Genomic DNA, 231313 nt, shown 5'->3' on the forward strand with positions numbered 1-231313 from the left:
ATACAATTCAGGACAGATACTGCCCATAACCGATTACAAAGTTCCTCCATTGTATGAAGCCATCCCAGTTGCTCTACTTGTGCTGGTTTTAAGCCTATGTAATTTTCTTTTGAATGCATGGCAAAGGCTTTTGGCTTCTTGGGAAGATGTACTACTGTTCCAACAGCACTTGGAAAATGCATGGTTTATTATCTCACACACACACAGAGTTCCACATAGCACACAGGCAGTACCTGGTCACAGAGGCTACCCAATGTTCCCACAGACCAGGATGCGTGCACAATACACTCATATAATGAATACAGTTTGCATCGAAGATAACATGGTTTATTTCTTCATGATATTCAGATTAAAATGTATCAATGTATTTAGCAGAATACTACATTTTAGGACAAAATCATCAGTGCTTTGCAAGTCTTCATAATGTTTATTCATTATAAATAGTAAATATTTACTGAACTTTTTACATGAAACACATCTGGTTTTTTGTTTTCTTTTTTTTGTTTTTGTTTTTTGTTTGTTGTTTTTTTGGGGGGGGGGTTTCTTTTTTTTACAACATATGTTGTTGTAGAGGCTGCAACACAAAGATAATATTTCCTTTTTCCATCACCCTTAAGACCATTGTGTGAACTAACCTCTGTACTGAACCTAGTCTAACTCACTACTTCATAGTCCTTAATGCTAAAAGGAATGTATTTGTGTTCTGCCTCCCTCTTTGTTCCAAGAATAGAGAGAAATAAATAATCCCACCTTCCATCATCCTCTTCCTCTCAACATCACAAAACACAAATTTATTGACATTCTAAAATGTCACAATGCAAACTTCTTGTAAACCTTGGTTCCTATAATTATACTTTCTATATCGGATATCGCTGTATAATTTAAACAAATCTGTCAAATACAGGTCCATCTCTGTCTATGTCCTGTACATCACTAAAAAAAAATGTAAACGTAATCATTTCTTCGTATTGTTTCCTGAAGATGACCTTTAAATCATGATTAGCAAGCTGGACTTCAGTAACCCAGCAGACTGCAACAATTCTGTATTTTATCATCAGGAATTATGCACTGCAAAAATAAAAGTACCTGCAAAAATATAGTTTTGATTCTATATCTATGACTTTGGATGATCCCAAAGTTTGTGTGAGGTACACAGTATTGCACATTGCTAGGCAGTTGTGAAAAATCAGTCGCGTTGTTGGTGGGGTTTTTGTCTCCCATGTTTGTTTAAAAAGGTAAAACACACTGGGAAAACACATACAAAAAGGTAAAATCTGGGTTTCATGTTACACAAGATTTCCTCTCTTGGTAAAGCAAAACCTGTGAGTGACATTTATTGACAAGGTGATTACAAAAGCATGGCAAGGTAACCAATGAGTTGCTCAGGAAGTCTTTCGCACTTATCCAGCTTCCTATGGACTGTGACGTTTCCTCTTGATGGCAACTTCCAGTGTGTACAGTGAGAGGCTCTCCCAAACTTGCTTCAGAAACTGAGCTGTTTTAAAGTTAGACTAAAGTCAGCACTGGATGTCAGATGAGTCAGAGTACGCAGAGCTCAACTGCTCTAAGTTTAGTTTCAAAATGTTCCATTTGTCCCAATCAATGCACATTAATTTCAACAACAACAAAAAAATGGAATGTTTGCCAGACTGATGTTAAATAGTGCTCTGTTTTGTATACCCACTCATAATGAAGCATGTCACATTTATTCATTATTGCTTTTGGCCTTTGTCTTCTGTACAGCTTTGTCCAGCCTTCAAAAGTCTACTAAAAGCTATGACTGGAGAGAACATAACAAGTTTGTTTCTCTCAGTAGGACTGCCCCAGTTTAGGCTGCAGTGTGTTGAGAAGATCCCTCTTATCCAAGCCTTGGAGTGAGACCGGAAAACAAGACCAGCTTTAACTTGAAGTGGACAGTTCATTTATGCAATATCTGGCTTCAGATAATGAAAGGCACCTGCAAAAAAGCAAAAGAAGCTTTTTAAGTCATGCTGTGACAACCTCACAGCATGGGGCCATGCCAACTACAGGTTGACATTGTCATATTTAATACTGATATATCAAAGGAAAGGGACTAATATTTTTATTCCTAGGACAAGTTTGACAAAACTCTATGTATCTGGGATTATATACTGTAATGATTCTTGAGCTGACCTCATTAAGAACATGTGTTTCTAATAGTGGAATGCCAGCGGTTATTTCATTTTGGACAACCCTTATGTTTTACCTAATGGCAATCAGGTTTCATGTCTCAACAATTAATAACATCAAGATGTTGTTGACATCACTTAAGAAAATAATTATGCAGCAGAAATCCTGCTTGAACAATCAGCTATCTCACCAGTGCACAGCTTTGGGGAGAAGCAGCAGTGAGCCATTAGGATCTGTGCTCAGAACTCCCTTCCCTACAGACAGAAAGCACAGGCTGTTGGTACCTGGGTGCAGTGTTGCCCTTCCCACTGCAAATGTGCCAGTACTCACTTTGTCCGTACTGGCCGTACTGGTAGCCCGTGACGGGGTCCATGCTGTATCCCGTGGTGCTGTAAGTCGGCGGGCAGTAGGACTGGGATGTAGGCAGGCTGTCTAAGCTCTTCATGTGATCTAACCTCTGGCTGCAGCTGGCTGACACTGTGGTGGTGGGCTCCAGGCCCCCAGTAAGAGGGGACAGGGCATAATCAGTTTGAGGCTGGTGAGGCACACCACCGTGGTTAGTCAAGAGCCCCATTACCTAAGAGGTAGAATAATAGAAAGAGTTAAAATATACAAAGAACTGCATTGCTTACAGAACCACAGAAGTTCTCAAATCTATAATTTGATTTCCTAAACCAGGTAGACTTGATATTTGACCTGTGCTTTGAGTAGCTAATCCCAAGAGGAAGTAGAATTTGGTTGCATCATTCACCAAAATAAAATCTGATGTCTAACAAGCAATAAGAACTGATACTGGGGCAAATAAGGAAAAATATTTTTAAAAACTTTTAGAGTGCCTGATCCCAGCCCCAGCTGGGAGTTCTCCAGATGTTTATTCCTTGAGGACTAAGTTATAAGACAACAAAAAGCAAGTAATGGCTGTTTAACCATGCTGTCCTGCATGACCTCCAAACATTAAAAAGCTGTGAAAAAGCTCACACAATTTTCTTCTCCAAGATCAGCAATCATTACACTGAAGTCGGTTTGGAGCAGATCCCAGTAGCACTACTGATGGAACAAAGAACCCCACATAATCGTGATGTTCTGGGTGCTGGGAAAGGGGCAGAGCAGCTGTACCCCCTCCTGCTGCATGCCCTGTGTGCTGTAAAGAAATGAATGTGCATGAGTAAAGTGCTGGTCATAACACCAGTTATCGATTCCACCATCTGACTTAAAGGACACAACAGAAAGGGTCAGGCATTCCAGAGCGACTTCAAGTCAGCTGTGACTCCCTTGTTAAGCTGCTTCTACAGGGACAGTTACAAAATCAGTAGCTGAAAAGAGTTTACTGGAAAATACATGCTTGTCCCTATAAAAGCCCAGCCCTCTAGGCCATAATTTCCAGTAGAAGAGCAAGAAAAAATTTCAAAAGCATCTGCATTTTCAAGCACAAAACTACAGTGAAAATTCCTTGTTCAAAAATCCCTCCCACTACAGGTTGGTGAACATTTCCTTTCCTGGCACACTGCTATAGCACACTTTGGAAATAAATGTATGACTGAGATTTGCTTACTTTTCCTGGAATAAATTGCACTTCAATTTTGCATTTCAGAGCCTGACAAACATTCTGCAGCTTCTAACGGATGGGTGACATACAGCTTTTGCCAAAGCTGCATATTGTGATAATTTACAGGCTGTTCTTGCTCCAAAAAGGCATTACAATTATCTGTCATGTGCTATTTGATAATTATTTTGTTTTGCAGAAATTCTTGCCATAAACTAAAGAGAATTTTTCAAAATTTGAGTCCATTTTCTAAAGACTAAATTAAACCTCATCAGAACATATCTGTTTCCTAAAGTTCTGATGTTCCTCCTGGAATTGTACTTATTTTCCATGACAAACAAAAAGGTATTGCAGGGAGCTTGTGTTCCCAGCTCTGAGTTGTTTGGTTTTTTGTTGGTTTGGGGTTTTTTAATAAATACATGAAACAAGATCCAGGGATCATGATTTAAGTGGGAAAGAAGACCTATCCAAATTTTACGTGTCTGATTAGGAAAAGAGCAAGAGGTAGAAACCGAGTAGCTCAAAAAGCGAAACCCAGATACCTGTATTGAGAACACAAAATATGTTTACATCAAATGCACCCAAGACACCTCACTGAAAAAAAAAATTCTGAGAAAGAAGTTCAGTTACTACATACAGCACTGGAATGTTCACTTCTGATTCACTAAGCTGAAAAACGTGAGTTTAACCAGTGGGCGGTATTTGCTGAATGTTTCACAAACTGAAGCATTCATGCAAAAAGAAATTCCAAAATATATGCAAAGACCTCATTCAGATACTGAAATCTTACAACTTTTAAGTTATAAAAACAAGATGAATTTGGGTTCAGGATGTACGATACTTGCTGTTTAATTCAACAAATATATTCAATGCCCAAAACCTGTTAAAAGAACTTGGGGTTAGTAATAAACAACTCTGAAATCACCACAGATCAAAAAATCATGTTATCTGCATAGCATTTTGTGCCAAAACTCCCCCAAAAGTTGAAATCACTGAGCTGTCAAGTTTTTGTTCTAAAAATTGGTTTCTGAAAGCTATTAAAATTTCTATTATTTTCTGTTTCAGAAATTCCAAATACTTTTCTTATAACTTTGGAATTCAATATGGTCCAAAAATGTAGCGTGCTGAATGACCAGACAGTGCATCAGCAGAACACAGTATAAGAACCCGTGTTCATTCACGTTATATTAATTCTTATCCTTTGAAATTAACACTAATAGAGTTAAAAGAAGAGAAAGAGCCACCAAAAAAACCCCCCAAAAAAACAAAAAAAAAAACCACAAAAAACCATGGGATAACTTAAACATTTATATTGAAAATTACTACTTTGGGAAATATTTACGTTGGCAGGAGTATCATGGTTTTGACTACAGTTTAAAACGTGCAGGGGTTTATCAGAAATCTCAAGTGCACAACTCTTTCTATTCCTGTGTAGGGCCAGTGTGATACCAATATTTACAGGACTTCCCCATGTTCTGTTCCAAGTTCAAGAGCAGGGAGAAGGGCTGGGCTTGTCACAGAGTAACTCTTCTCTGCCTCAGGGCTCTCACACCCTGTCTCTGCCGGCTCTTTTAGGACCAATTGCTAATTTGGGTAAAGAACTATTTTACCAGCTGTGTATTTCAACTAGAGGTTTTTTTCATTTAACATTTTCAGTAGAATAGAACCCAAGACAAAATTATTTGGACTTTGCCAGCAAAAACAGTGAACTCAAAAACTTTTGGATTGGAAGATATTTTAAAATTACACGTTTGTTTTGAAATTTAAACCTGGATCCAGACAGACTCTCAAACACCACTCAAGCATCAGCAGCAACTCTATTTGGATGGAGATTTCTTTTCTTTGACAAACTAGAATTAGCATATGGTGAGATTTACTTTAAATTTTTTAAATTAAAAAATAATACAAGTCTTTAGGCACCATTTTATTAAGTGGTTGTGCACTTAGATATTCTGGAGCAGAACTGACACAGCAGTCTGTCTCTGAGCTGCAGAAAACTGAAGTCTGAACAGTAACCAACTTCTCAGAAATGTCTTCCTCAGAGACCTTCAGAATCATCCTGTAGTTGATTAGTATCTAAATAATTAGATTTTTGGTCATGTCTGTTTTGAAAGCTCTAAGGGATGTAGCCTCAGGGCAGGAGTCTTTGCTACGGTATGTGCCATGACCTTCTCACCCATACAAGGAGTTACAGGAAGGGCATGGCTAACTTTCACCTAATCAATTAGAAATCCATTAATGGGCCATGGCTGCAAGATGCTCAGCACCTCCAGCTTAGTGGTGCACAGGAGACACGCAAGGATCTGCATTTTGCAGCTCAGATCTTCTGTGGGCATGAGGCAGTGCAGTTCTAAGGAAGCAAACAGATATGATTGCTTTATAGTAATTAAGGTAGAAAATAAATTTATTCAATCTCTATACCATTCAAATTTCCAAATCCATGGAAAATATGTACTTCCTTCTAAATCACTTTGGGAAAGCTAAATTAGTAATTGTCAGCCTCACTGACCTAGAATCCAAGGGCTGAGCTAATACCTAGAATTAAAATGATGCAGTAACTACACAATTTATTTTAGAGTACAATTCCTATAAATACAAAAAAAAAATCAGATTTAAGTGTTTGGCTACATTTATTTTGTTCTCAGCTTTTACAAAACACACAGGAATAGTGATGCACAGCCCTTATATATATAATAAAATACAATATATGTAACTAATAAAATTATTCTATTGCAAAACAAAGGTGAAATTAGGAATGAGTAAACAGAACAGAGTGGACTGCAACAACCAAATTCTACAGAAAAGTTTTCAGAGAACACATCTGAAGCAATCCAAAATATTCATTAGGACAAGTCCCTTGCTGGTGGAACCAGCACAGAATCACCAGCTGAGGATATGATCGAGAAAGAGAATTTGAGTGATGAAAGCCTTAAAGACACATACACAATGTCTGATCCATTATCAGCTGTTAGACAATGCTTCTATTATCACCAAAATAAAGGCCATTAAACGACAAAAAAAAGCTTATTTTATGGAAATGAAACATTCTGCCTGTTAACGTGGTTGTTATTTTAGGATGTAGGACCCTCCATAGGCACAATAAAATTCTCATATGTTTTAATTCATTTACGCATGCCTGTGTTTAGTATGCTTTGCAACCATGCCTGCAATTAATATGATTTATGAGAAAAGAACATGTGCAATATTTTTTGGGTACAGTGATACTATTTTTCCCCTCCTGTGAATGAAAGATTCAATGAAACAGCTCAAGGAAAATAGTTGGCAGTTAACATATTAAGTTGAACTGACAGAATCACGAGTAAACTTTAGCACAGTAAATGATATCCTCTTATCTGACCCTGACACATTTGCAGCATGTAATTTACAGAAGTTCTGTCCAGGGAATCTTGACAAATGCTCCTAACGATGTCAGGGCAATGTTCCATTCTAATGTAAAACAGATGTGGGTCAGATACCCTCATTCATCACTAACACTGAAAATTTCAGACTCCTTCCGAGATGGATGGCATTACCTGCTGTTACCTCTCTTCACTGTAGAGAAATCTCTCAAAAAACAAAGTATTGCACAAGAAAGAACACAAAAGGGATTGTTATCATGCACTATAATGAGAGATTTTAGAGGATTAATTTAGTTAGTTAGCTACATGGATCTATACCTATAGGTTCCTAGAATGCTGTTGCTGATTCATGTTATATACATGAATATTTCTATAGAATATAAGAAACCTAACAGAAAGCATTTTTTGGCAAATGGCAAGAGCTGACAACCACATACTTGGTTGATGAAAATAAGAGCAAATGTACTAACTCTGGACATGGATGATCTGACCCTCTGCATGCTCATATCAAATGAGACCTCATAATGATTTCATACCACCAGGTGCCTACGCTGGAATTAGAGAAGGTGCATGGTGCACATTTAGGATAATTAAGAAATACCTTGATTCTTTTGTGAAATATACTTTTACCTACAGAGGATTACCAATTTTCAAAACATTATTACAATCTGCCACAAAATTCATGTCTTTTTTAAAATGCTACATCACAGAGTCCCAGAACTTAGTAACATCACCAAAATAATTCTAAGATCAGCGAATTCTTGAGCCCCTGGTTGTATGAAAACTAACCAAAGATGACTGAAAAGGTAAAACAAAGCTCAAAGATGAATGCATAATTTATATGAATTTTTATCTATAAAATTAAACATCTCACAACTTATTCAGGCAGCCTCAGAGATTGGAGTCTCATGACTTTGCATGCTCAGCTATGGCAATATTACTTAAAATAATCCATAAAAAGCCTAAATTTGGGAGTAGGTTACTCTTTGCCTGTGAACTCTCCTCCCACTTTCTATTCAGCCCTAAACACAAAAGAAGGATTCTAGCCATTATGAACACCAGCCCAGCTGTCACTAGCTCAGCTCTCACACACCTTCCCTCAACAACTAGGATATATGGATTTGTTATGCCTGAAAGCAAAACAAACCAAAAGAGAAAAGTTAAAGTTGACATTCAAAAATGGACAGTCACCTGTTTATTGTTTCTGCTATATTAATGTATTTATTACATATGTTATATTATCTATAAATGTATATTTATATAAAATATAGAATATTTTAAATAAAAGTTTTGCCCATTTAACCAAAAAAAAACCCATGTTATTTTTACACAGTAACAATTACAAAACTATTGAATCTCGTCTATTTTACTCACAGAAGCAAAAAATAATGAACCCCATTGGCAGAACTTCTGTTTTTAAATAATAAAAAAAAAAGAACAAAAACTTGTATTCATGAAAATTATATCATGTGAATTAACTTTCTTACTCACAAAGAAATCCATACCCTGTCTCATGTTCTTGGGTCATTAAGTGAAGAGTTCTCAAACGATCACGAGCAGAACATTGTTGTGGGACTTGAACCCAAATGAAACGTTTCTGTGGGTGACCAGTTGAAAGTAATACAACAGAAGATATAGGGAAAAGTATAATGAATTAATAGTTGCTTTTTTTCATTGCTCTTGTGCCTCTTAATGAGGGAATATAAGTTTTTAGCCCTCGGTTCCTGTGCCTCCCTTAAAAACAGAGTTAACAAGACAATATGAACATATCTGATTCGACAGCTGCCATCAGTTCCATACTTCAGGTTAATGAAAACCAAGTCCTTTCAAAGACTTAAGAGAAGCCCATTGCTTAAGATCTATCTCACCAAAAGGAGTTAGAGGGTAACTCTTAAACTCAGGCAGTGAAATGTTTTGACAGTAGAAGAAAGAAACCTGGAAACAGCTTGCATCTTTACTACTGTTCATGGAAAAGTTTGGAATTTTCTTATCAAGATTATTCCTGAGCTCCAGGTAATAGCATGAAACTGCAAACTTTGTTAAAGACTGTTATGATCTCCTACACAGTCCATTCAATATTCAATCCACTTCCCATTTTAAAAGTGCAGCCTTTAAAGCTATGGCTATGATTCAATTAGAGGGGGAGAAAGTAAGGAAGAGGAAAGGGTAGATCTGAGAAGTTTTCTAGAGGGCATGGAGAAAAAAATATTATGCCTAGCAGGAGACAGGTTACACACATTTGTTCTTTTCCCATTAAAACCTTAACACTGCAGTACTGTTTAAGCCTGGATTATCCTACAGGTTAAATATCCTACAGGTTAAATATCCTACAGGTTAAATACAGGAAGCACATGGCCTCATGGGCAGCAATCCAAGCAGAGTACTGCTGCTCCACCTGAATCCACAGCAGCCAGAACAGCACTCTCCAAACCAGCAAACTGCCTGACCTGGTGTAGGGCAAACTCTTCTGCTCTGACAGTAATAAGAAGCACATGACGAGGTCAGGGGATGCCGATGTACACCGGAAAAGCCTTTTCCCTTATCTTAAATGAAGCAGTTCAAAATATTGATATCCTGTCTTTAAAACAATCTTCTCTTTACTAAGACCATGCACCTGCAGTTGTGAGACAAGTGTTTCTGCAGTCACTGTTCTGCTTCACATCAAAAAGCCAGTGATGACCACTAATCATAAAGTGCCATGCCAATCCAAAAGAATGCCTAAATCCTGTATATGTATATACATACACATACATATACATACATATATACATACATATATATACATATACATACAGATATGCTACCCCCTCATAATTCTGAATTAATAAACATTTGTTAAAAGAAAGTGCACTGAGCAACTAAAACCTAATTTGAAAAGGAAATACAATATTCCCATAAATGTATGCATGAAAGGCAAGAAGCTGCATAATAGGCATAGAAAACAGAAAAATATGCAATTTACATATATTACACACTAATAATCTCTTTTCTGACATATTTAAAGAGCTCTGGCTGAGATAGCATGCTTGCAGTTGAGTTGCTTTTTCATGAAATACAAACAAGGACACTCCAGGCTGCAAGCTCCCCAAGACATTAATCCTTGACTCTTTCCAACAAAAGTCAACCCATTGCATGCCTGCAAGACAGAGGTTCTCTCACCACATCCAGCTACTAATGAATAAAGCAGATGAGCGAGGAGAACATCTGAAGGATATCTGCAGATTTTGTCTTGATATTAAAAAGTGCAAAGTATTAAACAAGGTGGAACTCTTTCTGTTCTCTTCAATTTTTAAACAAGGTCAACAACATTTTAATACCCAGCTTGCAAGACAGATATGTAATGGAGCATTCTGCTTCCTAGAACTGAGAAATACCATCCCCTCTCACCCCCAAATTCAAGGCTAATGCAATAAAAATAAAATTACATCACCCTAGGTGTCTCTGATTGACCTCTGCCTCCACCAGTGCTTGCCTTAAATACCATATTTGTTCATCATATTCAAGAAAAAAGTTACACTGGAACCATTCTACGTAGAAAATAATGCTTCCCTGGGTTCTGTGTCAGACCCTAATTTGCAATAAATTGATGTCAAAGGGGAGAAAGAGATTTAAGTCTGGTAAGAACATGATCCTGTGAATCTTAGTATTAGATTTTGTTCTGCATGTTCTAGGGGTGTTTTTTTTAAATCACAAAATATTATCTGGGCTTCAGACAAAGCCCCCCTTGCCCCTCCCCACTACAGTCACTGCAAATTCAGCTTTAGACTCACAGTTTGTCAGGAGCACTTGCCTGCAAGAGACACATGGATGGGTGGAAACATTATGTTAATTGCTCACACACCCAGATTTATTGTGGTTAAAAATGCACTGGCTAGTAAATAGACCCTCTTTCTTTCTCATCTATATTCCATGCACACAGGCAGGGCAATGCAACATGCCCACTCAGCAGGAAAACTCTTGTTTCCCTTTTTCATGAAACCCCAAATGCAGAGCTGGCTTTTGACTTTCCCTTACCTCAGCCTCTCTTTCAGCACCTCAGGAACAGCCCTGAGGAAGCATGGAGAGGGGATGCACAGTGACACACCCCACAACTAAGGGACATTTCACACACTAACATGCCCAGCAGCTGAGGCTCCTTTGGGCAACAGGAGTTTCACTGGTTTACTACAGTCCCACAATTTGTTGCACATAATTTACACGTCTGAGGCTGTATCACACTCCCTTATATAAACACAAAGTCTGAGTGTGTCACTTTATACATCTCTACATTTTATACAGGTCTCTAACTCATTGTTCAGGCACCAGAACTGATACAGAGGAGCTGTTGGTAACACCACATGAATTTAGGTCTGAGTTTTTCATTTGTTCTTTTGATGGGAAGATTTTTAACAGCTGTTTAAGGTAATCATTCAGTTGCCAAGAAGTTGTTCCAAATCGAAATGGATGTAAGTAATCTCTATGCACTGAGCAATGAAAGCACAATGTCAGCTTTAGAGGGATCAGCATCCCCCTAAACTTGTTGGTAAGAGCTGCTGTACATGGCCAGAAGTGCTAAACACTGGGTCAGAGAAAGGTTTCAAAAGTCTAAGGGAAAAAAAAAACATAAAAACAACAGAAGTCTCATAGTGTAAAGACAGGGCTGGGTGTAAAAAAGTGCAGAATCTCCTTTTGATTACATCAAACCTCAAATCAGCAAGACTTTGGCTGGAGGAAACCTAGCCTCACATTTTTGTCCCATTTTGCCCAGCCATCACAAGATTTCTTTGCTGTTGTGCTCCACTTCTCTGTCACAGACAATAAAAGCTTTGTGAAAAGGGGAAAAAAAAGATCACATTTTCCATAGCCAGAACCAACACGCATTTAAATTGACACTAACAACTACTCTTTATGGATTAACGTTGGAAACCAGATAGATAATTATTTCAAAAATGTGGAAGCCTTGCACACTATGAAAATAGCCATTAAAAAAAAGAAGCAACTAATATAATGTCATGGTTTTTGTTGCAATTTGCATCTAGAAATCAGAATTCTTTCAAACAAAATCTATTCAAGTCTTGCTGGAAGTACATCCATTTGTTTTTCTGTTGGTATTTTTTTCCTGAGGTTTCAAGCCATAAAGTTTTGTACCCCACTTTATGCTATAGGAATCTGTGAATCTTAATTACATTTACCATTACAAAAAAGGGTTTATGAACTTTTGCCTTTGGGCAAAAATGTTTATTTCATTGCCTTTGTTATTCATTCTTTTCAACTCCAGTGCCTTTGAACTTTTCAGCTGCACAGAGTTATCACCGTTGCACAGGAACCAGGAACTGCACTCCCGAGATGCAAACCACAAGTTGAAGAAAACGAAGGAGGCAAAGATATACGAGTCGTTATTTTGGCCACCCTTTGTGCCATTAAAATCTCATTTTCTGCCTATTAGAATGCCCTCTCCCTGCTTAGGCAGTGGTGATAGTCAGTGATTAGTGTGTAATTGAGTATAATTGTCTTTTCACTTTTCATTTGTGTCATTCTGAGCTTCTCTCTGTTTTTCTAACCACTGAGAGGAAAAAAGGGTAGAAAGCAGATAAAGCCATTAAAACTCTCACTTTCAGCCCTGAAGAGATTCCTGATTGTAATTATAGATTGCATCCTCTTTGTGACTCCTCAGAATTTAGTGGACATCTCTTTCCAAGCACCTGAGCAAAGCCCTTGCTAATAAAATAAACTACCATCTATTCAAGCTTTAACTAATAATGTCAGCTTCAGACAGATGCCGTGTGTAGGAAAATTTAACCAATCTTTTGACACTCAATTATCAAGGCAATTTATTAACATGATTTCCTCAAAAGAGCTCACGCAAATTAGAAAAACAATTATAGTATTCATGCATTTATATATTGCCAAAGACCAGTAATACTCCTAATTTATGTATTTATAACTAGATTATAGCTCATCTCAATACACATTTCTCAGTCCTTGGAACTCTCCTCATACAACTTGCTCATAATTTTCCTGGACCACTTGGTAAAACCTTGATGAGGTTATTTTAAAGAGATATTTTATTCACAGAAAAAGTACAAGATCTATTTCCTGTGCCTAGCCACAGATCTTCAGAAGTACAGCAGTACATTACAAATGCTTGAAAACTGAATGCAAACATGAAGTCTGCATGATTCCGTTATAAATCAGCTGAAATTAAATATAAGCTATGACTCTTGATTCAGCCAGTAAGAGGAGAAAAAAAATTAAAAAAAAAAAAAAAAAGGAAACTAGCAAACTGAAATCATGTGGCTTATATAAAGAATACATTATGGTTTAAATTTGGCAATTCATTATACTGTGGCCTGAGGGAATAGACTCTCTGGTTCTGGTATACAGCAAATCCTCTGTCTGAAAACACAGGACTGACCTGAGGTGAGAGGCCATTGCCAATGGCAGGGTTCATGGGATTGGAGGGCCCGGACGGAGGCACAAAGCTGTCTGTATAGCTGGAAAATCCATGCCTCGTGCTGGGGAGGCAATAGGCAGAGCTGCTCTCTGGGTTCGAAGGGAGGCTGCTTTGGTGTACAGTGCTTGGAGGGAGAGGCTGAGGTCTATGGACGGTACTGCTTGGATCAGACACGGCTGGAAGCAGAAGAAACATGTTGATATGTTTTCCTCCTTTATTTCTGGCATAATAAGTTCATTATGTGAAGTTCAGCTTAAGAGAACTGCATCAGAACCTGCATCTAAATACTGGTTAAGTAGAAAAGTACCTCTATAATATTGCTGGATATTTAACTGACCTGTGAGTTTACACAAAAAATCTTAAACAGACTGTAAATATCGTAACAACAGACATGCGGTTTTCGGACAACCCTTAGTGAGCACATACTGTCAGCAATATTTTTTATATATTTCTATATATAAAAACAAAGGAAAATATTTATTTACTTATAAGACTGGTAACGAGCTTTCCCCTCCTGGCCATGGCTCATAAATCCCACCACAGTTTGTATCAAGCCTAGGAATGGATGGGAGAAGCCCTGGGCTTTGAAAAATTCCCTCAATTAGTACATACACCAAGAGTTAGCATCCAAATCTCAAGAAGGAAGCAATAAGAGTACATAACTTATTTTATAAAATCTCACCCATAAGGTTTTTATTTAATAGTAAAATCTAACAAAGCCTAGATTTGAGGGTCTGTTCCTTCCTATTCAAATCCATCAAAGTTCACAGAATTTCTGATAACATTAAGAAAAATTTTTACCCTACTGAGACTGGCTACTGTCTGATGTGAAACAAGGTGGTCTGAATAGCTGCTTTTTCCCACCACCAGATAAATATTCAGAGTATTTACAGAAGTTCCAATGCTTCATCACTGGTAGTCACAATGAGGACAGAGTGCACCTGCCTCCTTCTACACCACACCAGACACTTCCAGCAAAGCAGGCCATTGCAGGGGCAGGACAGGGATGAGTGCACATCACTTTACCAGAGCTGCATGACTGCTGGGCAGGAGGTGATTATTTCTCTGGAGAGCACCCTTCACATGGAACCACCCCTTTCTTGCAGCAAAACAAATCTGAGTTCTTATGTGCTTAAAATAAGCAGGCTTGCAGGGTCATCCCTGAGTCAGACCCTAAATTAGCCAACACATTAGAAAAGAAAATATTTCTACAACAGATAAGCACAGGAAACCCCCCAATAACACTGTTTTAACCAAGTACCTGTGGGCTACTGTACCTTGCGGTATGGAGGTGGGTTGGTAGGAGGGCTCAGAGAGCTGATATGTTGGCAAAGTTGGCATAGCACTGGGTGGGAATCCTCCAGGGATCAGATGGTTGAAAGCCATCAGTTGGTTGGCTCCTGCCTGTTTCCTCCATCGGGCACGACGATTACTAAACCAGACCTGCAAATGTTTTAATATGAACATTTGAGTTTTGCACATTTAATACAGATGTATCAGAAATAATGGCATTGTATTTCAAACACACTCAGTGTCTGAGATGAGAGATGCAGAAGATGCACACTGAACTCAAGTACTCCTAGACAAGAAAGGTGCCCTTGGCACACATTTCCGTGGTCCAACAGATACAACAAAGGAATTCTGATCCATAGTTTCCTCCCAAATACAGCCTCTCCTGAAAAAAAAACCTGGCTATTCTTTCAAGCTTTAGTGTTCTTAATCACTATAATTATGGTGCTGGATTTAATAAGAAAGGGGAAACCTCTCCACTTAATCTAAGTGCCAGCCATTTAGTCTATACTGTACTGTCTTTATATTTAATTTGCTGACGAGTTAGTGGCATCACTTAATGCACTGTTAGAAGGGGTGTGTACTTACATATTAGGACACTATATTGTCCTAATGACCAACAGAACTCTAAGCTTTTAATTTGAAAAATACAAGCCCCATGTACAAAATACACAAGCAAGTTTTCCCTCCCAGCAAGATTTCATGTATTCACATATGTACAAAACATCTCTTAATAAACTTACAACAGTAGGTCAGAATTTCAGTGCTAGATTAGCATTTCAGAACCACTTTGAAATCCTTTCGCAGGACAGCGCACCAACCAGATGGGGTTTGGATTTGTGGGACATTTTAGCTATAAATCTGCTTTTCTTCACATCATTCTCAGTTCATGTTTTAAGTTTTCCAAGTCTTGGATGGTTCTTATTACCTCCAAGACAGGAAGAGGTAAGACTTCACAAATGCAGACATAATAGGAGTTGCAAAACACATTTGTTAATTTTGATATTATAGTGATTCCACACTTCACAAATTGGAAGGGCAAGGAGTCAGTGCAGGGGTGCCTAGAGCAGGGTGCAGGCACAGTGCCTTGTTGCAGGGTCAGAGCAGGCTCTTGATTACAGCTCTCAGCTCCATGGTGGAGCACTGAGGGAAAGAATGGTTGTTTAAGGCAACACAGACCGCACACATTTGTAAACAAGCAGCCAGTTGCTCATACTCCTACACCCTGAAGCAGCTGCAGTGCTCATCTATAGATACAATCAATTAGATAAGACCTGAACTGAGTGTTAACATCTGATAAAGTAGATCTACACAGCTTTTAAGGCAGGCTGGCCTGAAAGCCACTGAGGCATGTTAGCTGATGAGCCACATACAGATGTATTTGTATAAGACAGGGCTCAGATCTGTAACTCTTCCTGCAAGCAGCCTTTGCTGGCTTATGAATCAAGCATCACAGACTGGGATTCTAAGTTTAACACCATTTACAAACCATGAGTGGCCCTCATATAAGAGGGGAACAACATTTTGGGCTACACTGCGGGCTTCTCCTCTGCTTGCTGTTTCATGACAGGGGTGGTGGGACTCACTGAGCCATCTGGTTTCTGACATAGGCCATCTGTCACCATGTAGTTTGTTCTGACTTCATCCTCCTTTCAGAATGACATGCTCAGTTCATACAGCTGCCTCCTCCTTTGGCTGCAACATCTACTCCTCAATTATACACTCCCACTCCGGTTTAGGATACAGGACAGAGGGATAGGTGGAGCCTCTGTTCTATGTCACAAATCCCTCTCTTGTATTTTGCTGTACATACTAACCCCCCCCCTCTGTCTGCACATGAACCATGTCTGAAAGCAGCTGGCAGGGACAAGGAGTGGGGTGGAGATGCAAAACCTGCAATGAGCAGTAGTTGGGGATGGGTCTAGATTCAGCCTGTAGAGCAAGAAAGAGACCTTGCTAAAGATCGAAAGAACACTTAGGAAGGATAATGGAGGTCAAAGAGTGACCAGGGAACAGAAAGCACTTCTTGTAATTAGCTGACCCAGGTCATTAACGATGGCTTTTTTCCTTGACACTCTCTCTTCTTCAGGTCAAGAGGGTTATCTGATGATCTCTAAATGCTTCGGGAACAAGAACTGACTACACTGTGTAAATGGATTTCACTCAGGAAAGTGAGGTAACAAGATTTTGTTTCCTCTACAGATAAGCATTTGCCTTCAAACTCCAGATCTTTACTAAAATGAGTCAGATCCCAAACTTTAATTCAGTAGTAAGCGAATTACACAAATGCCAAGTTTTATACTTTTATTTACAGACAGATTTTTGGCTCATTTTATAGACTTGCATTTTTTCCAGAACTGCAGCTACCTATTAGACATCCCTGAAAGGGACACACTCAATGGTATCATAAAGTCTGCAGCAGCCACAAAATGAACACCCTTGTGCAGAGCTTTGTTGCCACCTGGAGCTCCATTATATAAAGTGGGACTCTGCAGGGGAGCAGAAACCTGCCCAGGCTGTGCAGAAACAAGGTTGTGTATTGCCGCCTCAGTCCTGTGTGATTGGGATGTGCTAAATGAGTGTTACTTGACAGGCACCCATGGCACTGGCACAGTCCTCTGGCACTGGCCCCTTGCTTTCCCCGGGTGGCAGGAAGGCAGATGGCACCTGACTAGCACCAGAGTTAGTCGAAAATTAACTCACCAAAACCCCTTGAACAATTTCAAAACTGCAGAGGACGTTTTACTGCCATTAGTACCACACAAGCTCACCACTACAGAATGGTAGAGGCACATAAGAAAACAAAAGTAAAAAAGCCACCAAATCAAGAAAAAGTTACTAAAAACTCAGTAACTGAAACCTAAATAACTCAAACTTAAATATTTTATTTACATTTTATGTGATGCTTATTAAAATTAGTCAAATGTATCATGAAAAAATCTGTGTACACTACTACCACTAAAGGAATCTTGAAAAACTTTGCTAATCTCAAGCCAAGACTTAAAAATAAATCTAGTCACCACAAGCCAGTGTGTCTGCTTAGAAACATATTGTAAACACCTGGGGAAATATTGTCTTTTGTTTGTACATTTCCAATATGATTTAAATACAATGTCGCCTTATGTGCAACAGATTTCAACTTCCACCAACATAACAAAATCCTCATCTTATGAGGGGCCTTTTCAAATCTAGCAGGCCCCCATAGGATGTTCCTGTTCTTCCATAACCTCCTTTTGAGAGGCACACAATCATCACCTGGATGCAGGGATGCTTCCAGTACAAAGCAGGCCCTGGAGGAGATCTCAAGTGTCATTCTGTGAGAAAGTTCCACCCTGCAGAGGGCACAACAGAAATCAAACTCTAAACTATCTAAACATGGACAGAGGAAACACGGCCTGGCTGAGGGACCCAAGCATTCAAAAACTATGTCTGCACAGAAACCAAGTCATACTCATTTTAGTGAGGCTTGGACTCCTTGGTTCCCATGTCACTTTCAAAGATGGAATGTAAATTATCCAGATGATTTGGAAACAAACCTGAATCGCAGTGTCTGGCCAAAATTTATTATCTTGAAAATAGAACTGAAGAGAATGAAATATAGGACAAAAGAGGGGAAAAGTAGCCCTTTAAGTACTGGAGGCTCCAGTTTTTCAAGCACCTGGGACTGGACTGACCAAAAAAGAAATCACTCTGCACCAGAACAAAAAAACTGTATTTTGCACCAATGTAGAGTGGATAAGGTGAACTAATAGGTTTCTTTCGTCTCTATTTCCTAATATTTAGATCCTGCCTCTTATTATAATTTTTTCTTAAAGTAGTTTAAAGTAGTTTGCAAGTGATCATGCCAATATCTTATTTTGTTGATCTCAACAGGATATTCTTCAGAAGATGCATTTATTCACTTGGGAACACACTAGTGTAATTAGCCTTGACATTTTGACAGTCTGATCGTAAACACAGAGTTCTCTATGTGCTTTTAAGGCAAAAAGATCTCTGATTCAACAGGGCAAAACATTCAAGATGTGAATGTTGCAAAAAACCCGTGGATATTTTTTTATACAAAGTCCTGACCATTGCAAGCATGAGTGCCAGAAACACACAAAGTCAAAAGACTGATGTATTGTTAACGGCACTTCTAATTTTAGATGGATTTTAGATGGGGGAAGGGAGGGGTCGGTTTAGTTTTTCCTCATGATATTTTTCATGGTAACTGCCTCCCCCACCCTACTACTCCCCACCTCTGTCTTCCCACAAAATTCACATGTTCAAAACAAAGTCTGACTATCCTGGAAGCCGGAGTCCTTGGCAGATGTTCCACCAGGGAAAGAACGTGGGCTGTGCCAGAAGCAGCAGGGGTGCCTTGGGAAGAGGGGGTGCTGAAGAAGGAAACTGCAAACAAAGTTGAGCTGCACCAGCCTGGGCAGAGCCAACTCTGTTACCTTTGCAAAACACGGCAGTGTGACTTCTACAGACAGCCTCAGGGTCCTGCAGTCCCTACAGATGTCAGACCTCGCTTACTTCAGCAGCCCTTCGAGGGTGTGCACAGGAAAGAAGTTTTTATCTTCCCTTTTCTGTTTTTTTTTTGCAGTAGGGTGAATTTCCATCCTGGATCACCATCAGTACGATGAGCTGCAGGGAAAGCACTGCCAGGGACCAGCCATAGGATGAAGAAAGAGTAGAAATAGCTTTTTAGCACAACTAGTTGGAAAATCAGCTTGGCTGTGACATCTGCACACCCCCAGCCTCATAGGAATAAGGTCCACTGTGTACAGATGCACACCATGTTCCCTCACAGCACCCCAAAGCTGTGCCCAAAGCCTGCTGAGAGCAACATGCCATGGCCACCAGTGGGAATGACACAAGGCTGAAGGTTCCCTGCCTGCCAAAGCCTTCTCTTTATGAGGATGGGAAGTGATGCTGTCTAGGATACTATGGGTTATCAATGTGCTGGAAATCAGAGTTCTTTGAAAACACACTGGGGTGGGAGGGGGGAAATAAAAGCAAAAAACATACCAAACAAAATCCCAAAACGAAAAAAAAAAACAAAAGCAAAGAAAGTCAAAACGAAACCCAACACACCACACACAAAATAAAACAAAAAAATCAACACAGACCAAAAAGCCAGTAGACTGTGCCAAAGTGATTAGGGACTTCCAGCCACCTCCCAGTGTGATCCAGCATACTCAGATCTCCTAGGTTTCTTTGAGAAGACTTTGACTCAGTCTTACAATGATACTTCTAAAAAACTGCAGTGGAATAGTTCTGGAAATTATTGAGTAATAAGCAAATTGAACTGTGTATTTATAAGTTAAAGTGACACTAATTAGAGCCCTTAGGCAGCAGGGACCAGAAAGAGACAATCAAAATCACATCCCTCTTTTCCTTTATATTTAAAAATGTCCTCTTGGGTCTGCATACGAATGCAGTTGGTTAATTTCCCCATAAGAATTTCCCCTTTACAGGGGAGGGGGGACCTGCAATTACAGGGTTATCTACTGCAAGGATGCACACAGCATTTTCTTTCTTTTGCCTTTTTATGATGCAAGAGGTTCGGTCTCAAGAAAATGCATCAGAAATTCTCCATAAACCACATCAGGAATAACTGTAAAGATCTGCTGAAAGGTCTTAAGTATTCTTGAATCCATCCTACATTCTTTTGCCCCATCTTCCCATAGGACTGGGCAGTTCAGTGTACAGGCTCAAACCACTTCAGAGGGGCTGAGAGCAAGTTAAGACTTTTTTTGGCACAGATTCCCCCTCCCCAGTGATTTTTCAGGGAGTACTTTTCACTGTTTTCTACTGAGAAAAGACTATTAAAGCTGAGAAATTGGACTTCAGAACCTTTAAACCTTACTACTAGCTCAAGAGTCATAACTTCTCTCACCTTTCCTCTCACTCCTCTCTGAACTCTTTCCCTCCCTGTACCACAGTGAAATGAAGAAAATAGTATGCAAGCACAACACTTAAAATATATTTTTAAAATAATTTTTCTTCTAGCTACTGAAGACTTCTGAGCTCTTGGGACTTATTTGTTGAGGTCATAATAAGGTTTTTACAATAGCTTACAATCTGATTACAAGTTTGACATGGGAACATTCAATTCCATGCTAGTAGCCTGGAGAGATCTGCCTAAATTTTCAGACATGCTCTGTTGGTAATTTTTTTTTTTTTTTTCAAGGAAATCAATTGAAAACTTGGATTTGGCTGAGAAGAAACTCTTCAGGGTGGGAAACAGTCACGATTCAGAATTGTTCCTGACTTGCCCTACTTTTTCACCATTATTCATGGACAAAAAAGAATCCAACCAAATTTTTCCCACTGCATTTTGGAGTTAAACAGGGAGGCCATGTGCCAGCTGCTTCTCACAGCAGGGCCTCCTGCCCCAAGGATCCATACAGCCAGGGCACTCCTTAACATGATCCAATACACAAGTCTCATGCACCACATTTCTGGCAATTTGGGATGCCTGCCATCAACACACAGGCTCAAAAGATTTGCCTGCATGGCCAGCCCCCATTGGCCAAGGCAGGCTCCTGGCTGGCCACAGGACAAACCTGAAACTTATTTAAAAATCCTTTGCCAAAAGATTGACGTAAACATTCCCCACCACCAATCTGAAACAGGCCCCAAGCTGCTGCCAAAGCTTGCCCAGTTCATCTAGGTCTAAAAACAAGCCTGATGTGGGAATCAAAGGTGGCCAGAAAAGATACTACCCGCTTCATTCCTTATGCACCATTTGTTAGAGAAACCAAAACTCCACAGCCCTGAAGCTCAGAAAGAGCTTTTGATCTACACTGGAGATAAATTCACTTTTTAAATTTGCCTTCAGATTGTCAGTAAAAACAGGCCACAGACCTCACGAGCCTGCAATGCAACATAATGATGGTTTTAATGAGGTTTTAAACTGGACGGGTAAAGCACTGCAAGGTTGTAATTTTACTCAAAATATGCAAATCTTTAACTTCACATTCCCAGAGTATTACTATTTTTTTATTTTTAAATGAAGGGTCCTCCTTTGGAACAGTGCTTATCTTTCTGAATTTTATCTGATAAATGCACAAGACCAAATAACTCTCCCCTTCCTTCTGCATCTAATGTGCAGAGAAGAGCAAGTGCCTTTGGAAGAGGCAGCAGAAGAGATTGTCCTGGCTCCACATCACATCTAGGTTCAAACAGTGGAGGGAAGGACTCAATAGTCCTTGAGTGGCAAGGCACTGCAGGAGGAATTTCAGGGAGCATTTTAACTCTTCATTACACCCAGTGCTGAAATATTTGCAACAATTATAGTTACACATCTCATGACTCTTACAACGTGGAATTTGTTGGAATGCTTCTTTCCCCAAAAGCCTTTCCTGTCCCCATGATTAGGTGCACAAAAAACATTCACAGTGTAAAGACTGTTTTCAGTTGCTTGTAGCTCTCAAAAATTCCCCTTAGGGGCTGACATGATTTAAGCTTGATCCTAGACCAGAGGGAAGTTTTTTTCTCCACCTCCAAGCAACTAGGTTAGAAACATGCATTTGGTTACCCCTCAGCAGTGGCAAAGTGAGAAAAAACATGGTTCAGTGGTTTAAGACTCTTCCTTTCACAAGAGTAATAGACAGCCTCAGGGAACAGAAGGGAAAGGGGAAGCACGGGGGTGGCAGGGTAGAGAAAACAAAACATGAGATGCAAGTGCTACACAGAGGGACTGAGGGAATAGCAAGGTTCATCCACTTGTAATCAACTAAATAACTACCTAGACAATATAAAACAACTCTACAAAATTGGATCTTACAGCTCCAAAGGAAAAAAATAAGTAAATTTCTGGGCTTAGCTGGATTCAGGCTGCAAGAGCCAGCTCTTTTAGATGATGCTTTATTGGGAAGCAGTCAAAGAGATCTTTGTGTATATATCCATATAAAATTTGCTATCTCTGATCTCTGTCATACTGTTACCAAAAAAAAGAAGTGTGACTAAGAAAGCTTGAATACTACTTCAGTATGGCTATCCAGCCCTCTCAGCCTCAAGTCTTTTAGGGTTATTTTCTTTTTACAGGTCGTCTTTTATTTCATGCCCATCATATGTGGCTATTTTAAGGGGCTATAGAGAGGTGCTGAATGCTGATAAGGCAAATCCTATATCCCTTAATCCACTGCTAAATCACTCTGCCAGCCTTCAAGGGTACCAGACAGATGGAGTGCACTAGGAAACTGCCCACAGGCTGGTTACTTCAACCCCAGCTCATCTTTAATCCAGAAAGGTTTTGTTCTGGTATTTTAATCATTGATTGACTGGGAACTCTCTTCCATGCTGGGTTAGGTAAAATATCCATGTCAGAGGTACTGGGGAATTCTTGAGGCTGTAGATCATATGAGCAGTGTGAGACAGGATGTGTCTCGAGGGAACCAAGGAAGCCATGAGGAATGTAAAAAGTCATAGGGTTAAAGCCACATTAAGACAGCTGTTATGTTAATGAGAGTTCTGCTTTTCTTCTAGCTGTAGGTCATTGATTTAGAAAAACATGAACAAGGTCTTTTTCATTTTATCATATTTTTCCACTGAAGGTAACATAGACCAAAACATCATATCCTAGATCCCATTCGTCTTGCTAACAACACTTATGAGGCAAGTTATCTTTATTATGTTTGTGTGCAAATGATTCCCAGAGCTTGATTTGGTCTTACCTGGCCCAAGTCTATATATGAAGCTGTTTTGCAAGCATTTCACTCAGTAAACATGTTAAGAAAAGAGTCATGCACCACTGAGTTTGCCTTCCAGACAAATTCATCCACACATCTGATTTTCTCCCGCAGTCATAACAAACACTTACAAGAAGTGTGGTGTGAAGTCTTCTGCAAAAACATTTAGCAGGTAAAACTCAAAAAGTCTGGACCTTTCAAGACAGATGCTCAATAATACAGCCATGCTGCAATAGCCATGATTGTCTTAAAAAATCAGAGGGGTATTTGTATTGTTTATATCAGTTTGCACAGTCTGAATGCCTCAGGCTGAGTTTCAAAGGTGAAAACATAATAGCGTTTCACCAAAGAAACCAAATTCACCTGTGTCCTTGGTTAGACCACAACAATATTTCATTTTCATTTGTTTCATTTCTCTTCCTTTGTTAGATCACAAGCTTCAACATTTTGCTTGTCACCCAACCACACATTTGCTTAGTAACACTTGCAACTCCGACTGATTTAAACAGGGTGTACTTTTCCCAACAATTTGTAAATGTCAAATGGTGAAAGAGCAGCAGAAGATTCTGCTTGCAGTATTAAACTTTTCACAGGATGTGTTTCCTTGATATGAAACAGAACAAGTCCTAAATGAAAATTGAACTCTGGGGTGCAGCTTACTCCAGAATAATTTGGCTGCTGTTTTCCTGGGTTTAGACAGCTAAAAATCCAGGTTCATGTTTTTTTCAAAAAATTTAAATCAACTCCATGTTACAGCTCCACCAGTACATTAGCTTATTTTAGACAATCCATATCTACATGAGGCTGTGGAGGCTTAGAAGTTATTTGAGCACTTTTTTTCTTTTGAATTAAACTGAGAGTGGGGATAAAAGAGATATTACAGGGTTTATACCAAGTCAACTTCAAAATCTAACCTAAAAGTAAACTGTAGATACTGCATCAGCCACCTTGCTCACCTGCATGGTTCTGTAGACACACAGTCCTTTAAAAATGTTTTTCTCTCCTTTGTTAATGCCTGGAAGACCCAGACAAAAACAGATGAAATCAGTTTAATAACCATAAACTGGCACAACAGCTGACCTGATTACATGCAGAGTGCTGTCAAATGCATAAAACAAACAAATGGGGATACCAGACCTTCTTCTTCTCCAAAGATTCAGTATTATACTCATGGTAGGTATGGAAAAATTAATGGGGAAGACACAAAAGTTTTTTTAAAGAGCGTCTCTTAAACAGTTAAAAACCAATGTCCAGGTACAGACATAAAAATCCTACAGCTGTAAACAATGTTGTTTCACATTTTCCTTCTACTCTGGAGCAGGATCATGTAAGAATATAACGCTAACAGAAAAGGAAACTCCTTTCATTAGGCAGCTTGTAAATACATACCTGGACACGAGCCTCTGTGAGTTTGGCTCTTTGTGCAAGCTCTTCCCTAGTGTAAATGTCAGGGTAGTGTGTCCTCTCAAAGGCTCTTTCCAGCTCTTCCAGTTGTTCTGCTGTGAAGGTTGTCCTGCTGCGACGCTGCTTTCTTTTTAAAGGCAAATCTGGTTCAGAATCAATGTCAGAGCCTTCATCAGACTGAGGTGCTGATGCTCAAAAAAGAAAAAAAAGGCAAAAATTAGCTTTAGTTAAGGAGAAAGAACAGCAAAATACTAAATCAGTCAATGACATCCTTTCATATGGAGGCTGTCTTGGACCAAAGGCCCCTCAGACACCCTGATTCAGAGCTTGAGGAAACTCAGCAAGAAACAAATCACATACAGCATGAACATGACCCAGGAAGGGGCTACCAACTCTTGCAATCAGCAGTTTATAGAGAAATCAATTGGAAACTCTTTCTGGACTTCACAGACAGCACCAGCCAGATCCCAGCAGCACTGCTTGTTTCCCCTGGCAATCAAGTGAACTCCGGCTACAGCTGAACCCAGAGCTCTAACTGCGAAGGCAGCAAAGCCTCTTCCACTATCTAACCACGTTCACTTTCTCCAGCAAACAATAATGAACCAAAAAGTAGACTTTCAAAGCCAGTCTTCACTTGCATCAGCTGCTGTCCAGGCAACCAGCATTCCTTCTTGCCTGAGTCTTCAGAGGAAACCACCTAAAGAGGGCAGACACTCCCCAGCAATGCTGAAACTGCTTGTTCAATGGAAATACAAGCATCGCTGCTACTACTTCAACAATGCCAAAGAAATTATTGATATAGACATTGATTTAATAGAATCCTTTTAATGTAATATGTTTGGAAGCAAACTGTTTCTCAAGCTCCAGCTAAAACCCCCCACCATGTTCATTTCTACCTATCTTACACTTCCAATTTCACTCAAGCTGTTTGAGCTAATAAATATGCGTGTAAATAATCTGTTTACTTAGAGCACGAGAAACACAAAGTGCTTTTTTGGACAATTCAGCTGAAAAGTTTATTAATTTTTGCACACCAAAAAAAAAAGAACAATTACTGCTAGACCAGTGGCTCTTTTGTGAAAGGTGTCTTCATTTTCCAGACAGCATCAATATCTTGGACCGAGCACACACAGACATAAGGAGAATCTCCTATGGATCTCAGCATCAATATACTGAACAAACATCAACTCCCAGAATCTCTTAATTGCCGTAAAGGTTTGTCGCAAGTAAGACTGGACTAAGAGGTTCTCATTTTTGAGAATATTGTTCTCTAGAACTAAGGAGAATCAGCACAAACATCCTATCCTAAACAGTTCAAGTTCAGTCCTTATTAAACAGGCAATCTAGAGTATCCCAAAATCAACAAAATTAACATTGTCAGAATTAGTGACAAATCCCAAATCTTCTCAGCTGGGGACCCAAGTGACACCTGCCTTCCTCAGCAACTGCCAAGTTACAACCCTCCAGGACGGCTCCATGCTGTCATTCAAGAACAAAAAAAACCAGGGCATTTTAAATATAGTTCCCCGATGTCACTCTCAGATATAAATCACACACCTTAAGCAGTACAGCACTTACTGCCCAGCTAGACTGGTGGAGGAGAGCACACCGGCCACACTACCAGGGTCACTTCGGCTACCACTGCACTCTGCCCTTACCTGGTGTAGTGAGATCTGAAACAGAGCTCAGAAACGTCCGTTTTGGAGACAACTCCTCTGACAAAAGCTGCCTTTTATTGTGTACAATGAGTTTAAAAGAAAAGGAAGTCAAATCCCAAGATGTCAGGAATTCCTTCACTACTCTTTCAGACTCCATATGTACGTGTAGAACTTCAAACATCTACATATCTGCCTATAAAAAGCCAGCTAAAACTGTGCAATTTAAAGGGGATATTTATTGCTAAATTTATGAAGTCCCTCACCAATTGAGTGGGAAGTATCAGGAGACATATAATTAACTTTTTAAAAATATTTTATAAAGACTTAGCAAAATCTTGGGATGTTTCCCTATGCTCTTATTCCTTTCTGCAAGAGAAAGCAGAACTGAAACCCTGACTTCATTTCATTTTCACTTTTTATTTTATTAAGGAGTATATGAAAGGCACAAAGGTAAACCAGTTTAAAAAAAAACCCTATAGTATCTAAGAGTCCAGAACAATATGCATAATCAAGTGCAAGAATTTAAAGAGAACATAATAAAATTAAAGTAGGGAAAAAATGTATATCAAATGAAATTACTTTCATACCTATCTGCTTTCACTGGCATTACCTTTTGCCAGGCCTGGCTGCTATGTGCAGCTTTATTGAAAATGTTGGCTTCTTTAGCCTTATTTTCCCTATGATGTTAAAGTCAGACAAATGTAATCTCAAAGGATAGTTACATGTCTGTACTACAAACTGTACTGGTTTTATTTCTTACAAAGTATTCTTACAAAGTATTACTATCCTCAAGGAAGCTTTTATTCGTATTTTTTGCTATTAAAATACCATTATTAGACTTTTGTATAGCTGAGAAGCCAATCAGTACTGGCTAAGCACAAAAATTGGATGCACCTCAGCCTGTAGACAAGCAGTATTTATTTTATATACGTTAAATAGTCACAGCACATTGCCCTCTCTCTAAGCAGTGTCTCACTAAGAGGACTATTGACTTCAATAATATACAAAGATATTATTCAGCACAGGTAAAGCTGGTGAGATTTTAGCTGGGTTATTTCTACATCCATCGCCTCCACAGACAAAAAACATGTGTATCACTAACCTTTACATGTGTTCTAAGGATCCTAATTTTCCAACACCTCAAGTTATAAATAGAAGAAGGAGACTCAGTGCCCTGGGAGATTCCCTGACTGGACTCCTTGAGATCACCGGAACCCCTCTTACTATACAGCTCAAAATGGGAGAGGCAGCCAACACCACTAGTAGTTGCTGAGTCACAAAGAATAATTTAAAAAGGAATTACAGAATTAAAGAGAAATTATTTGTCCCTTAACTGCTCATGACCTATCTGGTGGCCTAAGGAAGTGCTGCATGCTGATTATCACAACAAATGCAAAACCCCACTGCCCAATGTCACAGGCATTTGGTCACCTGGAGTTCTGCAATCATCCCTTTCCCAAACACTGTAAATAGACACATCGAGGCAAAAACCGAACAACAAAATGACACACAAGAGGTCATTCTGTGGGCTGTTCTTGCTCTCAGCAAGACATTTCATTTGAATAATTAAATAACAATAACATGACAACCATTTAAAGCCCATGCATTAGGGCTGCAACACAGTGCACCTGACAGAGGCAGGCAGAGAGGTTATCTTGGAGAGGTTATCATCCTCTGACCCTGGGAAGCACAATTTCTCTGGCTGCTCTTCACGCACCGTTACATTTTTTAATAACATATTACACAGCCTCTTCCACCTAGTGTAACAGCCAGAATGAATTGTCTAGCCATGGATCTCACTAAAATAAGGACAATGAAAAAAATTAAAACCAGCAAAGGTCAGGGAGGCTTCTGGTAGCTCTTTATTAGCTAGCTACCCTCCACACATCCATCTTCTCTGTTCTTTATTTAATCAAGATTAATTTCACAGGGTCTTCCCCCTTGCACCACCCCAGCTCCAGGGCTCACTGGGGTGTCCATTCTGGTGGCCCTGGGGCTCATTGGGGTGTTCATTCTGCGGGCTGTGGAGCTCTCAGGGCAGCCCCAGGCCTGGGGCTCATTGGGGTGTACATTCAGTTGGCTGTGGGGCTCACCAGGGTGTTCATTCTGCCAGCCCTGGGGTGCACAGGGTAGCCCCAGCTCTAGGGCTCACCGGGGTGTTTATTCTACTGGCTGTGGGGCTCACTGGGGTGTTCATTCTGCGGGCCCTGGGGCTCACTGGGGCAGCAGTGGCTGCCAGCGCCCGTCTGATTCTCGCAGCCATCCAGGCCAAGGCGAGGCGAGGCGAGTGACCTCCTCGTGTTTGCTCGGGTGCAGGCGAGGGGAGTGCAGCGGGGCCGCCACCCCCACACAAACCCACAGCAAATGACAAATGACACTTTCTCTTTGTGATCTTTGGGATTTTTGTTGACTTATTTGGAGGCTTTTGTTGGGTCCTAAGAAATGGCCTGTGGCTGAGGCCTATTGGGCCGATTTCCACGCTCCATCTGTGGTATCCATCAGCGGGGCCTTTGCCCGCATTCAGGGCTCTGACACCTGCCTGGCAGGATGCAGGAGGCACAAAGGCGGCTGCCGTGGAGGCGGGGGTGGCGGGCTGGGGGGCTGGGGAGGGCAGCCCGGGTGAAGGGGATACTCAGCAGGGGTTAATCCAGCTCCCCCTCCCCAAACCTCTGCACCTGGAGGCGTCCCTCCAACACTGCCTCTTCCCACCAGAGGTAGGGGGCTCAAACACAGCCCTCCGTCACACTGCAGGGGAATTAAGGAGGAAAGGGAAGGAGAGCAGCAGAACTGCCCCAGGATGGGGGTGTCAGAGGCACCCAAGGTGCTCCCCAAACACACCTCTGGTGCTGACTCCCTGCAATGGCCAGGAGCAGGGCATTCCTGCCTGGATCCTTGTTTGTGTTGGGGTAGGCTTTCAGCAGCTGGCTTTTAACAGTCAACAGGATAGAAACACACCAAGCATCCTTTTCTTCCTCAAAATAAAGTCCACAGGAAGATAGAACAACATCCTTATTTTGTGGTAACAGCCCTCTCTCTCCCTCCCTCTCAGCAGTTCTGTTTAGGGGCAGGCTCTTATATCCATACAAAATATAATGAAGACTCTAGAGCACCTCTCTCCCTCACAGCACATCAGCCCTTCATTTTTCTGTGTTTGCCTGGAGAAACATGACGCCAAGCGCCCCCTCTCCTCCTCCTCCTCCTCCCAAAACCTCACTGTCACAGCAAGGAGCCATTAAAAAGAAAATACTCCCTGCCAGGTCTGTGCTAATCAAACCAGGACAAATAAACTCTGACACTCAACAACTCCCCGAGTGCCTGCAGCCCGGGGAGGAGACTACAGATTAGTTATGAATATGGCAGGCAGCAGGGGATGAGCTCAGGGGTCCCGAGTCACCCCACAGCCACCTGTGAGCTCTTTAGACACCACAACTGAATGCCGTGTTTATCTAAGATAAAGCATGCTTCAAGCAACAGAAGAGCACCCCTAAATTTTAGGTTCTGGTGCTCCCACCAAAGCACTTTTGGGCAAGGTTACTGAGACTCAGGGCTGCAATTTTACCCAATTCAGTGTTCGTTTTCTGTGCTTCACCATCCATGGGGTAAGAAGACAGAAGGGAGATTTTGACACCCCAAGTTTTACCCTATTAAGTCACAGCCCAAAACTTGTTATCAACTGGACTCCTTTTCTTTGAGAGGAAAAACAAAAGCAAATTTCAAGAAACAAAGAATGAAACAAGCATCCACAAAAGATTTCTCAGACGAGTTATGATAAAACATGCTAATGCTGTTCCATGCTTCTCTTTTCCTATTATAAGTGAAAATTTAGGATGGGCAAATATATAAAGAAATTCTCAACCTTGCTAAAAACAGCACAGTACTTAGTACCATGTGAAGTACCCACAAGTAGTAGAATTGCTTTTAACCAGTTCTACTGGCATTTTGACTATGATATATCAAAGAAGGAAAAATGAAACCAAAGAGAAAGCCTCTGTTCCAGACAGGAATATCGCTCATCTAACAAGGATTAAGTCACACTTCAATTACTCCTTTGAAAACCACTGCTATTTGTAAAGGGCATACTTACAAAAAAAAATTGTAAATGGCTTTTTTTAAACTCCACAGGCACTTTAAAAAAATCTGCAGTGAGAGAATGAGAGAAATGTTGAGAAAATATGGTGCTATTTAAGTAAACTCATTAATAAGTACAATCAATCCATTGCTGGAATTAGAAAAGAACAAGCCCATATCCTGTGAGCTCTAAGCTGGAAAGTCAGCACAGAAAGGAAACAACCACCACTGCAGTGATAAAAGTGATCTTCTTGAGAGAAATGGATGGTATTTTTATTTGGTTTGGGCTGATTCATATAGAGAAGTGTGCTTTGTATGGCAAAGTGAAAAGGAAAACAGTAGCTGCAGTAAAAGGAAATGGCCAACGGTGACTTTTATTTACAATTACCAAGAGACAGGCTATTATTGACCATATGTGCCACAATCGCCCTCCTTATCATGGGTTGGCCATCATGTCCACTGGGAGCTGTTAATGAACTGGGTAATTGAGCTGCTGACATGTGTTACCAAAACAAAACAATAGGAAGAAGAGACAAATGAACATTTTATTTGCCAATCAGAGTAGGTTCCGCTTTTCAGAGGACTGTGCCTAAGTAAGTGGCTGAATACATAAAACAGTGCATTGAAGGCAAGCAGATGCATGCACAATAATGGTTAACTGACAGCCTATGGCCCATCTGTGCTTAACATTTTGTTAAAGAAATTACTTGACTTGCTAAAGAGACAAATCATACAGCTGCCCCAAGTGCTGCATTATAAGAGATAAATCATTAGCTAAACTGTTTCATGCTTAAAATGACAATGCATATTAACAGTTATGCAGGGACATTTTGTCAGCACAGCTTGATGCAGTTATAAGTGACAAAAAATGTGACAGCTCATAGCTATTCAGTGATTTCAACTTAGAAGAGAATGACAACACTGTGAAAACAATTTCACTGCACAAACAATAGACAATTCACAGGCTCTTCTTTTTTAAAAATGTATTTAATTTTTTTTTGAATGATGAAATAATATGGAAAGAGAAAAAAATGCCCAGTGTCTAACTGTTCTGCACCATTAATCTGCTAGCATGTACTTCATTCAAAACCACAGAGCATCAAAAAGGAACACATTCCATTTTAAATATCAAAGACTGCATCGCCAGCACTAAGAATAAATGGCTAATTCTCAACTGTGCATGAAAGGATAAAGAATTTCTAGAGTGAAAGGAAGGGAAAAGGAAACTGCAAATACAACTACAAAAATCTCTTCTTATTCCCCCACCTTCTTTGCCAAAAAGAGATTTGCTTTGTTGATACAAGTAATGCTAAAGTACTTAACAGCTTTTCATATGGGTCTGATCCCAACTTTCACCGCTGTAAATTTGCACTGGGGGATCATTATTATTATTATCATTGTCATTATTATAATTATTAGCATTATTAACATTACATTTTACATTGAAAACTAAATATAAAGGAACCGCAGTTAGCACTTGCATCCTGTGGTCCAGGGAGTACACACACATGCATGTGTACAGTCCAGGGACCACACCCAAGGGAAGGCAAAGAGGAAGACCAATCTCCTGGACCAGATTTACCTGAACAGCTGGATTATCAAAAAAAAAAAAAAAAAAAAAAAAAAAAAAAAAAAAAAAAGTGATTTGGTAAAAGTCATGTAACCTGTGGGAAATTTCCCTGCGGTTTCAAAAGCTGATATTCACATAAGGGTTAGCTCAGGTTTGATGACTAAATAAAAATTAAATTGCTACAGTTTTCCCCACAAAGCCAAAACTGCCTCGCTGACTGTGTAGAGTTTCCACTCACTGGCCTCAGAAGATTAGTCTGCTATTTCTACTGGTATACGAGCAAAGCTGGATCCAGGCAAGCTTTGACCCTTGCTCAGTCTCTCCCACCCTTCCCAGCAGATCCAGGGAGAGCCCAGCGAGAGGGAGCCGGCACTGCGCTAACCCGGGCACGGCAGAGCGCTGCGGCACAGAGCGCACACTCGGGGGCTGTCCCCAGGCTGGGAGTCACCCCGGGCCGGTCCCCCGAGCGCAGCCCGGCCACTCCGAGCAGCTCTACAAAAAGCGGCGTCAAAAGCACAGCTCCTTGTTTTTCACCGGGAGCTCACGAGTGCCCACGTCTGGGGATTTTTCCAGCCCTTCCCACAGGGAGCATCCCTGTTAGCGCTGAGAACACGAGTACTGTATTCAAGTATTGCAACATCTTGTCTGTTCACTTACAAATACTAGGACATTTCAAGGAAAAACTTCCGGAGAATTAAAAAACTTTGTATCCTAAACTTAAAAAAAGGTGAAGGAAACTAAATACACAAATCCAAATGAGGTTTTCTCCCAAGAAACTTTAGGAATTTGATATTTTAGGTGATATTTTAATATGACAGGGAGACTTAGGAGGAAAGCTAGATCTCTCTTGCAGAAATCCCTGAACATACTAAGAAAGGATTGGCATCATGTCTTCAAGCTGATATCAGCTGATGGAAGAGCTCATTGGTAACAAATTAAGACTGAAAACATTGGGTATCCTGGGAGATGGAATTTGTCAGCTGAGAAATTAAATAAAGCAAATGAAGGAGTCTCTGGACAAATAACGAGACTGTATTAGTGAGTTGAAGCACTGCAAATAATTGAGTTGTCAGCAATTTTCAATTGTGTAAGGCAGTGTGGATTTTTCAGAAGAAAAAAATAATCTATAAATTATATTTTCCACAATCCTTTGCAACAACACCATGCAAACAGAACTCCTAAATTTATATGAGCTGAGCAAACTACTGGGCATACCAAGATGGGAAGAGCATTTTTCAACAACAGCTTTGCATTTCTTCACTGATTCCACTTATAGTACTGCCAAAATATTTTTGAAGAAAACAGAAACTGTACAGATGGCTAAAGTAAAAAAAATTGAAAATGTTTTAATAAACTTCCTATTTGTCTCAATTAGTTCTAGCATCTGAATTAATAACATTCTTGATTCCAAACACTGGCAGAGCAAGCTGTTGTAGATAGCTTCATCTCCATGTCATGATTACACTCCTCAAAGTCTCAGTGGGAAATCAAGTTTATCATCTCTTCTTAAACCCACAGCTGCAGCTGGACCACCCCTCAAGTCCCTTTAACCCACTGCAGAGGTACACTGAGTTATATGACCAACTCTATTTATCACTTTCAGGACTTGGAATGGCCAAAATATTTCCAGACTTTTTTTTTCTTAAACAGAATATTTGATTTTGTCATTGAATACACACACTTTCCTCTAGAAATCACTTAACCTTGCATGAGACTTTTGTAAGAGAAAACTAAAAGTACTCTTTTTTTTCCTCTGCTTTTCAGATTTCAGTCAATTAGAATAGCTTATATTTTTCAGCAAATATTTTTTCTCTGATTGGTTTTCCAAGACACTATTTACTCCTGCCAAATACTTCTTTTCCAGCCAAAGCTGTAAGTAACTCTAGGTCACTTCCATCACAACTACATAAGAATTGGGGTGCTGACCTCAAAATCCATCATCTTCTGTCATGAAACCTAGTCCTAACAGAGTATTGAGCCCTCCAGTCCCACTGGTCAAAGACAGCCCCTGCCTTTATGGTTGTTCCAGTGTTTGGGATAAAAGGACCCTACAACGGGATAGCAACAGGGTGCTCAGTACCTCTTTGTGTTACTTCCTGTGGGGTTTCTCATTCCAGTCCCTGCCTTGGGTGCCGGCATGGGGGGGGTGCAGGACTCTGTGCTCAGAATTTCCTGAAGCACACAATGCTGTTTCATTCATTAAAGCGCCTGTGATGCTGTTACAGTAATTACCTTGAGTCCATCCAAGAGCTGGTCACCTGCAGATGCTCCCTTGTTCCTCACCCTGTGAGGTTTGCACACCCATGAGTTCCTGGCATCATCCTTTAATTACACTTCCTGGGGACTGTCTCCTACCAACATCACAAAAGCTATTGGAGCTCACAGACATCACCTGACCATAGCACTGCCAAAATACAGACACTAAACAAACATGAGAAAATAAAGCACACACAGAGTGCTCTGAGGACATGGACCCTGGCTTGCTAATAACGAAGCAAGGTATACAGCTTGCTATCTGCTCCAAACACGGGAAGCTTAATTTCCAAAGAAAACTCACAATTTTTCAGTTCAATAAGAAAAACAGAATAAAGCCCTGCACCAGCTGACCTCAGAGCAGTCAATGAAAGGGAATTATGGGCTGTGCTGGTCTGCAGCCAGCCCCCCAGCACCTTTATAGCATGGAAAATGTGCCAGCTGGGAGTCACTCTGGATCCAGTCTCTACACCACAGACATATGTAATTCCCATACATTTGCTCTCATTTACTACTTGTTGACAGATGCTGATAAATGTTCTTGAAAACCTCCGAGAACAATGGTTACTGGTGAATGCCTAATGGTAGAGATGTCAAAAATTATTTGACTAAATATACACATACTTAATATCACCAGCTCTGAAACCTTTACACATATTAACCTATTTATAACTGTCTCTCTAAATTACTAGCAGCCCCAAAAACTGAAAAAGTAACTCTGCACCAAATTTAGTGAGAAACACACTGGCTTCTCTTAACTATTCACCATATGCATACAGCAGAAGTGGCAGAATGCCTGTTGATGAGTCCTGTAGGCTTTCCTTGGACACTAACATTACAAAACACATTTTCACTCATTTCCTTTTTTCCCCTTCCCACAGTGTCCCTACAACATAAGCATCCAGAATTGCAATGACTTAAAGTGAAGTGATTGTGTAAACAGAGAATATTTAAGTGATATGTAAGGTACAAAGCCACACATACTATAACTCATTTGCTCCTTGCCATTTCCAAAGAAAAAGACTCTGAAGAATCTAGTTCTACATTCCCGGTATTAAATGCAAATCACATTGTGTCAGTGGTCTTTGGATCCAGCCTCTAGACTCAGATGCAGCCCTCAACCACCCTCAGGCATCAGGAATGTCCACACTCAGAAGACACTAGGTTTTAAATTTAGTTCCTTTTACCCAAGCAGGGAACCCACTGAAACTGCCTGTGGGTTTTTTTGGAGCATGAAGAGCAGCTCATTTTTAGATGATCTCCCACACACTGAAAATCAATGGTTTCATTAAAACTGATGGTTTCACCCTCCAGAAATAGGGCAAATTCTCAAAGATAACAGTGAAAGTGTCCCAAATCAGATTTGCAATATTTAAAATTAGGGGGGAAAATTGCCAAAATGCAAACAGATGAATCCAGAAAAGTTAACATGCAGTTTCTTAGCTACAATCTTTCATCTCTGTAAGATCAGCTATCTTAAATTGTTAGGCTGTAGGGTTAATTGATAGCATCTATTTAAAGGTTCTCTCTGTTTCCCCAGAGGTCCTCAACATTTCAGGGGGAAGCAGGAGAAGATCTGGGAGAAGCTTTATGTCAGCTATAAAAATCCTGGCTCCTGTTTCATCTTTCCTTCCAGTGCTCTGGCACCACACAACAGAGTTCTTTTATTCTTCAACTTGTACACAACTTAGAGCACCACAGCCTGAAAAGATTCATACATGCAGTGCTGGGTACCCAGGAACATCACAAGTGAGAGTCCTAATAGCTCCATCACAAAACATGCAACAAGAGAGCTTTCTTGGGTGGGAATAAAAGTAGTTCTCCTTGTTTCTAATTTCTCCCGAAAACTTCATAATATTCTAGAATATTCAAAAACAAGAGGGCTTCTCCAAAGCAGACTCTCCAGAGTGCTTGGCATTTTCCTGCCACTGTATGAAAACATAACAGGTCCTAAAATGGGAGCTTGAGCATCTCATCTTGTAAATCCAGTCTGAAAGAGAAATACCTCCATGATCAGTACTGGAAGAACAGCAACCACTAACACAGAGCTCGCCCTCCCTGCCTATGCAAACAGGCAGAACATATTTTGCTGGGCTTTTCTAGGAAGCTTAGAAAAGACAAGCATTCAAACCCAACTGAATTTCAGCAAAAACCATGCTCTTTCTTTTTATTTGACAGCAAATTTTTAAAATGCTAATTTTTTTCTTCAATTCATACCCTATGGATTGTGAGATGCAATTCTCTGTCTGCTTTAGGTCAAACCCTGCTGAGAGCCACATCAAAGTGGTTAATACAGATTAGGAAGTCAAAACTTGGCCTGCAACCCAGCCGGACAGAGCCCGACAGAGGGGCCTGACAGATGCCCCAGATGCGTCCAGGGGGAGCCTGCCAGAGTGAACTCTGCACAATAGCAGAGAGACAGAAAAGAATAAAAGCTGCACACTGCCAGCCAGCCTCCTGTGTCCGCAAAGGAAAACCGAGATCAACAGAGAAACCAGCTCTTGGCAGCTTTTCTAAGTGGCTTCCTTTTTATTGTTAGACAAGCAGGACAGGGAGATCCAGGGTCCCAGGTTCAATAATGCCCAAGGGGATCACAAACCACAGAAACAAATGCAAGAGGGCTACTTTGTGAGGGTAGTGGACTTTTTGCCTTCATCTACTGTTGGCCAAGTAATCAGTAACTCCAATACCTCTGTCCCTGGTAGCCCACAAATGTTGTGCCGTTGGGCTCACAGCAGAAGCCTAGAACATTCGTTGTCTCAACAGACACCAAATGAGACAGGAATTCTAGAGGAGCTTCACTGCTGTGACAGCTTGGCAACATCTGCTGCAGTTTGGGTACCAGTGACCGGAGACCACTGCTCATCACAGAGCTCAAGAGCCTCCATCTCTGCTTAAAAGTCTGTGCACCTTCATGTGCTTACATCATTAGGTCCTTTTCACAGAGAAGTCCCAAGATTTGTGTTGATGCAGCTCCCAGCACGGCGGCAGTCCGTGAGCAGGGCTCCTGTTTACCATAGCAATACAAATAACAACAAGTGGCTGAGTGACAGATGGCCTGGAAACATTTCTGATGTTTTCAGTGACAATTACCTATTCAGACACCCCAGTCAGACTTTCCAAATCACAGACTAAGGGCAGCTGCCAAACAACATTTTACAAACAACTTTGACCCAGGCTGTGTTCTGATGAACACTCACTTAATTCTAACATATATGATCACATATAAATGGATTAACCAATATGTGCAGTGGATAACTTCACAGTGAATGGTCAGATTGGGATCTTCAAAGAAGAGCCTGCATCTGTCATTAAAATTAAATAACAGTCATGCTGTTCTGCTCAGGTACCAGAATCTGTATTACCAAAATCCTTGCACTTTTTTGAAAGTCTCCTTCAACTCAAAAATTGTTTTGCAAAATTCAAACATCCAAAGGGGCTTTTTTTCCAATTTGACTGCTCAGGAAAAGAGTTTGCATAAAGTGTCTCAATCCAAACAACATCTCATCCAAGCTCCCATGCTTTGTTTCGCATTTTTAATCCCATACTACTTGGAATTATTCCTATACTCTTCTGTATAAGACATAAAACCACTAGAAGTGCCACTAAGATTTTTTTTGATCCGGATCTAACCCAAGAAACTTAATTACACCCAGGGTCTGTGTAAGGAAGGGTCTAGACCATCTTCTGTCCAACTTGCAGCAAGTGGGACATCATTGCCTGCCTCAGAACACATTTAACTAGAAAGACAAAAATCAAGCATCTTTGCCTCCAGGAATGTTGTTGCATTGGAGACTTCAATTTTCATTATAATCTGGGACCATCAAGGTTCAGTAGGAGGTTTGTGATCTTTCTAAGCAAACCTGGACTTCGTTTTGAATTAAAAATGGGCGTATTTATGGTTTTGCATCAAAGTCATGTGAAATGTCTGGTTTTGCATGGATTCAATTAGAGACAAGCCTAAGGCACAAAAAGTTCAGATCCGGATCAGGATCCAGACCCACCCAAAGCTGAGGGACATTTAGACTGAGGGACTTGGTTCTTGTCCATCTCCAATTCCAGCATGAAAATCAGGTGGGACTCACTTTCAGCAAACCCCAGGTCCTCCCCAGATTTTTGCAGCTTTTCCAGCTTGGCATGTCAGCAACAGCAGGAGGGTTCCTATGACTTCTGATGGGATCTGAAACCCATAAGACACTGTTTGAGTCCCTGCAAACCAAAACCATGGCATCTTCCCAGCTCTCACAATTAAGCTTTAAGCCATAAGAAAAAAAGAAAAGCCAAATTAACAGCCCTATTGACAGTTTTATAGACCCCTGAGGGCTCTGCCTACATCCAAAGACAGTGGGGCTTTTCTAAATTAAAGTGAATTAGCAATCAAGTTCCTAAGAAGGATTCATTTAATAAATTAAAGGGCAGAATTCAAAACAATTTCAAAAGTAATCCCTTGGCCACAAATCATTCTCTGTACAGTGGAAAAATGGAACATTGTCATTCTGATGCTTGTCTTAATTGGCATTCAGTTGTTTTCCTCTTTTAAAGTAATTGTTTATTATTTTAGTGGGCACCATCTTGTAGTAAACTAATGTTGCCATAAGCTTCTTTAGGAACATGATAAACTCCTAATTCTGTCTGATAAATTCAAGTTCTTATTTGGTTAATTTTTGCAATCAGAATCAGGGAGAAAGAATTAGAAGTAAATTTGACCCTGCTGAGCCACTGAAGGAACCAAGATTCCCACAGTCCTCCTTAGCCTTCGAGTCCACCAACACACTGAACAAACTTTTTGGCTTTCTGAATTGTGCACCACACATACAACATGGTTTCAGGAGTCTGTTCCCATGAGGCAGCTCACATTTTTTAACAAAACTATGTCAGTACCAGGCTCTAGCACAAAGTATTTTACAGAGTTTGAACTCTCAGTTTAGAAGTACAGATATTCTCACAAAGTTAAATTCAACCCCACAAATTTCCTGAGTGCTTATATCAAACTCAATGCAGCTACCATTAAAAGTGATGACTTACAGACTCCCAAAATGCCATTCCCTTTAATGTGATTTCCTATGGTAACACGCAATTCACGGGAAGACCTTTACACCTATTTAGGAACAGGCAGACTTTCAAATTAACTTTGGCGGAGCCATGACAGATTATACCAGCAAAGGTTCAGCTGCTCTGCCATTTGGGTATGTTTCCAGTTGATGTCATTTCATGCTTTCAGACCATTGTTGCAACTTGGTGAGAAAGGGAATATTTGCCCTTCTCCTCATATCACATTTCTCCTTCCAAGCTTTCTCCCCCGCCTTCCCGATTCTGTGCTAGCAGGAAAAAAAACCAAAATCTAGTTAAAGGCTTTTGTGGAAAATGGAAAGAGAGAAGGAATCATTTGTTGTCTAGAGGAAGAGGCATGTGGTCATGGCACTCACTCAGGATGCTCTGGAGTAGAGACCAACTGGAGTCTGTCAGACCAGTAACTCCTTCTCCATTTCCACTCTTCAAAAGGTCCAGTGAGTGCTTGAAAGAAGACAGATCAAAACCCAAACAAATAAAAATCCAACACACACCCCCAAATAAGCCCCAAGCATTTGAGTTTGACTCTCCCACACTCCAAATACCCAGTAGAGGGTAGTTACACAGATGAAGTGGAGGAACTTGGAGGACCTAGAGAGTTTTGCTTACAGCTTTTACCTCAGTGCCACGGAAACACATTCCTTCCCCAACGCAGGGATATGCTCTGCTCACAGCAGACAGGACAGGCACTTTCTCCCCTACTCCCAACCAGGAATTCTATCTGGAGTCAGGAAACTTCTCCTAGAAATATGAGGTGCTCCCAAAAAAAGTCAGTTTTCTCCAGCTGCCAAGGTCCAACAGGAAAAGCATTCTGTCTAAAAAACATCAAAGTTTGACTGTTACAGCTCAAGGGTTTTTCTTAAGACTTTCCCTATATATTTTACCAACACAAAATTCAGAAATATTTACTGAAAGACAGAATTAAGAGACTGGAACTCTTCTGTTATAACTGCAGTGAAGAGCAGCGAACACATGACTGTTTTCCCAAGCATGCCAAGGCTTTCCATTATGCTGATGTCTCTGGAGCCCAACGTATGCACTAAACGCACAATTCAGGTCTACAATATTCACACTATACAAGTAAAAGTCCAACAGATAATCTCTTTTCCATCACCTCTTGTCACACTGGTTCCCAGAAATACTCAGTTATCATTGCACATTATATTTTAATCGCCATTCAATGCAAACATAATGGGCTTTAGTGAACAGTCATATTTATTATTCCTACAACTATGCCCTTCTCTTCCCCTCCAAAGCATAACCAAAGTTGCACCGTTCAAACACATCTCTTTAGAAAGTCAGGCAAAGTGCCTCCTAAAGGCATCAGAAAAACAGTTTTTAAGAGCACCGTATTCCATTTTTTCTTTTTTTTTGGCTTGTTTCAATGGGGAGCATCTTAGCGTGGAACTAAAATAAGTCAACATCACGAAGCACAAAAGATTGCAAGGATTTTCTGCAGCATGGGCTTGTCAAAGCAAGTAGGCAGCCTTTGTGTGCTCCGGCACAGCAGGAGCATTCCTCCAGGTCTGAGTGGCGGAGCGCCCCCGGCCACGGCTGCCCTGGGCGCCAGGGTTCCCACACCCAAGGCGGTGGGAAGAGGAGAAAGCAGAGCTGCAGAAGTAGCGTTGTAAATGGGATGAACTGGTCAACACGCTTCTTAGGAAATCCATGGCTTCCAGGAAGAATCATGTGGAAAGATTTACAATACCTTCACATCAAAGGGTTTGACATTGGCTATACTGGTCCTTTCAAAAGAAAGACATGTCTGTCCCCTATAGCATCAACTCTGACTCAGGCAAGAGTGCAAAGACATTGCTGAGAGTCCTGCATGTCCATACAAAACTAAGTTTTAGCTTTGGATTTCAAAAAGAACCAAACAAAAAACACTACCAAGAGTAACTGAAATAAAATTCCTATTTTCCTTTGCTCCATTAAGGACGCTCAGTTTAAGTCTTAATCTTGCAAACTGCTCTGATAAATTGCCACTTTTTCACAGTTAAAACTTCACATTTCTATTTCCCCTTTACACCTTGCGCCAAGGCAGCTTTAAGGATAACGCCTGTGTTAGGAGCATGAATGGATGACCCTTCCGTACACACTGACCCAAAGATAAACTTTGACCTGATGTTTGCTAATAACACTTCTTCTTAAGATGCCTTGTTTCTTTTATGAACTACTGCTTGACTCTAGGATCTAGAAGCTGACATGCATTAATATACATCTCTGGGTGCCCTTTGACTTGGCCATCAAGACCCTTTGACCCCAGACTTGATTCCTAAACCCTGTCAATTGTTTGCAAGTGGAAAAAACTTATTTTCTAGTCATAATTAATTTTAGACATGTTTTATTAAGGATTTCTTGCCTCTTTTTAAGTTGTTGTTATTTGAATTTGGGTATACTGGATGTTTACTTCATTTAGTGGGCTTCCAGATTTAAAAAAAAAAACCTAAAGATACTCCTTTAGAATTTAATCTTTTGTTTCCAAGCTTTGTAAAACTCCCAGTAACACTCAAGTGCTTTAACATTACAAAAAACCTCCCCATGAATGATAATATAGTCTAAAAAGCCTCCTTTCGTGCTTTTCAGATTCATCTGTGTATTTCTGCAACTTCACAACTTTTTTCAGATCACTTTATGGCATTTTTCAGATTCAGTCCCGGAGCCATAAAAGCCAAAGGCAAAACTTTAATTGATTCCCATGTCAGCAGGATCCAGCCTTTGGACTGAGGCACTCAGAACCACTTTCTAGCTAACACTTGGCGTTTTTAGACCAAATTCTTGGAAGAAGTTTTAGAGTCTACAGCAAAAAAACAGGTACATTTATATTTGCGTCTATTCCTACCCTTTGTACCCTCTGTTCTTGCAGCCATACACACACACTATGCACTAAAAGGAGAGGATGAGGAGCCCACTGCCAGCCCACCCCCGCCAGCACAGGCGTGCTGCTGCTTCCTGGTACATTCTGAGTTGGAAATTTCTAATTCCTGGAATCATGTTACATTATGGCAGGAATTGCTGCACTTCTGCCTGTTTTACATCAGGCCTGAGAGATTGCACAAAGGGAATGAATGCTTTCCAGTGCTTAGATGATGTATCGAGTGTACATCACACACACAGCACTGCAGCAATCAGCGTCTGGGAAGGAACACCAGCAACTAAAAGGCCTCCAGTCTCAAGGAGAAGCACTGGGAAACAGCAAATGAGGGGTTTTAGCAAAGCAAAGCAACTACCCCTTATTTTTGTTCAGAAAATGCAGTACAGCCTCAGCAATTACGATGTTATATTCTAAGAGCTGGCCCTGTTTTCTTGCTAGGAAAAAATATTTCCCAAAAGCTCTGAGAAAAAAGCAGCCTAAAATTAAGTTTTGCATTTAAAAAGCTAAATCCACATAGCACAAACCAACACTCACTGAAGATATCAAAGACCAGGAACACATCAGCACTTGCACCAACAAGGATAAACAGGCACCAGTTTCAAGGAAAAGATGCTCAGGTTCTACCTCTTGCTGCACAGGTAAATCAGACTTCAGCTTAGTTGGGTGGTAGAATAGCCAGGTAAGAAATTTTGTGCTTTCCAGCATCCCACTACCCCCTGAGAGGTGCATCCCAAGCACCCACCCCACATCTCAGGTCCACAGGCTGACAACCTGGGAATGGGCCAGGGCAATGTCCAGCCTCAAAGCACACTCACCTCATGGACAGAGGGGACTCAGTCACACACAGCATCTAGGAAACTCTACCAGGCAAGCAGCACTAATCAAGGGTTGGGGTTTTTATTAAATCCTTATGCATGTCTGAGAAGACCTAAAATGCTCTTTCCTGTTTCCAGAAGAGAATATACCCCAAACAGTGTGGGGTTTGGAGTAGTCTTCTCAGGGTTTGGGGCTTGATAGCTCCCTTGGATCAGGCAATTGGACTGATTTCTGTAGGACAAAACCATGAGTAGAGACAACTGCAGCAAAGAAAGAAAACCTGTTCCAAGCAAGGCATCCGTCCCACCAACGCATGCTGCAGCCAGGGCTCACTTGGTTTGAAACCAAAATCTTAGGAGGAAACAAAGCTCCCTGAAACTCATGCAAATGAGATTTGGTCAGATATCCCAACTTTCCAAGTTTCCACAGAACAGGGTGTTCAAACCCCAAGTGGTTTGCTGTATGTTCAGATAGTAGATAACACACATCATGGGACTTCAGTGCTTTCTGTTTCCTTTTCTCAGCTCAGGTGACTCCATCCAGCCATCCTTCTTTTGCTCTGGTCACAACCTGAAGACTATTGCCTCCTTTTGCAGCCCTACACTCCCAATTTTACCTTGGCAGAGGCTATTAAACTGGAATTCTATCCAGCAGGAGAGGGAACCACCCCTCTGGGACATGCACTGACCTTCCTTGCTTTGGGCAAATACAGCTACCCCAGGGAGTGAGAACAGTGTACTTTCCGTCTGCAGCGGAAGAAAGAAGTTTAGATAATATTTGAAACAGCTTAAAATCAGAGAGAGATATGATGAAAACAGTCCAGCTAGCCAACTACACCAAACAGGATTGCCACTACCATGGATCCTGATCCAAGTCCAGCTGGAGATACAGGCAAGGCAGCTTGCACCAGCTAAGGCTCTATGCTCCTTGTAGAAATCCTCTCTATTTTCAGCTGATGAAATGATACTTTGTCAGTCTTGATATATTCAGATGGATCCTTACAGAGCCTTAGCCCTCCTGTAAGAGGAGAACCTTTAAAAACCAAACAAATTTAATTTATGGCTTTGACTCCAACAGACTACAGATAAAACCCTATGGACATCAGGAGGGACCCATACAAAACAAAGGTCATTGGTTCTGTACAGTTATTCCAGCTAGAATTCTTAGACAGTGAAGTGTTCACACAGTGCCATTTCTTCTATTACTTTGTAACTTCGAAACATGCTATGCCTAACATACACAAGAATTCCTCTTCTCTTCTGCTCCTAAAAAAAAAAATACAGTGGCCACTATAAAAGAAAAGATGATATTTCTTCTTGTATGGTGGCAGAACCCCTCATACAAGCACAACCACACTGAATAGCCTTTTAGGTTATTTGTTAGACTGAAGTTCAAAGGAGGGTGCAGCGTAGCCAGGAAAAAAAAATAGTCCCTCTGGTTAAAATTTAGCATGCAAGATCTCAACAAAAGTGATTTTTTTGACTGTGCCAATGCTTTTGTTTTCTCAACAACAGCAACAAAAAAATTATTTTTTCCTTCTCCTCCACAGTAAACCATTACCAGCTGTTGATGGAGTATTTTTTTAACATGCGTTAAGTCATATTGTATATTGTCCATTTCATGTGTGTAGAGCATTTTTTGCTATAAATTCTTTACCATGTTAAACCAAGTGTACCACCCAATCTTGCTACACATCTTAGGGCTTGTTGACACGAGTAGGACCCCACCAAACAGGATCATGCTGGAGACTGAAGTTACATTTACACAAAGGTGGGCGCAGCAGCCCCCGCAAACTGTTGCAAACCTGTGCAGCAGATTTTACCAGTACAAAGCAACAGCCACTCTAATTAAAATCCATTCACATTAAAAACTGACCAAAAAATAAAAAGAGGAAAGGAAAAAAATATCAAGACCAAAAAAGCATCTCCAAGATGCAAGTAGTTCAGTAACGTTGCAAAACTTCACATATTTCAAGATGGTTCTTGTCACACACTTCTGCTCACATCTTATTATACAATCTTCTGCATCATCTGGATCAAGGCCAGAGCACTTTTATCACATTGCAAATTCATTATTATTTCCTTGTTTCAATAATTTGACAATTTAATGCAACTATGAAGATAAGTTCAGGAATCTTTTCTTATGCCAGGACTTTAAAATATGACTGTTTATGGGCACATCCATTTGGGCAAATAAAATCATGTATTTGTTTTTCATGCACAAATTTGGGCCAGTGGAAAATCAAGCCCCATGGGGATAATTTAACCAACAATACAAAAAAAACCTGTGAGGCAAATGTGAAACTTTGTCCTTAATTTACCCTGTTAGGGCAAAACAAGGCAGGAATCTCATACCATGTGTGCTACAACGCTTAGGTACAACAGCATATGCTAAGTAAAGAGAGTTGCAGTCTTGGCTCTTAATCTCATTGTTTATTGTGGTTTAAAGTCTGACCCTTACCATTACATGTGGTTTAAAACTATATTTGGAGGAAAGATCGAAAACGGCGCTCCAAGGTTTGTAAATGTGTTTGTCTTTAAGGTTTGTTCCAGAGGAAACCATGCGTGTCTTAGCTCGCTCCATATGCAAACCCTTACACGATTTTTAAACATGCTAATGCTCACATTCTGCATCTCAGGTTAATCGAGAAGGGTTTTTTGTTGGTTTTCTACTAGCAGCTTGCCTACAATCCACCAACTCACCACTCTTTATGTATATATGTTGAATAATTATGAAGCTCTGAGTATTTATCACCTTTTCTGAGCAGTAAGCAGAAAGAAATACAATACTATTACTTCCAGCTACTGGCTTTCCCAAGATAATTAGATAACACAGTGGACTGAAGCCTTGGTTAGCCCAATGCTGTTCAAGTTAAGTGATTGACATGCCTCTGTCTGGCTGCTCTATTAACTGTTTCATTTTGTTGCTATTTGCAGTTTGCTTGGCTAATACTTCGAACAAATACAGACTGTTTCTTTAGCCCCTTTTTTCTCTTTGACCTTCTCCTGCCCATTTTCTTTGAGTCACTTCAAACTGCCTTGAAAAGGCCTGTTGAATGTGCACAGTCCATCAGAGTCCCAGGTTCATCCCATTCCTTGCCCTGAATGCTTTACTTCAAAGATGGGCCGCATTCTTTAATTGCCCTTTGAATTAATATCAAAGGGTCACAATGCGAGTGCCAGAAGAGAAAGAGGCTTTAATGAAGCAAAGAGCTGCCATTCATTTGCAGATAAGCACGTTTTTATGCCTGACTGGTCACCATGGCTAAATGCTGGGTGAAGAGAAGGCAGGGCAGGCAGAGAGGCTTTCACTTAAGTGGTGATTAGTTCAAACAAACAAGAGTAAACAAATAAAAAAAACCCGCAAACATCCCCACAACAGAAAATAAGTTAATATGGCTGAAAGTGTTAAAAAAGTATCAACAACCCATTGTGTTCATAATGCCCTTAACCTTTGGCAAAGTACTGGGGTCTAGCTCAGCCTCTGTTCCAGCCCCCTCTCTCCCCTTACCTTCCACAAAAAACACTTTGGGCTTTAAACTTTCACCCTTAGACTCAGACCAAAGAAAGAAATAGTTTTAACACAGTTCTTTCCAGGGTTAGAAATAAAAGGAATCAGCAAGTTAACTTTGCTTATTTTTTTCTGAGACAAAGCACATTTGGTAATTTGCATTTTAGTGCCTAGGGAATAAAAACTCTATACTTAATTATTATTGATTTGCATTTTCCTAATGAATTGAGTGAGTACTGTGTAAAAATGTTAGGGTGTTCAACTTTCTTAATTGCCTTAAAGGTCTCTGATATTTTGTTCTAAATTACAATTTTTGGGGATTTTGTTAGGTAGAAAACTGGGTAGTTTTGATTATTTGAGACATATGAAGGGCACTAGGAAAGCTTACTCAACTTCTTGATCCTGCCTATGAAACCTTCTATTTTCTCTTTAAAATAGCAAGAATATAAAACTGAAATGAGAAGCTTCAACATAAAATATAATGTAATATAATTACAGCCACAATGCAAGTATACAGAAACAAGGAGTTCACAGGTGTCCTCTTTATAAATTCTGACTTATTATTTATAGACTCAGACTTCTCTTTACACAGAAATAATTTACTTAACAAATACTAGGTTGTTTTCTTGCAGAAGAATTATCCCCCCATGAAAGAGGATTAGCTATACTCATAACGGTGTAAAAGTGACTTATAAGTGCATTCTCACCAGGAATTGTGCTGGTATCTCCCATAACTAAGAAGGTTGTAGGAGTACAAACAACCTGGAAGGACACAGACCACATTTTTAGCCCCACTTCTTCAAAAAGGTTCAATCATTAATATTGCATCCACTCAAGCCTAATTCTATGTGCAACCTGTCACAAGACTTTCCCTCACCAAAGCTTCCTTGGATTTATTTTTTAACTCCTCCACTGTTACCTTACCCCTGCCTTGCTTATCAAGAATGTTCATCACCCCAATCCTGGACTGGAATCTTTATTACTCACCAGAACGTGAAGAACTTTGACCTTAAACATCCAGCTGGAAACTCAGTACTGACAAAGTCTGGAAAAGCATCTTGCATTTGTGAGGTGGAGAAAAGAAGCACAGTAATAAAAAACAAGCAACAGAAGAAAAGGTCTCAGCTGCAGAAGAGGGACAGAAGAGACTTGGAAGTTTCAATGCCAGGACCAGCATGGTTAAATTGCTTTTTTTTTCAGAACATAAAATCATATGTTGAGCAGCCTGCTAGAAAACTGCTCAACTGTACTGCATTAAATTAACAGTACTACTGAAATTTGGGTGGGGTTTTTGAGCTACTCTGGTTTGCAATCTTGATTTAACACTAGCCAAGACTCTCAAAATTCTGGATTAACTCTGAGAATTATTTCATTAAATGTCAAACACTACCCCTGCAGTGCTCCTCTAACACCTGATGCTCTTCTCTTTCAGAAGTGTTATATTTTCAAACAATATTAGCTAATTTATTTTCCCTATATTTTCCATACTTCACATTATTAATTTCACTCTTCTTCATATATTCACAGGCAGCTCTGTACATTAGGCTAGATTACACTATTAGCTGTCAACATAAATCATTCTGCCCCACTTGAATTCCTCTTCTAGAAATCACAGCCTCGGAAGAGCACTGGATGTAAAACTGCGTCCCAGTACATTTAGAAATAGTCATTTATATGCCACCTCCACTCATATAGCAGGAATGTTTCCCAGATGCAATGCACTTCAGAGCAAGGCTGTGGGAACAGTGGGGACAGTGAGTTGAGCAGCAGCCTGACACATGACACGAGCTCGGGGCTGAAGATGGAAAAGTCATCCCCAAGGGCTTACTCCAGGTTGAGGGACTGACTGATTGGCCAGCTCCTAGCACTGAACCACACACTCTCCATGCTGCAACCTCACAGGAGGCCAGAGAAGCAGGCCCAGCCAGGTGCCACCAGGTTGGTTTGCTTCACAAGGCAAAGGTGAGGCTCAGATACAGACAGCAGCGGCTCCCAAGGCTGGCCCCAGCCTCACCACTGGCGGGGATCTCACCCATGACAGACATTACAGTGCCATTACAGGAGCCGAGACCTACATTTTGACCCCCATCAAGTCACAACTAATAAGTCAAATCTACTCACACACCAATTGCCACAAGTACTACATTATTGAAACAAGCACTAAGCACCCAGACTGTTCTCTCTTGACTAGCAGTACAGTGGGGTTTGCAGCCTGTACAGATCTTCTTTGATACACACTGCTCTTACTCATCATATACAGTCTAGAAATACAGCAAAGTGTCACAATAATTCCTGACTATTATGTATAATAAATTACACATGCAAAGCTAGATGTAGAGTTATAGCACAAGTCTCCAACAAGGATACCTAAATTTCCCATTTGGAACATGTTGAGAATCAACCCAATAAAACAAAACAAATACCTTAGATGCTTTCCATCTTTCAAAATTTGGTAAATTTCTTTACCCTTATACATTAACCCCCCCTCCCCCCAACACTAAAATGGGAAGAAAATGGATTTCCCTATAAAATTTATTCTCTATTTTGTCCAATCTGTCACTCCAGCTTCTATCAGTACATAAAACATATATAGTGTTATGATAATAACTGTTCTAGAATAGCCTAATTCTGGGCAAATCAAGCTATCTTACATATTCACTACCATAAAAACAGCTAAATCGCTATGTTTTGTGGACCAAAGGGACCTTTTATTATTGTCATTATCATTATTGAATTATCAAGAACCACCATAAAATTTGAAACATAAGCAAATGGATTTCTTGGTGTTTTGTATTACATCAGTTCTTTGCTGATACAAAGCAGAACAGAGCCATTCATAGATACAAACCACTTCACACTGGACAGGGGCATGCACACAACCACCCCTACTCCCCTACAATTAGCTGTCCATCCAGTATTGCCTGGGGCATATGTGTTCCTGGACAATATTTTCCTGGAAGTTTTGTGACAAACACCACAAGACTGTTTTGTGATAACTGGATTCAGTTATTCTCTGCTTTTTGTCATTTTTAATATTACTTCTGGTTTTGGTTTTCATTTAAATAGCTTCACCACCACACTTGAAAGTCTGATTATACAGCTTTTTTTATTATCTGCAACTTCAGTAGTAAATCCTATACAAAGTAGTTCAATACTGGCAGTGCGTTTACTACTGTTACTAAATTGAAAAAAAAAAACCCACAACAAAGTACTTTAGAGCTTAATAATCACCATCTAATCTTATCGTCAGGGAATTGACTGAAAGTAGGCAATTTAAACTTGGAAGAACAGCATTCCCCTACCATCTATGTCCTGTGGGTGGAAATACAGTCCCAAAACTGAGACAATCTACTCTTTGCTACCAAGAGTGCCACCATTCCTGGGGTTTATGCAGAGCCTGATGCAGATGAGCCCATCCTCATTCATCTCCTGCCCAACCCCTACCTGCTGCCAGACATTTTATCAAAACCTTTGGGTCTTCTTTAAGAGCCCAGGATGTTTCTGGACAGAAGATCAATGAAAACGAGTCTGACTCTTTCTTAAAAGAAAAAAAAAAAAAAAGAAAAAAGAAAAATCTTAAAAGATCACTGAAGCTGAAAATCAAATCAAATTGTAGAAAACATCTAAACTCAAAGACAAGTTTGAATTTTCAGCAAAACTCAGTTTATGGGAAAGCACCTAGATAAACTGAACTGTGCTCTCAGCATTCCAGCGTCTCTGCTGGACAGCTGCTATCCCAAAGCCCGTAGTTCTAACTGCACAGAGTCCTAGGAAGCACCAAAACACTTTGGACACATTAAGTTTTCTGTAATGAATTTTTATTTCATAAATTTCAGCCTTCCTACTTAATTTCAAAACATTCTAAAGTTCTGAAGAAAAGGATTTATGTGTGTTTAATTTTTTTTCCCCTACAATTTTCATAGTACATCTACTTAACCTTAAGACTAAATTAAGAAAAGGGGTTGGGGTTTTTTGGTCTGGAAATGTTCAGTGACAAAATTATCAAAAAACAAACACTTTGGACAGTTACAGAACAGGGGTGTCTAGTTTTCCCACATACAACACAACCTAATTTTCTTCAAGGAAAATTAAAAGCTGTACAAGAGAGTGAAAATGTGACCCTATGTTAATTCTTTAATCTTAAAAGATATGGCCCCAAAGCACATGCTCTGATACAAGCTACCCTACGTGCTCAGCCCAGAGGGACCAATCCTACTCCTACTAAGGCAGGAAGAAGCTCACATTGACTTCAATAAGAGGAGGATTCTCCAGGGGCAGCTCCCAGACAAGAATGGCAGTGCTGAGATGGTCTTAATCAAACTACCATGTGTGAATCCAGAGACTTCATTTATACCTGTGCCCAAACAAAACATCACCATCATTTAAGGAGTTAAAGGAGAGACAGGAAAAACCCACCTGAAAAGCTCTTCTCCACTTACTACCCAAAGCACAGGCATTTTACATAAGTCCTACTTTTTTTCCCATATTAGACCCCAGAAGATCCCAAAACCTTGAGGTCACTTTTTCTGATCCACCGTAAAGAGCCAGCAGCAAGTACTATGCAAGCTAACAGGATTTAAATAGCAAAATAAACAGGATCCAAAGAAGATTTCCAAACAGCTATCTGCTGAAGGTCTCCATAGAAAACTTTGTTATGAAGTAACAAGAATTTGCATAATTTTGGGGAATACTTTGTTTTCAAAGTAATTCTCTTTTTCACCTGCTTAGGACTTGACCATGTATGGCTTTAGTTAAGTTTTGTTGATGGCAGCTCATGTTTAACCAACTGTTTTTAATTTACAAATTAAACTTGTCAGAAGTAGAAATCCTTCCCTTGGAACCCTTCCAATATGTCAAGAATTAATTCTAATGAAAACGGCATTGCCTAAATGCAGGATGGCCAGTTACTTACTTTATTTACACAAAGTCCTTCTCAGTTTCTTTGATAAAAGCAGCTAAATCTTTTTCTTCTTTCATGTTTTGTCAGCACTTGATTCCTTTTGTCCCCTGGCTATTTGCCTAGCTGTGGACAATAAGGCAGGAAGAATAGAAGCAGATTGTTGGAATGGCCCTCAATAAACCTAATTATGACATGTTGACTGCACTCACCATGACATATTCAGGAGATCCAGGCTTATTCAATTACCCTTGCCAGGTTTCTCTTTCAGACCTAAAGTTATCCTTTGACTGTTTGTATTTCTGAACAGTATTCATGTTCATTGTGAAAGAAAATCCCCTGGACTTTGAGGGGTTTCTAAGTTGATGCTGTTATTGTAGCTAATTTTTATTAACTGAATGATAACATGATAAAGAAATAGACTTTTGTTATGTAATAAGAACAAATCAGTGTGTGCTCAAAGTTACACCTTTCTTTCCTTCCCCCCCCCCCCCCCCCGCAGAAGACTGACAGCACCCATAACTTGAGTTAATAAACAAAACTATTTTCTCAACCTGTATTTAAATTTCAAAGGCACTGAATATAACCTCACTGAAAATTTCTGGCAGCCCCAGAGATGTTCCAAAAGCAAAAAAACCTCAATATCCTTCTCCCTACAAACCTTTTTATCCCCAGCATCCAAAAGCCACAGCAGTGCTCAGTACTGTCAGCACCAATGACCATCTTTCCACCCACACCTTTACACCAACAGACATTTCTTCTGTTCGAAACAGCATAGAAAAATCTTTTCATTAAAAATCAGGTTATACGTTGGGGGAGCAATTTACTCAATGGAAAAAAATGTTCAGGGATCATGTCAACAGTTTCTGCAAAACCACTTTAGAGAGGCTGTGTGTCAAGTGGGCAAAAGAATGAAAAAATGAAGGAATGCTAAAGGAAGAGAGAGAAAGAAGCAGCCCCAATCAAACTCAGCTTATACGTCAGGCAGCTTCAAAAGAATTAATATTCATGTCTCTATTTCAAACCACTGCACAGTTACAATTAACTGCTTTGCTGTCGCCTGCTATTTCCCTCAACAGTTCCTATGATTTTAAATTAACACAAATCTGCAAAGCAAACAGAAAAAAAACCATTACAGTTATTGCATAAATTGCTTCTTTTTAAGCTAAGTGCAAACCAAATTTGCTCAATACTAACACTTCACGGGTGAGAAGAATATGTTGCTCTAGTGCAAATGAGTACTCCTGCTGTTTGCTGTGACAGCCTCTTTTCCTCTGAGGGACTGTCCCAGCTGGGGAAGTCAGAGCTCATGCTCCAGGTCTTTCCTTCCAGCTCTGGTGCTGCTCTCTCTGAGCACAGCAGCACCACAGGAAACCACCACCCCAAAAATCACTTCTTTACTTCACCCTGCAAGAGACTGCCAACTTCTGCACGTCCCACAGACTGACTGACCTGTGTAAACCAGAGTCTGGGTGGTGAGGCAAAGAAAACTGAAAATATTGCTTCTAACATTTCTTCTCAGTCAGCTCTCTAAAGGACACTTTGTAGAGTGAGAAACTGTCCCCAAAGAATTTGAGTATCTTGGCATTTGTCTTCCTTCTTAAGAGAAATCTGAATATGTCTCAACACTGGAAAACCACAGAGGGAAATTCTTTTTGAATACATTCATTTTGTCTCTAAACAAAAATAATCAGGTCTTTAATCCTCATTTTCTAAGAGTAAAAATTTTTAAATTACAAATAAAATTTAAAAATTAACAAGCAAAAATATTTAGTTCTGCCAAATGTTGAAATGAGTGAGGTTATGTAGCCTGAATTCCTCCTTTTGTTTTCATTAGAACAAAATTTTGCCATAATTGTCATGATTTGACAGAATTTCACATTCAGTGGACTCATATCTTCCCAGCAGAAAAAACAGTTCTGAGATCTCCAGAGCAGCACAACCTCCAAATAGTATTTAGAAAGACAATAGCACAAAGTAACTCAAAGGATATTAGCAGTGCTCACATGGAGGGGTGCCAGAGGAATGTCTTGAGGATATAACCTACTTTACTTAATTATCTGCCCCACAGAGCATATTCATACAGTTGGTTTTGTTTGAAACTCAAGGGTTGAAGGGGGTTATTTGTTGCTGTTTGTTTTATTTTTATTTTAATTTGGAGACTTTAATGGGTGCTGACAGCAAGCCCTCTGAGCAGTAAAAAAATGTTTCTTAATATGCAGAAAAGCCTCCATTTGCATTCTTTTACTAATAAAAAGAGGTACAGCTTTGCTTAAATAGTTACAAACTCATCTTTTGTACCAAGTACATGAATTTCTTCTGGCTGCACAATCAATGTGTCTAGTCAGACCTAGCTCTGCCCCAGCTTCACTGTTTGTGTGTATCTGCAGAATACGTGTGAAATGTGACACACACATAGAACAAGCAGAAGTTACTGAGCATCATTCCTTAAAATCTACTATATTCCCTAAAAATACATTCAGGAGACTGATATCTGTAGGCACATACATCACACTAAAGTGTGCTTTACCACCTTAGTACAGAATCTGTACTAAAAGTGACCAGAAATCTTTCAAATTTTCCCCAAAATATGGTATTGTTGATTCCATAATTTGTTTTATATTATTAAATAGAATGAGATTCTCTATAAACAGCAACTATTATCCCCCCCCAAAAAAATTAGAAAAATAACTTGACCTTATAACACAAATAATCCAATACCTGGCAGTACATCCTACATGCTCTTGCTCAGGAAAAAGTCCTCAGTTATTCAAACCACAAAATGCTCCAACAGCCAGGTTGAGACTCTCTTACATTCCTGGAAATCAAGGCACTTCCACAAAGGAACCACTCTGATTTGACAGCAGCAGGCAACAAATTTGATGCCCAGTCCAGGATCTGATCTAAAAACATATTCTATATTATAGCACTATTTCCTGACAGTTCATTGGAAAATCTATCTGAAAGTATAAATTTGTAATGCCTCAGTCCATTATTTCTTGTTCCACAAGAGTTTTTAAGTCAGTAGCTCAGATTATGTTGGTTCACTCTTTGTAACCTACAAAACAAGCTAAAGTAGATTAGAAATTGTTCTTTTAGTAGAATTTGAATCAGGGATACACAGCAACTATAGAAATATACAGGAAAAAGTAGATAATGGTGGCTGAATCTAAGTGTACTGAACCTGACACTGAGCTCTTTACCCATCTCTCTTCCCAATGCAATCAAGGGCAGAGATAGATAAATGCCCAAATGTCTCCTGAATATTTGTGTAACAGAAACTTGTCAGACAAATTTTCAGGTTTGTATTCTATTTTGATGCCCATGAAGACTCATTCTACAAGTGCCTGTGGCACTCCATGAGTGATGAGCATCTGATGGAAAGTGGCAGCAAAATAAGAATCTCTCCTAGTCCCCAACTTTCCCCTATCTCAATCTCTAGCAAACAGAGAGTGGTTTAAATTTGGAGATGAAATAGGGTAAAAATAATACTCTGATCTAGAACTTTTCCAGCAGGAATGTCAAAGGAGCCTAAAATTGTTCCAGAAAAGTGGGAACCAAATACTTTCATTTCCCAAATGTATTTTAAGGCCCGTACAGCTGATGCAAAACAAGGACTATTATCAGATTCCCAGTAAGGGTCTAATACTGTCAGCCCACAACAGAACCAAAATCCAAAATCTCCTCTTTCCTTTACTTTTGTAAAACTAAAATCTTGCTGGCAACACTCTACCAAATTCAAGCCTATTGTCCCATTTTCGGCTCTAAATCCTATTTATTCTTTCACCCTTTTCCCAAAATGAAAGACAAAATTCATTTTAAGTAATTGTTCATAGACTTGATTTTCAGGGAGTTAGATGGCAATGGGTTATGCTGAAAGTAAAAAAAAAAGATCATCGGTTGCAGTATTGCACATTTGAAATTTATTATAAAGTATCATTGTTTCAAATGACCATTTCCCACAACTGGACATCTTTGTTCTGTGAAACACCGCTTTGCTTTGCTAAATGAAATTTTCTCAGCAGTGAAGCTGAACTCACCTGAAATCGTTAATGCGGGGGGAATCTATCTTTTCTTCACTTACAGAATTTTTCCTCAATATGTGTGCAAACCCTTATACAGGAAATTTAAGCCAGCCAACACTAAGCTGCCTTTTCTGTTACCTTCCACTGATGGCTTCAAAGCAGCCCATAGAGTCTCTCTGGATAAGTCATGCAATGCACCCCTAGCAAATATCACAACTGCTGCCTCTGTGGGCAGATCATTTATTTTGAACCTGTCAGAGAAACCCCATTTCCTTCAAGGAGCCTAACTGAAGCCAAGGATGCCCGAGCATGTACAGCAGGCTCGAGCCAAGAGACAGAGCATGCAAACAGAGATCTTCCACATCATCCCAAAGACTTATTTTCCATTCTTGCAGCCATCAACTCAAACACACCATGAAACAGTTACTGGAACAGAGTATTGCCAGCTTGTTCCTAATTACTGGTTCTTCTTCCCTGCCTAATTCATAGCTAAATGAATGAGGGCTGTCATGGAAAGGGACTCAAATTTTAAGTTTGGCACAGTTGGATGATCAGGATAGGAACACAGAGAAAGCACACAAAAACCCCACAGCCTTGTCTTTGCAGCACTGAAGTCCAAACCCAGGCTTGCACCACACACACTTTGAGAACACCCTACCCGGCCCTTCCCCGAACCTCAGAAAAACTGCTACAAACTTCCTGAGAAAGCAGACCCAGCACTCGGCTCCCACAGCTTTGCCTGGCCCCTGGGTCTGTGGCAGCACAAGTGGTTCTCACTGATGCTCACACACTGCTCATGGCCACAGGCTGGCAGAGGGGCTACCCACTCACCTGTACAAGCATTTCTCAAATATTAGAGACAAGATGCTACAGGATTCCTTTTGTTCCACTGAAAGGTGTCTGGCCTTCCCTACCCCACTCCCCAAAAAGCAAATAGCCCTGTGTGCATTAGCAGGAGCATCAGCACTGTTTGGGGTTGCAGTACAGACTGCTCTGCTCTGTGCTCCTGGGAACTCAGAAGAGCTGCTTTCTCCATCAGACATCCTCTGGTTTCTCTGTTGTGTCTTCCTTTAACAAAGACTGATGTGACACACACACTCCTCTACAGTAGTGCCTCCAGAGCACAGCCTTACAAGTAACACTAAAACTGCTACTTTGTTGCGGCTAACCTATGACATACTTGAACCCATTTTAAAATGAGATACTTAACTCTAGACTGCAGCATTTAACAACCCGTAAATAAATTCCTAAGCATAAAAAAAAAAAAAAAAAAAAAAAAAAAATTAAATTTATAAAATGAAATGATGATGCAAGGTCGTGTTAAATAGATTTCTCTGGATGCTATTTGGAGCTTCTATTTCCGATCACAGAAGCATCTCCTTTACCAGCCCTGACACTCTGCATACATACTTGCAGACATGAAGTTCGGTTGCTGTTTTAATGCACAGCAATTATATCCTTGGACCACTTATATTAAAACACATTGGGGCTATTTCTCCACCTTAAAGGCAAATTACAGCATATGAATAATTAACATTTTTTTGGAGGCAGAGAAATAGATCATCTTCCCCCTCCATCTGGTGTGGTGCCTTTCCAGCAAGGTAAAAGTGGAATTTGAGACTCCTTTATGAATAAGCAATAAAAGACTCATGAGATGGGATGGTTTAGTAACTTCCAAAAAGGCAAATCAGCTGGAGACAGATATAGTTGAAGCTGGGTACCTCAGTTTGCACATGATTTATTACCTCCCCTGCTACAGGAGGACAGCTCCAGTTCCCAGCACAAACAGCTCTCCCCATCTTACCTCAAGAAGAACCTGTCAGGAAAGAAAGAGCCTAGCAAGTTTTCACTTTGGCCTTTGAAGTTCTTCCTTGGCTGACTGATGCTCGTCCATACATAACTGGAAGAAAAGACTTCCATTGTGCCGCTCCTTACACCAAGCGTATTATTCTCCAGACAAAAGCTTTCGAGTCTTAACTTTTAAACACACCTCTCTTTAGGGTGTACTGTTTCTAACCCATAAAATCTTTTTTTGTTCATAAAAACAAACAAACAAACAAAATAGACAGCTTTCTCCCCCTCAGGCAATCTACTCTGGTTGTTAGTTTTTTGCATTACTTTTTGCAAAGGGATACCACAGATGCAGAGCAGCCAGCACTCGTTCCCAGAAATACAGTACTTTTCCCCAACACTGTCTCAAATAGCTTACCCAGCCCAGCTTTAAACATGAAAAAAGCCATTGTAGGAACCCCCTGGTTTTAGACGAGACCTGGTGAATAATCACCCTACTGAAAACATCTCCAACATCTGGCAACTTGCTGCTATTTGCGGGGTCTGTCCGCTGGGTCAGGCAGGGATGCAGGAGCAGGGCAGGGGGTTAAGCAATGAACATGCTCAGCACCTGCTTGCTCTCTGCCTGATTCTAATCAGTATTCTCCTCTCATGCCCAGGAATGCTAGAATTCCTCAGTTTCCTCAGAAAAACTCAAAACTTTTTCTGCCTCAAGGAAAGGAGAAGAGGAAAAAAAAAAAAAAAAGAAAAAAAAAGAGAGAGACAGAAAAAAACCCTTTCTGTCTAGGTTCTGACTAAATTTCATTAAAGACAATGCAAGTCTTGCTATTAAATTCAATAGTCCATTTTTCAGATTTATGAGGAATCTCACATGCTTGACACTATTAATTAGAAGAATTAGTGGTGTTAAAAAAGAAGAAAAACACACAAAACCAAACCTATAAATTTACTGTTTAAGGAGTAGACTAAAAACATTTTCCATGAAACTTTAGAAATCGGTAAAAAATATGTTTCACCAACTCTAGAAATACAATCTTGCCTTATTGCAAGTTCTACTGCAGTTTTACCTCTAAAAACTTTTTTTTTTTTTAAGACCTGTTGACAAGCTTAAGCCAGTCTATGAATTGCAACTGGCTCCTCAGTTTTTTGGCTCATAACTTCATGTCCAAGTTGCTGGACTATTTCTCTTTGTCAGGAAGAATGCTTATAAAATAAATTACAGATTTCTTTTAATAAAAGTTTAAAATCAAAACAAAGTAGTTCATCTCTGTTGCAGTCAGCCTGTGCAACACAAGCTCCCACCACTAAGAAATGCATTCTCTTGCATAAGGAGGGAAAGCTACAGTTTTAAACTATATATACTGGCAATGTACAACGAAAGAATGGCTAAAGCATGATTTTTGTCTCCTTTTTCTGCTCAGTACATATTTCTCTTTTAACAAGTACAATAGTAAAAAATAAATATCATTTTTAAAGAGAAGAAAAAAAACCACAAAATTTTAGGCATCTATCCAGGAAATACATATTTTTAGTGAATGCAACAGCAGTGGTAGAAGAGAAACCAGTGCAGAACCTGTGTGCCCAGTCACAACCACATAAATTTCAAGCATCAAATACTCCCTTAGAACTAATGATTATTTGTATATATTATTGAATATATTTTTCACACCACATATTTGAGAGAATTGCAGGGTATTCATGGGAGACTCAGCAAAACTAGCAAAATATATGCATCAATTACTGCTGTACTCCAGTAAATACATTGTGGCTCAGAGCCTCAGTGTAAATTGAGGAGACACCTCTGGATTCATCCCAGACCACACTAGCTATTGATCTGCTTTAGCTTTAAAAAATAGTAATAAAACTATTAAAATAAAGTGCAGAGTCTTTATCCCTTCACCAAAGCACACCCCTGCTTCTCTGTGCCAGGGCTCGCAGCATCTGGTGAGTTAAGTGGTCCACTGGACCACTGGACAAAAGAGTACCCATTGACCCCTCTACAAACAACCCCTGGTGTTCCCCCAACTCTGCAAACCCAAAAGTTGAAAGCCCAAATACTCTTCCAAGAACAGGGTGCAATCCTATCTAGCCACAAAGCATTCATTCTAGAGGATCATTCCATCTGGATTTGCAGTTTCAGCAGATGAACTATGACAGCTGAACCTATGGAACACTTTTGATTCCTGAACAGCAGACATTTGGAAATACAACTGAGGAAGGAAAATGTCACTGGTCCCATTTATTTAAAAACTACAAAAAGAAAGAAGCACCACAGACACAATGAGAAAATTTGACCACACAGGAGCAGCAGACACCAGTAACAGGGAAGGAGGAGCAAACAGTCCTATTTCAGCTGGCTCCAGGCACAAGCAATGCAAAAATCACTACAAGACACACAGAGCAAATTGTACCAACTCCAACCAGTTCCCATTCAAACTAAAGCCAACTCTTCCAGCACCAATTTTGCCATAACCACTTTTTTCTTGTTTGTTTGTATTTAGGGGTATCACTTACTTACAAACACATTAGTCACCAAGGTCACTCCTTCCTACTCAAAAGGGGTATTAGAAAAGATCCCTTGGTCCAATTCAAAGATGGAGAACCACACTCACCACAGCCCAATCAGAAGAAAGACAAAGCCTATGGAAAGATGCCCTGGGCAGCCCCTTTTCCACAGCAGCAAACCAGCACCAGCTGTGCAAGGGTGGGAGAAAGCCCTTTAGCCCAAATCACAGGGACCTGAGGCATTCACTCCAAGAGCTGAATGTCAGCTAGTGCAAAACACCACCTACAGAGCACAACTGTGACCACACCATCTCCACCTTGAGAACACAACGGTCCTTTGGAAGCATTAAACCTTGCAATAAATACAAGGAAATCACTTGCAAGACTCACAGAAGAAAAGGGCAGAGCAAGGAGCTTCCTGGTTTGGAAACAGGGTAGCCCCAGCTCCCACCTGGGCTGGGAGCCAGCCATGCACCCAGCCCTGAATTGCAAGGACTCTGCTCACTGCTTCAAACTCGCACTCAGGCACAATGGGTCTTTCAACCAAAGGATCCGGCCCTGAAAAGGGGCCCAAGGCACCCTAAGGGCACGGCACTCCACAAATACCCTGAGGCTAAAACAGGAGAAGTAACACATAAGTGCATCCAAAGGGGTTCCCGCCTTGCCATCCTGGGAAACCCACCATTCCATAGCCCCTCCCTCTGCTAACCAGTTGCCAAAAAATAAGCACCACGTGGCCTATTTCTTTATAGTAGCACTTTTCTGCATGGTAGCACTCAAGATTAGGAACAGGTAAGTCCCTCCTACACTCTTTGATCACCTGGAGGATCTTCTTTTTCACCCCTCTTAACGCTTTTCTGGGGTGTTTTATTTTTTATCTATAGCTATCATTACCAGGATTCAGATACTAGCTATATTTAGGATTTTTTTAGTATTCATTTTAAATTTCTGTATCTGACTTACTCTTCTGAGGCTGACAAGTCTGTTCCAGATGTCAGATTAACAGAAATATTTATGTCATCAATCATCACTCCATCTTTTCGACCGCCAATACAGGAGAAGCACAGTAACTTTGAATTCTGATTTAAGTTCTTCCTTGGCCAAGTGACCTCTTACAGCCTGGGGACAAGCCCTCTTTACACCCATGCTAGGGTAGGGTTTGACAACCATTCGAATTACATGGTTTCCTTCCAAAAATTTCATTTGCTGTGTTGATTAGGACCAAAGGTTGAGGGCAGGAATGTTGTATAGGGGGACAGAGCGTGCCTCCCCTCCTGATACCCTTCAGCCAGGGAGGAGCCAGAAATCAGAGGGAGCGAGCAGCACTGCCTCCCACCCTGCCAGGACTCATGGAGCAGATTGGTTACAGAGTTCCTTACAGCAGAGAGCCACAGGGGGTTTGTTTGCCCTTTTTTGCTAAATCGTATGTTAGAAAAATTAAGTGCCACTCTCTAAAGCAGCTTTTTTAAATTTGCTCTGCTTGTAGCATTTTAACTATGCTTACTGGCTGTGTCAGTTCTCTTCTTTACCAGCAACTATAAGCACTATAAGGTCTTGCTAAGTCTGAGAAAGTGAAGGTGTTCCCTCAGATCTGGAATGTAATTGACCTTTCACACAGAGCCAAATTCAGTGCTAAGTAAGCTGCAAAGTCCTGCTGAGAGCACAGGACTGTTCCGATGTAAATGCCAATACAGTTTGGTCTCAAGAAACTTTTAAAACAGAGAGAGATGAAAATAATAAAAAGATTAAAAATATGTCTGCTGTATGCAGCCATTTTGCATTTTCACCAGGACATGTGAGCATCCTGAGACCCTGCAATGCTTCTGGCTGCTTCAGTCCCTGCCCAGTGCACACAACATGCAGCTCAAGCCAGTCTCATGTTGTTCAGAAGAGGTAGACAAGCAGTTAGTTTTAAGGGGTTTTCAAAAGGCAACACTGTATTTGTTGGAAAACAAGCTGTGGGTACTAAAGCAACAGGGGTTTGTGTGGTTTTCTGTGTAGCTGCCAAATATTTGAGCATTTTTGCTTGAGCCTGTTGATTTAAAAGAGAGCAGGTCAAATCAACTGAGCTAAACCAGGGATGAACCCACAGGGCTTTTTCCTAACTGCGACATCTATTGTACAATCTTCTAAATAGATTCCTAAATGTTTTCTTCTATTATTTTCCAGTTCCACAGACAAAGAACACAGTGAAGTCATATACCATACAGGGAATCACTGCCACATACAGCAAGGGAGGTACACATGATGCCTTTCTCTGCACCACGTGTTAGAAATCTACAGAAAAAGTTTGTAGATTTCCGTTCCTAACATCACACCATAAAAATCTGATGACTGCTTACTTAAACCATCACTCCTTAGCTAGTAGTTGTTTGAAAGTATCTCTTCTTCTATGTAAATACTTGTAAATACTGATGATGTAATTCAGTGTTCACTCACACACCAGCATCAGTTCACCATCTGCAGTGGAGTTAAACTTGATTCATCTCTTGGTAAATGGAATTCCAGAGATTTTTTTTCCAAAATCTGTACTTTTCAGGATTTCATTGTGAAACAGTGTATTTCACTTTCCGTTTTCTTAAACTAAATATTTTTCACTTCCTTTTTTTCTTTGTTAAAACACCTTCCTTCTGAAAACAACTTATTTTGCTGTTCATGAAACCAGCTGAGTCCTGACTTCCAGCTAGTTCTGTGCAAGTTTTTTCTCACCACTCAGCCTGACAGGAGGGGTTAGGTAGGTGTCAGAGTATTTACTGGGGCACAGATCCCCCCACCTCATGCTCTGACCCTTCAGCACTTCACACCAGATCAAACAGCCAGCCCTTAGGTCAAAACAAAAAGGAAGTCCTGCCACACCATCTTCAGTAGAAATGGATTTTCTGTGGAAGCATTCCCTGCTACTCCACTAGCCTGGTTTCTATAAAGCCTGTCTATACTCATCTCCATCTTCTCTGAGACAGTTAAAAACAGAGGTGGAAAGCAGTTTTAAGTACAATTTGGTTACACTGAGTACGGTTGGTGCTACTGCCTCACAGGGGGTTGATGGGTTATACATTGGTTACGTTTTTAACAAAGTGCAGGGTAATTTTGCCAAAAGAGCTGTGGTTGCTATTGCTTTTCTGGCCTAGTACGTGGAAGAGATTCCAATTATATTGGCATGAACAGTCCTACTCATTTAAGTAAGGTGAATAAGATTTGACAGGGGCTGAATAAGCTGTCTGCTTACAGAAATGTCAGCCACAGATAGTTTATTCCTCGTACTATTCAAACCACAGTGATCTATGTGACAATATATCTGATAAAGAAATTACTACATAGTCATTTTCAGATCAGACATCCAACAGGAGGCATATCATAAATATAAAAATCCTTAGGACTGGTCCTTATATGGGCTTGTGCATGATATAAACATTGATCATGTTTGGCAGAAAGTCTACAACCAGGCTAATATCCACTAAGAAAAAATCAAAACGTAGCATGGATATTCACTGTGCTCACCACAGCTCTCCATGGAAATAAAAAGTTGAGTTCATGGACTTTAAGGAAATCTGTATCGAAAATGCTTTCAAAGAGTGTTAGCTCTTTCTCTGGGACCAAACGTCTCCTAAAGTAGCTGAGTACTTGCAAAGCATGCACAGACTGATATTTTAATCAGCAATAACCAGGCAGAATGGAAACAGTGTATTTAAGTGAGAAAATGAGGATTAACAATTTTTGGTCTTATCCTTTACTCTGCTGTTTTTCACAGCAGCAGAGGAGACCCACCCAGTCACCTAAAACTCAGTGCAACACAAGAAGAGCCTTTCTGGATTTACCAGGCTTCTTACAACTGTTTGTGAAGCTAAATTTCTGTGTCTAATGTATGCAGTGGGACCTGGCTCTCACACTCCCATACCACACAATTTAGATGAGAATTCATATCATAATGACGAGAAAACACTTCCAGATTGCACAACCTCTTCTACTGAGGATGTGGTGGGATATATTTTACTATCTCTGAAATAAGTATAACTTTCTGCCATGCAACAAGGAAGTGATTGTTCTCAAGGGCCCTTGCTTGTTTTTCTGCACAGCCTTGGCAATCCAACTTCTCCCATTTTTGGAGAAGGGACAGCACAACTATCCTAGCTGGTGCAAGTAGGATCCATAAAATCCAAACTGAAGAGAATGACCAAACAAATGTTGCAAGCTTGTTTGTGTCCCTTTTATTCTGAGAGCCAGTCTGGAGAATGGGCTGGCTTCTCCAGCTCCCTTGCTTTTATCAGACTATTTATCTCCTCTGTGATTTGGTATACAAAGACAACTTTTTTTTTCCCTTTAGGCTGTACTCATCAAAAAGATTACATGCAACAAAATTAGTTTTAGTAAAATTCAGTTAAATACTTTGTATTTTACCTGCTACAATAGTAACGTTTCAATGCACTGTATACTAAAAGTAAAGCAATTAAACAAAATCAAATCCAGTAATGCTAAAGAAAAAAAACCACAAAACTGTAATAGCATACAGTGTATACATTCAACAGACCATGAAAAATAAGGATTCCATTCAAATTTCACATCTCATTAAAGACAATTTGGCCATTAATCCATACAGGTTTAGGAGTAAAGAATGATTTTCCAAGACAGATAAACTGAAATGATCCTCCTTTGATCTCCGAGGTTAAGAATCAGCAACAATGGAAGATGAACAAGGGGCAGAACCAGTGGCCTTTTTATGTGCTACAATGGCATCAGCAAACAACTACTTAATCAATATTTGGCCAGGGACACTGAAAACTTTCTTTTCAAATTTTAATTCCTAGTTGTAAAACAACTGTAGGGCAACCAGCAAGATAAGACATTAAACTGACTGCTTAATTGCCTTTTACTGTCTTACTAGTTATATATGCACATTCTTAATAGTTCGTGAATCTTTATTTACTAGGATGAATAAACGACCTGTCAACAATTACATCAAACTCCCCTAACTAAATAATCTCAGCACATGACACACTTTAACTCTAATGTGTCCTCAGCGAGTTTTAATTTCATTATGCTTCACTATTTTTCTAGGCAGAGTGATTTAAACTGAATTAGTTTAACAGCATGGGGCAGGAGTACTCCAGGGCAAGTAAAGTAAAATGCTGCACTCACACTACACTAAACAAGGTCTTGTGGTGAATTACATTACTGTACATCATTTTTATTAGCCAGAGAGCTCAGTGTTCAGGGACCATTTGGAAGTACCCTGCATTTTTATTTCTATATTTTGTTCTTTCTGTGGCCATATGTGTTTGCTACCTAGGATTTAAAGTGACATTTACATGGAGAAATTTGCATTGACTGGCTTGCTCTGATTTATTGCTTTGTGTTTCACTCAATTTCTTCTTAAATTAACCAGAGAGCACTTTGTAGTTCTGCTTCATTTCCCAATGCAGTTTTATTACACAGCTCTGGGGACTCATGATAATTTATCACTATCAGCTTTATTGGCTTCCCTCTCCTAAATCCTGTTCCAACCCTTATCAATAGGTAAACCAAAACAAACTAAACGTTCCCCAAATAAGTGTTAGATAAAAGTGTTGTCTTTGACTGATACAATGGAGAATCACTATTCAAAATCAGACATGGGAATTTTTTTCTTTTTAAGGATTTTATCGGTATTGGCTTTTACTTACAGCATTAATTGCTAATTAGCTTTTTATCTAATTAAAACCTCTGTCTCCTGATTCCACTGCTACCTCTGTGTAAACACAGACACAAAGATCCTTGCCCTCAGTGAGAGTTTTGCCAGAGTTTCACTTGGGATTAGAGTCACCCTCTTGTGCAGTGGGTACTTTCTTCTAACAGAATAGAACAAATTTGGGCCCCATTCCTGCCTGCCCCGGCCCACGTGAGCAACGTTACACACATGAATAGGCCCTTTGAGTGGGACTCCTCACGACTCGTCGTAAACCGCATCTGCAGGACTGGAGGTCTGGTGCCCAATCGAGTAAACCCCTTTTACATCCTAAACCTGGGGATTTCTCCCAGAACCGCAGTTGCTCAGCACATTACAGAGCTGGTCTCAAGAAAAGCCTGATGTCTATTATGGTAAATTCCTACTGGCATCACAGATTCTGTAATCACAGGAGAATCTGGAAAGCCAAATATATAAATCACACTCTCAGAGGAAGTCCTAGCCACACCGAAGTCAACCAACTGTTTCTTGCCTCAGCCTTTCCAGAATGATACCCTGTAAATCTAATGAAGATTTTCAAAGCAACCAAATAAGGTGCTAACTTGAATACAAATTCAAGTGAATCAACTGCTGTGTGTGAAGCAATCCTGGCATTTGCTAAAATAACATTCGGCTTTGTTCTAGATACACACAATTAGAAAATCTGGAAAGGATGCCCACAGCAATTCTGCTTGAACAGGCTCTGACTCTTTTAAGTTGAAGAAAGTGTCTCTAAGACGGCAAAACATTCAAAGCCATTAATAAAATCATGATTTCAAGCAAAGGATATGATGTATATATGTATTACTTCAGAGAGTTGCTGCTAGATTAACACCCTTTCTTCCCACAGCTGGAAATATTACTGGTGCTTTTGTCAGACGATTAGCCTGCAGTTAGTCTGACAATTAGCACTCTCCTCAAAATCCCCCACTTCAAGACATGAGGGCAGTGCCCTGGCAGCTCTGGAAGAGCAAACTCCACTTTGAAGTCACCCTAAATTCAAACGTTTAGCACCTTTTTAAAAATGCTCAGCATGCTGGGCCATCACACTCTCACCTGATGGTGAGATCATTATTCATTACTCAGGTCATCAGTTATTATTATTATTAGCTCAGAAAAATGATATGGAAGCAGAAGCCTGGCCCAGAGCCCCACAGTGATTATGGGTGAGGCAGAAGAAACAAAGCTGTGCTGGGTTTGCGTGGGATCACCTGCACAAATTTGCACTTGTGCAACACCTGGCTTTTCTACCCAGGCCTAGACTCCCACTATTAAGATATGAGGAAAGAGAAGGGGGAAAAGACAGAAAATATAGTTGGCACTATCTGCCTTGAGCTAAATTCTGGACTCACTAGGGAGTTTTTCTTAATTAAGCACTATTTTCTTGTCAGCTCTGAGAGCCTCAGAAATTACACTTCAAGTGACATGAGTTGATTTCTTAGACCTGCTAGTGACCAAATTATATAGAGTACTGCATGAGATTTCAGGCTCAAGAAGATAATTGCCTGCAGCCACAGCCATCACATTTCATTCAATAAGTGAGTCTTTACCATGAACATTGAGCAGGGGAACAAACTGTGCTTCTCGGCCCACAACAGCATTTCACACAGCACGTAAGTCCTCCTACCACTGCGCCCTGGGACAGGACACTGGAGCAAAACCAGGACAACCCCTGCAACCAAAGTCTAACTCGGCATCTGCTTCCTCCCATGCTCCAGCCACTAACCCAACAGTCTATGGTGTAGAAATGAATGACTCAAACTGATATCTGGTGCCTCCATGTTAATCTTCTCCCTTAATAAAGTGTCTTTATTAGTTTAGCAATCTAAAAATAACTGGCTGCATGATACTGACCAACCCTTATCAAAACATCTGCCAGCCCATCTAGCTGAAGCTACCCTTTAGATCACGTGCCACAACTTCAAAGCCTCGTGCATCAAGTCAGTAATTGTAACATTACATCTAAATATTTAAGCTAGGGGCTGGTAGTCGCGTGTCCCATTTACAGTCAGCATCTGTCCTCTAATTCCATTACAGTACAAAGCAAAAATGTTTCCCAAAACTCACAAACAGGAAAAGCATCACACAGCTAGAGAGGCAGCAGCAGCTTGAACTTTCGAGCTGCTGAGCAGGGCTTTTGTGCTAAGGTCCTTTTTTTTTTTCCTACCCCTTCAAACTCCCCACATACACACACTAAAATAGGGGTGGTGCCGAAATTGTATTAATGTGAGCCTCAGGCACACAGAAAAAAAGAAAAGAGGAAGGGGAGGGAAGGGGGGGAAGGGTTTGGTCCAAGATGAAAGTAAGAAGAAAATAAAGGAGGCAATTTAGTCTGCTGTAGCCTGAATTGCTCTCAGTACAGCCAAGGGTAGAGGCTTGGGATGAGTAGGGCCCTTTTTGGACGGGTGCGCATGACTGGGGGAGGATCCGCCAGGACAGGGCCCGGGGGCCAATTCCGCTGGCTGGGAACAGAGGCCCCCTTTGAGGCCGAGTGGGGGGGGGGTCCCGGCCCCGGCCCCTGCCCCTGCCCCAGCCCGCTCGCAGTGGGCCCGAGGACCAGCTCTGCATCACTGCAGTGCTGAAAGCCACTGGTTCCTGCCAGAAAACAACTATTTTATGAAGGGGGGAGCTATCAGATTAGTCAGCAAACCATGCCGCACATAACTCCCACCAAAGGTACAAGCAACTCCCTCTTCTGTAGTGGTTATGCTAAAAATAAGCCCTGATGTGCATAAAAGGCACAAAACTTTCTCATATTCTTTATTTATGGTTTGTGCCTTTAAGAAAAAATTATCACACATGCAGAAACATAGATATGCTATTATAGAGCTATCAGCCTCCTGATACACACTCTTACAATCAAGATTTCTTTAAATATATACCCAGAATCAGGGTTGAGGGTGACACCAGCAGAAACACTGAAATACAGCACGTACAGAGTTGCACATGCGTCATCTGTAAACAGTGTGAGAATCACATGTAAGTATCCAAGAAGAGAGGCGGAAACAGAATCACACCCAGCATACAAAACTTTACCTACACATATATATGTGGTCGGAGAAATCCCAATGATACACTGTTTCTATCACACATTTTTTAAAAATACCATGTTTCCATTCTCTCAAATTCCACTCTGCTGTAAATACTCCCTAAATCCTGAATTAGCTACCATTAAAATGACAACTTTCTCCTTATCTTTGGAAAAAATGCTACTCCTTGAGCCACCTGAAGGCCCAGGCGAGGAGGGGATTTCAGGCAGCACCAGCAAATGTCCAGCACTAATGTGTGCTCCTGAGCAGAAGAGCCATACTTTGCTTCATGCTCAGCCTTGGGAGTCACTTTCTGACCGATCCCATAATCTTCCCTGGCACCCATGCTCTGGGACACCTCAGGCCTCCAAGGGCAGAGCTACAAAAGGCTTCCCTCTGTAACATGGAGCACTCAGCATTGAACTACCACCTGAGGGTTTTGCTGTGCAGCACACAGATACCCTTTGGACATTCTGCAAGCATCCCGGGTGTCAGAAAGGGCATCTGAGATGTGCTGCCAGCAGGCACTCTCTGCTACACCAGGCCTCATAGCCAAGCTGGTGGTGCTGGCAAATATGATCCTGCAGCATCAAAATCCTTCGGAGCTCTACCAGTTATTTCAGTAAGAGAGCAGGATGATTTTCATAAATGGAGTGAAATCAAAGATCCTCAGCTGGCAAGGGGAGTTGAAGTAGAACTTTTTTTTTGTTGGTCAGACACAAAGTAGTGGTGGGTTTCCTTTATGATTATTTTTTTCTTGTAATGGTCTCAGTGCTGTGCTGTCCCTATAGTATCACACTCCATGCAGGGCACAAGTATGGCAACAAATGTTTTCTGGAGCAGCAGCGTGCTCGCACTGCAGCATCCCAGCCACTCCAGTAATGAGATTAAGCAACAGCTTGCTAGTCAGGGAGGGGGAGCAGGCGTTGCTGTGGGGAAGAGCACACTCTTCTTCACACTGCCAAACCTTCCCAGCCACTGTCACAGAACAGATGGGATTACCAAAGCTGCCGTTACCACGGAACTGTCCGGTCACGTTCACGCAGCAAAAACCTCCATGCCCAGGGCAGGAGAGGGCTATACTACCCTATGTAATCAAGGGGAAAATTGCTACTGATTGAACTCAAAACAAACAAAAAAAGACACATCCACAGAAAGTGAAGGAGAGGGTACATCAGGAGGTGGAATGCAGCCTCCTCATACAACTGGGCTGGGAGGCACTAGTGAGCCCCTGTTGCAGCAAGGCATCACCGGCCCCAGCAGTTTTCCTGCAAGAGTTTTGGGGCTCCCCTGGGCTGCTGGGAGGCAGCCATGCACCCAGACACTGACTCGTGATAAATCGGGAGCCCCACTTTAAAGGGCAGACAGTCAAAGAACAGGAAGACTGTTTCAAAGTGAAACAGAAGGATGGGTTATATTGATAACAATATTTTTTCTCTTGCTGTCTCTATTAACTGCTCTTTGTTCCATAAAGCAGTGATATTATCAAGGCTTACTATCTTCTGTTTCTAATCTCTGTCGAGAAATTCAAGAAGGCAGCAAAGCTAGATATTTAACAACTAGGGCACTGATTTTAGCTATTTTTGCCTTGGTGTACATCCCTCTTGGAAAAATCCTCTGTTGAGGGAGATGCTGGAATAAACTCTGGACTGATCATATGTGGGCAACTACACCAGGCAATCAAACTGTTCCTTCTGGCCTTAAAATCTCTAATTTTGTTAGCATCTTCTGCATGTTTGTATTATACACATCTTTGCAAACACAGACACATAGAAGATGAGACTTCCCTGAAAGTTTTAGTAACAGTTGAAAACTAAGTTTTAGGAGAGTTTAGGGGTTTGTTCCAACAAAACAAGGACATATTGTACTGTCAAAGAATGGATTTCAGTTGTCCTTAAACGACACTGGCATCCCGATGCCTAGAAATGCTATAAACATTTTCTCTCTAAAAACAGCTATTTTTTTTTTCCACGATGGAGAGTCCATAAAACTGCGTGGAGCATCAGCTATTAGGGGCTCATTGAATAATTCATCCCTCATTGCAAGCCCATAATGTCTTTTCTCAGCCTTTTGTGGGGCTGTTTTCTCTTCTTTTCTCCTTGAATTATAAAAAGGTTGCCTTCTTTTGTTCACATCAAGCTGCTGCTAGCTGAAGCTTTGTCTGTGCAAAGCCAAAGTGTGAGTTTCAATGGACTCCCCCCTCTTTGTTTTCCAAGTTCATCTCCAAGTGTAGATTGTGTATAGAAGGCCTTCTTTGTAAAAGCTGGAAAAGTTGTACAAATGTTTGACCAGCTCATTTGGTACTTTTGTCTCGCCTTCTCCAGTGCCTGTGCATGTGCTGGGCAGCAACTTCCACACACAGGCGGCCCGGGCGGGCCCTTGCCTGCCCCTGCACCCTGGCCCAGCCGGGAGCCAGGCATGGCTTCAGCGGGAGCAGCAGCTGTCCCCCCGCAGCAGCCCTTCACCTCCGCCTTGTTCAGGTTGCAACCTCCTCGCAGTCCCTGGCCAAACACCAACACATGCTCTTCCCAGCAGTTTTAAGAGCAGAAAAAACAAAACCTGTGGCTCCCTGCCCTGTTCAGACTGCAGAGACTCGGGGTTCCACAGCTTTTTCCTACAACTGTCCCTTCTATGCAGCTGCAGCCTTTTGCTTGGCTTGGGAAAGGAGCCCCTGCATGGCTATGACGAGGGGCTCTGTGATCGCTCCAACCCTCCCTGCTCCCTGGTTACTGAAAGCCAAACTAGCAGTGACTCCCATCTTTGTTCCAATCTCTGTGCCATTCCTGCACACTGCAGGATCGTTCCGGTGGGGGAATGGGACATGATGGGATGTGGCAGCCAGGCTGTCAGGGCTCACTCCTTGCCCTACACCTCCCACTGCGCTGGCCCTAGGACAACCTCTGGGAGAAGGGGAGTGATAGCCACCAGCAGCTGGGACTGGGACTGGCACTGGCCCGTTGCAGGGCGCCACAGAGAGTATGGGCAAACAGGACTTTACCTCTTTCGCTGAGGATGCCATCAATGCTGTGCTTGGCCTTCTTGTCGCCTTCCTCCACCTCCTTTCTTTCCAGCTCAGCCTCCTCTTCCTCGCCTTTCCCAAACTTGCTCCGCAGGATGCGGCTGATGGAGCTCACTTCAGGGGGGAAGTGCAGAGCTGTGACCGGCTTGTCCCCAGCAGCTCCCCGCAGCTCTCGGGCAGACTCGGGGAGCTGAGTCCCCCATCAGTGCCGCTGGCTCGTATCCCTCAGCCACTGCCAGTCAGGACTTAGGGAAGGCAACCACCCACTCCGGTCCCCGCAGGGGTTTCACAGGGCACCGTCCTGCGCCGCTCTCCAGCGTGGGCACAGCAGCTCCCGAGAAACTTTCCTTTCCCCGAGCCCGCACGGTGGGTGATAAAAACCCGCAGACACCACACAAATACTGCTCCAGTTCCGTGTGCCCCCATCCCATCCCGCAAACAACCGGCAGGCACAGGGAGCTGCTCCCCATCTCCGGCTTCCCAGCTCCGTGCCTCCGGGAAGCCCCGAGCCCTCCTGCTGCAGCAGCCCGGAGGGGACAGCGGGGAAGGATCAGGAGGAGGAGGGGAGGGGGATGCAGTTGCAATTTAATTGAAAGCACCCTGCCGAGCGCAGGAATCCTCCCGGGACGCGCCAGAGGCACCGCATGCTAACGCCGGCCGCTCTGTGGGCACCGGTCCGGCCCGGGGCTCCGATCCCGAGGGGACGGGGCTCACCCTGGTACCGCGCTACCCTCCCCGGGCCGCTCCCAACCCTCCGGGACCCTCCGAAACCCCCGCTCCGTACCTGACGGCACCGTGTTGCGATCGCACACCCCGTCCTTCAGCAGCTTGTCCCGGATCTCCCAGCTGAACATGCCCGCGTTTTCCCGCTTGTATTCCTCAATTTTCTTCTCAACATCCGGCGTCGTCACCTGCTTCAGTAAAGACAAGGAGAGCGGGCACAGTCTGTAGGGCCAGAGCCCCAGGGTGGTCGGAGCCACCCGCGCCGTCGTCAGCGAGAGCCGACACTGGCCCCACTTAGAAATGCCGATATTAAACACCCGAATGCGGGCAGGGTGAAATAAGAGGGGACACAGAAGTTAATAACGGGCCCGCATAAGACGAACACCCTCTGTGTTAAACGAAGCGTCCCAGAAAATCCGGGGAGGCTACCGGGAAGGTGGGACAGAGCCCTCGGCAGGGAAAACCCTGAATCAGGCAGGACCGGCTGCCGTGCGGCCGAGAAAATCCCAGGTCGTGACCAGCGGAGGACTCCGGGCAACGAAGCTCCAGGTCAGTAAAGTTTTGGCTGAACAAAGTTTGCAGCTCCGAACAAAAACCAGCGTAATAAAAACACGGAAAGATTCGAGTACCGGTATTTTTCTTTGGTAGCCTCGTGATTTTAAAATAAAGCTAAAAAACAAACAAAAAGAACGATCTCCCTGACAATAACATTACGTTTGAGTAACATGCTTATAAAAAATTACCTCTACTCCTAATACTGAAAGGAAAAGTTCAGGCATCGGTTCACTACTTTAGAAGAATCTAGCAACAACTTCCAATAAAAATTCAAGCCTTTACTTCGCTTTAGTGGGAAAGAAAAACTAGAGGAGGAGGAAGAGAAGCCTATTCTTGGGAAAAAATTTAGTCTCCATTATTTTTAGCGCAAACTTTTCGTTAGCGTAGCTATAAATACACGCAGCTCTAGAGCAGGGAGAAAAAGTAAACAGAGCAGGAGAAGTAAAGAGACAGACAGAAATACGGGTCTTTTTTTGCGCTTTCAAAGAAACCGGGGAGGGCCCGATCCAGCCGCACTGGGTCAGCTCCACCACCGGATCAGTCGCGTCCCGGTCTGTCCCGCAGCCCTGAGCCCGCCTGTGCTCCTGCGGGAATGAGTGTGGGGCACGGCAGGGCTCTGGGAAGCCAAGCGCTAAAAAACCCACGCTTTTCGCCCTATTTTCGTTTGAGATTTTTTAAAATAGCATTTCCTTAATTAAAAGTATATTATTGCCAAGAACTCAAACAATATTTTCTAAAGCCTCGGGAAGCTTGAGAGCAACAGGCGAGGACACAGCTAGGGTGCTGTGCCCCATGAGTGTCTGCGCCCACCCCCGGCCTCGCAAGTCCCCCTGGCCCTCCCGGCTGTCGCCGTCCCCACTGTAAACCCCGGTGCCGGCCAGCCTGGGCTATGTCCCGGTCGGACCTCGCTCCCCGCCACTGTGGCCGGGGTTTGCCCTGTTCTGGGCGGGCGGGAGGGGCTCACCTTGGGCTTGCTGCCGCCGATGGCCCCCGGCCGGATGGAGCCCGTCTCCTGGTACCTGCAGAGAATTTTGGAGACGCAGCCGTGGGACACTCGCAGCTGGCGGGAGATGACACAGGGCCTTATGCCATGGTGGGCCATCTCCACTATCTTGTGCCGGATATGGTTGGGTAAAGGCCTGCCATTGATAAACACTCCTCCGAGCTGATTGACTCTGCCCTGGCCTAGAGGGGTAGAGACTAGAAAAGGAGGGAAGGGAGGCAGGGGGGGTAAATGGAGTTAACGTCTCTTTCAGATCCTGTTGCGTCTTTTTTGTTGTTGTTGTTTTTATTGGTTTTTTGTCGTTGATTTTCTATAAGGCAACTCACCCCCGCCTGCCCCGCCACCCCGCAGTGCGCCCAGGGCCCGCAGCTCCCGTGGAGACCCCGCCGCCGGCCCGGCGGGCAGGGGAGGGAGGAGGCCGTGGGCTTCACCTGTTGCACTCAGCCAGAGCCGGCTTTCAGAGCCCGCCCGACTCCGGTGGAGAAGGGGGAAGCGATGCGGGAAGGCCGCAGTGTCCCCGGCGGCGCGGGAGCCGGCCCCGGCTCGGCCGCCCCGGGAGCGGCGGGGGGAGCCGCCGCAGCCGCCCGTCCTCCCTCGGGCAGGGGCCTGATAGTCCCCGGCACTGCAGGGCCGTCGCACCGCCGCTACCTTCGTTAAGGGCGGCCACTTGCAGCGGCCCGGTGCCACGGCTCTAAACTTCCTTTCGATTCGCATTGTCTCTATTTGAGTTTAATTTTTTTTTTTTCCTAACTTTTACCCGAACTTTGAGCTCCCCAAACCACCACCCTCCACTCCACTAAGAGAGCCTGGGCCGGCTGCGCTGCCGACCTCCCAGTCGGTTCCTCCCGCTCCCGGGACGGGCCGCTCGCAGGGTGCGAGGCCGGAGCCGCCGGCTGCAGTGGCCCGAGCCGTGTCCGTCCTGGGACAAATCCCTGCTCTGACAGCCCAGGCACGAGCCAGGCGGCTGTCCTGGAGTCCTCCGTGCGCCAGATCTGGCAGGCCGGGGGGGCCGCTTTGTTCCGGCGTCCCGGCACGGAGCGATTATCCTTTTCCCGACGGGGAGCAGCACAGGCGCGGCCTTACCTTCCAGCGGGAACCCGCTGCGGGGATAGTTCTGCCCGGCCCCGGGGCGCATCATCCTGGGGACAGCTCCGGCCAGAGTTGTCATCGCGGCGGCAGCGGCCAGCAGGGTTATATCCAGGTGAGGGCTGATCTAGGGGAGACCTGCGCTGTCAGCGGGCCCCGCCGAATCAGGAGAGGTCCCGGAGGGGGTGGGGGATGCCGCCGAGGGGCGGGGAGGAGGCAGCTCCGCCGCTACCCCTTTGTCAGTGACCCGCGCTGCCCCGCACCGGGAGGGCAGGGGCCGGGCGGGAGCCCCGCCGGGCGGCGCGGCTGGGCGCGGGGAGGGCTGGCGGGCGGCGGGGCGGGGGGCGGCGGCGGTGTCCCCGGTGCGGCGGGGAGCGCCGGCCGCGGGGCTGGGAGCATTTATCGGCTCCGTGCCCGGCGCGGCTCGGCGGCGGCGCCGCCGCGATTGGCCACCGCCGTCCGGCCCGGCCGCGCCGCCCCCGCTGATTGGGCGAGCGGCGGCTCTCGGGCATCGCCCCGGCCGGCGCGACGGCGGCGTGACCGGACCGGCACCGCGCGGCTCGGCTCGGCTTGGCACCGCACCGCACCGCACCGCACCGCACCGCACTGCAGGACAGGGCACGGCCCCGCGCTGACCCCACGGGCAGAGCCGTGCTGGGCCCTTTCGCCGCAAGCAGAGGGCGGCGGGCCGTGGGGATCTACCCGATGCCCCGACGGCCGCCCCAGCCCCGGGAGAGAAGCACCAGCCGGGGAGGCCTGGACATCGCATCGCTCAGGATCCCGTATCACTGCGGGACTCCGCAGGGCAGCCCCCGTCTGGCTGCCATGAAGCTTTTTTTCTCCTGGCTCTGGTCCCCGAGAAGCAACGGAGGGGTGGGGGGAACAACCTTTTTCATTTTAAGGAAAAATGCTTCTTCCTTTATTCTTTCCTTTTACTTATTTACTTTGAAATCGAAAGTACTACCGAATACTCTCTCCGTCCAGAAGAAATATCTCTGGAGCAAATGGTGCTTACACTTTGGAAAGCAAGAGCTGCCAGTGAGATCTCCGTGGGGATGTCTGCCTTTAAAAACCGGTGGGACAAGGGTGTCGCTGCGTTTCGTGCGTGTGCGTGAGCGTTTATATGCGAGTGTGTATGGGTGCGAGGCGGTGCGTGTTAAAGCCTTACTAACAAGCGTTTGTTCCCAGGAATTTATTGTAGTATTCAAACTAAACTGCTGGAAAAATAAAAGAGGTAAAGTCTGCCTCGGAGCTGGAGTGCCCACAGCAGGATATGACGCCAGGAGTGTTGTAAAGACTGTCTGTCCTTAGAGAAGGTACCATTGTGCACGGCCTTTTATTTATAACTTGGTAAGTGCCAGCAAACTCGCCTCCTTTACACTCCGAAGTGCCAGCCCGGCTTTCCACAGGGCTCTTTATTTGCAATCGTCTATTCAGGAACTGTCAGTCCCGAGCTTCAAGTTATTCAAGACCTTAATCAATCAAAAGGATGAGAATCGCTCAGGTTTCCTCCTTTGAAATGAGGGGGAAAAGTGTTTTCTGGGTTCCCAGTCCGCGTCCCCTTTACGAGGCGGACGATCGTTGTGGGGCCGGGGCCGGCCCCAGGGAGGGCGGGGGTTTCGCGTTATTTAGGCAGAACTCCGGAGCCTCAATAATAAGCGAACCGGCCGCCGAGGGACCGGCAGTAGCACGGCGCGCCTCCGGGGAAACTCGGAGTTCGCGTCGGGCCCCACTCCTCAATGGGGGGCGAGGGGTCCGCAGCAGAACCGGCACCCGCTGCACGCCGGGGAGGTTCTAGCCCGTGGTCCCTCTCTCTCTCAAGCCCCGCGCGCCGGCCACCAAACCGAGCGGTTTCCCTCTCTTTCAAATGCACACAAATAGATCCAAATACCGGGTGCTGCCCGGGAACGCTCCCGCAGCCCAAGGAAAAGGCTGGCAGGAAAAGTTCGCATGCTGTGAAAGTCAGCGTGTATTTCACAAAGCGTTTGTGTTCTGCAAACACCCCGGTGGCCGGAGCTCTGGGAAACCCGTTAGGGAGCCCTATAGAAACGCAGCCCCGCGAGAGACGGGCCGAGCCGGGCGGTAGAGCGCCCGCGGCAGCGCGGGAGTTCCCGGGCCGGCGGCCCCGCCGAGCCGGGATGGCAGAAGTCGTGCGGCCCTAGCCGTCGCACCACAAACGACGCCACGCCACTCGCCACTCGCTTTTACTGGAGGAAGGAAGTCGGTAGAAATGTTATTGAAAAAAAGGGACGAAACTCCTTAGGGTTTAATTCGCGGCGGGGAGCAGGGCCGCACGAAGTGCACCCGGCGCTAACAGCATCCCCGTGGCCACCTCACTCCCCACCTCCGAGCATGGGAGCAGAAACCCTTCCTACCCATCGCGATGGGTGCCGTTGTGATGCTCGAGCCGTAATCCTCGTCCACGCAAAGGAGAGGCACGAATGCGGACTGCCTCGACCCCTCATCCGCCGAGGAGGAGGAGCGGAGCCCCTCATCCCGGCAGGAGAGCTAGCCTGGGCAGTGGTTTTGAGCTGCTTCCCCCCCCCCTCCTCCTTTAACGACGCGCCTTCGTGTGCGTGCCGCGTGTTTTTGCGTGGAGCCAGTGTCGCTCCCGGGGCAGCCCCGGCAGGCCCATCCCGTGCCAGCCCTGCCAGAAACCGTCTCGGGAGCTCCGGAGCCGCCGCTGCTCCCGGCCATCGTTGCCGGCCGGGGGTCGGGGCCGGGGCAGGGGCGGCCTGGACGCCTCCCCCGACAGGGCCGGTGGCTCCCGCAGCAGCTCCAGTTCCCCACTCCACGCTCGGCCCCGTGGGGCTGCCGTGGCCCTTGCCACCCCAGCGCGTCCCCATAGCCCCAAAACCGAGCCCCGCTTCCCCAGGACAGGCTCCCGGGCCGGGCTCGCGTGGACGGCAGGGGAAAGCGGTGTTAAACCCACCTAGTCTCGCCCTCGCGGTCCTGCGCTACCAGACACCGAGTGCCCCGCGATGGAACAGCCTCATCTTCCCGCACGGGAACTGTGAAAAATTCAAGGCAAAAAGATTAGGCACGAATGCCTGTCCCCGCTCCTCCCTCCCCTCCTCTCCCCCACCCCCATATTACAGTCCTTTAGGCCAGCAGAGAGGATTTCACGGTTTTCCAGTGGAAATAGCTAAAAACGCTCCTGCTAATTACAGAGCTCTTCCAGGCCAGGTGCACTTTTAATTGGATTAGTAAGTGCTCTATATTAAACCTTCAGCACATCAAATGGACAGTGAAAATTAGAGCTATTAAGAACACAGGCAATCATTTCTGAACGATAAACAGTGTTGGTCTCCCCTCTATTAGAAATAAATCAATTACACTCTTTCCGGCTTTGCGTGCACAAATTCATTTCTCATACGGGTTTCGAAGCGAATTCCCCGGCTCTTTCCAAGGGAGGTGGAGAGGAGACTACAGTTTCGTACATAAAAACATGTGCTTGGAAAACGGAAAGGAAAGGAAAGGAAAGGAAAGGAAAGGAAAGGAAAGGAAAGGAAAGGAAAGGAAAGGAAAGGAAAGGAAAGGAAAGGAAAGGAAAGGAAAGGAAAGGAAAGGAAAGGAAAGGAAAGGAAAGGAAAGGAAAGGAAAGGAAAGGAAAGGAAAGGAAAGGAAAGGAAAGGAAAGGAAAGGAAAGGAAAGGAAAGGAAAGGAAAGGAAAGGAAAGGAAAGGAAAGGAAAGGCAGAGGGTAGACATGGAGAGAAAGAGAGAAAAAGAGAGAGAGGAGGAGAGAAAGAAAATCGAAAAACACCAACACTAACAACCCTAAGAATGAACGAAGAAAGTCAAGACTGGCGTAACTATTGAGTATGGCTGCCTGTAACAGCTGTTTCCTACTCCATTCTGCCCTCGCCATAAACACCTCAAAAAGCAACCTCTCGGGGCTGCCCGGTTCAGCTTTACCCGCTGCCTAACTGCTTTCCATTCACACGGGTTTCCCTCTTCCTTCCCCTCCCGTAGAGCGAGCGGCGTTGTCTGTTTGGGGGACTCTCTACCACCCGATCACGGCCTCCCGGACAGGGCAGAGGAACGTGTGCCCGGCGGGATGCGGAGCTGGGCTTGCAGAGCTGGGCTTGCGGAGCTGGGGCTGCGGGTTTCCAGTGACCGCTGTTCCACCCCGAGCGTCTGCTCCGCGTTAGGAGGGTCCTTCCCCACCGCAAGCCAGGCGTGGGGGCATGCGAGCGCTGCCACGGACCAGAGGCGCGTTAAGCCAAACCGGTGTCGACGTGTTTGGACGAGAGTGACCCGCGTAGGACGGCAAGTTGTAAAATGCCGCAGAAGAGAAACTTCAGTACTGTTCAAGTAATTTGGGGTCCGTGTAATATGAACGGTTATCGAATCCCCTGCTTCGGGACGGGATGCGCTGGGGAGTGTCGGGGGGTGGTGGGACGGAGAAGCGGGGCACGTAGGCAGGCGGCAGGTGATGGCATCTCGCGACACCCCGGCGGCCACACTGGAGAACTGACCGCTCACACGGAGAGGCAGCCCCGTACAGCCCAGTCTCACTCTCAGAAACAAGCTCCGCCGTAGAGCCCTCCCAGGAAAGCCGCTCCGCACCCTATTTTCGTACATCACCCCCTCCCCGTTGATGGTCCCAGAGATGTCCGGGGACATTACTCGTCCAGCCAGGGGCTGTGAGGGAGCCCCGGGGCAGCCATCCGGGAAGGGCAGCGGGACGCGGCGGTGGGATCAGCAGGACGCGGTGGTGGGATCAGCGGGACGCTTTCCCGGTCGCCGAGCTGTAAGGCTGGGAGTGAACCAGACCCCACCGCCGGGTTTAGAAGGGAAAAGTACCCCCTCGGACACCTCCCCCGGCCCACAGAGCACCGCGCTGCGGGGGCAGCGGGCCACCCGAGCCCGCAGACGCCTCCGCCCCGGAGGAACCCGGACCGGGGGCCGGTGCCCTGGGGAAGGCCCGAGCTGGCGGTGGAGCGGGCAGGAGGGGCTCGCTCCTGGGCTGGCACCTGGGCCCAAGCCTTAGCAATAATTCGAAACAAGTAGCCTACAGATTAATTATCCTTCGTAGTTTTTTTATTTTTAACTTCTTTTTTTTTTTTTTTTTTTTTTTTTTTTTTTTTTGGTGGCAGAAACATAATACTGTTTGGCAAAAAAAGAAATTACCAGCAAAGGGCTGGGGAGATTAACATTTGGAAACTTATGAAATGTAATCTGCATATCCAATTGATTCCCAGCATATCAGTTGAAAGGATAAAGATGCGTATCTCCATGATGGATATTGCATTAATAGGCACATAAATAAAGGTTGAAAAGTCATCACTGGAAGCTTTGAACCTTTTTCCATCTCTTTTATGTCCCATCCGCACGTTTCAGCACCATCTTTTTTTTCTTTGTTTTTTTCCTTTTTGAGTTGTTACATTCTCATTAATTTACAGCCACAGCGCGCCTGGCAGTCGGAGAAGGGGCAGGTCAGTACGAGAAGAGGCTCTGTAGAAGGCCAGGAACAGGGGACAGAACACCCGAGATCCCCCGAGCCTAGTCCGAGACCACTTTCGAGCTCCGCTGACCGGGCCGAGGGGAAAGGAGGGCACCCTGCCTCTGCCACTCCTAAGGAAGAATTTCCTCCGAGGGTTTAATCCTCGGGAATCGCCTGTGCCAGCACCACGGAGGGAAGAAGAATCTGGAGGGTAGCGGCAAAGCGCTTCCATGGCGGGAAGATCCCAAATAGAGCTCATCACCGGGGCCCCGAAGGGAGCGTGAGAGGGAGCAAACAAACACCCAGGGGGTGGGAGGTGGTCCCGGGAAGGGCCGAAATCCATCGCCCCGTAACCGGCGAGGCTGCCCATGGACGAAGACTGAAACACTTAACCAACCCTACAACTGGTTCACTTTGCAGCACCGGCCGCCCTCTGTCTCCCTGTAAACTGGCAATAAATACATGTATTTCACTAACTCCTCACCTTTCTGATTACTACCAGATCCTGCAGTAAGTGATACTACAGCTGCCACTCCGCACTGACACGTGCCCTCGGAGCCAGGACAGGGGTGCATCTGCAGTCCTGGGGCTGGCAGCGGCTGCGGGCTACGGGCCCCGGACCGCAGAGCCCGCGGGCTCCTTCCAACGGGCCACGGCGGCTGGGAAGGGACGGTCCTTCCCTGCGAAGAGACGGGAGGAAAAGGCGGTGTTATTTATTTATGACTTTAAACATTACCATGGAGTTTCGGCTGCATGTCAGAGAGGGGCGGCACTGTCCCGCCGTGTCGCCACCGGGAGGGCAGGGCCGGCTCCCCGGGCTCACCGGCGAGTCACCCACGGGAAACGCGCGCCTGCCTTCCCCAACTCCGCCGTAGTTGACGGCCCCATTTCAAAACGAAGCGTCTAATCCTCGTTAATTACTAGCAAAAACACCAGAGATTATTAATTGCAGCAGCGTCACAACAGATTTCCACCGGGAGTTTTACTGCAGCAGAGACCACGAGGCTTTAGGAACCCGGGGCTCGGACCTCTAGACACATCTGCCTGCGGAACACGGCATTTGCACAGCGGCTGGGAGAAACTCGTGGCCCTGCACGACCCACTCCGGGTCTGCCAATAGACAGGCACCGGCAGGCATCCAGCACTCCATCCCAACGGTCCCAACTGTCTTCTGGGACATTCTTTCCTCCCTCCCTCCTTCCCTCCCTGCTTTTTCGCCCTCTATCCAATACAATGGAGCCAGGAATTAACGGTATTAAGGGAGAAGCGGCCCTACTAGCACAGACATCGAATTCATTAATCGGTATTTCGCCCACAGCTATATGATTTCATCGCTTATTCTTATAAAGATGAACTGAAATAAAATTTGGGAAAGGATAAGCAGAAAGAGAGTGAAAAAGAAAGAAAATGAGAAGGGGCGAAAGAAAGAAGGAAAGAAGGAAAGAAGGAGGAAGGAAAGAAAAAAATAGAAAGAAAGCACGAAGGAGGAAAGGACCGGAGAGGGGTCCCGCCGGTGCCGGGGCTGCGACCGTGCCCTCCGCCGCCGGAGAGGGCAAATCTCGGACCCAGGGCAGCCTAGCAGGGCCGGCAGCGGGTGGGAGGCGGCCGTATGCATCCCCCGCCTCCATCCCCCGCTCCCCGCAGCGGGCACTGCCCATCCCCGACCGCGGCCGGGAGCCGGCTGATGCCGCTGTTCTGCCGTGTCCTTCTCCGCCACCCGTCCCGCGCTGGATATACAGGGATCCCGCTTCCCAGCTCCCGTCAGTGCCGAGCGCTCACTTACAACATCAGAGCATCACTGGGTTAAGCAAAACACAGCGGGGCAGACACAGAGCGACATGTGGGGTTCGGGGCGCTCTCAGCACCGGCCCGCGGGCATCCTCGGGGGGTCGGCTCCGCGGTCCGGGCCCCTCCGCTCTTCCCCCCAGCTCCCGGAAAGAGGGAAGAGCTAGTGCTCGGCCTCGGGCCGAAACTAAACAACTGCTCACAGAAAATAAAGAAGTTAGGGTGTTTGTTTGTTTTTGTTTTTGTTTTTTTTTTTCAGGAGCAACAGATTCAATTAATATCTGGACTAATAGTATTAGTGATCATTACCAAAGTCTCCCCTCCCCTTCAGAAAGGAAACAGAAGGAACTTCCAGACAACTAGAATGTCACATATTTTCCAGCCAGTGTTGACACTTATATAAGGCAGGGAGATCTAAGTTTATTCTCACATAGAAAGGTTTGCCACCAGACTAGAAGAAAGTGTATTTTCTGTTTTGTGGTTTCATTTAATTTACTTTGGAGTTTTCAGTAGTTTCAGATTTTTTTTTTTTTTTTTTTTTTTTCACGAAGGAATACTTTCTTTCTCCTAATATTAACTGTCCAACTAACAAGTCCTGATTTTCCACATGGAAACTAAGCTGGCATTGTTGTTCATCATCACTTTTTCTAAGTCATAAAAAGTTTCATTGTTCCCGTTTTAAAGGAAAGCAAATTTCGATCTTTATCTCAAGCATATTCCTCAAATTTCACTCACAAAAACACCCATCTAAACAAACAAACAAAACCTCAACCAAAACCGAAATGTTGTTGTTGCTATTTATTACTAATAAAAATATCACAAAATAATAACTAAAATGGATTTGTTAGATTTTGCTAAACGATTAAACAACTTAGAGGTAGGATGGGGAAACGTAGCTTACATCTAGACTTGTAATGAGCTGAAGTCTAAAATTTAGTTTTCCTGACGAATCAGGAGTAGTTTTGGGGGAGAAATAAAAATAAAAATAATAACGGTTCAAGCTATTCCCCTCAAATTTCATAATCCAATGAGACTAATCAACCTCATGGTATTTGATTATTGTAAAAATCTTCTCAAAGCAGCTGAAATATTTCTCAGCTGAAGCTATTTGTAAGAGATTACGATCACCTTGATGCCAAATCTCTCAATCTGCATGACATGTGAATAGCACGCCTGAGACAGCTCAGATACTGAGCTGTGAAGCCGGTTTCAGAACCAGGTGTTTTCAGTAAGAGCAGATACAGGCAGAAGGCCAACACTGCTCCTTCCCTAAACACAAGCAAGAGTATTTTATGCTGCATTGATCAAAGATCGGCGTAGTTGAATGTGTCTAGTATGAACGTATGCCTCCCCCATGACACAAACCATATTTTGGTAATGCAGTTGTGGGATTTCTTCCAGCTATCTCCATTTCTACATGCACCTGGATAAAATGTGAAAGCAGGGTAAGTTGCAGGATTTTCTATCTTTAATAAAAGTGAGCCACCAAATTTAAATACCTTTCAGAAACGTTAGGAATCGTTGCCATGAAAAACACATTGCTTCCTTGACCCACTTGTAACATGAAGGGAACATTTGTGCTGCTTGTATGAAGATCTTGCACCAATGGACAACTGACAGGGAGCTGCCTCTGATGTGGTTTAAATGAGAAATGATGATTACAAGCAAATATAAATATTGATCTTTTTTCTAATATTTTTTCTTTATCTTTTGTCTTTTAGATTCCTTGGCAATATAACATGATAAAAAAAATCAACTAACCTCCAGTCAGAAAAGCTTCTTCTCTAGACTAGTAGAACAGACAAGGACAGCTACAAAATATCAATAGCTACAAAACATCAGTAACATAGGGGAAAGGGCCATTGAGCTCAGGAGGATTTTAGTGTACACAAGGAGCTCTGACAAAGTCAGACACTTAATTTCAATGAATTTTAGACTCTCAATTTTGTGTCCATAAACATCTCTTGCACCATATTAATAACAATTGCACTGTTTATGCTTGAGCCAGCAGGTCAGAGATGGTTAAAAACCATTCCTCTGGACATATTCATGTTTAAATATTGGCTTCTCCAGCTGTTGTTAAAATTTTTGGTGATGCAGAGAACCAAAAACCTGTTACAGGAAAGAGATGGAACTGTAGCAGTCATGAAAGCAAGGGTGCTTGCAGCACCTTCCCAAGGGATTCACAAAGGCCATTACCCTAAGCAAAGCTGTTCAGCCCCAGATCTGAATACACATAGCACACCTACAGAGAAACTGCACTCCACACACACTTCAAATTCCCACTCAGTGGGGTTTTGTCTGTTTGCACAACCAGGACAGCCAGCTGGAAGAATTCTCCCACTCCAGTGAAACTGTTCAGCAAAGTAAGATCTAAACAGGGAATCCACATTAAACCTATAACTACACCTGTACCTCTCAGCCTGTGGTGAGTGTGCAGAAACTCACTCTCCTATCATACATAAAAGGCATTTTATATGAAGCGTTACACACAATGGGCCACCTTGGGATATAAGCCTTGAAAACAAACCCGGTTCCCTGTGAACAACGATCTGAGCTACAAAGAGCATTAAGGTAAGAAGCAACAATATTTCCATTGCACTTGTCATTCATCATATTTTAAAAATATATTTTTACAGTGCAAGGAAAAAATAACAGAAATTTATTCTTCTCTGTTCTTAGAAGTATAAATGCAGACAGAAACTCACTTTTCAGAGTAAGATGGTTTTGTGAGGTTCTCAGCCCACAGAGCTACAATTAAGCCTGCTTTTCAAAATGTGCTTCCAAAACGCTGTCTCAAAACTAGAGACAAAACAGACAAAGCTAGATGGGAGGAAAACTACCTCTTTCCTGTACTTCAGGAAATACAGATCGTTGCTCTAACTGGAGGGATGTACAACCCAGTACCCACTGCTGTTAGCTACCTGTTTATTATTTGGCTTTGTGCTAAATTTCAAATTATCATAAACATGTGAGTAACTGCTGCGTTGCTTTTTGCATGATAAAATAGAAAAGTCTATCCATATGCAGGCTTTTTAACCAACTAGATGATATTCCTTCCATTCATTTATGAAACTTTTAAGTGTTTTTCTGTCAAACCTGCCTTTCCAAAGATGAATACCCACCATTACATAAATGAACATTGTGTGATTCTTTACTACTTGTGGGCTAGTGGTGAAAAAAGAAATATTATTTCTTCTCTGCAACCACAGGATTTATTAGAGATGTTTTCAAAGGAGAGAGCAGAAATAACTGTGTCACTGAAGGTACACGATAAATAGTAAAAACTTCATTTTTAAAAAAAAAATTAGTTCTTGAGCACAAGTTATACAGACGGGCAACATGAAAGAAGTTGTGGCAGTGATCACCCTAATGCATGCCCACACAGTGTCAATGGCAGAAGCTGCCCACAAATAGCACATATTGATCTTTCTCCTGCAGCTGCTGTTGGGTCCAGTAAGAACTGTCCTCCAGCAGCAGATCCCAGGTGAGATGGAAAAGCCCAATTTGCAGCACATGACCACTCACTCAGGTTGTGCGTTGATTACTGGGTTCTGCCCTCCAATCTGTTTTTCTTTCCTTCTCTTAATCTAACATGACTGATATCTGGCAGCCTATTCCAAATCTTGAACTTCACATTTGATCTTCCCATTTGGAGTCCAGTATGCTCCAGTTAGGCAGAGGAACTGGGGATTATTGCTACAAAAATGTTGAGATCTTTAGGCACAACAGGAAACTACGGATCTTTCAGAGTTTACACAGACTGTGATCATGGAGACGTCAAAAAATTTCTGAGAAAACTGCAGGCCTTTGTTTATTTTCTTGGTGTTTCCATTCCTTGTGCCCCAGACTGGGTAACACAGGAAAATATTGCACAGTAGAAAAAACAAATAGCAAAAAACTGAGCACAAGGGGAAAAAAAACCAGCCAGCAGCTTGTATTTCCTATTATTTCTCCCACAGTGTTGTGGATTACTCTGTCTTCCCTGCTTTCCCACAGAGTGCCCCAAAGAGACACTTCTTCTGCAAGATGTCTGGATTGTGATGCACACCCCTTCTGCTGCATATCTCTGTGTTATAAACAACCAGAACACACAAGTGTTGTGACTGAAATAGCTATAATGATAAAACACCACCAGCCACACAGATTTTATCTTTTTGTATATTTACTTAACTTTTTTTTTACTGAAACTTGAGCAAAGTTTGGCTTTAGACAGCAATCTGTACACTCAAAGGAACCCAAAACACAAATATAATACTGGGATTCTACAGTAGCCAGAGATGTATAAAATGCATGATTTTTTCTGACTGGTACTGTGATGTGGATCCAGACTAACGCTCCTGAAACCAGTGGAGTTTCCCAAAATTTGTGCAAGCAGAGAGAAGAATTTGGCATAAGATCAGACTGTCCATTTTAATTTGGCTCTGATATATTTTCAAACATATGGGTAGGAACCTGATATGTAATATCGTTTAGTGTGAATAAGCCTGAAAATCCTGTTTAGGCCTGTGATCTTCAACTTTTTGTATTGTGCCAATCACTAAATGCTTTAAAGTTGACCCTCATGCAACATATTTAAGCTTCTGATGATTGATTTGCTTTTCTTACTTACCTTTCGCAGCTCTTTTAGTAGTCCATGGATCCCAGCTGAAACCATTGGTTTAGTCAAAATGGCAAATACTGTTTACAGAGAAAAGGCAAGACTAAAACTATGATGTGGAAAGTAAAGAAAAGGATGGACTATACATTTCTTACTGTAATCAGTAATTCAGGGCACAGTTCCATAACAGATTCTGTGGGACAGCAGCTCCTGCACACAGTCCCACACGGGAGGGAGCTCACTGGTGTGCCCAGAGTGCTGGCAGCACCCCGGCACACCTGAGCAGCTCCCTGCAGCCAAAGCCTGCAGGACTAAGGCAAAATGAAGAAAATAAATATGCAGGGAGCTCCAGTTGAGCTCCAAGAGCACTCCAAGCTACCTCTGGATGTCTACAAGACGGAGCTGGAGCGGCAACCGCTGCCTGGCTCACCTGAACTGCAGCGTACTGGACCTTACCTGGTTGAAAAGAAATGCAGATACACACACTGCATTTGCAGGAGAAGCACAAACAGATAAATCATGTATTGGTGCATATGATGTACACATGTACATATTTTATATATTTATTTTTCTTAGAAAACATTGCTGCTGTTTATGTCCATTAATTTACATATATTTATTCCTACTACAGTATCATTTATAATAATACTTCCACTTCTATAGCACCTCCTCTTCAAGGATTTCCAATTGCTTAAAAACATTTTAATAAATAAAGCCTCACATCTTGCCTGTGAGGTAGGTCAATGCTATTATCAAACTTTACAGATGCATTAACTGAAGAACAGAGAGGTTAAGGCCCAAATTTTCAAATATTTGTACCTGAAGTCAAGCACCTAAATTCTCATTTAGATGCTTAAATAAAAGTCTCGTGATTCTCTTTGGTGCAGAACATCTACAACTACTGCTGAAGTCAACAGGGGCTAACGGTCAGGCCTGATTTTAGGAGGCATAACCTTTTAGACAGCTAACGAGCAACTCCAAGTTGGAAAACACTGGTCTAAATACACAAATCTCGGTCAGAGCCACAGTTGATCCCAGTAATTTATCTCCTCAGAGCCTTTATATTGTGATATACAACTTTAAAAGGCTGGTGCGGATCTTTTTCAATAGACATAAGCGACACAAAAATCATCTACTGTTTCCACAAACTGCGTCCATCATCAGAGTCTGTACAAACACTGGTTGGTTTGTGGGGTTTCTTGGGCATCAGGGGGTTGTTTTTCACAGATTTGTGATAATCAAGACATTGCACAGCACACACCACTTGTGCAGTCATAAAACACATCACACATCTTCACCTGCTGTCTTTACACTTCTACAGAGTAAATTCCTTTGCATTTGTGATAAACAGAAGTGGTCAAGTAAAGGTCTATTAAGAGGATACTTGTCAGAATATCATGCAGACAGCTTGCAAAATACACATACTAAAAGATCACTTTTAAAATTCTTGAATTGTTAAGCACGAAAATAATTACCTCATTCCATTACAGTACTGTGTAGAAACACGGAATAAGCAGCATTATCTTATTCCCGATAGAATAGATTATAACAACTAATTAAGTTTAAAAAATTCAGGCACCAAATGAATTATCCTGCAACATAGAACAGTATCTATATAGAGTGCTCTCCTTAATATACTACAAAACCAGCTGTATGGCAATGTTTTTCCATTTTATATCATGAGTGTCTTGTCACATTTCAAAGACACCTTTGATGTTCCAACCTCACAGAACAAAACCATTTTCTACTGTCCGTTACAGAAACTCCCAACACAGAAGATAAACTTAGCAAGAGGGAAAACCACTGTCTTACTACAGCTAGCTCGACCAAATGTTCAATCACAAATTACACTACTGCATTCCACTTTTACAGTGATGCTGAAAGTCCATACTTTAATGTGGGCTCCTCTCACTGCATAAAAATTGAAATCAGTGGCCAGTGAAATATTAATCCCTACGACAAGAGTCTCTTAGCTCTATTTTAGAGCTCCATTAATTAAATAATCTCCCATAAACTGTTTTAAGTGTTCAGTGTAGTGTTTCAGTCTCCCACATTAAATTAGAATTTCAAAGAATTAAATAATACAGATTATTTTAAGCAACCATCAGAGGGCTCAAAAGCCTTCTAATAAAATCATAATGAAACCATACTCAGTACACTATAGGAAACTTTGGCTCGGTCTCTTTTAAGATAACACACTTCTGTTACAGCTTCTTCTATATGTTAACTTGTTAACTTCATAAAAGGGAAAACACAAAGCGCATTTAACATCGTGTTCCTGTTCTGCTCCTAACCACAGTGAACCTCTCAAATTATCTTCCAGGTGGGGGCAACAGTAAGCCAGTTTTCTTTAATCGCAATTGTGTCCTTCTGCATCAGGAGCTCAGCACCTGGGATGCGCTCCCGCAGAGGCGGGGACCGCACACATCCCAAGCTCCAGCTCCCCAGGGAGGCCCTTCCAGCCATCTCTGCTGGCAAGGCGCGCCCTACCCTCCCTCCTGAGCGGCCGGACCCTCCGTGACCCCTCGCCGGGTCACCCTGCAGCCCAATACCACCGCCTCGAGCTGTGCCAGTGCCGCAGGGCCCACCGTGATATCGGGCCGGGCGTGGGGCCGGTGGCCGTGACAGGGCTGGCACCTGTCACCCCGCCCCGCCCGTGCGCTCCCCGCCGACGCCCACCCGCCCCGTGGCCGCTCGGGGCTCACCCCCAGCCGGGGCTCCCGGAGCAGCGGCCGCGCCATCCCCGCACCGCCGGGCCCGGCTGCGCTCAGCCCGTCCCGCGCCGTCCGCCCCGCGCAGCCCGGCCCGGCCCGGCCCCGCTCCGCTCCGCCGGGGCTACGTGTCGCTCCTGCGGGCGGCCCGGCCCCGCGCCGAGCCGTTGGCCGTGGCCCCGCCGGTCGCCGCCTCGGGCCGGTACTTGAGCCAGCAGATGAGCCATGTAACGACGACGGAGAAGAGGGCGAGGATGCTGGCAACCGACAGGCAGATGGGCCCCACCGGCGACGGCGATGCCGCGGCGCCTGGCGCGGCGTCCCCGCCGTACTGGTTGACGAAGATGAGGCCGGTGAAGAGCAGCACCACCATGGAGAGGAAGGAGACGACGACGCACACGCAGCCGGCACTCAGCGCCGCCCGCTTGCAGCTCTGGCAGCTCTCGTAGCCGCCGCCCGAGGAGCGCGGCCCGGCGGGGGCGGGGGGCGGCGGGGCGAGGGCGGCCGCCGCCTCCCGGGCGCGGGGCGGGCGGCGGGGCGGCAGCGGCGGCAGGCGGTCCTGCGGCACCGGGTCGCGGGCCCGCAGCTGCGGCGGGCAGGCGGCGGCCAGCTTGGTGTTGACCGGGAGGCCGTGGACGCGGTGGTCGGGCAGCGCCGTGCGGTGGCGGCAGAGCGGGCAGGCCAGGGAGCCGCCGGGCGAGCGCCCCGGGCCCGGCTCGGTGCCGGCGGCGGGGGGATGCTGCGCGGCGCGCAGGTGCAGCTGGCTCAGGCACTCCTGGCAGAAGGTGTGCAGGCACTCAAGCAGCTTGGGCGCCCGCCGCTCCAGGTCGAAGTAGTTGTAGCAGATCTTGCACTCGTAGTCCTCCGAGCTGGGGGCGGCGGCCGCCGCCGGCGCCGCCACCGCCGCCTCATCCTCCCGCCGCCCGCCCTGCCCTACGCCGCCCGTCTGCGCCGGCTCGGCCATAACATCTCGCCGGAGGGGGACTTAGAGCCGCGGAAAGGCGGGGAGTGCCGGGCCGCCCCGCGCCTGGCAGGCGGGCGGGGAGCCGGGGCAGCCGCGACCCCGCCGCCTGCCTGGCCGCGCCCGCGGGCTGCGGCGCGGCCCGGCGGGGAGGGCGGGGGATGGAGGGAGGGCCGCCGCCGCCTGCCTGCGCCGCCCGCCGCGCTGGCGGCTGCCGGGGGCTGCTGGCGGCTGCCGCGGGCGGGGGGCGGGATCGGCGCCGCCCGCCCCCGGGAGCGGCCGCCGGTGTGTGGCGGCGGCTGCGGGGCCTCTCTCCTGCCCGCCTGGCGTGCGGTGCGGAGCGGCGGGGCTCGGCACGGCACGGCCCTCCGGGGAGCCGTGCGGCGCGGGGCCGCTGCCGCCGGGATGCCGGTTCCCAGCGCCTCGCTGCTGGCTCGCCGGCGGGAGCCGCCCCCGCAGCACGGCCCGGCGGGGCTCGGTGCTCTCCCGCAGTCCCTCCGCCCTGCAGCGCTGCGGGGAACACGCCTGGCTGCCGGGCAGCCTTTTAATCCCGGAGTGAGTTTTTTGTAAAGCGTTCTGTTGATTTTAACAGTTAACGAGGATTCCCCGTTGTCATTAAGCTTTGGGACCAGCAGTTACAATGACATGACACTCGTTAGGCACGAACATGGCAGATGAAGGGTTAATATGGGAAGGCAGGGCGACATCTCTTTCATACACCGCAGCTCACAGGCTAACTGATACTTTACTGCTTTTCGGAAAGAACATTTTGTGCACTGTGATTCTCTTTCATTATGCACACTGAAAAATAAAAGATACTTTATTCCGGAAGCTGGAGGGGGAAGGAGATGCTGATGTTGTTACTTGCATCCTAACATCGCTATACAATTGAGAGCTTTTGCCCAGTTTAATGAAAAACCATCCAAACAGTGAGATGTCCATAGTTGGTAATGTCATGTGTTAAACAACCGGATAGATTTCATTTCATCACTGTGGAACTCAGAGAACTCTCTGGAGAAACTTTTTTATCTTCAGGTGTAGCAGAGGCCATAACAGTGATTATTTCTATCTGTAGTTCTGAGGATGGCTCTAGGCAAATAAGACCCATGTTTCAGGTACACTGCATTGCCTTGCTCTCTTGCTAAAGCTGCACCTTGGGCATGTCAACTCTGGACTGAGAGCTGTGTCGTCTTGGATGCCTTCTCCTCTCCTCTGCCGTGTGACATGCTGGATCAGGCATGCTTCACAGCAAATGCTAAGGAAAGCTCTCTCCTTCTCAGTTCTTCTGTGCTAGGGCTTTGTTCTTGAGCTCTGAGCATTGTTGAAGAGCCAGATAAAGAGGGGAAACCATTGTTTGGAAAGACTGACTCGTTGCAAGGATGAAAAGCAGCATATTTGTGAGCTATGATGACAGATCTGATTGTCCTAGCAGAAGAGGGAATGTAACTTAGCATAAACTGAAATAATGGGCTAAAGTCAAACAGAGAAAAGTAGGAATGTTCTCTGTACAGAGAGACATATTGTTTTTATAATGTATCCTCAGAGATAATTTAAAATCCTTTAAAAATCTTGATTATGTTTCTAAAAAAACAAAAGAAGGTGCCTTTGCTGTCACTGTCCATAGTGCACAGCTACTCAGCCTATGGAGTCAAAAATCATCCTTTTCAAAAAGCCCACACTGGTTTGCAATCTCAGAGCTAATCTGCCTGATGAATTTGGACTTTTCCATCTAACTCTGGTAACTTCCATTTTTTAAATGAGAGCTCATTGAATTTACTCAAGCATTCTTATATTATAAAACATATGTTTCTGGTAGTTTGTCTATTTTGGTTTGGGTTTTTTTTTGTTTTGGTTTGATTTGGTTTGGGTTTTTTTGCTTGCTACTGTTTCCCAGTTAGCATTGTCTTCCTATTTACTTAGTTCACTCTTAAAAGATGTATGTCAGATTATCTCAGGCACTGCCCTTGATGCCTGAGATGGCCACCTAAAAACAGAGACTAGATAAGAATAAGGGAATAAAGGTAGGTCTTTATTTGAAGGGCCTCCAAGGTACACCCTGTCAAAAGGCTACGCCCAAGATGGACCCCAGATCACGAGTTCTTCACACTTTTATAAGTTTGGTCCATTTGCATATCAGGATCAATTCTCCAATTACAACCTCAGTTAATGATGTAAATACCCCAAGTTTGCCTCCTCTTCAGAGGCCTTAGTTTACATATTTTGGAGCCTGGAACAATCTAGATGTCCTTGGAGAGCAAACCTAGAGTGGCTTGTTATGTCTAACTAGCATGAGAGAACAGCAGCTAACATGCCACACGGAACTTCAGAGTTACACACTAGGCAGTACAGGATCTGAAAAATATAAAAGTTAAAACCTAAGGCATCACCCTTCCCTTTAATATTACTGCCACTTTCATAACCCTACAATTTCCAATAATTTTCAAAACACGTGAAAGTCCTCAGATCCAAACAAATATGAATTTATATTTCAAGTACATTTTTTTGAGGCACTGTATCAAATGTTTTAATAAGGTCCAGATACATCAGCTGCATTTCTGGTTCAGACTGCTTTGCCCCTGCCTTTTGTGTTCTGAGTTTTCTTATCTGATGTGTATCTGCCTTGAGGTCAACTGAAACTCCATCTAATAAGTATATGAAAGTCAGCATTGGGAAAGCTTCCTGTAATTCTGGCATGAAAACTACACAGAATAGATGGGGAAGTTGAGCATAACTGAAAAAATAATCATTAAAAAAAGCTAAATGCAAAATCGGGATTAAATTTACTCTTTTCTTCGCTAAAACTGAGAAAAACTGGTGAGTAGTCACAAAAACTTCCTTGTTCACAATTACCCCTGTGAACACAATGCTGGATAACTCGGTCCCACACACTGTGCTGTGCAGTCCCTAGAGAACATTATTTAGCACAACATGTAAGGTGCATGGACCTCACTCCTGGTGAGACACTGCTTTGTTCTGGAACAGTGCAACTCCTCTTCACCTCTTTGTGTCTCTAGTGGCATTTGCAGGTTCTGTCCTTACCCTTCTGCTAGCACAGGAACTCCTGTGATGACATGGCCAGTCAGTTCCTGGAGACAATCCAGCTGAACACTTTTTACTTTTTGGATGAGTTTTTCTGCTGCAGCAGCTCAGGGAAGCAGGTTGTTGAGGTTTGCAGCCAGTGCGAGGGAAAATGCCAGAGGCTGTGTGGTCAGGAGAGGAAATGAGGCTGGGACCACAGTGTGGTCGATTTACGTACATTTACCTTACTGTGGAACAAAGCCATTAATGATTTCAGCCTTTCTGTCATAGTCCAACATCCTGTCGTATGTATATTACAACTGTGTCATGGGATGGTACAGTCCAGAGCCAGGCTTGAGACCCTGCTGTGACAAGCTGAAGGATAAGCTCTGCTCCTGTATCCCCTGGCAGCCTTATCTATGCAGGATAGTGTCCCAGTGTAGCTTTCTGGGAGGCTGTGGGTTCACCAGGCAGGGGGTTTGCACCACATCTACTCCCTGTGACATGGGGCTGCCCTGGCTCCTCAGTCACTTGGACAGGGAGAGTGCCTAGCCTAAAGGTGCCTTTTTACTTGGATCCTTCTGGTGATTGAGCCTCTGATTCTTCACAAGCAGAGGAACTGGACCATGAGTACTGGAAAAGATCTCTATGATGAATTTAAAGGCTTCCTGGGCTGGGATTGAAGAGATGAAATATTTCTTCAGATTTTTTTTTAAAAGTTACTTTATTTCTGGAGATACAGATGAATTCTCAATTTTAGTCACTTTAATGACAATGAGCATTTATTATTTGGATTGTCAACTTGCAGGGACTGTTTCTTAGTGGGAAACCTGTATTAGTTATTGGAAGAAAACCCCAGAATGCAGCTGAGCTGATTCTGAGGGCAGACTTTTGTCTGAACCACTACAGGAGACTTTGGGTGTTATTTAGCAGAAGTTGTGTTACAAATGCAGATCAAAAGTGGCAAACAACCCTTACAAAAGACATATTTTTCAACTTAATCATTCTGCAGCTGGTAAGAATTGATTTTTAGTGTGTTAAATATTAGGCCTGATTTATCCTGTGCAGCATGCCAGTTTCATGCTGGTGGAGGACTTGGTCTAAGAAGAGCTGTAACAGTGTAAATTAACTCATCGATGAGTCAAGCCCAAAACGTCATAGAAGAATCCTCCTGTTTTGCATAAGGGACATATTGACATACAGCCCTCCAGCAATAATGTCATGTTTATCTAGTTTAATTCCCCAGAAAGTGTGTGTTCTTATACAGTAGGTATGTTTTTCACTTTTGGGGGGGGCAAAAGATGTGCCTTCATTTTGTCCCCTCACATTGCATAATAGGATGCTGCAACATCTTCTGCTTTCTTCACATTGACATTTTATTTCATATACAGTATTTCTGAATAATTTATAATTAAAGTGCTTTTTTACCTTTTCTGTATTGGATCTTCTGTAAAAGCTATTGCATGTGTGGTCTATTGCATTCAGTACTGAAAGGAATGTTCATTTTCAATATTTGCAGGCCATTTCAGGGGGCTGAAAAAGAGAAAATGGATTACAATTATGAGCAATTCTACATCAGTCACAGTGACATAAAAATATGTTAATCTCTTAATGTATATAATAGGAAAGATGCAGGAGTAGATGCAGGAATACAATGTTTGACACCACTTTCCCCCCAGAAAAACCTTTCTTGTGTTGTAGCTGCTAAATACAGTCCTATTTCAGTTGCCTCAGGAAATGAGAAATGTGTGAAGGGCAGACCTTCACTGACCACTCACCTCTGCTTTCTCTTCTCTCCTAGGTTAAGCTTTAAGCTTCTCCTCCTCACCCGATGTTGACCTGCAGACCCAACCACAGACACACCCTCATTGGCATCACTCTGATTCCAAATTATGCAACAGGTTTATTGGCAATAAAAGGATGAGGGCTTAAACCTGGGGGTGATGCATAATTTCTGATGGGAATAATTTCTCATTGTTCCCATCCATTTCTTTTCCATAATGTATTTTCATCACATTCCAAACAAGAGCTGCATGACAAGCTTCTGTTAAGAAAGGATGAGGAACCATTTGAAATTGTGAGGGTATGTCCAGTAGGTGTATATCCTTCTCAAATAGCTAAGCCTGAACAAGGAGATCCCCACAGACATGCTATCCATAGGAAACCCAGCTCAGAAGTTTAAGCTGATGGCAGACATGGGCTGACTGCAGTTTGGGCAGAGGTGACTCTGGCTTCCCTGTGCACCTGGGTTTGATCCAGCCAGTGGGAATATTGGGATGGATTGTTTGAGCTCCAGAGCTGTGCACCCCTTGGTCCCTTGGGCTGCAGAGCAGTGACACACACCAGAGGAGCCCCCATTACTTGTGGTGGGGCACTTTATTAATGGCTCCTTGGAGCAGCAACTGTGTTAGGGCAGATCTGCCCTGGGTGTTTGCAGGGACTTAATTAATCTTTTAGAAAACAGTATTTAAATTGGTGCAGTCTTCCAGCTTGTCTGCAGCTTTAGGTACAAATGAATTTGTATAAAATTTACCTTCTCCTAAGATAATGACGCTTCTTCAAACCCTTTGGTGATGATATAACCGAATCTAGAATCCAGGAATTTGATTCTTGGATTTAACTGTTGGGCTTTTTTTTCAAAAAGGACCAAGCTAAAAAGAGAAAAAGAGGGAAAACCTCAGGGAAGTCCTTTGTTTTAGCCAGCACTGTGTTTTCTGCACTCCAGAGTAATAGTGAAAATTTAATCCAACACTGGGTGCTGGTTTAGGTGTTGGTGTGGGGCTAGCAGAGCCTGTTTGGGCTTGTTTGGAACAGCAGCATCTGCAAGGAGAGAAATTTCTGCAGAACAGGGCATTTTCAGATGCAGAACTGCTGTCTCCCAGTGGCACCTTGGAGCTCCAAGTTACAGTTATGTTGGCCACAGTAAAGCAGCTGGGTGGGAAAAGATATAAAAACAAAATGCATAATTATTGTTAATGGTGATTAGAGTAATTAGTGAATGCCAGCATGGCTATTAGCTCTTGGGCAGTTACTTACTGCTACCCAAATATCCTTTCATTGCACTGACACAGTCTGTGGAATCACTTTAAAAGATTACTTAGTACTTTGGGAGCTCTGTTTAGAAAACACAGTACACATTCCAGTCACTGCTTTTGTTACAGGATATCATTGGTAACCTTTTAACCTGAGTTAAAATAAGGGTGGTTATCGCTGAAGTGAAATCCTGAGCCAGTGAAGCTGGTTAAGATTTTTTGTCATCGGTGTCAAACTGGCCAAGTTTTCGTCCTTGATAAAGATAGGAACATTTTTTTTTTAAAGACAGCTTGGAAACAACTACTATTGCTCAGACCACAATATTATGTATATGTGCTTGAATCGATTCAGAATGAGAAGCAGATGAAGAATTTGGAAATTTTTGCATTCATACTATTGTGTATATTCGGATATTAAAAATATAATTTGTTTGTTTTCAGCTGAAGTGAGCACATGGAAGTTGGTTTGTTGGGGTTTTTTTTTGTGGTTTTTAAATAAACTTTAACATCTTCTCACAAGAAGTAACAAATTTAAACATCACTTGACATGAGCCTAAAACCTACCCAGATCTTTGCAACCCCGGAGAAGCCCGATCTCTGCTTTTAAAAGAGATATTACTCAGAAAAGCAAAAACCAAGCATTCGGGGTGAATTAGGAACAACTCTAGATGACAATAGAAAACACTGTTTTGTCACAGTATCAACCACGTACTGAGCACTGTGTGTGCTTTGGTGCCTTTCCTCTAGGAAGGAACATGTTCAGGCAAGAGCAAGAAGGAGCAGGGATTGGGAAGATCTTCCTTATGAAGGAAACCTGACAGACCAGGACTCCACAGCCTCTGGAAGAGGTGGCTTAGAGGGGATACAAGAGCAGTGTAATTGGCTTTGCTGAACAAGCCAAGTGGCTCAGACACAGTGAAGAGATCCCAGCACTACAGAGGGATGGAGACTGCCAAGGGGGATGCTGCCAACTTCTGAACTCGCCCTGCCAGGGGTGACTGTAACTCTAGAAGGAGAGGGAGATCTGATTTGTTCCTTGGCATACTCCTGCTGTATTGTCCCTGCTGCTGGCCCACTCATTTTCATAGTATTGGTAAGGAAGTTGCGAAGTTTGATTCTAATGGGTTGATTAGATATTAAATATTTTGTAGCAAAACCAACATACTACTGAGATGTCTTTCTGATGGGGGTGAGAACTCAGGATGTAACCTTTGGAGAGAAAATTCTTCAGTTACCTAAAAATGTGGTGCTAGCTGAGTCAAGAAAGAGATTCCTTCATCCTAATTTAAAATCTAAATTACATTAATTGAAGAGTGTATGGTTCCTGAGTTTTATGAGTAAGAATAACTGAAAATTGATTAAATTGCCATTTTTTTGTTCACAATTGCTTTCCCCACAAAAATGTTGACTAGATTTGTAGACCCAGTAGTAAATGCCAGTTTGGAAGAATTCCACTGGATTCACTGCAGTTATTCCAGTTATACCTTCCTTAGCGAGTATAGAATCAGGCCCTGCATGCACAAGTTTCCCACTTTTAGACCTGAGGGAATATAATCAGGATCCAGGCTGAGGTTCCATTACAGATCAAGCCTTTCATATGAAGACTATAAAATCAGTAAAAAACAAGCTTAGTTTGGCAGTGACTTCAAAAGAGACCTTTGGATGATTTTATCAAAAACAGAAGAGAAAATTTGTTCTTCATGCTAGAAATCAAAATATGTCTCATTTTAGGAGATGTGATCTATATTGACTAGGGGTTTTTGTGTAGAGAGAAAAATACCATATTTGAGTGAATTTTTCTTAGGGCCACTTCAGGTCTCTGTAAACATTTCTGCCCTCAAAAATCTTATCCCATAATCTCAGAGAAACATTTTTACCCAATGTATTTAGATCAATATTTTTGGTTTATTTATTTATGTTGTCTTGTCTCTTTGACTGCCTGAGGCTTCAAATAAGATTTCAGAAGTTTATCCCAGGTTTCTGTAATAATTTTGCAGGAAGCTTGAACATTAAGAGTTGTGGTTTGGATTTGTAGATGCTAATGCAAGAAAGCACCCAAGGAATGCAACTTCTCTAAACTCTTGCACTGCAAGAGACCTCATAACCACTAAGGAAGGGAGTTAAAACCTGATTTTCTCTTCAGCCATTGCCAGGAAAGCTGCCAGCCAGATGGATAATCTGTGGTGGATGGTCAACAGTCATAGTTAAAAGTTCTCTGTATGCTGCCATTGCTTTTCAAAAGTGCATATTCCCCAAATGAGCACAAACATATAGAGTGATAATGGGATGGGCATTGGTGTTTTAGAGAAGTCTAAAACAATCACTGGATGTCTCAAGTCTTATTGGCTTGCACAGTGTGTGTGCAAGAGCCATGGTAAATGCTGCCCCAACATCCATCCTCCCAGTCAGAGGGTGTAGCAGCTCCTCTCAGGTATGGTTGAACATCTCTCAGATGACATCTGACATTAAAAAGGTTGATGCAGAGGAAATATTTTACTGAAATAGTTAAAAATAATATTAAAATAACCATACATGTAGTTGATAGTGTTTGCATTAAAGGGAGATAACAAAGTATGGCCATATTTCTCTCCTGAAAAAAAAAAAGCTCAAAAAACCCCTTAGCCTGCCATTTGGTGGTATTTAAATACATTTCAACAGCAAAATGTTTGGTCTGGAATGAGGTATAGTAGAAAATCACTCCTACTATAAGTTATTAGAGGTGAAGCATCATTTATGACTCTGTTCTGAAGAGGGATGAGGGAGCTGCCTAGGCAAGCCCCCTGCTCAGTCTGCCTGCCCCCAATTCAGTGATGTCTCCACAAAGAGGTCTCTAAATGGAGCTTAGCCCTGTATTTCTGTCCTCCATATGGACCCCGTTTCCTGTTTTCCTTCCACTAGTCCAAAGATGGCCACATTTTTAAGGGTTTGCAAACTGCTTCAGAAAGGGCAGGACAGACTCGAGCCCTGGAATCACACTGGTCACACCTGAAAGAAACAGTCTGCTTCATTTATCCACAGGTAAGAACAGCAGTGTCCCTGCTTCATCAGAAACTGAGTAGTCGTTGCTAGAATCAGGGCAAATTCACGGAACATTAAAGGTTTTTCCCACTGCTCTGTACAGTTAATTTCATAGCTTCCACTATTTGAAGTGGCTAACTTGTATTATTTTTAATGAATCAAAGCAAATGCTGTCAGAACTCCTAATGGCTGTTTCTATCTACTATACCTTAAAAATGTACATATGTATCCTTCCTGGTTTACTGCCAGTCAATCAATGTTAAAGTGCTGACATATGGATGTGGGATTTTTTGCTGTCTTTAAAATAGGATCAATGACATTAAGGTTTGTCATGTAAATAGTAGAAATAAAGCAGAAAAATCCAAGAGCTATTTATGGTTTTAGGATGACATCTGTAATGTGGGTGGCATAGAATGAAAAGTAGAGAATTTCAAAGCTGTTCACAGTTGAATGAATTGACTGAGCATATATTTTTTTAGTGGTTTAAAAGGCATTAGTTATACAAAGTTCATGCATGCAAACAAAATTAATATATGAACTAAGGATAAAATAAATCTATGAACTGGCTGCACAAATCTCAGTCCATTTCTTTGCTCATTTTCCACTCCCGCCCTTTTTTCTCTGGTCTGTTCACTCCTGAACAGGCTTTTTGCTGAAACTCATAAATAGCCTGAAAAACAATAATTTAAGAGGTCAGCAGCTCCCAGCAAAAGCTTCTGTTGCCCTTGAACAGGATGCTTTTGGTTGGCTGAGTCTCTGCAGGGACCAAACAATCCTGATGGCCAGGTTGACCTGCCCTGGCAGTGCCCAGCTCCATACTGCAAATAGATTTTAGAAGAAAGAAAAGAACCCTCCGTCTGTTGCATTCCAAACAAGTGTTTGGCAGCAGTGACTCATGCTGCCATAATGCAGGGATAAACATTTGGAAGACATAAAGCTGCAGTTTTAGAGATGATGGCAGGAAGTTTGATGCATGTAAGGCGCCACAAAGGAGAAGCTCTCAAGGGGCAGGGCAGAGAGGCACCTGGCTTTAAAATCCATCCTCTGCTCTGAACAGAAGGGAGAACCATGGTGAGTGTGCTGTGTACAGAGGGCATTTGGAAGTGGTCTCTGACAGGGGAAGATAAACCCCTGCTCCCCAGCACTGGTGAGTATCAATTACTGTGCCCCAGAAAAGCCACAGGGTTAAAATCAGGAGCTCCTTTCCCACAGTTTTTGTTCAGTTTTGTATGCAGCTGACTGCTCAAAGGCAGCATACTGTGCTTAGGCTTCCTGCTGTGCATGTGGGCTGGGAGCAAACCTGATTTTCCCAGAATAATGGCTTTCTTGAAGGGAAAGGCAGTTGTAAAAAGTAGGGTATTACTCTGTATTTGATAATAATTACTCGAGAATTGTAATCTTGTCTCCATTTTTACAGGTGCTGAATGAGGATTCATTGAAGAGCCCATGCCAGGAGATGTCTCAGAATAAAGCAAGCAAAGGGAAAGGATGCTTGCTCAGCTGTGCCCTTCCAGCAGTGCTCTTGACTCTTCAGCAAAGGTGTGCTACCAGCCTGACCATTTCCAGAGGAGCTGGTTGTAAGGATCTGGAGCTGGTCACCCTTAGCAGAGACCCTCCCAGACACTTTTACAGGAATGATTTACAGAATCTGCTGAATCCCCTTGTCTTTGTGCCACCCCTTCAGTGCAGGCACTGACTGCTGTAAGCAGAGATCACCAGATCATGGGAGTGGCTGCAAAAAAAAGACTCAAAACCCTTTCCACAATTTCAACTACATTGAGGCAACACTCAGCCCAGAGAAAGAGAAGTTTTAACCATTTCAAGCCTAGACTGTCATTGAGACAATAGTTTTTTTTTTTTTTCCAGAGGGCTGGTATATGGTATTTTCAATAAGATAATTAGACAAGTCAACTCTTAAGATAGTTAAGTTTTTAAAAATTCTTAGGGGTTAAGTTTATCATTTCAATACAGCATTATTAATTCTTCTGCTGCTGTTGTTTCCAAAAACACTGCAATAGCAAAGGTCTGGCATAGCCTACAAATAACCAGAAACATTGAGAATACCTAGGAATTTCACAGTAGATGTGCATGCAATTGAAGTGTCCAAGTGATATGGTGCAGAATAATTATTTAAATAACATGCTAATCTTTGCTGGAAATTAGCAATACCATTTCAAGCAAGGCAAATCATAAGCAATTACATGGAATTATCTGGTTACTTATGCTGCAAACAGAAAAGTCAATTATTTCTACTCAAGACAGCAGCCACAGCTTCAGCACATTCCCTTTCTTGCAGTTTCTGGAGATGCATTCATCTTCCCAAGTTCTAAAATTTGCTTTGCTTTTGCACTTATGTTCTCTAAAACCGAAAATATGACCACACATATATAAAATAACCGTATTATAATAAAATTATGTGAGAATTATTAACAAATGGGTCTACAGTTCCATTTTCCTCCATGCCTAAAGTCAATGACCAGTTTGGACCCCAAAGGACTGATGTATTTAACACACACTGTGTTCTGGAGCTTTACATTTTCAGACCACCTGTGCAATGACAATTGCTGTGTGTTCAGTGCATCAAAGGCTGCAGAGGTATCACAGGCTTCAATCTTTCTGTATCACTCAGCTAAACTAATGAAGGTATTGGCATAGAAAACATTTTCTCTTAGTCAGAAAAGGCCTACAAAACATGCAGACTTGAGACCCATTACAGCTGTTCAGGCTCCTGTTGAGTTTCTTTCTTTATTGAGCTTTCTTGAATTTTTTTTCTAAAAACATTTCTTCAGATTGGATTTTATTCGACCTTTGATACACATTAAATCAAAAGCAAAAAATTCAGGTGCTGTGAAAACCACAGCTCTCATGTGCAGGTTTCCAAGGGCACTTCCTACAGAATTTTTTCATCTCTCCACCATATTTCAAAATCTTCAGTTCTTCCAGCTAATCTGAGAAATCTCCATTTTGTTGCCTGTGAAGTTAGTGGGTGGCTGGGTCTGACATTCAGTACTGAAAGTCTCAGATCCAAAATAATGTGTTCAATAGCTTGTCAACTAAATAGAATGAAAAAGCAGAAGTCTTATAGAAAACTTTTATATACTTTGTGGTATTAAAGCATACAAATTTTAATGGTTTATTTCTCAGTATAAACAATAAAAAATGCAAATTGCCAAAAAATGGTGAAGGAAGATGAAAGTAAGAGTTGGGCTCTAAGTATGCTGAGAAAATGACTGAGGATAATGAAAACACTGAGATGAAGTTGAAGAGAAAATTTATTCAAACCTGTTTAAATGCAATGTGCTGTGGAACTCCATGAGCTGGTGGGAATTCTGTATTCACTGCATGGCCAAAGGATCTCTGTGTCTGGGATTTCTGAGTGCCACCCCTCCCTCTGGCACAGCCCACATCCCACTGCCAAGTTCAGTGGTCCCAGGTCCCAACGTGCTGACATTGTAGCTCTGCCCTGCCAAATCTTCATCACCCTGTCAGGTATCAGAGATACTGCCAAGGCCTTTCCCTGGTACCAGAGACATCTCATCATGCAGTGGCTCTCTGCCTACTGAAGCAGTTTGAGTGGAGGCTTCAATTTGTTCATGTTCCTGTCACTTCAGTGGTTTTTTGTTTGCAAAACTGTGATTCTGACATTGTGTTTGTAGCTAATAAGCCACAGCCTCCTCAGAGGAATCTCAGCCGAAGTAACTCTGAGTATGATCCTCCACAGTGAAATGTGGTTGCTGTCTGTAGAGTGACAGTAAAAGTTGTGCTCATATTTTGCTCCTCCAGACCCATTCCCTCAGCTTATGAGGGAAAACAAGGGTTTCTGGCTGTCAGGATTGCAAACTCAGGCTGACATCTGAAAACTGAGCTATGTTCTCCTAGCATCATCATCCACCCCCAGCCCTGGAATTTGTACTTCACTCTTAACTTTGTTGATGCTGAAGGCAAAATTACCCACCATCATGACAATGACACCCGTTGTTGTTAAGGAAATGCCTTCAGCACAAGGCATTATTCTCACCTTTCTCAAAAATTATTCTTTTTATTCTCATCTTTCCTTCTTTTCCTCAGCCCAGGGGTGATTTTCTTCCCTTGTGAAAATGCAGCTAAATACTAACCAGCTATTAGTGAGATATTTTGGCTCTGGATGAGGCACTTTCACTAGAAAAGTTTTAAATGCTTTTGTTGCTATTGGGCAGTTTACAAATAACTTCTTTTAAACACTCTCAGAATCCTAGCCATCTAGTCTTTTGCAGTGACATTGATTCCACTGGTTTTACAGAAAGTTGCCTTTCTAAATTTCTGGAAATCTGTATGGGCCACAAAGTATGGGCCAGTTCTTGAATTTTTTTATTTGTTAAATCTGGGGGGGGGGGGGGGATTGTTTCTAAAGCAAATCTTTCAATAAGCCATATCCTGAGTATTTTCCTTGCCCATCAGAAATAATGGGAGGTAAGTCTCAGAGAAAGGCCATTAGAACATTGTTCCATAAAGGGAAGAGAAGATGAATGAATCATACTCTTGCTTTAAGCAAGAGTAAACAAGTCATTCTGTGAGCAGTAGAAATGGTAAAATAAGGTTCCTATAGATTTTTACATTTTCACATTACTAGACATTTTCAGTCTTCTGCCCTTGCTTCTCTCCTCAAATCCTTCATCCTCTCTGTGGCCCAAACACCTCCCACTCATGTGCTGTGGTCCTTCCTACGACCCTCTGTTCCATCCTGGAAGCATGTCAATTTCCCTCCTCCTGGTCCCCCCCAACCATGCTGCTGTATCCTGCAGCTGTGTCTGTTTGGTACTGGATAGACAAGAGGTGGAATTGCCTGGAAATAAGTGTGTCCTGACTGGGGTCATCAGGCAGCTCAAGCTGTGTCTCTGCTATTCCACTGCAATTTTTCCCTAAAACCACAGGAGCATGAGTCTGGGGAAACCTCTGTTCCTGCAATCAGTGTAGTTTGTATTTGCCAGTTGGTTAAAAAATTGGTTGAGGGGAGGTGTTAGAGGCAGTTTGATTAGATTGATCATTATCTTCCTAAGAAAGTGTCCAAAAGCCATTAATGAATTGTCTTTGTGTCCTAAACCTATGAAAATGGTGAATGGTCTAGCAGGGAAGCCATGTGAGAAACAGCTGAGGTCTCTTGGCTTGTTCATCCTGGAGAAGAGAAGACTGGGGGGAGGCCTCATCACAGTCTGCAGTTTCCTCACCAGGGGAAGTGGAAGGGCAGGCACTGATCTCTGCCCTCTGGTGCCCAGTGACAGGACCCGAGGAAACAGCAAGAGGCTGAGTCAAGGCAGGATCAGGTAACATACTGGGAAAACAGTTTTCCCCCAGAGGGTGGTTGGGCACCGAACAGGCTCCCCAGGGAAGCAGCCACAGCACCAAGCCTGCCAAAGTACAAGAAGCATGTGGACATTGCTCTCAGGCACACGGTGTGACTCTTGGGGCTGTCCTGTGTTGGGTCAAGAGCTGGACTTTGACAATCCCCGTCAGTCCCTTCCAAGTCAGGATATTCCATAATTCTGTGAAACTGGACCTGAAATGTTTCCTTCACTCCAGAAACCAGTCTGTATTAGGAACATAACTCCCACAAATCCCTTCACTTTCCACAGAAAAAAAAAGGGTCACAGACTTCCACTATCAGCTCACATAATACTTGTAATTACTCATGTTGATTCCAATACATGGAAAAGGCATATCAAAATTAACAATAAGTAGAAATTTCCCCCTTATTTTTTCTCTCTATTAAGTTTAGAGTAAGATTGATTAATAAAGCTTGAATTCTCATCAGCTGGATGCTGACATGCTCACTGAGATGCACTCCCACTAACCTAAGTGTGCACCTGAAGAGGAATTAGGGAGAAGATGGCTGTGAATGGTTAGTTCTATTTTAATACCTATATTAAATTAATACTGGGAAGTATTATAATGACATAACTATGTAGGCAGATCAGATAAATATTGACTTGTGGTTGACAAAGAGATGATTTAAAATACCCACTGAGTTCTGGCCCTGGCCATGCACTTTCATTCCTGCTTTCCTCTGTGTTCCTGGGTGAGATCCTATCCCACTGGCATCAGTGGCAAGGCTCCCAGCTGCACCAGCAGGGCTGTAATTTTACTCTTTAAATTAACGTTACAAACTTTTGTACATGTTGTCATATAGGTGGACAAAATCAGAATGAAATAGTTTTGAAGACTCTTTCTGTAACACAGCGAAAATAACCGTGAAGGGACTATGATTTGAATGCATCCAGCTTTACTGAAGTCAGTCTGTATAGAATGAATTAAGCATATTGCTTAATATGCAATTAATGCATATTTTAAATTAAATGCAATTAATGCAATTTTAGATTAAAATTCCGTGCTTGTGGATTTTTCACACATCCAAGAAACAGGAAAAAGAAGATAAATGTTTCCCAGATACTTATGAGTGCACCTAGTAAATTTCACAGCTATTAAAAAACAAACCCAGAAGCAAACAAAATAGTTCCCCCAAGTAAAAGGGTACAAACACATAACCAAGTGGGCTCAGGCTGCCTCCCTCCTCAGTCCCTTTGAGCTGGTTCTCTGACAGAGAAACCCTCTTAGCCAGGGCTGAGTGTGCACACACCAGCAGTGAGGAAAGCACCTGAAACATCCTGTCACCTGGAGGCTGGGCAAACCTCTAATGATAGAAGATTGTGTTTGGAGATGATAAAAGAAAACGAATCACACAAACAATTAGATGAGATCTATGGAGTCTGCCCTGGCATGTGGATGGGGGTGATGGAGAGCTGTCCCCGGGATTCCTCACAGACACCACATGGCCCATGGCCATGGGCTGGCCTGGCCCCAGCCCAGGCTGGGTGATGAGATGTCTCTGCCCTCTCGAGAGCAGTGGCACTCACAGGGCCTGGGTGAGCATCTCCTACGGGCACAGGGACACAGTGACTTGCTAAAAAGCAAAGGAACACAGCTTTGGTTTCCAAGAGCTATGGAAAGAAAAGCCTTGATGCAATCTTGCATAATTTGGGATATTTGAGAATGAAAAAAACCCCAACAAACTTTAAATGAGTCTATGTTGAGCAAATGATGATTGTGCAATCCTTATACAAAACATATATCTGGGAATAGAAATGGGCTGTTCTAAAAAGAAAAAAACGCACTGATGGAACTAAGGCTAAATGTTTCAAAAGTAGGAATCAGCAAGGACCACCTGTGGAAAGGTTTGTAGCCCCAGAGCTAGAGGGGCATCTTCCAAGTGATAACTCCTCTCTTTCTGTGGGAAACTCTGCAGCTGTATCCAAGGGAGAAAATATATAAAGATATATCCTTATAGGTGTATGTGTGATGTACACATGTAGGAGTGCAAATAATTGGGAAAAGAATTAAAAGCTGATTCCAAAACTGGACAAAATAAAACCAGGGACAACCCAGGGCATATTTTACACCCAATAGATGAATAGACAGGAGATGAGCCCATGATGAGCCATGGGCATCCATGTCTAAGTGTTTTTCCCAAAGATCTCAGTGTGATTCAGGGCATTCTATCTTCGAGTTAAGAAAGCACCTTGCGGTGCTTTCTTAATGAAAGAGAGACAGATTATATTCTTTTCTGTTTTTCCTACCAAGGCCATCACGGCAGGAAAAACACCAAAGAAAGGAACACGCTGAATGTCCTGTCCTCGCCAGGAGGGGCCGCGGGGTTGGGAGCCAGGGAGGGGAAGCGCAGGGCCCGGCCGGCAAGGGGCGCTCCCAGGCGGGGCAGCGTACCTGTGCGGGGCGGGTCATGGCACCTGTGCCGGCGGGGCGGGGCGGGGCGGGGCGGGCGCACCTGTGAGGAGGGGCGGGGCGGGCGCACCTGCCCGCGGCCGGCGGGGCGCGCTGGGGCCGCGCTGCGCGGAGGCTGGCGGCAGCATGGCCCGCCTGCTGGGCACCCTGCGCTGCTCCCAGCCCGTGGCGCGCTTCCAGCGCTCCTGCGGGCTCTTCCTCGCCGGCGACGAGGGCGGCGGCAACCCCGCGGAGGGGCCCTGGGACCGCGGCGCCTGCAATGGAGCGGGCGCGCTGCGCTGCCCGGCCGGCGCCGGCCGCGCTCCTCCCGGTGGGGTGCGGAGCGGCCGCGGCCCGCAGGTAAGTGCGGCGGGGGGCCCCGGCTGTGACTCAGCAGAGCCTCCCCCGGCACTGTGGGCGCAGGGACGCCCCGGGAGGGTCTCCCCGCATCCCGCCGCCTGCCCGGGCCGGTGCTGGGAGGAGGGGAAAAAGGGTTTGGGCTGCGAACGGGGAGCGCTGTGCAGTGCCGCAGCCCGGCTGCATCCCGGCCCCGCGGGGGAGGCGTCTTTGGGTTCTCCGCGCTCCCCCATCGCTGACGCCCCCGGGATGGGGCGGTCGGTGCCAGCGGGAGCTGCCTGTAGAGGGGCCTGCGGGACACCGCAGCCTCGCCCCGGGATGCGGCTGGGAGGGAGCAACTCTGTTCCCCGCGGGTCTCTCTCCGTGCGGGGTGCACCTGCGGCGGTGCTGCGCTGTCCCCGGCCCCTGCTGTCCGCATCGGGTGGGGCTGTGCCCGCAGCCGGCCCCGCCCGGCCTGGGCTCCGAGTGGCTCGTCCCTGCTCAGTGCAGCCGAGGTGCCATGGAGCCAGGCTCAGCGCCCAGCGCTTCCCGCTGGCCAGGCAGGTCGCAGCGTTTCCCGGCACGGTCTGTAATTCCCTTGCGTATCAGAAGGGAACAGGGAAGATATGATGCAACCCATGTGTACAGGTCGGACGACCTGCTTTTTCTCTTACTGTAATGACTTGAATTCATTAGCAGATCGCCTTGTGGTGCCTTTTGGAAATCAGGTGTGATAATGGGCTTCCAAACTCTACCTGCAATATAAACATGGACCAGCCGTGAATGTCACAACTCTACCACTCCTTCCCTTTTATACTATGTTGCCCTTCCCTGTTCCACATCCAGTGCCCAGATTCTCATTTCAAGCATCTAAAATTCTTCCTTAGCTGCTTCTCGATTCTTTCTCAACTAGATGTTGCTCAGTCTGTTCACTTCTGAACTACAGTAAGCTCTATTTTGGGTAAATTATGCAGATAATTCACTAAAAGATTTATTATCAGTGCTTTCTTTTGAACAGTGACGTAGTTCACATAGCAGTGTTGATACTAAAATCCTGTCCAAGTTAATGCTCTGTGAATGTAGCTGTTCACCTTGAGCTATTGTTTTGGGTTTCACAAAGTAAGGCACAATTACTTTTATGTGAAGGGTGAATGGGTTCCAGGTGAGACTCCGTGAAACTTGGAGATAGAAGCAGAAGGGTTTGTTTCCACAGAATTAGGACACTCACTTCTGAAATACGAAACTGGGTTCAAACATCCCCAAAATGCAGATGGGAGTAATGGCTTGAACAGTGTTTCAATGAAGGACTAGAACTATAAAAGACAGGGTCTCTCTGTTCCTTTTTATCAAAACTGGAAATGAAAAGTCCATTTTTACAAGGAGGGTCTTTTGCAACCTGACAAGAAATATGAAAAGTGAATTTGGATCTCCCTTAGGCTAAGGCTCAGACCCCCTGCTTTGTTGCTAAATGACCTGGGGTTACCCTGATGTATCTGGAAATAACCAGGTTTAGGAGTTTCATTTACATAGGAAATTCCTTGCCCACAAATTCTCTATGGACAGTGGCATTTTCTTGCTGTTAGCTGCACGTGTTTGCAGAAAGGTGCTAAAGTGCTGCTCCTGCATCTCCTTCCTGGTGACCTTGTGTGGCTCTGTGTTCATCCATCCCTTCCTGAAACTTGGGAGTTTCAAAGTCCTTGTCAAGTTGATTTCTATGAGGTAGTAACTTTCACACTGCTTTGTCTTTACTGTCACAACTGTCTTCAAGGTTCTCAGGTTCTCCCATGTAAGTTCTTGGACAATCACTAAGGTATACCTGTAAAAACAGAGTATATTGCATGCAGTGAAGATGATGTGAATGGCTTACTGGATGATGGGACTGCCACAGGTCCATCTCTCCAGGACATTCCCCCTTTCTTCAGTGCTGGGTCTCAGGTCCCTGCATCTGACATGGGCTGGATTGTGTGCCAGGGTGGCCCAGCTGGAGAGATTTTGGGGAGAGGGAGCTGAGGGCTGGTAGCTGGTGGCAGTTTGGGAGGGGATGGACACACCTGGTAGGGGGAGATGCCATACTGCATGGAGAGAAAACAGGATGCCTCAAGAGGGTAAAAGGACAGAACAGCTCTTCCTCTGGAAGAAGGAAGCTTTTAATTATTGCATACATTTGTGCCAGAAGTGCTGTTCGTGATTCTTCAGCATCTTCTTTAACCTGGAGATTAAATGTTAAAAAAAAAGGCCACAAGGCCTGATTACAGTGGTCAGCAGCAGCATGAGTGGCTGTGTGTCTGAATCTTTGTAAATCAGTCCTGTCTGCCTCACAGGAGTTGCCATGAGATGAGACAAAGAATGAAATGCTTAGATGTGACAGCTGTGGCTGCATGTGCTTCTTAAATATTGAATCAGTCACCTAGCCCATGTTCTTGATGTTCCTTGGTTACCAGACCATTTAGAAACACTTTTTAATACCTCAAATGAGAACTCTGGTGTCTGTGGAAGATACAGAATGGTGCTAGTCCAACACACTAACTGGGTTTGTGTCCTGGCTTGGACTAGGCTTTTAGTGGAGAAACTGACTGGGTTTATTACTACAGAAGACAAGAGAGAAACTGCTTGTAATTATCCTGTCTCTAGCTAGTACTACTTTCTTTTCTGTGCTGCTTTCTATTATTAGTTTGTTTCACAAGGAATTTATTTCTGGAACAGCTTTAAAGGTATCTTTTCCCAACACTTTGTATGAAATCCTCAAGCTGTGCTCTTAAAACCACCAACTTACTACCTGAAGCCTTCTCGGTGTCCTGTGAGTGGGCAAATAAAGGCTACATATTTTTAAAAAGTGGAGTTTTGCTTATCTCTAATCTCCTGTTGGACTTTTGCTCCTGAAATTGATAGCCTGAATGAAAGGGAACAAAGGAAAAAAGTAATCTTCTACGCAAAGCTCTTTGTAGAGATTTGTTTGCCTTTCTCCACTCTTCCTTTCCTGGATGCTTTATCATCTCAAGATCTGTCTTCCTGCCTTTGAGTGAGTACAGTTCATGTTTACATTGTAGTTATTCCTTAACCGTCAGAACTGCTCCGAACTGGAGCAATGTTTACAACCTGCCTGATGATGATTAGTGATTGTATGGTTCTTGCTCGTGCCGTAGGTGAGGAGGATAATAACCAGGATAACAGCCAGGTGATAGTAACAGAAACAGAGAAGGTAGGTACAAACTGCACATTCATCTCAGCACAGTCCCAAAAAATGTGGTGAATTACTTGCAAGATATAGATGAAAACACTGCTTTTGCTGTGATGGGATGGCTGGTAATTTGAAGCATGCTTGCTCTAGAGTCTGAGTCAAGGTCTGTCTCCTGTGGTGATTCCTTGCAATAGATTTTTTCATCAGCCTCAGAGTCTTGCATTTTCTTTTAAAATTGTTTTGCAGGCTTACTTGGTTTCACATTGTGTCTCTTTCTGTGCAGCAGTAAGTTGGTGGTAGGTTCAGCAGGAGAGGCAAACCCTTATGAAAAAAGCCCAGGAGCCCTGCTAGGAGGACAGGCAGCAAAGCATTTCTGCCTCAGGTGCTAACACTTTGTCCTCCTAGAGAATACAGCTGAACTTTTGGAAGCTCCTCCATTTGGAGCTGCAGCTGGGGAAACACGAGATCCAGTTTCTTATTTCAATGGGCTGAGCACAAGGCTCACATTCCCCAGCATCACTCCTGTGCTCTGGTACTCCATGTTCAGATCTCCCCTACCTGGTGTGGTTGCCAAGGGAGCTTGACTGTCCTGCATGTGTCCAATTCTTGGTTTAAGGTTTAAACCTCTCTCCAGGGAGCAGCCTGGCATCCCCTCCAGAGAACAGGCTGCAAAGACAGGTGTGTGCTGTTTGTTACCATCTCATCTTTAGGATCTTGTTGCAGAAACACCTGAAGCTAACGAAAGTTTGTGAAGCTGTGCTGATTGCAATAGATATCCTGTGTGGTGCCTGCTGCTGAGAGAGTGGCTGCTGCTTGGGTGGGTGCTGGCACAGGGGCACATGAGGGGCTGTGCTGGCAGCCTGAGTCCTTACACCAATGATGATGATGTGCTTCATGACTCAGTGCTTCCTGGCTCACAGCCTGAGTCATCTTTTTGGAGGCCACTGGACCTTGTAATGAGGAGCTGTCAGGATCCTAGGATTAATTCCAGTGCTTGGAGGTGAGCCACTTACTTCTTTATAATTCTGCTGAATGTCTTGGGCCATTAGTTCAGCTATCAACCAGAATGATAAAATCTAATCTGCAGTCATTTTTCTCCTTTGGGTCTCTGGAGAACAGGAGTAGATTTAACAGATAAGAAGACAGAGAAAATGTGTTCTGGGAGATTCCTTTGGACAGCCATTTCTTTCACTTTGCCTTGTGTTTATGCTCTGCAGGGAATGTGTATGGGTCATCTGGGCAGTGGGAGGTGACTAATGACTGCTATAGCAAGTAAATCTGAGGTCTAGAAGGTACAGGTAGTGTTGTCTAAATCATGAAACTTTTATTTAAAATGTCTGTTCACTTTCCTGATTTAAAGGGTTTCATATCAGTTCAGTGTAGTTAGCACCTGTAATTTACTTTCCCAAGGTAAACTCCTATTGGTCTAGATGTAATGCTTTTAAATGGAGATAAATTGCTGATTTATTACTGTTTTATTTTATTACTAAATTTTGGAATATTTATTACTAGCTATAAAAATAAACAAAAAATATGTTTGATCTTTCCTTTTGAAGACAGCTGGCAGTTGCAAACCACTGTTAATAGGGTTCTGTGAGCCTGTGGGTTCTGACACACAGGAAGTGGTCACTATCACCCCAGGCCAGGTCATTGTTACCCCTTTGCAGCTTGCTCCACTGGATGGCATTATAACTGCTTACTTATGTCAACCAGTTTAATGAGGTGTATTGCCTTTAGTGTTTCCCCTTACCATCTCCATTTGCAAAGGGAGAGTGTTGGGGTACTTTATTTTACAGGAGGAGTCAGTGTCAGACACCTCAGTTGTGCCACAAGAGCGAAGCCTGGATGTTTGCAGGGGGAAGGGTCCAGAGACATTAGCAGTGAGGAATCTGTTCCCTGACAAATATACAGCCCACCCACCAGGATGAGTGGCATGAAGTAGAGGGCAGGGTAAGCCAAAGACTGAAGGAAGGGTCTAGGGAGGAGAAGGGAGTCCTTATGGAAGGGCAGCTGACCCCCATGTCACCTGCATGTGTGAGGTGCCAGGGGGAGAATTGATCTGGCACTGACTGAAGTATTGAAGCTTGCAAGCACCTGCCAAATAGTTCCAACAGTGCTGTGCCAAGGGGACTGCAGCCACAGAGTGGCTCATTCAGTGGGGTAGGAGATCCAGCAGAGATCCTTGAAGCAGCACTTGCTGGCAACATCAGGTTACATGTCGGTCTCCTTGTGTGTTTCTCCACCAGAAACAGAGCTGACATTGGCATGGCCTGTACTAATTGCAACTAATAATGAGGCAGCAAGTGAGTTAAGAACATCTTATCTGCAGCTCTCCTCCCAGGGGCAGGCTGGCTGCTGAGGTGTCCTCCCATGAGCCTCTCCACAGCCACAGCTGCAATTTGAACATGTCCCTTCCTCCTTAGAGGGGTCTTCCAGGCTGTAGTTAATTTCTGAAATAAAATCTTAGGGTGAGAACAAGCTCTTTGCTCTGAAAAAAAATGTAACAGTGAAGTCCTGTTCTCCATGGTCATTGGCCATTCCTGTAAACTTCTGTTGGGTTGGACTAGGTTAGGTTAAGCTTCTGTTGAGGATCTCGTCAGACCTGGTGTGCTGAGGGAAAAGTGAGCGAGAGTCTTCCCATTCTTCCCTCTCAGTATCTCTGCAGAACACCTTGGGTATCCAGCAACCCTGGTAACACTGACTCATTTGGTTTTGGCAGGAAGCCAAAGCTAAGAGGTGGTGGTGCTTGAGGGAGATGGGTAGGTGTGTGGGCAGGGGGGCCATCTAATGCTGTGCAATTGGAAAACTGCTGTTTTGTGGCACATCCTTCTACCCAAAACCAGTTTTAGTAACACTGTACCTCTGGAAATATGAAGTACAGTAGAGTTTCAGAGGAATCTGGTATCTGTTTTGAAGCTGGAATCCCCATCTTTCTGAACCGCCTGTAATTTGCTTTCTCTGTTTCTTAACTTGTGTTTTCCTCCCTCTGTCCACAGACACTGGTGCTACCTAATCCTTAAAATACCTTCCTCAGACATTTCCAGGTGTAAGCTCTGTGTTGCACCTCACAAAATTGCAGTCTAATTCTCATAAATTAAAATGCAATTAAATAAACCTGTTCTTCCACTGTAAAACAGGGAGGAAGGAAGGCTTTTCCTTCTGCCCTTCCCTTTACTGCCTCTCTTGCTGTATTGCTTCCATACTGTATGAATTGGTCAGTTCTTCCTGGAGTGTGGGAGGATGCTGAAGTGCACGAGAAGCTCACCCACCACATCTGTCAGGGCAGCTGAAACAGCAGTGTCCAACCTGCCCAGCCTCTGCCTGGCGAAGCAGGGCTCAGGGAACGAAGGAGGTGAGCTCATCAAGGAGAAGTGCACAGCCCTATTTATGCTGGTGTTGTGCAGCTTTCTTGGCAGGAAAATGCTGCCAACACCCATCAGTAATTCAAAACAAAAGTGCAAGAAGTGGATGTCTCGAGAGTTATTCCAGCAATGGGAATGACCATAAGAGGAACAGCTTTCCATAAAGAGCAGGCAAGGAAATAAATGCAGAGGCATTCCCCTCCACGTCAGAAAGGTGCATACAGGTGTGTGCTCAAAAGTCTGAAGATCATTGTGGAAGGCAGACCTGTTGGAGTTGCTCAAAATTACACTGGGAGAAAAAGGGTAAAACATAATTCTGATCCCATGACACCACTGTGTGGAGAAGGTCAGATTGTCTTGCCTTTTTAAGAGCAACAAGCTCTTAAAGTATATTAGCTGGTAGGTCTGAGGGTTTGACTAGGTGATCTTTAAAGGCCCCTTTCAACTCAAACTATTCTATGATTCTCTGAGTCGTGGATGTCAATTCTCCAGGCATCTGCTAAGAAAGGAATATAGGAAGTTAAATGGCCTGTGAGTTTGAGTGCCACGATGGAGACCTTTTGATGGAAAGTGATGAGAGTCTCTTCAGAACAGGTTTCATAGCCATGTGGAAATCACTAGCTGGAAATGTAGGCATGAGAGGCATGATGACTGTGAGATGAATTTAGAAGAAGCTGCAGTTAGGCTGGAGGATGAGAAGAGAAGTCAAATAGTCTTGTCAAGCTGAAGGTATGGTTGAAAATTTACTTCTATTCAAGAGGTGCAGATACTTATTGAAGAAGGTGTAGACTCAACGGTAGAATGGAAAACAACAGATGTGGTAGAGATTTCTTGGAGGAAAAAAGCTGATATCACAGGTTTGACATGGCTCACTGGTGGCAAACCTCTGAAAACTGCCCACAGAAGGAATGACATTGCGCAGGACTGTTCCTTCAGCATTGCTGAAGTGTCACATCTAGTCTTTGGGCTCTGTAATTCAAGACAGGCATGTTAGGTGCTGTGTCTGGAAAATGCTCAGTATCCCCTGTAAGAATTACCAGGTGATTAGGGAGTGGAAGAGAGGACAGTTATGTCCTTTTTGAATGCTTATAACAACCTTCTCCTGCGTCAGCCCTCTGAGGAAGGAGACAATTTGTTCCTTGTCTGCAGTAGATAAGAAAATAGCCATAGGTTTAAATTTCAGCAAGAAAGTTTCAGGCTAGGTGGCAGGAGAGCAAAGCACTTGGAGATTGCCTGGAGCAAGCAGTGGAGTTTTCACCTCTGGTTCGGTAAGGACAGGTTAGACAAACTCCCACCAGAGTGATGGGAGTGTAAGCCATCATCCTTGGTGGGCAAGCTGGACCAGCCTTGGTTCAGGTTGTCTGTCAGGAAATGTGAGGCTGTCCATCCAGTGACTGCAGGCATGGTCCTTCACAAGCAATTTCAATCTCCTTAGCAGCCACTCCCCCTTATATCTGAAAGAGACTTACTTCTGTTTCTTGAAGATGGCTTTCATTTAGGAAGAGAACATAATCAATTTTTCTTTCCTTGATTCTTCCTATTAATTGCCTAAACAAGTTCTCTGTCAACTCTAGTCTTACGTTATTCCACTTTATATTTAAATGACTTGGCAGATTCTGGTACTTCTATGTGTGTTCCTTCAGTAGAAGGAAGGAGGCTAATCATGTTACTTCTAGAGCAAGATAGAAATAAACCCTATAATTCAGTCTACCTCCCAACTACTAATCAGAGTAAAAGGGAAATAAGAAGATTAAAAAATGAAACCTTCACACATCAACTGAGGTATCTTAACTGTGTTCTGGACCCATTGCAGCTTCAGTGTGCTGGGTGTGTGTTGATGTGCAGATGTGTGTATCTGTCTCAGATGACCGTCCTTTACAGGCTGAAGGGGAGACTTTGGATGAACACATACTGATGTAGAATGTGGTGGCTGGTGTGAGGAATTAACTCACAATGATGAGCATTGTGCCCAGGGGACAGTGTTGGTGGAGACCTGAATGTACCTTTCCCATTTTCTATTTGACTGATCTGAGCCTTTGGTCTGACAAAGCATATCCCCTTTTAGTGTGACAGCTTCCAGCTGTCCCTGGTGCTGGTGGCTGTGCAGCACTGCTCTGCTGGGGTACCTTGCTGAGAGCTTTATGTAAATGGCCTTTTTTGGTACTTCGAATGAGTTAAGAAGTTGCTGAAAGGATTCTGCCTGGTTTTTAGGCTCCGTACTGGTTACCTGACACCACTGAAAATGCTGTGAATCTCTGGCTTGAAGCTTGAGCATTGCTACATCTCATGCAATGATTGTCTTGCTTCTGCATCAGCTGATGATTCCAGGCCACATCCCTGCTCATTATGCCAGGAGTGCCTGCTGCTGCCATTGTTTGCACAACAGCTGGGAGCTGGATGTGTCCTCTCTGTGTGCTGGTCAACAAGGACTTGCTGCCAACAGCAGAGATGGACAAAATTTTATGGCATTTAAGAAGGATTTTCTTGTGATTTCTTTTTGTCTCCACCTCCACATTTCTGAGGGTTTGGTTGGCTCTAGGTGTCCCTCCAAGAACACTGTGTAAACCTGGACAGCTACTGAAAACTGGCTGCCTCATGTTCTGCAGAGACTAAAAAATTAATTACTTGTTTTAAAGCATTTAAACAGAGTGGGAAGCTGCACATATCTATGAGCCTGGTTAGGTGTATTTTTCATGCCTTGGGGCTCCTTGTGTGTACTTTGTGGGCTGTGTGCTTTTGTCCTGCCCCTGCTGTCTCCTGACACCTCTGCAACCCCTTCCATGACTCTGTATTCCTCCTTTGCTGGCTCCCCCTTCACCTTACCATGGGTGCTGTGCACCCAGCAAGGGGTTCATGGCCACACCCAGGATCTCCCACTGGGCCACAGCCCCTGTTTCCTGGCCACCCTATTCCTTCCTCGTGGAGCCATGGGTTGCAGTGTTGGTGTTCCCAGGGAAGGTGAATGCATAGGTGCTGGAGTGTTATTGGCTGCTCTTGGCTGCTTGTTGGATCTTCAGGAAATGCTGAATGTGTGTGACATGGAGCTGTGCAGTTGGGTGGAAGAGCTGAAGCCTTTGATAATGAGTTTTGCTTTTTATTTTCCAAAATCTAATCACCAAGATCTAATTTTTTTGTTTTTACTTGACAAATTCCTTTATCAACTGGGTAGAGTTAATAAAGTGATGTAAAACTGACTCCTTATGCCAAATACTGCAGTCCAGAGGGCTTTTTCCCACTGGTTTTACTCCACACAGTGCAGTCCTATGGGGCTGAATTGTCTGATTTATATTGTCTTTGTGTACAGCAACAACTAGATTGGATTTTTTGGCTTTTTATTTTGTGCCTGATTTTTGGTGGCTTCTCTTCTTTTCTTACTGCATTAAAAAAAACCTTAAAGTGATAAGTATGTAATGTGATAATTAGGGGCTTTGCGAGGGAAATTCCTAATCTTTTGCAAGGCAATTCTGTTGGAAGGGAAGCAAGGGACTTCAAGAACTTCAATTAAACATGTACATCTTCTGAAAGATCCAAAGTAATTGAGAGCTGAGAACAGAGTGCTGGTTAATGGGATCTCTGGGTCAGACTTGGAGCCTTAGAAGTCTGATGCTGCACAGCTTGTCTCTAGAGACAGGGCAGGAAAAGCTGGGGCCTGTTTTGCTCTCTGACAAGAGATCTCCCAGAGTAATTGTGAGGAGTGGTATCTTTGCCCAGATACAATAAAAATGTACTTTTAGGGGGAAAAAAGTATTATGTTAGTGGTTCAGCTGCTGTTCCTCTGCTTCAGCCTTGAAGGATAAACATCACATATACACATTGTTTCTAGAATGATGGATTCCTCCTATGCTGTGTCATTGTGTGTTACTGTCTTCCCAGAGCCACCATAGTGTTGGTGTGCCCTGCTCTGCTGGCACTGTAGGAATGTGTTGGGGATGTTCCCATGCTCCAGGGAGGTTGGGTGGGTGCTGTGGCAGCACCTGGTGTGGGTGACCCACCCCTGTGCAGGGACTGCAAATGTGGCATGACCTATAACAGCCATTTGCTGTGCCAATACTTCAGCTGAGTAGTTTATTTATGGACACTCACACATCCATGAGAGTTTCTTGTTGTCTGAGCACTTGAGGTTTTTAAAAATAGGTATTTTACAGCTGATGAGAAGGGTCATTTTTGTGGAATTACCCGTCTTCTGTGTCTGCGACTGTTGAGGCTTATTACATCTTGCTTCTGAAATGCTCTAAAAATTGTGACTTTATCTACAGCTTTAATCACTGCCCATTAAAACCTCTCTGATCCAGGCTGAATAGCAATGGAGATGGAGGACTGAAAGGGCTTCAGGAATTGTGGAAGTCATCAGGTCATTGGAGTACATTAAGAATAACCAAGTCTAAAGATAGGAGTTACTTAAAATTAGAGATTGAATAAATTTCTGGGAATGTTGAAGATGTTCACACAAATAATAGTGATGGATTTTCCTGCACTGGGGTTAGAATGAGAATAAAAAGGGAAGACACTTCACAAAGCACTGCACTCTGCCTACTCCAGAAATAGTGGGTGTAGATAGTAAATGTGAGCCAACTGCAGTCTGAAGGTGCATGGAGGAGACTGCTGTACTTACAGTGCTTTAGGATCTCAGCAAGTGCAAACATCAGTTTATTACCCTGCACTACCAAACATCAAGTGCAGTGATTCTGTGGCACCCTGTGTGCCTGACTTGTGGCTGTTAGCATCGTGTCACAAACAGGCTCTGTTTCTCCCCTGCCACTCATTGGCTGCACACAACTGCTGGTGTCGAGTGAAAAAAAAAAGGTGTTAAAAACCCAACCAAACCTGCGTGTGTGTGTGATTTCTGATAGAAAAGGAATGGAAGAAAGAAAAAGAAATGTTTTTAAAATCATGTGGAAGGACTTTTTTAAACTCCATATTTCTTTTAGAACCTGATAAACCATACTTTTCTGCACAAAACAGTTACTGGAATTAAGAAGTTTTATCCCTCATCCCATGAGGCTGCAAGTATAAAAGCATTACCTTAGGGATGTGTCTGATCCTCTCTGAGCTAAAGCACAAAAGCACATAATTCTCAATACCTTGGAGACTGATGTTTAATTGAGGAGTTAGCGGTGCCAGAAGAGGGCTTTCTGTGGGGCCGTGTTAAGTGTCACCAAATACAGTTTCAGGATCTCAGGCAGAAGCATTGGTGTTGCTAATTGCTCTGGGGGTGTTTTCTAAGTGGGAGACTTGAGACACTCAGACTGATTGCTCTGTCGTGCAGCCAGCTGCAGCATAGAGCTGTTACCCTAGAGGGATGCTGGTAACTCATCTGTGACCTCTGTGACTGGTGGATGGGGGAACACTCTTCTGACCCTGGCATTTCAAAAAATGTTGACTCATCTTTTCTGTTTATTGATGCAAATCAATTTAAGTTGTGGGGTTTTTTTATGATAGTTGAATGGATGCAACTTCTTTCCATCTTGCTTTTGTCATCTCTGTGCAGTTTGCCTCATCTCTGCTTTAAAAGCAGATGAAGAGACTGGAATTTCTAATAGCTTTTGCAATGAGTCACAAGTGCATGTCAAGAGTCCTTAGACAACTTTTATGTTTTCTCACTAGCACATAGGATGAGAGTTTCTCTTTAGTAACGTAGTTACACAGTCAGCTCCAAGCACAACAGTTTTCCTATTTGGAGAGTTTTGCAAGCTTATGTCAAAGCTATATCTTAACTTATTTTGTCCACACTGAGACCTTCATGATCCCTTCTCAGTTCTCATCTTTAGGAAGTTCTTTCATCTTATATTTACATAGCCAACATTCATATTTTTAATTTTTTGGGGGAAGATGGAATGAGACTAGATTGGCTCCTTTGCTCCTCCCCTGAATCAAAACTCCTATCTATCTGTTTGTCTATCTCCTTATTTCCTGAAGTGACAGGTGATTCACTTGTCTGTTGCTCCTGCTAACAGGGTGTGAGGCTTCTCAGTGGTGTCCTAGCCCCAAATGGCAGCAGCAGCAAACCTTTTCTAGACACATTCAACAAGTGGCCAAAGTCATGGCCTAAGCAATGTGTGCTGTTGTATGGCCTCCCAGATCTGAAGGGCTTGGGTGTCACCTTTTGGAACAGGGAAAATGAGCATGTTAGGTGGGGTACATCTAATGAAATAATCTAGCTGCCAAATCCAGAGACTGAACAAAATCTCTAGCTTACTAAAATGAATAAAGTGCCACTGTTTGCAAGGTATCTGCTGGTAATGCTTAAAAAAGACAACATGGTGGGTTTTACTTAAAGATATTGGAGTGAAAATCTGGTTGTGACAGGGCAGCTCTTTTCTCTGCCCATTCAGAGCCTTGTGTTCCCCTGAATCTGCTTGTGCAGCTGTGGTTGCTGAGCCCAGTCCCATGTAAGAGAGGAATCTTCCAGCTGTGGCGCTTCAGTGTGGGGTGATCCCCATGAGATCCTGCCATTGGGAGCCAGGGGCCAGAGACACTTGCAAGAACTAAGTGTTGTGGGCTGTTGTCAGCTGCACCTGGCAGCAAATTTTAAATGAATTGGTCCAGTAATTGCAGTTTAAGTTTTTTATCTCAAGATGCATTTCCAGGGAAGGCAATGGTGGCTTTGTCTACAGATGTAGGAACTTCAAACTTAGCACATCAGTACCTTTTATGAAATACACCTGATTACCCTGGAGGAAAGGCTGATCCCATCTCTTGAAAGTCTCTGTCCATGTGACTGCTACCTTAATTAGTCTGAATAGATTTCTGCTCTGCAGGAAATGTAGCTGCACTATCACTACAGTCTTCATTCTAGTATAAAAGTTGAACTTCATTTCTTAACACTTGTTATAAGAAACTGTTTGGTTTAAGGGCTGGGAACTGCAGCAGTTAAAATATTTTAAATGTTTGTGATATTTTTCCAAGTCACTAAAATGACGAAATTCTCTCATTTCCAGAGTTGCACACAGAAGTATATTGTGAAGAACTACTTCTACTACTACTTGTTCAAGTTTTCAGCTGCTTTGGGTGAAGAGATTTTTTATATCACTTTCCTTCCATTTACCTACTGGAATATAGATCACTCTGTGTCTAGAAGAATGATCATTGTTTGGTCTGTAAGTATTTATATTCTTAATTTAAACCTTTATTCTGTATCCATAGCAAATGAATATTTGAGAATAAGAACAACCCTTCAGACAAAAGAAGGACCAACACTATTCATGTATAACTCATGTTTAGGAAGCAGAGGCATTGCAATACCAAGAGGGGAGGCAAGAGGCATCATCTGACTCAGGGTTTCTTCATCTCTGCCACATCTGGACTGACTTTTTTTCCCAGCACAGTCACTGATTGAGCTGCTTTTGATACAGTTTGCACAGAACACTTGGGAAAACACTTCTTTCCCAATGTGTCATAGTATTTTAGGGATCATTTTTCATCACTTGATAAAATCTTTCTCTTATTCTCATTTCTTCTGCCTAATTTCATATAGTTCTGGCTTGGTTGAATTAGTATAAACCTGATAGTAAGGGGATGTGCAGGCTGCAGTGGAAGAAGCAGGGTGCTTCTGCAGTCACTTGAGGGGGGAAAGATCAGATTGTCTGTTGGAGGCTAAGACTTAAAAACATTGATTTTTATTAATATGAGAGCATTCACAAACTAGCTGACTTTGGCAATGCTTCAGCCTTCACAAATGTGGTTTGGGGTATCCAGAATAATGTATTTCCATTGTAGCACTGAAAAAACAGGAGATAACCAGGCACTTTCGGGCCAAGTCTGGCTGCTTTGTCACTGCCATTGCTCATCTTTGTATTGATCAGATATTGCTGCCCAAATAAAACCTTTTTAAAGCAGAGAAGGGAGGCAGGCAGCACCTCTGCCAGGTGGCAGAGCCTGGAGGTTTAGCTATCAATCTACACTGATTCAAGAAACTGAAGCTTGGTATAAACTTGAATATGATATCCAAGTTTTTTTCTTTATGGTGAAGCTTCTCCATGAGCTATTCAATTCTGGTTAATAATATTCTGTCTTTTGACCAAGTAATATAATAAAAAGTAATAAAACCAATTTGAATTGGGTCAATACCCTTCAAATGTACCTGGTCTTGGACAGAAGGCATCAGTTGCTCTGTGCCAGTAACCTTAGTCAATACATTTTATAAAGAGAACATGAAAAATAATTTGCAGATGAAATTTAGAAGTAGGTGGACACAATATAACTAGAGCCGGCTTTTGGCCAGAAGTACATCTACAGCTTCTGGAAATGTGCCACAGAAGATGAAAATTGGTAGTCACTGCCTTCTGGGTTTGCATATTGCTCAAAAAAATGAGTCTTTGGAGTTCTTTACATGCATTTCTGCAGACTTGTCTTGCCTTTTCCTTGCAAGGAGTTCATCTGAGTATTGGCCAGATCTAGTCTGACTTAATTAGAGTATCCAAGTATGTGATATTACAATAATTAATATTATTTTTCACTTACTGAGTTGTGGAATTGCATTTTATACTGAAAAGGGGAAACTTTTAAATACATGGGCTCATGACAATCTGTATTTTTAAAATATGTTAATTGTATGTAATTGTGAAATGGCTAAAAATGGTTGTGCAGGCCATGTGTTATTGTCATGGCATGCTCAGCTGGGGGTGTTTCTTGCTGGTGAGCAGGGATTGGCGCTCATGGTGCTGTAAGTGGTGTTGATCTGTCTTACAGAGTCATAAAATCATAGAACAGCTTGGGTTGGAAAGGATCTTAAAAATCATCTACTTCCTTCCCCCCTGCTGTGGGCAGGGACACCTTCCACTAGACCAGGTTGCTCCAAGCCCCATCCAGCCTGGCCTCCGATGCCTTGGTCCTGGATGTGACATTTGGCTCAGCTGCCTGGGAAGTACCAAGGTGTCAGAGGGACAAAGCTATGCTTTAACTAAATGGGAGGTTTTTGGTGATGGAGTTTTGAAGAAATGCTTTTGAATGAATGATGATGATGTGGGGCTATGAAGAGCTGTGTTAGATGAAAGTAAAAATCCAGGCAGTCTCTGACAACAGCTGCAAGTGGAAGGCTGGGAAGAGCATGAAGGGATAAATGCAGGATCCAGGCACATTCTGCAGAAGGTTCATATCTGTCTGGGGAAAGGAGCTGGTATCAAAGGGAGAACTCTAAGGGAAAGGTAGCAGTAATTCCCCTTTAAAGGGCATGCTCAGGATCTGGAGAGGTTGTTGGTGAAGCTCTTCAACAGGGAGAGAGAGTGGACCAGCAATGACTTTTTCAAGAGCCTGGTGCAAAGCACACGGGTACATTGGAAACATGGTTGGCAGGGATGATGGTGACAGAGAGGGTGACACCACTGGCCAGGAGAAGTGGCCTTACCTGGGAGCTCTGGAGAAACAGAAGTCGTGCTGAGGGTGGTACTTTTTATGCTGTTTCCCACTTAAACCTGTGAGTTTCTGCTGCAAGTTGGAAATGACAATATCAGTGTCCTGGGATGAATCAGGGGAGTTTCTTCCCTTAAAAATTAAAGCAGCACTAATGCTGTTTACAAAGCCTTCCTGCCATCTTATCTGTAATAGTTTATGCGGAGCCAGTCACCTCCATTTGAGAAAGGTAATTTCAAATTGGAGCAGGGCCAGGGATGATTAAAGAACAGACTATTTTCTGAGCAGAGACCAAAAGCTTGAATAAATCTCTAGCAAAATGAAGTTGGAGAGAGGATGGGGCTGGCTGCAAAAACCATGGGAAGGAAGGAGCTTCTTAAAATGAAAGTACAGTCACAAGAAGAAACATGCAAAAGGCAGTCATAAATAATTTCAGTTGAAGCCAAAGGTTGTGAAATAGCTCTAGAAGGGTGAAGGTCAGTAAGAAAAATTATGAAGAGTTTGTTTCAGCAGCAGTAGAGGGGTGGACTTGGAACCCTGGAATGTCTTCTCCCTGGGTCCTCAAAGCCAGGTGCCTGTGCTTTTCTGTTCAGGTGGATGGCTGTGGGAAATGCTGACTGTTGTTGCATCCAGATGCTCTGGCAGCTTAAAAGCAGCATGTTGTGCTTCCATGGTGCCTTGCCTCGGAGGATTCAGAGTATATATGCAGGCTTTACCTTTGTGGACAGATGGAGGAAATAACTGTATGAAACCTCTGAGCAAGGTGCTGAGTCAGCGATGAGGGTACCCTGGTGTCTTTGCTTCTCTTCTCCAGCAATTTGAAATAAAACTCTTGAAACTGCACAGGCGAGGCTTTGATGCCTGGGACTCTTTCAATTTCAGCCAGAAAGTGCAGAGACGAAAAATAGCTTTCACACAGGCCCTAAAAGTACTTTAAATATACTGCATGTCTCAGCTCAAGAAGTAAAAGCTCACTTTGTTTCTGTTTGTTTGTTTTTTACTTTTTGCACTGCTTCAGGTTTAAAAGCTTTATTTTGGTGTGGATTTTCAAAGGCAGAGACCTGGAAAAAAACTTACTGTTTCAGTTTGCTATTCAGCATGCCTGGAAATCTCATTTTCTGTTTTTTTGTTTGTTTTTTTTTTTTTTTTCTGCAGGCCACACCTCCTTATAGCCTATAAAACTTTAATTTATGCAATGTAAATAAAAGCTGGCTAGCATGGGCTTTGTCGGGCAGGTGTGGAAGCTTTTGGCATGTGACAGTGATAAGCTGCTGACTCAGGGGTAGGTGGCACCTTCTGAAGGAAGGCAGAGTTTGGGTATCTGGTCATGCCAGGCTGTGTGTGCCTCTCGGGGCTCCCTGAGCAGCACTGGGTGGGGACATCTTCAGCAAGTCTGAGAAGGTCCTGGGTCTGAATCCATAGCAGTTTAGCTTCCCATCTTGCTTTTCAGAAGAACAGTTTTCTAAAGGCTGTCAGCACTTAGTTACTCAGCAACGATGAGCTCTGAACTCCCTCTCAGAGTAACCAGGAGTTTCCTAATCAGCAGGAGTTTACCTGCAATTGCCACGCCACTGATATTGCTGTGCAGTGATTGAAAACACACTTGGAAGCAAACTTTGGGTTTAACAATTCTTACGTATTTGTTGGTTTTAGTGCTTTTGCAACATTCCACTGGAACAAGCCTGGAACTGCTGATAAACACAGTCACTTGAAAGCCAAGCTCTTTAAAGCACCAAATGTTGCACTGCACAAGAACATGTAAAACTGTATTCAGGCACTTAAGTAACTACATGTCAGAATACAAAAATAAATGGTGTGTGCAAGCTGATAAAGTGTTGATTGAAAGGGAATTTTGCAAGAGCTGGTAGCTGTACTCCACCCTTGAAGAAAAAGTGCCAATAAGGCTTTCATAACTGAGACAAACTGTGAATCATTTAAGGTGAAGTCTAAATTGGAAGCCTTTTGTATTTCAGTAGAACTTTTAGGTGTAACAGTTTGCCAGTTTTAGATGTTAGATGACAAACCAGGTCAGTACTTTTGCCTGCTACCAGGAGCCTAGACCCAAATTTCTTTCTCTAAGCCTGTTATAAGATAGTCAACTACCTTATAGTTTTGTCTAAAGGCTTCTTTTAAAGACAGAGTGCATGTGTTATGGTGTTGGCTGGTTCTGCTTCTGGAGGCTCAAGGTTCTACTAATCTTGTTCTGGTTTTGTGCTCCTGAAGCCTGAATTGAAACCAAGTCCTCCCTCCTTATGTGTGTGTGTATGTATATATAGATGGGTGTGTATACACAAGTATACATATATAACTTTTTTAGGAAGCTGTCCATGCTGTCTCTTCCCTCTCCCTGCCTCCTGCTGCCCCTTGCTGTGATGTGAATACTGTGCTGCTTGTGGTGGGCTGGAGACTTACCTCCTGGCTTTGCTGCTCCCATCGTGGCAGAGACAACCCAAGGATTTGAGCATCCCACCAGCTGAATGTGACCTTGAATGTCCTATTGATCCCAGCCAAACCCTTGGTATATGTGAAAAGTTCCTGTGCAGCCAGCACAATGTTGGTGTATTTTCTGGAAAACAGTAACCATGCTGGAAATGGCAGGCGCTGGAGCTCTCAGAGCCAGCTGCCCTCTCCCACAAGGCGTGTGTGCCTCGAGGAAGATCCCAGCCTGGCTGCTGCTGTTGGCACATGGGGAGGAGCCAGGTGCTTCAGGAGGGGACAGGGAGCAGGACGAAATCTGAGGGTGGCTTAGGGCCCCCAGGCTGGGAGTGCCTGCCCTGCAGGGCTTCCTCCACCTGGGCTGCTACCAGGGCAAGCGGCCAACGGTACTGCTCAGTGACTTTCATGGTGTGCCTTCCTGAAGCCAAGCCTTAGTTCCTGACAGTGACTTGGGGGTAGGAGGAGTATCTCCACAAGAACACGCTCTTCCTTGCCCTGTTCCTCTTTCACTCTGAAGCAAGTGATGCTTGAGAGACATAGTCACAGCTAGTATCTGCTGCAGTGTTTATCTGGTCACTTAACTTGGGGGATGCTGAGAATAGGAACAGTGTAGCCTGGGTGCTTGGCTTAATTTCTGTATGGTAAATCAAAGTCATGCCTGCCTCGGCAACCACATACAGTCTTTGCTTCTGCTTGACTAATCTGCAAATGCTGGTTTTATTAATAGTGCATCCTTCTTTTTTTTTTTTTTTTCCAGTATGCTTGGTCACTCCTATCAGTGCACAGTGCTTGTGAAAAAAACCCAAAGTAACATCACTTTCAAACTGTAACTTTCCTTTCTGGGAAGATGACATAGTACTGCAGGCCAGGGTTTCTAGAGCCAGATTATACAGTTTCTATTTTGTAGCTAAACCAGCAGATTCAAAGTCAGGCTGCCACACTGTGAGTCTCAGGGAAGTTGTTGTCAAAGCTATTTGACTGTGTGTCTTCTCTAGAATTTTGTCTTGTCCTTTTAATAGATCAATAATGAGAATAAGGAGAGCTGTAAAATCAGAAGTAGAAAACAAATATGATCTGGTTTCCTGCTGTTAGCTGAAATATTACAGGATACAAAAAGAATTGTTCCTCCTGATCTTTTTATGCCTGTGGGAGGGTCAGGTGTGTCCATCCCATGCAGAGGTTGTGGTAGGGGAGGGATGATGGAGGATGTCCACACACAGCACACCTGCAGCACTGAGCCTGTTTCCTCAGTCCTTCAGGCTCGGGGTCTGGGCAGCTGCCACAGGCATGTTCCACAGGGGAAATTGCACCCTGCAGCACTGGTGCCATACCTTGGCATAGAGAACTGGCTTGGCTGTGTCTGTCTGTTCCATGTGTGTCTGCACTGTGATGGTAAATCTGCTTCTGGAGCTCTTGCTTCCTGTCACAGTAGTGCTGCACGAGAGGAGTGAGGGGAAACCGTTGCAAATGCCAGGCAACACCTGCAGGTGAGAAAATCCTCCTCTCAGATGGTTGATTTAGACACCAGATGTATGGGAATGTCAGGGAAACAGGTCACTTCATGGTGCTCGGAGGGAGGGGAGCAGCCCCTCACCACAGAGGGAGCTCCTGTAGATGTTAGAACAAATAAATTGGTATCCACACCTGTGTGGATGTTAATGCCTCAAATTTGGTTCTATGATTGTTCACTAAAGCAAGATCTGTTAAAACAAAGACTTGTCTTGTTTATCCTGATGCAAAGGCTCAGGTGAGGAAGTATTTTTGGAGATAGACCATATATATGACTCAGAGCAAATCTCAGAAAAAGACTACAGAGGCTGTCTTGCTGCTATAGCAACTGCCAATTGCCTTTGTTTAGTAAAATGTAATACCATTGGCCCAAAGTGCCAATAAAGCCTTGCCTTTCCTTCACCAGGAGTCCTGGCTATTGCCCTCAGCACAGGCCAGCCCAGCTGTAGTGGTAGGCACCAGAGTTTGAGGAAGGTCTTGATTCTAAGGTGCTTATAGTTTTGGGGTTTTTTTGTTGCTGATTACATTTGTTGCAAGGATTTAACCCGGAATCATTTCAGAATGATTTTCATTGCATTGGGAAGGCATGGATGTGCATGAGAGAAGGGTGGGGGTGGGCACGGCTAGGTCGGTCCCACTGGAGCTGCTCCTGCCCTGCTCTGTGGCACAGGGCTGTCCCCAGGGAGGGCACCCCACTGCCCGCCACATGCAGGTCTGGCAGATGCACTGTTTGCTTTGCCGTGCTGTGAGCAAGGAGCCCAAGCAGAGCCTGGGCGGTGCCGAGCTCCTCCAGCCCCTGGAGCCCGCACGGAGCCTGGGCAGTGCCGTGCCCCCGCAGCCGCTGTGAGCAGCCCGTGGGGTGCAGGTGACACAGAGCACCACCTGTGCTGGGTGGCCTTTAGCAATGTGCACCTGCCATCATTCTCCTCTCGGGAAGCCTGCCAGTTCATCTGGTGGGGGGTGTTTTACCCCACCCACAACTGTTGCTTCTGCCAAATAATCCAGGACAATTGGTGTAAAGTTACGTGCACGGTACCCAGATAAACTAAAGGCAAAGGTCTGGTGCTTCAGAGATCAGTGCTTGGTCTGAGCATATTCTGGAGTCCCCGTCATGTTTGATGGAGGTTGTCTCATCTCTCCTTACCGTCTATACAATGTGTTTTTAAAACTTAGAAGGGTCAGAATTAATCTGGGGTGTCAGGAAGGGGAACGTGTTGTGAGGATGCCTGGTATTTTCGCTTACCCATCCCACCTCCAGCATTCAGTCTGTTTTTCACCATCAGAGGAGTCCTAGCATAGCCTTCATTTTTGAGATGACTCATTTCCTCTTCTGCAATGCTCTTATGTTCTACTGCTAATAATACTTCCACAAGTGGAAGTCATTATTATAGAGGACTGCTGATAAACTGGTCATCCTACCTTGCCTCTCAGATGGTATCACAAGTGGCAGCCTCAATGTTTTATGTTCTGCCTGAGAGAGTAATTTTTCTTTCAACCCTGGAATTTAATTAACTTAGAAACATGTGCCTGCATCCATTTGGAAACTGATGGCATTAACTAAATAAACCCACACAGTAGGTTTTTAAAAGGCGTTTGTTCCCTGAGCCTTTGTTTACTGTGAGCAGTCTGGGGCAGGCTGTTCACTGTCTCCTCTGTGCCGTGTGTGTCTGAGGAGCAGCCAGGTGTGTCCCACCTGCTGCTGATAATAAGGCAGTAACGTGATTCATATGATGAGGGATAAAGGCTGCAAAGTCACCAGCAGTCACTTTTCCAGGCTCTGGTGTTGACTGTAAGTCTAGCACTCTCTGACATGTGCTGTGCTGTAGAGAGGAGGATGAAGGAATGTGACTGGCTTTTTCCTGGACTTGTGAATCCTGCCATCTTTCTTTTAACATGAAGCCATTTTTTAAATGGCTGATGGAAGAGAGAGATACAGTGTGTCTGGTGACAAATGTGGCAGTGAGTGATTGTGTTGCTGTTCCAGCAGATGGCTAACACCAGTATGGGAAGGATGTTATTTTAAGCCCCCTCCTCTGCTGGTGGAAGCATGAGAAACAGAAGAGCGAGCCGTCTCACACAGCAACTGAGCTTTCATGGTAGACACCAGTTAACCTGATCTTTGTATTAAAAAAAAAGAAAAGGAAAAAGGTTTGCTTTGCTTTGTTTTAAAGAGCCTCCTCCGCCTATGTCTGGTTATATTATTGTAGCAGGTTCGGTTTGTAACCAGGCAGAGACACCAATTTAGTGTAGTGGTTTGGTCCAAAATACTCATTACTGTTTACCTTCTGTGAGATAAAAATTAGGAGAAAAGCAAAGCAGGCACCAAGAATATAAAGAATATAAAGAAGTTTATTAATAGACCTAAAATAAGGAAAAAGAAAAGGGGGAAAAAAAAAATCATACCACACCTTCAGAACTCTTCTCCTCCCCCTACCTTTCTCCCTTCTCCCACTGACAATGTAAAAAGACAACCCTTGAGATGTTCAGTCTGTTTACCACTTCCATAATAACCTTGTTCAGCTCATTTAGGAAGAGGAGTCTCTCTTGCCCATGCTATGAAAACATTATCACAACGAGACAGCCGCCCGGGTTGGTTCTCTGCTCGCATGTGAGTCCCTTCCCCAACTTGCAGCTTTTCCCACAACTGCTTTCGAGGGTCCACTCTTGAATTACTGGGGTACAATTTTAAGGTTGAGCCGTTCAGGAACAAAAGTTCTCTTCACCCATCTCTGGGAGCATTTAATCTCTAAGAACAGAGGCCCTTCTCCTTCCCTGGGAGCAAAGGGCCCTCCTCATCTTCATCTCTAGGACTATCTCTGGGAGCATCTCTAGGAACTGAGGTCTTCTCCTCTTCCATTTGGAGCAAAAGTCTTCATCACTTCCATCTCTCCCTGTTCAAACTTCTCATCAAATTACAGTTGCTTCAGCATCTGCCTATCTCAGCACAGGTGCTTTTGCTCACAAGTACAAGCTGAACGCTCCACCCCCCATGCCTTCATGAAATTACAACGGGTACTCTGATACATCATAGCTTTACAACAGAATTTCAGCTTTAAGCATCTCTTCTTTCTTCTCCCTCAGGTTTTCGGCTCTTCACAGCACTAAAAGGGTTAATCTCACCCAGGCCTTGCAGCTGGAATGTGGCTTATTGCTGTTGGTTACATGATCTTTTGCCGGACAGCAGTGCAGCTTTCAGCTGGATCTTGGCCACACTGGAGAGGGGGAGCTGAGCCGCTCCGGCTATAGCAGGGCTGTGGGGGGGGTTCTGCAGGTGGAACAGGGCCCATTGGCTCCAGGATGGCCATGGCCCAGCCTAGCCTGGCCCGGCCTGAATAGGGCCTGGGCCGGGCCCACTGGCCCCCGCACGGGGCCCACAGACACCTGTCCCAGCACCAGAAATGAGAGAGAGAGCTCTGCCTGGGGTGTGTCTATTCTTAAGTGTGTATCACAGAGGCAGTCACAATTTTAAGTGGCTTTAAAAATTGTCCATATTCAAACTGGCCAGCTGATAGGTTCTGTTAGGTCACAGAGGAAGCTGTAAGCACCCCTTTGCTAGAATATCACTTCTGAGACTGTGCTTTGCTAACCCATGACAATTATCTAAAGGGGGAGGAGGGTTACAACAGAAAGCAAATACATCCTACAGGACAGCCTGGCTAACTTTTCTCAGATCTTGCCACTGTGGATGCTGAGAGACTGCTGCCTTCAAGAAGAGGGTGCTAAGGAGCCAAGGATGTCCTGGGCGTGGCTGGATGGGCAGCACCTCTCAGGGGTACTGGATAGCATTGCCTCTTGCCTGTACTTCCCTTGCTTACCTGAGAATGCAACACTTCCCCCAAAAGTACGGTGTTGCTGTGCTTGGGAGCTAATTAATGGAGCCCTCACTTAAGCCTCTGGTGTCCCAGGCAGGGAATAAAAGCCCTTTACTGGGGAGTTAGGCAGGAGAACTGGTATCTCATGCTGCTTGTCCAGTTTTCCCTCTGCTGCCTCTGCGACGAATCCGAGGTTGTCATTTAATAACCACAGAGGTGGTGCATCCCAGCAGGGCTCCTGCAGCACCTGGTGCAGTGGGAGCTGCTGGGAATAGGGGAGCTGGTGCTGGACACAGCTGGGCAAGGCAGTGATTCAAAGGTGGGGGTGGAAAAATTTCTCTTACAACAGTTTTCTTACAGGAGAGGGGTTGTGAGGGTTAGGGAGGAAACTTAAACTTCTCTGGCATGGGGTGGGAGCCAGCTGTCTGTCTCACACTGTCCTATGTTGCTGAATCTCATCAGCTAACCCTCCTCTTGGTCCCACTTCTGCTCAAGTTACCACACAGTGCAGCAAAACCACTGCTTCCTTCACTGACTGAGCTAATGGAAACCCCTTTAATAATTCAGGGGATAAATTCTGTACTTGGAGGGGTGGATTCTGCAGGAAAAAGCACTGAAATGCAGGTGGTTCTTGGGTGGGCTGCATGGGGATTGCCTGTGCTGACTGACAGCCCTGTGGCCTTTCCTGTCCCCAGATAGTGATGTACATAGGCCAGGTCTCCAAGGACATCCTGAAGTGGCCTCGGCCCCTGTCACCACCTGTCGTGAAGCTGGAGATGAGGACGAATGCAGAGTATGGGATGCCGTCCACCCACGCCATGGCAGCTACAGCCATCTCCTTCTCCTTTTTCATTGCAACCACAAACCAGTACAAGGTAGGGGGTACAAAAAGAAAACAAAAGAAGAAAAAGAAAATACATTTAAAAAAAAAAAACCATGTGTCTGCTTCCAGTAAGCCACATAAAGCTTGCAAATCCAAAGCTGTTGCCACTTCCAGAGGAGCTCTGTATTTCTTTTCACAGATGCGTATTCTTTTCTGTGCTTACCTCTAGCTGGTCAATTACAGACACAGAAAAAAATTTAGTGGAAATATCCTTTCTTTTGCACAGACTCCTCTCAGAGCTGCTGGCAGGCTGTACTGCCCTGCTGTGGTGTGGTGGGTCCACTGTGTTTTTGCACGTGGGGTGACCGTGGAGGGAAGGTGCCAGCATTTTGTGCTCACCCCATGCCCACCAAGTCAGTGCTGCACGTTGGGACATGATGGCTCCCAGGGCAACCAAAGGAGCTCTGTGCCACCTGGTTTCTGTATGAAAGGAAAAGCATCCTTGGAAATCCCCTAGCCCTAGCCTGTGTTAGACTAACAGCACACAGCATGACTGGAAAGCCTGCTGTCAGAGAAATAACAGCAACTTCACTGCACTGGAGCTGTGGGCTGCTTGGGGAAGTCTCATCATTTTTCCTCACCATCTTTCTAAGAGGTTTATTTCCTGAAAATTCATTTCTCCATGATGATTATTTTCATTCTGTTTTATGAATCCAAGCATGTGTTTCCTGTCCTCTAGCAATAATAGCTTCCTGGCTGCATTGTATTTAAGAATGTTTCTTAGCCCCCTCAAGGAATAAACCCATATAACCAAGAGGGCTCCTGCTCCCTGTGTGATAACTGGTCAGAGCAGCTTGACAGTGGAATGAGGACAAGGAGCCATAAGAGGGAATATTTGTCAGCCCTGGAAGGCCAGATCCTCCCATGTGTCAGAGCATCCAAGAAGACCTTCTCCTCCTCAATCTGCAGGTGACCAATGGGACATGCAGCTCTTCACAGGCTGTCTTGTGCTTCTTGGAAACTGCCACGAAACAATAAAGCTGCTGTCAAATAATTAAATTGTTTAATTGCCTCTATTAAGATGGAAAAATCTCCCAGTACATTATGCTGCTATCTTCTCAAGCTGCCCTAATCATCAATTACTGATCTGGACTAGCTCCCAGGCTGCCTGCTGAGGGAGGAGCTAAGTGGGTGTAAGTGCTCCAAAGGCTTAGAGAAATCAGGAAAATTAGTGTTTTATGAACTGGGAGTGACATCTGCAGCTGGGTCTGAGCTGTCTATTCAGGGGGCTGGAGTATGCTGGGGGAAAGGGTCAGAAGAGAGTTGTTATGCTTAGAATTTCCACAGAAGCATTTTTGTGCTGATCTGTGGTCACCCTGGCCAGTCGTCAGCCTCTGGCAGAAGATGGAGACTTTCTGTCAAATTGGATGAATTAATTGCATTTATTTATATTTTGAGTTGGTTTATTTTTTTACAAAAGATCTCCCTTATGGACTGAAAGGAGCCCAGCAACCCACTCAGTTTCAGGATTTGAATGAGTGCATTAAGGGCTAATATGTTAAGCTTATTCTTTACCAAATAGGGTGTTTTTTTTTCTTCTTTTTTAAACGTTGATTTGTTTAAATGCACCTTTCCATGTTTGTAGGCTACTCAGAGAGGGCATTAAGCAAAAACACCTTCATAAGATGACTAAACCTTTAAGTGTCACAGGGAAGAGCAGTCCTGACTGCTCTAATAGCTGGATTGTGGTTTCAGCCCAGACATTGATTCTCCCCACTCAGCCCACGGCTCGAGGACTATTGATCACACTTCTGGTCAGACTCCGCAGCTGTCACAATCCCCTTGGCTGAGCTGAGACTGCAATGCTACCTCAAGCATGGCTTGTACAGCATGCTGTGCCTTTTTTCTTAAGCTCTTTAACACTAACATGGTTTTTGCAGATAGGTATTGTAGGGAACAATTCTGCAAATACCATCTATTTCCCACACTTCCCCACACTGAGACCAGATCTTCCAAAAGCAGGCACCACAGCTAATGAAATGACCTTCTAGCAGGGTTGCATGTTGACTGGGGGGGGGGGGGGGGGAAGGGGTGTGTCTTGTCTCAGGTCACATTAATCTCTTGGGGAAAGTACAGCTCAGGAGCTGCTTCTCACATGAGATCCTTAGGTCAGTCCAACTGCTTGGTGTAATGGGTGTATTTAACTTATTTTTTTCCCTTTTCACAGTATCCATTCGAGCTTGGCCTGGTAGCAGCGTTTGTATTTTCAACGTTGGTGTGTCTGAGCAGGCTCTACACAGGGATGCACACAGTCCTGGTAAGGATGTGCCTCCAGCTCTGCTTTCCTACAGCAACTCCCATCTCCCACTCTTCAAGTGATATATGACGTGCCTTGGTCTGCCCCTACAGGAGTAGATGAGTTGTGCCACTGAATTTCAGGCTGAGCATTCAAAGGAGCTGTGAGGAAACCCTCGAGCTATTGATATTTGAATCCGCAGGGAGTTTATAGCATGGGGAGGCTGCGGTGTGCGTGGGCTGAGGAGCCGGGTGAGGTCAGGGTGGCATCTCAATTGGAGCTCTCCATTTCGAAATTTTAATTGCGAGGAATGCACTTGGGCAACTGATGCTGCTCCTTAGCTAAGCCCTTTGTGCAATAGTATCACTGTTTTCAGCGAGAAATGCTCGGGGCTGGTTTAGCCTGGGAGTGCCGGGGAGGAATTGCAGGTTGGTGAGTCACGAGTGAGCTGCCCTGGAGGGGCTGGGCAACAGCAGGTCTCCTGTCACCATACAGGCACAAGGCACTTAAATTTTGTATTATGACAAGTTTCTTGTTTTCAGCCGGAAGGAAATTAATTCTTAAGGGACTGAGATACACAAATACTTTGAAAATAATCATAAAATATCGGTGACTTTATGTGACAGACTTGCTGGGCACAGTTGCTTAGAGACCTCAGTCCTGCTTTAGGAACAGATTTCAGTGTGCCTGTGATAGCTGGTTCTTTCCTGACAAGAGGAAACTTTATTGATTTGTTATATATAGTGGTCAAAAGGGTGGCCCAGCTTCCCAAATATGGACAAAAACTCCTGGCTATTTCCCCACAGGCGTTTGATATATGTTGTTAGTTGTATATGCATACAGAATTGAATCTTTTTTACTAAGTAATAATTAGGTTTGTAATGAGACTTGATAATTGTAAGAAAGGGAGCCCTCATGAGATTAAGGTTAGCTATAAAATATAGCCTGACCTTCCCTTTCAGGCCCAGTGGATCAAAACAATATCTTACATCGAAGCTGCAGACACCCTTTCTTTGCTACTGACCTTAAGTAAATCAGTAAAAATTCTTTGCATACTTCTCTTGCTGGCCATCATAATGAAAGACCCCTCTAAATTTAGAAGGATTTTAGGGTAAAGAAGAAAAAGTCCTTTGTGCTTTTGTCATGATAGGAAAGAGCTGTAAAATAAAATTTAAAAAAAGCTTCTTAGCTGAAGTGTGAGCAATGCTGCCTTTCAAAGGGGCAAATGTCCTTGGCTGGGGTCTTCGCCCCGTGTGTGCCATGGTGAGGATGGAGCTGGGGAAAGGCCCAGTGACCATGGCTGCCACATGCAACCCCTCTCTCTGCAGCAGCAGCTTGCCACCCACTATGACGGGATCTGCTGTCCCACCTGCAGTGATGGTTCTTTGGGGAAGAATTGCAGTTCAGAGCTGTTTCTGACCTTTTGTGGGATGGGTTCTGCCCTGAGCTGTGATGTCATAGGGCTAAGGCACAGCAGTGCCCAGCCAAGCCATTGGCTCAAAGAGCCTCTGGATATTTAACTGAGGCCTTAATAGAAAGAATATAATTATGTATTAAGTGGTCATAGCATTTTAGTAAAGCAAAGAAATAGGTAACAAATATCCATGGACTTGGTGTAACTGATTTTTCCTGTTTGAGGTACCAGAGGAGGAGTGACAAGGACAGTTGCATTGTGCTTTCCTGCAGCTCTGTTGCAGAAGCTCATCTGCTGTAGTCTCAGCTCTACAAATCCATCTGCATTTCAGCACTGCTGGCCTTGCTCTTGAACAAGGAGTGGTATCAGAAAGCACAGTCATGTCAGTAGAAGAGATGTTACCATTAAAGACTTTCTGGGGAGACAGTCAGCTGCTATGGGGAGCTATCTGCATCCTTCCAGCTGTACCACAGCTCAGGGAAAAGGGGTGGCAGTAATGCACTTGCACTGCTGACAGGTAATTTAGTTACAACTACCCTTCTCCACCACCTCAACATCAGAATGTCCTGTGTGCGTGTAAAAACAAGGGAAAGGCAGAGTCCTTTCTTTTAGGTCTTAAATGATGGAGTCTGAGGACCTGGTAAAGAGGGGATCTGGAGTTACCCGGAAAAGGCAAAGTAAAAAAAAGTAAAAATTTGGGCACATTTTGAAGCAGTGAATCGGTGGGTTTTTACGGGTTATTTTTGAGAAACAAAAAACAATTGGAGACTATATGACTGGTAGTTGTTGTTTGCTTTCTTTCCCCAGAGAGCTGTATTTTAGAAAATATTACTGTGCTTTCCATTTAAAACATTGGCCCAATTTTTGGTCTCTGCCTCAATGCAGTGAACAAGTTTTCCTATCTCACAGCTGCTGGAGCCATTCCCTCCAGAGCTACAGCTGATGTGAGAACCTCACCGGCAACTACCCTGAGTTACAAGCAATAATGCCCTGTGCTGGCCAGCATGGTCGCTTTTTTGCCCCTGAGATATACCCATTCTGTGTTGATGCATTTATTGTTGGAGGTGGTGTTCTGGAGCTCCCACCCTGCCCCTTTGATGGGCTGTATTTCAGGCTTTTTCATGCTACCATCAATCCTGAAATTATCTTAAATATTTAAAAGCTGATAAACACACAGCACATTCACAGTACTTCACACACTGTGTAGTACGGTCCTTGGGGGATGAAATAAAGTAACCCTTAGGAGTGGAAACCAAGTAAGATATTTCTGTTTAGGACAGTGAGCAGTGTCTCACACTAAATGAAAATGTAGAGGAACTTACAAAAACACAGAATAGGAAAAGTGTTATTTTTGCTTGGATTGGCAGTATCAGGGAAGCAGATATTTGGCACTGTGTGGGAGCAAGCTGAGCTGCATAGCAGCGGAGGGGCTTTAGGGGAGGTAGACGGAGTCTAGGGAGGACTTGTCTGTGCTGAGGCAGCTGGAGCATCCCAGCAGGGCAACAGGAGGTTTTAAGTTTTGCTGGTAGTACTGCACCTTGAGCAAAATCCCGTGCCTGCCTTTATTTAAAAATTCCTTGATAATTGCGGGCTTGGCGAGAGGCTAATCTGTTTACACAGGCAGACAGGCAAGAATGTGCTTCCTGGGAGTGCTAAAGCAGCTCCACCCCCGGGGAAAACTCCGGTCCTGCTCCGGGGGACACAGCAGGGAGAGTCCACAAAAGCAGCTTTTCTCGCAGAAATCAGAGCCATCTTTCCTCTTCCCATCTTCTCATTAGTTTAGCAGGCAAGGGGGGAAATAATTCATTCTGCACTGCTAAATGTAGGTGTTGTTGTGGATCTTGCCCACCTCCTCCGGGTGTTCAAAAGATCAAACCTGCCCATGCACACCAGGACTGAAAGGAGTCACCGCAGACAGCCATGGCATGTGCTGAGTTCTCCAGCAGCTTCTAGTGAGGAGTTTCCAAAATGAGAAGCCCAGATATTGGTGGATAGGGGAAAAAACAGAATAAACCACTGGCCTCCAAACTTTTTTGTCCAGTAAAAAAAATCTGAATATGCACCCCCTATATATATGTATATATATATTTACTTATAAATTGCATATATGTACTACTGTACCAATACATACATTATAAAACACATACAAAATATACCCTAACAAACATAAGATAAGGATGAAATAAGCACTACTTTTAAAAAATGCATATATGTTGTTTTACTGATGAGTGGTGCAGAAAATATGTTCTTCCCCCAGCCCAAAGGGTTGCCTGGTGCACCCAGTTTGGAGACCACGGGTACAATGCCACTGGTCAGGGGCAGAGCTGATTGTCTGGGTCCTGCTTGAAACCTCCAGGAGCCATGTTACTGCACTGGGGCTGAATGGGAGGATAATAAAATTCAGAAAACTCTCACCAGGTTTGTAGGTAGGGACTGTTTGGAGCTGGGTCAGGAACTGCTGTAGTCAAATCTGACTAAATCTGGGTAAACCTGAGCAAAGCTTTCATGAGGGAATGTTAATGTTTGGTTACATTTCTTTAATTGAAACAGAAAAGCATGTGAACAGCTTTTGAGTTTTGCTCCTTGATCACCCATAGGGGTGTATCAAGGACTTTTTCTTCTAACATGAGGTGGACAAACAGCTGGGTGGCAAATGGAGGTACAGAGTGGGGATGGGATTTCTGAGCATTGGTGCTGGGAGCAGCCCTCAGCTCTTTTGTGTTGAGGCAGTTACTTAGTGTTGGGCCAAAACATGTTTTGTGTGTAAAGGTATCATCTAAGAATTTATATCAAAACATGAATTACTGTGAAATATTGACACATAATGGTATTTTACATGCTAGACATCTGTGATCAAGTTTGTGTATTCCCATGGCTAGCCTCATGTTTTGGATGAGGGAATAAATGGAAATTTGTATTAGGAATATGCACAATGGCTGTAGGACTTGCTTAAAACCAAATGTTCTGTGAATCTAATGGACATTGTAAACAGCTGAAGTTCAGCCACACAGGAGTCATGCATTTATCAGAAAGTCATTAAATATTTCTGTTGTGAAAAAGTCCCCTCATTCCTGCCTAGCTCAAAGTGAAGTTCACATAAATAATTTTCAGACTGTGACGAAGCATGGTAGTAGTCAGCTGCCATGACTCGTGAAAAAGATACAATCTTAGAAGAGGACATTTCTGTCTGTAACTAACTTCAGCTTTTGCAGAGCATTTTGTGGCTGTTCTAACACTGCTGCCTCTGTGTGACACTGGAAGGGCAGCGTGGGGAGAAACTTGTTTCATTGCTTTTTACCTGGCTGCTCTCATACAGATGGCTTTTCTTAGGGGCTACCTCCTGTCCCCTTTCTCAGCTTTGTGGCTGACAACAATCAAGTTCTCAAAACACCTTATTTGCCTCTGTTAATAAATTAGGGTTTAACTATGTGCTTGCTTTGGGCACTGTACTGGAAACCGGATTTCAGAGACTTGGGCAACAAATTTCTCCTTGCTGTATCCCTGCCCGGAGGTGCCTCCCTCCCACTGCTGGCAGAAACCATGGCACATGCACCATGTCCCACAGCTCTGCACCTTCCATCCCTGGAGCTTGTGTTCCTGGGATGGGAACCTGTCTCTGACAAAGGACAGCATCTTCCCCTTTATGCAAAGCAAGCAAGGGATAATCACACTGATGTGATGAAATTGCTTGTAAGGTTACGGGAGGGAAAGGGTTTGTGTGAAGGCAGCTCACTGCAATGTTGTCCCTGAGATGGAGTTGTGCATGTGCCTTTTCTGAGGATTGGTGGAGAATGCCCTCAAAACATGAGAGCAGATGAGGAGGAGAATGTGTGTCTACAGACACATGCTTATGCATAAGCTAAGGTTAGGTTCATGGACTGTCACGTTTTATTTAGCACAGGCTTCAGGTTGTCCCTGCATGGAGGTAATGGCATCACTGAATTCAGGGTGTTCCTCCACTACTGGGCCCCACCAATGCAGATACTGGTCTTTTATGATCACCCAAATACCCGGTTTACCTTCCAGATCTCACAAAGCCTATTAAATGTGATTTATTTACAGGATGTGATCGGTGGAGCACTGATTTCGGCTGTGCTGCTCATGCTCTTGTATCCTGCATGGGACGCGATAGATCATTTGCTGTTAACCAGCCCCTTCTGCCCACTGTTTTCCATAGTTGTGCCTCTTGTCTTATGTTACAACTACCCCAAACTAGACTATTACAGCCCTACCAGGGGAGACACCACTACTATCTTAGGAGCAGCAGCTGGAGCAACTGTGGGATTTTGGTTAAACAACCAGTATGCTGCTTCAGCCTACACCAGCAAAAGTTTTCAGCCTGGATTTCCTGTGGTCACCAGTACCGCGGTGCTCGTGCTAGCCAGGTTCTTCGTAGGGATCTTGGTTGTCCTGCTGACGCGCTGGATCATGAAGAGCGTGGTCATTGGCTTGCTGGGCTATCGGTACAAGTTCCCCATCCATGACCTGGAAGCCCAGAGACGCCTGGAAGTGGAAGTGCCCTATAAGTTTGTGACGTACTCCTCCGTTGGCTTCACGGCTACCGTGATTGTGCCACTGCTGCATGAGCTGCTGGGGCTGATGTGAGCACAGCTCCCCCTCACCGAGCCACCTGCGGCACCCGTGCTTCGGGGACACAATAACTCAGCCCAGGCTGGTGACTTGACCGAAAAGTGTTTTGTGCCTTTCTGCACTGGTGTGGTGGGTTTGGCTCTGGCTGGATGCCAGGTGCTCACCAAAGCTCTCTATCACTCCCCTCTCTCCAGAGAGAGAAAGTATAATGAGAGGATCATGGCTCGAGACAAGAGCAGGGGGAGATCACTCAGCAGTTTTACTGTCACAGGCAAAACAATACTCGACTTGGGAAAATGTTTAATTTATTACCAAATTAATCAGAGTAGGATAATAAGAAATAAAACCAAACATTAAAACTACCTTCCACCTACCCCTCCCTTCTTTCTAGGCCCAGCTTCCCTCCTGAATTCTCTACCTCCTCCCACCCACCATCACAGGGGGATGGGAATGGAGGTTACAGTCAGTTCATCATTGCTTCTGCTGCTCCTTCCTCCTCAAGGGATAGGACTCCTCACACTCCTCCCCTGCTCTAGCGTGGGGTCCCTCCCAGACAAGACAGCTCTCCAAAAACATCTCCAATGTGAATTTTTCCCATGAGCTACAGTTCTTCATCCAGCATCTGTCCACTGAGGGGTCACAAGTCCCACCCAGGAGCCTGTTCTAGTGTGGACTTCCCACACCCTTCTTATGGCATTACCCTGCTCCAGTGTGGGGTCCTCCACTGATTGCAGGTGGATCTCTATTCCCCATGGACCTCCATGGGCTGCAGGGGCACAGCTACCTCTCCATGGGCTGCACCATGGGCTGCAGGGGAGTCTCTGCTCTGGCACCCAGAGCACCTCTTACTCTTCCTCTTCCTTCTGTGGTCTTGGCGTCTGCAGAGTTGTTTCCCTCCCATATCTTCACTCCTCTCTCTGCCTGCAGGTTTTTCCTCCCATCTTAACTGTTATCCCAGAGGTGCTGCTACTGTCACAGACGGGCTCAGTGGATCTGTCTGGGAGCTGGCTGGCATTGGTTCTGTTGGACACATTGGTTCTGGCACCTTCTGAGAGAAGCAATGCTTGTAGCTCCCCCCTGCCACTACCATGCCCTTGCCACACAAACCCAAAATAACTGACCTGAAATATCTGACCTGGAAGAGTCCTGGGAAGGCCTGTGCACAGATAACTTTGGGTTAGAAATCACCGACCCCACTGTGTCCCCACTGTGTCCCATAACTAGACACGCTTCCCCCAGGCAACTGAAAATGACAAGCACACAGCCAAAATGCCTGCCAGAGCAGCAGCAATGGCTGGTTTCCTGTGGAGTTGGGGTTGCTGGGGAGCAGGCCTGCACCTGCTCAGCTGAGGGCTGCTCCTGAAGCAGCAGAGCAAGCTAAGGAAGGGCTCAGGTTTGGGGCATCAGGGAAAAAGCAGCTGGTGGGGTGGGGAGAGAGGTGTCCAGCCAAGAGCAAAGTGCCATCGTTGGGCAGAGCTCATAGTATCTTCTGATGGCACTGCCAGACCCAGGCTAGTTCTGTGGGGATGGTTTTACTCATTATTACAATTAAAAAAAAAAAAAAACCACAAAATGTAAAAGAGAAGGAACATCTAACACAAAATGTTTAATGTGCTTTGCAACAAAGTTACCTTGGATACTAATAAGAAAGCCTCCACTAAAGGATACTTTGCCTACAAACAGCTGAGCAGAGTTACTACCACAGCATTCAGGCTTGAACTCAGACTGTTTAACTCTGATTTAGTTTTCCTGGCTAGGGCAAAGGAAAAAGTCCTTCCTGTCGTGCAGGGGTGACAAGTAGCGTCCATTAACTGCGTTGTGGAAGGAGCTGAGTAGTGACTCTGGTGACTACAGTGCATGGCAATGATAAGATGCCATCATTTTCTGCTGCTGCACAGCATTACAGTTGGTCTTCCATGCATCCTGCAACACTTGTAGAATAGCAGGGCAGTGTGTCCATAGGAAGGTCGTCCCTATAACTCAGGCCGCTTATTTAAAACAAAATATATCAGCTGTTGGACCAATGAGCTGTTGAGAAATACAGCACTGAACGTGGTCTGCTTGGCTAGGAAAATGTACCGTGCTATTGCTGCAGAGCTTCAAGCATGGCCCCCGTGCCTTGCCTGGCAGAATGTACAGCGAGAGCCAGCTTTCTAACCATGTTCACTTGCCTTTCTGGCTGCGAGAAAAATGAACCTGAAGAATGTAAAGGAGGTGCTTTTCCATCCATTGACTGCTTGGATAAACATAGTCAATTCCAAAACTGTAGCTGGGAGTTCTGTCTGAGGAGTGCAAGGTATGCACGTGAAAGAGCTGCACCACTTTAAACCCAGGCTATCAATCTCCAGAAGAAACGCAGGCAGAAATTTTAACCAGTTTTAGATTTGCTCAGGCTGTGGATAAACTGTTTCATATCAGGTTGTGTGGACTTTACACGTGCATGCAAACAGCTCCAGCGAGCCTTTCAGCAGGGCACATGCCCGCTCACACCTCTCCCTAGGTGAGTGCTGAACATGAGCCACCATAGCCATGGGGTTCCATCCTCAGCCTCTCTCCCTCCCATCACAGAAGTGCTGCCATCAGGTTTAAAACACCTTTAAACCCCTTGTGCTAAAAGTGCTGCATGACACACAGGTGCAGTGCACAACCAGAGCCCTGAGGAGGGGCCACATCACAAAATTGAGAAAAAAACTGGCAGCAAGCTGAGTGTTTAAGCTGGGGATTGGAATTACTCCTGAGAAAGGCACAGTTTGACAGGAAAATTCATGCAGCTTTATGTGTAAAATTTCTGTTCTGATTCACAGCTATTTTATGCTATGAAGATTTTATAAAATATATATAAATGCTGCACAAGTATTTTTATAGTATTCACTTGCATGTGATTCATGCAAAAAATGCAAATTCTGTTTGGTTCAAATTTTAAAATAAACCTATTTTGCAGAGTTTGGTGTCTGTCTGTTCATTTTGCATCCTCTATTTATACTTGTAAATGACTGATGTAAAGGCAATAAGTCCCAGCTAAAAGAGCTTCCCAAGCGCAAGCACCCACCTCTCTTCCCAAGCTGTCCCTCTTGTGGCTCTTTGTCTCCTCTTCGGTCTAGCTCCACACTTTGGCTCCTCCAGAAGGATCCTGCTTTTTAAAAAACATTTTTAAAAAGTCTACTGGTCTACTAATGACTATTTGTTACAACCCTTGCAAATGGAAATGAGTGAGTTGCATGTAATTGGTGCTGGGGGACTTTTGGGCACTGGAATCTCCTTCACCTGCCATATCTACTTTTAATAGACTAAACAGTTAACTGAAAGCCAGTTTAACATGTGCAAAGATAGCATGACAACTCATGAACTGCAGAGTATTTTGCATTAGTTGAGGTACCTAACAAGGTTTTGTGGTCAAAATGTGTGTTTGAAACCAGGTAGGGCCACATCCTCCCCTCAGCATCACATCCTGCCCACAGCTGATCAGGGTGAGCCCAGTTGCTGCAGCATCCTGGGCCAGCTGGGTTAGGCAGGTCTGTCAGCTGGGCTCTGTGCTGAGGTTGTGCTCATGGGATGCTCACAGGACCACAGCCACTCCTGCAGGGCCAGGCTTGGAGAGGCAAGTCTTCTGATAAGGTGACACACATCACCCTTTCTCTATTTCATTAACCTGAACTACCAGCTCCTCATTGCAGATCTGTGTGTGTCTTTGCTGTCTTTGGAAATGCTCCCCACCTCTTCATCCCTGCAGTGAAGATGCCTCTGCATTTCCAGGGTGGTGGTAGAGAATGAGGTTTTGTGGTGGGTCATTTCCAGGGTGGTGGTAGGGAGTGAGGTTTTGTGGTGGGTTTGCTGGCCATGTTCTGTACTTTGTAACACAAAGGCTCCAACTGAATCCTTTCAAGTAAGCACGCTTGCATTTTAGACTAAAACACTGCTTTTGATGTGAATGGAGTGGGAGGTAACTTCCAGAGTATCACAGCCTGGGCTGTTCTCTTCTCCGTACTGTCTGTGCTGTCTGTCCTGGTCCAGTGCTACAGCTCTCCCTCTTGTGCCTGCCCACAGCCGGAGGGGTGATGCAAGACAATCCAAGTTTCCTTTGTTATGCTGTCAAGAGGGATGTAGCAGGCACCCCACCCTTAGCTTAGTCCACTCTGTCCTGCCTGGAGGCTGCCTTCTCCTGGCCTGCTTACTTTGCAAATCGCTTTCTCGGCATGTGGTGCCAACCCAGGCTTCCTCCTGTCTGGGGCATCTCTGTATGCTGGTGCCCCAGTGCAGAACCAGCTACTCTGTCAGACGCCTAAGGCTATTGCACTTTTTGGCAGGGATTAGGAACCAAAGCAGCAAGCACTGAATTTCCCTGCTTTAATTTTCCAGCAGTAACTTTGTCATGACCTCAGTCTCCTAACCCATCCAAGTTCCTATGCAAAATTGCAAGCAAACTTGTGCCTTGCTTTTCTGGATACAGTTGATGTAATCTAGGGAACAGAAGAAAACAGTCTCCGTTTCAGTTTTGACCCTTCTCAGCTGTACTACAAGGAGGAGTTAGAAAACATGGGCGCCTCTCTGAACAGGGTGGATGTGCAGCTGGGCAGTGGGTGGGATCTTGCACAGTTGCTAAGTCATGAGTAAAGCAAGGCCCATGCTTGCTGCCAGCTTCTGCTCCTGTCAGACCTTCCCCTGCTGTCTCACTGTCTTCCCACCTGCCCACTGTCCCATGGCCACCCCGCTGCCACCCCACCCTGGTAGCAGGCTCGGTTTCAAGGTCACCAGGCGGTCAGAGGTGTTGTGTGTGCCAGGCCATGATCCCCTGGCAGCCTCCTGGCAGCGCTTTTGCTCAGCCTATTCCATACTCACCTGCCAAACCAAGGATGATTTAAATTTCAAGCGAGCACAGTGCCAGCCTGGAGATGGAAACAGTCCCAGGCATCACCTTTCCATAAACACCCTTGTGCAATAGCAAGGGTGACCTGCAGGCACCAGGGCCTGTGCCGGGAGCTGCAGCCAGGCTGGCTCAGGGTTCTGCTCTTTGGAAAATCACCACCAAAGCACAGCAAGGACAAAACCAGAGCTCATGTCCAGCAGAATGGAACCCAGCAATCACCCAGACAGCACCCTAAACCACCTCTGATCTCTCTGTCACCAGCTCTCCAGCCTTTTCTGCTTGTATTCAGATCTCCAGCAATGACCCATTACCCACAGGCAGCAGGAGCAGGCCAAAAGTAATCGGTAATTGCAAAGCCGTAGTTAAAAATCCCACTTCCAACTCTTGTCTAAAAAGAAAACCCAAGTTCAAAAGATGTTTAAAAACTGCTCAGAAGTCCCTACTGGCAGCAAAGGTTTCCTTTGCCAGAGCCCATGGCTACAGCAAAGGATGAAAGCAAATTTCAGTGCTCACAGTGGCTGGCTCCAGCATGAAGCTGTGTGATAACTACCTCAAGTACTGCACACAGCTATGAGCAGGCTGTAAATACCACATAATTGCTTTGGAGCTATGAAAGACAAAGCCTTGCAATAAATACACCAGACTTATATGAAGTGTCCCACTCATCAGGAATCACAGTTAATCCTGAGCACAGCACTACAGCAGAGCTTGAATTTCATTGCAAGGCTGCTGGCACCACAGTTAACTGGAGGGGTCAGGGACTCTGAAGAGGCTTTTTAACCATTTTCTTGATTCTCATTGTCTACTTCTAGCAAGTAATGGTACCTACCTGGGACAAAGCTTGTGTTTTTGGAGCATTTAGCTGCCAATGCAGGAGCAAATGGTATGAAAAAGAAGAGATCCCTAAAAGCCTCACACACATGCCACCGCAGCTCAAGCCCTTAGTCCCAGCTTAATCTATTTTTTGCACTCAAAGGACAGCTAAATTCTCAGGAGAACTGGGACACACAAAGAGTTAGAAAATCTTGTGCAGAGAAATATATTTAGTGCACACAGATATGCCTGCACTCTGCTGCAATGCAAATCTGCCTTATTGTCGTCCTAATCTCCATGCATGACACACCAATAAACAGGGGGGGTTAATACTTTCCATCTGCATTACACATTGCTTCCCACACTGGGAGCCTGCCTGGTTACAGTTGTGTGGGCATTGTGGAGAGAGAGATCCTGCAAACACCAAGCTGCCTAATCCCTTGGGAGGTTTAAAATGTAAGCTGCAGTTTTCTCACTCTCTGTGGGCACCGGAGTCAGTCGTGCAACGTATGGCGATAGCTATATTCTCATTTCACGTCTGTCATGCAGAGATAATTAAAATCTACACTTCCATCTGAGGGGAACCATAGGGTTTCCAGATGGGTAACTGTAGTGCATTTTTCATACTGAATTATCACTTGCACCAAAAAGCATTGCCTGTTGCCTTCCCACCTGTTGAGATTATTGATGGGGCTGTCATTGAAAAGCCCTTGTGGGCCCAGTGATAGGGGTCTGTGCAGCTCGTAAAACTACAAGCTTACCTCACCATTGCACATCCTTCTGCTCAGTGGGGCAGTCATTGTAACACCCTTCTCTAGCAACTCCCAGATGTCCACTCCTGGACAGGCCCCTCCTGGGATCAGGGTCCATCTGGCTCTCACAGCAGAAAGAAGCCACAGTACATAGGCCTAATACAAAATACTGGCGGCTGTTAGCCAGCAGCATTAGCAATGGTTATAATATTGCAAAGGAAGGACAGCCAGCCCCACAAGCCAGCCAGTCAAGAGCTGCTGCAGTGTACTGAGCTGACCACCCACTTGGTGACATTCCTGCAGAACGGAAGGATCGGGCATCGCTGTGCTGGATGGAGCTTCTCAGTTTAACAGAGAGCAGAGGCACAGTGCACCAAGCTGTGACACAACTGCTGCCAGAAAGCCACCTAGAAGGAAAGGCCTGATCCACGAGAGGTTCTCATGTACTGGCAGGGGCAGAACTGCCAGAAAAATAACCCTGCCCAAAAGCTGCGTGGTCCTGCTACACAGCTGGGGTCCAGAAAACCCTGGTGGGGCTGGGAGTGCAGCAGGCCCACACTCACTTCTGCAGAAAAACATGCCAGCCTTAGGCAGACAAAGGCTTTGATAGTTTTCTGCTCCTCATGCAAAAGACCACTGGCATATGCTCTTAAATGCATTTCCCCATTTGGTTTGGCACTTCAAAAACCGCCAGGCTGACATCAACAATGAAAAAAGTTTAATTCCACCTCCTCCCCTTTCTGAATTTAGAATGATAAAGGACCAACAGTTATGTCTGGAGCAGGGAAGCAGATATTACACACATCTTGCTTACAAAATAGCTCTGGTTTTCATGAAAAGTTTATTTTCCTCCCCCAGCCATTGATGAGCACATGACAACCGTACAGAATAAAAGCTCAACTCCTTAGTTCTGCTCACATTCACTCAACATTTGCTCTAATCAATTATCTTATTTCATGCAATAAGAAAAGAATGAGATTCCTGTTATGCAGCCATAATCAGTTACAGTATGAAGCTGTGTCTGTGGAACGTTTCTGATTTTGAAAACTAATCATGTGCTCTGCCATTACATTTCTCTTGTAAAGCACTGGGCTTTGACCCAACTTGTTTCTTCCCCCCTGCCCTTTGAAAACATTGAGGGCACAGCCTAGTCCGAGATCCCACATTCCTTCCCTGCAGAAGCCAGCCAGATCGCACTGTAAAGAACACATTTACTCAGGGAGACAGGATCTGTTTTTCTGGTTTATTGGAACATAAAAGCATAAGCGGATGTCCCCTGGGAGGCAGACAAAAGAGGAGAGGGTGCTGCATGTGACAGTGGACGGCTGTCGGAGCATAAAAGTCACGTCTTCACACGAAGGGCTCAATATTGATCTCCAAGGCAGAGCACGGCATGGTGAGCTCAAACTTGGTGATAACATCAGGGTGTACGACTCCAAGTTTTCCAATGCTTTGACCTTTGGCAAAGACCTCAGCACAGCGACCAGGAAAGAAAGCAGTGCCTGTAAAGAAAGAGAGAAAAATCAATATTTCTTTGGGCCGGAGGAGTCAATAGGCATTTAACATGCAGAACAAAGCTGTCAGTATTAAACTGTTCTCTGGGATGAGATGCTAAGAAGGGGCTCTCACTTTCTTGCATTAAGAGTTGTCATGACTGATAGAGAATGAGAAAACACTAAGTTAAAAACAAAATGTAAAGCCCAAAGCGTGGGCATTTTTCACACTCCAATTGTTTTGACTAAATTCCTCCTGCAATGGAAATTAGCACAGTTGAGTCAGAGGGCTACTGAAATGAAGAACCTTTGCAGCCTTGAGGCTATTTAATATCTGAATGTCTCCCACCTTAGTCTGTTTAAAGAAATAAAGCCTGCTGTCATCTAGAGGGTAAGTAGGCATGTCACCCTAGATTGCCTGTCACATAATTAAAAACAACCTGCATTCCTCATCTGGAGAAGAACTTTTTAAGCAGTTTCCCATACACCATAAAACTGTGAAACAATGAATACTCAAAGGAAGGCAAAGACCATCTTCCTCTCACCTCAAACCAAGTCCCAATATTTAAATGTTACATGGAAGTTTTTCTTCTAAAAAATTAAAATTAGTTAAATTTGCCATGAAGAACTTGGAGCAGCTGTGCAGAGATTTTCATGTAAAGCCTTTCCTACATGGGAATTTCCCTGTGTGTGGTGGCTCTACCAGCAGTGTGTTCAAGCTTGTCTATAGCAGCTACACTTGCACTGTTTTGGCCTCTGTCCTGACGTGAGTGGCATTTTTATCTGACAGCCTTTCTAAAGACAAACCCAAACCAAGCCAGCAAGTTGCTCCTTCTCAAAGCACCACTTTCCTAAGGAGTGTGAGGAAGCAAGGCACCATCTGTGGGACATTCAGTGAGCAGTGCTGCAGGCAATGCTGTGATATCAAAGGGGGAAAGGGGAGAGGATGAAACAACGCCACTGCATCCTACAGATTCTGAATCCTCAAAGCTCCTCCACCCTGTTTTTAATGCTGCTGCCTTCGGTGTCCTCTGCCAAAGGATCACAAGAGTTCCCAGCAACTTACTCTCTGGTTGCTCCAAATGCTACTTAAGGTTCAGGATCAGCCCAGGACATTTTACTGTGTGTACAAGGAGCTACTTAAAAAGGCAGTAAGGGTCCAAATGAACCTCAAACCTCAGGAACATTTCCATGAGACTTATCGCTAGTGGTCAATCCCAGAGATATATTCTCTGTTAGTTCTCCAGTGGAAATAATTCATTTAAGAAGTGTTTCCCATGAGGTCTGTAGTTGTAACTTGCAGCTACAAGAACAGCAATTAGGTCTTTTTCTTGCCCAAGTTGCTGCATGTGCAAATTAACTTCAATATCCACTTCAATTTTGGCTACCTTGTGAAATCTGACCACAGTAGTAAATGACCACAGTAACATTACTTAAAGGCTGCTTTAAAAAATATTCAGAAGCAGAATCTTTTAAGTTATCCAGTTCCAGTCCTAGCTACAAGCACAAACCAACTACTTACAATGGATGTACAACAGTGACATTACCTCAGCCTGGATGCTACTGGCACGTGACTCCAGCCAAAGAGACACTTGCCACAGCCAAGCTCCACTATTCAAAACAAGATGAAACAAATTTAGAAAAGAGTCAAATGTCACACATACAGATCACTCTGAAGACTGTGGGTGAAAACATAACCTAAAAATAAAGTTGCCTTTTACTTAGTGGTAAAGGCTTTCCTATTTGTAAATAAAGCTGGTATTGTACCAGAGATGTGAGTAGCACACAGAGGCTTTTTTTTAGACACTTGACTGTAAGCTTGAACTGGCACAAGAGCAAGAACCAAGCAGAAGTTCATAATGTTGGCATGGTACTATAAATCTATAGGAAAAAAGAGCTTTGACAATAGCATCAGTGAAAAGCTGTGAGTCTGACTTGTTTATTCTTCTGAGCTTCCTTCTGTGTAGTCTTGGGAAAGTTATTTTATCTTCTTGCACATCTAGACCCAGCTATGTCATGAGACTTCACTGTTTTTAAATTTGTTGTAGATATCTGATAGGGTCTAAAATAATACTGTACTCAGTCAATCTAACAAGGGCATTTTCCCAGATCTGTGCCACTTCCCATTGTGTGAAACAATGCTGGTTTCACACACAACAAATGCTCTGCTATCCAGGCATCACCTCTTGTCGGTCTCCCAGTCCCAATGAGTTCCGAATACGCTGCTCCAGGCTATGGCTTAGACACTGAGCAGCATTTTCAATCTCATGCAGCAACTGATGCTGGACCATGATGTTCCTTTTCTTTGCACTTCCTTGCAGCAAATAGAGAAATATATAATTAATATCAAGGGGGAACATTTAGGTCCCCAAAGTTCAGGAAATGGGACCTTCAAACCACATCTCAATTTCTAGTTAAGCTGACCCTGAAATGTTGGCTGCTTCACCAGTGGGCCCCATGTTTTGCAGACATGGCAGTTGCAAGGCATAATTCCGTGGCTGGAAAAGATCAGACAATAAGCAAATAAAAATGAAATAACCTGTTAAGAACTTTAGAGCCCCCATCTGTCCTGCCAACACATGGCTTTTGCACCAAAGAAACAAGAGCTGAGAAACAGGTTTACAGAGTTTATGAACTCTGGTTAATAATGGAACTATTATTATGGTAATTGGCTGCACTACAGAATGCTTCAAAGTATATTCCTGCCTGCCAAAAGGGCCTCTAGGCTGCATCCCACAAGGGGGATCTAAAGCCTTCCTCATCTTAGTGACTCTTCCTTTGACCACACAGGTGGTAAGGGAAGGAGTTTGGCTCAGGCATTGGACTGAGTGGTGTTGGTCCATGTGCCTCTGCCAGGGCACCAGAATTTGGAGCAAACATAAAAGCCAGGTTAAAAAAATTCAGACACTGACATGGAAGCACATAAAGAAGGAAAAAAATCTCAGAAGAAACATGAAAAACCTGAGCAGAAAGGGGGGAAAGAGAAACAAGCATTTGCAGCTGGGGTAGAGCTTTGACTGAGGGACCAACCACAAGCACAAAAGGAGACCTGAGCTAGAAGAACCTGCTGTGCTGGGGCAAGACACAGGCTGCATGAGGACTGGGCAACCCCATGGAGCAGGGCACCAAACCAGGGAGGTCATCAAAGTAACAAGGAAACAAAGGTAAGGACTCTTTTCATCCTAATTTGTGTGTTTCTTGTATTACCAAGTAAATATAAACAGTGATTAGGATTTCTAGCAAAGCTTGTGTTACAGACTGGGCAGTGTTACGTGACTTCAACTCTTGAAGTAAAAGCTTCAGAGTGAGGGTCAAGGCTGTATGAAAGATGTACTGAAGCTACTTGCATGCACAGAGAATCAGCAAAAAGTGCACACACTGTTACCTTGTCTGTATAAATCACACCAGAAGCTGAAGCCCAGTGCTCTTAAGCTTCAGTAAAGCCTTGATGCCAAAAGGAGCCTTTCCAGAATCATTGGCAGCTGTGACCTGCAGCTTTTGAGGAGTTCACCATAGTTTGTCCTGCCTGTCTATGCAGTATCATCGACATTAGCATGGCTGTGGAGGGCACGGTCTGCCTGAAGAAACTCTCTCTAGTCAGGCAGGCACAAAAGCACACCTGGAGGCCCCACTCTGAGCAGGTGTGTTGGGAAGGGACTGTGTTTGTTGCTGGTGCAATTATCCTGAAAGGCTGCTGCTGTAGGTCCAACTGGTTGGTTGGACCATCAACTACATTGAGAGTCAAAATTTATTTATAAATTGTAGTTTACTGTACCTTCTGCTTTAAGAGTAACATATTTATCACTCTTGACATAGTAAATCCTTTCTGCTCTGCACACAAACGGTACTTCATAAACTTCACCTTGAAATCTAGTCAGAGATTGCATTGTCCTTGCTGATAGAGACCCAGACAATGCCAGAGGAAGCCTGAAGGTCTAGCAGTGGAAATCCATCTCTTAGTATGTCAGGTGTGTAAGTGGTGGTTAGGACAAAGGGTGGGGTGAAATCTAATATGCGTTCCTAAAGAAGGGATGCCAAAGCCAGCCCTGTCTTTCGCTGACACACTACACACAAGGGAAAGACAAAAGCTACTTCTCGTGGCTGCAAGTAAGAATTTCTAATGCTCAGTGATGTAGAAATAATACCTTTAATTAAAGCTTCTGTAGCATATCCTCAAAATCCATAATTGTCTTTCTGTATTCAGGCAACAGGGCCACTTTGATTGCTTTGGGGTAATTCTTTGGCCAATAATCCAATAGAGCATGTAAGTCTTCAGCACATTTTCTGGCTAATTGACCCTCAAAGAGCTCTGAGTTCCCTGCACTCTTTGTTGTCAAACACCTTGCACAGTTTCTTTCTCTACCTCACTCACCCTTCCTTTCAAAAAGAAATAGATTAAAGTTGTATTATAGGCCTGCAGTTGCACTAAGCTTTCAAACCCACTTGTTTGTTCCTGTCATTTGAAGGAACACTAGAAGCAGAAGCTTAAGAAGGTAACAGAGCAGAGCTTATCTGGCCTCAGTGGTCTTTCATCTTAATTCTCCTCCCCTTAGTGACTCCAGCTGCCCTTTCACTACCTCATCCTGACTCACCTGGGGAAGCATTTTGCCTGTGCTACACTGGATGGAATTCAGGTTAGATGTTGGGTTTAAGATGAGGTTCTTCACACTTTTGACTGATTCCTTCTTTTGGCAGATAATGTAGATCAAATGCAGAGTCAGGGGGCACTATCAGACCAGGCAGTGTGTTAAAAGGCAGCCACCTCTTTCTGCCCACACATATAGCACAGTAAGGCTCCTAGAACCTTATGCAAACCAACAGCAACCTCAAAATCATATCTTGTTGTGGAATGATTTACCTTCAGCTAATTCTTACAATCACAGACATCTTAAATCTTGCACGACTTTTGGAACATAGTGAGAGACCAATTGTTCTCCTAAGTTGCACATTGTCAGCAGTTCTTCTCCCTTATATTCTCAAGACCAGAAAAACCATACTTTGGGATCAGTGGCATATTTATTAATTTCAGTCTCTTGATTTGTAAATCCTGACTAAAGCTGTGTCAGAACAACTGCCATTCCCCAGATCACACCTAACTGTAGTGACACATCAGGAAATTCAAATTAGTACAATTAAATTTAAGGCATGTGCCTTAATTACCCTCTCAAGAAAATAATTAACACTTGACAAAAATCACAGAAGCAGTATTTGTATTATGTGAATGAATATGTTCTTGTCTAAAGGGCATCTTTCATTCTGATCTCCTCCTCTGTTTTTCCAAAAGCCTCCTCATATAGGGCACAGCAGAAGAGGGTAAAGTGACAATCAATTATTTACTTGGACTGCTACACTGGATATCCAAAAATAGAGTTGAATATTAGAATCCTTGTGCAGACAATAAGGCTGGGAACATGGAGAATCACCCACAAATTTGCAGTGGTCAGTCAATCATCTTCTCCTCTTACACCTAAGTCAATGGCTGAGTTTTCATTAGTTTGTATTTTGTGAGGAAAACTTACTCTTCTATCTTATAAGAACCCTCATATACTACTCTATAAACCGTATCTCTTTTTCATTCTTGCTGTGGAGTGTCCCAGGAGCTTTGACAGAGGGTGTTTGGTGTTGCTGAATGTCAGAAGGTGGCTCAAGAATGCAGTAGGTTTGAGGCATCTCTTTATTCACCTGTGCTATCCTCAGGATTACAGCAGCCTCAGACACTTAAAATTATCTGGGTAAAATCACTGTGTTCCTGCCTTTCCTAATGGAAGGTAATATTTGGGTGGATGCTGAGGCTAAGGAATGCAGACATTTTGGGTCACTGATCTGGATAACAGCATGTCTCTAACTCAGTGCTGAGTTTATCTTATTAAATACTGTGTGCAGAAAAAATTAAGTAGGAAGCCTAGAAAGAAATCTATCAAATTCCATGTATTTCTCTAGAAATCAGTATTTGTGTATAAAGCTCAAAAAATTTGCCTTTGTGGGGCAGTTGTGAGAAACAGCAACTTTCCACTGGAGCTCAGTTGCATTGAAGAGTTACCATTATACAGCTAATCCTTGCTGCTAGGCTGGTTTATCTGATATATCCAGATTTATCTGAAATGTTATACTTTGTCTAAAAGTCACAAACCTAAGCTGCTATTATGTCACAGCTATTTTGTCTATAAAATGAAGGAATTCCTAATCCCAAATAAAGTGCTTTTTTTTTTTTTTGGAAGATGTCTGGCTATTTCACTTGAGTTAGAGAACATGAAGCTTTGAATATTAAAAACTTATTTTATTTGTGTTCCATGAATGTTTTTATCACTCTTTGGATATCTAAAAGAATGATTCATTCTTGCAAACAACAGAATCTGTCAGAAACTAGCAAACAATAAACCATATGCTTTCTGGCAGGGGGTATAACATACTCTATGTGTGCACAGCAAGGCAGCAGGTTTTAGCTTTTTAGGCTCTGCTTTCATACAGGCACTGGAGAATAACAAGAACCAGCACTAGGCCAGTCTGCAAGTCTGCTTTAGTGTGTCACACTTGGTTTGCATGTTGTTTAATCACTCCATGTCCTAGACCAAGCTGCGCTCCCCTCTCAGTGACTTGACTGAGGTAACCAAGAGCCACCTGACGTTCTGCTTTCACAGCTCCACCATTTCATGCCTTTTCAGAAAATGACTTGACAAACTGGCATGGAATACTACAACATGAAACAATGAATCTCAGCAGTCACTGGAACTGTTAATCACTTAGTTTTAGCAACTAAGACTTACGTTGCAAATCTGTTCCTGGTGGCTGAAGCACACAGTGGCTCCAGCAGGAACAGAAATGCCTGAGCTGAGTGCAAGCTCAGCACTTCTTTGTGTATCTGCTCTTTTCTAACATATGCACCACAAGCAAAGACAAAGTCAGTTCTTCCACCATGGGCAACATAAATCTTTGTAGCCTGCATTCACATTGATCTAAATGTTTGAGCCAGTATCTTGTAAATTCATGTTTAAAATGTCATTGCAGAAATAAAAAGAAAAAAAATTAAGATTAAATTTGAAGCAGTACCCCTCTGCCTCCATATCACAGTTGAAAAATCACACCAGACTGGAGAACTGCTAAACTATGAAGTATAACATTGACATGTTCACATTTGGTGGTACTAATATCAGCATGGTAGTGAAAATGAATGCAGATGCATGCTCAGTTTGCGTCCAGCCACAACAGGCTATGCAGGTGAAAACACAATTGAAGGATGGAGCTGTGGGGATGGGCAAATGTAGCATTTCTCCAGAGAAGCCAGACCTGCCCCTGCCCCTCAGTGCTTAGATCACTGCCCCTGCCCCCTGAGAAAGGAGTTGTGCTATTGCTGCCATTTCTGCTACTGCCTTGGATGAATCACTTCTTTTATAAAGAAGGCTTTGCAATATGGAAATATAGTTGATGATTAGGAAATAATTTTCTATTTAAAAATGTAAAAAGTTGGAAACTACCTAAATCTATAATTTTACAATGCAAAGCTGTGCCAGACATTTAAAATTCTTGATGCAAGGAAGACTTTTATCTGTTAAGGCTTGTTATGATATGTGATTAAAAAGATTTTTTGCCTTTGGGGGGCAAAAAATAAAGGCATTAAACTCTGAAGAGGCCTCTCCAGTAAAGGAACAGCAGAAGAGCAAAGAGTTGTCAGGGAGAAGACATTGATACCTTGAGCTGGAGGAACTCAAATGCCAGTGATTTAGATGGTTCTGGGAATTGGCAAAAACTGATAGAAAATGAAAACCCTTAACTGTCAGGAGAAATGCTGCTACTCCTTGGAGCATCCCTAACCTGTCAGAATAAAATGCAATGGGAAGAAAAATACTGTAATCTCTAATAGTTAATACTTGCAAAAAGAGGCACTAGAAGAGAGCTTGTGTCTCTTTTCAAATTGACATGACACCTTTCCTCACAGTGTTTTTGCAGTTGCCATAGATTTTTTCCCCCCTCCCACTACAGGACACATACTTCTAAATGAGTCAATTCAAATGAGTTTCTCTTCTAAAATAATCTTCTGGATTTGAGAAACTAATACTATCTTTGTTCTCTAATTGAATTTCTTTTATTTCATATGTGGGGGGAAAAAAAGTGTGTCAAACATAATTTAGTGATGAAAGTTTAAAAGACAAAGAAGTCTAAGCCTGTCAAACCTTTTATTATCCCATGCTATGCTAAAATAATGTACTTTAACTCACACACCTTTCTGGGGATAAGGGTGTCAAGAAAGAACATTCAAGAAGTTTCAGAGAAGAGCTGAAATGACCATAGGAATGGAAAAAGCCTGTCTCAAACTCGCATCTGAGAGCCTCTTTTTCATACTAAAAATCAACAATATAACACAAAGCTAAGGAAATGAGATCTACTTCTAAAATTAAACTATGGGTTTTGCCACAAACTGTGCTGCTTGACCTACCTGCATCACTTCCAACAGCAAGGCACCTCTGAGATGTCCAGTGCCAGAGCATGCTGCCAAATTTTGATAAACCAGGTTTCTCTGGAGATACTCCAAACACTGTAGACTCCCACCTTGGCTACAAGCAACTCCCCTGTTTCATATCTTTCCTGGGTACCACCTTGGGTATTAATGCAGTCAAAATCAAATTTGAGGCATTAATACCAGAGTGGTAAGACACTTGATAGAACAGAAATAAGCTTGGCATAAATTTATAGGGATTTAGTTCCTATAAATCTGAAGACCTGCATTACATAAAGGAAATATAGACCAGAGATAATAGACAATTAAAGGGAAATTAAGTGAGTAGCCACACCCACTTTATTAGATAATTTTGAGTTGTTAGAACTGTAGTTCTTCATGTAACTAAGCTCCCTTGATGCTACAGAAAAATCTGTTCATGAGGAAAGGATAAGAAATTAATTAGATCACAAAGTAGTGGCCAACATTGGAAAAGCAACAAGAACTAATGACATCTAAGTTTGTAAGATGATTTACAATTATGCCATTTTAATGATCGGTGCTGGAACTTCTGGAACTCCTTGCAGAATTAGGGTAATACATTTAAAAGTACTAAAATTGGTCAGGTTAAAAAAAAAAGCAGCTGTCCTTACCTCAGTATTAATTCATGAAGCTGACTGGGAGATAGGGAGGGGACTGAACAGAGAAACTGGAGTGGAAGATCTTCAAGAACAATTAAGTTGATAAATGAGTACTACCAGTTTCACAATAAAAAAGGGGAAGATTTTTGGCTAAAAGCTTACCCGTATTTAGTACTGAAGTGAATGTTGTCAAAAATCAGAAAAGCTCCTTAGAGACAAAAATGAGAAAAACAGCTTGCACTTCAGAAAATGTGATTAATAACAGTGGCTGAAATTCATCAAGGAACTGAAAAAATTAGGGAAGATTAATTACTGACTGCAATAAAGACAGCATTTAAAAAAAAGACTAAAGAATATTGGAAACAAATTGTAGGTAGAGTACTTTCATTTACTAACAAGACTGGCTGAACTTTTATGAGACAGAAGTGTATTAAGTTTTCAATAAATATTTCTTTTCATCTGGGGTAAGGGCGGAGGTATTGCTGAGTAGAGTAAGGTGTTGTCCAGTCCATTGAAAAAAGGAAGAATATGCCTGGTTACATCTACCAGGATTAGGATGTTTCTGAGACACCAGGAGTCTCAGGCATCAGAATTGTGGTGCAATTCTCAGAGCAAATATGCTGCCCGCTGCTATTAACTTGGAGTAACAATACTGGGAATTCAGCAGTACTAGAAAAATGTACATGTGGTGCCAGTGTTCCAAGGTGGATGATCTAAGTTGATCCTCAGTGATAAAAAAAACTGTGGGAAATTGGCAAATGTGAAATAACCAGGAGTGGAATACAGTGAATTACCAGCTGATGTGTTTTTATTCAGAATGGATGTTTTCAAACAAATGTGATTATCTACCAAACATGTAATTTGAAAGACTATAAATATAACTAAGAGGATGCAATAGCACCTATAAAGTATCTATTTTTGAATGCCAGTTAAGTGGACTAAGAATTGTCTGATACCTCCCAGTTCAGAAATGATAATTTGGAGGCCTGGTAAAATTGGCCCATTCCCTTTAGTTATCTATGAGTAAATAGACAATTATTGACATTTGTGACCAGTGCAATGGCTGCCAAGACAGGCAGCTGAAAGGCCAGGATTGCCATTAAGAGCAATCAAGCTACAGTTTCTTAAAATAAGCCAGGTATTAATAATGCCAAGCTCAATATGAGCACTAAACATCTGTATATATTTCAGTCTCCCAATTTAAGCTGACTACCAGAGATAGATGCTGCAGTTCAGTTCCATACATCTAACTTGGAATTAGTCCCAGATTTCCCTCCTCTTGTCTTGTGAATTGAGGTTCACAGCTAAATCTTCTTGTAAAGTTGTTTATTGTGTAATAATTATTATAAAAGCAAATGTTTATTGATGTTCTTAGTTATGGAGATAATTATTACACCTCTAATTTCCCAGCTAAACCTTACTAAATGAGAAGCTATTACTATGATTTACTGTGGAATTAAAATTTTCTACACTTTACCACACCTTTCATTTAATTAAATAAGGGCAGTAAAAAGAAGGGAGTGCAACTTCTGGTTTTTTGGTTTTTGTTTTAAAAGACAACTGTCAGTTACTGAATGAAGCAAGAGTTAGTATGCATTTATGTACACATTCATGTTGAACACAGACTGACTTCCCAGCTTTGCTAAGATGATGATTACCTTAAAAGAATAAATGGCATGAACATTTAGTTAAAAAAAAAATTTCAAGAGTTAGCTGAAATCCCTGAGAATCAATAATGTAGAAAACAAACTCATGTCACAAGGGGTTGACTTTCTTTAGGGGTTGCTTGTTTTCATGAGAATGCTACTTCAGTTGTGTCGTGAGGACAGTGGGGCAGACAGGGGAGCAGTAGCCATGCACAGATTCCTGTAACATTTTCTGTGAACCTGTCAAGTTGTTTCGTTTTTATAAAATAGGGATATTATTTTCTCTTTTCAAAGAGTTTGTGCTCAGTTAAATTCCATGTGCAAAGTATGGAGACTCTTGAAAGATACTGCAAAACCAGGGGCTTCTTCCTTAAATAAGGGACTCTTAAGTGTTACATTAGGAGTGAAGATAATTACACCTTCCACTTCACACCACTCCTTTGAAGACTGTGATATATAATCCACTGTCAGTATTTCCTAAGCCCTTCTTTATTCTTTTTAGCCTAAGTAAGGCTTTATTATGGACCCAAACCCCATGATTAACATTATCCCTGTGATTGTTTTCCTAATTTCTGGAAGAAAATTGTCATCTCAGATGGTCATCCAAATGCACGAGATCACTAAAATACTGCAGAAAACATACCCATTCCTGATTAAAACTTGAAATTAAGACTACCTTCCAATATAATATTCAGAGTGCCTCTAGTTTTCAGTTCAAGGGAACTAAAACCAATGAAAGTGAACTAAAAATTAAATAATTTTATGACATTATCTGAGAACATATGACCAAATTTGTTGTCCCTACCCGTATTTTTATATTTTTAAAAATTTGATTTTATTTGTTTACCTCCTAATCACACGCATCCATACTGATATTCATATTTTATTAGTGGTATGGAATAGTTAAAGTCTCAAAACATGTATGCATATTTTTTTTATTATGCAACACATACAAGTTTGAGGATTGATCATACTCTTTTCCCTCTATATTTGATTATGGATGCCTGTGCCATAAAACAAAGAGAAAAATCAGAAGGCTTTTCTAGGCCAGTAAGATTCACTGTCAAAAAGGTGCATTTTAAAGCAATAGAGAACTTTTCAGAACTCTGTCTTTAAAACTTAAATTTTGTATGTTTAGCAGTAATAAGAAAATAAAAAGGTTCCATTAGTAACTTTTAAGAATCTGGAAAGCATTGAGTGTCAAATTTATCTTGAAATCCTCAAATTCAGTCACTCAAAAGCCTCTCTTCCTTAAGGCTGCTCTAAACAGCTCTTCTCCATTTATTACCTAGCTCAGATTACACCAAAGCATAGTGCAAAGGCCAGGGGAACATCACAATTTCACCCATATTTTCTAGCATCTGTACTTTTTTCACAGGTGTTGCTAGAGAGGCAAAACCACTCTGACCTTAAGGTCAAATCACAGGGCACTTAGGTGTTGGCAGAACAGAAGGAGCTCAAATAACCATTATTTGCACATATGGACCAAGCAGGACTATAGCACAGGCATTTCATTTTCCAGAGGGAATTTGGAAAAGTGTCAAATATGTGCCCAATACAACTCTATCTATCCTCTGCTGCTCATTTAAAGCTAGATTTTATTCCCTGTGTTATTTTTTAATAATCAGTGGAACTATTTTAATCAGTTACACAAGGAGTAAAAACAACTGGCCTGGCCTAAACCCTACCTTTACACTGTGTTGCTTACTGGTCTCAAGTTCTGTTTAAGATTATGAACAGAGACAGTACCTCTAAATCTCTCTAAATCAGAGCCCTAGGATAAACCCATTTCTCCCTGTACAAATCTGTAATTTGGCACAGGCAATAAACCAGCTTCGTGCAGATGCATCTAAAAATCTCTGCCATGTGTAATGTCCTGATTTCAAACCTCTGAAGTAACTGGCATTGTTCTTATGAATTATTTCAGTATCCTGAGGTCTCTAAGATGTTACTGGGTATCTTTGTTTCACTGGGCAGTTACCTTACTCCATCACCTGCTGACATCTCTCTCACACATGCTTAACTGAGCAAATTGTGAAGCAAGTTTTAAAAAACCAAAAGTAACAAACAAATAAGCAAACCAACCACTAAAAAACCCAAACAAAATTCTCCAAGTTACTCTGACTTCCAACCATCTCTGCAGTGAAGGTCTCTGGAGTTAAGCTGGTGCAGTGACACTGCATTTGCTATATAGCACCAGAGTGTAAGCCATCTGCATTGATACTAAGGTTAAATTCCAATGTCAAGACAACTGCAAGGAATCCATGTGCCCTCCCAGGAGACTTTCTGCATCACTGGTGGAACAGAAAGTAGTAGATGCTTTTCTTTTCTTCTTTCTTTTTTTTTTTTTTTGCTATAACCAAAAGCCACGAACTGCTTGTAATATATTGCACATGACAAGGCATAATCCACCCTCTGCACTAAATGTGTCGTGGAGTAATGTTATGGGAATGCAGGGATTTTGAGTGAGCATTGTATATCTCAAAGCATCAGGAATACTGAGCAGCACTAATATCTAGAAATAACTTCTTGCCTGTGCTAGGATTATTTTTGAGGTCTTTTTCCAGTTTCTTGAAATCAGCTGTCATGTTACAACACAGAATATAAAACACTTGCAAATATTCTTCAGTACTAAACTCTTGATATGTCTATTCAAAAAACAGCTACAGAAGAGTTTTGAATACAAATAGAACAGTTCAGTTTGACTTCAATGGCAGCTGAGTACCCAGCTCCCCGAGGCTCTTCAAACTCCCCACTACCACACCCCCCTTACAAATAAGAGGTTTTGCTATTACATGTTCTGTGCTTGATAGAATTAGAACCAGAAGTATAATTGTATTAAACATTCTTCTGGTCAACCTGGGAATCCTATTAACAATATTCTAACAAACCCATTGAGAGTCTGCCTAAGTAATACTGAGCAAAATAGTACTTTCTCAAAAAAAGGAGGGAAAAAAAGCATCAATATGTCTGACACAAGTGTGCACTGAAGTGCCAGGAGACTACTTAGCTCAAGTGCTCTGTTTGGCATCTTGGCAGCACACCGCAGAACAGGGAGACACCTGACAAATTTTCATTAAAGTTCTATGAACAGGACAGTTAGGCTGCCAGGGACCCTGTGTCAGTGCCACTGTTCCAGGAAGTGCAGAATGGGGTGGTACTTCTTCAAGCTGAGTCAGTTTGAGTCAGTGTCTCGTATCTCTGAACACGACTTCATGACATGTAAGTAGAATCATAGTTGCCACCCCTGCAGCCTTGCTTTTCTAGTCTGTATTTTCTACACTGTTATTTTAGGTAGCAGAATAGATGAGTTGCTGGTGCTGCTCTCTTCCATCAACCTATGTTCTTGCAATGAAGGAATCAGGTCAGCCTGCTTGCTTTCTCTCTTACATGCACAGGCACATACACAGAGGAGATTCTGCACTTAAGGATGTTATTTTTAATTCATGTGCAGCTCACCCTGTATGGAGAAGGAAGAGGGCTGTTATACAACTATCTAAGCAGCAGGATCAGTCTCAAAGATAGCAGGTCTTTGAATGAAAGATATATGAGGCATAATGAAAGATAATGAGGCATACATCTTCACATGAATGTGTAAATTAAAGGTACCGGTAAAAAAAAAAGCTGTAGATAAAGCTAGAAACTAAAAGATAAGGTGTAAGAAGTTGCCTTTTCCAGGCTCTGTTAGTCAAGGAGAATACAGTCAGCATCTGACATATTCATCAGTTCAGTGAATGCCTATGTACCCTTGACATCAGCAAATTAAATCATTATAAACAGTCCATGAAACTCAGAGTATATGCTGTATTATAAATTCCCTTAAAAAGCTGTGAACTCACAAATTACATTAAGCTACTCAGGACAGCTCACAGAAAGACAGCAATACATTTTACAATCAGTGAATGCAGTTAATACCTTCTCACTATCATTCCATCATGCTGCAGTATGACAGCACATATAATGATATTCATCCTTAGTCTCTACTGCTGATAACAACCAAAAATTCTCCTCAGGTTGTACGGGAACATTTAAGTTCCAGAACAACTTCTGCTGTACACTGTAGTTCTTTCTTCCTTACCTTCAGCTGCCTTGATGGTGTAGCCATTCTCTTCATTTGGTGGCACCTCCAGGAGCTGCATGACCCTGTCCAGCAAACCATGGATGATCTCAAAGCCCGGGCTTTTGTTGTAATAAATTGCACATAAATGTCTGCAGTTTCTTGCCCCTACATCTGCAGAAGAAGGAAGCAATTATGTTACCTGGGAAACTTTATCACACTTCTAACCTTGCCTTTTGCATCACTTTTCTTCTGTTGCCCTGTGAGGCACTTGTGGCTGAAAGGAGAAATAAGTATGTAAAATGGCTTCTCTGACAGACCTGTCACATAGCCTGAGGAAATAATGGAATTTATTTAACCCACTGGACTCTCAGTCAGAAATGCAAAGAAAGATATAAAGTACCCTATGCCTTGAGCAGGAAAGAGGTTTGTTATATACAAGTATCTTCTATGCAGTGACAGGTACCAAGCATAAAGCTAAGTGTTAAAGAAATTTAAAATAGACAAGCCAAAATGCAAATCCCCAGTAGGCATGGAGAAGCTTGTGATGCTGGTGGGAAAGCTAAATATTTATAGAACTTGGCTGTAGAACAACTACCAGCACAAAACAACCAGCCCACAACCTGAAATGAGTATAATAATGTTAGCATGGTGATCTGTGAAAGGACCTTAACACAGAGGTTCCCAAATCACAACTGTTGCTTTTTGGGACCATCTTGGACATCCCTGCAACCAAGTGATTATGAAAAATGTGCTACACTGCACAAACTCAAACAGTGACATGAGTATCTCCAACTTTGGACAATTCCTTAAGTCAAAATCCTGCCTTATGCCTTCTGATATTATTGATTTCAGCAAAGTATGTTCCCTTTCTTTTAAATTTTCAGAATGATTAGGTAGCAGTATGTTGTTATCCTTGCCCCATTGCAATGCACGCTGCCTAGTACTAGTGTGGCCTGCTCTTGAGGGTTTACTCATTGTGGGTTTCAGCATTTTGATCAAGTCAACAGGAAAGCCCAAAGGAAAAAGAAAAGGAATGGGTTTTTCAGGTAGCACAGAGTTAAGTAGTGAAACTTCTTCACCACAGTATTTTGTGGATGCCAGGAGTTTGCACAGCTCTGAGGAGGCAGATGAAGTCCATAGCTGATAAATCCACTACTTCTTACTACAAAGAACCACATTTATGCTGGGAAGTCCCTGAGCTACTCCTGGCCATAGAGCAGGGGAGCCCTCTGGCAGCAGCATCCACTTGTACTTGCTCGCCTGCTCCTGCCCTGACAAGCACTTTTAGCCGTCAGTTAAAAGTTAAACTACAGTCAGGGCATTAATGTCTACCACATGAGAAATTAGAGATTAAATGAAATTTACGTCTTGTTTATTTTCTCCAGCTAAACAGTAACAGAAAAATCTGTCAGGAACTAAACAGGAAAGCATCTATCAAGTGACCAGAAATACACAGGTTAAAACAGACCATAAAAGGCAGGAGCAGAGCCTACACATAAAATGAATGCTCAGCCTTTTTGAGACAGAACTCATTCAAAACTTCTAGGGCAGCTACTTGGTACCACAGCTGCAAGTTCTCTCATCAGTCACTGAAAGCTGAACTTACTGTGGCAGTAAGTCTGCATTTGTCACTCAGCACTTTTTCCCTGTCATTGTAATAATGTGCAGTGTTAAATAATGCTGGAGAATGCAATCATGAAATTAAAATGGCAACACAGGAAAGTAAAGGCTACAGAGAAAATATCAATAAATGCAGCATCTGATTTTGGGTCTGAGCACTCTGGCTGCTCTGCCCTTGTGTCACATGTGTCTCTGTTTCCCAGCTCTACTGAGATACCAATCAGTAGTGCACTCATAGATGGTCAATGATTTATTTTCATGTTGTATTGAGCAACAGAATAGAAAAAAAGTATTTTCCCTAAGACAGCATGTTCTTTGGGCTACAGGTTCAGTAAAATGGTTTCCTTCTTTTTATGAGTAATTATGGTAGCAGAGTTTGTGACAACTATCTGAATTTTAATTTCATTACGATTAAGATAGCGCTGCCTTCAGACCAGAGTTGTCAACTAAAGCATCAGAAATAAACATACAAAACATTTTTTATACCTCATGCTTTCAATTTTAGAAAACTTTGGTAACGGAAAGGTTGCTTTTTCAAGTGTATTAAAACTTACTCCTTTACAGAGTTATATCACAAGAGAGGAAGTTCATTCACTACAAGTGATAGGAAGAAAAAAAGATCTTGGGAATTGTAGGCACAAGCTGGCAGATGTTAGAAATGCTTCAGTTCTTTATAACTCACTTAAGAGCTCTCGTGTCATGCCGTGAAACATTTCTATTTTTCAAATGAGCCTGCCAAGTATGTCAACCTAAATTATATATAAATATATCTGTGTGTATATACTTCTGAGACTTCAAAGCACTTCCTGGGGATGCTGCTGGAAAACAATCCAAAGGATGGGCAGCTGCTCAGGAATATGTGAGCCAAAAGAGCAAAGGGGAAGATAAAGCAACCTGGTACACTGTTCCTTTCCAGATTAAAGATACTTCAAAAAAATGACCTGGTGATTGGAAAGGGGGACACCTGCTCATGCAAAACTTGTCTTTTAGCCTCCCAAACTATTTTCTGCAGATAACCAACACTCCCAGACAGTTGGAAATATGCTTCAAAAGGAGGCAGCAGCTGTGTTCACAAATGATGTAAATTGTGCTAAATGTGTGCTACCATAAGCCTGCCAGATTCTCCAAGATCACTGGTCAGAGGTGATTTTCTAATGGATTAATTCCTTTTGTTGTGGTGAGAGAAAGGGTATTCTCTGTTAGGCCTGGTGGTAAAGGTGCTGACTTATACCCTAAACTAGTGTAAGTATCCTACCAGAAGTGATTACCTAGTGTTACAAATTAACCACACAAGTGCTGTGCAACATATCCAAAATCAGCACACTTCCTTTGCCCTGAGAGAAACCATTTTTGCTCAGATTTGGTTCCATTTAGTTATATTACATCTGCCACACATTTTGCTAATTTAATATATCAAACCTTTCTGCCAGATAAGTCTGAAGAGAAGGATGTTCAGTTCGCCTTGGTAAGCAAAAGTTCTGTGTAAGAAGGTGCTTTATTAAAACCCAGTGTGTTTTAAAGACCTAGGTTCATTCACACATGGATGACTGCAAGATGCCATTTAAAACAGAGTTAATGTCAGTACTCTTTTGACCCATACTTTTGAAATTATTAATTGGAAATTCTGCATGCCAAAATCATGAAATAATAAAATGAAATTAAGTCAGCCTGATGACATAAGCCTTGTGCAGGAAATCTCATTCCATATGTGAGGACAACCCCACATTTTTCAGTTTGCAGTTGCCTTTCTCTGCCTCCAGCCCCGCCCCCCTTCAAAATGGTTATTAGGCAAGTTTAATTTTGGAAGTCAGTTTGGGAAAGACAGTACTTATTCTAAACACACCATTAAAACCCATTTCAGATACTGTTCACAGTCTGTAAGTGCTCAGTCCATGAGAGGGCTGCCCAAGAGCAGAGAGCACAAAGCTGCTGCCTTAGAAGTCTTTGTCTGTTACAATGATTCCCATCAAAATGAAATACACCACAAAATCATTCTTTATAAAACTGTTAAGCAGCCATCCACATAAATGAAAGCTTTCAAGAGCTACACTTGACACACATGGAATAAAAGTAACAATTTAACTCACAAATTTTATAATGCCAGAGTAAATGTGCTCCTTAGTCCAAGATAAACAGCCCCACTCTTGGTTCTGAAGAATGCTGATGCTATTCTGCCATCTGTTCCACGTCTTTTGCATTCTAGCTAACTGCATGCCCAACAAGGAAGGAGCTGCACCACTAAACTGTCTGTATTTAATAAAAAAGAGCCTACATGGTTTGCTAAAACTGCTTGTTTTGCTTGGCAAGGCTCTTTTTTCCTTCAAAAAGGAAAAAAGGTAATCTACAAATTAAATTCATCAACAAAGCAATTTACTTGCCATTTTGTTTATGCCTCGTATAAACCTTTGTTTTGCAGATCCCAGATACTTTAAACACAACCACTAAAATCTGAAACCAGATAATGAAACAACAGAACCATTTCTACCACTGAATTTAAAGTAATGTCAGCCTTTTTACTGAGAGGAAAAACTCCATTGAGAATTGCAACTCTTCCCAAAAGTTGTGCCTTGTGCACTCCTTTTCCCTCAACATACCCTAGAGAAAGAAATGAATCAGTAAAATTTAGGCAAATTTTTAACATTTAAAAATCCATTTTTACAGTTTGTTTTACTGTGACATATTTTTCCAGATAAAGGTAATTTAAAATTTTGATCATGTACAATGAAATCAGTGCAAAGAGGCCCCAAAACACAGAAAGGATTTCACTGAAGCTTTTGGAAAATGAACAAACTGCTTTGGCTGTTTCACATACAACAATTAAGGCTACAGAACAATTCCAAGGCAGCCACGCTTTCTTAGCATAGCTGGATGAAGTGGAAAGATAAGGATATTATTTTTACTAATGAGAGAGGAAATTTTATACTGTGGAGCTTTTTATTTATGGATACAGTTTTTTACACAGACTGCCCCATTCTCTACCCTCTATCTCTGCTATCAATCTCATTCTTTGTACTGGTTATCAGCTTCCCAGAAAATAATTTGGGAGAACAAATACAAACAATCTTGTTTAAAGATGATCGAAAAGGGATTCACGTTGAGACACACTGACCCCAAAATCTTCCTCTGAATAACTGTTTTCTGGGATAGAATCTGCCTATCAATAAAACCTGCTCTTCCCAGGCTCGAGACATTCTGCTTTACAGCTGGCATGGCCCTGCACATCACTGAGACTGCAGTGGTCTAAACAGGCTCTGGAACTGTAACAGCAGCATGCCTTTGGTATTTCTGCTTTCCAAGGTTTGTGCTACTTGGAAACACTACCAACAGGTAGTTTCTCTCATAAGTTACATCCCCAATAAGAATATCAATTACATTCCTGATAAGAATACAAACGAGCACTAGATTAAGAGCAAGAAAAATAGGCACATCAACAGAAGCACTTTAAAACAGGTTGTTTTTTGGTGCAACATTGTCATGTGTTTATCCTTGCAGATTTTCAGTATCTGTGACAGATTTTAAGGAATATTTAGATGCCTATTCTTGCACTTTTGAGAGAGCATCTAGAACAAACCACGTTTGTTCTAAAATCCAACCTGTTACACCAAGCTCTTAAATCTTGTGCTGTGCACACTAATAAAAAATCCCAGTGTAGTATGGAATTACTATTATTATGGAAATGTCTATTTTTAAGGAAATACAGATTTACTTACTATTACCATTTGGTATGTAAATGTATTTCCATTATCAAAGATTCTGAGGAACCTTCTCTTCTTACCTGTATTAGGATCTTTTACTACAATGTCAGAAATCTCAAAGAGTTTGAGAGGCAAGGGCATCTTTCTGTTGGCAGCAATAGTTTTCAGCAGCCCAGGAAGGAGGGTTGTACGTGCCACCTGCAGGACAAACAGAGATGCTGCAAATCAAATACCTTCAAAAATATCTCGTTTTTATGTTTTTTTTTGTCCATTTGTAACAAGAGTTTAAAAGTAGTCAAGTGCAAATACTGCACTTATTTCTTATGTTTAAGCAACTTTGACTGAGAATTATTAAACGTGGAAATGTACATTCTCTCCATGTTCTATATACTGCATTTTCTCAGAGCGTTTATATGTGAGCTTAAGAACCCATACCATTTCACAGGTGCTTGAATTGCAGTGCAGAGTAGAAAAATAATAAAGAAAGTGAAAAAAATTCCCATAAATTTACTCACACTTATACAAAAGGCAAATTCTAAGTGCAGTTTGGGAAATATTAAGTGTTATCTAAAATGTTATCTTTATACTACAGGAAAATACTATGTAACATTCAGTCATGGGCAACCTGAAATCTATAGAAAATGTGTTCAAAGAACCAAGCAAGAGACAATCACACCTGTGAATGTATCTGTAAGAACAGTAATGTTTCCTGTGTTTTCCATTCAAACACTTCCTTTGAATTGCACCTTTTTTATTTGTCAGACTAGAAGAGTCTGATTCAGTAAATCTAATGTAAGAGGGGTGGCAGTGACTGTCTGCTCCTTGACTGCAAGTTAAAAGTCACCATTTGCTCAGCCACAGTTACTTCTTATGCTTGGTCATGCAGCATTTCTGTCTATTTATCCTATTTTTCATAACTCATTAACAGTTCCAGCTGCACATTCAGTGTAAGATGGTCCCTGGCAACATCTTGCCACCCTTGCTGGCAGAAGACAGGGGATGGGGAGAGCCATCCTGAGAATCTCATCACAGCTACCATCTAAAGCTGAAAGTTTATAGTGCCTCACAAACAGCCATCCTTCCCAATGTTCAGGGAGGCCTATAGATTTTAAAAGAGTGAAACTATTTTTGCCATAAGGAATTATCCATCCAGTAATAACCCTGCTTAGGAGCACTGCTATGGCAGAGGCCTGCCATCTTGCAAGAACAGGAGTCTGAAATTGTATCTGGCTAGAAGGGGTGCCATGTTTTCTCTTTTTGGTCACACTATTGTTTGTTGGTGGTACATTCTATACTGCTTGCTGTAATCTGTAGTGGTCTAAACAGGTTCCAACAGTGTCTTGCACAACCGCTTATTTGTGGTACCAAATAAAAGGTGTGCAAAAATTCTGTTCTTGAATCTCAGAGTAGCAGAAGACTGTCATCAATACTAGAGAGAAGATGTAGAAAGGTATTTTAGAAACTCAGACAAATCAGATGCACTGAAGAGCCTAAGTGAAAAAACCCACAAATCACAAAATATTAATAGCCCACAGACTTCTGAAACTTTTCAAAACCTTTCTGAAGTGAGTTTACATTTGTATTTCTTAGGCTAGAAAGAAAGAAAAGGCCCTCTAAATTTACCTTCCTTGTACACTAAAGAAAGCATATTAAAAAAAGCAAAACAGCACTCTTGAAAAGAAATATAAAACCTATGGGTGCACTCTTTGCTATTTTCAGAATTGTTGAGAATACCATACTTGAACTTTCACTTTCTGCTCTAGCTAAGATCAAATTATCTAGAAAGGGCACCACAGAATTGAAAAAAAAAAACCAAACCAAAACAAGAGTAATAATGATCAATAATAAAAAAAACCAAACCCAAATGTTTTCTACCCAAAGCTCAGGAAGTTTAGAGATTGCCAAGTCTAATAGTTCCTTTTATGTTGAATAGATTTTCTAGATGAGGCAGTTGATCAACCATCTGGGATTTCCTGCAATAAGACTGCTCAATTTTGCCACATTGTGCCACACAGAGCACGGTACTTTGCTTTCTTGAAAAGCTGATAGTATTTCACACTGGAAGAGAGATTTCTCAGTGAAGGAGAAACAGCAGATGACATGTTCAGAACACAAATATACACAAGCTCTTTAATGCAGGAAATGGAGCTTATAGTTTATAAATTTTATTTCATGTAGGTTCCTTTCCCTCCTTTTTAAATATAGAATCCACGACAATATTGCTTTCAAGATATGAATGATCTCACCTGAAATTCTGCCGTTTTGGGGTTTGCTATGTGCACAGCGTTTGTTGCAGAGATATCCATGCCAAGTTTATCTGCAATATCTTCTTGAGAACACTAAAAATGAGACAAAAACCCATCAAGGTCAAGTAGTTTATTTTAAAAAGACAGTAAGCCAATGATGAAATTTGATATCAAGAATGAATAATGGAATTGTAGCACTGTCCCATAATATATGCTCTCACATGTAACTCTCATAACACAAATTAAGCCCTAGTCTTAAGACTAAGTAGGCACACAGGTTTATTTACAAATGTTAATTACTAACCAAAATAAAGCTGGGTAAAAAAAAAAACCTAGTGTCTATTTAGGCTTCTGTCATGGACTGCTGTCATTTATTTGAAAATCAGGCTCAGATTCCGCACCCTTACTTGCAGTGGGTGAAGTATTTTGTTCTGAAAATAGCACTTGTAAAGGGACTGGTATCTGTTCTTTCACACAAATTAAGACAATCCCTTGAGGGAAACTTCCAGAAAGTAAAGCACTATGAAAAACAGGTCATATGGCCAAGCCTTCAATTTTCAGAGCAGCATAAGATTATTGTAGTTTGCTCATGTGTTGGGGTTGGAATGTTTTTAAAGCCCCTATTCTAAAGGTGTATTTTTAAGCTGGTCAGTAAAACAATATGCATTCACTTTATCAGGCTCAGCCAATGTCTGTGCACACATACTGCAATAGATGCTCCGTCTAAGATCCACACTCAGATTTCCAGAATTTACAACTTTATTAGAGTAATAAAGAAACCAGTAGCAGACTAGGCACGTAATTGAGGATTTGCTTGTGTACTGCAGTCTCCCAGAAGTGTTGCCTTTGCACTGGCAGCACTCAAAAGGTATGTTGATAGACTGTGAGAAAAATGAGCAGATGATACCATCTGAAAAAGTTGATTATTGAATAACAAAAAAATCCCAAATGCACACAAGGAATGCTGAACTTAGGAGGAGAGAACTGTGTTAAACAGTTTTCAGATGTATATCTGAACTACAGCATGTTACTGTGATTTAACTAAATGCATTCTGGCTAAACTGGAGCTCCTCACAGAAGGCAACGTTATTGTGTACAATGGTAATTTGGGGCTCCAACCAAGAAACAGACTGAGTGCATAAATATATAAGCAGTGTTTGTCATATAACACTGGGGTACAGAACTGTAGCCTAAATTATAGTTATCATAGTCATAAGCCTCACACTGGTGTTTTAATAAAGTGCTGGGGACACAGCAGGCTGTGGGTTTCATCCTGCCACAGCAGAAATACAAATATGAAATGTGATATCATGATACACTGCATGACCTTCAAAAATTCTGCTGTTGCAGCTCATAAAGGTTCTCGGTTGTAGCAATGTAATATATTAAATGTTTCAAGCATATTACCTATTTGGTGCTGAAAAAAATGAACTGTATTAATGAGTAAGGAAAAACTTTTTAAGTTTGACTACATTATATGAATTATTTCTTCAACATGGTACTACCACAGATCTGAATACCTCTGTCAGATATTAGCACTGCAGGAGGTAATACTACTTATTGTCCTGGTTATATAAATGCGTTAATAACCAAATATTAAAACTGGAATATATTTTTCAGAATGAGATCAAATTTTGCTTTTGAAGCTCTGTGAAATCTGAAGGTATTAAAGTCTTATTTAGTCCATTTATATTACCAAATTTGGTTGCAATAGCTGAACTTTTCAACTACCAGAAGTGTTTTAGGAGCCTGAAATGCTGCATCTTAAAATATTTGAGTAAATTATCAAAAAAAAAAATCTTTGAGCAGATCACTCTCTCTTTTAGGAGATTGTGTACTTTGAAGGATTTTTACCTCTGGCCATCTAGTAAGTTTTTAGGTTCAGGAAGAAGTTGAGAAATTCCACAGAGATTTTAATAGAATATGTGATGGTAGCTCCCCAAATACTAAAATGTACACAAATTGGACATTTAGGCAAAGGCTTTGAGCAGATCTTGCAATAGAAAGGATTTTTTAAAATGTGTAATATATTTTCAATAGCTGACTATGCCAGTCTCCACGTATGGACAGTTACCCTACACGTTTGGAGGGCATGGGAGTGTACTTAACTTTTTTGGTTTTAATAGTAGATCTCTGATAGGTTCTCTGATCCAGTTCACAGCTAAAGGGTATAAGCAAGTGGCCATGATAAAGATGTTGTTTCCTACCATACATTGTATTGTAGCACAACAACCCTGCTGTATAATTTCCACAGTACAAATTATGCCAGTTGTTAGAACAGGAGTGGCACTTGCTGCTGCAGAGTCCTAATTTTTGGTCAAAGACTATTGGCATGGCTGTAATAATATCTAAAACCAGTGATAACAAATGTAGATAAAAAATATACCATTTTTATCTATCTATCTACTTGTTACCTATATTCAAAAGCCTACCTGTGGTGAAATTTACAGAGGATGTCCCCTTAGTGTCTGTGAATTGTAACTTTTTAATGGGTATTCTTAAAATAAACTCTTTGCAGACTGAATTATCTAATGCAAGGAATCGTGGGCAAGTGACAATACTAAAGAAAAATATAGAAACAGGGAAATCTCAATACACTGTAGTAATACCCACCAGCAAGTACTAAATGTTCATGTTGGTTTTCCAGATTATTGAACTAGGATGAATTTCACATCTGGTGACCAAAGTCTTGAGAGAGATTTGCTGTCTTACAATTTCATCCTATCAAGTAAAACTAAAACCAGTCTTCTTCAGTAGTTATTTCCCTCTCTATACTTAGAACTAAATGCCATATTAACAGTGACTCATTTCATTTTTCTGACCTACAAACTCACCAAATATTATACTATGATTCCAAAGCCCTAGTAAGCAATCAGCTGCCGAAACAGTACTGGGTGATACTGGTACATTTATACAACATATCCTCAGACCATCCTCTGCAGTTTTGATTGCATCACTGTTCCAACATGAGACTGAAAAAAACATGAAATCAATGTAATATACCAGGGCAAAAGTGAGTGCTTCAGTGAATCCAGCAGCTGCCAAGTCCAGTCTCAGAAGTTCTGCGAGCTTATTGAGGGGGAGCTAAAATGAAACAAAACAGTTTTCAGCTTCCATCTAAAAGCATTTTGCTATTCTTTCCTGAGGTGGTTCTGCCTGTTACATGATGGTGAATTCACTAAGGAGGGACTATGCTCGTGTTAATTTTTGAAATTTTTGAAAGCATTAGCCAGCTGCCTTTAGGCTTGCCTGAGGAAATGAATCTCCCAGTTAGAGATTTCATACGGACTCCCTACTTAAACCCTGTCTTTTTTCAAGTACCAGCAACCACTGGTCTTAGGCTTATTCAAATCAGTGGGGCATCTGTTTTGTATCCCATCCATGGTAAATACTTCTCAAGGCAAAGCATGTCAAAATATTTAATTCCTAGGTTCTGTTTTCCCCAAAGCCCTTCTGGCATGCAGCAGTCATTTACTGACAACAGAGCATTCATTTGAAGGGGCAATCTTACTTGATTAGCTATGGTGTACGTTTTCGGAATCAGCATCTGAATGTTGTTATAACCATAAGCTATTGCTGCATCTTCTACGATATCACAGGCATGGATAATGTCTGCTCTGGTAGGAGGGATTTCAACCTCTATATGGTTCCCATTCCCTGTGACGTGTGACTTCAAACACATCCTAGTCAGCAGCTTTGCCAGGCTTGATGGAGTTTCCCTGAAACAAAACAAGAGAGTGATAATTTATGGATTTTGCACTGTATTGACTGGCTTTGTAAAGTAATCAATGTTTCTTCTGCATTGCCTCATATCCTGAAGACTCTGCAAGTGCTTTATGGACTGTACACAGTCTTAGCATTCAAACAGAACCAGCTCAGATTCTCACTCATGAGATGGCCATTTTTCTTTACTTCATAACAGTTGTGTGAAGCAGGGGAAGAACTCTTAGAGTTGATCTAATTACCCAAGATAACCCCTGAATTTTTGATAAATTAAAAAAAAATCAAATAGTCTAAACATTTTTAAAACAATGCAATAATCAATGTCTTCTAGTACCTTTGTCATGGTTAATATAAACTATGTTTTCATTTGCAGTAACCCACCTGATTCCTATTTTCTTGTTAATGTATTCAGGTTTCACCTTCTCTGTTCGATAAGCCAGCTCCTAAAAAAAAAGACAAAGATTTTAAGCATACACCGTGCCTCTATTTCTGCCTAAGAGGATTCAATCTTAGTAATCTAGCTTCTAATTGCTATACTAAAATGACACCCACAGAAGACAAATGTGGAATATTAGACTAAATTTAGCATTCTAAAGTTACAGGATTGTTGAAAATATACTCTAGTATGTGATGCAAAAGCTGTTCTTGGTTAAGCTGGAAGGGTGAATGCAGCATGAAATCCCCATTATTGAAACTTCCGATAATTTCTGATATATGCGAGCAACAGAGTCACTGAAAGTTTCTGGTGACCAGTTCATCCTAAGTCAAAGCCCTAAAGCATAGAATGGTCATGAATGAGATCTCATGGTCTTGTACAGATCAAATGACTTTTAGGAGGAAAAAGAAAGAAAACTTTCTATTTCTTTATTGGCACACAAATACCTACCAGTATTTTACTTAGCAAGTGTGCAACATATTTAAGGAAGTTATTTTGTATGTATTTAAGTATTTCATATGTTTATCTAAACTTCTTGATATACAAATTCTTAAAAACCATAGCATCTGAAACTTTGGGGATTTTTTTTCCTCTATTTTATCTAGGGAAGCTGCTTAGGTTACTGGAGAAATTTCTATTTTGTTGGCTATCTTTTCAGGATTTTACATCTTTCCTCTGGTGATTAAAACTGACATTGTGAAAAGAAAAAGCTAAAATGACACTAGAAAACCTCTCACCAAAAAAACAGTCTGTACTTGCTTGATATATCCGATTTTATGAACTCAACTGTCTTCAGTTACTTTCAGGAAACAGGAGGAACTGCTTTCTTTATACTTATTAAGAGAATAAAAATGTAAGACTCCATTACTGCAAAGAGGTCTGTCAGAGGCTCTGAACTGCACTTGAAGTCAACATTCGGCCTTATAGACCTTTACATAGTTGGTGTCTGTAAAGTGAAAGACTGAAAAATGCAGTGTTACAAGGTTATTTTAACTGAAGGGCACTAAAGCGTCCAGATCTGATAAGTACATTATGCTGAGGCTGATTTCAGTTGTCCATAGGCTTTAAGGCTGAAAGACCTCTTCCTGCATTAATTTTTCCTGATTTGGAACATGTAGGTTTTAAAAGCTTTAGACACAGATTATGACCTTTGATTGCAATCTTTACTTGTTTCTGAAAAAGTTCCTATCACATGCACTCTAAACCATAATAGTGTCTTTTTAACCTCATCACAATTCAGTGGAGCTTCAGAATGAGTTTCCTAGACAAGGAGAAGCTGGAGATGGAGTTATTTTTTGTGGGGTTAGAGAAGGCTCTGGCTCACTAATACAGAGATAGTGCCAAGCTGGGTCTTTACACTACACCCCAGAACCAGCACATGCTGCCACTGCAGAAAAAAACCACAATGTCACTCTTACTAGACTTTATGTAAATAAAGCCCTCTCCCTAAGGACACAAATATATCCTAATGCTGTGCTTACCGGATAGATGTGGGTCTTCCCATTGGGATAAACTACCTCTGCTGCTTCAACACTGAAAGAGACAGAAAAATATAAGTAAAAATGTTTTTAACACATGGCCCAAATGTAATGTCTCTCTGTCTGGAGATTTATACTCACGTGAATGGCTTCTCACAATATTCACTGAACATTGTGACTATGATATCAAGAACAATTTTTGCCTACAAAACAAACATAAAAATCCCATTGAAATCTGCCACCCACTGTGTTCAAGTAGACAAAATATCTTAACAAAGAAACAGGGAAAATATCTCATCTTACACCCTCTTCATTCTATTCTATTTAATAATCACCAATTTCCTAGCAGTGTAGAACACTAGATCAAATTTTAAAAAACATTTTCCTTCTGATGAAGACATTTGTGCAAAACTTGAAAATCTTTGGTTTTCAACATTCTGAAGGAATTGTGTATCTTTTCTAAACTCTGTTCTTTAGAAACATAGGGGTTTTATTACCATTTGGAGCTGGGTCTTCCTAACCTTCTGTCTTATTAGTCATTTTACTGAAGTTCAAGTGAGAATGGAGAGGTTAAAGGACTGGGCATTGTTTAGCAATACATTATCAAATAATCTGGTTTTTTTTGGTTATTTTTGTTTTATTGTTAATATTTTAAGAGATTAGTATAATGGAACATAATAATGAGATTCAGATGAACTTCTCAATCTACAAAGGGGTTTTTTTTTTGATGTCTAACAGTGTAATTTCCTTCATGTAAACAGAACAACACTATATTTATTTTACTATCAAGACAAGCATTAGCAAGAAGCAGTTATCTATTAGTTTGTTTAGAAGCCACTTCCCAACATGTAAATTTATTTGTGTTGTTAACATGTCATTATGTAGTAGGGTAAGTTAAAAGCAATTTTGCTCTTAAGCATCAAGTTAACACACTTTTGGGAAACTATCAATGAATGCACAACCTATATTCAAGAACAGGCAATTATAACTCCTAGGCTTTCATGCTTCAGCTTTGAGTTACAGAATTTGCATATGGAAAGACTTGAATTCAGCAATTATTTGTAAAGCATCCCTGCTTGAAAAAGATAACTAAGTAGAAAAATTGTTTACTTTTTTCCCTCAGCCCAAATTTTCAGTAGGAGACAAAATGAATCTTTACAAAGAGTATTCTGCCAAAACAGGCAGACTTAGTAAATTTTACTCTTTTCAAAGCCTTTCAGATTTAGAAAAAGTGTTCGACAAGGACAAACAGTCTCTAATTTACTTGAATTATTTTCTCATACAAGCTGAACACTTAGCGTCAACATAAAGATACAGTAAAATCAAAATTCAGCTGAAACACAATGCTATCTACACAGCAAGCCTGAAACTGTGTCAAGGGAATTCCACAGTCCTACAACTTTTGTATTGGAAGGCTGGCTCCATACAGGAAATGCCATGTTGTTGTAGGTCTTTGTATTGGAGCTCTATTATCCAAAGGGAAAACAATTATATTAATGCATATCAAAAGCTGGAAAGATTTACCTTTGTAATATCTGTGCCTGTACATTCAATAAACACATTTCTGGTATTTAGGCTTATTTTTGTATGATCTCCTAAAACATGTGAAAACAAAAACATGTTAAGAAATATTAGTTTTATTGCAGTAACACTGATACTCATTTTGTGTCAGAAAGATCACTGTCATCCTCCACAGCTTTAAAAAAACCACTATCTACTGCACCAACATTCAGAGCTGTTGGCTGAATAGCAGTTCTTTTCATTTTTAAATTTATGAATCAAATAAAAGGAAAAAGACAGAACAGACACTCTGACTGGGTTATGCTTTACACTGCAAGAGACAGGAATCCACAGGTATCCTGGCACTCAGCTGGAAAGTCAGCTAACAGAACAGTGGCCATCTGCTGTTTAGGAAAGGGCTCTGCACTGCCACAGCAACCCATCTTCCCTCGGTTTAGTCTCACATTTGCATCAGATGTGTGATGTGTCATTTCCTTGGGCAGGAATAAATGAAATGGTTTTAAAAAAAGTGATTTAGACTAATGACTATCAATAGCCATTTTGTGATGTCCTGACACTGTCTGCTGATACACTACAGGTTGCTCTACGGTTGTGATTTAGGTCCTATATGGGTCGCTTCTAGGCATGAATTTGCTTTGTCTGTACTGGGAGTTATGATGTGTGCATTGAAGAGCATCCCTGGTGCACTTAGAACTTTTCTGAAGTGTCTCTTTTGCAAACTGGATGCAAAGTCCCCCAGTAGTTGGTTCCCTACAAAAGTGGGGTTTGTTAGTAAGCCACAGCAATCTGGAGTAGCTATACAGAGATCTCATTCTGCCTGTTAGGTACGGATGGGCGGTGCACACCTGTAGTGAATTCCATTGCTGGGAATCATGCAGGAATGGGCGTGCATGGTCCTAGAACTGTGTAGGATCATGCCAAATCCAACCTCTTCGTCCTTCCTGCCTTTCCTTGCACCATTCATTAATGAACATGCACCCCACCAGAGGCAAAAGAGAGCATTTGGATATACATGGGAATTCCTGCTTCCTTTGTTTGACCCTGACTTAGCTTCTCTGGTTTAGTTTCCTATCTGAGAAATTAGGTCACAGATAGACTGGAAGGTAGGTGCACCAGAGACCTCAGGGCTGAGGGATCTTGTACTCCCTTATAGCTGTGCTGTGTCTCTTTGCTGATGGAATGTATTCAGCATGTCTGGACTTGCTTCAAAGCAAATACAACCCTTCACTTCAGTGCTTGTAGATAATCCAAACAACCAGTACAGATGTTTACATTGCACTATCTGTTTAAAAAGGACCTCTAACCTGGAAGCCTCTCTTAGATACTGTTCTCTAAAGCAGAGGAGGGCACTAAATTTAGCTCAACCTTTTTAATTGATAAAATATAAACAATATGCCGTGCTTATACATGGAACACACCCAAGTTGGAATGAGCCTAACAAAGAAGGATCAGGCACAGTGGTTGATATCACCTTCAATTCAGAACAGTTTTTGTTACCAGTCCCTGCCAGAGAGTTTGAGCTGCCTTTTAAGAAGATTTGGGTTAGCTGGATAAAGGTCTATTAGGAAGCATACATCCAAAGAGATTATCACTGCAGATTCATTGGTCAGTGTAGGGAAATTTACTGATTCCTGACATATATTTCAGTATATAGGTATAACGAAATGTCTTTCTTAAAGAAGTAATTCTTGTCATGCCGTTAAACGGCTTCAATAAATGTAGTTCTCAAAAATCACCCACAGTTTCTTTTGCATTCAGAGGAAACCCATGTTTAGAAACAATGCAAAAAAGTCTAGACCAATTTATTATTTTTAAGCCATTAAACTCTCGGGAAATCACTTGTGTGATAGTAACAGGGTCCATAAAAACTAGTTCACATTGCTGGTAAGTTCCCAGCTGTGACCTCATAAAATGGAGTACAAAGTTGCAGTTACCAGTTACAGTTATCAGTTTACAAAATAACTTCATGCAGGCTTCTTCTAGCTAAACAAAATGCTTTCCTAACAGAAGTTCCTCTCACAAGGTACTTCGTTGAGTTGCAGAAGGGTATGAGAAGCTAAATGCAGAGGTTTGCAGTAGGACTTTTACATCCTTCTGATGAAGATGAGAAAAAGGAACACTAGCTGCCTAGGGAGGGAGCAAAAATGTGACTGCCTTTACACTGAAAGAAGGAAAGAAGACTATATGAAATTGTGAGTGAATCAATTAAGAAAACATAATAATCCCTATTACACATCAGTGTTTCTGTCAGACATGAATTCACACACAAAACAGCAGTAACAGTACAAAGCAGTCACAAATTAATCTTACCATTGATAATTGGTGGCATGGACAGAACAACCCCATTGCTGTCATAAATGACAGGGTAACGTGGCTTGTTTTCAATCAGGTGCAAATAGTGCCGAAGGTGGCTGTCAGTCTGGAGAAACAAAGCACAGCCTGAATTTCACTTCAGCTCACAGGTGAGCTGCCACAGAGCCACAATCCTTTGCCGAGTGATTAAGGGGAATTTTGAAGGTGGGAAGAATTGGGTTAGAATTAGGTATTTTACTAGCAAAGGGTGTTTATTCCCAGCAGCAGGAAAAGCTTGAAATGAGAGAACTGGATTTTTGGTTTTCTTCAGAAGTATTGAAGATTATTTAAGGATTCTCTCAAACATGCATAGGCTATGCAGTCCAAATGACACCCCTGTTCAACACAGCAGACAAACATTGCCAATATCCTTAGTCTACAGGAACTCTACTTAAAAGTGATAAAAATTAGCACTACAATACTTTTAGTTATAAATTGCTGGATACTGACACATTTATACCTAAATTTGATTCAAATTTTACATTTGTTCTAATGACATAGGTATGTCCTGTACCAAAAACTTAATTTCCTTTTAGTCTCTCTTGTTTTTGAGCTCTCTTACTCTTTAGTCAGAGATACTTGAGGATTTGTCTCTATGGCCAATACATGTTCCAGCAGAGCTGTGTATTGTAATGATAAATAGTGATAAATAGTAGCATTTTCAAATACTGTCATTGGAACTGGCCCACAAAACACTGTCAAATCAGACCTGATAGAATCTTTTCCTAGCATTTGCCTGGTTTCATCAGGATGCTGGGCCAGGAGCAGTGCCAGACTTTACTTGATAAATCAGAAACTTACTACCAAACCCACTATTCTAAGAGTTGCTCTTAGCCCCAAAGGTATCTTTCACAAACAATGAAAATAAAATATTACCATGCATTTCTCATGATAAGCAAAATACGGAATGTTCACTGGCTGTGAAGCTATGGAAGATAACTGTGTTTTATTTGTAAGAACAACTTTTAATAGCAAGGTTATGAGAGATATTTAGCCTTGGAAATTTATCTTCCTACATTTAGTGCAACAAATCTGAAAAATCTCACTTACCCTATACAGATCCATAATTTGTGAGGCTGTGTACTCCTTGGATTGATTCAAGGGCTTAAATTTAATTTCAGAAGGTGCTTTGGCTGTAAAAGTAAATGGACCCGAGATGGTGTCCAAGTCATGGGTACCTATTGCTACTAACGCTCTTTTCCTAGAAAGAAAGAAGGCAAAATAATGTTTTTACTAGTAATACTTGGAGTTTCTTAGAGTATGATGCTCTACACTTCTATGCATTCACAGAGCTTACTGAAAAAGTAGACAGATAATTTTGTGAAGCCTAGAAATTATTTCACTAATAACATTTTAATAAATATTATTACAAACTACAACACTAGTCAAGACAAATCCAATGGGAATGTTGCAAAACACTTCTGTCTGAGCTGTTGCATGATCTAAAACAGCTATTTATGTTGAACAATATTAGCAGCAGACAGAACAGGTAAAGAAATGAGAAGGATTAAGAGAGCTGCTAGAGAAGATTTTCCTTGCCATAACCGTAACACCTCTCTGCAATGGGGATGTGCAGTCTCATCGTGTGATAAAATCATACACACAGACGCTATGCACTACTTTAAATTTGAGCACTAACCTGCAAATATTTTGGTGTAGTTTCTCTTGGAGGTCAATGAAACTGTCGTAACGGTCCTTGGTAAAAGTTATATTTCGGAGGACAGCAGCTACAGCATGAGGCCGGATCTGGGCAGTCTGCAATTTACAACAGCAGCATGCACATTTCAAGTGAGCATCTGAAACTTTGATTTGATCTGTTAATAGGTTCACCCAAAACAATTTGTCTATTGTTCCTCCCACTCCTCTTTCCTAAGAATAGATCACAACGAGCAGAGATATTTAAATTTCTTTAGCTCTTGCTCTGCACACAAGATTTCCAGTCTCACTGCTCTTACAAAATCGTACTGATACGGATCTTGCTGCTTCAGCAACTCTCAATACATTTACAAAGATGCAGTAAACACTTTTACCTGTTCAGTGATAATCAGCCTCTGACCTTCACCCTCAGCTGGTATTACCTTTTCATATCTAGGGAGATTTACCCTAAAACAACAACAGAAGTAAATCTGTAGCTGAAATGCAGGAAACTCTAGAAATGTAGCAGCAATTATATGTAGAAAACTTTCTTGGTAATGTTTCTTGGCATGTAATTAGTTAACTGTGCAAAACTTGTTTTTTATGGGATGGTAAACAGATTACTGAACTAGAAAGGAAGAACTCAACAAGTCATTGCAGAAAAGTGAAATAAATTATTTGGTTTGGTATTTATTACAAAGGATCACCAGAAAGTTTCTCTGCAGAATCTCCTTACAGAGGACGAGTCTCAAATGGAATAGCAATTGAAAACTTTTTAGAACAGATCCAAAACCCAATAGCACTCTAGTCTACTCTTTTAAAGTTATGCAATAGATCCTCTCCAGAGGAACATCTGATGCATCTGATCTACTCAAAATCCTAACAAGTAGGAAGTTCTGTTTGCTGACCAGAAATGGCCCCATATTTCAACAAATAACAAATGACAAAGAAATCTCACAACTCTGCCTTACCTTTCCTTAAAGACCTGCAGTCCTCGGACCAATCCTTCCAGACAAAGCAGATCATAACGGTTGGCAGGAACATCAATTTTATAGAGAATGACATCAGATGCACCCTTTGCCTTTTCTTCACCTTTTTCTTTACTTATAATGTCCTTCTCAGATGTCTGAAATTAAGCAAAAATGTGGTTTTAACCTGATATATCTTAACGCTGACAGGAGTATGACTGTGATATGACGGGAGAAACTGTTTTAATTAGAAGTTTAACAGTGTAATTTGCATTTATACAGCAAATGGACACACCAAATATGAGAAAATACCTAAGACCTCAAACTCAGAAACTGTAAAACAGTGTACCAAAGGAAAAATTCAGTACTAAGATTTTAAGAAAAGAGATTAGAGGAGCAAGAACCTCCAGGCTGTCAGATCCCAGGAGAGATCTGAGACCTTACTTTTGGCAATAGATTGGCAAATGACTTGTCAAATCAAGTTTATTCTGAAATTAAGCATAACATATGATGTTCAGATCTCTTTTGATAAATGTCATTAAAAGGCCAATAAATTAAAATTAAAAGATAAAACCAAAACAGGTCTACTTGAACAAGATTTGCATGGATAGTTATCAGGGCTAGCAAATCTCCACAAGTACAGAATCTAAATCAAAATGTTAAATATAAATTAGTTACAACTCAGCTAACAATGTCCAGAACAAATATTTTTTTTGTGGATATTGCACAGACGACTGCATATCAAACAAAGCCAAACAGATCTTGTAAAATATAATCAAAGCATGGTCTATGGCCATATTTATGCTGCTAAATAAAAACGGGCCTGAGACTGAAGATCAAGTGGCATGGAGTGCTGACCTCCAGAAAGTACAGCACTATGCCATCCTGGAGTCTCTTGCTTCCAAGGCAGTAACTTTTGCATATCTGAGGGGGTTTTTTCCATATTCAAAACACCTGTGTTAGCACAGTCCATTATAACACTCTACCAGGGGATATGCTGGAAATATGCTATACAAACTCCTACCAAATAGAAAGCAACAAATAAAAACATTACTTACAATTTCATCAAGCTCCAAACCAAACTCAAAACAAAGCTCATCAAATTCTTCATCCGCTGAGAAGGAAGAAGGTGAATTTTGATTAATAAGTAGACCTCAGACCTAATTTTGTGTGTGTTTGGAATGTTTGCAAACAAGATGCTATTTTAAAGAAAAAAGGAAAAAGTAATTTAAAGAATTTTCCTTATATTTGCATCTTAATAGCAGCTTCTTTAGTACGTATTCAATTTATTGATATGATATTCTTACAGTCACGAGGGAGGGCTTCTGAGCCTTGGAGCTCAGGTCGTCAGCCAAGTTTGTCAGAGCAACTCTGGCCTGAACAGACAATGAAAACAGGAGGGAATAACTGGGCAGCTTCTGCCACCTGCTCCTATTCTTATCAGTCAGGTTGTTCTACAGAGGTTGCATCAACTGCGCTGTAACATGTGAGTAACACAGCCCTAATCTGACAATAGAGATTTGCACCGGGCTGTCTGAAGACCCACAGCTCCTGCCTAGTCTAAACCACTGCACGTCCCTCAATGCTGCTTCAGCCGAACAGTTCTTAAATCTGTTTCCTCAGCCAGGAAGGAAGGACTGAATAAACCCACACTATTCACTGCTCGCTTTGCTTTCTCCCACCTCTTCTCTCTCCTTCTTGATTTAACTAGATCCTAAAACAGACTGAAACTCCAACCAGACACCGCGATTTCCCGAGAGATTCGGGCTCAAGCAGTGCGTGTGGGGGCAACGGGCTGAAGGGGCCAGGGATAACACATGGCTGTGCCTGGCATGCCATGGGCTGGGGAGGAGCAGGCGGCAGGGGAGCCACCGGCGGTCTGAGGCCTGGGCTTCCCCGAGGGTCCCAGTGCAGCCCCGGGACACGGGACACGCGGAGCGCAGAGGGTGCGGCCGGCGGGACCGTGCGCGCTCAAGGCTTCGCCCCGGCCGGGGCGGGCAGCAGCGGAGGCGCCGCGGCGGTGGCAGCGCGGCGGCCGCGGTGCGGGGCCAGCGCGTTCCGCAGCACAGTGGGGACGCCGGACACTCACTGTAGGTCCTGCCCAGCGCCTGGAACAGCAGGTCCCGCTTCACGCTGACGGTCGGCATGGCGGCCCGGCCCGCACCGCGCCTGCGCCGCGCGCCCGCCAGGCCCCACCGCGTTCCCACCGCGCTGCCCGCGGGCCGCGCCCAGACCCCCGCCCGCGCCCGCCCCTCCTCGGCTCCGTGACACCGGGCCCGGGCGGCCGTGGGGCTGCTGCGCCCTTGTCTTGCGCCAGGGGAGGGGGCGGGCGGCGCACCGAGCCCCGGCAGCGCGGCGGGCAGCTACGGCAGTGACATCAGCGCGCGGCAGGGACCCCGCGCTGTCTCCGGCGCTGCGCGGGAGGGGCCGCCCCTGAGGGACCGCGAGTCCCGGCGGTGCCGCTGTCCCCGTCCCTACGTGGGGACCGCAGGTCCCAGCGCTGTGGGATGGTGAATCCCGGCGCTGCCGCCGTCCCCATGGAGAAGAGGGGGAGGGGGAGGGGGTGTCAGCCGGGGCAGCTCTGTGCAAGTTTCGGGGAGTGTTTTCTGTTTCACTCCGAAGTTTTATTTTGACGATCCCTGTCACGGACACCCCGCGCGAAGCGCCGCGGGCGGGAGGAGGCTGTGTGTGTGTTGGTTTAATTAGAAACGAAAGGCTTGACGCCAAACATTGCAGGAACTCTTAAGTTCTGGGTCAGCTCCATAAGCTCTTTAATGGTAAGAGCCTTAAGCGCTCCCGGGAGTGCCAAGTCTCCGGTTGCTCCAAGGGGAAAAGCCCGCCCGGCCCGCCAGGGCAGCGCAGGTGCTGGGTGTGCGGACGCACCTGGCTCCGCAGGCGCGGGGCTCGCTCCAGCAGAGCGAGCAGAGAGCTCCCCCCGCCCGGTGTCGTCTGTGCGGAGCGGGGGGAGCCGCGCCGGCCGCCTGCGTGAGGAGGGGATATAGCAACCGCCAGCCCCCGCAGCCAGGCCAGGGCTCTGCCCGCTCCCGCTCCAGGATCAGGTTTCCCGCGGCCGGGGCGGGCGGCACCGCCTCCCCGTCCCCGCCTGCCGGGCCCGCGGCTGTGGGCAGCGCTGGCGGCGGGAGGGGCGCGTCCTGCACGGCCGGGGCCGCGGCAGAGCGGCGCGCAGCGGGCAGGTGCGGCGGCTGAGGCTGCGGCCGGAGCCGGAGGCGGCAGGTCCGTGCCTCCCGCGCTGCTCTCCCGCCGTCAGCATGAAGGTCGAGTTTGCCCCCATCAACATCCCGCTAAAGAGAAGGATCCAGACAGTCGCCGTGCTGCAGTGGATCTTCTCCTTCCTCCTGCTGGGTAACAGTCTTCCTCCTTCTTGCCCCTGCCCCAGAGAGGAAAGGGCAAGAAGCGGCTTTTTCCATGACCAGCGTTACCCGTGGGTATCGCTCGGTGCCAGCCCGTGGCTCCACGTGGGTGCCGAAGCGGCCAGGGGCGAGCAGCTCCCGACGATCCCCGGACGGGCAAGAGCATCACACTTCTTTCTTCCCTGAAAGCTTTGGATGGCTTATCCTCTTTTTGGGGGGTCTATTTCTTTCCTTGGGTTCTTCTTCAACTACCATCCTAAAAAGCTAGTGTCTGTGGTTCCTCATGGAGACACCAGTAGGTTTCTGACAGCAACTTTTTTATTGAACATGAGCATAAAGTCTGGTACATGACTAATGCTGTTTTCATTTGTAATTTCGTAAAATAACTTTATATGCTGTAGGTCAATAAAAGTCTTATTTAACAAGGTGATGAAAATTAATGGGCATTGTCAGTGAATTGGCTCAAATGAAGACACTTCTATAAAAATATCTTCACTGACTTTAAGAAAGTGTTGCTAATTCTACTTGGTAATCTTTTTTCACTGATTGTTCCTCTATAATTAATGTTCCTAATATCTTAATAGACACCTATCACTAAGCACCTTTTCACTGCAGCAAATCTTATTCACATGGGTAGGTGTCTTGAACTTGATGAAATTAATCACTTGATAAGGTAAAATAAGCCTTAAGCTCTATGAGACTAAATCCATGGATTGTATAAATTGGGAAGTGGTTATTGAATAGTCTGTTCTGAGATACAGAGCCACTGCTTAGCTGTGTATTACTGGAAATGCTGAAACACTTCAAGATCCTTTATGCTCTAGGATTTACAAGGAGAAAAGGAGTGTGCACATATCTTCCTTGTATGTCTTGCAAGTATATTATCCTTCAGATGGTCTGATGTCTTTCCGATTATTTTTTTTTAGCCCACACATGAGAGGTTTGGGGAAAGTATGGAGGGTATGAGGCATCTTCACAGATTAATCAGTAGATATTCTGCTACCTCTAAATTATATGTTGTTAAATGATAAACAGTTTATGTTTGTGGCTACATTGTAAATAGTCTGTACTTTCAATTTTCTGTTATTGAATTAGGTCTTGGCATGAGCCATTATTCCAGTCTCATAAAGCAGTGGAAGTTCAGGGGCAGTGGAAGAGAACAATTTTTTTTTCCTAACGTAGCAATACTGCTGCAGAAAACCACATCTTTCTGTGCTTACTAGAAGTGATCGGGATGCAGAAAATCCTCTCTCTGTAGTTTAGCAGGAAAAGTAGGCAGCGGTCTTCTGCAGCTGGGAATGCCAAGGAAAATCAACAAGGAAATGGTCTTATGTCTGGTTATGTTGAGTATAGTGAGTTCATATGATCATGAAAAAATCAATTTGCAAGAATGCTTGGTTAGCAATTTGATTCTAATAATAATTATCTGTTTGTGCTTCATGGGGATGTTTATCTTTAGAGCTGACCAAGGTGACCTTGTCATTTCGTAGGTGGATGCCTTCAGTCATAGGGCAGCCAGTGATCTGGCCAAAAAATTTCACTTAGCTGCAGGAAAATTCATGTGGATGAATCCTAAATTACTTCAAGCAGTGAGAAATGGGCTGGTTTCTGATGTTCTGGACTGCCCCTGTGTCTGGATTTTCCAGCTTTTTTTTCTTTTCTTTTTTTTTTTTTTTTTTTTTTCCTGAACAGCTGTTGCTTGTTTGTAAGCTTTTGAATTCAAAAGTGACACTTTCAAATCAAGGAGGGGATGCCCCAGTACGAGTGAAATACTGTGTGAGTTCATCACAGAACAGACTGTAGGTTTAGGCATTCTTTGGGTGTTTGTGTGTGGCTGGAACTAGTTTATGCCAAGCATGATCTTACGTTGATTGTCTGACTTGTGTTACATATCTGCATGTGAAAACTTGAACAGATAATGCCCTATGACAACTAATGATTCATAATACAGATAGAGGGATTCTGTTTAGAGCAATGAATAAATGGGGTACTGGCTTAACTGCTAAAGTTGCCCATCTAGGTATGTTGTAAGGTCCCATAGCTTAGTAAAATGAACTATAGGACTAACAGATGAAGTAAGATAACTCTGAACATTAGTGCCCTGATTGACAAAAGCTGAATTAGTTAATTATAGGCTTCAGATCTGGGGAGTGACATGTGAAAAAGAGATCTGGCACACTGAGTAAGCTGAAAGGGGAATGTGAGCCTATTGCAATTTAGAATTCACAATGTCACTTGGATAGAAGACTCTTGGTTTCATCTTCCTGGCTGAGAAATGTAAAATGTCCTTGCTCTTCAGGCTTGCTTTGTTGTAATGCTGCATGGTTTTCTGAGACTGTGGAATTGATGACTGAAAATGCCCTCTTGCTTGTGTGACTGACAATCTGGCCTGAAATACAGACATGCAATAGTTGTCGAAGCCTAAATCTCATCCTTACTGTAAAAAGAGCTAATCAGTCAACAGATACTGAAAAAAATATCAGCAGCAACCTGGTACAACAAAGTTCTGCTTCTTCATGCAGTGTACCAGCTTGGGCTGGATCTGCACTACAGATCTATTGCTTCTGCTGTGCAGTGTAGGCAGAGTAAACATGCCTCTGTCTCAAAAAAGCTGTACAGATGTGCACAGAATTTCATTATATACAAAAGGAACCTCTTTAAAATTCTGGCTGTAAGTTCCTGTGCTTCCTTGTTCTGTGCTGCAGGCTGCCAAAGTTCACCCTCAAAGGGAAAAGACAAGTTTTCGTTGTAACAGTGATTTGCCTGTTCATTATCCAGGGGCATGACACCAGAAGCAAAAATAAGTTCTGAAATACTGGGATATGTATGTTTCTGGATGAGAGAAATGCCCATTAACAAATTCCCACCATGTGTTGGCTGAAAATGCCATATGGCTTAATATCTTGTGTTCTCCAAGTGCAGCAGACCAGAAAAGTTTGGGTATAAGTTCCATGAAAGAGGAAAGTGTTTTAATTGGGCTTCTGTCTTTTGAAAGACAAGTGTTTTCAGTCTTGAGTCCAGAAAACTAAAGCTGTTAAAACTGAAAACTGGCAAATGCTAAAATCGTGCTATTTCTCACTGTATTAAACACAAATCCAAAACAGCTTCAGGCTGAAGCACAATGTCAAGCCATTAGTGTTATACTGCTGAAACAGCAAATACGTGAAGTTTTGCAATTTCATAGTACCTACTTTGGCTAAAAAGCCAAACCAGACAATTTTCTATAGATGGTAGTTTTTTATGCTTGTAATTACTGTTATTAGAGATGCACTGGCTTGGCCGGGGCTGACAGACCTAGGGCAGGTCTGACCCTGTTCCGAGCTTGTGCAACGCCCACACCATGTCTGCCTTGTGAGGCTGTGTGCTGTCTGCTCTTGATCACTCTGTGCCGTTGTCCAATGCAACTCCAGGCAGAAAGTCACCTGGAGAAATGAAATCTCCAAGCCTGTAAGTGCTGCTGGACTGACAAAGCAAAGAGGTTATATAACCCCCATTTTGTGTCATAGATTTCATGGTGCTTGTGCACTAAAGAAATTGTCACTGTCAACGAGTGCAACAGATGTGCTTGATGTTTGCAAGAAATCTTTGTTTTTAAGCTTGGAAATATTTTTCTTAAGAGCTTTGAATTAATTTTGCTGCATTTACCAGTATGTCTGATACCCTTCTCTTGGGAACAGGGGTAGGTTTTCTGTTTCTCACACAGCACACTGCAGTTGAGCATTTATTCTTGGTGTGTGAGCTGTGTGCCTCAGTACTGCACATCTGTCAGTGGGGTTCAGTTTGTATCAGGAGGTGAGTAGTACCCAGGCAGGAGGTAGATCAAAGGATTCTTTTAAAGGCAAAACCATTAAAACCAAGAAAAAAATCAGTGACATTTGGTTGAAGTGTTGTTTTCCCAGTGCTTTAGCCTTTTGTTTTCTTTTCTCTCTAATGTACACAAATCAAATGACAGTATTTTTGAAGAAAATAAAAATAGAAGGTGAGTTGGTGAGCTATGTTCCTGCTAACTTCTGTGCCCCTTATGTGAAAAGGGACAGTGGAGTTTGAACATGTACAAAATCAAATGCAAAACTCAGTAACTTGAGTGGAGTGGTGATGTCTTGGGCCAGACAATGAGAGAGGGAAATGAGAATTTAACCCTACAGCAGGGATACCAGGGTTTTTCTCTGAGAAAAAGTGATGGTAGGGGAGAATGGTGCATCTTCTAAGGCTCACCTTTGGGGCCCAGCAGTGTCCCTGGTCTCCTCACTGGGGGTTTAGGAAGTGACTGTTGTGCAGGCGCTCCTGTGTTTATTTGCGAAACCCTTAGTAATACAAAATCAGTATATAATACAAGGTATCCTTTAATATGCACAAAGCCACAAAATAATATGCTGAAGACATTGGTACATATTAAACTACATTCTGTTCTCTAGTGATTAAACTTCTGTGCATGTCGGCTGAAGCAGTCTGTTAACTGAACTTGCTGGACCCAGTTTTGAGTTGTGGATCTGGCTTCCCCAAAAGAATAGAAATGATGAAACATTTGCCACAGAGTGTGAGATTACTGCTGGAATAATAAGTGATTTCTGTGTTGAGAAAGCAGGTGTCAGTGTAATGTGCTAAGGCAAATATTAGCCTTTCCTGCAAACATGCCATGTTGGTTTGTTATCTGGTGCTGATTTAATTCATCAGCTATAGCTGGATAACTAATATAGTTTTGTTTTTCCTCAAAGCCTTTTTAAAAAAAACTCTTTTGACACTTAAGAAAACTCAGCTAAGCTCTGTGAGTCTTTCCTAGCAAGCTGGCTGGTATTGCTGCTTGTTTTTGAATACTCTGTATTCATCTATCCATGAAGTTTATTGGTGGCCTATGGGTAGGGACTGAAGTGTGATTGCAGAGAATAACAGGGTACTTACTGACTAGTATGTGTAGGAATGCTGCTTCTGTTACCTACGTCTTAGGGAGGGAATTTAACCATGTGTCTCTTTGTTTGTATTTCTCAAAAATAAGAAGAAAAATGGCTCTTCTGTGTCAGGCCAGAGACCCTATACCTGAACATGAGTGATAGTGAATGCCTAAGGAGAAAGAAAAGAAGTGGGAAATATGTAGACTAAATTTGTCATTCTGTCTCAGGATTTGGCAATTAGTAACTTGGGGATTTATGGCATCCAGACCACTCTACCTCCAAGTCAGTTGTCTGTAGTGCTCTGTATCTCTAGTTTATCAGTATTTGCAGTGGAAGATCTTGGGAACTGGAACCAAATTTCAGCATAAACAGGCCTTCAAAGCTTGGCATCTGAGGGTTTATGTTTGTTATCCTAGTGCTGTTGAGATTCACCTTCCTTGGTAGGAATGCTCAGATATCCTTGTGGCTCCCAGTTGTAACCAATAACCTGACAAATGTCCTCACAGGAGACTGATACATATTCAACAAATGCTAGCTGCCCAACCACCTCAGTTCTGGACATGGCTACCAAATTCCTGGGGATGCCAACAGTTTTCCAGTGCAGTTAGTTTAAATGAACTCCCAGCTTTTTCTTTGCTGGCGAGTCCTTATCTGCCATGGATAAAAAGCGTCAGCAGGTTCCTGTGTTACTGGTAGAAAACTGTATATTGACAGAATTGCACAGAGTAGTAGGCTTTAAACAGGACAGTAGTAACATTACATCTCCATTTTTTAAAAAAGAGGCTTTCTATGTAAAAGCTGCAGAGCAATACTCTGCAGAGGCATAAACTTGCTTACTGTTGCTTTGGCAGGCTGCCTGTTATCAGGTGTTGCCTTTTGTCTCAGGTCTTACTTTGGTGGGAATACTGGAGTCCATTTGCTGTAGTTGTTACTTCAGTTGAATTTCTGTCATTTTCTTCATGATATATATAAATAATTTAGAGAATATTTTCAGAAATTAAGGCTGATTAATTTTTTGTTCCTGCATGAAAATATCCTGTAAGTGGGGAAAATATTTTTTTTTTAATGCCAAAATCAGCTGATCAGTGGTAGATTGGGGGATAATTGAGAGGAGCAAATGTTCACTAGGGATGAAAACATCACTGCAATTCTCCTGTGTTCCCTCCAAAGTTCTGTTCCCAACCCAGCTTAGGGACATTGCTGCTATGAAAACTAAGGATGAGAAAAGCACTGGCTTTTTGTAGATACATCAACATGGTTGTTGAAGAATGTAATTTTTCTTTTTGTTTTTTTCCCCCCCATGTCTGTGTGGTAAGAAACTTGCTTTGTGTATTGGTACACACATGTACTCATAAAGCCCCGGGAGGGGCAATGCTAAGAATCACTTCTCCACCTGTGTATTCACTAGGATGCCAGGGGATAAAGATGGGGTTTTTTACCATGTCCTTGGTGGGATGAGGTTCAAATTGCTCAACTCTGAATGCCTCCAGCTCTTTTAAGACAGAGCAGCATAATGTGTTTAGAGAAACCTTTGCTAATGGTATGTGGGACATGGCAGGAACTGGCTCGGAGCTGTCCTGAGTTGCTGGGCAGTCCTGAGGTTTTGGAGTGAGCTCCTTTGCATGGTTTTTGGAACACTGCAGAGAGCCTGTTGTGCTCCTTGGGGCGAGACCAGCACCCCTTGCACAAGGGACACACCTGCACTGCCCAGGCATGCTGTCCATGACTGCTCTGAGCATAATGGGAGCCTTCTCTTCTAGGGACAATCTTACATTCGGTGGCTTTCACAATAGATATTAATAAAACATTTTTGATGCCTTGGTAACTCCAAATGCATTTGAAGCTTCCAATTTCCAGATTTAACTTGTGCTGTTTTCCTGCTTCCTATCTCTGATATTTAACTATTTTATGAATTTGGTGCCCCCAGCTGCAAACTCAGAGCCTGTTTAATGATTGAAGGATCACGTGTATAAACATCATTGGGCAGGATGGCTGCCAGTGCTGATAGCTAACACTACATAGAGTGGTTTTCATCCATTTGTTGCAAAATATGAGTATCCATGTGTTGTAAATGGGAAATGGAGAAGTGACACATCAACATTGGCTCACAAACCCAGTGTTCAGAGTTCCATGGCAGTGATTTGTCTTTTAATCTATATTTCCTCCCCCTCCACCCCCCCAATCCAATATATCACAAAGATATTTTTCAAAGCTCTAATTCAAGTTCAACCAAAAAATTATGCTTAGAGCGTACACTGTAACTACACCCAAGTACATAATTATGCAGTAGAGTGACAAATCCCAAGTTATTCACCTTTTGCCTGAAATTTGTTTATGAATTTAGTTAAAATGGTTGCTATTTATTTGCTCACTGTCTTGTTTGAAGGAGAAAACATCAGGTTTGTGTTTATATGCTCACTGGTTTTGAGTCATCACTGTTTAGCTCATCTTGCAGGCTCTTAATACATTGAAATAATGAGGAGGTATGGCACAAGGAATTTGCCTGGCATGTCTCATTGGGAATGCAGTAATCAACTTTGTCCTACAAGATGCTGAGCTCCCCTTAGGAAGCGCTAACAGCGTACTTATCTCCCAATACCTTGCATGCTCTCAGGAATGTGTCCTAGCTAAAGCAAAGCAGCAAGCTTGTTGATCTTGTGTATGTTTGTCTGCATAGGATTAAGTACAACTATCTGGGCCTTCTCACTGCTGATGTAATTAGCTCTCACAGCAAGGATGCTTTGCTACAAAGCACTTTTCAGCTGTTTGCTCAGGAACTGATAGTAAAAAGCCATGTGATTCTGTGTTAAGCTGAAAGTGCTTCTGAAAGGAAGGGTAAGAAATAGAACTACTTACCAATTTTTGCATAACAACTTGAAATTAATTGATTTATAGCAGCTAAAAAAAACTTCTCATACTTGTTCAAACTTAAACCAAGAACCTTGGCATCCTGTCCAAATTAGCATTCCTAGAAATTTCTGTAGTTTCAGAATCTCTTCTTCAAGGAACAAGTAATGACTTTTCCTCAGTAGATTTCTGTGCCCTACTTTGAACTGATGATAGCGTGGGATTCTCTGTGAAATTGAGTGTCATATTTCACCTGTGTTACTTGTCTTGCAATAATGATGTTCCTTAGAACTTGTTTCAGTTCTTGTGAGCTTTCCACATTGACTTTGAGGGTCTGTGGGCCTCAGTTAGCTGTGGTGTTTTTCAAGACCTCTTACTCAAGTGCTCTTCTGTGGAAGACTGGGGTTGCTTGTATGAGGAGGAAGCAGTGAGCTTCTGTACTGAAGAATTCTGTACCGAAGAATGGAGTATCCTTGAAAATGGTAGATTTGATCCTGCTCCTGCTTTTGTTTATGGTAATTTCCTTCTCCCTTCCTCAGAGGAAATGCAATTCTTTATTTTTCTGATCATATTCCTGCTAGAAATGTGGATGTTCATCCCCTTCTTTCCTACTCACTATAACCAGCAACTTTGCTTGCTGTGTCTGCTTCTGGATTCTGTGGTAGTTCTCAATTGCCCCATGACAAGATATCCAATTCTATTCTGAAGGCACAGTCAAGCTAGGCACACGAACAAGCTGGTTGAAGTTCAGAAGAAGTAAATATTCAGGTTGGAGGAAATGCAAGTCTGCCTGTAGACCAAGATCTCAATTTCAGCAGCTCAAAACCTGCTTAGTCTAGGGAATCTGCTGACTTTTCAACACCCAAGTAATATCTTTCTTGAATAAAGGTGATCTGAGCTAGGATGAGTGGGTTTTACTCTTGGTACATCTGTTTATTGTAAAGTTTTCAGTTCTGGTGATATTTACATTGTGTGAGCCAAATTACTGCCTGAAGTATGTCTACTGTTTCTTTTTAATTCTGCTCTATTTAGTGGTGTATTTAGCTCAGTATGTTTCACTGGTGTAACTTCTTCTAGGACTTCACGGGATATTGCCCTCGTGAAAGCCAGTCAATTGTGAGACATAAAGTACTGCTTCTGCATTGTAAAATATCTCTGAAAAACGCCGGGTTCCTGCAACTCTGCCCATTGAGTCTTCCAGTGAGAACTAGGTCCTGTTTTGCTTGCCATTTTATAAATTTATGATACTAAAGCTCCCTTGCAACCTGGACTTCAGCATCTGTTCCATGAGCCTGCTGGGGTTTGTTCAGGAGGTGGCAGAGCAAGCAGGCTGCTGCAGGGGTACCACAGGGCAGAGAGCAGCAGGTCCTCCTCCTCAGATATCTCTGACCAGGGCTGCTCAGCGTGCTGCAAAACTGTAAAATTCTGCAAGTTCTACAAAGATAAAGTTTTCCATAGGATTTCCCTGAGTAATTCTTTCAAGGTTGAGCCCAAAGTAACGCACTGTATTTAACCAAACAACTTTTTCTTGCTCTTCGAATTGTGTATAATACAATTCTTATGTATCACTATTGTAGCATGATGTTACCTTTCTTACTAAATTGGGTTTGAAAGTATCAGGACTTACCTGCTGTTGTGTTCCCACGGCAGCAATGAACTTCCTCTTTGACTGACATGTTTAGTGGCTGAAGCAGAACCTCTTAATGTTTTGGTCTTGTCTAGTGCATCTCCTTGGCCACTGACAGCACTTTTGGCTGGGAGTAGAACTACCACCCTCATATTACAGGTAGAGAAGATGAGAAACAGAATAGAAAATGATTGCCTAACACCCCTGTAATTAGAAAAGAGATGTTTCTATGGCTCCCTTTCCCTTCTTTCCTTTCGCAGCTTTCCTTTCTTCTCACTCCCTGAAGCATTACATCCCTGTTAGCTCTTGCTGTCTCCTTTTATTTTGCCTTAGGTAAACCAGATGCTCTCTACCAAATGTCCAGTTGTTCAGTAGAGGGAGAAATAACAGACTGAGGTGATACACTCTTGTGATGTTTCGCCCTCAGTGTAACAACACCATGTGGAATAAGCTGAGTTCAACTTGTATGCATTTTGAGTGAATCTGTAAAAACATATCAAGGCTGGGCATTTGGGGTCTTAAAAGGACACCGATGTGATTCATGCTTGCTATGAATTGAATCACTTTTTTTCTCTTGTAGCAGAGTTTTGCTGTGGATTCTTCGTGATCCTGATTCTGGGTAACTTCTGGTTCCTTGCTGTTCTGTACCTGCTGTGGCTCTACCTTGACTGGGAAACACCATGTGCTGGGGGCAGACGGTCCCAGTGGGTCAGAAGCTGGACTGTCTGGAAGTACTTCAGAGAATACTTTCCCATTCATGTGAGTAAAAGGTTTCTCACAAACAGCTTGAATAGCCATAAGCATGGGCAAACATCTAAGACTCATCTTTGGTAAAATTCTAATACTTACTCCAGGGTGAACTTAACTTCTTTTTAAAACATGGGAAATCTGAGATTTAGTGACAAAAGGGGACAGGGCCTGGTTTTCTACTTGGACTGTTGGGTCATAAGATAGTGCTTCAGCACAGTAAATGCTAGACATGGTATCCTGACACATCTATTTAAGTCTTGTTTATCTGTAAAGCAGGACAGTAGTTTTAAGCGCTCAGAAGGAATTGCATTGTCATTGCTTTGATGTCCTGTCAACGTGCAATCGCCATAGCTGTTGTTTTTGAGGTAAATATTATAATGCCCACCACTGACTTTATTTTTCAGCTTATAAAAACTTCAGAACTGAACCCAAATCACAACTACTTACTTGGCTTTCACCCTCATGGGGTCCTAGTAGCTGGAGCCTTCGGAAACTTTTGCACCGATCCTACTTTCAAAAATTTATTTCCTGGGCTTACTCCATATCTTCATATCATGCCCATCTGGTTTGGCTGTCCCTTCTTCAGAGAATACATAATGAGTGCTGGTAGGTAAAAGCAGAATGTCTCAGCTGTTGATCCATATTTTAGCTTCTATTACAAATGTAGAGTCTATTCCTCTACTTATATATGGTAAGTAATTTCAGAAGGATCAGTGTTGGTGCTAAATTTAACCTCTATTTTATGATGAACTGTTGTGGCAAAACAATTTGAAGGTTTTATTAATAGCTCTGTAAACTATATCACTGAGTTGTTTTTTTCTTTCTGAAAAAAATTGCTGGTTTTCCTTTGAACTGTGAGACAGCAGTCCACAGTACCCATTATATACAAGAAGAGAAGGGCATAATAATTTGTAATGTTATTTAGTCATTAGGCAGGCACTTGTAAAACAAATTCAGGCTGATCTCTTACCTGAAGGGCTTAGTCTTACACACTACAAGTATCTTTCTACTCAGAACTTAATTACCTGCTTCTGATTGAAGTCCCATGTTGCAAATTTGTGTAATTGTAATTGCGATGTAAACTCTAAAGAGAGGGACCTTTTTTCTCTGTTCTGAGAAGCATGTCATAAAGGGGTGATATTCATGACTGGTGCTGCAGTAATAAAAGATAAAAATAACAAGCAATCAAGTTGGGGGAACAGAAGGATGAGAAGAATTAAATAAGGACTAGTGTTCCACCCCAGTGGTTTAATCCAGGAATTATTTTACTTAAATTCACTCAACTCCAGCATTTAAGTATGTTCTGATGCACAAGACTAGCTTTGGGAGACAGAGATCTAACTTAATTCCTGACTGCAACACAGATGCTGCAATCTCAGAGAAGCTGTTCCACTGCTCCATTCACAGAACCATGCCTAGGATCCTGCCCATATTAATATCAGAATTACTTATCTATGTATGCTTCAACATACCAGAGAATGCCTTTCCATGCAAATGTAATTTCTGAGGGTGTTCTTTGAGACTTGACAAGTGAGGGATTTGGCAGTGTTAGACCATTGCAATTTTAAACACTGTCTTTTAATCATTGTCTGGAAGTCAGATTTATATGTTTTTGGCATCTTGACCAATGAGAACAAATATTTACCTGCAGGATGAAAAACAACTGCAGTAAAAAGCACACTAAAGAATAGCCAGCACTGGAGCTCGGTTTTCACAGGTATGCAGCTGATAAATGAGAGGGGACCTTTGGTCTAATATACGTTATGAGTCCAAGCATAAAACACTTGCAAAATCCTCCATGTCCTGAAAGCCATGCTCCTGGCACAGTGTTTCATCTCCCAGTCTTTTTCTCCCTGTCTCCAAAACCTGCAGTTGCTGCCTCGAGAAGCGCAGTTTCAGCACTCCTGGGCTGCGGTGTGAGCACGGAGCAGTGCCCTGCATGCAGGCTGACAGCTCAGCTTTGGAAGGAGGCAGATTTGTCCTGGGGAAAGGCAGCAGCTCCTGCTTTCCTTTCCAGGGAAAATGCATGCTGACATGAATGAACGTCACTTGAATTATTTGTGAGTCTCAGGTCGGCTGCATTTTCAGAGTAACAGTGACTGTGAAGGCATATGTGGCAAACGGATGTAGCTTTTTACTGAGGTCTGAACATGCTCCAGTAGCAAGCTGTTCCTCTTGATGGCCAGCACTCAAAAGTAGATCACAGTCATCTTCCCTCTCTTATGAAATTTTTATAATCCACATTGTAAAGTCCCTATTAGAAAAAAAACCAAGTGGGTAACAGGATATCCAAAAGGATGTTTTGATACCTGTAAAACCAACAACAATGTAAGCTAGACATGATCTCTTAATTGTCACTCAGAGTATATGAATTCAACACAGTGTAATTAAACATGGCTTCTGGTAAATGGGAGCAATATAAGCCTTTGAAATAAAACTTAGGGCAAGAAGGAACCTTTGAAGGATTAGGTGCATATCTGTTAGAAAAGGGATTTTTCAAAGCACCAAGTCCAGAGCAAGATCTAAGGAGATGATAAAGTCTTATACAGCAGTGTGTCTCTGATGAAGTATCTGGATCAGCGGAGTACCAGAAAAGCTTCATATAATCTGCTATTTTAGCCTAAATATTGATGAGTGCTGGGGCCTGGTTACTAGAGAATGAGCTGATGCAATCATTGAGAATGGTACAAGTGAGTCTTTTCTGCTTCTTCTAATGCTGTCATGACTTTGCCTTAGATGGAGCTACTGCTTTAAAGCTTTGAAAAGAATTGAGGGCTATGCTTGGCACTGTAGCTCCATGTTTGAGTTAACAAGTCTTCTGTTCATTCTGTTAACCCCTCTATGCTGTATTTATATGCACCTGCTGCATGGCTTTAGCTGCTGCCTCTCAGCAGTGCCTGTTGCCATTCACCTCTTCTGCTCTTGGGCACAGAATCTCTCTGAAGGGGAGTTAAGTTGGCAGAAGAGCACACCCTGAAGAACTCAAAACTCTTGCAATAGGCAACAGAATTTAACTCATCAGTGTGAAATCAAAGCACGTGCCCAAAACCAAATCTGTTGCAAATTGAGGAGGTTGAACCCAAATCTTTGAAATATGTTCTGTGCTGTTATAATTTTGAAACGCCATTTATAGATTTAAAAATATTCTTAAATTCCACTGTACTTTTACATGAAAATCCAGTGGTCACTCTAAAATGTTTCCTCCTGAAGGAATGGTTTCTGCATCCAAGGAAAGTGTCTCATATGTGCTGAACAATGAAGGAGGTGGCCATGCATCCGTCATTGTGATTGGAGGAGCAGAGGAATCTCTGAATGCACATCCTGGAAGTTTAACACTGAACATCCTCAAGAGGAAGGGCTTTATTAAAATGGCCCTGAAACATGGGTAGGTCTTCCATGAAGCATGCTTTGAATGCAGATTGATTATTAAATATAATTCATATTATATTAAATTAGAGAATTTGAAGGAGTTATTTGCCTAAGAACATGCAGATGTCTGGCACAGGAGCTAGTCTGTCCACCTAGATCCAATCTGGGACTGTTGAAAACTCCTTTGACTTTCATAATTTGTAAGAAGTAGGTGTTATTAGCTTATCTTGTTTCATTTCTGTTGTTTCTTGCCCTAGCAAAGAGTAAGAATTATGAAATAGTATTAGTAAACTTGGGCTGGTTTTGCTGTGTAGAGCAAACATTCTTCTTTCTACTCTGTAAATTGAAGATACATTAAGGTAGAATTTTCTGAACATTTTAAGCAAACAAACAAACAAATTGGAAAGCCAGGCCCTGTTTTATTAAATCACTGAAAATTATGGTCTAGGAAGATTTGTTTTCACTATTATTCTAAAGACTTTCTTTTGAAGATTGCCATTTGCAAAAGTAAATTCCTGGGAATTTTTGGTGAAAATCTCAAGAAAAACTAGGTAACTTTTTACTATCAAGCAGCCATCATGGTATAATTAAACAGAGATGGTATCAATATCTTTTGAGTGATTTACATAGTATAAGCTGTTGTGTTTTTCCTGGACTGATCTAGTTGGTTTTATATTAGAAATATTGGAACCAATGATTTGTACCTGCTACGCTTTCTGAACAGCTCCCAGGATTATGCATTGACATGTGAAGCAATAAGAAAAAAATACTAGTTTTGAGAAATCTGTAACAGCTTTTTAAGCTATTAACTGGAGAAAAGGTTGTCTCTGAGAAGAGGAGCTCTCTGCTTTTTCACAACATGCAAAACACTAGAAACTGTTCTGTGCCAAAATTCCAAGGGCACACGTTTCTTATACATATCACTAGGATTCTCATAAAGAATTTGTTTGCTAATAGAATGTAACATTTTAGTATAATTTGTACCCAGAAACAACTCTTGTGTATTTGAATTAGGACTTTAGTGTCTAAATGAGTCTTTACTCAATTTTTGCTCAGCTGTTGATTAATTCAGTGGGATCCTCAACACTCTCACTAGCTTTTACTTATTTTAACCATAAAGTTTAGAAGAATAGTTAGGTACTTTTTTTTTTTCTAAGCATGTTGACAAATGTCTGCTCTGTCATATCACAAAAGTTGGTGGTGGTTATCTCTTATCTAAATTGATTTGGATTGAGAAATCAGATATACCTGTGCCTCTCATGACCTTGATTTCAAAAGTATCTCCAACACATAACAACAAGAGGAGAACACTTACAAAACACAGGAATGGCCCCTTTACTTACTCGCTTACTTTGATTCCAGTGATGGTTCTTCTCTTTCTGAAAGGGTCTTAGCTGTCTAGAGCCCTCCTCTGGGTGACAGTGCCTGTCTCTGCCTGAGTGGCTAAGGGCTACACCTCACATGGCCACTGTAACCAGCAGGCTACAGGTCATTTTTACAAACACCAGCACAAAAACCTCCTTCTACATGAAGCCTAGGAATTCTGACTTCATATCTCTCCAGCAGGGCTGTGGGACAGGGCGAGTCTGACAGAGCTCTTGCCCAAAGACTTGGCATCCAGTAGTTGCTTCTGGTTTTAATGTTTTCTTTTTAACAATTAACAAAATGGGAAGAAAATTTCCAACTCAAGTGGAAACGAAAGGGCAAGCAGGGCTTGTGGAATGCAGATGAGAAGACCCACCTGCCATCAGTGCCTGCACACATTCCTGGTGCTCATGATCTGCAGCAGCAAATACCAACACAGGAAGGAAGGGGCAATGCAGAGAGTTGTGCTCTGGCCCTGGCTCTTGTGCTGCCAGCACAGAGAAGCTGTGTTCCTCAGCTAGGAGCTTGTCAAATGTGGCCTGAATATGTCAGCAAAAGTCCTCAGCACTTCTGCAAAAGACACTGTGGTCCAAGGTAGTACAAATATCTGATATGAAGAAATCCTAAAGACACAAAACAAATGATGAATCAGCTAACTTATCTTTAATTTCACAATCTTAAGTTACTTATTTCTGTGTCTCAGCCTCCTACAGAGCATCTTGCAAAAGCCTTCACTACATTAAAACAAATCCCACAGTGTCAGGATGCTATTGCACCACAAGATGTTCCTGTTTGTCTTAGTGTTGTAGTAAAAAGTGGAGTGTTTACACAGCCACAGTAAGTACCAGGCTTTATGATATCTCCTTTACAGGTGGCTAGGTGATAAATCCACTTGAGAAAGAAACTTTGAGCAGACACCAGTTCGAATAGTATGTGGGAATGATAGTCTGTGTGAGTCCTCAGGCTAAAGAAGCTGTTGAAGCCGGTTTTTTTTTTCTGTATAGGTAGATCTTGATTGTCCACAGTTCTTTCCAGCCAGCTCTGTCCTCAGTGCATCCTCCTCAGGCATTCACAGCTCTGCAGAAATTCATTCTGACAATGTTCTGGCAATACTGCTATTTTACAGTAAGGTTTTTCTCGAAGACAGTGGGGGCTGAATAGAGCTAAGATGCAGAAACTAAAATTTAAGTAAATCAAATAAAACAAAACATCCCTGAATCCTTTGGAGACTGTTTAGGATTACCCTGATTTTTTTTTCTCTAAACTCTGTAGAATATTTAATGAATCTAAGCATTAATCAAAAACCATACTGCAGCCAAATTTTTAAATACAATGCTGGGTTTACCGGCTGGAAACAACTGCACCAATTCCATCCACTCAAGTAGTTTGTCCAGGAGCTAGTCAGTGCCTTTCCTCCCAAGCCAATTCATGAACTGAACGAAAACTGAATGAGAATTCATTAGGCTGTGCAAGAGCCAAAGTGAGTTCACATAATTTCTGTGGGTAGGATTTGACCCCGGTAATACCATTATTAAGGCTACTGTTTTCGAAAGTCCAGAGGAAGCAGGGTTTCACTGGGAATTGGACAGCAGAGGAGGAATTTGGCATTGCACTCATGTCTGTGAGGGTGTCTGTTTTTTATCATGGTTTTTGTGCTGAAACCAAGGGCACGCATTACTCCGGTCAAAAGACAAGGCAAAGCCAAGATCTGGTTTTGATGCCACCCAGCTGAGAGCACTATAAGGTTAGCAACAAGGCTTCTTTGCTTGCCAAGGTAAAAAATGGAGTGGAACAAGGGTGGAATTGCTGAAACAGTGGTGGATAAAGTCAAGCTTATGCTATATGCAGTTACGCGTTTTCATCATTCTGAACAGTCACAAATTGCAATAGGTTACCAAGTAACCAAATAGGTTACCAAATAACCAACCAACTAAATACTGCCAAAAGCAAGTTGATAGCTGTGTGCCAATCACTTTTTTTTTTTTAAACACAAACCAGCCAAGGCATTCAAAAAGCAGCTGCACGTGAGAAGAGTTGAATGCCTGTTGCTGATGAAATCTAAAGCTGCAGAAACTTTCTGTGCTGGTCGTTGTGAAACTATGTGATGCTGATGTGAACTGCAAGGCAAGTGCAGGCTGATGTAGAATTCTCAGTGTCCTCTTTGTTTTACAGGGCTCATCTGGTCCCGGTGTTTTCCTTTGGTGAAAATGAACTATTCAAGCAAGTTGCAAACCCCAAAGGTTCATGGCTCAGAAATGTACAGGAGAAGTTGCAAAAGATAATGGGGTTTGCTTTACCACTATTTCATGCTAGAGGAGTATTCCAGTACAGTTTTGGCTTAATACCTTACAGGCAACCTATACATACTGTTGGTAAGTTCCCAGCACCTTTTCCAATGTGTTTGCAAATGTTTAGAAATTCATCAGTGTGCTGCTAATATCTGTAAATTTATAAATCTGTTGTAACAGAAAGAGTTGATTGCTGTGCATCTCAAACAAGTATGTGAGATTTAAATTGTTTTTTGATTGCTGTCCTTCCCTGTTAAAAGGGGCAGTTCTTTTCCCTCTTTCCCCTTTCTGTCCCAGGCCAAATCTTAGTCTTCATTCTCAGTTATCCATAGGCTTCTATCCTAGGCAAGCCATAAAGAAATCCAAGAGTTGTCCAGTTTTTACGAGAGGGCTGCCACAGCTCTGCAGCTGCTGCTGTGGGTTCTGGATGCTGTAGCTGTTTTGTGAGAAGCCCAGACCTGCCATTTCTTAGCTCTGCAGAGAAGTAGCAGTTGGATGTTGCAGCTGATGCACAGCCACCCCAGCAGAGCTCTGGAACAGGGCTACTGGAAGGAGCTTGTGTGGTCCTGACCTGCTGCTCATCAGGACAGAAGGAGAGATGCAGGAGGAAAGGGAGAAGACACAGTGCGGTGCCACAGCCCTTGGGCAGGCTGCCACTTAGATGGCTTTGCAGGTCTTTAGGGTGTTTCCTTCCCTCTTGGTTTTTTCCCTTGGAAAGATCCAGTCATGTTTAATTGTAAGCCTGCATGCCATGGTGACAGCCAGTTCAGGAGAGTGTTTTTCCCCAAAAGCTTTCATTACTGCCCATCTACTCTCACTGGAGTGTGGAAGAGAATATATTTTTAATGGTTTTACTAGTGCTATTGACAACCACACCTTTACAAAATAGGTGATGCTGGGTGTCATGCAAAGGCATTAGCTGTCTGTCTGTATATTTTTTGATAAATAATTTTTAGCCAGATTCTGACCTGAGTGAACTAAAGAAAATTGAGCTGTTCTGGTGTTCCACAAGAGACATTGAAGGTGGTCCTCCCTTTAGTGGGGGGATGATTTGATTATAGTAAGAAACAAATAAAAATATTTATGACAAAAATGTAGCCCTTTTTATGTTAAATTTTATGCAAATCTCTGTTTTATCCGTTCATGCAGTTAAATATTTTGAAAATATTTAGTTTTGAAAACCCACATTATATACAGGCAGGCTAAAAATGTCACTTATTTTAAAGCCAAAAAGTTATCAAAGCTTTGGAATGAGATGTATTGAATGAGATGTATATGCTGCAATTTTTATTTGGGCTGATGACACTAGGACTGTTTTGAAGCTTAAAATGTCTTATTCTTTGAGGCATTTCTTCATCATGACAAGAGCTCAGGAGTGCTACAAATCAGCAAGACCAGAGTCTTGCAACAGAACTTGTAAGAACTCATGAAATCCTTTGCCTTTTGTGTCTCTTTCCCCATGTTTGATAACTATCACAATGTCCCTGTGTCCTTGAAAGTGTGTGGGGTGTTCTTGGTATGGCTCAACATGACTTTGAAAGCATTGGCTCAGCTCCTGAGAGCTGCAGAGGCACAGTGAGCTCAACTGAGGTGATGAACTGTGCTGTCAACATAGCCAAGTATGGGTGATTTCACTCCTAGTTCAGAAGCCATGGATCCACGAGCCATTCAGCTAAGCCAAGATCTGTGAAGTTTGTGTGTTTTGGGCTTGATGAATGAAGTATTTTTGGCTTTCCTTTATGTTTTTTTATTTTATTACTGCTTTTCAGAAATATCAAATATCAAATTAAGCAGGTTCCTTAAAGCTGCACATAATATTAGAGAGATGAGTGTAGTTTTCAATTCCACAAGAAATCTTCATTCTTGAGAGAAGAGACTGTTGCACAAGGGCTTGGGGGCTGTTTGCTGTTTCCAGTCCTGCCTCTGGAAATCCTGTATTGTATGTATATTGATTTCACACCCCTCTAAGGTATTGCTCAATCCAGGGCTGGGTTCCCACCCCAGCCATGTAAAGTCTGAGTTTCAGCACCACACAGGGCCCGAGAGCTGTTAGCAGTTGGAGCTGCAGCAGGAAAATGTAGGCTCGGCTCTTTGTGGTTCTGGCTAGGCTTCCCTTTAGTCATCACTATCCAATCTGAAGTGGCAACATCTGTTGAAAGGGATTTTCAGGTGCCTTTGGAAAAGCTCCTGAAGGTGCTTTTAGCTCTCTGTTTTTCCAGACTTCCTCTGTAATCCCAGTCAGGTCTGTTAAGGTCTTGGTGCTTCCAATGCAAGACCAGCTGTCAAAATCTGGTGATTGAACAACACAGGAAAGACTGAGGTCATGGGAAGCTCCTCTTAGCAATCCACTTTTTAGCCACAGCTTTTTGTGGAAGAGAAGGCTGCCTGCTGGATTTCCATGGAGTAACCTCCCATGGAGCAGGTAGCAGGCTTTGCACAATGCACGGAGAGCATTTTGGTTCCAGTCACATTAGTGAGCAATGGATGGTTCCAAGACACCTCACAGGGTTTAGGGGATTTGCGTGCTACCCTCCCTAGGCTGAGGTCACCAACAACATTTCTGTACAATGATATCCATTGTGAATAAATTGGAAGAGAAATATTTCCTTCAGTCCTGTTCATGTGACTGTGTGGTTGAGGGCACCACTGTCCTCTTAAGCGTGTCCCTCACACTGAGTAGTTTTACTATTCAGATCAGAACAGAAGACAGAAAGTACATTTTTTTTAAATACTGTGTTGAACTTGTAGACAGCACATAACCCATGGGATTGCATCTTGCAGTGTAAACTGCTCCTTCAAGTTAGAGCTTATCACTCTTCTCATTTGCTCTTTTGCGGGCAGACTGAAATGTTGGGCGGGGGGGTTAATTCATTTTACCCGAATGTGAGCAAAAGGAAGTGGAAAACCAGACCCAGGACTCAGGCTTGTGAAGGGCGGGATCAGGCCCCAGGGTAAGAAAACTGTGCTGTGATTCTGCCATCTGGCTGGGAACTGTGGTGGAGCTGTTACAGAAGGGACAGCAATTTGCTTAAAAAGATGTGTCAGTGAAGCTAATGCTGTTGTGTTTGATTTACAGTGGGAAGCCCCATCCCTGTAAAACAGAACTTGAACCCCACCAATGAAGAGATCGATCAGCTTCATGCATTGTATCTACAGAAGCTAAAGAAATTATTTGAAGAACATAAAAGTAATTACGGCATCCCTGAGCATAAATCTCTCATCTTCGAGTAGCAAATTACAAGTTGTAATTCCAAATCTCACGCAAACAGTGTCTGCTGAAAGATGTCTTTCTTGCAATCCATATTTTGCAATCTGTAATTATCCTTATGTAAGGAATACATAAAGAAAATTAAGAAGGGAATATTAGGGATTTATTGATTTTTATCCTATTGGGCGGTGGGGGGAGGGACCTTTGGGATGTAAGCCTCGAAGTCAGTGCTGTTTTGAATGTCCTTTTAGGTTCATGTGTGCCAGAAATGCGAGTGAGAGACTCCACACAGGTATTCTTACCACCATGGTACCTACCCATAGCTTGAGCATAGGAAATTGCCCCAGCATGAGATCACTAGCAGAAGTAAAAATCCAAGAAGTCTTTGATTAGAGGTCGAGAGACTTACCAGCATTTATCAAACATGACAACAGGTTGTTCTCTGAACGTCAGAAACCCTTGCTGCTCTTCCACAGAAATGAAGGTGTGTGTTTTCAGCAGATGGCTACTGTAAACTACTTACATGAGAATTCAAGACTAAATAGGAGCCTTCAGCCCTGAGTAGGATACTGGGAAAAACAGTTTATCCAAGTCATGGAGCAGAGCAAACCTTCTGTTTGGGGAGCTGTGTTGAGTTTGTTGTGTGCATGTGCGTGCTGGGTGGTGGGAAGCACTGAATGATGTGACTTTTCTGAAAATCTGTGCTTTGGATCATAAGTTTGGAAGATGAAGCAGCTTTGGTAGTTTCAGCCTCAGAAGAGAAAGCAGGCACAGAACAGGGGAAGTGAGGGAATCATGGGAACTCTTCATCCTGTGCGAATTAAAAATGATCCTATGTCAAGCACTTGCACAGAAGGAAAGGGAGCCCAATTTGTTCAGTCAGTTCTGAAATTTCACCAAGGAAAGTGTACTTGATAATGCCTTTTTTTTCCCTACTGACAGCTGTGGGGAAGTATGTGTTATGCTGGTGCTGCAGGGTGACACAGTGTGAGCATAGCTCTAGGGTGCAGCATTGTATATAAACTCAGTGCCTGAATTTGAGAAAAGATTTATCCTTAATGTGGATATCCACTTCAGAAAAGAAAAGAAAAAAATCTTAGCCAAATACTTTTTCAGTGAAAATTCCTATGTCTTGGAAATTATTGTGCATGGAAAGAATTGTAGTATATTACTGAATTTTTATGAGATAAATTCTTGTATTTGTTATGTGCCTTCTGTCTGCATGCAAACTTTTCAGATCTGATGTCAGTGAAGTTTGTTCTGCTTTAAGCTGTTTAGGTGCCTGAATATTACATCAGTTAGGTGGTCTGACAGGTTGTGCATGGGCTTATCAGGCAGCTTGGGCATCTTCATTTGGCTTAGTTCAGCACTGAGATGCTCCAGGAATAGCAGCACTGGACACATTGTGTATTTGATTGGCTGGAGGCTCTTAGAGGAAGCACAGCTGGGGCTTTGGGAACAAGGTAGAACTCTGGGAAGAAAATATCTTAGCAAGATGAAGGTGTTTAAAGAAAAGAGTGGAAATTACTTCTACGGAGTGTGCTCTGACTGAAGCAATGCCCCAAAGCCAAACAAGTATTTGCCAGACAGAGCGGATGTATGTGCTCCAAAAAACCCTCCAGCAACAAGTTGGTTTCCTTAAGAGGGCTCTTCCTTCTAGTGACTCTTTGTCATCCGGATGTAAACAACCCTGAGCCAATGCTGAATCCTGCTCTCATTTTCTCTACAATGACACAATCACTCTGGGAACCAGGGCTGGAATTTGCAGTGCCTGAAGAAGCCCCTCTTCCCTGACAGACTGCTGCCAGTGTGCCCACAATTCACCTCTACCTGAGCTTTCTTGGTGCCATGTGTGCTTGCCCTCCCTTCCCACACCTTTGCTGATCACTGATGATCACTGCGGTGTAGGTATCTTGCTTCCTCACTCTCTGTCCACCTTTCCCTGGGTTGCGATCTCTGGTCTCTATGCATAGAAAATACTGAGTGGTGGCTTATTCAGCAGAAATGGGGTTTAGGAACAGGGTTTGAGAAGAGGAAGCACAACAGCTGTGCATGTTTGACACTGGCTTAAGATCAGGATTGTTTCAGCTCTGGAAAGGGCATGTTTCTAAGGAGGCAAGTTTGTTACCTGGGAAGAGGTCTCAGGGTCTTGAGGATTGTACTAAGAGATGATCCCTGAGCAGTTGCTTTTTCTTAGCCAGCTATGTGAAATTTCCTTTGGATTTGACTCTTTGCTGCCTGCCCTGATGAGTAGTGCTGATTATTCATGAAAGAAGAATTTGGAGTCTATGTCAGACTGTTCTCTCCTAGATCATCTGCTCTAATGAGATATTTCCTCTCATTCTCTGTTCTTCTTCCATTACCTTAATGATACAGAAGATCAGGCTGTAAATTTAAAAATACTAGCATTGGGTTGAGGATGGGAAGTAACAATGTTTTTTTGTTGATCAAATTAATCAAAACTTTTAGGGAATATGTGGCTACCGATTTTGGAACAATATCTGGCCCTACAAACAGGCTTTCCTCTGAATTCCATGAGAAAATTATCTGTGGGCTCTGTGTACCATCCATAACTGGCTGAGGTAGAACAAGTAGGGATTGTGTTACTATGGCTACTGATACTGTCATTGCTTTGTAACAATGGTGATGGTAAAAGAAACAAAAAAACTAAAAAACCCAACAAAAAAACAACAAACCAAGAAAATCTCCAAACAAGTATTTATTGTTGCTCAGCTACCACTGCATATTGCTTATGATGGTCCTTCCAAACTACCTTTTATTAACCAATTGTCTAGTGTACCTAGGACTATTTTAAAATAGAACTTCTGTCTCTAAACGTGATACACATGGTGTCATCTAAAATATTTACATCTGTGTTAGTGTGTGGATCTGTAAAGAAGCCCTGCAATCCACAGCCCTGGCAGCCATAGACCTGTTTTGGCTACCACAGGCACCATTCCCAGCACTGGTGCAGCTGCTAGGAGGCTGCCCATTGCTGGAGCAAGAGTCTCCAGCTGCAGTTCCTGCTGGACAAAGCAAGAGCAAGGAGCTGGTGGGAATGGTGACACCACTTCCCCCAGCTGCAACTGGAAGAACTAGGGAGTGCTCATATTCCTGGTGGGATGTCCACACTGCCTGGGGCCTGCTTCGTGGGGTGTTCCTCTTTGTGCCTTTTAATGCCACACGTAATCCCAGGAAAGCCAGCCATCCATCAATAGGAGAAGCTCTGCCTCTGAAACATGCAAACACTGCCTCCCTGATGTGCTCAGGATGAAGTACCTGCCTGTTCTCTCCTGTGTGAACACCTCTGGGCCAAATTCAGTTGGCAGACAGTCAGTCCTCGAGTATTTTTACTTGTGAACTACACAGCATAGTTTACACTTTGTAGCTTTTTATTGTACCTGTAAAATATGAATGTCAGTTGTTTCAATGATAGCTGTGGCAAGGAGGTGTGAGATAATAAAGCTTTGTACCAAAGTGGGCTTGTGCTGACTGGATTTCAGATACTCATCGCTGCTGTTGGGTGAGGATCCTGGCTGAACTTGAGGGGTCACATTAGCCTGGCTGTCAGGCTGTACTCTTATTATGCTGAGAAATCTGGATGGATTGCTTGATGCAGTCTCCTGAGGAGAGCCTGAAGCCAGCTTCCTGCTGGGATTCCAAAGGGTCTGAGGAAGAAGTGACCTACAGCAGGCAAGGCCTGGGCTGTAGCAGCCCACAATCAGTGCCAAGGGGGCACAGCTGGGAAGCTGGAGCATGAACAGGTGGACAATCCTCTGAAGAACTGGTGAAATAACAGCTTTTGGAGTTGAATTCAATTTCAGTATAAAGAAAAGTTTGAATTTTAAGTGCAAGTTGCATGAAGGAGTCCAAATCTTAGTAATGGTATCCTGGAGAGAAAAAGCCCTGCAGAGACTCTGCTTCACTGTAGGAACTGGGGAGCTAAACAGCTGCTTGGAGTAAAAAATGTGTTGCATTTGCCTGTTGGGAAGAGGAAAACCACCCACCTTACAACAGTGATGTATTTAATGGGGTTTGTTTGTTTGTTTGTTTTAAAGTATGGCAATGTAATGCAGCACTAACAGCTGTAGTGACAAGTATGAATTCCAAAGCCTGGGAAAGACTAACTGTATTTTGTTACCAGTTCAATACTTTTTTAATGGAATGATGCCACCTTGCATCTCAGTATAGCACAAAGAGGAAAAATGGGTTAAAAGTGGCCTTGCCTTGTTTTGAAGCAGCCCCATTATGTGTATGCACCTGTGTAAATTGGAGGTGTGTCATGGGTCATCGGTGGATCAACACCACATGCTGGCTTTGCTGAAGTACAAAAAAAAAAAAAAAAAGAAGCAAGTTATACCTGTAAAGCAAGAAATGGAAAAAACAGGGAATGGAGAGGAACTGGACATTCATGCTTCTCAAGGTGCTGCAGCAACACTCATCCTGATCACGACTGGTTGTGATAGGTAAGTGATGTTACCTCCTTAGCCAGGTAGTGGATTCTGAAGGGAGTTGGGTGGCCTGAGGGATGTAAATGGTTTTTCAGCTGATGTTTCTTGAGGTTGGTATCAATTTCATGTCAGCTGAACTGCTCAAGCAGTGCCTATAGAATTCCCTTGTATTTTCTGTTTAGTAGACAGAAGAGAGCTGCAGAAAAGGATGAGAAGAAGAGGAAAAAAAAAAAGGAAATTAGTTTACTTAATGTAGTCGTATGCTGGAGAAATATATCCATCTAAAAAGACAACTAAGAACCATAGGTGAGGAACCATATCCTTTATGGCTGCTTTTCATACCCTAATACTGAATTTCACACAGAACAAGCTTGGGAAAAGCCTTTTCCAGTGCATAGAGGAAGAGGCTCCCTTAAAGCATGAAATACTTCTTGCCCAATTTTCCATCTTGGACAGTAGTAACAATTAAAATCAAGCTTTTCTTGGCTAGCATGAATCAACAGTGGGCTCGTCTTCCCCTTCTGCAGTCAGCAAGCAGTATTTAATCCCAGGGAATTCGTGTGTTAGCTGGAAATCTGGCATTTTCCCTATGTGCAGAGCAGAGACTGTCCTCTAGAGAGGTAAATTATAGTGTTTTCCAAGGGAAATTGTTTAGGACTAATTCTTACACATAGTAATAGGGATATGTATGTGCTTTAAAACACACTGAGGTCCACATTAAAACAGAAGCCAGGTGACTGATTCATTGCTAAAATTTATGCTATTTCTCGTTTCAGTGGCGTTTCTGGTAAGTGACAGCACTGGCTTCTAAAGTTTCAAAAAGTAGGGAACGCTGGGCTGCGCGGGGTTCGTGGGCAGGGCTGCGCGGTCAGGACAGGTGCGCGGGGTGCACGAGCAGAGCTGCGCGGAGGAGGGGCGGAGCAAGGGCGGAGCGGCGGGAGGCGCAGGGAGCTCGGCGGCCGCCAGGTGGCGCGGGCGCGCCGCGGCCCCGCTGACGGGATGGCTGGGGCTGCCCGCAGCAGCGTGCAGCGGGCCCGGGACTCGGGGCCCGGGATGCTGAGAACGGCAGGGCCTCGGCTCCAAGGGGCGGGAGAGGGTGGGATGCTCCTGAACTTCCGTCCCAGGGTAGCAAGATTTAGGCACGTGCTCGCTCACGCTAAGGCGGAGGGACGGAGTCGTGCCCTCCAGTGCGTGGCTGCAGAGTGGGTGGTTCGCTGTTCCCCTCCCTCCCCGAGCACGCAGGGGAGGCGGGTGGGATGGGAAGGGACAGCGAGGAAACGAGTTTGTCCTCCTCCTGCCAGGGGGAGCTGTGGCGCTGGTGGTTGCTCGGGCTTTGAGGAGATAAATGCAGGCTCTGCCTCCCGGATGCCCGGCCTTGGCGTGTTTGTGTTCGGTGCTGAGGAAGGTGCTGCTGCTCGAATGCCTTTATTCACTGCCTGTTTGCCTTCTGCTTCAGTGTTTCACCTGAAAAAAATTCTGTCCACATATGACTTTGTAGCCTGACATTTTAATTCCTGAGGCAGGGAGGAGGAAGGAAGACACAAAAAAAAGTAACACAACTGTTGCTGCTCTGGAAGCTATTGAAATATAGAACTGCTTTTTGATCTTCAAGAAAAAAAAAAATCTGTGATAAAAATGTTTAATCTTTTAATCTCTTATCTCTTTTGCTTGCAAAATCTAATTTTTTAGAATACAAACGGCTTAGGTTTCTAATGTAAACAAAGGATTGATGTGATTTATATTTAATTATACCCTTTTTAAAATAATGATTAAATTTTACTGCATCTGTAAGTCATGTGGAATAAGAAGGGATTTTAAAAATGTGGAAGTTTAGTGTCCCGTGCCCTGACTCTCAGCCAGTGGCAGACCACCTTATCACATATTCTGTCATTATTACTTCCATCAAAGTTTTATCAGCCACAAACCAGAAAGAGAAAAGTTGGTACTTTGACCATAAAATCTGCTGAGGTGGAAAATATTTGTTTAACTGTCATGTAATGCATGAGTTGAGAAAATGGATGTTATTACTGTAGCTGGGTTACCAATGGTGTCGTGTGAAATGCTGTACTCCTGGCTACCTCTTACAAATCAAGACAATCTATATTATTTCAATCTTTAGAGCAGGAAAACTTGAAACCCTGAAATACAACATGCCATTAATTTTTGGGATGTGCCATCTGAATACACTGTATTTGCACTCTTCCAGGGAATAAGCAGGCCCTAAACACACATTGCTGCCAAGGGGCATTTTACCTGAGTAATGGCTGTAAATTAATCCTATTAGATTGGACTCAAGTTGTGAGAAGTGGAAGTTACCAGTAAGGCCTCCCTCCACTTTTCCACCTTCTCCTGGCTGGAGGGATGATGGGCCTTTCAAACTGGATGTTTTTCTGTGACCTATTGGTGCTTATTTTGAAGGAAACATGTATTAGGGTTTTTTGTTTAATATGTAAGTAGTGTCTAGTGGCTTGACTTCACTATGGCTCACGTCTTGATGTAAGGATGTCTTTTGTGGATCTGTCCTCTGGAACTTAAAATTTTTCATCTGAAGATGCAGAAGTGGGGCACGGGGTCAAAGCTCACAATTTCCTCTTGAAATGAGGGGGGTGATACCCTCTTCAACCTTGCCTTGGTTTTCATATCCAGCTTTTGTGCCCAACTGCTCCATCCTGACAGCAACTGGGGAACAGCACAGTTTCTGTTCCCAGCACTGGTCAGCATCTCCTTGCCCTGAGGAGAGTGGTTTCCCTGTGGAAGGGCCAGCCCTGTTACATCAACTGCTCTCCCAACAGTAGCTGACAGCACTAATCTGCATTACATGGGATTAAACAGGCACGGTAATTAACTTGCATAAGCGCTTTAGCAACTTTTGGCCTTGATTTGCAGCCTGTCCTGTATATGTGGTGCAGGGCCTCTATAGGCCGGGCACAGCATGGGGGGGAAGCTGGGGAGAGGCAAACAAAGCTGAAATTTCAGCTGCCAACAGTGTGCAGGCGACAGGAAGCACACAAGGTGACAATGAAATAGCTGTTGTCATTTTTTCAGGAGTCAAGGTGTGCTGAATATCATACTGGTGTTGAAAAGGCAGGATGGGCACTGGTATCCATAGCTCTCACTGAATCCACACAACTGTGGAAGAAATGGCTCCATTTCTAGTCCTATGTTGTGTTATTCCTATGTGAGAAGTGAATCTGTACCTAGGAATTTACTCCTTCAGTTTTATAGTTTTTATTCATCAGGAATCATACCTTTAACTAATTCTTATTGCTGTGCTTGGGAGATTCTGTTCAAGTGTGCAACCCTAAGCTGAACCAAAATGTAGATATGTCCATAATCTCCACTATCCTTGGGTGCTGGATTCTGCTAAGTGACCAAATGTCTAAAGACTTTAAGGCATCCATCCCAAGAAGTACTACAGAAATAAGTCCAAAGCAATGTGTCTTTTCTCTTCACTCTTAAATATATCTGATGCAGCCAATTCAGATCTGCTTTGAATCAGAGGAACAGCAGGGAAGGCTGAAGTGCATTGGCCTGCAGCAATTTCTCTTTCTTTGAAAACAGATGGTACCAGGGGAAAGGTCTCAAAGTCAGCAGGAAAACTTGAGAATATTTCACTTTCCCACTATACAGTGTGTTATCCTGGGTCTCATGTGTGAAGCTTGTTTCACTTTTGCATGAAATAAAAGTAAGGAGTCACCACCACGTCCGCTGAAATTTGTACACCTTGAGGAAAAAGGGTTTATCCAGTCTGACTCGAAGACCATGTGGGTTTCTTGTTTGTTTGACTTGCAGACTCAGGGTCCTCTTGCAAACCTCTCAGGAATGTGTTTTCAAGACCTTTTTGCCTTTCTGGGTGTTTTGTCTTCAGACATTTCAGAGCAAAGCACTGAAAGTTTTCTCATCACCCAGATAGTCCCACAGCAGTGCAGATGCCTTAGGAACTATTGAGAAATATGTGCTGCTGAAGTAAACAGAACCCTTAGGTATGATGGACCTCAGAGTAGTGTCACAAACCCTGTGGGCATGAAGCACTTCAGACAGGCATTCAGTCTTGAAAACCTGCAGTAATCTTGGGAGAAGTTACTCCCAATGAATAATCAGCTCAAGAGCTGATCATTCATTATTATTAATCACCACTTACATGTGCTGAACAATTTGCCTGAAGCATGTGAAAGCAAATACAAAAGGGAAAATTGTCCTGTCCTTTTAGCCAGGTAACAGTAGGTCTGGCCCAGTAGTCTAAACACGGTCTAGAAGTCAGGACAGTGGGTTGGCAAACAGGGAACAAGTTCACAAAGGACTAACCATTTTGTAATTAACAAATCAGAGTTCATTAACTGATTGCCTTGGAACTGGAAACAGGCTCTCATCCTTTGTAGCTGGGTTAAATTCTATGGCACAGCATGATTACTGCTTCCCAGGTACCTACTGCTGCAAACTGCTGGAAGTTCATAGCCAGACCCTAAATCCTGCTGGCACTCACTGGCAGGTCACAGCCTGTGTCACAGGCTGCTTCCCCGGGGCACCTGGAACCACTTCTAAGAACCAGTCTGTACAAACACTGGTGTACAAAGTAGAAGAGAATAAGGTATTTTAGTGGCTGATTTTGCTTGTCTCTCAAAATCCAGTGCTGAAACCCTGACCCTCACTGCAGGGTGAGCAGTCCTACCTGGAGTATCTTGAGAAGCTCATGCCCATCTGAAGAAAACCACTCATGGGTGTGAAATGCTCTGATTCTTGTCTCAGTCTGGGCATGCTGTCAGTGGAGGTAAAACTAGTAAGTGATATTATCATCAATTTGGACCTTCTTTTCTGAGCACTGAAATTTACTTTCATAAAAGGGAGAGTTTCTAGATTCCTTTTTTAGACAATAATTTTTGTTTTAAAAGCTGGTATAAACTCTGTATATGCTCTTATAAGAGATGGAAAAATTAAATGGACACATTTGCAGTGAATCCATTAGTAAAACACAAAATACAAGAAAATGATCCACACTTGAAAGAACAAAACCAAAAGTATTAGGATAATAACATTAAATGACTTTGAAGTTCAACTGATTGTTTTAGAACTGGAATCCTAAACCCCATGTCTTGTTTCTACAAGAATCTGTTCACTTGATTTTGTTTGATGATAGCCTGGCACTCTAAACCTTTGGGAAAAACATAACTGGTTTGGATACCTGCATGGAAATTACCAGTTCTAAAACTGTTTATCACACTATTTGTCTTAAGTATTTCATGGTGGCAGGTGAATAATAATGATGACCTGCTTTATATTTGTATGGCATTATTACAAATTTTGCTAATATATGTGATGGATCCTTTTCAGTATTGGAAGGATGTTCTTCTAATATTGCTCGACTGTATTGCTGTTTGCTGTCTAGGATTTCACAGTGCAGGATGGTAAGAGCTAGAAAATATAGAGAAGACCATGAAATTGATTCTTTCCCTGTGAAATTGCTAATCACATGCCATTGCAGTTTTTACACAGTTGCTTAAAAAACATCTGATTCTGCTTCCAACGAAGATTCGTATTACAGGAGCCCTGTGACACCTTCTGATATAAATACAATTTCTTTGCTTAAGGCAGAGTGGTATTTGTGAAAGGGCATCCTTTCAGCTGTGTGCTGAGATTTCAGGTGCTCCTCAAAGGCCATGTTGGGTACAATGTCTTCTGCTTCATTCACAATTCCTGTTCAGCTTGCTGCCACTCCTGACCCATCTACGCAACAGGAGGGCTGCTCTGCCCTGTGGTGGTTGAGGAGAGGTCAGGCATGGCCTCCCTAGCTTGGCCTGACTACAAAGGCCTCTGGATTGCCCTTGCCATGGTGGTGTCCCACTGGAGTCACTTGCGGCTCCCATCAGTGGGTGGAGTGGGAATGGGGCTGAGGCACTGACATCAATGGGAAGTGGTCTCAGTGGGCTCTGGAGACTGATTGGCTTTACTTAATCTGGGAGAAGGCAAAACCAGCTGTCATTTGGCAGTGCAGAAGGACAGCTGTGCTTTTAATCACTTGCATTAAAAATATATATGAAAATTAATTGGCAAATAGTGTACAACTGTCCCCAGTCGTGGTTCCTGGGCTCCACTGTGGCCACCTGCTGGCTTGTCCCCTATCTAGCCCTGGCTGCAGAGGAGGATTTGATTCCTTCTCTTCCTTACAGTTTTAAGCTATACCCTTGATTGCACATAACAACTGCACTCTTGGCCACTGTCCAGAGTTGTAACCTTGTTGCCAGAATTTATTAAAAAAGCCCCAGCCGGCCCTTTGTATCACTTAATCTTTTCTCTGATCATGAACAGTACAGAGGTACCTTTGTAATGCACCAGCACTGACATTTGATGTAATGCCAGTGCTGCTATGGGCTTTCATTATTACTTGGGATAACCTTCAATTTAATTTTCAACAGGAAAAATAGCTTTCTATTATGTGTTCACTGGCACAATATATTTGAATTTATCAGGTATTGAAATAAGCAGTATTGTTAAAAAAACAGTCTCAGCTTAGGTACAACATGATTTCTCTATAGCATAGTCAGCTAAATCTCCTATTCTAATAATTTATAAACATTTGAAATACAAAGAATTAGAACATGATGCCCAGGTCCTGTTAATGTTTGAAAAAGGATGTGTAGCCACCCCTGATTTTGGATTAGGGGATTGCAGCAAAGGAGCTACAATGGACGGGAGATGTAAAAACTTAATGAGTAAATAAGTAGTTCTACATGCATGTTTGTGCATGTATATAATAAAATCACAGAACTTTCTGTAACTGGTTTCCACTCTGTAGTGGTTTGGTCTAAAATACTCATTACTGTTTATCTTCTGTGAGATAAGAATTAGGAGAAATGCAAAGCAGGCACCAACTTGAATGAATATAAAGAAGTTTATTAACAGACCTAAAAGAAGAAAAGAAAAAAAAAATATACCACCTTCAGAACTCTCCTCCTCCCCCCACCTTCCTCCCTTCTCCCACTGACAATGTAAAGACAACCCTTAAGATGTTCAGTCTGTTTACCACTTCCATAATAACCTTGTTCAGTCCATTTAGAAAGAGAAGTCTCTTCTTGCTCGTGCTATGAAAACAGTATCACACCGAGACAGCCACCCACTTCCAAATATTGTTCAGTCCATTTAGGAAGAGGAGTCTCTCTGCTTGTGATGTGAGTCCCTTCCCCCGACTTGCAGCTTTTCCCGCAACTGCTTTCAAGGGTCCACTCTTGAAAGTTTTTTGGGGTACAATTTTAAGGTTGAGCTGTTCAGACACAAAGAAACAGAGGCCCTTCTCCTTCCCTGGGAGCAAAGGGTCTTCCTCATCTTCATCATTAGAACTATCTCTGGGAGCATCTCTAGGAATTGAGGTTTTTCTCCTTTCCTCTTTGGAGCAAAAGTCCTCATCTGGTTCATCTGGTTCATCTCTCTCTGTCCAAACTTCTCATGAAATTACAGCTGCGGCAGCATCTGCCTATTGCTTACGAGTTGAACACTCCACCCCCCATATCTTCATGAAATTACAACAGGATACTCTGATATATCATAGCTTCACAACAGAATTTCAGCTTTAAGCATCTCCTCTCTCTCTTCCCTCAGGTTTTCAGCTCTTCACAGCAATAAAAGGGTTAATCTCACCTCGGCCTTGCAGCTGGAATGTGGCTTATCGCAGTTGGTCACCTGGCCTCTGCCGGACAGAGGTGCCGCTTTGCTGAATCTCGGCCGCAGTGGAGGGGGTGGTTCCGAGCCGCTCCGGCTGCCCACAGCAAGGCAGTGGGGGGGGGTTCCATGGCTGGAACAGGCCCATGGCTCCAGGCTGGCCGTGGCCCGGCCCGGCCTGGCTGGGCCCACTGGCCCCCGCACGGGGCCCGCAGCCACCTGTGCCAGCGCCGGAAACGAGAGAGAGCTTGGGGGGGGGAGTTTTTCTGTTCTTAAATGTGTATCACAGAGGCGGTCACAACTTTAAGTGGCTTAAAGAATTGTCCATATTCAAACTGGCCAGCTGATAGGTTCTATCAGGTCCCAGAGGAAGCTGTAAGCACCCCTTAGCAAGGACATCCCTTCCGGGACTATGCTTGCTAACCTATGACGCACTCCTAATAGCTCTTAGAAATTCTGAATGACGGCTTTTCATATCTTGGGTTCTCTTAATTATCTCATGAAGCACTTAAGTCTAACTTACTGGAGTATAAAGCAGTCTGAGGGCTGTGATTGCTCTACAATAGCTCAGATCAAATTAATACTGAAGGCAAGGTTTTTATTTATAAGTGTGCCTTAGTTCCATCAGCACTCTCACCATCAGTCCCAGGCTTGTTCCATCTTTTTACATGAAGTGCATATCTGGATTCTCAAAACTATTACACTTAGTACAGCAATATTGATGACATTAAGGGGAACACTTCAGAATTTATATATACACAAAATTCACCTGAATTTCTGTTCTGCTTGGATACCTCAAACATTTCCTGATTGATCAGTAATTTCAAACAATCTTTGCGACAGTGTAAACAGGCACAAAGAACTAGAGAGGGTCTGACAGAGGTTTTCTGATTTTAAGTTTGAAGAGCACAAATCTAAAATCTGACTTCACAGCTGAAGCCCATGTGTAGTTAGGTGACCTAATGCCATGATTTCAGCTGGTTTCAAATTATTTCCCTCGACTAAAAGCAAGTGAAAGAGGACTGAACAAATTAATTCAGTGTGACTGATTTGTGGCTTTAATTACATATGATGTAAGGCAATACCAGTCTTGGGCTGTGGCAGCAGGTTGCTGGTATTCTCACTGCTCACCTGCTGCTCATGCCTCTCCCCCAACGAGGAAACTCCCTTCTGTTTATTCCCTGAGCTGAATCATTTCAGAAATCTGGCTGGGAAGGCAGCCATAGCCAGAGGAGCTGAGAGGGCTGACTAGGGCTGAGGGCACAGCAGCTGAGCAGGGTCTCTGGGAACCTCCTCACTGGAGGAGAAGCTTGGTGGAGCTGCAGCCTCAGATGTGGGCCAGGAATGCTGTGAGGACGCTGAAGAGCAACATCATGGATTTCAATAAGACTCGAGAGCCACCTCTGGATCTGCACCCACCTGAACTCCAGAGGTATTTGGATATAGAGTGAAGTCTTCATCCAACAGATGGCGTATTGGTTTTGCCCGCCTGGTTTTTGGTAGCAGGGGGGCCACAGAGGGGACTCCTGTGAGGAGCTCCTGTATGTTTCCACCATATCCAGCAGAGCCAATCTCTGATGGCTCTGAAGATGGACATGCTGCTGGCCAAAACTGGGCCAGTGAGAGAGGTTGGTAATACCTCTGTGATGACATATTTAAGAAGAAAATAAAAATAAAGTCACACACAGTTTTGGCTTCTAGTCAGAGAAGAGGAGGAGGTGAGAACATGTGAGGGAAACAACATGGAGACACCAACGTCAGTGAAGAAGGAGGGGGAGGAGGTGCCCCAGGCGCCGGAGCCGAGAATCCTCTGCAGACCATGGTGCAGCAGCTGTGCCCCTGCAGCCCATGGGGATCCACGCGGGATGCAGAGATCCACCCGCAGCCCGTGGGGGAGGTGCCCGTGCTGGGGCAGGTGGATGCCTGGAGGAGGCTGTGATCCAGTGGCAGACCCGCTGGAGAGAGAGGGCCCTGCTTCCAGGCTGGAGCAGCCTGACCTTGGAGGACTGCACCCCGTAGAAAAAGAGACCCACGGCGCAGCAGTTTGGGAGGGCTGTGTGCCCATGGGAGGGGCTCAGGCTGCAGCAGGGGTGGTGTGACTGCTGCTCCTGAGAGTGGACCCACGCCAGGGAAGTTCACAGAGAACTGTCTCCCGTGGGAGAGACCCCACGGCCTCACAGGGGAAGGACTCCTTTCCCAGAGCAGCTAAAGAGAATCTTGGTGATGAACTGACCAAACCCCCAGGCCCTGTCTCCCTGCGCTGTCGGTGGGAAGGAGGGAGGGGCTGGAGGGTGGAAGGTGTTTTAAGGGCTTATTTTACTTCTCATTATCCTCCTCTGATTCTGTTAGCAATAGATTCACTTTGTAACTTCAAGTTAAGCCTGTTTTGCCCTTAAAGTGTTTTCTCCCAGTCCTTATCTCAACTAATGAAGCCTTTGTTAATTTTTTTTCCTTTGAATTAATTTTAATAAAGAAGACTCAACAGCAATTGTTATGAAGGGCACTTGTGGAAGGTTTCTGAAGCGTTCAGCTGCTGTGCACGCACTTCATGGAGGAGTTCAGGACAGCTCAGCTACTCAGAGCCTGCCCAGGGCAATGGCTTAGTTCTGCTGCACCGAGGTTCTCTGGGCATCACCCCCAGCCAGCAGCAGCAGCACCACGTTGGAATCCAGCAGGGATGTTGCTGCCCCGGGAACGAGCAGGCACTGGCTGAGGCAGAAAGCTGCATTCCCCACAATCAGCTCAATCCCTGACTCCAGCAGCTTCAGCAGCACTTGGAACCTTTTATCCCACTTCACCAGTTCTTCCTGAGCTTGCCTGCTGCTTTTGGTGCAGATGGAAAGGGTCTTTATGGCACAGCTGGATGTGAGCTGCCCCACAGCTTTCAAGAATTTGAGCATTTTCTTCAGCACTCCTCCTTTCACTACTTCCTCCACTGCTGAGGGAGATGCTGGCACCATGGTAGAGGCCACAACTGGCTGGCTGGAAACGTACCCAGTAAAGCATGCTACTGCCAAGAACATGATTTCAGGTATCGAAAGGTACATTTTGTGGTGACATGGATCCCCAGATAGAATTGAGTCAGACAGCGGGACTCATTTTCAAAATAATCTTTTAAACTCCTGGGCAAAGAGGCATGGCATTAAGTGGATATATCACATTCCCTATCATCCACAGGCCTCTAGGAAGATTAAAAGATATAATGGACTGCTGAAAAGTATGTTAAGGGCATTAGGTAATGGGACATGGAAGCCCTGTGATGCGAACTTGGCAGAAGCCACTTGACTAGTCAATACTAGGGGATCTGCTAACTGCCCTGGTCCCACCCAAACTAAGCCCTTAGACACTGTGGAAGGAGACAAGGTCCCTGCATTACACACAGGGAAGTGACTGGGGAAGTCAGTGTGGATTTCTTCCCCCATGGGAAAAAGCAAACCCATTCGTGGGATTGTCTTTGCCCAAGGACCTGGGTGTACCTAGTGGGTGATGTGGGAGGATGGGGAGACCCGGTGCATGCCTCAAGAAGATTTAACCTTGAGGTAAGAATAACCTATAATGTTGTGTGTTACAGGAGGTAAAGTAGCAGGAGGGACATGAGTTATCAAAGAATGAATTTTGGCAAGGAGCAAAAAGAAGGTGATGATGAACAGGGACAGTGTCGGTGCCCAACTGTCAACCATCAAGTATACTATTTCTCCTGTCCTGACCCCACATCCTGCTGGAATGGAGACCACATGCAGGAATGTGAAAGGACAGGTGATAGTACTTAATAAAATGTATGTTTGGCATAGAGATGGCTTGAGGATTCTAGTAATGAGAGTATATAGATTATATGGGTTCCAAGCACAACGCAAATGGTATGGAATAAGGGATGGAGAATGTTTTGGGTCTGACCGAGGTAAAGTTCACAGCATTTACAGTGCTGTGCTTTGCATTGGTAGCTGGAAGGGTGTTGATAAGAGAGCAGTGTTTTGGCTACTGCCAAGCAGTGCTGTCCCTCTAACACTCCTTCCCCCACCAAAGGGGATGGGTGTGGGCAAGAACCTGGGAGGGGACACAGCCAGGCCAGCTGACCCAAATTAGCCAAAGGGATAGTCCATACCATGTGACATCAGTTCAGATATATCAGCTAAGGGAGAGAGGAGGAAGTGGGGGTATTTGTGAGTTTTTGATGTTTGCTTTCTGGAGGAACTGTTATGCATGCTGAAGCCCTGCTTGCTGGGAAGTGTCTGAACATCGCTGTTAATAGGAAGTAGAGACTGATTTTTTTTTTCTCTTTAGCTTTTGCACATGCAGATCTCTGCTTATTCCTTTCTTTTACTGTAATAAAACTGCCTTATCTCACCCTGCTGGTTGTGCTCTATCTTATTCTCTCCCCTGTCCCAGTGGGAAAGAGAGTGATAGAGTGACTTAGTGGGCACCTGGCACCCAGCCAGGGTCAACCCACTACAGATGGTAACAGAAATTCTCTGACTTGTAGAGGAAGGGGGTTTACTCATGCTGGTTTTAATGCAGCAGTGGGAAAAGGGGGATCTGGCTTCACTCTGGAGCTGGCCATTGCTGCCCAGATGAATCTCTAATGTCTGTCAGGGGCCCTGGCTGATGCTTAGTCCTATATGCTGGAAACCCAGCAAGAGGTTTCCTGAGCTAGGTCTGGAAACCATAAAGGTGTTGGGATTGGGTTGTTAGTAAATACAATATATCTTTTTGTTTTGGTATGCAAGTATTTTTATTTAATGGGCAATAATATTGCATGGGGACCTAGCAATTAATTAAAAAACCCCAACCTCATAAAACAGTTTAACAGAAAAAAGTCCCATAGATGTGTTAAGAGCATTTTTGTTTTGTTTTCCTTTTTGCAAGGTCTTTGTTTCTAAGACCTTGTCTGCAGCGGACTTTTAGTCTCTGCTTGGATTGTAGCAGTGATGCAAACTGCTGGTGCAGATGTGCTGCCACTAAATACACAATGGCTGGAGCAGCAAATACACACTGCAAATGCAGAGTATGGAGGGAAGAAGGGAAAGGAGTGTGCATGGGCAGGCTGTGAAGTGTAGAGTCCAGTGGTAGTTTCTGGTGGTGCATTTGTTTAATTTTGCTCAGGAGGTGAGTAAGAGAGAAGACAACAACTACCACCAGAAAGCATGGTGGTGCCAGGCAGGCAGTACAAGAAATGGTGCAGTCACCTGCCCTCCCACAGGCAGGGATGTCAGGCACTGGCATGCAGGGGAGTGTCTGAAGTGAGGTTGCTGTGCCTCTGCTGAAGCAAACAGGTACATAGGGCCTGTCAGCCTCCCAGGTATTTACCCACATACCTCCGGCCAGTCTGTGGATTCTTCAGTTCAGCAGCAGCCAACACCCACTGAAGCCAACAGCAGCCTGCCTCAAGTGAGAGGGATGTGATTTTGCTTTTCAGTTACCAGGTATTACATCTAATTGAACCTGCTGCAGGGGAGAAAGGCTGATCTTAAGCTGATAATTCCTTGTTTAGATGTGACTTAAAATAACTGGCTTTGGGGAGCAGGAGTGCCTCCACTGATACCAGTGAGAATTGTCATCCTGCCAACACTGGCTGCAGGTCCCAGAACTACCACTGCCAATGACATCAAAGGCCCACTGTCCTGTGTTCCTCATCACCCACTGAAGGACTGACTGAAAATCAAGAGCAAGAGCTGCTCAGGGCCACCAAGGCCTGAAGAAGCTGGCTCAGTTTTAACTCCCCTCCCTGTCTTATTTGAGCAGAAGCTGTCAGCCACCTCATAGCCGGGCTAAGGGGCCTGGAATGCAGCTGGTGAGAGGTGATCACCAAACCTGTCATGTAGAGAGGCTGTTACCACAAGTAGTGCTGACAAAACCGGATACACATGCATGAACTTCCCATTTTTTTTTATATATATCTGGCTTTGTGTGAATAACTTGTCAGTTCAGGACATCCATAACTAGCTCATACTGCCAAACTTTGAAATTTTAGCTCATGATGGAAAAATAAAGGCACGCAGTGGGAGGTGTCACTAAAAGCAAGTGATGAATCCTGGCACCATCAGCATTTTGGATGATGTGAGCACATTTCCATGCACTCAAGAGCCAGTGATCTGTATCCTTATTACTCATTATCACGTATCTAACCATAACTATGTTTTCTGTTACATGGTAGCAGAAGTATGCATGTTGTTTTTCAAGTATGAAAAGGCCTTTTCCTTGTGACTGGAGTCCCATATGCTAATTTGCCAGCTGCTAGACTTTGATCCTAGTCTAGCACAACTGCTGTGAGATCAAGGGCTGTGTTCCACTTACCACAACAAGCACTGGGGACAATGGAGAGCAAGGGTTACAGCTGAGTTGTGTGATGTTGTGAGTTACATGCTGGCAACAGCCTGCTCCAGATAAAATTGTATTTGATGTCTACAGCTCTTGCAGAAAGGGAAAAATCAGAACTTTCAGGGGATCCAAATATTTAATTCAACAGAACTACCTGTGTTTTGGCCTGCCTTTCCCCAGTGCCAGCTCTGTTGAGCTCTTGTTGAAATACGATATCTTCTTGAAATACCAGTGGCAGTTCTTCTGCCTGCATTTCCAGCTGGCCACAGCTGGGCTGCCCTGCAGCTGGCACCTCAAACATGACTTTTTTGGGACTTAGGTTAGCCAATCCCTTATATATAGCCATAGCATATATATATATATATCTCCTAAACCAAGGACTCGGTTCTGTAGGCAACAAGTGTCTCTTGAAAGCCCCACTGCAAGCCTCAATCTAAAAAAAGAAAATGAAAAAACACCTTTACTTGCATTACAGAAAACTAAAAAAATGTTAATAGCAGATATAAGATTTATCCTTCTGGATTCAAAGACTGTCATGACTTCAGGCTTTGTTTATAGAAACTGATGTCTTATTTGCTGGGATTTTTTAAGGTGAAGATGAGTTTTTCTTTTGTACTTGTCTCTGGCAAACAAAACATAGGAAAACCGCGGGCTTCCACAAGACTGACTGTGAGGGCTAGAAGAACTTCAGGAGTGGTGTTTTCAGGAGGTTGGGAGATCATTTGATTCCTTAGAATTGAGAGTGGCTGTTTAGTATTCCTCTAGGCAAAAGACATTATTAAATATAATATCAAATTATTAAATAAGGGTGATGGGGTGTATACTTGTTCCCCACTGCATGATTGTGTTTGCAGAAAAGGACCAATGAATTTCTAAAATCAAACTGCAAGCTGGATTTTTTCCTCACTTAAAAAATAACTGCTCCTTTCATGGTGTAATGACCATGATGTTGATTGTTACCTTCAGTACTGGGTACTGAGGAAGGGATGGATGGAGTAATAAAAAAGTATAAAAGGCTTCATGAATTAGTGTTGCAAGCCGCTAAGTATAGAAATAAAAATGGATCAGTTAAACATCTTTTTTCCAGGAGTTTTGTCCTTTCAGATAGTCAGAGGAAACTTAATATTGCTATAAAATCTGGGATCTCTTGCACTAGTCAAATAAGGAAGTAGTAAGGAGAGTTGAAAGCATTTTAAAGTAAGTTTCTTAATAAATATTAATGTTCTTAATGGTTTGTATAATGTTTTGTTTGCCTCAGATGGAACAAAGCAAATAACACCTTCTTCTAGCTGATCCTATCCTGAAGGTATCGAGATTTCACACATTGATTTGTTATTCCACAGTATACTTTCAGTAGCAACATCCATTATTCACCACCACCTTTATATCACAGTAATTACAGTGTCAGCTGATTAGTCTATTTGTCTATTGCAGACTTAATAACTTGAAAAAATTGTGCTCTAATGTATTCTAAGAATACTGGGCACTAAACCAGCCCTATAGTTTCCAGACATTTCTAACACATCCACATACCTCAAAACTATTGCTTTATTTTTTAACATAAGAGATGAAATAGAACTTTAAGTGTGTAATGACTCAATGTTTATCAGGCCTGAGATTTTGCATCCATGCATCTTTGCAAATAACTCACAAGACTTTTATCTAGGTCTCCAGAAAACATCATTAATTTCTGCTTGTTTACGTAAGAAGCAATTACTGCCAAACCCTTCCCTGGTGAACAGCAATACCTTGCTTCAAGCAAAAACAATGCTGCTGCTGTGTTAACATCCTATTCTGGAAGAAAAGGGAGCTGACTCAGTGCATGCAGTCGAGCCCTCAGAGCTCTCTTACAGGAGCAAAACAGGTTATGTGAGAATATGACCTTGGTGAGCTGTGCTAATGACTGTGATTTAGAATTCCAAGCTTTTGTCTCAAGTAGAGAATTAGATGAGACAAAATGCCTTTAAAACAACCCAAATAGCACTAAGCAAAGTGCAGATACAATTTAAAAATTTACAGTGAGTAACTGGGTGATCTCCAGATAAAGTATGCTCAGTTTTTCCCAAGCTGGGATGTGTGGGAGCTTACTGTACTAAACCCACAGAATATGTGGTATTCAAGGAGGTCCCTTGAATACCTGTGCTGTGGTGGTGCTGGCTGACAGCACAGGAACAAAATGCTCCTTGTCCACTCCCACTGTGGAGCATACTGGCCCAGTAACTTAACTGACTGGCAAAGACCAGCCCCAAATGTATTTTGTGAGTGATTTGTAGTTTGTGAGGATAAATTCATGTTCACTGTCTTCCTGCCAAAGGTAACAGCTAAATAGATTGGGGTTAGAACTTCTTGGCATGGGCTGTCTCCAGAAAGGTCATGCATCAGCATTCAGGAGCAAATGCTGCTTGAGCTCAAACTGGACCACCATTCAGAATATAAGATTTCTTTGAATTGTGGTGTTCTCCTGTGAATGTAGCCAAGTTTCTGTTTCCTATGTGAAAGATTTGGGAGATATCCCTTAAAAAACATTCACAGCACATACAAAGCATTTGTTGTTTCCAATTTTTACACCCATTGCATATATTCTACTTTCATTTCTTGGAAATGCTCATATCTTTGAAATATTAGAGGAGTGATGAGGTACAGAATGCAGTGTCTTGAGGAACACACATATGTTCCATTAGCTGAGAAGTGAATATTTTGGAGCGATGCAGATCATGGTCTGTGTGTTGTTAAGCAAGCGTGGTTGTAGTCTTCCTCACGCATAAACCGTCTTCCTTAATCTTAATCCTTCTAAGACCTTTCCTGTGTCAGGTGAGGACGAATGCTCCATGTGCTCCCAGCTATTACTGGCCTAGTTTCCCTAAAGCCAGACCACCCTATATCTGAACTCAGAGTTGTATCACTTTAATCATCAAAGAGATCACACTGTCTTCACTTACTTATGCCTTCATAGATTTACTTCAGAATAATGCCAAGGTGTAGGAGGATTATAAAATCATACGTTCATTATTGCACCTTCAGCTCTGAAATCCTGAATGAGACCTTACTCTTAAATCCTCCTGCCTTTATCCTACGCATAGTCTCTTTTTATTTTCTGTGTATTTTCTGATTGTACTTGTTACTGCAAGTTCTCAGTTCTATATGTTTCCTAATGTTTTCTAATATGTTTTTTAATATGTTTTCATGGTATAGAATGGAATGTTACTGTATGTAAGTATATTTGTATTTAATTTAGAATTTTTTTTAAATCAGTGATCTCTTTCTCTAGTGCTGCAGTGGGATAGCCTTAAAATATATTGAATTTTGCAAGTACTATTTTTGAATTATTGAATTTCACAATTACTTCATTTAACATACAATTATTTTCTTAGGCATATAAACCCCATCTGCTAGAGAAGTTCTGTTTCATAGTGTGTTGTTCCTGATACCAGATTTTGAATCACTGAGGAATTGCTATGAAGCAAAGGGGTATGTCCATCAGTCAAAACTTAAATCAGCCTCCTCTTATTGCTGAGGAGTGATTTGGAGAGTGAGGGCTCCCTTAAGCAGTAGGTTGTGCGGACTGTCTGGTGCAATCACAAGGAACACTGTAAATGTAAAATTGAGCAGATCTGACATTCAGCTCAGCATTTCCCAGAAGAACCCATGGACGTGTAAGCCCCTGAATAATCCCTGTTTTGACACATGTACAAATGTTTTAATGAGGCTTTAAGGAAATAATTCACTTTTTTCTCCATTCTGCTTGGCACATGCTACTCCACTCCTGCGTAGCTGCAGTGTCTCCAAAGTGCTCTGCAGAAGGGTGATGGACAAACGGCACTAAATAGAACAAGCCCCAAAGCACTGCCTTGCAGGGACCAAGCAGTAGACAGCCTGGCACTGACCAGCTCAGCCTGCCAAATCAGACACCCCTGCTAATAGCCCTGATTTCTTGAAGAATTCCCTAGCTAAGCTTACTGAAATTGGGATGGTACTATACTGCAAAGGAAATCCAAGTGTGTTCAATGAACTTAAGTTTTGCAGACGAAATTTCACGTGACTGATTTGTTATGCCAAAGTGAAATGAGATGCAACTATTAGGATGCAGGCAACCCCAAATTCAAAATCAGTTTTATGTATGAATCATAATGCAGTTTGAATAGTCATTCCCTGAGTGCACTAACAGCACCTTGGAGTCTGTGAGTCACAAAACATTAACACTTGTTTTTTACATAACAGACCCGGGACTTATTGCAATATCTTTCTTTTTAAAGTGTATACTCTAGTTTTGGCTTTTACACACCCCGGCTGTGAGGGGAAGTTCCACCACGAATGTGGTTTGCACAGAAGACAGGATAAATGGAGGATGTTTTCCCAGAATGTGTCTTGGGTACATTTGGGCACCCACCTAAGCCGTGGCATTTCTCAAGCTGCCAAAGATGTGGTAGTTTGCCTCAATTTTCTCAAATAACCCCAAACATCCCATCTGTACAAGAACCCAAATTTAAGCTTCTATTTTAGAAACCCTTGGCCACATTTGTTTTCTGGTTGAAGCCTTAGACAGCAAAACGTTTTTGTTTTATGAAAACACTGCACAGTAGTTGACTAAACAAAACCCATTGAATAAAAGCAAACTATTCGAAGTCTTTGCAGCCTTCACCTGGTAGAGCAGGAAAGCACTTGGATTGTTTTAGCCACTCACTGTCATGTTACAGGGTTTATAATTTGCCATCTCTATCTGTAACAGTACTTGTTTACCATGTTTATTTATTCAGAATTGAAGAAGAAAGCAAGTCTGTCTTGAGAAGGGGCCTTTCTCCATCCTTCTCAAATATCAGGTGCACACAGGGTAATCCAGCAAACCTGGTGAGTCTTACTAGGGTGGTCTAAAAAGCAAAAGGGCTCTGTGCTAGTGCTGCTTGAATGAAGAAACACTCTTAAACCTGTGCTGCACCAAGGTGGGAGGGGTGTTGGTGGGCTGGGCTGCAGCATGCCCAGCACATCCATGCCCATGGAGCAACACCTGGGAACACGGCAAGCTATGGGCGAGCCCAGTCTGGGCAGCTGCTGGGGTACAGTGTGGAAGGCTCAGACATGGACTTAGGCCTGGGCTTGGATGTTTTTAAGGTCTATTTGATGATTAAATTGTATTGTGAGATTCCCAGGATACCACTGTCTTTGGAGCCCATAGGGATGAACGTTTTTCTGCAGGTTTGAGACACCATTCATTGTTTGATCATTTGATTCCTCTTGGCTGCCTTTGACACTTCAGCTCCACTGTAACGTTTCACTGGCCTAGAAAACAACAGGCAGCTTTTGAGCAAGAAAGTTCAGGAGCAGAAATAAATTCTATTTTTAATCCTTCCTCTGATTTTCCATGGGTGACACAGTTTCTCATGGCATGGCAGTTCCAGGGTGTGGCAGTGTTGCCGAGTGTGCCTTGCAGCTTGTTTTACAGATTTAACCTGTTTATATGCTTTCCCCTAATTAGAAATTTCAGGTTTGAGGAGTTATCCTGCTATTAATACCTGAATGACACTGATTTATCGCTGCAGGTTGGCAACAGATCTGTAGGATGAGAAAATACAAGCTTGGAATTTAAAGAAGTACTTTAAGCATTAACAAAGCTGAGCCTGTGTCAAGTGGTGATAAATTTTCCACTATACCCTTGATCACCTTATTATTAATGTCATCAATCTCTCTGTGAAAAGTGGCTCTGGGCATGCCCATATGACCAAGTGTTCTACTAAATAATTAATCATTGGGGCATGTTGCCAGAGTTTGCTGTTTTCCAATTTAATCTTAGCAACTTACTCATTTGTTTCTTTATTTGGATACAGAAAGCTTCACAGATAAAAATGAGTCAAATGTACTGATATGTACATGAGGACTATTTAGCATTGAAACCTCATGTTGCTTGCTCTAGAAATGTTTTTCCATCTTTTGAAGCAACACCCCAAAATTAACAGCTGTGAGAATGATCACTTCAGGAACACAAGCTGTTTCTGCTGCCAGAACCTGCATCCCAACTGGCTCTCCCTGCCCCTTCAGTAGTAGCTCAGCCCTCTCTATGCTTAAAAGGGCATTCAAAATGCCACACTAGCAGGATATCTTTAGAAATAAATTATTACAATGTCAGTTTGATTGTTTAATTAAAAATGACCATGAATATGAATCCCTTTGTTGAACAGGTTATTGTCTGTAGCTAAAACAAAATAATTCTAAGCAAACCATTTAAAAATGTTATCTTCTCTTTAGTTACAATTAATTTAATTTAGACTAACACTGTATTAACTTGTAGCATTCAATTATTTAATGAGTCATGAAGAAAGTTTTCTAATTATAGAGTCATTCATTTTTCACAGGTTTGAAGGTGTACAATGAAATATATTC

The 231313-nt window shown here is 42.9% G+C and overlaps 5 protein-coding genes and 1 long non-coding RNA gene across 12 annotated transcripts; 2 read left to right on the forward strand and 4 right to left on the reverse strand.

Moving 5' to 3' along the window:
* Positions 1-250: 250 nt before the first annotated feature.
* PAX3 (paired box 3) lies at positions 251-75142 on the reverse strand. Of its 5 annotated transcripts, none has more exons than XM_069024718.1 (9): positions 75010-75142; positions 73888-74123; positions 72430-72559; positions 71625-71759; positions 24847-25046; positions 14764-14929; positions 13448-13662; positions 2482-2728; positions 251-1957 (listed from the first exon to the last, which is right to left on the reverse strand). In XM_069024718.1, the coding sequence occupies exons 1-9, from the start codon at positions 75092-75094 to the stop codon at positions 1923-1925; spliced, it is 1449 nt and encodes a 482-aa protein (XP_068880819.1). In that variant the 5' UTR covers positions 75095-75142; the 3' UTR covers positions 251-1922. The 5 variants fall into 5 exon arrangements, with proteins under 5 accessions (XP_068880819.1, XP_068880818.1, XP_068880820.1 ...); XM_069024717.1 differs by having other exon boundaries at positions 24847-25052; XM_069024719.1 differs by lacking the exon at positions 251-1957 and adding an exon at positions 3130-3292 and having other exon boundaries at positions 2647-2728; positions 24847-25052.
* Positions 39171-40282, reverse strand: LOC138114813 (uncharacterized). The gene is made up of 3 exons (XR_011152818.1): positions 40099-40282; positions 39837-39924; positions 39171-39723 (listed from the first exon to the last, which is right to left on the reverse strand). It is a non-coding gene; the product is annotated as an uncharacterized lncRNA (long non-coding RNA).
* A 14446-nt stretch (positions 75143-89588) lies between the features above and the next one.
* On the reverse strand, positions 89589-90519 carry RNF228 (ring finger protein 228). Its single transcript, XM_069024960.1, has one exon. It carries the CDS (start codon positions 90517-90519, stop codon positions 89680-89682), a length of 840 nt encoding a protein of 279 aa, XP_068881061.1. The 3' UTR covers positions 89589-89679.
* Positions 90520-107443: 16924 nt separating this feature from the next.
* SGPP2 (sphingosine-1-phosphate phosphatase 2) lies at positions 107444-143379 on the forward strand. 2 transcript variants are annotated; one of them, XM_069024304.1, is made up of 5 exons: positions 107444-107693; positions 121148-121306; positions 132010-132189; positions 134365-134454; positions 139910-143379. In XM_069024304.1, exons 1-5 carry the CDS (start codon positions 107481-107483, stop codon positions 140450-140452), a joined length of 1185 nt encoding a protein of 394 aa, XP_068880405.1. In that variant the 5' UTR covers positions 107444-107480; the 3' UTR covers positions 140453-143379. The 2 variants fall into 2 exon arrangements, with proteins under 2 accessions (XP_068880405.1, XP_068880406.1); XM_069024305.1 differs by lacking the exon at positions 107444-107693 and adding an exon at positions 111642-111847.
* Positions 143380-148088: 4709 nt separating this feature from the next.
* On the reverse strand, positions 148089-184997 carry FARSB (phenylalanyl-tRNA synthetase subunit beta). 2 transcript variants are annotated; one of them, XM_069024856.1, is made up of 17 exons: positions 184901-184997; positions 183870-183925; positions 182815-182969; positions 182239-182311; positions 181848-181963; positions 181259-181409; positions 180167-180275; positions 177860-177930; positions 176477-176538; positions 176339-176390; positions 174803-174864; positions 174210-174417; positions 173702-173782; positions 170699-170791; positions 168533-168650; positions 163156-163308; positions 148089-148368 (listed from the first exon to the last, which is right to left on the reverse strand). In XM_069024856.1, the coding sequence occupies exons 1-17, from the start codon at positions 184956-184958 to the stop codon at positions 148217-148219; spliced, it is 1770 nt and encodes a 589-aa protein (XP_068880957.1). In that variant the 5' UTR covers positions 184959-184997; the 3' UTR covers positions 148089-148216. The 2 variants fall into 2 exon arrangements, with proteins under 2 accessions (XP_068880957.1, XP_068880958.1); XM_069024857.1 differs by lacking the exon at positions 148089-148368 and adding an exon at positions 159953-162537.
* An 892-nt stretch (positions 184998-185889) lies between these two features.
* On the forward strand, positions 185890-210002 carry MOGAT1 (monoacylglycerol O-acyltransferase 1). The gene is made up of 6 exons (XM_069024858.1): positions 185890-186174; positions 196126-196304; positions 196700-196901; positions 199506-199680; positions 203202-203401; positions 206394-210002. The coding sequence occupies exons 1-6, from the start codon at positions 186081-186083 to the stop codon at positions 206546-206548; spliced, it is 1005 nt and encodes a 334-aa protein (XP_068880959.1). The 5' UTR covers positions 185890-186080; the 3' UTR covers positions 206549-210002.
* The last annotated feature ends 21311 nt before the right edge of the window (positions 210003-231313 follow it).

Source organism: Aphelocoma coerulescens, chromosome 9, assembly GCF_041296385.1.
Source record: "Aphelocoma coerulescens isolate FSJ_1873_10779 chromosome 9, UR_Acoe_1.0, whole genome shotgun sequence".
In the NCBI taxonomy this organism is placed as follows: Eukaryota; Metazoa; Chordata; class Aves; order Passeriformes; family Corvidae; genus Aphelocoma; species Aphelocoma coerulescens.

What these genes read in the sequence shown, in the direction of transcription:
- PAX3 (XM_069024717.1), bottom strand. Translation starts at nt 75,094, where the DNA reads ATGACAACTCTGGCCGGAGCTGTCCCCAGGATGATGCGCCCCGGGGCC. An exon ending in CAGCGGGTTCCCGCTGGAAG is followed by an intron (nt 74,124 to 75,009) that starts GTAAGGCCGCGC and finishes CTCCTTTTCTAG; the next exon opens with TCTCTACCCCTCTAGGCCAG. An exon ending in TCGCAACACGGTGCCGTCAG is followed by an intron (nt 71,760 to 72,429) that starts GTACGGAGCGGG and finishes TCCCCCCTGAAG; the next exon opens with TGAGCTCCATCAGCCGCATC.
- RNF228 (XM_069024960.1), bottom strand. Translation starts at nt 90,519, where the DNA reads ATGGCCGAGCCGGCGCAGACGGGCGGCGTAGGGCAGGGCGGGCGGCGG.
- SGPP2 (XM_069024304.1), top strand. Translation starts at nt 107,481, where the DNA reads ATGGCCCGCCTGCTGGGCACCCTGCGCTGCTCCCAGCCCGTGGCGCGC. An exon ending in GGAGCGGCCGCGGCCCGCAG is followed by an intron (nt 107,694 to 121,147) that starts GTAAGTGCGGCG and finishes TCTCATTTCCAG; the next exon opens with AGTTGCACACAGAAGTATAT. An exon ending in CAGGGATGCACACAGTCCTG is followed by an intron (nt 134,455 to 139,909) that starts GTAAGGATGTGC and finishes ATTTATTTACAG; the next exon opens with GATGTGATCGGTGGAGCACT.
- FARSB (XM_069024856.1), bottom strand. Translation starts at nt 184,958, where the DNA reads ATGCCGACCGTCAGCGTGAAGCGGGACCTGCTGTTCCAGGCGCTGGGC. An exon ending in CTGCAGGTCTTTAAGGAAAG is followed by an intron (nt 182,312 to 182,814) that starts GTAAGGCAGAGT and finishes TTGTTGTTTTAG; the next exon opens with GGTAAATCTCCCTAGATATG. An exon ending in CCAAAACGGCAGAATTTCAG is followed by an intron (nt 168,651 to 170,698) that starts GTGAGATCATTC and finishes TTTGTCCTGCAG; the next exon opens with GTGGCACGTACAACCCTCCT.
- MOGAT1 (XM_069024858.1), top strand. Translation starts at nt 186,081, where the DNA reads ATGAAGGTCGAGTTTGCCCCCATCAACATCCCGCTAAAGAGAAGGATC. An exon ending in GAGAATACTTTCCCATTCAT is followed by an intron (nt 196,305 to 196,699) that starts GTGAGTAAAAGG and finishes TTTATTTTTCAG; the next exon opens with CTTATAAAAACTTCAGAACT. An exon ending in AGAATACATAATGAGTGCTG is followed by an intron (nt 196,902 to 199,505) that starts GTAGGTAAAAGC and finishes TTCCTCCTGAAG; the next exon opens with GAATGGTTTCTGCATCCAAG.